At 40.0% G+C, this 252,085-nt stretch overlaps 13 protein-coding genes across 23 annotated transcripts; 8 read left to right on the top strand and 5 right to left on the bottom strand.

Moving 5' to 3' along the window:
- Nucleotides 1–28,981: 28,981 nt before the first annotated feature.
- On the top strand, nucleotides 28,982–32,374 carry LOC110953256 (cannabinoid receptor type 1B-like). Its single transcript, XM_022197172.2, has 2 exons — nucleotides 28,982–29,263; nucleotides 29,879–32,374. The coding sequence occupies exon 2, from the start codon at nucleotides 29,955–29,957 to the stop codon at nucleotides 31,377–31,379; it is 1,425 nt and encodes a 474-aa protein (XP_022052864.2). The 5' UTR covers nucleotides 28,982–29,263; nucleotides 29,879–29,954; the 3' UTR covers nucleotides 31,380–32,374.
- A 1,444-nt stretch (nucleotides 32,375–33,818) lies between these two features.
- On the top strand, nucleotides 33,819–36,428 carry LOC110953266 (akirin-2-like). Its single transcript, XM_022197184.2, has 6 exons — nucleotides 33,819–33,993; nucleotides 34,347–34,520; nucleotides 34,717–34,860; nucleotides 34,981–35,130; nucleotides 35,552–35,623; nucleotides 35,783–36,428. The coding sequence occupies exons 2-6, from the start codon at nucleotides 34,349–34,351 to the stop codon at nucleotides 35,791–35,793; spliced, it is 549 nt and encodes a 182-aa protein (XP_022052876.1). The 5' UTR covers nucleotides 33,819–33,993; nucleotides 34,347–34,348; the 3' UTR covers nucleotides 35,794–36,428.
- A 716-nt stretch (nucleotides 36,429–37,144) lies between these two features.
- orc3 (origin recognition complex, subunit 3) lies at nucleotides 37,145–44,594 on the bottom strand. Of its 2 annotated transcripts, none has more exons than XM_022196465.2 (20): nucleotides 44,428–44,594; nucleotides 44,242–44,296; nucleotides 44,061–44,158; nucleotides 42,341–42,479; nucleotides 42,076–42,180; nucleotides 41,809–41,972; nucleotides 41,562–41,701; nucleotides 41,158–41,317; nucleotides 40,362–40,475; nucleotides 40,127–40,260; nucleotides 39,890–39,953; nucleotides 39,681–39,797; nucleotides 39,486–39,565; nucleotides 38,948–39,081; nucleotides 38,707–38,804; nucleotides 38,492–38,589; nucleotides 38,255–38,396; nucleotides 38,026–38,142; nucleotides 37,682–37,761; nucleotides 37,145–37,372 (listed from the first exon to the last, which is right to left on the bottom strand). In XM_022196465.2, exons 1-20 carry the CDS (start codon nucleotides 44,449–44,451, stop codon nucleotides 37,267–37,269), a joined length of 2,169 nt encoding a protein of 722 aa, XP_022052157.1. In that variant the 5' UTR covers nucleotides 44,452–44,594; the 3' UTR covers nucleotides 37,145–37,266. The 2 variants fall into 2 exon arrangements, with proteins under 2 accessions (XP_022052157.1, XP_022052165.1); XM_022196473.2 differs by having other exon boundaries at nucleotides 38,707–38,801.
- Nucleotides 44,595–46,031: 1,437 nt separating this feature from the next.
- Nucleotides 46,032–57,998, bottom strand: znf292a (zinc finger protein 292a). Its single transcript, XM_022197194.2, has 8 exons — nucleotides 57,803–57,998; nucleotides 55,610–55,764; nucleotides 54,628–54,706; nucleotides 54,186–54,321; nucleotides 53,825–54,027; nucleotides 53,318–53,454; nucleotides 52,755–52,896; nucleotides 46,032–52,602 (listed from the first exon to the last, which is right to left on the bottom strand). The coding sequence occupies exons 1-8, from the start codon at nucleotides 57,950–57,952 to the stop codon at nucleotides 46,465–46,467; spliced, it is 7,140 nt and encodes a 2,379-aa protein (XP_022052886.1). The 5' UTR covers nucleotides 57,953–57,998; the 3' UTR covers nucleotides 46,032–46,464.
- A 1,109-nt stretch (nucleotides 57,999–59,107) lies between these two features.
- On the bottom strand, nucleotides 59,108–180,418 carry cga (glycoprotein hormones, alpha polypeptide). The gene is made up of 5 exons (XM_022196483.2): nucleotides 180,415–180,418; nucleotides 60,443–60,468; nucleotides 60,249–60,360; nucleotides 59,856–60,040; nucleotides 59,108–59,400 (listed from the first exon to the last, which is right to left on the bottom strand). The coding sequence occupies exons 2-5, from the start codon at nucleotides 60,443–60,445 to the stop codon at nucleotides 59,326–59,328; spliced, it is 375 nt and encodes a 124-aa protein (XP_022052175.1). The 5' UTR covers nucleotides 60,446–60,468; nucleotides 180,415–180,418; the 3' UTR covers nucleotides 59,108–59,325.
- Nucleotides 65,977–74,620, top strand: LOC110953311 (heterogeneous nuclear ribonucleoprotein Q-like). 2 transcript variants are annotated; one of them, XM_022197259.2, is made up of 12 exons: nucleotides 65,977–66,120; nucleotides 67,865–68,024; nucleotides 68,987–69,105; nucleotides 69,371–69,478; nucleotides 69,671–69,784; nucleotides 70,089–70,265; nucleotides 70,536–70,671; nucleotides 71,242–71,447; nucleotides 71,588–71,737; nucleotides 71,838–71,959; nucleotides 72,135–72,460; nucleotides 73,106–74,620. In XM_022197259.2, the coding sequence occupies exons 2-12, from the start codon at nucleotides 67,877–67,879 to the stop codon at nucleotides 73,132–73,134; spliced, it is 1,635 nt and encodes a 544-aa protein (XP_022052951.1). In that variant the 5' UTR covers nucleotides 65,977–66,120; nucleotides 67,865–67,876; the 3' UTR covers nucleotides 73,135–74,620. The 2 variants fall into 2 exon arrangements, with proteins under 2 accessions (XP_022052951.1, XP_022052959.1); XM_022197267.2 differs by lacking the exon at nucleotides 67,865–68,024 and having other exon boundaries at nucleotides 65,981–66,120.
- On the top strand, nucleotides 75,532–96,612 carry LOC110953285 (sorting nexin-14). 4 transcript variants are annotated; one of them, XM_022197207.2, is made up of 31 exons: nucleotides 75,532–76,047; nucleotides 76,210–76,380; nucleotides 76,508–76,628; nucleotides 76,813–76,886; nucleotides 79,005–79,083; nucleotides 79,181–79,224; nucleotides 79,316–79,403; nucleotides 79,483–79,567; nucleotides 79,649–79,805; nucleotides 79,963–80,038; nucleotides 80,243–80,287; nucleotides 80,417–80,497; nucleotides 80,630–80,744; nucleotides 81,077–81,232; nucleotides 81,355–81,479; nucleotides 82,524–82,582; nucleotides 83,051–83,077; nucleotides 83,920–84,066; nucleotides 84,733–84,865; nucleotides 86,671–86,857; nucleotides 90,018–90,101; nucleotides 90,405–90,505; nucleotides 91,767–91,878; nucleotides 92,088–92,128; nucleotides 92,315–92,434; nucleotides 93,413–93,536; nucleotides 94,394–94,558; nucleotides 94,684–94,779; nucleotides 94,921–95,012; nucleotides 95,363–95,419; nucleotides 96,367–96,612. In XM_022197207.2, exons 2-31 carry the CDS (start codon nucleotides 76,244–76,246, stop codon nucleotides 96,406–96,408), a joined length of 2,970 nt encoding a protein of 989 aa, XP_022052899.1. In that variant the 5' UTR covers nucleotides 75,532–76,047; nucleotides 76,210–76,243; the 3' UTR covers nucleotides 96,409–96,612. The 4 variants fall into 4 exon arrangements, with proteins under 4 accessions (XP_022052899.1, XP_022052909.1, XP_022052919.1 ...); XM_022197217.2 differs by lacking the exon at nucleotides 83,051–83,077 and having other exon boundaries at nucleotides 75,533–76,047; XM_022197227.2 differs by lacking the exon at nucleotides 83,920–84,066 and having other exon boundaries at nucleotides 75,533–76,047.
- On the bottom strand, nucleotides 97,185–102,909 carry LOC110953302 (snake venom 5'-nucleotidase). Its single transcript, XM_022197249.2, has 9 exons — nucleotides 102,465–102,909; nucleotides 102,109–102,331; nucleotides 101,733–101,921; nucleotides 101,330–101,527; nucleotides 100,393–100,547; nucleotides 99,973–100,081; nucleotides 99,747–99,896; nucleotides 99,449–99,649; nucleotides 97,185–98,117 (listed from the first exon to the last, which is right to left on the bottom strand). Exons 1-9 carry the CDS (start codon nucleotides 102,807–102,809, stop codon nucleotides 97,966–97,968), a joined length of 1,722 nt encoding a protein of 573 aa, XP_022052941.1. The 5' UTR covers nucleotides 102,810–102,909; the 3' UTR covers nucleotides 97,185–97,965.
- Nucleotides 117,564–120,240, top strand: htr1b (5-hydroxytryptamine (serotonin) receptor 1B). The gene has a single exon (XM_022197279.2). The coding sequence runs from the start codon at nucleotides 117,978–117,980 to the stop codon at nucleotides 119,109–119,111; it is 1,134 nt and encodes a 377-aa protein (XP_022052971.1). The 5' UTR covers nucleotides 117,564–117,977; the 3' UTR covers nucleotides 119,112–120,240.
- impg1b (interphotoreceptor matrix proteoglycan 1b) lies at nucleotides 140,894–165,958 on the top strand. Of its 3 annotated transcripts, XM_051953661.1 has the most exons (19): nucleotides 140,894–141,876; nucleotides 147,606–147,821; nucleotides 148,993–149,159; nucleotides 149,281–149,309; nucleotides 149,986–150,020; nucleotides 150,147–150,193; nucleotides 150,306–150,455; nucleotides 151,335–151,393; nucleotides 151,668–151,867; nucleotides 152,316–152,735; nucleotides 155,233–155,861; nucleotides 156,321–156,410; nucleotides 161,464–161,683; nucleotides 162,125–162,335; nucleotides 163,645–163,830; nucleotides 163,946–164,129; nucleotides 164,653–164,736; nucleotides 164,962–164,980; nucleotides 165,301–165,958. In XM_051953661.1, the coding sequence occupies exons 1-19, from the start codon at nucleotides 141,810–141,812 to the stop codon at nucleotides 165,318–165,320; spliced, it is 3,033 nt and encodes a 1,010-aa protein (XP_051809621.1). In that variant the 5' UTR covers nucleotides 140,894–141,809; the 3' UTR covers nucleotides 165,321–165,958. The 3 variants fall into 3 exon arrangements, with proteins under 3 accessions (XP_051809621.1, XP_051809619.1, XP_051809623.1); XM_051953659.1 differs by lacking the exon at nucleotides 164,962–164,980 and having other exon boundaries at nucleotides 140,895–141,876; XM_051953663.1 differs by lacking the exons at nucleotides 156,321–156,410; nucleotides 164,962–164,980 and having other exon boundaries at nucleotides 140,895–141,876.
- myo6b (myosin VIb) lies at nucleotides 166,487–203,832 on the bottom strand. 3 transcript variants are annotated; one of them, XM_022197290.2, is made up of 33 exons: nucleotides 203,650–203,826; nucleotides 199,986–200,132; nucleotides 197,379–197,448; nucleotides 197,214–197,287; nucleotides 196,612–196,741; nucleotides 196,128–196,233; nucleotides 195,124–195,179; nucleotides 194,945–195,042; nucleotides 194,666–194,830; nucleotides 193,819–193,899; nucleotides 191,804–191,984; nucleotides 190,848–190,992; nucleotides 189,319–189,476; nucleotides 188,826–188,917; nucleotides 188,274–188,346; nucleotides 185,577–185,704; nucleotides 184,641–184,736; nucleotides 183,550–183,720; nucleotides 182,189–182,227; nucleotides 181,857–181,950; nucleotides 181,009–181,139; nucleotides 180,727–180,804; nucleotides 180,486–180,615; nucleotides 179,506–179,596; nucleotides 178,224–178,374; nucleotides 176,682–176,890; nucleotides 176,509–176,587; nucleotides 174,643–174,803; nucleotides 174,473–174,523; nucleotides 172,026–172,129; nucleotides 169,975–170,109; nucleotides 168,803–169,021; nucleotides 166,487–168,005 (listed from the first exon to the last, which is right to left on the bottom strand). In XM_022197290.2, exons 2-33 carry the CDS (start codon nucleotides 200,100–200,102, stop codon nucleotides 167,806–167,808), a joined length of 3,813 nt encoding a protein of 1,270 aa, XP_022052982.2. In that variant the 5' UTR covers nucleotides 200,103–200,132; nucleotides 203,650–203,826; the 3' UTR covers nucleotides 166,487–167,805. The 3 variants fall into 3 exon arrangements, 2 of the variants coding, with proteins under 2 accessions (XP_022052982.2, XP_051809611.1); XM_051953651.1 differs by lacking the exon at nucleotides 174,473–174,523 and having other exon boundaries at nucleotides 203,650–203,825; XR_007944335.1 differs by lacking the exons at nucleotides 166,487–168,005; nucleotides 168,803–169,021; nucleotides 169,975–170,109; ... (8 more) ...; nucleotides 180,727–180,804; nucleotides 181,009–181,139 and adding an exon at nucleotides 182,998–183,078 and having other exon boundaries at nucleotides 181,875–181,950; nucleotides 203,650–203,832.
- Nucleotides 203,833–205,745: 1,913 nt separating this feature from the next.
- Nucleotides 205,746–209,837, top strand: colec11 (collectin sub-family member 11). 2 transcript variants are annotated; one of them, XM_022197309.2, is made up of 7 exons: nucleotides 205,746–205,896; nucleotides 206,519–206,684; nucleotides 206,781–206,852; nucleotides 207,409–207,480; nucleotides 207,574–207,627; nucleotides 207,757–207,852; nucleotides 208,011–209,837. In XM_022197309.2, the coding sequence occupies exons 1-7, from the start codon at nucleotides 205,885–205,887 to the stop codon at nucleotides 208,400–208,402; spliced, it is 864 nt and encodes a 287-aa protein (XP_022053001.1). In that variant the 5' UTR covers nucleotides 205,746–205,884; the 3' UTR covers nucleotides 208,403–209,837. The 2 variants fall into 2 exon arrangements, with proteins under 2 accessions (XP_022053001.1, XP_022052994.1); XM_022197302.2 differs by having other exon boundaries at nucleotides 207,993–209,837.
- Nucleotides 209,838–211,630: 1,793 nt separating this feature from the next.
- On the top strand, nucleotides 211,631–224,600 carry LOC110952811 (doublecortin domain-containing protein 2C). The gene is made up of 10 exons (XM_051945589.1): nucleotides 211,631–211,914; nucleotides 213,731–213,779; nucleotides 213,930–213,994; nucleotides 214,135–214,266; nucleotides 214,823–214,978; nucleotides 215,115–215,163; nucleotides 218,729–218,861; nucleotides 220,595–220,695; nucleotides 221,274–221,402; nucleotides 224,294–224,600. The coding sequence occupies exons 1-10, from the start codon at nucleotides 211,631–211,633 to the stop codon at nucleotides 224,378–224,380; spliced, it is 1,185 nt and encodes a 394-aa protein (XP_051801549.1). The 3' UTR covers nucleotides 224,381–224,600.
- The last annotated feature ends 27,485 nt before the right edge of the window (nucleotides 224,601–252,085 follow it).

The following is a 252,085-nucleotide window of genomic DNA, read 5'->3' as shown; positions in this document are numbered from 1 at the left end:
GATTGGACCAACACACTAACTGTTCATGTGGTTCACAAAAAAATATGCTGCAATGGAGTGCAGGATTTCCTCCAAGAAAATAGCAGTCTTTTTCTTGCTCTGAGTTCTCTGTAGCCCAACCAAATTCATGGGATTTTTTTTTTTTTTGGATTGATTAGCAACATCATGGTTTCTCTTTGAATCTGGAATCAGTTGCTAAGTTTTCACTGGTTTCAGCAGAAAACATGAGCTGGTTTCTCAGGATGCTTTGAAGATGTACAAGTAAAGAAGGTGTTGATTGAAGAATTGGATTGATCACAGCTTAGCTGTGATAAGGTGCTGCACATTTTGCCCTTTAAAAAGTGCTGAAAGATTACATGAAAACGATGCATTCAGAATTTTGTGATAAGGTTTGCTTTAAAAACTGATTATGTGAAATCAAGGTTATGTAAGAACACCTTTTCAAAGTCTTGCTTATCCTGCCTTTTGAAAATGAATACTGTAACCACACACTTCAATCTGTGTTTAATTTAGTGTTACACGCTTTTTTGCATCTCTAAATATCACAAGCGAATAACAGATTCTTTCACCTCCTCATTTGAATTCTACAAGCACTAGGAAATCACCTGTTCTTTTTCTCCACCTCCTGGAGGATGTGATGATACCACCCATCCGAGTCATTATTTCAGCTGAAGGAGACTGCTGAGTGATCGATCACTGCGCTGATATTCTTTTGATCTGCTGCTGCTGCCTTCCCAGTTCTGCTTCCTTTTGACGTAAAACAACCCCGGGTGATTCACTATCAAATTGAAAGTCAGAGATTGTTGCTGCAAAACTTTCCTTTACATTTCAGGATTTGAACTGTAGATATATATCGGCCTGATTTCTTCCAGTTTAGAGCATCATACAGAGGTAATATAGTAAGAAAAATACCTCCAAATAAACCCAAATCAGTCCAGAAAGATAATGATGCATCGCCATCTGCTGGCCAGAATCACACTCAGAACATGCACTAATTTAGAATATGTTAAATATTGTAGCATCTTACTACATTGCTTCCATCAATCTGAATTTAAATAACTAATATGTGTGCACACTATAAACAGTCACCATGTTTTATGTTAGGAACCAATATTGCAACACTCCCAAAATATAATCTTTATGAGTCAATCTGTAGTTTTTTTTTTTCCATGAGCGATGTGTAAAAACGGAATCCATGCTGCTGCTCCACCAGAATTCATGTTATAACTCAATCACAAGGCCTCTCTGTGGTGTGAGCTGACTGCATGAGAGTGAAGACACAATAAAGAAAAAAATCATTTTTCTTATCAGCACACTAGAGGGACCCAGAGTGACATTTGGTAAAAGATTCAGTGAAAACACATCAATGTTCTGCTGCTCTTTCTGCTTTACCTTGAACAGTTCGGCGCACTGACAATAGAAAACGCCTCTGGCATGGAAAAAAATGCGAACATTTATCTACAGAGAATTTTATTTATTCATTCGTTCTTTTTTTCTTTGGCCTGGAGCTGTTTAGATGACTGCGCAGCAAGCAAACAATGCTTTCCCATGCTGGGGATGAACTGAGACCTGGCCCTGAAAAAACAAGGTCAGTTAGTGCCGTATGAATAAAGACAAAACTCCACAGCTGTCACACACCCAGCCAGAGAGAGAGAGTGTGTGTGTGTGAGTCTGTGTGAATACATGTGTGTGAGATAGAGGGGGAGAGCAGGTGTACATGTATGTGGTTTCTGTCTGTATTTGAGTTGGAGGTTAATTGGGGGTGGTTGTCAGTCACAGGAGGAGACGTGTTGAACAGCGCTCAGCAAGCTGACATCACGACTGCCTCCTGACATGGTCTGTCTGTCAGCTTACTTTACGCCCCGCCGGTGAAGCTGACACTCTCCATTGTGTGTCAATTAAGTGAGGGAGGGACCCATGTGTCACCCCATTGTCTTATTGAGGATTTGCCCTATGAGCATGTGTTTAATTTCACATGATTGCACATGTTGGTGCCTCCGCAAATAAAGAATTTGAAGACTTCAGTTTTTGGAAACAAGGTAGTTTTGCACTAGTAGACTCATCACCCATTTCAAAGAGTCTAATGATAAAACACACTGTTAGGCTGTCTCAACTGTCACTTGAGACAAATGCAAAACTGATTGTTTCTCCTGAGTGATTCAACAAATACAACCTCTGTTAGCTCCCAGGGCACTCTGAACAAATAATGCATAATGTTAACAAGCCACAATATTTCAAGACATGCGGATATTTTAAGTCGAGCCACCAGTCTTCACACCAAGCGGGAGTGACGCTTGAGTTATGATATATGCATGCAGGCATCGCAGCAGCAAGACCCCCCAAAGGAAGGCCGGTTTGACAGCTACCATGAATGGATGTGCTCCTGATGACAGCATGTCTCTGAAATGGGAGATGAAACAAAACAAGAGGCTATACTTGGGTGAGTATGTGTTTGCATAAGGCCACCGCAGGAGTGTGCTCCACATATTAATGCGTTTGTGCCACTAGAGCAGACTTAATGGATGGAAGCTCATGTCTGCCAGTTAAAAAAATAAGTAAAAAATCAAAATGTAGGTAAAAATGTTCCTGGAAAGTTAAACTTTGACATGCAATGTCAAGAAAGAATGTAGCAGGATAAGACTGTCCAAGGTTCAAGAAGTGACTGTTGCTCAACTTTATGTTTTCAAGAATCCCCAATGATTGAAGATCCTCAAAGTTGTGCATTAATTTAAATTCTGGTATCTCTGTAGCCAAATTTTAATCCAAATTTTATGACCAAATTTATGTAACTGTCAAGCACTCGAGGAAAAATCTGAAAAAATGTGTTTTTCTTGTTCATAACCCTGATAATTATGTGGTGACCACTCAGAGACGGAAAACAAAATGATCAAAGAAGTTTAAAAAACAATGGGAGCTAAATATTGTCGTCAATTTACTACAAATATACATTGTCCAGATGTCGTCTGTACAAACCATGGAGCAGTGTTTTAGAAATTTGAATGTATTTGTTGTCACATGTTATTGATTTCCATTCATTTCTTTGTCCTATAATTGGCAATTTCTTGAAACTGCAGTATATTACATCATCATTTAACTTCCTCTCATGCATTGTATATTTTCGTCATGCCATGTATGATGACAATAAAACCATTCTATTCTATTCTATTTTATTTCACTTATCAGTGGCATTTATATTTTATTACTGAACTTCATTTACATTTAATTTTTTTCTGGCACTAATAGGCTTCCATACTAACCTCAATTCTACCTGTTTTTTTTTCTTGCTTTCTAATTGAATATCCTCACAAGCCCGATTTTAAACATGAGGCTCCAGATGACTAAAGGAAGCTGACAATGTGTCAGTCGTGCTTGCTCTGTCCTGTCAGCTCCGCTATCAAACAAAATGCCCCCTTCGAGGAGGAGTCCCCCGGAAATCTGCCCTGCAGTGTTCGATACTGCACAGCAAGACGCCTGGTAGTTAAAAAGTATCCCCCCAGGGCCTCAGAAGCGTGTGTATGGGTGTGTGTTTGTGTGTAGATGCATGTGCAACTTGACAGTTTCGTTTCTGTCATTAATGTCACATCAGTGCACACAGTGTGCTTCTGCCTTCTCCAAGCTGGAATACATTAACACCTTGGTTTATCAAGTCGTCCGGCATCTTCAGCGAGTGGAGTGGGGGTGGGATTACACTGTACAACATTTGTTCTTGTTTTTTGTGATGCTTGATAGTTTATGATTGAGAGCAGCTTCATCCTGGTCTCAAAGGCTTGTAAAACCCACAAAAACAGCTCAGTATTTTTTTCCGTTGTCAGGATTTATGTCTGTGAATTCAAATAAACCGTACCTTCCTAGGCGCAATAATCCACATTTTCATATAATTATTGTCTGTTTTGATGTTTTGGATCGAAATTACACACTTAATTACTGCTGAATCGTCTGGCACATAGATAGTGCCAAATTTTCTCATCTCAAATTGCAGCAGACAAGTGATTTGTTTGTAACCAATAGAAGAAGAACTTGATCGCCTGTATGGGTGGGGAAAGCAATTATTGCTGTGAAGCTCAAGTGAGGAGCATCACAGAGAATGGAGCAGAAAAGAAACATCACAGTGCTGCAAAAGAAATCACAGCAAGAACTACAAGGTGAAAAATGCCTTAGCAAAACACAAATCTCTACATGGCTGTTTGGGCAAAGCATATGCCTTTACCTCTCTTTTTTTGTTGCTTTTATTCATCTTCAGTTTCACTTTTGTTTAGTCTGTCCTCATGCACATAGCTGCCCTGGCTTCTTCAGAGGAAGCTCTGCCGTAGTGGTGCCCTTTCTTTGTTTGACAGCGCTGAAAAGGCTGCTGTCTGCCCCAATAACATCAGCCTTTGTGGGCAGTTTGTTGAACAGTGGGAGTGCAAGTAGTCCCTCGAAGCTCGGAGGAGACACAGTCAGCAGGGTGCGTGCGAAGTGGAACTGAAGTGCTGAATGGAAAATGTTGTCTTACTGAGATGTTGTGCTGGCTGTTCTTTTTACAATGGCAACAAATACATACAAAACAAAGGTAGCTTTGGGAGGAGAAGTCCACTGTTCAACAATGGCAATTAAGATGAAACTATCTCTTGTCTCTAAAATAACTTCTTGTAGGTTAATTAGAGGAAGCTGCAATTAAATATGGTGCAAAGCAGACCACAACTCAGCTGGATTTTAATATGAGCCATGCGTATTTCATTTGAAAGGTTGATATTCTCCTTGGTACACTGTAAGCTTAATTTGTTGTCTACAAAACTCTCTCGGTGAGATCCTCGGGGGCAGGATTAATTTCAGTTTTCTGCTCCAGAGGAGGGAAGCAACACCTCCTTCTCTTCTCTTCAGAGGATCTTCTGGTTCTTATAACTGCCTCGAGCCGAAACCATTTAAATAAAACATAGACTGTGGTGGCGCTGGGCGACTAGGGGTCCAAATGTCTGCAGGGATGACAGGGAGATCAAGCAGGGATCAGTGTTTCTCTGTAATGGTGAAAAAGGCCTGAGACAACAGAAAAAGAAATGTCAGATTGGTAAACATCTTAAGGAGGCAGGAGGGAAAGTGCTGCGTCAGAACGGAACCTACCCACGGTTTGACAGTCTTTGAGGAGCAAAACACAAGGGGAGATGCTGTTGATCTGATCCAGGCAGATATAGAAAAGAATGCACAGTGAGCAGCTTTTCACAAGAAAGCAAGACTGAAAGTACAAAAATGGGAAAAGTACAGTGTCCTAGAATGTCCTGTGCTGTGCATCAGTCACTCACACATACAGACCACATCATCACAATGACCAAAAACACAAATAGTGGAGATTGAATAGACCACAGTTCTAATTTTTGAACACAAATAATGTTGTCGTAGTCGCCTGCGTCTGGAGTTGTGACAGAGTAACAGGATCAACAGTAAATACCCGCTAACAGTGAACAAATCGTGTGGCACCGCCTCCTTCACGTCTGGCTTGTTGCCGTGGGCGTATCGACACTCACAAGCTACCGAGCAACTTTTGCAAACATTGTGTAAATAAGCATCCTACGACGTTCTGCAACATGTGGCGAGCAGCGCTTTGTTTTATTTTAAACCTGCAACGCTGGAGGAAAATGACACACAAAGCAGGAATCCCAGAAATTAAAATAGTCTTCTCCACAGACGTTCATCCACTGCAGGATAAATCTAAATGTGAAAAAAAGTTTGAATTTCTCCACTTTGACTTCTCCCATTTTTGCTGCCCTGCATTCCATGCGATCCCGCAATGCTTTGCAAAGAGATTCGCTCACTTTAAATTACACGGTAAATTCTCAAGAGTAAAATATGCAATATCTTAACGAAGTATTTTAACTCTTACTCTAATTTATCTACATTCAAGCCAAAGGTCATCCAGCAGAGCAAGGTTATCCCTACCTCTGAAGACCTTGTAGAGCTAATCTATTGCGCAGAAGCTACATCAAATGAAGAGAACATGGATACTTATGCCTCTGGTAATTGTTGTCCAATTTATAATCAGATCCTCCACAACTTGTACACCTCCGTACAAACTACTGTCTACAACATAGATATCGGAAAAGTTCATGAGAGTCCACGTGTTGCCGAGATCAGCGCTAGGCTACTACACTAACTGTTGTGTACATTGACATGGCAGTAGGTAACGTAATTGCTGCCAATCTATCAACATGATGGTAACTTTTTTTGAGATTTTGAATGATTTTTATTTTTTTCACCCAATCTTAGTTGATACCATGGGAGTGATTTGCTTACTAGACTCATTTTGTGACTACCAACATGCTTGTGAAGCATAAATGATTGATTCATGGTTTCTGTGCTGCTAAATCACTTCACCTGAAATCGCCAGGCAGGATGCTGCTTTGTTTGTTACCTTTTAGGGCTTCGGGAAGCTTTGATCAATATTTGTGTTGAAGTACTGTTAATAATGTTTCACATGGATCAAATTTTAAAATGTTAAGTAAAATATTTCCTCTGGACTGTAATCTGGGCAGCAGGATGCGACAGACAAATAATCAAGGAATTGGGCTGTTTGTCCATTCTCTATACACTGCTTTATCCTCACTAGGGTCATGGGATGTGCTGGAGCCTATCCCAGCTGACTCAGGCGAAGGCAGGGGACACCCTGGACAGGTCGCCAGTCTGTGGCAGAGCTACATATACAGACAAACAATCACACCTACGGGCAATTTAGAGTAATCAATTAACCTCAGCATATTTTTGGACTGTGGGAGGAAGCTGGAGTACCCAGAGAAAACCCACGCGTGCACAGGGAGAACATGCAAACTCCATGCAGAAAGATTCCAGGCCCAGACCGGGATTTGAACCAGGGATCTTCTTGCTGCAAGGCAAAAGTACTAACCACTATACCACTGTGCAGTTCCTGGGCTGTTTGTGTGAAACTGAATATCTTGAAGCACAATCAGAATAAAGGACCTGTCAATTATTTATCGATTGACAAAATTTAGATTTCACAAAATCCAAAATTGTTAGCTGTCTTCCTGAGATAATCCTGCTTCCACATGTCTAGATCCACCATAGAAGTTCCTTTTGTCAGGAGTAGTTCCTTAAGTGTGGTTGTGAAAAAGGAAAGTTACTCTATGTCACCTGGCATTATAATGAAACATTCCAGTATTTGCATATTGTGCAAACAAGTCCTTAGCGCTGTCACTTTTCATTAAGGGAAAATTTGGCAATTTTCAACCTTATCTCGAACTATCCCCATAGAGTGGGAAACACACCCGCAGTTGTTGCAGATCTGGTTCCTGAGGTGCTCCTGCAAAATCTGTGGTTCTTACAAAACCAGCGACATCATTTAACATGCATACCCCAGAGAATCAGAAAACAGTGACACAATATCAGCAACACAACAGCTTCCTATACTATATGCAGATAGATAGAGATCCCAATTTCATTTCTGGCAGGCGTTTGGGCTGGGTCCAGTCACCCATTTGATATGTTTTATTTTCAGATTGGTCGGTATTGGAGATGACAAGTTTTTTTCTAGGTTGAAAATGATCGGAACTTGTACAGTGAAGTTCACTTAAGACTTATTCTGAAAACTTTTAAACTGAGAGTTAAGTTTACTGCACTTGTCAAGGAAGCTGTTACACTTGAAACACAAAACATTAAGAATATGAATACTTTTTAACTGAAGTAACACTGAAGATGAATGTTTTTCTTTTAATAAACAGGATTCCAGACATGGGTATAATGTTTGTATTTTCTTACAAAGTTATACTTGTATTAATAGTCGTAAGTAGAGTAAATAAAATGCAATGTCATGTGTAACTCTATTGAAGAATATATTTCACAAATAAGTCAACTGGGTGTCGAGTAATAATAACACTTTGAGTAACACTAGAATAAATAATTTTTAACACTCACAGGAGTCAATTAAAAATCCACACTGAATCTGGAGTAATTTCATAATGAACGCTCAGTCTTAAGCAGGCTTTACACTCTTTGAGGAGTTAATCCTAAATAACACTAAAATGCCCTTAGTGTTAAGTGTAAACAACACTAAGAGTGTTACTTCTCTCATAGTGTAAAACTTGATTAACACTACTCAGTGTAGTGTAGTGTTAATCAAATTTTATACTCAATACAATGGTAGTGTTGAAATTAACTCTTTGAGTGTTACATGTACATTGACCTAGGAGCAAATCTCATGTTGGTTTGTGGGTGCGTTTCAGGACCCCAGTTGCTGGACCCCATTTCTGGACCCTTGATTTTTGCAACCGTGCATCCTAGTGATTTGGACAACAAAGGTGGTAAATGCTGATGAAACAAGTGGAAGCTGATGCAGTTTTAATCAAAAACAAAGGCACTGGCTAAATTATGCTTTCCCAGCAAGGAAAGGTGTTAAAAAATAATTACAGTTCATCATGATGAGAACATGAATATCTGTATCGGGATCAATAAAGTATCTATCTATCTATCTATCTATCTATCTATCTATCTATCTATCTATCTATCTATCTATCTATCTATCTATCTATCTATCTATCTATCTATCTATCTATCTATCTATCTATCTATCTATCTATCTATCCTCCTAAGACCTGACATCAACATATGTGGACATAAGTGTTTTTTAAGAAGAGCATATTGTTCATAAAAAATAATAAAAAGAATAATAATATAACAAAATATGATAATCAGATATTCAATATTTTCCGATTATTGTATTTATTGGTTACTCCTTATCCAAAAAACTAGAAGAAATCTAAAATGTAAGCCCAACCAAAGATCAGGGCTTAGGAAGGTATTGAATCTGTTTTGCTGGGTGAAACATTTCACTACAAATGCAAACCTCATGGTGGCGAAAGAGAAAAAAAGTGTAGGGTTCATCCTCTGAGGACCCTGAATGTCCTCATCAAATTTCATTGACCTCCATCCAACAGTGGTTGAGGTAATTCAATCTGAACCAAAGCATGCACCAGCAGACCAACTGGCATCGCCCAGGAGAAAGCTGTTAACAAGGCCAGAAAGTGCAAAAAAAAAAAAAAAGAGAAACACATAAAGAGAACCACTGAAAACAGGTTATTTTCATTTAAAAGCCATATAATGCAAAGACTAAATGCACTCTGTCCTTGGTGCATTTATGTTGTTCCTGTAACCTCCATAAAATGCATACAGTTCACATTTAAAAACCAAAGCACATCCTCTCAGTGTGTATGCCTGAGCACCCTTTCCTCCCTCTCTCTCTCTCTCTCTCTCTCTCTCTCTCTCTCTCTCTCTCTCTCTCTCTCTCTCTCTCTGTCTTTCCATCTCTTCACTTTCGCGAACCAGCCAACACGTCAGGGAGAGAGCTTGAGTGTTAATTGGAAGCGCTCCACGGGAACTTGTAGGCGTCTTCCTTGTCCTCTGTGTTTATCAACTAATGTGATTGCCACGGCTCTCTCAGACTCATAGCCCACTCCTGAATAATGAACATACTTAATATTCCTTTCAGAGTCTTGTGATCTGTTGTGCATGAATAACACTTAAGCATTCAGAAAATTAAACCCCAGTTGACACAACTGGATTTATTGTACTACAAAGGACACAGTAGCATGTTTGTGGTGACTGATGTGTTGCAGGGTTAAGCAGCTTTGATACCTGCCTTCTTCTGACACTTGTCGGGTGTTAATGGTCTCAGGAATCCCTCGGGAACATCTTTTATATCAAAAGGGCTCTTAAAGAAGCAGTCATGAAATTTTATCAAATACATTTTAGAATTATTGATACCATCCCCATGTTTGTATGGCAAACTAGATTGGTACAAATGTGTGCAGATTGAGCAAACATGATTTATTGTTTTGTTTAATTAATAAGCCTTAGGTTCAAAAGAATAGAGCTAGATAACTCCACCATTTCCCTGTTTCCAGACTGTAGCCTATACTAAGCTAACAAGCTGTTTGTCATTGCTTGAATTTATCCTAAACAAGAGAGTGTTTATTGAATGTTACTTTTCATTTATGGGGGACATAGTAGGTTTTGAAAAGAACAACATTTTGTAAGATGTGTCTGTGCTGAATAGTAAATTACCTACAGCAGTCCTTTAGCTAAGCACAAAGACAAGACAAGGGTGTTTTTTTTGTGTCACAATAAATATTTGCTCTGTATTCTGGATACAAAATACAGAAAAATATAGATGTGCTAATTAACGGCTTTAAGATTAATCAGATAGTTAGACCTGTTTCTTGCCAGTAGCCTATGCTAAGCTAACCAGCTGCTGGTCGTATCTTAAATTTAGAAAACAAGTGAGTTTTATGGCTTAACTCTTTTGTAAATAAACTGTAGTGGGCTTTACAAGAATAACTTTTTGTAAATTATGCTTGTTTCAATTAGTAAATAACTTACAGCCAGCAGCCACTTAGCCTTAGCACAAAACAAGAAAAAGTTATATTTCCTAAGAGTTTAGCTGTAAAGCTGAATAGCTAGACTCTTTTTTTTAGCCTGCTGCCTATGCTAAGCTAACTTACTGCTGTCAATAAGTTGTTTTTTTTCTTTGTTTGTTTGTTTTTACTGCAGAGAGCTGAGAGACAGTTATCAATATTTTTTATTCCAGTTGAGGGACCATAATTGTGGAACTGAACCTCTGGTATTCTGTTTTCCACGACAGCATCACCTTCTGTATTGTGTGATAAGTGTGGCTAAATTCCACCCAAAATGCTACTTTCACATTCAGTACTCACGCTATGATTGCCATCCATTTGACGAGAAATGCAATCTTGCTTTAATAAGTGTTACTGTCATAGTTATCCAGTTCAGTAGATGGTGCTAACATGGGAAAACAAGCACCCTAGAAATGTTTTCTTGAGACTGCAGCCTCCTCTGATGCAGACAGATGCTACTCCCAGTTAAGGCTAATAATATCCAACACAGCAAGGTGAGGGTTGATGCGACTGAACCCGCTGCAAGCGCTCATCAGTGTTGTAACGGATGAATTATTAGATTAACTCATTCTGCAAAGGATTTAGCTTAACTTAAAATAGGTCTATACCCTGCTTCTACCACGTTGCCTACAGGCCTCACATTCTGAGGATAAAAGTAAAGTCTTTTCATGCTGAATTATACACACGAAACAGCTGAAAATAGATAATGCTCACTCATGAAGCTGCTTTTGTCTATTAAATTTTTGGAGTACATACTGTCACATGGAACTAATCCTAATCATGGGAATGTACTTGTGCTTTTATATTAAGCTTAATACAGAATAAACACAGTGATGTGTCTGAATGATATACACACGTGGACAAAATTGTTGGTACCCCTCAGTTAAAGAAGGAAAAACCCACAATTCTCACTGAAATCACTTGAAACTCACAAAAGTAACAATAAATAAAAATTTATTGAAAATTAAATAAAACTATTTGACCAGAGTGACATGATTAACTCAGGTGTGTCATTTAATTGACATCACAGGTGTTTCCAAACTCATAATCAGTCAGTCTGCCTATTTAAAGGGAGACAAGTAGTCACCCTGCTGTTTGGTGAAAAGGTGTGTACCACACTGAACATGGACAACAGAAAGCGAAGGAGAGAATTGTCCCAGGACATCCGAAAAAATTATAGACAAACATCTTAAAGGTAAAGGCTATAAGACCATCTCTAACAGCTTGAAGTTCCTGTGACAACAGTGGCTCATATTATTCAGAAGTTCAAGACCCACGGGACAGTAGCCAACCTCCCTGGACGTGGCCGCAAGAGGAAAATTGATGACAATTGAAGAGACGGATCGTTGGAATTGTATCCAAAGAGCCCAGAGCAACCTCCAAAGAAATTAAAGGTGAACTCCAAGGCCAAGGTACATCAGTGTCAGATCGCACCATTCGTCGTTGTTTGAGCCAAAGTGGACTCATGGGAGACGACCAAGGAGGACACCACTGCTGAAAAAACTCATAAAAAAGCCAGACTGGAATTTGCAAAAATGCATGTTGACAAGCCACAAAGCTTCTGGAGAATGTCCTTTGGACAGATGAGACCAAACTGGAGCTTTTGGTAAGGCACATCAACTCTATGTTCATAGACTCCAAAAACCAAGCATACGAAGAAAAGAACACTGTCCCTACGGTGAAACATGGAGGAGGCTCAGTAATGTTTTGGGGCTGCTTTGCTGCATCTGGCACAGGGTGTCTTGAAAGTGTGCAAGGTACGATGAAATCTGAAGACTATCAAGGCATTCTGGAGAGAAATGTGCTGCCTAGTGTCAGAAAGCTTGGTCTCAGTCGCAGGTCATGGGTCTTCCAACAGGACAACGATCCAAAACACACAGCCAAAAACACCCAAGAATGGCTGAGAGAAAGCGTTGGACTATTCTAAAGTGGCCTTCTATGAGCCCAGATCTGAATCCCATTGAACATATGTGGAAGGAGCTGAAACATGCCATTTGGAGAAGACACCCATCAAACCTGAGACAACTGGAGCTGTTTGCTCATGAGGAGTGGGCCAAAATACCTGTTGACAGCTGCCAGAACGCTCATTGACAAATACAGAAGTCGTTTAATTGCAGTGATTGCCTCAAAAGGTTGTGCAACAAAATATTAAGTTATGGGTACCATCATTTTTGTCCAGCCCTATTTCATTAGTTTGTTTTTTTAAATAATTATGTTAATCAACAATTCAAAAGTGATGGCTGATTTTGATGATTTAATTTTCAATAAATTTTTATTTATTGTTACTTTTGTGAGTTTCAAGTGATTTCAGTGAGAATTGTGGGTTTTTCCTTCTTTAACTGAGGGTACCAACCAATTTTGTCCACGTGTGTAGCTTTACATTTGGCAACATTAATTATCTATTTCTGTATTTATGTCAGATGCATATGAGTCAATAATGTTTATTGGGAACCAGCAGACTGATGATTTCCCTATCACTTCAGGTATCCTATTAGACCACAGCTTGACACACATACATCTACAACCTATGGAGATATTGTACTGTAAGTATAAATATATGGGAAACTAACCCATACTAGAATTACTAAGGACATCATAACACGTGGGCCAAGGGTTTTAAGGCAACAATTAATCACTGTCTAGTCTTGAAATTTAATTTTGAATACAAAAATTATATTTAAATCGACAGATGAAGATATTGGCAATGAACTTGTGGCTATTTACTAGTATTCTATATAAATTATTAATTTCCCCTGAAATTGCTTAGTCACTGCAGATTCTACACCATTTTAAATGGTCAAAAGAGAATACAGAAGAGTTTCACGTTGAAAAATGTCAAAAGGATGTGAGAGGAAGCTGTAAGATACTCCTGTGCTGGCAAGAATGATAGAGAGACCAAGAAGAATATAAGGATCACCACCAAGGTGATGAATCTCACCAGACACTGGACTCCAACCATGAAGGACTTCTCATAGACAGACACACCTGGACCAAGAGGGAAGCTTTTTGTGTGTTTTTTGTTTGCCATTTTTTTGTGGTCATATGAAATAAAAGGGACTTGTTGTTGTTGGAAGATGTTGTTCGGCCTAAGAAAAGAGGAGCAGTCAACTCCAGGAACAGCATCTCCAGGGTGAAGCACTGCAGAGGGAATGTTGTCCTTTAACGTTTTTTTTTAAAACTTTGTGGGCCAGAAAAAGTAATGTCACCATGAGAAAAGACAGAGATAAGGACCGCATTAAGATTCTGGAGGAAAACATCAGAAAACTTTTCCTCTTTTCCTTGGGCAAACATGGTTAAATGAGAACATTTTGGAGCGGCCCAGCCAGAAACATGACCTGAATTCCATCGAGAATTTGTGACGGGAACTGAGCACCTGAGCGATGGAAAGGAAAAATTCAACCTCAAAGACCTGGAAATAGTCACAAAAGTAGAGCGGTCCAAAATGCCAGTGGAGAGAAAGAAAGAAAAATAAGCACAAAAAAGTCTCATTAACCTCTATGCCTTAGCAATTTTCCTAATTTGTTTATGTTGCAAAAAGAAACCAATTGATTATAAAACCTATCAATCCAAAATTGGAATGGAAATGAATAATTATGGGCTTTCTTGTAATTACAGGTGAGGAGAAATTTGCCAATAATACAGTGATTTTATTTGTTCATAATGCTGTTTCCATTATGATAGATTTCCTGGTAAAGAGTTTAATCAAGACAGATAATACAATTATTAAACTGAAAGCCACTGCAGCTAATTCCCACAAAGACTTTGATTAGTATCACATGCTCAGCAAACAGTCAGACACTCATCATCCAGGATGTGAAGACAGGATTACTCACAACAGGATGCTGTTTACAGCCTGATTAAATGTGAGGTTGCAGATATGGAGTCTATTGTGAAAAATGCTCCCCGCTTTTGTGAAATCAATTATTATCCCTCTAAAAAAACACCATAGTAACCGATTGCTTTAAAAAAAAAAAAAGAAAAAGAAAATGCAAACACACAGTGAGAATACTCATCTATTTTTCACAAATGGATATGCGGCTATTTATCTTTCTTATGACAAGATCACAGAATGGGTGCAGTGGTGCCTTTTTATGTGCTTTTAAATTCTATTTGTTTTATCTGATTTGTTCTGTAACAGTTTTTCCTCTATGTTATTGAACACAAACACCACAGGGGAAAAAATGTTGCTATGCACCCCATTTTTCTTTTTTGTTGTGGTGTTTTGTGTGTGTATGTTAGCAACCACCATTATCTGCTATGTTGCCATGTGCCACTGTGTTAAATGTCCATTAAGTGTATGTTGCTAGGTCAAATATGTTGCATATATTTGCTCCATTCATCCACTTATTTAACACATTGCTGCAAAATCTCAGCAACTCCTGTTCAGATACACATATAATTTGTTGTGAATGCTCATGAATGTCAGATAAATTTACAAACATTTTATTGATTCTTTAATCTCTTGTTAAGCCCAATGTGACCTCATATTTCATCTTGACCAAAGCCAGTTGTTAAGAGCCACTGGCTACTGGCCATAATTGCTGCTTGAACTATGTCACCGGCAACCTTTTCACTGAGTGAGTGAGACTGTGTCTTGTCTGGGACTTTTCAAACAAGAGAACACATCCCAGGAGCTTCAGTTAAAAAGCACCTACACTTCTTCTCTTTTAGGCTCTTGAAGGCATTTCACCTCCCATCCAAGAGGCTTCTTCAGTTCTGAGAGCAGAGTTTACATCTTGAATCTCCTGTGCAACAAAAAAAAAACGTATAAGGAAAGTTTGAGAGTGAAGTTCAGTGTCGATAGTCTTGTTGCGCTTCATCATTCAATCCGCCAGCCTTAAAGCCTTAACTTTAAATTGCTGTGAATGCATTTACATAAAAGCGATTAGTGCAGCTTGTCGGATTCACTAATTATCAACAATCCCTTATTATGTGAATAGAAAATGGAATCTGGTCAGCATTCGGTTTCCTTCAAAATGCATTTGCTGTTGCAAATTAGTGGCAAACAAACACAACTTTTAGTAGCTATGGCTGCACAGCTTAATGTCCAGACCTATTCTTAAATCTCTGTGGATATTCAAGGTCCTCAGAAGGTGAATTCTAATGTATTTGTCAGTTTTTTACATGAATGCCATATCAAAATTCTAAACCAGGATTATAGTTTGTACAAAAAAGGCAAAAAGTCTCAAATTTATTGTCTATAGGAATTATCAACATACAACGAGCAGATTGCCATAATATTTACTGAACACCTTCATGCCACCCAGAGGATGAACCCACTCTTTCTTGCACACTGTTCTGGTATTCTGCCATTGCCACCCTCAGTAAAACTCTGCCTTAAATAACAGATGGCCTTTCACAAAGAATGTTTATTCTCCCGAGGAGATTAACTCTTTTAATTTTAACCATCCAATAGTCTAGCCCCGGCACCAAGATAAGCTTTTAATTCTAAGCCCCAACTCAGTTAAGGCCCGCAGAACCACAAAATCACATTTGTACTTCACTTGTGTGCCTTGTTTTTCCATCACTTGTCTACATTTTTTTGCATTTTCCAGCTTGTTTTCAAACTGCTTTGCTTTATTTCTTGGCTGATTTCAGCTTCAAGGTAAAACAACTTTGAAAACAAAAGAGAGACAAAGTGGAAAAAAAGCTAAGCATTCAAACATCGCTTCACATTCAGTCCCAACTCCCCTGTGTTTATCTGTTTTCAACACTAAGCCTGATTGGTTTGGGCTTTTGTGTGTTTTGTGCATGTACAGCAGTGACTATGGCTATTTTTTGGTTCTCTAAGAAAGGTTTCTTTCTTGTTGTGTTTTCTTGATGCGGAGTCCCTGAAGGTTTGTGAAAAAAAAAAAAACTCTCTGGGAATCAATAAAATTTAAACAGGAGCATCATCAGTGGTAACAGACGTAGCACGCATACAGTCATTTCCACCCACGCACCAGAAAGCAAATAAATACCTAAATGATTGCATCCTTCAAAAATAATAAGATTCCTCGCCTAAATGTGACGAGGCAAGGGAACTTTTGAAGCTTTTTTTTTGCAGATGAAAGCATTGTGCCTGTGATATTTAATGAGAATAAAAGGCATATACAGTCAGCTTCCTAGAACCGGAACCAGATGGCTGTTTGGACAGTAATGACACCTCAAAAGATGGGGTGGAAAACAAATCCTTGCTCATACATTTATAGCACCACATTGAGGCTTCACATGAATTCCATTTCGACTGATGATAGTCAAAAACTGTTGGCTTTAATAATGTAATATCAGCCTGTCTGCCTCAAGCTCCCAGAGCTCATACATCAAAGAAATGTGGACGCCTTCGATGATGCCACAGACGTAGCTCTCTTACGCACTAGCACATGAACAAGCACACACACACGCAGTTGGCAATGCAAAACTGAGATTTTTCATGATGATGCCTGAGGCGATGGTGACACCTCACAGTCAGCGTATCCGAAATGACACCGATCACAAATGAAACAGATAATATGCTGATTTCACTGCAAGAACAGGTGCCGCCGGGTGACACGTCATTAATCAATCAAAACTTAACAATGATCTCCTGACTCTGGTGTTCATGACCTTTGACCTTTTCCTTGAACATGTATTTAGGAAAGATTGATGAGCGTTGAACCTGCGTTAACCCAAAACCGGGTTAAACCAATGAGGCGAAGCTGAAATAATAACATTTGCTAACACTGCGTACATGATAAAAGAGTCTCAAGCAAGCTGTGTCTTTTATTAAGCAGATTATAGCCATTGACATTATACTTAAACAAACAGACCTAATCGACCCAGCCTACAAGTCCATCCAAAGAATATCACAGCGCATTCCTTCCACCCCCTGGTTGATATTTATTATAATGAACATGGGGCTGGCATTTGATTTTGAGTCAAGCCCAGATACACCAGCCTGCTTCCTTAAATCTCCAGCCCCAGTGATTGGACTCTTTACTCCCAAAGCAGTCGCCAAAGACTACAGTGCCTGGCTGTTCTTTATCCTTCCTTAAACCTGTGGTAGCAGATTTTTTTTTTCCCCCAGCTGGGGCCAAAGGAGCAAGATGTAAACAGCACAACACGGGCCTATAGTATCATTACCCTTGTATGGTTTAAATGTAAGTTTGCATTGAGCATGAAAATGGGGCAGCTCCTTTAATTTTTTTTTATCCATCTGGTGAATGCTAAATCCAGTATTCATTATGCTTACTATTAGTGTTTGCAGTTTGGTGCAGGTAGTAGTTTGTCACTGAAAAAAACAACTGCCTACTGCTGTGAGAGCAGTGAAAGTGAACTAGAGCAGAAAAAAATTGCAGCAGATAAAAAAGGAAAAGTTTACTCTGAGATGTTTGGATAAATTTTTGTACGAGCGAAAGTTCCATTCAAGTAAACTGCAAAAAGAAAAAATGCACAGAAAAAAAATGTAGAAGAACCACTGCAAATCAATGTAATTAGTTTTTTTTTTTAATTTTTTTTTTTACCAGTGATGATGTTAGTCTGTAGCTTTGTACAGTCCTTAATAACAGGACAAATGGTACACGGCTTCAGTAAGCACAGAACAAGCAGTCTGGTGGCACGAAATATTAACACAACGTGAGCACAACATGTTCATCCACTGCTTTTCAAGCACACTAACATTAAACCGACTGTGGATCACTTCATTTGTGCCGCCTCAGAGTCTCTGCAGAGTTATATACACAAATGTATACACACAGAGACTCACACACACACGGACAAACAAAACACTGTAAGCCAGGTGACCTTGTGCAGTTGTGGTGCAGCAGAGTCTCCATGGTGATGCACCTGAAATGCTAACAAAGGTTCGGTGCAGCTTTTATAGGCTCCTCAGTCAGAAAAAAAGATGGATAATTGTGCTTGTACATAAGCAAAATAATCTGCAGGTCTTCAGTGTTTATACCTGAGAATTTAACAAGAAAAGAAAATGACATGGCAAAGCAACCAAGCGAGTGAGGAAAATTTACAGAGTTTCAAGTAGGCAGAAACCTATTCATTACATTTAAATAGAATATGCATTTTTATAAAGACGTAGCGGAGTGATTACATCTCAGGGGTGACTGGTGAAAGCTGCGTGACTAAAAGTTAGAAACATATCCAGGACTAGTTTCTTTACTTTGCACTGATTCTGTAATGTAGTGCTGTCTCAGTGTGATAATTCGCAGATGATTCGAAGTTTAGTCCACATACGTGTGAGCCTGAAGTCAAATAGGCCACAAGCTGTGAGGTGATAAAAAGTGGGGTGGTTATAGGCGCAAAGTGAAGGAATCATCTGCGTTCGCCAAGTTCAGCATGATGGCTGGTGGCTGGCTGCCAGCAGGGTTGTTTATGCTCTGTAGCCATCAATCTATTTTCCAGCCCAGATGGCTGTGATAGCTTTAGGACTGGGAGATATGAGTTCTACCTGACAAGTATTAGAATCAAAGCTGTCCTTATGTGCTATCATTCTCCATGATGTCCTGCTTTACTGACACTTTACTGATGTACACAGATATCACGCTTCGGTCAGCATCAGCTCATGTCCATTGAAAAATTGCAATTTCAGTGTATTTAGTAAGTGTGTATTTATTTAGAGACAAGATCTATAATTTAACATTCAAGTCAATGTAAATGTAGCAGCCAAAAGGGTAGTTTTCATCAGCTATCCCTTTGTTAGATATCCAAAATTGATAGATTTAATGCAGTATGTAGTTACTAAAACCTGATGCAGCACAGACTAAAGCATGTGCAGTTCAGTTAGATACGGTTAGACACAGAACATAAATTGCACTGACATGATGCAGGATAATCTTGAGGTGAAAGAAGACAATATCACAGTCGGCATAAATCAATAGCAGGATGGAGATGCTCTAATATGTTGTGGCGTTGAATTCCATTGATTTGATGTGGGGGTTTTTTTGTTGAATTTTTTTTAAAAAAGCAATAAAACATGGCCTGACAAAGTAAAGTAGATCTTTTTCCATCCCTTTTTTTTTTTTTTTTTGCTCTTCTAGAATCTCTGTTCACAGTACTTACCCAGAGGTGGTGGAGCAAAGGGGGACTGCACAGTCCCATGTAACTACTAGGAACCTACTCCAGTATTTACTTTATTTTATTTAACCTTGAGCCAGTAAGGTCCCACTGATAAACAAGATCTCTTTTTCCAGGGAGTCCTGGTCAGCAGTTATATGTAAAAACAAATTTTACATGTTTGGACCCATAAACCTCATATACACAGGGCCACACCCCTAACTTTAAGCCTTAATAAAATTAATATCGGTGTGTTTTTTTAATGTTCTACTACCACATAGTTGTTGTGAAGGGGCAAATCAGCTATAGAGACCAAAACCGCTTTGTGTTTTGTAAATATTTCTGCTGTAAAGCTGAACGTCTTAACATGGGAGTCTATGGGGACTGATTCACTTTGGAGTCCGCCTCAGTGGTCGTTTGAGGAACTGCTTTTGGCACTCGCAAGTTGGCTTCAGTTTTCATCACTGGAGGTTGCTGTTTGGTTTGAACACATAAAATAATACAAGAGAAACAGTCAAACGAGAGGAATACAGGCCATATCAGCAAATTATGTAAAAGAGTAGCATCTCTCCGTTGCAATAAACCAAGACACAATTACCTAAGATTAAGATATTTGTTGTTTGGAATTCAGAGTGCAAGTAAAGCCTTCAACTGAATATGAAAATATGGTTATTACTGGTAAAATATAAAAAAAAGAATACACCACTAGATTTCCAGCAAGAATGGTTGTTCTCAAACACTCTCCAGAGCTGCTGCAGAGCTCAGTGTATGATTGCATGTTTGACTCAGGCGAGGACCTTTACTCCTAAACACCATGACAGCAGCTCGATTCTGGAATGTCATGGTGGTTAAAAAAATGCCATTTGACAAACCAGCAGAAACGTTACCAGCAACTCGTGTTCATCTTTCACCCCAACCTTTTACTAAGAAGGTCCAGGCATACAATATGTGATGTTATCTCAGTGACCCTCCTGGGGCTTGCTGTGTAGCCCACTGGACGACCAATGAAATATTTGTACGTTATTGGATCAGAGGTTTGTCTCAATTGATTGCACATCAGAATCTAAATATATCTCCCGGTCAGGCACATGTTTAATCCTGAAAGTGGGGGGGATATTAATAGAAAGTTCAAGCGAGAATAAATGTTAAAAGGAGATAGGAGACACTATTATCAGCATCAGATGGAGTTTTCTTTTTCCCTTTCATTAGACCATTTAGTTTTCTTAAGGCCGATGATTTCTCTCGAATTCCACATCTGACCAACCACCAGTAATGCTCCATGTAATTGATGGCACAACACTCACAAATATCCATCAGAAGACCAGCTGCTCATTACTGCCTACCGCAAATCCATTTAGAATGATAGTATGGTGTTTCAGACTTGAACTCTACCCTTTCTCCTGCAAAAATTCAAACAAATGTAGCAGAGCAGAGCTATATTTTTTCTTTATCTCAAGTCTTTGCAGCATGTAATATCCTCTCACCACAATCAATGGAAGTTTTTCTTCTTTAATGTCAGCTTACTTGTGATGGAGTCTTTTAATCTCGTGATAGGCTAAAAGCTGATGTACAAAGTGCCTCTGAGATGGAAAAACTCTTCTTGGAACCAAGAGAGTACACTGGAATTGCTTGTTGGATTTGCTGCCAAGAATAGGTGAATAAACATGATGGAGAGAGCAGAATGAGAATAGATAACCACTGTGGTGGGTATGAAATGCTTTCAAGGGAGCCCTGCAATGAAGCTCACACTGAGATTCCTTATGCAAACAACAGGGGTGGAAAGTCACTGCATGTATTTACTCAGGTGCTGTGCCTAGCTTTGATTTGTTGCTTCCCTCAAAATCTACATTTGCGTTCATGTTCTGTTTTACATTACAGTATTTTACGGCGTCTGCTGTATACCGAGAATGTAAACCAGACATGTGGCGTTCAACTATTATAATGCAGGAAGGATTTAGAGTCATTTTCATTAATATTTTACATACACATTTGACTATTTAGCACGTTATTTAGCAGGCTGACTGGCTTGAGTGTCACAGCTGGCAACTGTTTTCTAACAAGTCTGAACTTAAAGCTTAATATCAAGTCACTGTTGTGTTCATAAGCCCCTCTTGGCCACAAGATTAGTTACTGCACCCAGATTTAAGCACTTTTTCCATCACCTGACATAAAGTAAGACTTTGAAAAAGCCCACACATATTCAGCAGGAAATCTGTGTTGGAAATGAGGACGGTAAAAGCGCTAAAAATAAAAATTCAATTTCACAACTCCTCTCTTTCCTGACAGAACAGGACCATGTGATTGCAGGTAAAGTGACTGCTGGTGTCATGGCAGTCAAGCCCATTTGGGTTTGTCGTCAGTATGTGAAGCTCTGCAGCTGGGCGAAATGAAAATGACTGGTTCTCTGGCTGCGGATCAGGCAGCAGCACCGCAACTTGATTCCAGATGATACCCTTGCTCTTTCACAGGGCTGGAGCTTCAACAGCATCCTGTGACTGCATCTTCAGTTCAGGAAGGTGACATACACTTAGAAGAGATCTCCAGTGAGGCCGCAAGGCTGCTACTGTAGGTATTTTTTTTACTCGTTTTGTTTAAAACCATGACAGATATCGCTGGCTGTGCAGCAGAGCTGTGATCTGAAGCTCTGTGCTACTGCCTGAGTAATTCATCCGTGCCTGTGGCGTTCATTTGCATGGTGTTTGGACAAGTGAACATTCACTGAACCACCTGCTAAGTCATTGTGATTACCACTGTGTTCTGCTGAGATAAAAAAGGTCTTTACATGACTAAATGGTGCATGAAGGAGATTCTACCCACTGACCATTATGCTGTTTGTCTGTTCAGCACCAAGGCGAATCCACCTGTTCTGCAAGGGAAAATTGTGCATTGCAACTGATCAGCCTGCTTAAATTGCACAAGATAAATTCAATTAGTACAATTATTTAACTGCTGACTTAAAAAAAACTGTTATTGTTGAAGACATGCAACATATGTCTTTTTTATTCATAGAAGGAAACAAGTTCCAATCTTTTATGATGATTTTGGATGGCGTGCGTAGAAATTCTGACGCAAGAAAGAAGAACATGAGCGTAAACTTCCTCACTTGCCCTTGTTTATCCTTCTGATGTCGTTTCCTGTGTGTGGAGCTGTTTGTACAATTAAAAGTGGAACAAACACGTTTGATTTGTGCCTAATGAAGCCAGGTCGGTACACGTAATTGCTCGATGAAGTGACTAATGAGGATGCACGTGACTGAGACAGAGAAAATATGTAAAACGCTTCGTGAGTCAATTTAGTAAACATCATATTTTCTGTTAGGACTTATAAGTGATTTGACGTAAATTCACTTTCATTCTGCGGCGCCACCTTGGCTGCAATATGAAGTATCTCCAGCTGGGGAGCAACAGAATATAGAAGTGGCAGATTAGGAAACAGTTAAGAGCCGTCAGTGTTCAGCCACAGCCTCCCTCCCTTTCTCTATTTATGCATCTCATCCTCCTCACCCACCCTCCCTTCCTCCCTCCCTCCCTGCTTCCATCCTTCCTGGCCTCCCTACACTCTCCCATCTTCCAGCCCCTCGAAACAAACACATCAGAGACAGACAGCCTGCTTTTACTCTTGTCTGGTAACATGCTGCGTGTAACCACTATATTTTCAATCCCCAACTGCCTCTTGCTTTTCGATTTCATAAAATAAGTAGCCTACCCCGAAGAATGATCTTGTGGAATATATGAACGGAATCCGATATAAGAAAAATACACTCCACTATTAATGTGTTTTCCAGTGTACATGGATGTGTTTTGAAGGACTTACCACAGTCTGGACTGAAAGTAATCATTCCATAATGCAGGCAGCCTCTCAAATAACAATTGGCTGTAAATGGAGAAGGATCAATATTGAATGGGATGCATTATGGTGCTTTCATGTGGAATCCTGCAAAAATCAATCACTGTAAATCACTTGCAATATTCATCCTCAAAGCCAGATGGACATGAAACAATAGCAGCAGCCTCCCGATGCAGAGGATTTACAAAAATTGAGCTTTGACAAATTGCTCTTCTACTCTTTTGTCATCACAGACAGCTTTGTCTTTGAAATCTCTCACTCCATCACTGAAATAATGATGATAATTATGATGATTGATGTGGACTGCAACACTGTGGCCTCTGCTTTGGGAGATGATGGAAGCCAAAACTCGCATTAAAACTTTATCTGATGAAAAGGGAAACACCCACGAGCAGCAAAATGGAAGTCACTTTGTCTATATATCTGAACCGATTCCTGAATCACCAGCCATTACTAAGATGTTTCACTTAGACTGTCTGTTACTCTGTAAACTATCTCCATGGAAAGAGCACATTGGATATACTGTTCTTCCACAAGTGATCAATGGCTGCTTGAATCCGCTTCAAACTCAGCATAACAAGTGTTCAGTAATTAGTTGGATGACTCCTCAGCCTCATCTGTTCTGCCAAAACTGGAGGCACTGGCATCATGCGTAGTGTCTTTCATTGTTTTCCCATGATGCTGAATCGCCAAATGTCATGTATTTTCCACAACAAGATACATGTAATTTGGGAGCTGGCTCTGCTGGGAGTGCATAGTGGAAATAATGGCACAGCTGCGCAGGACAGGAAAAGCACTTTAATAGTGTGTGTATGTGACCTCCAACTGCAGTAAATAAATAGATAAATAGTGGATGGTTTTCAGAATGCACAGGATAGCACTGTGACTTTAAAACAGCGCTAAACGTACGGTGTATGTGTCTTTTTTAAAAATCTGCACGAGATTAGGGTAACACTCATTTCGCAAAAGCAGTGGTGAAAGAAACAAGAACACAATGTAGAAATGCTGCGTTGCAAGTAAGATTCTTACATGTAAAATGAGTTAGATTAGAGGCAACATGAACAGAATGTACTTTAAGAGTCAGAGGTAAAAATTCTCATCATACCAAACTAGCAATGCATTCACATGTACATACCATTTTCATATTGTAGTTTGTTGAACTGCTTAGTTTAAGGACAGGTGACAAATTAAAGGAAAACCGAAATAAATGAATGAAGAAACATAAGGTCACTTGATGGTAGCGGTTAGCATCCAGTGAAGCTCTGTGGAACATGTGAAAATGCTGACCCGGCCCGGTTGTTTCGGATTTTCTATTAAGATGACAAGAGGAAGAGATTTAAGTGACCTTCAAAGAGCCCTTGGGCACTGATGGCAGGAGCTTCAGGCACAATGGCTGTTCAACTGAATAGGGTTTCATTAACAATAGGGACTAAAGTCTTCAATACCACACATATAGATTCAGACTCACCTAAATTTGCTGTCTGTCTACCCTGGATACCATCTCAGCTTCAGTTGCTGTGTGTTTGCATTGATGATCCAAACAGTGTCCAACCTAAATGTCATGATACCATTCTTGATTGTATCTTATCCTTCATTTAAAAAAGAGAATAAAGTAATGTAAATAACTACATTCAACTTGGCAAACGTCAGAGATACAAGCAACTTTTTAACAATCGCAGCAGTAAAATTATGTTTGTACACAATGGTCACGCTCCACTTAATATTCTGTATGACAAGCTGGATGCTGATTTTCTCTCTCTGTACAAACAGGTCCTCAAAGTGCTCGACAAAAACCCAAACAGCTGGGAAAATACTCTGATGCTTGGCCAATGCTGAAGATCCTGAAAGATCAGGCTTCTCAACCACTTATGACTTTCATTACGCAGATTGATTTGAAGAAGATGATCAGCTCTGAAAGGCAACCATGTAATCCTCATATCTTCACTCAACATCTTAAGGCTTGGCTTTTCCACAGTCACATGTGAACATTTTTAACTGAAATAGCACATCACTGATGATGATACATACTAATGTTTTAAATTAAAGATCTCACATGTTCAGCAAACTGTTGTCTGAATTATATATCACCATAACGCTTGTGGTTAATTTGGCTTGACAGTGTTTCCTGCTACTTGTACAGCCATACCAAGACATACGGAAACTGTGGTTGTTGCCACTATGGTACCCAAGTTTTGCAGCTTGCTTTTGCATCACGTGGCATGGTTTGTGGTTGCTGCTTTCCTTTGTGGCAACTTGTGTCTGTTTCTATAGTTTACTACTTCAGCAGTTCTTACCATCTTGCCAAATGGCTGCAGTTGAACATTACAGTAGTCACCTGGCTAATCCTGGCACATTTACAGAAAAACATGTTGTTGATTAATGTATGATGTCCACATAAATAAATCAAAGAAATGAAGAAGAGCTGGTGTCTTCATGTAGATCTATGGGAAAGACGTCAGACAACAGGACTGGAAATTGTGGTCGACTGTGTATACTTGATGATGCCTGTGCATTAGTGAGAAAAAAGCAACCTTTCCTCAGGTGGGTGAGAATGTTAGTGCAGGACGTGATCAGACTGTCAGCAAGAACGCGCTGTCAAAATTTAGGGAGGGATATTACAGAAGAGTTGCAGTGCGTAAAAACCCTCATTACAAAGATGAATGCACATTTGCAAGTTCAGTGGTGCAGAAACTCCAGGCACTGCTACACAGATGGATAAAAACTAACATTATCAGATGAGGTCTCTTTCATCATAGTCTCCGTAAATGAGGAAATGCATTTGTGATGTACAGAAAGAGAACAGTGCAGGTCTGAATGCATTGCCTCTGCTACACTGTGGGGGGCATTTTGGTGCCTTCATTTGCATCTACTTGTCCCCTGACAAGAAAGGGTCACTGCAAATCATTACAGCATTTTTCTAAATGATCACCTTTGTCCCATCCTATAACACTGGAGGTCTCTTCCAGGGATAAAAAAGCCCCCATCCATGCTTTACAAGGGGCCACTGAATAGAACATGAAAATGATGTGATGCTATCGAATAAGAAAATCCCAACCCAGCTGAACACCTGCGGGACGTGTTAGACAGCGCTCTCCACCACCATCATCAAAACAACAAATGAGAGAACATCTTCTGGAAGAATGGTGCTTCACCCCTCCAGGAAAGTTCCAGAGAATCAATGTCAATCTGCACTGAAGCTGCTCAAGCTTATCTAATGGTGACAAATTCTGAGATAATCCAAAGCCTCGTCAGATGTGGATTTAAAGGAGAATGATCAGATAAGTGTGAACAGAACACAGAAACACTCCTTTGGTCGATGACAATTAAAATCCATGTTAAAATGCAGCTTTATTCAAATAACACAATGCCATAGGTGACCAGACAATGACAAAAACTGGTCAGCGAGTTGAGGCTGTAATCCAGCACTTGGATCTCCTCAACTCTCCCATTTTCTAAGAAATAGTTTCAGACAGCTCTGGATGGACATGTCCGACAACTTGATCCTGTCTCCCAGGATTTCCGCCAACTTTGCCAAGGCCTTCAGGAAGAGTGGAACAACTTTCAGTCTGCCAACATCGATAACTGGTTTGTGTTTTCTGGTCTATGACCCCACTCTCCGTCTGACCATTACAGTGCATACTTGATCATTTCATAGCATATACTCTGCTAAGTGCTGAAACAACCAACACCCATTCCCCTATGTTAAAAAGTATGGATAGAATTTTACAAAATATTACATGCTGCATTTATATTGATGTTCAGTGTAATAAGGAAACCCTCAAGTATCTCAACAATGCTCTCTGAGGATTATTGTTCTGTTGTGATATATGAATAATATTGATGCACTTTTCAGTCACTATGTAAATTAATGCCTTCTTTCTCAAATTTATATGAAAATCAACAACTGAGAGAAAATCTGTACAATAACAATGTAAAAAATGATTTTCCATTTTTAATTTTATTATAAGAAATTATTCCTTGAAAAACAAGAAACATCTGTAAAAGGATTTTCATTGTTGATTTATATACATTGAAAATAGTGTAATTTTGTGCTGAAATGTTCTAAATAAACACAATCATAAAAATAAAGATTTTTTTATGTGGACATTATCTGTTAGCCTAGCCGCGCTAGACCCAGGTCTGAAGATGCAAGGGTCTAGAACTCTCAACAGGGAGGGAGGCGGGCTAAAAGGTTGTCTTTCAAATCACTCTGCAGCAATTGGGTAGGTATACAACCAATCGGTGCAATGAATAGGCTGACGGAGTTCCTAGAGCGCAGGAATCAGAGGATGCAGTAGTTCGGTGAAGCCTTATTTATACAGTCAATGGGTGAAGCTCAAGTATATTACAGACATGTTAACAGAAAGATTATTCAGAGACGGTGCTAATGGAGCTCAACGACTGTTGTCATTTTTGTTGTCGACCCTGGCAGAGAATTAAATTCGTTGCCGTTGGTTGTCTAGCGCGGCTAGGCTAGTTGTTTCCGGTTGTTTCTGTCAGAATCGTCGTACCTCTGTCGTCACTTAGTTACGCCCGCCTTCTGACTCTACACTTCATGGTGATTCGTCAGCCAATTTTAGGAGCATCCAACCTCGAGGCTTACCGAGGGTAACTAGACCGACCCTGGCAGAGAATTAAATTCATTGCCGTGGGTTGTCAAGCACGGCTTGGCTAATTATCTGTAGTTTTGGCCTTAAATAAGATTATACTGAACATATTTTTTCTTTGATTTTACTAGATATTTTCGCAATTTAACAAACAAAGGAAAATCTGAAAAACACGGATAAAAAACGCATTCATCATTTTTTGTTTGTAATGGTTAATATGTAAATTAGCATAATTTGAATCTGTAATTCAACAAACTGAGGGGTAACCTGAAAAAAGTAAACAGCATAAAAATAATTTACCATTTTTCAGTCCATATTATTCATGCAATTTTCAATTAACATGGAATATCTTTAAAATGACACGTTTTTTTTCCAATTTAAATACAGTGTAAAAGGTCAAACATTACATTTTATTTTATTTATATGGTATTAATATTGTATTTATATTGCTATTGTTATTTTTATTGCTGTCATCATTATGAACAATACGCTCTTTTTGGGGGAAAAAAGCCAGATCTTAGGATGTTAAATATAATATAAATCTAAATATAACAGAAAAATAAGCTAAGATGCAAAAGATATAAAGTACATAATATGCTATGAATTTTAAAAAATACTAAATAGGAAAAAATGCACTATAAAGTGTCATTGCTCACAATAAAAATACACAGCGAATGAGGAAATACAAAAATATTAAAATAGCAGTATGTAAATGAAAAGAGCAACTGTTTTGATATTTATTTACAAGCACGATTTCGAACACCTCCTGAAAATTAACACATCACTTCATCTGGAGCCTCTAGAGACTCCAGTTGTTTAAAAAAAAGTGTTTAAAATCACTGAATTTTTATGTGCTTCTTCTATTATTATTTTTTTTTACACATAACACTGGCAGGCTTGATGAGCAACGAGGAAGCAGAGCTCAACTAAACTAAACGCAGCTGAGGTTCGTGCGTGTGTGTAGCCTGCAGCAGATGCTTTGTTCCTGCAGAAATAGGTGTGTGTGTGTGTGTGTGTGTGTGTGTGTGTGCGCGCGCGCGCGCGCGTATGTGCGCGCGGATGATGCTCACGAATGCGCTCAAACACCTCAGACCACGTGACCAGCAGGCGCACAAAGCGGAGCCTTATAACCGCCCGCTGCCTCCAACACACACCCCACCGGCTGCTGCTGCCGCTACTGTATCTGACACTGACAGTATCTGGGGAGGCAGCACCGCCTTATTTCTCCGGTAAATTATCAAAACAACAACTACTGTAATTTCCACTCTTACTTCCTGAGCTTTTTCCCCCCACCCCTGGAGTTACTGCAACTGTTTTGGGAAGAGTGAAGACGACAAAACCACTCTTGATTTTTATTATTTTTTGAGTCATGGATCGGTGCAGGAGGAAATCAAGGTATGTGTTTTCCCTTTCTTTAAAAATACAATTTAAAAATATTTTTACAAATTCTCATTACTAAATTTTCGCTTCTAGTTTGCCCCTTTGCCACTATTATTAATGTTTTCCCGCTCCACAAAACGTCTTTTTCCAAACTTGACTGTTAATAATTAATGCTATCATCACTGGCATCTCAATGCACATGGGTCATTGGACAGATATGTTCACTCTTTATTATGTGTCTCCCTTGATGCCTAATTAATCCAGTGATTAGTGGCAAAAAAAAAGCTTAATTCTTAATGACCTTGTTTAATTAATAAGTAAGCCCTGGATGTCCTACATACTTAATGCAATGATTTCCCCTGAGGCTGCACAGGTTTGTCATCAACTGTTCAGTTTCCCACTATTGTCTGGGATGCATCTGTTCTAGAGTCAGCTGGTTGATGCACAGATTCCCCCAGTATCTCCCAGCAACAAATGTATTTCTGCTATATTAATCATAAATAAATATTGATACTATTTCATGTAATGGGTGTGATTTTTTTCATTTAATGTAGATGGAACATGGTGTACTTTTTTAGATAATTTTTTTCATTCTTCATAGAAAAAAACCTGTGCTTTTTCTCTTTATAGGTACCCTTTTGCTTGCGTTTAATGCTGTTACACCTCACGCCTCTCCACTGAGCATCACTGCAGCCACAAACCAGCCATGAAGCTGGCTTTGCACAGGATAGCAGGCACCACCATCAGCACCTTAACAACAGGTGTCAAGTACCTCGGCTCCAATGACGCCATCGACGACGACCCCTCCGTCAACTCGAGCCCGAGCAAAGATGGATTCCACTTTGAGAAGCCTCACTCCGCCTCGATCAGCAGCTCCTTCCCTGGAAATAAGGAGATCATTTACAGCGCCCTCGCTCCCATTTTTCCCACCAACATGTCAGACTTCATAGCGGCAAACGTCACCGCTGTGGAGAGTGGAGGGGCGGCGCAGTGTGGGGAGAACTTTGAGGACAACATGGAGTGTTTTATGATCCTCACTCCTGGTCAGCAGCTCGCGGTCGCCATCTTGGCACTCACTTTGGGGACATTTACAGTGCTGGAGAACCTCATGGTGCTGTGTGTAATCCTACACTCCCAGACACTTCGATCACGGCCTTCCTACCACTTTATAGGCAGCCTGGCTGTGGCTGATCTCATTGGAAGCATCATTTTTGTGTACAGCTTCCTGGACTTTCATGTCCTCCACAGAAAGGACACCCCTGAGGTTTTCCTCTTCAAGTTGGCCGGGGTCATCGCCTCCTTCACGGCATCTGTGGGCAGCTTGTTCCTCACTGCGATCGACCGCTACATCTCCATCCACAGGCCTCTGGCGTACAAGCGCATCGTCACAAAAACCAAAGCGGTCATCGCCTTCAGTTTGATGTGGACCATCTCCATCGTCGTCTCACTGCTGCCGCTGCTGGGATGGAACTGCAAGCGTCTCGGGACCGTCTGCTCTGACATTTTCCCTCTGATTGACCAGAAGTACCTGATGTTCTGGATTGGGATGACGAGCATCTTGGTCTTGTTCATCATCTACGCCTACATGTTCATCCTCTGGAAGTCCCACCACCACGCCGTCCGCATGCTGAGCCGCACCTCCCAGAGGAGTGTGATCGTCTACACTGCAGAGGGGACTAAAGTGCAGACGGTGAGGCCCGAGCAGGCCCGGATGGACCTGCGTCTGGCTAAAACCCTGGTCCTGATTCTGGTGGCCCTCATCATCTGCTGGGGCCCTCTCCTAACCATCATGGTTTACGACCTCTTCGGGAAGGTGAACGACTTCATCAAAACTATTTTTGCCTTCTGCAGCATGCTCTGTCTGCTCAACTCCACCGTCAACCCTGTGATCTACGCCATGAGGAGCAAGGACCTGCGCAGGGCCTTCCTTAACATCTGCCATATGTGCCGGGCAGCGACGCAGCCTCTGGACAACAGTGCTGAGAGTGACTGGAACAGCAGGAGTGTGAGAGCCACAGCAGACAGGGCGGGGAAGGATGGAGGCGGGGAGAGATGCGGAAAGACTCGAATAAAAGTAGCCCAGGTTACTGTTTCAGGGGTGACTGAGAGTTCTACTGCAGATCCGGTCTAAAAGACAGGCTGCCCCGCTCTGGTTCAACTGTGAAGTCAATTAGTGTAGAATAGCTCCCATCCTTTTAGTCCACTGCTCTGTGACTGTGAAATGTGCCAAAAAAATTACTTGAGTAAATGAAAAACGAGTTTCTGTTGTCTTTTTTATGCTGAAATCTGTAATATAATGCCATTGTGCTGTGTGTGGTGGAGTGTGAAGGCTCTGAAACTGCTTTATTCTGTTATTGAGGAATGGGTTGCACAAGACTGACTGACTAGGAGAATCTTTGAATCTAAATTAAAAAGATATTGTTGCATTTCTAAGAGCCAGGGCATTTTTGTTTTCTCTACAACAACTGTTACAAAGACAATATTATGCTTTGTCATCTTTGCTGTAGTGTGAATGTGCAGAAATTATAGCATATTTCAGCTTTAAGGACAAAAAAAGTGGCTTTTACTTTAGTCTCTTCATTTTTAAAATATTATATCATATAGCAATATTGTGGCCGTGATGCAAGGTGTAACTGTGTCTACCTTCACGCAAAACGTCAGTTTTAAATGAGAGAACCCTGCTTGTAAAGTAAAATTTGCAACTCATTAGTGATTTCAAAATGACTGTTGATTTTGTAAGACCATGATATTGTGACATTTGGCAGTTGTTCCATTTTATATACTTCTGCCCTTTATATTTATTTATTTATTTTCCAGAGCAAAATGGTGGGTTCTACTTTGAAATGATATGAGTGGCTTTCTGATCAAATCGAAACATTTGTCTGTAGTGATCTGGGAATATTATAGTGCTGCTTTTGACAGGTGTGCATATACAACAGTGACAGCATTACGTGCGAAGCTATACTGCCATTTTTCTGTGAAGCATCCATTGTGCCATTTTGTCCAATAACAGTGTGTAAACGCAAGGCCGTGCTGAAAAAAATATGTGAAATTTGTCTATTTTTATCATATAATTTTGTCAACATACCTGGTATCTTTTTTCAATAAAAGGATGAAATCAGCTTACACTGGATGTGTATTATTTATTTAAAGGTAACAAATTTATGTTAGTGTGTGTGACTGTTTTTGGCTGTTCTTCCCAACAATTAAGCTTGTGCCCCCCTAAAAATGTCTAATGACTCCTCATTACAGGCTGTAGTCTTTGGCAGTGAAAAGCAACCCATAACATTTACTCACACAATGTAGAAAAGTACAATCTACTTATACTTTTCCTCAGCATATCCCCTTTCTCCAGCTTTATACTACTACTACTACAGTTCAGGGGCAAATATTGCAGTTTTTACTCCACTCCATTTATTTGCTAAATTTAGTTCCTGGCTACTCTGCACAAGTTCTACACTAAATGTATATAACTTTATATAAATCATGATGTAATGTTTTAAATCAAGATAAAGCTTTGCTTATCCCTGAGGGGACATTCACAATGCCACACAGATAAACTCTATAAAATAGCAAAGAAATATAACAAACCTATAAAATCTTCGCTCATTGAATTTAAAATACTTGGCAATAATAAAATCAGTTTACAAAATCTAAAAACAAGCAATATGCTCATATATATCATACTTCTTGAGGTACCATATCCTCTGATTTACCCTGATCTGTCATTCTGCATAATAAGAACTTTACTTTTGGTACTTAGGATACCAAACCAAAGGTTTTACAACAAAATATTAATACACTGTGGCATTGTACAAGTAAGAGATCTGAGTACTTCTTTCATATCTGGTAGTTTCTTTGGGGAGTTCTGACCACTTTAACCTGATCACTTCTGGTCTTTAATAGATGACTATGTCCAGTCTTTGTAAGAAAAAAAGAAAAAAATTTGTCAGTAATTAAGTCAGCCAAACACAACTTTCCTTTAAATCTAAACATTTTATTCATCTAGTGTTATGTATTGGCTGGCTGGCTTGGCAATAATGCTCAGTTAGAAACCTCTTCAGACTTTAAGAAGTCACTGGTTCAGAGTGCACGCGGTACTGCCTGTGTGTGTGTGTGTGTGTTTTTTTGTATAATACTGCCTCCTTGTGGAGACAATTAGAAACAGTCTTTATTATGTGGCTTTGACTGATCTCAATGATGAAGTTCATCAAACAACAAAATGATGGTGAAATGTAACCAAACTACATAAAAAATATATAATTTCAGACGATTTAGACTATATTTTTACGACACACCAGCCTTTTTAACGCTCGTCACGATTTCTCAATTCATTATGCTTTATTACCATAAATAATATTGCCACAGCATCACGGATGGTGGCATTCCAAATTTTATTAAAAAATATCTATTAATAGGTATAAAGAAATTATTTTATTAGTTATTCTATTAAATAGGCATAAAGAAATTTCATGAAATAAATATTACAATAGAACAGCAAGTTTAACTTAAAGTGTTTCACTACATTACCCGGCATGCCAAAGTGTGTATTTCAAACGTGACGTCAGGAGCCGGAGAAGCCGACAGCCTCTATCACAAACAGGCAGCTAAGTTGCGTTAGCTAGCCCCTCTATCTAACAGTTGGCCTGCAGCTGGCTGATCGTCACTTCAACTTTTGGGAAGCAACTTTTACAACAACACGAGTTGGTGAACGCAGTTGGACAGATCGAGTTCTCCCCCAAAAGGTAAAACAAAAACAGTTTTTATCCAAATGTACACCACAATATATTCTGCTGCCAGTGGCAGCCAGAGCTAACGTTAGCTTTGTTTTCTTTTTGATTATTGGCTAGCAAGCACAGCTAACGTTAGCTTGCTAGCCAATATTTAAAGCCTGAACTGCGCAGTATGTTTAGCATGTGTGCGTCGTCAAAGGAAATTGTCGTTAGCAGAACAATTCACTCTGCAATTAGCGAGGCATGTTAAAGAATAACGACGGCTAGCAGTTAGTCAAAGTAACTGATGTTATCGCTTCATTACTGTCATTACTTGTTTCGGTATTTTGAACCCCCTCCTCTCCCCTCCCTTTATCAAACTGAAGTCATGGCGTGTGGAGCCACCCTGAAGAGGACCATGGATTTCGATCCGCTAATGAACCCTACCTCCCCCAAAAGACGACGATGCATTCCCGTGTCCCCGTCGTCCTCATCCCCTAGAAAGTACCTTAGCATGGAGCCCTCGCCATTTGGGGAATCGTCGTCCAGACTTAGTGCAGGTAATGTTTACTGAAAGTGGCTAAGTTAGCCTGCTTGTTGATCAGCCAGAGACCTGAGGGGTATTAGCAACATGTTGAGCCTCGCTATGACAAGCCAGAAAACAAATATTAGTAGACGTACTCAATGAGACTGCTGTTTAGACTTTACTGAATAACCTTTTTTTCCCCCTTTTCTTGCTTTCTTTTGACCCTCTAGAACAAATCCTCAACAGCATCAAACAGGAATACAAACGCATTCAGAAGAGGAAGCATCTAGATGGAGGCTACCAACAGTCAGAGTGCTGCTATTCTCCAGAATCCCCATCCCAGTCGTCTACTATGAATGTTTCCAGCATGCCAGGTTAGTGAATGACCACAGTCTCTGTAGGACAGACTGAGACCAACTGTGATGTTAAATCTCAGACAATTACAAAACACCACCTACATCATGATTCAGAAATTTTTTGTTTGATTTACGCAGGAACATCCTCTGGAGGGGTCTCTCCGACTAGAAAAGAACAGCCACTATTCACCCTTAGACAAGTGGGGATGATCTGTGAACGCCTGCTGAAAGAAAGGGAAGATAAAGTCCGGGAGGAGTACGAGGAGACCATGACTTCAAAATTGGCTGGTTGGTACACAAAAATCAAACAACATTCCACACCTTCAGATATTCAAAGTCCATGAGCATAATACAGAGAAAGACGGCAAATGTGAACAGTTTAAAAGATAAAACCTGCAAATGTTTTCCTTTTTTTCTTGGTACATAATTTTAACAGTAGTTGATCATCAGAATAGTTTTTGATCATCTTTCTGCCAATCGATTTATGTGCATATATTTTCTGCATGCATTATTTTCACTGCCAAGAACTGATCGTTTAGGTTATAAAAACCTGCATTAATGTCTTGAATTGCTGGTTTGAAGTAAAAAATAAATAGGCAAATTGTCGACAATTTTCAGACAAATTCCACTAATATAATCCACGTTTTCCTTTAGGCGTAACCAGTAGGCAGGAACAATAACAACGGATTTCTTGTTCCGTGTATTTCAGAACAATATGATACGTTTGTGAAGTTCACACATGATCAGTTAATGCGACGATTCGGAGAGCAACCTGCGAGCTGTGAGTTTCCCTTCTCTTTTTCTGCAATTATTTCCACATTCCATTGTCACTGGCATACTGCGAGTTCAAGAGTTTTGGATCTCAGTTTGAGCTCTGCCTTTGAAGTTTAAACTAACAAGTCTGGCTTCTATATTTTATTTCATCTCTCCTTTTCTCCAGATGTTTCCTGAGTGTGGCACTGAATTTTTTGCAAGACGGCCTTTCTCTTGCTGCAAGCTATCATGTGATATCTCATGAAAGAAAAGAAAGGAAAAAAAAACTCATCATTGTAAGAGATTCAGTTTAGCTAGTTCAAATGAAACTTTTCTTACTGTGCCATATATCTGTCTTTGGGCAAAGGTTTATATGAAGCTGTTGTCAGTTGTTACCACTCTGTTGTAAGCAACTAGGTGCTTCCTGATGTAAATGAATGGACCCTCTCTCTACCAGTGGCCTATGTTCCTCCAGCTGTACGTGTACCTACAGTTATCTCACTTTTGTAATGATTCCCAGCATTCCAGGCTTTGTCACTTGTTTCTGTTTGTTACATGTAAATACGATAAGCGGTGCAGAGTTTTACACAAGGTTTGCTGGTCAATCTGAAAGGAAGTGGAAGAAACACAAGTTGAACAGAGAGAATATGTTCAGAGTTCATCCTCTGTTCGTTGCTTTTTTTAAATTGAGCATAAAGTGAGCTAATTTGCTTTCCCCCCCCCTCCCCCTCCTTCCTACCAGTGTTTTATTTATTTTGAGTTTTGTTCTGCTGGTATCACTTTGAAACAAATGTACTTATTGGGAAAAAAACAATAAAAATCTTTTAAGAGTTGGCAGTTGTTCTGAAGATTTCTATCAACATTTGTCAGGATTATCTTGATAAATATTTGACTTAAGTGAAGCCAAATACATCAATTACTGTAGAAGATCTTTTCAGGAAAGATCCCAGATGACAGTTCTTTGTGAATAACTATCAACAACCCGATGTCAGTGATCCCACACCTGTGATCATAGACTTCTGTCAGTTACATACCATCTGTGCTTAACAGTTTATTGGCTTAGTTGCATAGCATTATGGGGTTTCTACAGATAACTAGAGCTGCTACCAACACACATGCTTTATTTTGAAGCATCAAGCACCTGACATAACTGTACTACTTTAAAGCTTCACTCAAGTCATTGGTTAAATCCATGAAGTGTGATCTCTCTGTATCAAAGTATATACGGTATGTATAATTCATCTTGTTGAATGTAATTCCTTCCTGTTTTAAAATGGCCAAACGTCCGCTTCTTTCAGAACACTAGAACTGCTCTGTGCTTCCCACTTACAAGTTTAAATCTTCAATTTAGAAAAATGACACATAAAAGCCAAACTGTGCAAGTTAATAGGATTGGTTCCTTAGGTATATGTTTGAAACCCCATAAGTCTGAATCCTCCTTTCTGAGGCTGTCGATACACTGCAGTATACATAAAGAAATGCTCAGCCATGATACTGCTTATTTCACTCCTAAGGTACAATATGGATAAAATGTATGGGACCAGGATGATCAGGTACTAACAGTGTTTTTTATTAAGAGAGAATAACAAAGTCATGACAAAGTTGACTGGAGGAAAATGAGTTCATATCCACAGCTATATACAGGTTTTTCTCTCCTTTTAATCGTTGCATTCAGCAACCTCCCCATGTGAGACGGGCTACGTGGTCAGTCTTCTGTTTGGTAGACTTGATGAAGCCCAGAAATTCCAGCTCTGACACAGAGCGGATGAAACGAGCGCTAAAGGACAAGCTAAGGAATAACTTGTTTGAATGCGTGCGAAGTTCTATCCAAAAGTAAAAGCTATTTGCTTTATGGTTTACTGGAAACTAGCAACCCGACTACTTTTGTCACAACTTTTCTACCGTACTTGTTCACTTTCAAAAGTTATGATCACAGCCTAAATACTGAACTACCTTTGAGATGCACCCAAGACAAAAGTGAGGTGATTCAGATCTCTGGTCACTTAAAAAGACAAACCTAAAATGTGTAATGAAGACACAAAGACCTGAGAGAAAAATATCTGTGCATCAAATTATGAAAGGATACTGTTTGACTTCATCCACTTTACCGTAACCGTCGGAATCTGGATCATTACCGTCAGCTGCTGAAACCACAGTAGCGTACGCCTGAAAACAACAAACTCATGTTTTCATTCCTGTCTGTCTACGTTATCTGGGGTCAAGATGTCAGATATTTGTTCTTCAGATCAATAATGTCACACTTGGAGCCTCATGGTCAATAAATACTCTTATTTAACTGGGAAAGTTTGTAAGGGAAAGTTGAAAGTCGCAGTTATTATTGTGCAATAAAATTTGTTTTTCCTTATAGAAATGTACATGTAAATTAAATGAAATGAGCTTATTATCAAATTACTGAGCATATAAACTCACTTCTAGCCAGTCATAGAGGTTGATCAGCCTGCCACACTCCAGGTGGAGCTTGTATGCGATGCAGATATCAGGAGCTGTGTTAGAAACCGTCCCATCTTCAGTCTTCAGGTTCTCATTCTATTAAAAAAAAAAAAACTGCTTAGATACATTTAGAGACTTTCATACTTTTCAATTCATACATTTCTGATAAGGGAGTTATACACGAGACAAGATTCTAAGCAGAATGTACCTGAAGATAATAATAGGGGCTGCTGAGAGCTGCCTGAATGGATGTACGAGGCGTTGCGTTGAGGTGGCGTCTCACAGTGGCAGACGAACTGTAGTAGCAGACTTCATGCAGTGTCTGCGACTCTGGGGGAGACAGATGGCTCCTGGGTGGGAAAACAGCATAAAATGAAGAAATGCAGCGTTCAGTTTCTATTTATGTGTTGCATGCTACATCGAGTCAGAGTGTCGCTCGTCTTACTTCACCAAACTGTCGATAAACTCAAGGGCTTCATTCCTCAGAATCTCAAAGGGACTCAGTTTCTTGGATCTCCGAGTCTCGTTCATCTCCAGCAGTGTCTGCAATCAGGATAGTAACGGAGCACACGTAGCAACAAAACACCAGTTTTACATTGCTGGAGATACATGCAGAGACGATAGGTGAAGATGATATGTGTAGTTGTACTGGTGAGTTACCTTTTGCAGCTGGAATAGGTCTGTTTTCTTTTGGAGATTTTTTATTGGAGAGGTGATACTGTCTTCCACACTTGGGGCCATTTCAGTGACAACTGCTGCTGGGAACAAGACAAAAGACAAAAAGTCGCATAAAATGATGGGTGTACATTTAAGTATCTTACTCCAGTTTTTTTTTTTTTTAAGACTGTCCCAGGGTGGAAAACAAATGAAGGAAATCTATTGTAAACTTTTTACAACTTACTGTCCAGCTGCTTGAATTTTGCGAGCAGCTCCTCCAGCTGGACAGCGGTGCTCTTCATCTTCTTTGATTTGACAGGTTTCAGGATCTCCACACATCTGCATAGCGAAGCAATCAGCTCATCTTTTGCCAGCATTCTGCAGGGAAAACACAAAAGGTTTACAACTGAATGGGACCGCAGCACCTCAAGTGGACGACTTCTGTTTGGGTTTTTGTTGGAGTAATGTCTGGGTTATTCAGGGGCTTCTTGCAGAACAAAATGCGTCAGACAAAAAGAATTTTAGAGCAGTTAGATGACTATTTGACCACCAGGAGGTGCAATAACACTACACATATCCCTGAACTGGTGGCCATCTGGTGGTAAAATATGTAACTGACACATTACATATTAGGAATAATTACTGCATATTACTACAAATGAGGTGTGCCTATGACAACACGTATTGTTAAAAAAGCAGGCTTGGCTCAAAATGCTGGTAATTTTTTTATGATGGTGAATGTCATCCACTTGTTGACTGATAAATTAACTATTCAGGCTTACTTGAGAAGCTTCATGGCCGACTGATAATCCTCATTCTCCCATACATTCTTCTCCAGACATGTTAAATGGAGCTCCCTGATCTGCAACACAAAATAATTCAGAGTTACATCAAAGCAGATGTGATACCAGTACTCAGGCAATTTGCAAAACAGCTAAAATATCAGATTGTTTAGCAAGAAAACAGCCAATGCTTGCCTGTTTTCCAAGAGGATATCGAGGTAACGCTGAGGTCAGAGTGTGGAGACACCTCAGGATGGGATAATAATTCTTGTGGTATTTGCGAAGTCCTTTTATCATTTTCCGACATGTCTCCTAAAAATAGACAAAACACAGGCACACATTTTGTTCAAAAGCCTCAAATGCTATTCTGTTCACGTATCTGTAAGATAAAATGAAGAATGTACCTTTAAATGATCATCATCTGTAATTAGATTGACCTGTTCCTGCGATTCCTGCTTCTCTACATACCTGCGATAAAGACGCATTCAACCAGATTTAAAGGTTTGGTTTTACATTTGAAAAGGTCGAGGTAAACCACGAGATAAACTGATAAACACACAAAGACCTGCCAATGCTTGCTGCAGGCTAACGAGTGGTGTGTTTCTTGTTTTGTGAGATGATTGTAGAAAGCGTGTTTGTACCTCTTGAATGAGGGCAGCTGCCTGATCCTCTCCAAGTCACGGTGACTGAGCTGCATCACGTTAAGCAGAGCCTCTTTCTTCTTACAGCAAAGTACACTAAGAGGCTGAGAGTGGAAGTGCTCCAGCAGAGCCAGCTGCACAACAACAGAGCAGAAATTTTGCCTCACAAGTTTTTTTTTTGTCTGAAGAACATCTTTAGACAGACTGAGGACAAGACGAAAGGCTTGTTTCATACCTGTAGGCCCTTGATGAAGTTTCTCACTGAGAAATCGTGGTAGAGGAAGATGCTAAGCAACACCTGCATCACTTTAGCATTGAGCTTGAAAGGGAACCGAGGTGTCAGGATCAGCTGGAAACAAATGAGACAAAAAAAACAAAAACATTTACAACCTTTAAAACTGAATCAACAGCATAGTAATGAATGTTAAATAAATTGCAGTTACAGTTAAACAAACAACAAAACAGTCTTTTAAAATTATTTGTTCTGAACCCATACCTCCTTGACATTATCCAACAAAGATACCTGTTGCTGGGCTATGATTCTGATGTACACAATTTGTTACAGGTGATAAAATGACTGTCTATTGCCTACTTACAATCTTTCAAACTGCCAAACACCACCTTAAAGGATCATTGATATCCTCAAGTCAAGTTGACAGACCCTAGAAACCCTCTAATAAAACACTGACAATGCAGAACAGGAGCAACTAAAAAAAGTAAAACATGAAGAAGCTGCAAGACAAACTTCATTTGAGATGTGTAGTACAACAGTTTTCTTTGTTACATTCAAAACTTGTGTAATAACACATTAATATAATGCTGGAAGTGTATGAATGTCAGATACAACAGAGTTTAATAAATTATGTAGCTGTGAGAGATAAGCAAAAACAGTTTCATATATGAGTAAGATTAAAACAGATGTGATCTTTTACTCAGAGATAACAAAAAGGCTTTCCGTTTTGGAAGCCACAACGTCATGCAACTCCAGATGAATGTCTTGTATGCTGTGCTGTATGTCGGGGTGAAACTACCTGGTCGATGACTGTGGCCAGGTGCTGCGTGCAGGACAAGGACTGGAAGAGCTCGATGCACAGCAGGGACGACACAGAGTGCGGCAGCATGCGTTGGATGGTGCTCGGTGAAGTGGCGATCCCAAAGATAAACATCAGCGGAAGACGCTCGATGTACCGACTGTAGAGCATAGTTGAGTTCTTAGAGATGTCAACTTACAAAGCCAAATCACTTTGTCAGTAATGTGTCTGTTTAGACAAGGTGATGGATCAGACTTTCCTTAGAGAGACATCTGCTGTAACACTAGTTTAGGACTATTACTAAACTATGATCCCTGCCTTCTGTAAAAGTGTGCAGATTAATAACATAATAAAATAACACTGACACCAGTAAATTACTCCACTCTTGGGACTCTCTTAGTTACCTGCAGATGAGAATGAAGTCCTGAAGAACTCTTGGGTTAAAAGCCTCAAAATCCTTGAAAATAATTACAACAGGAGGCTGCTGCTGCTCGTCTTTGGCTGGAGAACTGCGCTTTTTTCCAGGTGTGCCGCTGCTGGACTTCTAATATACCAGAAGAGAGTTTGCTTTGAAGCCTTTCTAATCAAACATCTTCATGCACTAAATGCAAATGTAAACCTGTGTACTCTAGCTGTGCTTTGTCCTCCTACCTTTGTTTTTGTAATGTACCAATCACAGAGTGCACTCAGAGAGCAGTGCACACTCTGGTGGAGCTGAGCGCTGGTCTGCTCAGTCTCCTCCTCCTCCTCTTCATCATCATCCACAACTGTATCCATCAGTCTCTCCAGGACCCTCTTCATCAAATGCTTCAGCGCTGAAATTATAAACCAAACACGATAGACTTGGAAGCACAAAATAATTCCTGACCCATGTTGTTACTCTAAAATGGACTAGCTATCTTATAACTAACTACCCACCTCCACATTCTTTAGCTTCCACAGAGCCCACATGAGGAGTGACGGACTGATGGAGCAGCTCAGAGAGGCTCTGGAAAGTCATGTCATGATCCGGGACATTCACACCTACAGAGGATATCAAAGGCAGGTCAGACCAGGCATAGCAGAAAACAGATGGAAATACAGAGAGTTTAAATGCTTCCATAACATTACAAATCAGTGAGGAGCTGCAATAGTGCAAGTATGAACTCTTAAGTCAGATATTACGATCTTATCAGCAGCATACCAAGCACAAGTGCTGCTGTGGGAATTTCACTGGCCCTCATTTGTGATGCCCAGTCGCCGTGTTGTCGAGCGGAGGAGCACTTCCTGGTGAAGTCCAGCAGGCTGTCCAAGATTTTTCTGTTGAGTTCATCCTGTAAAACCTGAAAAGAAGCACAAAAATATATTATTTGAACTGCTTGCTAAGTTTTTAACATTTTAATCATTGAACCTTGGTATGCTGACTAAAAAGCAATAATGGAAAGAAACCAAGTACATCTACTCATATAATGTACTTGAGTACAACTCTGAGGTACTTGTACCTGACTTCAGCATTTCTATTTCATGCTACTTTATGTTTCCATTAGGCATCTTTATTTCACTACATTTATGTCAAGTATTTTGAAGGAGAAGACTTTACAGAATAGATACGATAAAACACTATAAATCATGACACAAAGTTAAGAACATTCACCTTAATGCCTTTCAACCATGTCTGTATAGCTTTGGCTGCATGTCTGGGGTAATCGTCTTGCTGAAAAAAAATATATCTTATCCCAAGTCATAATTCTCTTGCAGACTAAGTCAGATTGTCCTCCAGGATTTGGCGATATTTTCCAGCATTCATGTTCCCCTCCGCCTTTACAAGCCTTCCAGGGCCTGATGCTGAGAGGCATCCCCACATCATAATGCTGCCACCACCATGCTCCACGGTGGAGATGCTGTGTTTGCTGTGATGAGCAGCGTTTGTGTATCCAGTCTGATCACCAAAAAGCTCAATATTTGTCTCATCAGACCAAAGAACCTTCTTGCAACTGACATTGGAGTCTCCCACATGCATCTGGGCAAATTCCCAGTGAGATTTCAAATGAGCTTTTTTAAACTGTGGCTTTTTCTTTGCCAGTCTTCCCTACAGCTTTGACAAGTGAAAAACCCGATCAACAGTTGTTACTGTAAGTACAGTCTCTCCCCCTCTGAGCCACTGAAGCTTTTAACTACTTCAGAGTGGTCGTAAGTGACCTACCTCACCAGTCTTCTTCGTGCCCAGTCATTCAGTTTGAGAGGCTTTCCAGCTCTAGGCACATTTAAACAAATGCCACACTCCTTACAATTCTTAATGACTGATTTAACTGAACTCTGTGGGATGCACAGTGAGTTGGAAATCTTTTTGTAGCCATCTCCAGACTTATATTTTTCAATGACCCTTTTTCTGAGTAGCCTGGAGTGTTCTCTTGTACTGATGAACCAGACTGAACCTTCCAGGTACAGGTGTTTTTATGCTGCAATCACTTGATACATGTCAGCTGCACTCAGGTGATCTGTATTTCACTAATTGTGACACTGCTTGCATTAACAAGCTGAACCTCTGCTAAATTACTTCAGTCACTTTAAAAGGGGTGAATATTTATACAATCACTTTATCTTGTGTATTTCTTAATTAATTGCAATTTCTTCTCAAAAAAGCCAATTTTACTGGCTATGATTCCATGTATAAAAAGCACCAAAAGGGTGAAACATCCAAGAGGGGTGAATATTTTTCATAGAAAGTGTATATACTAATAATGCACTGATTTTGTCACTGTTTTTGGTATCCCTAACATTTGTAGCACTGCCTAATCCAAACACGATGACCACTTAAAGGTGTTAATGTATGAAAATACATCAGGTTGTGACATCATCGTTGCAGGCTCTATTGTTTAAGACAAACTTTACATTACACGTTCTGTTGTTATATCTGTTCTTACCTCTGTGTCAGATTTGATTTTGTCCCACAGATTCTGACAGAGTTTAAACCGTGTTTCACTGCTCTCAGCTCCCTCACAGCCATCTATGAAATAACTCTCTGTGGAGGAATCACGTAAACACCGATTAGGACACCTGAACCACCTAACAGAAAACTTTCCCATAAACGTGAACGTATCTCACCCAAACTGAGACTCATCTTCTTCTTCTTTGCACTGGGCTTGAAAACAAAGCAGCCCTGTAACAACAATGTCCGTAAGTTTCATACAGTGTCATGTAGGTTATGAATATTAAATAATGATGTGGCCATGTTGTGACTATCTCATGAGCTTTTAAAAACATAACCGCGACTTAATTGATTCACTTTACCTTCGACACAGATGAAGTAGACATCTTGGCATTAGCAGCTTTAAACAGCAGCTTATAATTTTAATGTTTAGGTCAGTTTCATCCGCTAACAGTTGTATAAATATGCACAAATGTGTTTAAAATGACGGCTGGGTTTAGTCTTACATGGTATCTACTTCCCGCCACTGAGACGTTTACGGAAAGGGCTGCGTTCACGAACAAACAGCTGCGAGGGTGAGTGTGTTAACATTTTTGTCAAGTTTTAATGCATTCACTGAGATTTCTACTGACTTCTATAGCTTCATAAAAACAAGAGTATACAGTCTAGCGTTAGTTTAGCTTAACTACTAGCGGCTTTGTCACTTTACACCGCAAGGAAAGATATTTTTTTTAAAAACATCGCTGCTCTTGAACAAACCCTCAGAGCAGCTCCGGCGTCTCCTCACTGTCCTGCAGGTCCACGTTGGTTTAAAGCTGCCAACAATGGAGATAATCAAGATGTTATCAGTTTAAGCAGTATACATACCCTTATTTGGGTATATATTTAATGTTTACCGTTGTTAATCATCATTGTACAGTGAGAATTATGTGCATAATACATATTGTTGGCTGTCTATTATTTATTCTACAGGTTTTTTTGTGTTGTTAGCAACTTAAAATACAAATGTATTTGTATAGATTACAGATGTTTCTTATTCCTGTGTGCTAACAGACTGTCAAAAAGCTTTTGTATGAAACCTACAGCAGCAATACAGTTGGGTGACAAATTAAATAATAAAAAAAAAAACTCACCCTGAACCCCTGATCCCTAAAATGAGAGGATCTGGTTGCTGTGTTATTCTGGAGTGGGCTTTTTGCTAATATGGTTTCAGTCCTCTTGTCCCTTGTGAAGTGAAGAAAAGGTCACTGCAAATCAATGCAAAGTTAATGGAACATTTTTATCCTGATGGGAGTGGGCTCTTCCAGGATGATAATGCCCCCATCCATAGGGAACCAGGGGTCACAGAATGGTTTGATGAGACTGAAAATGATGCAAATCACGTGTTATGGTATCAAATCTCAATACAACTCAATATCTATGAAAGATTTTGGACTTACGTGTTGGACAGTGCTCTCTACCATCAGCATAATGCTAAATGAAAGATGATTTTTAAGAAGAGCTGTGTTCTTCACTCCAATACAGCTTCAGAAACGTGGAAAATTAATGCCAAAGCACATTGACACCATGTACCAGAAAGACACTTGATGTTTGTCATCCATCTGTATTTTTCATATAAGGTCTTGCAAATGTGTACATTCTCTAGAATGAAACACTGCCCAAGCTTAAAATGAATTTAAGTGATCTTTCTGTAATGATTTGTCATAATATTCAATATTAATGAAAAGATAAAACCTTATATATATATATATATATATATATATATATATATATATATATCCCACATTATGTCTACTTTCCATCAGGATTGTATACTATCATTCAAAATGTAGCAAACTGCATCATGTCACTGAGGGACTGTGCATTAGTTTTGGCAGGCTGCAGAGCAAATCTACTAAATCAAACTATATAAACTACAATAGAATTTACTATACAATTTATAAAACAGAAAATGTGCAGTCAGAACTTTACAAAAGAACCAGTAACATTTTATTGAACACTTTGTGGAAGACATGTAAATATTACAGATAGGTCTACTAGTGTTGAAAAAGGATAAAATAAATACAAACAGAACTTGAAATCCCATAGGGATATATAAAAACATAGTTTTCTTTAAAAGTCTCCATTTAGCAAAAGAAAAAAAAACATCTTCAGTACTAAGCATAAATACAAACATGTTTCTAAAATCTATGCCCTATAGATTACCTGGTTATTATAACTAACATACATACTTAAAATCATCCGAGACATTTTTTCATTAAGTACAAAATAGGCCATTTCTTCGTTAACTGTGACCATGACTGTTAACAGTTGGAAATCTGATGAATTATCAAACAAACCATTCTGCAGCATAACTTCTCAAATCCTGAGTAAGATTGAGTTGAAAACAAAATACCGGGCTATGATCCGCTGTAAAGCCACTTTTTTATTTTGACTATGGGCCTCATGTGTTGTAGCTGCTTCAGCAAAAGATCAGCACCGTCTGAAAATGTTTTGTCCATGACAATCTTAACATTACTCACAGATTTGAGATTTAGGGGATTTCTGAAGTCTACAAGATTCTCATAGCCTCTTAATTCATCAGTTATTTTACTTTTCATTACAGATTTCCTTTTGTATGTTTGCTGTCTTTTAGGCGGCAGTTCAGCACTAGATTTATCATTTAATTTGCGTTTGGAAGATTGGGTTGACTCTGAGGTTTCCAAAAACTTAAGGAAAGAGTCCTCAAGTCCTAAAGGCTTGAAAGACCCTGGCATAACCCCGTCATCACGTTGTTCTTGGGCTGTGGGGGTACCAGGATTTGAGTTCTCTCTTGAACTGTTAACAGTCGCACGGTTCCTCAGTGTCTGCATCCTCTCCGGACAGGCTGGTGTGGGTTGTGCAGGTTTTCTGGGACGGCCTCTTTTAGCTCCCACCTCTGTCCCAGTGGAAGCTTGAGATTCTGCACTATCCTCGTTGGACTGTTTGCTGTCCTCTTGGCCTACTCTTTCCACCGACTCATCTGGTTTCTGGTCACTGGGCTTTTCGGCTTCCTCTGGCTCAGTCTCCTCAGAGGATGAACTTGAAGCGCCCTCTGTTTTGCTTGCTTCTTTGCATCTGGCGCGTGAGTATTTTTTGCAGAAAATGAACTGACTTCTCTGGTCTTCAATGTATCTTTCCGTGAGGCCATGAGTGGTGTAATGCTTAAATATGCTTCTTTCTGCCCGCTCCACTGCATCACAGCCTATGATCATGCATGGGTACTGCAGGGCAGATTTCTTGGTGCACATGGCTGACGCCTCTTCGTGTGATTTTAGTGTCGGCTTTCCAAAACTAGTCCAGTGTTCAATGGACTTCCCATCTTTCTTTTTAGTGTTTTTCTTCTTCATTTTGAATTTGTTTTCTACATTCTCTTTCCCATTGGTAACCCCTGGGAAGAGCCCTATGGACTTAGTCCTTCTTCCGTCGCTTGTTTTGGGATCATAGACATAATCATGCTTTTTGATCAGGTGGCGAAGGAGGTTTGATTTTGTAGTGTACACACGGTCACATCCCTCATACTCACACCGGAAAGTTGGATCAACTGAGCCGCTCTCAGAGATGGCGATTTCCTTGTGGTAATTCTTTATGTGCTCGATGTAATTTTCCACAGAGTTAAAGGGGAGAGCGCACTCTGGCCGGTCACAGTTAAACGTCCCTATGGTCATGCTGGCCATCATGGATGTGGCTTTGTCACGGGTGAACTTATGAAGTAAGAGGTAATGTTGCACTAACCTGGTGATTCCCATGAACACTCTTGAACAGTTTTTCACTTGACATCTGACTTCATTATCTTTTCCTATGCTCTGATTGCTCTCCTTTGCATTATTAACAGCTGGCTTTTCAGTGTCCGTTTCAGTTTTGCTAGCAGGCAGGGATGCCTGATGCATGGCCCTGTAATGAAGAATCAAATTGTGCTGGATGGTGAATGCTGCAGTGCATCCTTCGTGAACACAGCGATATGGTCTATATGGACTGTAGGCATTGTCTGAATCACACATTTTCAGACTTAATCTTTTCTGAAGTTTGTCTTTCCTCTCATCCTTCGTTGGTGTGTTTTTGGAGCTGCTGGGTTTTTCTGGGGAGGATGAAGGAGATGCAATCGAGGACTTTGTCTCTTTTGCTTTACTCAAAGACACATCTGATCTTCCTTGCGGCCCCTTTGCTTTGCCAACAGGGCTGAGTTTCTCTTTCAAACTCGATTTCAGTTTCATGTCTGGACTCCTGTTAGTAACAGTCACTTTTTGTTGCTCTGAATCTTTTTCAGGAACAGGAGGAGCCATTTCCCCAAACGGCCTTTCAGTCAAGTAGTTTTGAGGTGATGGTAGTCGTGTAACAGTTAATACTTCAGGTGTCAAGCCCTGTTGGTCTGCATCTCCTGAAATGATTTGAGTAACAGCTGGATTGTTTTCATTGTCTGGTTGAGGTGCAATTGCAATGTCAAGTGGTTCTTGTTTTATAGGAGGTAATACAGGTGCAGGCTGCACTGTGCGACTGGTATTGGCATCAGAGGTTGGACGTTTAATCGCTGTCTCATCTTTATTTAACCTGAATGCACGTCTATTTCGAGCACTGATCCTTAGCTTCTGCATTTCTACCTTCGACAAACGATGCACTTTTTCGTAGTGAATTCTCAGTCCTGTTGTTCTTGTGAATGTTTTTGGACAAATCTGACAGGGATATGGAGACAGTTTGGATGGGGTTCTTTTTAGTTCTTCTATCATCTCAGGAGAATAATCATGCATCTTACTCAAGTGTTTGAACAGTGCCTCCTTTGTCATGAATGAGTACTCACAATCATCCTGGTCACACTTAAAAGGTTTAGATATCTTTTCAGTGGGCTTGTCATCACTTTTACTCAGTATTTTACTTTTTTCCACAATGGGGATTGGATTACAATGACTGACATTTTGCTCTAAAGACATAGCGTTCCGCATCTTCTCTTGGGCAGCCTCAATCAAATCCAACCTTTGAAAGGCATGTGAAATTTCCATTAGGTGATCCTCCTGATAAGGTACAGTCAGGGCTGGATTAGCCAAATCTACTGCCTTCTCTTGCTGGTTTTCAGGGGAAACTGAGAAGGAGTTTGAATAGTCCATTATATTTGTATTCTGGGGCTCCTGTTTCAACACCATAGGTGAGGTCAAAGTGGTCAAGCTACAAGATTCCTGTGAGAAATCACCATTTGGCATGTTGTATATTGCTCCATTAGTGTCAGGGACATGAGGGTCATTGAGGAAATCAAGAAATGATGTTGGCAGATCTGCTGTCAAGTCAATTTCATCTAAAGGTCTGCACTGTGAACGTTTAGATAGGTGACCACCAAGAGATTTGGTGCTTGTGAACTCTCTGAAACATCTCCTGCAGATGACTTTGCCATCCTTGATGATAGCCGGCCATTTGGTACGCTTGCTCAGTCTGCTGCGTTTTCCTTTCTGTGCATCGGTGTCACTGGCCTTGTCATCTAATGGGTTAGTGTCACAGTCAGCATTAGAACACTCCTCATCGTATGTGAAATCAGTATGAATGGCACTGTGTGGACTGAGCATGCCATCCACAGAGTTGTCCATCTGTTCATAACCAGGAGTTGACATATTCTCTGTTTTAATGACTACATTAGTAGGTTTTAATGGAACTTGAGCTTCTGGGCTCAGACATTTCATGGGAATATCAACTGATGAGCACTGAGTAAGACAAGAGTTCTCACTCTGATCATACGGAGTGTGGTAACTTCCTTCAGGAAGGCTGTCAATTGTTGAGATACTGTTTCCATTATCCAGTTGTCCTGTCAGACTTGAACTGCTTTTTCTCACATCTACATTTTCTCCAGTACCCTCAGAATGCATAAGTCCATACTGATGTCCTCCATTATGCATTTGCCCCCCATTGTCAAGCATTAGAGAACTGGACACATACTGAGACATCAAACTCGAATCTGAAGGAGCATGTGACACAGAGGGACTGTGTATAGCTGCCATTGAATGATCTCTATCAGATGGGAGAGACGATGTGGTTGGATACGGTTCTGCCTGCCAGGGAGGATAGCTGCGGGAGGGGTACTCATTCATGTTAAAGGCATCTGGATAGCAGTTATTCATAGGTGGTGAAGACCATGACTGAGACATGTCTGACTGCATCATTCCACTTGAATTGTTTTGGCTTCCCCAGCATGGGTACAAAGTAGGGTTTACCATTGGAGTGATCGGCACAGGCTCCATTGATGCAGGGTAACATTGGGCAGGTGAAGTTGAACATCCCATCGGGTAATCCATTTGCTGCATCCCAGGTTTGTTGCATAGTATCCCTGGCTGATTTGGGGGCCTGTTCCCCAGGTTTGGAGACTTAACCGGTGCACTCGGTGCCTTTTTTGCTGTAATTTTGGCCACTTTGTTATATTTCTTGGCTAATTTCCAATCTTCAAATATTTCAGGGTGTTGCTTCTTCACATGTCTAGACAGACTTTTGTTTGTACTGTATGCCCTTGTACACTCACTAAATGGGCAGCAATGCAGGTTCTCTTCACTGCCAGCAGCGACAGCGGGTGTGCTGGAAGGATATCCTTGCAGAGAACAAGGAATTTCTGTCTTGATTTGACTTGGAGAAATTATTTGTGGTATCGTTTTCTGAAATTCATTGCCTTGTACATTATTATGCCCTTCTTCCTGCTGACTTGCCACAGGATTTGTTGCACTGGGGACAGGATAAACTGGAGGCATATTGCTTTGCCCAGCCACATTTGGGTGCACATGTGGAGCTTCCGGTGGTGGATTTGCATCAGCTGGTACAGGGGTAGTGTTGGTCAGTGGAGTGTAACATTTCTCAGGTTCTTTTAGTTCAGGATTTGCCACTGAATTCAGCATGCTTTCAATCGAGTGTTTTACTTTCAGAGGAGCAGGCTCTTTAGCAGCCTCTGGCGATGTACACGGTGATGCATTTGCTTTTGATGCTTCCGTCATGGAAAAGTCTGTATTAATTCTTTCAGGGCAAACAACCTCGGAAGATGTGTCCTCTTTGCTTGGGGTGCTCTGGGGTGGTGGGTGTACTTCTGCAGCAGACAGAGGGTTTTGATTTGTAACAGGAAAACTGTGCACTGCATCATTTGTACTGTGATTCTGTTGATGAGACAAGAACTGAGACTGTGAGTAGAATATTTTACCACAGTTGTCTGTTTGACAGGTGTAGGTAAGGTAATGCTGAGCCTCGTGATCGTACAACAGGTAGGCCTCACTATAAACTTTGCCACAGTTTGGGAACATGCACTGGGCCTTGAATTCTGGGTGTGTTTTTCTGTGCATGAGAAGCTCAGAATTAGAATTGAAATTGGCCTTGCAATCAAGTTGTATGCAGATATATGGTTTGCTGCCACAGTGCATCTGCAAATGATCATTAAGATGTCTGACATTAACAAACTGCCTTCTGCAATACTGGCACACCACTTTCTGTTTTTGTATCTCTAAAAACCTCATGGCCTCTTCGTCGTCCTTGTGAGACCGGACATGAGCCATGAGGTTACGGAAAAACTTGAAAGCCTTAGAACAGTTTTTAACAGGACAGAAACAGTCTTGACTTATCTGCGTGTCAGATGTTGTTTGCTCTATTTTAACATGGGATGCCAACTGGTCACCAATTTGAGATTCAATTTTAACAGGGCTCAAGTTTGTCTTGGCAGCAACTTTTGACATTTTTGTTGGACTTTTAGGGGACTGAGGTGATTTGGTTACCTTCCTTGCAGCTTTCATTGCAGCTAGTCTCTCTTTGCAAGATTGCTTTACATGTGATGCTACGTGTGGTTCTAAAACCTCCCTACTTTCAAAACTGTCAGCACAAATTGGACAAAGGTACACTCCGTCTTTGAAATGCTTCTGAGCGTGGCGAACAATTCTGTGACCCAAGAACTCCTTGTCACACAAAACACAATACTGCATGTAGGCTCGCCAATTTCTGAACCGAGCAGACACAAAACCCTGCTCCCGAAGTTTTTTAGCCTCTCTGTTTTTCTCTCTTTCATCTGTGATTTCATTGAGTTCGTTTGTAGTGGTTAACAGAAAATCCTCCAGGTCCCTGTATTCAGGGAGTTTGCCAAGAGCACTTTCCACCTCCTGTTCGTCTGTGTCATTGAGTGTGTCAATAGATGACACAATAGCTGCCTCCTCGCCCATCAGTGCCAAGCAGTTGCGTTTCAGTGTTTTCCAGTCCCAGAACTCTGGATCAAAAGGCCACTGTGTCTTCAAGGCCAGCAGTAACTCGCAGCGTAAAGAATTGGGCACTGGTAGACTCCCGTCCTCCTCAGGCTTTTGGTCAGGTTCGTTGTACAGTGACTCCACAGCATAATACGAGTCAACAGTAGGCTGGAGGAGGAACTCTGTCAGCTGGCATGCACGCTTAACCTCTAGATCAGTTGGCAAGAGGCAGGAAATAGTCTTGCAGATGGTAGACTTGCTGTCTTTATGGTCACTGGAGGTCATTTTCAGAGCTTGGATGCACATTTCTACGCACACTGGCAGCCCCACCTCTCCAACCTCGGAAAGTAAAAAAGAAACATAGCATAAATGGTGAGGATTTTAATTAAAGGCCATGTTAACAGATGAAGCATCCAATGAGTCACTGCTTGAGTGAGTGGTAATGTCAAAGTTGTGGTATTAGCTACAAATGAGTAGACAATTTTTCTTACCTCATTTTGGATTACTTTGATGAGAAACAGAATGTGACAGACACTTCTGCAGAGAAGAGCCATCTCTTTACTGCGGCCAAGAAATGAATCAGCAGACGACTCTAAACGCATGAGTAGTTTACTCCAGAACAGCGTGAGTTCCCTGGAAAAGCGCACAAATCAAACTGTTCAAGATTTTGAAATAAAAGAGGACTGCATAGATTACTAAAAAAAACCCTAACATGTCTGCGTAGTTTATGTTAGACAGTGTCTGAGATAAAGAAGACATAAATCTAACAGAGTAACTTAATTATACTCCTATTTATTCCTTCACATTTGGCCTGTCTGCACTCAGATGGATAAAGACAAGGCACTTCAATCAAAATACACAGTCAGCATTTGCAATCCTGCTCAACGATGAGGGGACATTTGCACTTATGACCCCGTGTGTGCATGTTTAATTGCTCCAGACCGGCTAAAAGTCAGTTGCGTAATAAACATGAAATTGTCCCAAGACAGCTGTATTGGTAAGAGTAATTTTGCAAGTGCTTTTGTATTTGTCTGAAACAAACTGCAACACTCACCAGGCACAATAAACGTCTCCTTGGAGAAGTTGTCGCTTGAGAAAGGCAGTGCACAAGCAGAGAGCTCCTTTCTCATCTCCCTCTGACTCCAAGTTGCAGATCATTTCAAGAGCATCTTTACAGTCTATTGATGCAATCTATCAGAGAGAAAGTAAGAAAACAAATAGCAGGAGATTTAAATGGCTTCATATCTGTCACACTGAGCAGTACTGTGGGACATTTCATTGTGCTATGTCAGGAATGTGCTAAATGACGGATTTCATGTCGGTTCAATTTTGAAAAATAAACCATTTTGAGTCCTATTTGCTTATTTTAATAAGGCTTTCAACATAAAAAACACTGTAATGACAATATAATGTTACAATAAAAGCAGTAACACAAAAATAGATTGCTTGTACATTTGCTTTAATATTAGGCTGTTGATCATTTGTTGGAAGAGCGCGTTGTTTGCTTAGCTGTTAAAAATCAATGAATAATGTGTCAACAACAAACTGTCTTGTTTCTTACCTCTTCCATTAGCTGCTCCTGATTTTTTGTCATGCAGATGCAAAGCAAGTAGGTCTGTTTGAAGTTCCCTTTTCCTTCATATCCCGGATACTCTGAGCACATCTTTGCAAGGACAGCAGCTTTATCAACACTGTCCACTTTGATAAGGTGCTTTATTCGCATGTTAAGAAGCGCGGGACCTTCCATCTCAAGATATTCATGGACTGAAGAACAGACAGAGAAGAAGTGAAAAACTGCACACAAGGCCAAATTCAGACTGACAATTACTATGAGCACTTAACAATAGTTATTTCATGAAATTACAGCTGTATAAATTGGTGTGTCTCCAAACGAATTTAAAAAAAAAAAAGTGAGGACTAACCTTGCTCAGTTTGAGGAATTTGATTGGACAGGATACTGCTTAATGTGGTGTTGGACCAGACGCCGTCCTGCTGTGCCAGAACTGAGAGCAGGCAGAGCTGTGTGCTCCCACTTTCTTGCAAAAGGCTGTGTGCCAACTGCAATAAAAGACAAATAAATATGTAATAACTAAATTACTTAAACTTCAGTAATTCATGTGCAAAAATGTGAAACAATCAAGAATATGAAACCCCCGTTATAATGATGCCGCTGTACACTACTTGTGAACATGACATGCAGAAAGAACCCCCAGACCCAGACAACATTTCAACCTCTTTGTTTTACTACTTCAATGCTGAGCTAAACTAAATGCATTCTAATTACTAAACAACATTACATTGCTTATCACCGCAAAGATAAGCCTCAGAAATTTTTTTTTTACGCATAGCCCTGAGGATACTGACCTTCATGGAGGACTGAAACTCCTCCCATAAGGCACCAGGGACATGCTGGGGCAGTAAGAGCAGCAGCTCCGCACAGCTCCTGTGAATTCCACACAGTCATTTGTTAAAGCCAGATTTAGGTCAAGGATGTGCACACACTCCACAAAATAGGGATAACCATACAAGAATAACCATCCACGGACTGTGTTGCTGTAAAATCAGTGTCATGTTGGATGTTTAAACAGAGAGTGAACAGGAAAAATGGGGATGTAAATTAGCAGTGAAACATCTGTTAGGAGTGACTTTAGCTGTTATCAAATAATCCCTGTTGTTTTTCATATGGTGATAATGAAGAACAACAATAATGATGATCAGAATGATCAAAATCTGTATAGACAATTGATAATTAATGTGTTACATCCTTGACTTTTTTTAATCATGTCTCCAATTTCACTCATTTTGTGTATATGCAGCGCCTTCATGTGCAAAGTGTACTCCGTAGCTCATCCCAAATATGTCGCTCCCCAAGAGGTCCCCTGCATTTCTATTCTGCATCACAGCCTCGAGGCCTTCGTAACAGCACATTGTGCAAATAGCTGAGTGGCTCCTGTAGACTGTTTACAGAGTATTTACAAACTTTTCATGTCTAAATTTCCTTTGGGATTTGGGTATGGGTATGTTTTGTTTATTCTCATTGTCAAATGCTGTGCTTTTTTTTTTAAATATTCAAAAAGATAGGCGTCACTGTTAACAATGAGTAATAAGAAATCTGTTTAAATACAACAATACCAGTAGAACTCCAGATTTAAAACCCAGTGTAACCTCTTCATTACTGCTTTAACCTAAACACTAATGGGGATACTTTTACCAAAATATATTGCTATTATGGTTATGTTGTGAATTTGCAATTGACATTACAGTTCAGAAAATGAAAGTAAGAGAAATAATACAGGATTTCAGAACTTTAATTTCCACTGACATCCTCAGCACAGTTTCTACTCACAGTGCTAACTTTTCAAGTAGGAGTGGCACGTTTTCACATTCGGAGGAGAGACAGGAGGTGGCTTTAGCAAAGCTGAGGATTGCCAAAGTGTAAACCTCCAGCAAGGGCAGTGGATTCTCATCAGTTTTCCAGCGACCTGCATGTTCTACCAGAACCTGAGAAAAAACATGCAAATGCTGCAATTAGAACAAGGCACAGACTACTGGATGCTTTAAAGCAGAAAGGGTTAAGTTAGAGCAAATATTCACTCTGCATATTTTAGAATAAAGTGTGCATATAAGGACTGCTGAGCAAATAAAAAAAGGTTGGTGAAAAACATGTGCATGAATATTAAATATTTTTACATTAACAAATAACCATTCAAGTCGCCAGCCAACAAAATGCAGAACATTATCCTCGTTTTAAGCTTCCCATATTGAGAGGTTCAATTTTCTTCCTTTATTTTATGTTAATGTCTTCAGGTTCTTGTGTGACTGCATTCATGAAACAACCAATCTGATGCTGCCCCCTGACTGTGCTGGGCAGCTGTTGTTTTTTTCATTCCATAGACTAAAATAATTAATCTGAAATACTATCTGGGAAATTAATCAATAATGGATAATTCATAATAGCCATACTCAGCTTCTTCGTTAACTCCTGTCAAACATTTATTTATAATTTCTATAGCTTAGTGTGTCAATCCAGTTTTATAGGTGTAATTACATGTAGACAGATTCTGCTTAGCATTACCCTTAAACAAATTAAGGGTAAAATTCTTTTTTTTTTTATTTTTTTTTAAATGCAAGTTCATAATCACTGCAGTGTGTGATGGTAATTTTTTTGTGTAAGTTAAAATTTGTGGTTGTGTCTTGTACTAACAAGCCAAAATCAAGTTTTAGAATAATATGAAAAATACCTTACTATTATCAACAATCAGGGACAAATATAATAATAATGTGGAGCAATAATTGCCATGTTATTACACACTTGTGGCACAATTTACTACAGCTGTACATGCCTGAAACAACAAAGCACCAAAGTTATGTGAGAGAGAGGAAAAAAAGAATTTTTAGCCTCCATCTTTTTTTCTATCATTCAACTGAGCCAACGCCAAGTCTTCATCAATAACACATTACAGCATTTCTTCAACGCACGCTATTCATCCACTTCATCGTGAATAACTACATTATCCTCGCAGTTGCACTCCTCTGAAAGAAATCTATAACACAACTAAAATACATTCAAGCACAGCACACAGCCCGAGACTCGTCCCCTTTTTCTCAAATAACTCTAAAGTTGAATGAATTCCTCACCGCCGATTAGTGTGGGAAACAAACTAAAGCACAATCTCACGCTGATTTAGCGCGATGACAATAATCTGTGCTGCATCGCAGGTAAATGGAGACTTCGTATTATATTTACGTGATCAGCGCCAATTAATGAGCAGGATGTGTAATGGAGTCAGTGACCACTGCCACACTTTCCCCTTAAAAATCACTATCTCGGCCAGCTGCAGGCGGATTGTTTGCGTTAACACTCACACCACGTTTACATTTTATGCTGTTACTGGCTATAATACTATAATTAACATCTGCGGCGATGTGGATAGCTGGATTAATTAGTGCAAAAAGGCCCGGGCTAGCACCTTGGAAAAATCATTGCTCTTTCCGTACAATAAAACAGCTTCACAAAAGTAACCCCATTTTACACCAAGCTAAAACCTAAACAAGCATGGAGATGCAGCGTTATACCGTTTAAATTATATTTTCTATAGCTTTTACAGTTGTATATTTCAGTGCATATCAATGCAATCGCCTAGGAAAATCTCGCTAACGTAGCTATCCATTTTTTTGCACAGCATGACCACTGCACAGGACAGGGGGACCCTGCATACCAGCTAGCAACATTCATCTGCTATTAGCTATCTGGCCTGGAAAATACGAGTAATACATGCACAGTGGGCGTACACTGGCGTGACTTCTCGCCGCATGGATGGTCACATTTTGCAAATAAGTGCATGCCACAGACAAACATCACAGCGAGAATGGCTGAAAAGCACCGCGGAGTTTTTTCCCCATCTTGAAATGCCAGGCAGCTAGCGAGGCAGCTAGCTCTTTAGCTACATTGTTGTAGCAAACGTAGACGCGCATCCTCGGCCAGGAAGCCAGAGGGGCTGCAGGCTACCCGGGATGAGCAGCGGGATAACGGGCTAACCTGGCAAAACTCCTGGCAGAAATGCAGGGTGGCTTCCAATGGAGGCTGCGAGCTCTCTTTCAAAGCTGTGGTCAGACCCTGGAACCGCTCTCGGAGCTCCTCGATAGCTTTCCGTGTGTCATATTCCTTCTCTGTCTCCCCCTCCGCCATCTTCACAACAATCACGACCGCGTACGCACAGATGTTACGCTGCCAGACTCGCACACGCACGCGCACGCAGGGGGGAGGGGAGAGCACACTGTGTGCTCCACATAGATACTACTGATGTCAACAAAGCATCCGCGACCCCACAGGTACAACATTTACACTGTGCACACAGGCTGCCAGGCTCACATTTGCTCACCTCAGCAGGACTGATCCGGGTTTCCCTGAGCACTGCATGGTGCAAATGTGTAGTGATACCGCAGGTGAGCTGTGACCTCCAACCATCCTCAGAGACAAGGTGAACAGAAATCTCTCTCAAAAGTTTTAATCAACCACTAATGCCCCCATCTCTAAGCTAGCCACATCTTTCTTGCCTCTTCAGGGTACTAACAGGGCACCTCTGGGTTCGCAACAGGCCTGATCCAGTGTGACTGCAGCAGGACAGATGTTCACCAACAAGGGTAAGTCTACTTGGGCTCTGCAATCATATCAGCCAAAAGAAGAACTGATCGTTATACTATTTAAGTGACAGTGAGTGTTATTTATCACTCATGAAAAGCATGAAACACTGCAAAAGTGATGCTGAAATATCACCTGTAGTAGATGAGTAACTACAGTGTACTTACAGGGATATGCACTATGCTGACTTTCTGAAGTTTTGTATTACACTATACAATGGCTAAATTTTCTTGTCACAAATAAACATGTGAAGTTACCCTACATTTCTTCAAGTCAAAATCTAGATTGATTTAAGATTTCTAAATATTAATCAGGAACCGGTGTTTGCTTAATAAAATTATTTTGATTATAGCCTCATTGATTCAACTGACAAGGTTAAAATCTCCATAATTTCCCCTTTGTTGAGCAATGTAATGAGATCTCTCTTACACTGCTTTAAATTTCAGTTATATTTCAGTTTTTTTATTCGGTACTTGAAGTGTTTTTGTCTCTTTTTGTAATCGGTGAATCAAACCGGTCAGCAAGTACATTTTTATTTTCTTACCATTACATTCATTTAAGAGACTCTCAAAGCAACTCACAAAAAATCAAACTTTTCCCAACACACATTTCCTTCAACATACACACACACACACACACACACACACACACACACTATGTCACATGTAATTCAGTGAAAGACACTTTCATGAAAATGCAACCTCTTGGTGTATATTTTAATTGCTTTTCAAATCCACTATCACTTAAATACATTTATCATGCAAATATGTAGACTAATTACTCTTCACGGACAGAGACACAACAAAAATATTGTCTGGCAATTGTAAGCACATACTTTTTAACACAGAGAAGAGCTTGTGCATATGAAAAAGAAACACATTGTGTTGCCAAGCTGTAGGATGGTCTCCAGTCCCCATCTGTCATATCTTATGAAAATAGCAGGTGCTGCAGTGGCACTGTGTATGGTTTCTCACCTTTATGCCAGCTACCTCTGTCTGTAAGAGAAACAGAGAAGTAGGAAGAAAAAAATAGATGAATATTAACAAAGTCAGAGCAATCTAGAGCACATGTGCATTTTTTAGCACTCAAACATCAACCTAAAATACCTGAATTACAGTGGTGGAAGAAGTGCAAGTATTCTTTATTTCTGCACTATGTAAAAATCTGAGTCTAATTTAAAGTCCAATTAAATTAAAGCACAATTATCATCATAGAGTTGGGTAATTTAAGCAAATTAAGAACTTTAGAATTGTACTAATGGTATCTATTGACTAAAATTATCATCCACTCATATATGTTCTGAACCTATATTGAACAGGAAGAGTAGGATACCAAGATGTTTCCTCCAAGTTTTGTTACACTGCTATTGAAACTCATACAAATGATAGTAAAGAGGTAGAAAATTGAAAGAAAAATCTCTGCCTGACAACTGTTTTGCGTGTTCCCTTACCGCATAGCTGTGCTTTGCAACGCAGCACGTTGCCTCTGAGGTGATGTTCTTTGGAATCGTCATCGTCTTCATGGACTTGAGAGGTGTTGGGTACGCTCTGGAGAAGCAGCAGCCCATGCACTGGTAAACTGGACGATCCCTGGAGAAAAAAGGGTTCTGTCTCAATGTGCATTCCTCACAGCCCACTAGAGAAGACACATGAATTTGAGATTAAAATCACAGTGTACAAGATCTTTAGAGAATACATGAAGTTGAAGCTAATTTACTGAGATGTAGAACTTCGGTATTGGTGTTTCTTTCATTCATTTACATTTGATTGCTTACCTAATTATAAGCCATTATTAGCAAGTGCAAATACTTAACATATTAATTTAGTACATAAACAATTCTTACTGTTTGATAAGTCAGCGTTGGGGTAAGAATCAGCTATGTAAAGAAGAAAAGACAACAGAAGAAGAGACAGTCCAGCTGTTTTCATGGAGCCCATTGTAGTTGCAGCAGTTACCTAAAATGCAGAGACAAAAGAAACCAGTCAATCAAACACATCAAAAGATGAGCAAGTCATACAGAGACTATTAAAGTATTACCATGTTGAGAGGACGCTTCCCCTTCACTGTGCCTCTGTACAGGACTCCTTTATATTGAGGATGTCTGTTCTAATCCATCTCGTTTTATACCGGAGTTCCTGGTAACTTCCTGGATTAAGTACCAACCTTATCAATGATCTCAGTGACTCACTGGTCATGTTGCTCCCTGTCATCTAATCCCTCTAAAGCCCAAAATGATAAGAACAAACCATCAAAACATACTTCTACCTACTTTCCATCCTGACTATGGATGTTCCATTTAATCCCTGGATCGTTGTTACTTGGTTACTGATGGTTGTTATTATTTGTCATGTCACAGCAAAGGGAAAGACATTAGTTAGGGATTTTCTTGGGCAATTTTAGTTTATTGCTGGTAGATCGCTTATACGGGCAGCCTGAAGGTGAAATGGAAAACGGTGAGGCTGGATTATCATTTTTTAAAGCAGCATTATTATTATATAAGTTCCAACCTTTTATTAACAGCTATTGGATCCATTTGTCTATTTAGATTTTGATCAGTTTTCCTTCTATGTATTTTTAAACATGCTCGTATGTTTGCCCTGGCTGTAGTTTATTCAATGAACGGACACGAGAGTGCCATCAATTTTTTTCATATAACTTAACAAGAAAGCAAATTTTGATATTCAAGAAAATACAAACTACTCCTTTAATGCTGTTGTAATTCGTTTCTGCAAAATGCACTTGTTTTTCTAAATTCCTTGTTATTTTGAACTTTATAACAGGCACAACAGAAATAAACGTCTTCTTGGTTTCAGCCTATATTCTTGCAAAATACATCGATTTACTGGAGTGACTTCTTTAAAACAAGCAGACGGACTGAGTGGAAGGAGCAATGAATTAATGAGGAGATATCTGATATTTGTCAAGGAGTATCCATCTGTCCACCTCCAGCATCTAAAATGTCAAGGATGAATATGAATTTATTTTGGAGTTGGTTTATGTGTTTACAGATGCACTCATGTCCCTGTGTCCTTGGTTGTGCTGGTGATAAATCCTCGGCCTAAGACTCAGACTGTCAGTAGGCTAAATGTGGAGGACAAGATGTTGAATCGCAGAAACATGAAGAGGCTGGTTTTTAACTTACGCTGTAACACTTGTTGTAGCTTATTTGCAGCGCTGTAATATAAATCTTAGAGTTGTCATTCCTGCTGAAGATGAATAGCAATGGCTTGTTGATTTGTTTGCTATTGCTTTGTCGACGTGATCACATTATCAAACTAGGTCTTGCCGTGTTTACTGAACATTTTAAGCATGAAAAATGTAATCTCAAACATCAACTTATCACATCTTTCCAGATCTGACAGTTTCATGCTCATTTGTCTGGGTTTCTCACATAACATCAAACTTGGCTATTTGTAGCAGCGTCTAAAATAACTGCTTGAAATTGAGTAGACTGATAAAGTAAGTCAGTGTATCTGAGCAGGATGAGTAAGATGCTATAAGATGTTTAGGATAACTGACACATGAAAGGAGGGTTAGCGTACAATAAAGCAACTTCATTCAGAGCTTATCAAAAAAGATCAGCCTGCTGAGAGCTAAGAAAGGCTTAAGGACAGGTGCAGATTTTCTCTCTCTCATTGCTTCGCTTCACAGCCTTCTGATTTATAAAACAAAGCGCGGAGCTAAGTTTCTTATGTTCTGCAGGTTCACTAGGCCAAATTATCAAACGAATGATAAGCGGAAGTGCAGCAGCTCTCACCTCATTGTTCAAGGATGACGATAAGGATCAAAGGGATGTGGAGTAAAAGGTGTAGCCTACAGTGTTGTTGAAACACAAGTTGGATATATTTTCATAGTCACTGCTGCTCTGGGGGACATTGTGAGGTTGGCAGGTCATGTCTGTACTCAGTCAGGCTCCACGCAGTCCAGGAGCTCTGGATAACATCAGCAACAAGTCACTGGAACCGGGAATGAGTTATTTAGCTGACATCTGTTGTTTTCTAGGTTTTGAAGCTCATTACAATGTTTAGTGAAGCAGCCGAGAGAATGATCCATTAAAATTCCCATCCAGAGTTTTGGAGTTGTCTAAAAATATTTGATAGATTAAAAAAAAATCTATCTGCTTAGATACAGTAGTGAACGTTCCAGCATAAATTTCCTCGCTGTTAAAAACTATAGAAATGTCTGAATGCCTCATCCACTAAACCTTCGCAAATCTAAAAATGTTCCACTTTCTTCATTTTATTGTAACAGTTATCCACAGTCATATGTTTTGAAGGGATCCAAGTCATCCAACCACAACAAAACGCTTACAGTTGATCATTGTCAAAGCTGCTCTCCACAGCTTTCCCTTACATTATCCATCAACTGCACATCCCAGAGTGACCAGGGATCATAGCTAGAAAATGTCTGGCTACAGCCACAGTCTCTGCTTGTGCTGTGGTAAAAACTACTGCATTTTCTCTCTTTGTGTGTGTTAAGGATAGGTCTGTCATCTATTTCAAGAACACTGAAAAAGGTTTTGCTTGCTGTAATCATTCCTTCTGTTCATACTAGCAATTAAAAGATCCAATCCTGATGACTTAAACTGTAAATACGGGGGGGGAACCTCGACAATCTCTTTGCCTTACAAACCAAGGAGGACGCAAAAGTTTATTTAATGTTAATGTTAATATGAGGTTTCAGCCGTAAATCAGACCCTTTCAGTACAAAACACCCTGTATGTGTTGTTGTCCCTTCACTGAAGCTATACATGACAATGCTTTCAAGTGAAGCATGTATGTGTTTGCAGGAAAACACACTATTCTTTTAGAAAGGCCTCAATGAAAGAGGGGCAAAGGAGGACACAGAAGAACAAAGGTTTTGCGAAGTTCCTCAGAAAGCAGACCACAGAGAACCCAAAGACACACTCTCTACACACCGGCATAAGAGATATTTATTGATATTTGCCTTTATTTCATTCAATAACATAAACTTGAGCCATCAGAGCTTCTTACTGTATATCATGAACAGTAAACCAGTCAGTCAGAAAAAGAAGAAGCCACGATGTGTTCACAAACCTGCATGTCTTAAAGTAAGGTAATGAACTCTTTTTTTTTTTTAAAGAGCAAAACTCTACCACACTATCACTTTAATGTGAAATACCATATTTAGTCTGGGATAAAGAGTCTGAGGTGATATTTGTTTAAATAAGATTTTTGGCACAAGTTTCTTGAAATGAAAAGAGTGCTGTTTGTCATCACATTCATGCCCATCTTAGGTGCTCAATTTTCATTTTACAACTAAAGTTAACTATAAATTTCTCTTTTACAGTTTGAGCTGTAACTGCAGAGATATAATTCTGACTTTAAAATCTGGAGCTCCACTTGACTTTTATGGCAAAATGAGGTTTCTTTTATAGCTGTAGCACAAATTCTACAGACAGAGTTTTGGCTAATACCTGACAATTTACAGAAGAGCTCTTTCACAGTCTTGGCACCTGCTGCCTATTAGTTTTAGAGCTGAATGGAAAAGTATTTACTTTCTGAGCTGATTGTTTAGAACATCTGTCTGAGACTAACTTTATGGTTTGTTTGGGGCATGACCAATATAATATTTTAGTCCCATAAATTTAAATAAAACAGCATTAGAAACTTCACCTATGGACTTATCGGGAATCTGTCTGTTGCAGTCTGTGGATGACTAGACAAGGAAGTATTTTGTTTTATTGTACTTCTCTCATATATGTGTATTATTTCTTTTGGATATTTTATTTCTTAGTGCTTATTAATATTAGTATGCTTTGAAATAATAATTTTCTTTGCGTAATTGTCTTTCGTTCAGTAAGTTGCATTGGTTTGTTTTTAGTTTTTATTCTTTATTTCATTCAGTTGCAAAAAAAAAGAAAAATGAATTTAAATACAAACTTCTCCGAACTAGAATGAAAGGGAGCAGAAAAAAGACAAGTCAAGACACTGTGTTGTGAAAACACAACACACTTTAAATAATTCAAATATACATTTTTGCTAATTTTTGCTCTATTTTTCAACAGCTGTGTAAGATATCGCTCAGAATCTACCAAATAGGCTGTATACTCTGTACTGAGGGAGTTGTTGGAGTCAGTTACCTACTAAAACTTTATTATTTTCGCCTTAAGCCTAAGATTTTTTTTTGTTTGTTTTTCAGGCGATAACAATGCAAAAACAAACATTCCAATATGGTAACATATGCATAGAATGCCTGAAAAAGGGAGTAGGAGGAAGAAAACTTATTTAATCCTACCCCTTCCTTCTAGTAGTGATGACGATAGCAGATAACCATCTTTCATGCGCTGCACTGAAGTGTCACCGGGAAGTTTGCATTGCAGTGGCTGGCAATAAATCATGCATTAACTTAGGAATTGAATGCAGAAATTGCATGTGAACTGGGTTTTTCCTGCAGCACTACAAATAATGCATGCACAGTGAAGCATTTTATTTCTTATAAATGCAAGACGACAAAAGAAAATGTTTTCTTTCCTCTTCTAACGCAGATATTTTGTACCAATGCAATGCAGTTCAGTTAAATGTACAATGCAGTTTTGGATAAATAAGATAACTCTTTGTCAGAATGAGATCAGCTTTATCGGCCAAGTACACAAACTTTTGTTTTGTTTGTACTTACACAAAAAGCACACATGCATTTAAACCAAGACAATCTCTATATAGATATGTGTAAAGCATGTATAAAATGAACTAAAAGCTTAGTGTAAATCGAGCAGATTGTGATGCTAAGAATAAATGCAGACGTTACCAATAAATGCAGTTATTACACTTTATATGGTGGTGGGGGTGGTGGTGGTGGTGGTGGTGGGGGGTGGAAGTGCAGTGGATCAGGAAGCAATGTTGCTGGAACTAAATAATAACAGGTACAATATATCAAACTAGAAAAGCAAACTTTTGCCCCTAAGCTGGTATTCAATGCATCAAACAAACAAAATATTTCTTTTCAATACAAGTATCTTTGACAGGCGTCTTATACAAAGACTCTGACCTACTCTTTTGTTTGTGAGGAAGATGAGCACGAAATCCTAGGATAGAGTGACACAGTGTGGTGGAAAGTGGGACCTACCTCTCAACTTGTAGTCCAACACTGCTATATACTGTACTATATGCTGCTCCCATAATGTCCCACATTTGTAGTTTTTGGTTGGAATACACGTGGCATTTGATCTGAGAAGAGGCTGCATTAGTAAGAGCCTTATTGTTATTACTAAAATTACTATTATTAATGTTATTTATGGTGGAAATAGTCGATGAAATTATTAATAAAAATATTTTTTCTGAGAATTCGTTATTTTTCAACATTTTTTGCTTTAGTGTTCTGTTTTTCAGTGTCAGTCTTTTGTTGCTACCTCTGTTAATTTATTTGTTCTATGAAACAACGTTTGCACCGTCAAATAATCGTTGTTGCTGTGAAATGACGGTTCTGATCGTTGAAAGCCTAATTATGATGGATGCTGCGGATGACCTGCTGCTCTACTGTAAAATGCATACAAGGCAAGCCCGTGCAGGGCTGTCCAAGAAACCCCATCGACGAGACAAAACTCGAGGCGTGAACGTGGCAGCCATTTTACATCATCAAGAGTGAATGACTGAAGCCGGACCAGTGCCGGGAGTTTTACACTTTTTCTGTCTTTTAAATATCACATTTATCTTCCTAAATAATCAGCACCATACACGTTGGTGTGCCAGCGGCAGGTAGGGCGAATGCTTCCGATTGGTCACGTGATTGTTGCTTCATTGATTGCTAAAAAGTCTGAATCGTGCGGTGCTGTTTCAAACAATGTGGAAACTGGTGGTGGTTGGGAACGAGTTCTCCAGACCGGCTTTTTGAAAATGGACTCTTCCTATGTGGCGGCACGTTGACAAACCACGCATCTAGCAGGCTAAAGCTCTAGCTTCCAAGACCGTGTTCAATGTAATTGCATTTAAAAGCCGTGCTTTGTTAACTGGAAAAGTCCGTACCGACAAATGACGTTGTAACAATGGCCTCACTGAAATTCCGTTCGAATTAGCATGCTAGCTGGAGCTAGCTCATTTTGACAGATCATGGAACTGACATGCTCATTGTCATTGTATGCTAACAGCCCCTAGCTTGGAAAAGGCAGTTATATTAGCAAGAATTAATGATTGTGCCTTGCTGCTGTACTAACAGACCTGGTTCTTGCCTACTAAAATAATAAATGTATCTGCACTGACAGAAAATGCATACTAGTGCCTCATGTTATTGTCCCGATGAAGGTCCCTAGTTAGCTTGACTGCTGTAACATTAGCTGTGCCACCTAGCCCGCTAGCTAGCTAGCCTCAACGTGTGCGAGTCAGTCCCTCCCCGCTAAATCTAACATTATCTTAAAATTTGGAGAGTGAACTAATTTATTCACAGATATTTGCTAACGCTGCACATTAAAATTCCAGGAAAGGTTTGCCCAAAGGCTTCAAAATTACTTATTTACGTAGCATATGTGTTTTTAACTACAGAGAAAGCACGTGCTTGCCGAGAAAATGTGATTGATTAGCAGACACAGTGAGATATCGACTTCACGATATCGTTAGGCTAATATTAGTAAACAGTAAAACAAAAGATAGCCGTCCACGTTTTGCCGAGTCCAGCGATGCCGGATAGGTTACTGTGAATAGATCAGTCTGATTGCTGCCCTGCACAAGTTGAGGATTCGGAAGTAGTATTTGGCTTGATCATTAAAATGATGATTGGAGTGTTTATCAAATTGTCACACTATGTGCTGCAGAAGTGACAATAAGCAAAATGCTAAAGGGTGCATACTTGCTCACTGGTCAGTCACCGGAAACCGGGGCTCACTCTCTGATGGAACACGTGTATCAGCTATCTAGCCTGTGCTGAAGTCAGCAGTGAGAAGGTAAGCTAACATGTAATTTAGAGACCATAGCAGACAAGGCTTCTACACCAGCAGCGATCAAGAGGACTGAGATTCAGGCGTTAGCAAGTAAACTTGGCTCCATTTGCACAAAATCCTTAGCCCAGAACAAACCAGAATGGAAAATACTGCCACATGGACACAAACATGGTAGTTTTTACAAAATGCCATTGAACTGATTTCTGTGGGGAATTTTGTATGTGCATTGTTTGTCTTGCGCACAATGTCACATCTGTTGATTGCCTGTATCCAGGTTTTGGGGCTTCTGCTTCATTCAAGCTGAGAGCTACAAGAGTTAAGATAGTGAAAAGTCTTCAGACTGTGAAGGGCCACTTGCTATGAGAATGTGTTGTGCACATGTCAGCATCCCCTGTTTGATCATTTGGGTTTGACAGCATCAAATTCACACCAGCTCTCTACCTTGTTAAACCATTTATTGTGCTTTTATAATTATTTTGCCTGACAAGTCTGAGACTTTACACTCTCTTGAACACATCCCAAGTCTTGCCCTTGACCCAGGATTAATTTGGCTCATTGCATTTACACAGATTTCTGGAGACATGGCCACAGAACATATTAATGGAAATGGTCCAGAAGAACCAATGGACACCTCTGCTGCAGTTACCCATTCTGAGCACTTCCAGACTTTATTAGAAGCTGGTTTACCACAGAAAGTTGCTGAAAAACTAGATGAAATTTACATAGCAGGTAAGGCACTATGAATATACTTGCATATTTAATATGCAATTTTTTATGTTTATCAATTTCTTGCATGTATTGTCATTTTATCACCTTTTTGAGTGGGGGAATTGGGATCCTGAAGCAACTTTTTGTGGTTTCCTACCAAAATGGGTACTGCAGTGCTACAAAATATTAAATTACACATTACCCGTTTAAAAATGTGTTAATTGATTGAAATGACTGCTGCATTTGCATTCCCAACATAGTTGCATGATCACTGGTGTCAGGGCGAATGAATTGTCTCTCTCTGGGAGTAATGAGCCTATCTAGTTTTGCCATTAATTTCTAAGAAGTGTCTGCATCCTATGAAATTATTGTAGACCGTTAATAGATATGTCTATAATGTCAGCTACAGTTTATGTATTTGTTGCTTTAGTTAGATTTGCCAAGTTTGTATGGGGTGAGCTGTAGTGAGGAAGTTTTGGGGTCATTTTAGGACTTGCTTGGTTTATTACTTTGAGAAAAGTACTGGTCTGGCCTTTTCAGCCAGATGGGACTGAGGCGAAAACAATGGCAGCAGCTGTCTGGTGTGTGGCTGCCTGAGACAGGTGACGGCCCCTCCATAGAGGAGAATGCAGACTGGCTCATTAGAAACTCCCATCCACAGTATAGAGGGGCACTGGCATATCAAGTTGCACTGTCACATCTGTTGTGATTAGTTCTGCAAAAACGTGCTGGCTAGAAAGTAAAGTGCAGCCTGACTACTGTATACAGCTCCATTAGATTAAGCTGGTCCTGCTCCTCTCTCTTAATTGTTGTAGTCATTATTTATTCATTACTCATTCAACAGATTTCTTTGTACAAAATATTCCGCATGTAAATGCTTGTCTGTAATGCCCTCCCTTGTATTGTAGTTTGACAGTATAATAATGAAGGCTTTCTTTCTTGTTTGTAGCTCATCATTTCTCTGTGTGTTGTTCAACCTGCAGGTTTGGTGTCACACAGTGACTTAGATGACCGAGCGATTGAGGCTCTGAAAGAATTCAACGAGGAAGGTGCTCTCCAAGTCCTTTTGCAGTTCAAGGACAGCGACCTCTCACATGTTCAGGTATGCATATTGGCACCGCCAGTTTACTGTTAAGAGAATTTGCAATGGCTTCATACAAAGTGAATGTCCTTTGTATCGTGTGATGAATAACACTATTATGTAGTTGTAGTGTGATTGCACAATTGCTCTCAGCTGTCACTGATCATATCTAGCGGACTCGCACGTGCTTTTATCTCTACCTGTTTATTCTTTGTGTAACTAATGGGAAGTTATCCCAGTGATGTTGATATGTTTTATTTATTGATTTGTTTTATTTGTCTTTCAGAACAAAAGTGCCTTTCTTTGTGGCGTGATGAAGACGTACCGACAGAGAGAGAAACAAGGGACCAAAGTGTCAGACACCAATAAAGGACCAGATGAAGCCAAAATCAAAGTGAGAACTGAGAGTACATCAAATGATTTTTTTGAAAATGTGTTTATGCTTGGGACATTGTGTGACAATATGGAGTGTATTTGGTTTCAGAAATGCATATAGTCTGCGTAAACAAGATGTTTGAATGCATCGTATTCATGATTACTGATTCAACAATAACACTTTCATTTTTCATATTTTTCTGACTGTCAGGCTTTGTTGGAGAGGACTGGTTACACTCTTGATGTGACAACAGGACAGAGGAAGTATGGTGGGCCTCCGCCAGAGTCTGCCCACTCTGGGGCACAGCCCACCATCGGTACAGAGGTACCAGAACATATACATTTACATTACTTTTATTACTGAGCATAACTATGCAAGAACAATGCACCTTGGTCTAATTTGTTGATTTTACCGAATACCGGGCTAAGTTAATTCAGGTATGAAATGGTGTTCAAATGATGAAACTTTATTATCTTCTAGAGTAACCATGGTTACACTGATGGTTTACCGCTAAGAACGGAATGGATACCATTTATCAAAATGCCATCTAATCCTTGTCTTTTCCTTGATTTTCAAATTGAAGAGTTGCTCTAATGTACCATATTTCCTTTTCCTACGAATCTGGCAGATATTTGTAGGCAAAATCCCCAGAGACCTTTTTGAGGATGAGCTGGTTCCACTGTTTGAGAAAGCTGGCCCCATCTGGGACTTGCGCCTGATGATGGATCCTCTCAGTGGCCTGAACAGAGGCTATGCCTTTGTCACTTTCTGCACTAAAGAAGCTGCACAGCAGGCTGTCAAATTGGTAGGTTTATTGCACTACAATTATAAATACAAAGACAGAGGGTTTGTTTATTTGTTTGTCAAATATGGCCTTTTCTGCCACTAGAGCTATAACAATAAAAGGAATCTTATGTGGTAGACAGCGTTTTAGTGATTTCTTTTTTTTAAACTGGAAGGTATGTGAAATGTATTAATGTATGTAATAGTAACCACAGGTATCCGTTACAGGCTCCATTATGTGGACTCTCCTGCTTCTTTTTTGTTTCTTATGCTATCGTTCATCCTTCCGCAGTGCAACAACAATGAAATTCGACCGGGTAAACACATTGGCGTGTGCATCTCTGTGGCCAATAATAGACTGTTTGTTGGCTCCATCCCCAAGAGTAAAACAAAAGAACAAATTGTTGAGGAATTTGCAAAAGTCACAGGTACGTCAGCCCCATCCTTTAATTATTGAATATTTGTTTGTCGGCTTTATTGCTGCATTCTAGAAGTGTTTTATGCGTACAACTTTAATGAATTTCATTCTCCAGATAAGTTTTTTTTAAATCATGGTCTATCTGTGTCCAAATGATGATCTCATTACTGTACTGGAGTGATTCACGTTACTGTGATGGTTTACCGCTAAGATCTGACTGGACACTAAATATAGCAAATTACTTCATTAATATTTTAGTCTTTTTTGCCACTCAATGTTTAGTATCTTGGAGTAAAGGAAGCATGTAACTTTTAAGTTTTTAATGGCTGTACAGCAACTTACAACTACAATAAAACCATTGAAGCCTTTAATTGTTGAAAATCTATCTTTAAAATTTTCATTGCATCTGTAGCTGTTTAACAGTAAGATTGGTGTCACTAGTTTGGCAGTGGGATGTTGCTGTAATTGTTCTTTTTCTTTCTTTCTTTTTTTTTTTTTTTTTTTTTTTTTTTACAGAAAAGGGCATCTAACCACCTGCTGCTTTTTCTCCACCTCTCTCCCCTTTTTCATGTCTCTACAGAGGGTCTAAATGATGTCATATTGTACCACCAGCCAGATGACAAGAAGAAGAACCGAGGCTTTTGCTTCCTGGAATATGAAGACCATAAGACGGCAGCTCAGGCCCGTCGCCGATTAATGAGTGGCAAAGTGAAGGTGTGGGGAAATGTGGTCACTGTGGAGTGGGCTGATCCCATTGAAGACCCCGATCCAGAAGTCATGGCCAAGGTAAGGCACATGGCCAAAAGTCCTTAGAAATGTAACGTTAAAAATATGTGCAGCCAAAATGGCTTTTGCGTATGACTGTATTCTGTAGTTAAAATTATTTTCTTTTGTGCAAAACCTTGAATTACCTTTTCTCTTTCCAGGTCAAGGTGCTGTTTGTGAGGAACTTAGCAAGCACTGTTACAGAGGAGATACTTGAAAAGGCCTTTAGTCAGTTTGGCAAGCTGGAGCGAGTGAAAAAATTGAAAGACTATGCCTTCATCCACTTTGAGGAACGAGATGGTGCTGTGAAGGTACAGAGAAAAACCGTCCTTGAATAGACATTAAAAAAATAACATTTTGGTGAAGTTAAACTTGAAATCTGGTGTCATTGTGGTGTCGATAATTTTATAGGCTTTGGCTGATCTCAATGGCAAAGACCTTGAAGGAGAACACATTGAAATCGTCTTTGCCAAGCCCCCTGATCAGAAGAGAAAAGAGCGCAAAGCCCAGAGGCAAGCCGCCAAAACGCAAATGTAAGCAAGAATAATGCAAGTAGATGATTCAAAGCACTTCCATCTGTTTAATATAACGCAGCATATGGTTTAAGTGCATTTGTAAATGCAGCAGCCTCCATAATGTCACCATACTCCCCTAACATAATTGAAACTTATGACCATGTTGATGTGTGGTCTGTGTGTCCTCCCTCAGGTATGATGAATACTATTACTACGGGCCTCCCCATATGCCACCACCCACAAGAGGCAGAGGACGAGGTGGGCGAGGGGGTTATTCTTACGCTCCTGATTATTACGGCTATGAAGACTATTATGATTACTATGGATATGATTACCACAACTACCGGGGCGGCTATGACGACCCGTACTACGGCTATGAGGACTTCCAGGGGTCTGGCAGAGGACGAGGAGCAAGGGGAGGAGTCCGTGGTGGTGCCAGTCAGACCAGAGGCCGTGGAGCCATCACGCCAAGGGGCCGAGTGGGCTTTTCCCAGCGAGGAGGCCTTGGAACAATCAGAGGTAAATGACATTTTAACAGGCTAATGCTGGTATTTTCAAATGGCTAAAGTCAAATTCGTCGCACTGTGGTGACTAATTAAACTTTACTTTGCTGTTCCAGGTTACAGTTTGTTACAAAGAACTTGGAACATGACTCACTTTACTTTGACTTGGTGCTGTTTAGTTTTAAATATCACAGGAAATTTCACTACTGAGCTCAGTCTGGGTGTCAGCATATTTTCTGAGAGTAGGTCAGTTACGAAAGCGCAAATTTCATAGCAATGACATGGTTGGAAGGCCTCTTGTAGATTAGCAAATGAAAGCAGCTGTAGTTGTGGAAATTGACAGTTGAGGATGAACTGCAGTCCAAGTATTGGTTGTCTTTTAATGATAGTTTAATTGTAAGGCAGCACTTAAAAAAAAAAAAAAAAAAAAAAGTTACACCTGTTATCGGCCTCATAACTAATCTCTGACAGGTGTCATCTTTCAAAGAGCCAGTCAGCTTGTTTGCCAGCAGACAGAGGTCAAGCTCAGCATGCTGTGTTTAAGGCGGAGAGCTCAGACACACACTAATGACAAAACACTAGCTCCAGTTTAAATCTCAGATTGATGGAGAATATGTGTGCCACGAGTTTCTTGTACTAATTTCACCTTTTCACACTCCAGCAGGGAAACGGGGCCGAGGGCGGTCCTGACCTGTCACAGTGGATACTGACTTGATGTGTGGGGTTACACCGTAAGCTGCAATGGATGTTGAAACAACGAGCACGACAAAAAGGTCCAATGATATTCCAGCCTTACAGAAGAAGCATCTCCTCTCCCCCATGTTTTTTTTCCCTACTCATTTTATTTTCTGAAACTGCCACCTTAAAAAAGTAAGCAGAGGATTCTGAATAGTTGCCACAGTCTCTTGCCCAGAGTCCCTGTATCTAGCCCTGATATACAGGGCAGTATGAATTGCCCTTACAATCTCCCAATTCCCTGTCCCTGAACATGCCATTTTTTAAATAATTATTGAAGAAATTGCACTTTTTAAGTTCTTAGGTTTGAAGTGGCTCAAAGGAGCTTGATGCTATTGTATATTTTTGTGCTTATCGCAATTTTTATTGTCGGAATATCCATGTTAATCTTAATTGTTTGATCTGGATGTTTGAAAGAGAACATTTGCAGGGTTTTAGGGTGTACCCACCTGGCATGGATAAGTCAGGCATTCCAGGAAAGTGGTTCTTTTCAGAACTTGTCTTTAAAGGGTTGGTTGACTACCTCAGTACAGAGGACTAAACTACCCGGCCTGTACTGTAAATAGGGAAACTTATATTGATGAAAGCAGGGCTTGTTTTCATACAAAATATGCACAAGAGCTGCAGCGCAAAAACGATGTACTTAATGTAATATAGTCATTTTAGCTGCAGCTCTGCGGACTGCAAACAGTCAAACTGGGCATGCAAAACAATCTCATGAGATGAGTCTGAACAAGCCCTGCTTTTATCCTATTTTGAACTGAATTAGCCGCCTTGCTTCTTCAGAGTATGTAGTTACTGGTTGTATAGTTTTCGGAAAATGTTACTTTTGTAAAGGCTTCAACATCACAGGCATCCAACTGCCTTTGATTAAAAAAATGAAAAACAAAAATAAAGCCCTGCAGTGTCCCTTTTGTGCCACTGTATTCTTCCAGTGGGTTTGTTTTTATACAACACATTTTCAAACAACATCAGAATAATGTAAAAGAACCCAATCCAACCCTTCATCTTGTTGAGATCATGTTAATCTTGAATGATCCCTTCCCAGCTCCCAAGACAGCAACTATGTAGAAGATCTTAGGCATTAATGTTGATGGATCACTGAATTGCCATATTGCCCAGACAGCGAGCATGTGTGCCTAACCTTAGCTGCTATGGTTTGGTGAGGGATCATAATCCCATAGTGGTAGAAGGGATACTGCAGTGAATGATTTCTATTTCCAGGTATAGCATAAAGGAAACTGCTCTTCAATCCCAGTTTTCTATACAGTTAACTCCCTCAATAAAATCATAACAACCACCTTTTGAAAAAAAGATGTTAACAGTTTTAAACTATTGTTGGTGGCCAACAACGTTTTTTGCATTCCTGCAAATAAATTGTTTTATACTGTAAAATGGAGGTGAGTGTAACTTATTTTTGTAATAAAGTTTTTGATTTCTATCTGTGTCTTAGTCTTTGGATAAAATTTTCACAAGGTGCAAATGCTCTATTGATTAGTGCTTGATTGGCAACACTTCTCTCTACCCATTTATGTTTTGTTCTCAATTATTCAGATTTATGTGATAATGAAGAAATTACTTATTGAGATTGAATTTTACTCTTTGAGTAACCATGTACTTAATGTATTAGAACATTTAAGAAGGTGAGTGAAATTTACTTTTTTTAAAACTATAGATTGTGCCATGCAGAACAACATGGAAAGTAATCTTGCTGAAATTTTAAACAAAGAACTTGAAGTTGCAAACCTGTTTTTCAATGACAGTTACACAATGTTAAGACTCAAGAGCAGGCATTGGTAACAATGTATCATGATTATATCATTTTTGTCCTGAGTGTCCCCAGAAGCCATATGTGTGTCACAATTCTCAATATCAGTGATCTGAAACCGCTAACTGCAAAACTACCAGCTGGATATTTTCCTATCGCGAGATTTGATTGACTGATTGACAACGATTTCGTTGAGAGAACAATGGTTCAAAACTGTCGATAATATCAAAGTAAATTGCGTCTGTTATATATTTTAACTGATTCGTCGTCTAGTTTTGATAAAGTACCGATACGGCCATGAATACTTGGTTGTTAATTATCTGGCGCCCCAATGGAATGTTTCTCTTGGAAAAAACCGAAACGCCTAAATCGAAAGCCCGCAGTAACCATAGCAACAACACTGATGTAGCGGGACTAGCTAATTAAATGGCGGTTAACTCCAAATTTGCGGACGTTTGTTTGTCAAAAAGTGAAAAGGCGGAAGGTTTTGAGTCCTCTTGCTTAGTTCCCTGAGTTGAAAGTGTCGTTACAAGTTATTTACCGTACGCTAGTAATAACTGTAACGCAACTCGAGTGCGTTACATGCAAAAATACTACAAATCGACATGGCCGCTTCCAAGAACGTCACTCCGCTTTCAGCCTCGTCCCTTCAATACGTACACCTCGTCTGTGTATTACAGCTCCTTTTAGTTGTTGCTTTTTGAGGCAATATGCAGCTGATACTCTTGTTATCGTGTAGCTAATCCAACGGGAGCCAGTTGCTGCTTCTGTTAGGAGCGCAGCGGAGGTGACATCACGGATGTTCGGCGCCGACAGCCAGGCAGCACCGCTGTCCCTCCACGGTCAGAAATGACAGCCGGAGCACCGCAGCCATTAGCCCAGCAGTAACCCAAAAGAGTTTGAGGACCGTCTGCGCACAAATGATGCTGTGTAATTATCGCTAATCCTACTTGGGCTTACAGCTGTGCAGCACCCCGACGGTCCTACGCTGCCTGATCTTACGAACGCGCAGCCTGCGTATTTTGATTCTGCACATTCATGATGGTGTCGCTGCTGGACTACAGTGAGAAATGGCCCATGCTGTCCGCCGTACACCTACAGTAAGTGTTGGAGTCGATAAATAGAATCACTGCAACCTGCTCGGTGTGTAAAACGAGCGCACAAAACCACCACGAATTCGATTTGATGGAGCTCCGTGTCGCTGCTACACGCCCATGTTTATTTGTAGACAGTCACATCATAATGTGTTGTTGATTTTACAGGAAAATGCAGTAGACTAGATATTTGCAGACGAGGATGGGGTGCATCACAGCTTATCTGCTGAAAGTAAGACGCAGGATGAAGCTGGAGCGGGTCAGAGAGCTGGGCCGACAGTATCCAGTCTTCTGCTTTCTGCTGCTCGTCCTGCTGCTGTCCACTGTGCTTTTAAATAGGTAAGTGCACACCAGCTCACTTAACACCACTCCACAGGCAACCTCCCTGACACCCACATCTCCTCACTTTATATGCTCTAATGCTTTTACCTCGTTAATTGCAGTATATGCCTTTCTGTTCCCACAGATACATTCACATCATAATGGTGTTTTGGTCCTTCCTGGCTGGAGTGGTCACTTTCTACTGCTCATTGGGGCCTGAGTCTCTGCTGCCTAACATCTTAGTCTCCATTAAACCAAAGAATAAGGTAGGTCATTAGACAGCTGAACAGATTAGGGCTGGAGGATAGGTTAGTGCCACAAATGTGATGGATAGTAAACTATAGTTGGATGTTTGCAGTTGTTGCCAGTGGACAGATGTATCTGGAGACTGGGCACAATATTTAGGCTGAATAATACCAGTTGTTAATCTAACTTAACTTGCTCTTGCAGTCATACCAGCAGGAGTTGTTTCCACTGGGCCACAGCTGTGCGGTTTGTGGAAAAATCAAATGTAAAAGGCACAGGTGAGTGACCCAGTTATGCTGTGGTGTAGTGGTGAGGAAGAAGCTATGTTGTGTTGTATATTGACCTTGTGTCAACATTAGCTATACTGACCAGATATGCTCTTAATGCCTGCAAAAAGTGGATATTATAGTGTGGCTATGTCTATTCCCATGCGTCTGCATATGCTGGGTTTTCTTGTCCTGGTAAAAGACAGGGCACAAATCAAATGGTAGGTTAAACTAGGAAAATAATTCTTGTTATATTTATATATGTTGCTTTAACTTTATAATATATGATTCGCCAACATACATTGATTATGCTCAGTACTGTTGTTTATAAGGTAGTCATGCTTAGTCAGCCCATTCTGTAGAACAGAATATTTACACACGTGGACAAAATTGTTGGTACCCCTCAGTTAAAGAAGGAAAAACCCACAATTCTCACTGAAATCACTTGAAACTCACAAAAGTAACAATAAATAAAAATTTATTGAAAATTAAATAATCAAAATCAGCCATCACTTTTGAATTGTTGATTAACATAATTATTTAAAAAAACAAACTAATGAAATAGGGCTGGACAAAAATGATGGTACCCATAACTTAATATTTTGTTGCACAACCTTTTGAGGCAATCACTGCAATTAAACAATTTCTGTATTTGTCAATGAGTGTTCTGCAGCTGTCAACAGGTATTTTGGCCCACTCCTCATGAGCAAACAGCTCCAGTTGTCTCAGGTTTGATGGGTGTCTTCTCCAAATGGCATGTTTCAGCTCCTTCCACATATGTTCAATGGGATTCAGATCTGGGCTCATAGAAGGCCACTTTAGAATAGTCCAACGCTTTTCTCTCAGCCATTCTTGGGTGTTTGTGGCTGTGTGTTTTGGATCGTTGTCCTGTTGGAAGACCCATGACCTGCGACTGAGACCAAGCTTTCTGACACTAGGCAGCACATTTCTCTCCAGAATGCCTTGATAGTCTTCAGATTTCATCGTACCTTGCACACTTTCAAGACACCCTGTGCCAGATGCAGCAAAACAGCCCCAAAACATTACTGAGCCTCCTCCATGTTTCACCGTAGGGACAGTGTTCTTTTCTTCGTATGCTTGGTTTTTGAGTCTATGAACATAGAGTTGATGTGCCTTACCAAAAAGCTCCAGTTTGGTCTCATCTGTCCAAAGGACATTCTCCCAGAAGCTTTGTGGCTTGTCAACATGCATTTTTGCAAATTCCAGTCTTGCTTTTTTATGAGTTTTTTTCAGCAGTGGTGTCCTCCTTGGTCGTCTCCCATGAAGTCCACTTTGGCTCAAACAACGACGAATGGTGCGATCTGACACTGATGTACCTTGGCCTTGGAGTTCACCTTTAATTTCTTTGGAGGTTGCTCTGGGCTCTTTGGATACAATTCCAACGATCCGTCTCTTCAATTTGTCATCAATTTTCCTCTTGCGGCCACGTCCAGGGAGGTTGGCTACTGTCCCGTGGGTCTTGAACTTCTGAATAATATGAGCCACTGTTGTCACAGGAACTTCAAGCTGTTTAGAGATGGTCTTATAGCCTTTACCTTTAAGATGTTTGTCTATCATTTTTTTCGGATGTCCTGGGACAATTCTCTCCTTCGCTTTCTGTTGTCCATGTTCAGTGTGGTACACACCTTTTCACCAAACAGCAGGGTGACTACTTGTCTCCCTTTAAATAGGCAGACTGACTGATTATGAGTTTGGAAACACCTGTGATGTCAATTAAATGACACACCTGAGTTAATCATGTCACTCTGGTCAAATAGTTTTCAATCTTTTATAGAGGTACCATCATTTTTGTCCAGGCCTGCTTCATTAGTTTGTTTTTTTAAATAATTATGTTAATCAACAATTCAAAAGTAATGGCTGTTTTTGATTATTTAATTTTCAATAAATTTTTGTTTATTGTTACTTTTGTGAGTTTCAAGTGATTTCAGTGAGAATTGTGGGTTTTTCCTTCTTTAACTGAGGGGTACCAACAATTTTGTCCACGTGTGTATAAGGTTATGGCAGATGTTACACTGCCCCCCAATGGTCAGGCAGGATTGCAACACTATTCTTTGTGGGTGAAACTGGGATTTATTTTCTTTCTTTCTTTCTTTCTTTCTGAATTGATAGACCAACTTTGTTACTAGAAAACTATCAGCCATGGCTTGACCTGAAAGTTCCTTCTAAGGTGGATGCTTCTCTTTCAGAGGTAACAGGCATACATTAAACATTTATTTTGTCACATTAATTATCATATTAAATTAAATGATCAAATTATCTCAATCCTGTTATTTTTTTTATTTTAGATTCTAGAGCTTGTTCTGGAAAATTTTGTATATCCTTGGTATAGGTAAGTCAATTTTTTGTCTGTTGTAATTCAGATTGTGGTATAATATGTTATCTCAAATAATCCAAGTGACTGCACAGCGTTTGTCTTTCAGAGACATCACGGATGATGAGGCATTTGTCGACGAGCTGAGGGTGACCTTGCGTTTCTTTGCAGCTGTGTTAGTGCGCCGAACTCAGAAGGTGACAGTTAGACTATATTAAGTTAAAATTTTTGAGTGCTAGTTGATTGAATATTAGTTAAAAAATGTTTCTTTCTCAGGTGGATGTGGCATCCCTTATTACACAAAAACTTCTCAAAGTTTCCATGAAGCACATTGAAATTATTAGCAAAGCAAGACAGAAAGGTATGGCTGATATGATCACACAAATACTATCTGAATTGTGCTCACCATCAAAAAGCTAAGTCTGTTTGTGTTTATTTGTAGTAAAGAACACAGAGTTTCTTCAGCAAGTTGCCCTGGAGGAATATGGTCCTGATCTCCATGTAGCTCTACGGAGTCGCAGAGATGAGCTTCTTTACCTGAGGAAGCTGACTGAGATGCTTTTCCCCTACATCCTGCCACCCAAGGCTACAGATTGCAGGTAACCCACTGCCATCATATATTTGTCACAGTGAGTTGCAACACAAAGGCACAGTGTGAGTGTCTGACATTACTGAGACAATTCATAGCAGATAAGGGTCATTCTTTACTCTTTCACTCTCTCATTTCCTGCTACATTATCTCTTCACTCCTCCCAGATCTCTTACTCTCCTGATAAGAGAAGTCTTGGCTGGTTCTGTCTTCCTTCCTTCAATGGACTACTTGGCTGATCCTGTGAGTGTAGACATATTAAAGGCAGAAACTTTAAAGCTATTTTCACTTGAAACCCTCTGCTGATATGGTTTACCAGTCTAAGGCTAAGTTTGATCTGTAGCCTGTAAATTAGTGTTAATTAACCACAAGCATGCAAACTAATGACTAAGATATGTCTTATTTTAGGTGAGTTTTCTTAATTGCTGTTTTTTTTTCCAATTTCAGGACACAGTAAATCATTTAATTTTGATATTCATTGACAACTCCCCAGTAAGTACTTGTCAAATTCTGCGTTTATGTGCAGTTCAATGTGTATTCCATGTATTTCAAAATCTTGCTGCAAAGTGTATGTAATATATGAAGAAACGGGTTAACATGCATCTACCTTTGTCCCCAAAGCCTGAAGAAGCCACAGAGCCCACTTCAACTTTGGTTCCTTTCCTACAAAAGTACTCTGATATCCGCAACAAAAAACCTTCAGTAAGTGTTTCCTTTGATGCAGTAAAATGTAGTAATAAGTAAAGGAACATATCAAAGAGTGGTTTAGAGAGCACTGTGTCTGTTAGCTATTAATAGTATGTTTTTTTTTTCTGCTGTGCTTTCTCACATCAGGTGCTGAAGCTGGAGTTGAAGGAAATCAGAGAACAGCAAGACCTTCTCTTTCGTTTCATGAACTTCCTAAAGCAAGAAGGAGCTGTCCATGTGCTCCAGTTCTGCCTGGCAGTTGGTGAGTGTTTCCACTTCCTCTCAGAAGTCTGGATAAATCTGGTTGTTTTTACTCATAAAAGCCACCAGATTACTGTTTTTGTGCCCCAGAGACAATGTGGTAAATACTGTCTCAGTTAATTACTCAATTCTGTCAATTGCAGAAAAGTGACTTCAAAAGAAGCATTTTCTACTTTAGCCCCCCCCTTTTTTTAACTTCCCAGCAAGTCAGTCTGAAAGTACTTGCGAAACTTACGAAAGACTGTTTATAATGACAATCAGATGCCACAGTTATGCTTTCTTAAAAGTCCTTGCAGAGCGAGACTGTGATGTCTGACTCTCCTAACTTCGCAGAGGAATTCAACGACAGGATTCTGTGTCCAGAGCTTTCTGACTCAGAGAAAATGATGCTTCATGAGGAAGTGAAAAAGATCTATGAGACATACTGCTTGGACGAGAGTGTTGACAAGATCCGCTTCGACCCCTTTATAGTGGAAGAAATACGCAATAGTATGTAACACAGATCTTTACTGAATCACTACATTTGACATTTCTTTAAAAACACACATAAATACATACAAAGTACACCTTAATTGTTTGCTACTGACATGTCTTTTTCTTTAACTTCCCAGTTGCTGAGGGCCCATATGCAGAAGTGGTGAAACTGCAGACCATGAGGTGCTTGTTTGAAGCCTACGAACATGTTCTTTCCCTGCTGGAGAATGTTTTCACCCCCATGTTCTGTCACAGTGATGAGGTTAGCATCTTCCTCAAGAAATACATCGCTCTACACATTGTCAAAAAGTTTAAAAACACACAGCTCATCCCAACTTAGTGAAAAGTAAAAACCTTAATTTCCTGTATAGCGCACTGAAAGCAACAAAAGTTTTGCAGTTTGCAGTGCTGCACAGGCTGAAAATACCAAAATTATTAAATGTGAATTTAAAAAAAAATATTTAAAAAGTTGATATATAACAGTTAAAGCACATTAAAGAATGAAATCAGGTGTCAAACCCTACTTCAATCAAAATAGTTCTTATAAGAAAACAAAGGCTTGTCCAGATATTAGGGTTAGCCTCAGCCTGGATTGCCTTTGTTTTTGTGTCTTGATCTTGGGACATCCAAGAGCATCTGGTTGGTTGGGCTGAGTGCTCTTAACAGAGTATGATGATTTAAGAGTTCTACTAGTTAATCATATCTTTAATATCTGTGTTGTGTCTGGCTGCCGTGTTCAGATTTCTGAAAAATCAGTTCAAAATATGGTCATTTTAGCACAGACTACATTTCTGCTACTCCTATTTTGATTGTCTTGAATGTAAGAAACAAACTGTGTCTGCCTGATGGTGAAAATAGACTTGATTTGGAGTTTGCTGACTTGGAATTTGCTATCCTGTTCCGATCTCTCAGCCACCAAAAACTATCAGTCCTGTCATCAATACCGGATGCACAACTGGCCAGTGAACCGACGCTGGCATTATGCCAAGCTGCCAAGCCGAATTTCACCCCTCAGAGGCAGTTTCATTGAATACAGTTGGGTGGAGCAGAGCTCGGCTATTGTCCACAGCAGGCCACTGCCCTGAATTAATACAGAGTCTGGAAAATAATGTGATTTTTTAAATTATATTTTGTTGCTGGTCCTGCTCCTGATTCCGAATAAGCAGGACAGCAATGACTACTTTACGGACATAAAAGAGTCTTTAGATACAGAATGTTTCTCAAACGTAGCTTATGTACTGTACCAGAATTTGCATATGCAGTGTTTGCAGTGTACCTTCATAACGTTTTTCTATGTTTTCCGCAGTACTTTCGTCAGCTTCTGAGAGGGGCTGAGTCCCCTGCCAGGAACTCCAAAATGAGCAGGTAGGTTTTCACTTTGCTAGTTTTTGTGTTTGTGTGCAACAGGATGCAAGCTTAGTATAATAATATTCAAGTAACCTTTGGTAATCTAAAACCAGAAAGCAATTAAAGCACTCACTGACTAACTGTTAGCTCATTTTTTAACATCCAACCGAAGTTCCTTTATTTTTTTTAGATTACTCTGATAAGTTACAAAATTTTCTTTAATGGTCTCACCTCCCTGCATCCTCTTAGCCACTGCATTGTGGAGGCAGAATATTGTATATGCCAGCCGCATTATAAACATGAATTCACTTTAATTCTAATAAACTGTAATTTGCTGCAAAAGATTAGAGTTGGAGTGTAATGAAAGTCCAATTAAAAGTAAATTAACTCGAGCCCAGGGATCGACTGTTATGTTTTCTATCTCGAGGTGTGGTGTGTATGTGGCCATGGGGCCCTGCCACTAACTCCTTGTGCATATTGTTCCAGAAATAGCCTCAGTTTGGATGACATTCGGTGAGTATAAGGCATCAGTGTGCTGATCAAAACAGTGGCTGGCTGAGCAGTGCTGCACGCAAGATACAAAAGACATTTCATTCTTGCCTAAAGAGGGCGATGTACTGCCTTTTTAACAAATCCACTGTGCCCTGTGCCAACTGCAATCAGGCCTGCAGTTCAGTGTGCATTAGTTGATAATAGGATAATGATACATCGTTTTATTGCTAATCTAATTTCATTCCTACATACGTCTTTCATTCGGTGCTTATGCTGTAAATACAAATGAGAGAAGGTTGAGAAAAGTGACCTTAATTAGCTAATCATGCTAATTGTAGCATGAGTCATCATCAATTAGATACTAATCAAGCTAATCAAGGGTCGTGCTGGTTTAGACTTTAGTTTTCATGATTTCCTTAGCAAATCAAGGTTTGCTTGTTTCCAAAATTGCAGAATTAAACCCCAGGAAACCTCAGGAGAGGATGTCGAATGGTTTTATTTTCAATTTTTCTGTCTTAAGCAATCTTGTTATGAAGGCAGTTTTCAAAGCAGCATCAATTATGCCACTCAAAGATGATAAATGAGACTGCAGATTATTGCTTTCAGTAGCGCATTGCCACTTACATATTCATGAACGCTGACCAACAACGAGCCTAAACTCTCTCCATATCTGCGACTGAGAATCCCCCTCCACTCTGCCCGTTTGTCTGCCCGTTACTCCATCTATGTATTGCCACCACCGTGCTGTGTCTGTGACTGTATGTCCACTCTGATTCTGTAACCACCATACTGCCTGCCCGGGTATGATCCACGATCCTCTCCCTCCTCTTGCCCATGGGGATGTGACCCTGTTCTGCTTATAGTTCCTGGGACTGGAGCCCCGAGTCCCCGTCCTCACTGTTCACCGCCTCTGGCAGCTCTTCACCTGCATCTTTTAACTCCCTCCATGCCCAGTCCACGTTCACAAACTTCCCATATGGCTCGCTATCCCACCGCCACTCATCACCCAAGTAAGTCAGGGTCCATCAGTGTGTCACAGGCCACTCAGTGTGATGTCTTACTGTCCATTTTTCTCCATGTGACCCCAGTCCCAACCTCCACGCCTGCATGAGGGGGCCGATGCATGGGATCCTATTTTTATTTTTTGTGTTCTCCAGCTTTGTTGTAGGATAATACCTGTGTTTGCCAATGCAGTGACTCGTCTATATTAAGCTTCTTGTGTATTTGGTATTTCACTATATGTTGGTTTTTATTTCACGTATCTAACAGGCACTCACACAGAGCACCTGTGATTTTGTGTACCTTTCCTGGTTGACTGGTAACTGGTCATACAACATTTTTGTGATCATTAAAATTTTCTGATCCCCTTCAAACGAATCATCAGTTCATGAAATCACTGCTCACTGCTTTGTGCTGTGTTTGCTTTTGGTCCTGCAGTGCTTTACCAGCAAGCCAGGCATTTCATTGTAAGATGACTGTGAAGTGACATTTTGGCTTGGGTTTGGCTACCTTAGCTTTTCCCTCCCATTTACAGTCATGATACCGATACAGTGTGCTGCTTCTTCTCCTCTATGGTTCCTCCCCTGTCACTTCTCTCAAGCTGCATGCGCTTTGCTGAAGCCGTGCTCATCCCCTCCATCTCTCATTGTTGAATATCGTCCCTGTTCGAACTGCAGGAACACGTCAAAGAGGGGCGAATCCTTCGGGATCAGCCGCATTGGCAGTAAGATCAAAGGAGTGTTCAAGAGCACAACCATGGAGGGAGCGATGCTGCCATCTTATGGGCTGGTAGAAGGAGAGGATGATATGGTGAGGCAGATCTAAAAATAATCTAAACAGTCTTTTTTAGCAGTAGTGTAGGAAATATTCAGATCTGACCTTTACTTAAAGTAAAAGTTCCAACTCCACACTCTTACAAGTAAAATTCCTGCATTTATCCTTAAGTTAAAATATCTAAATATAATCCGAGAAATGTACTAAAAAAATTGAAAATATAACTATGCAATGCAAGAACGAATGTTCCATTTGACTTCTACACTACTATATATTATATTATTGGATTATTAACTCTCATACTTCAATGTAAAATTAAGATTGTATGGTTAAGCTCATTTTGAACTATTTTGTATAAGACTGCAACTAACAATTATTTTCATTATGGATCAAGTGCTGATATTTTCTCCATTAATTGAGCAATTGTTTGGTTGGTAGAAATTCAGAAAAAAGTGACATATTTACAATGCCGATTTCGTCTAACCAAAAGTCCTAACACAACCCCAACTTATAAAAATAGATTTAAATGAACAGAGGAAAAAAAAACAGCAAATCTTCACATTTGTGAAGCTGGAACCATGAAATATTTTTACATGAAAAATGACCGAAACAATTTGCAAAATATTTACCAATTAACATATCTATAAATTACCTGATGACTTCACTAATCCCCTAACAAGGGAGTTTATTTCCCACAGAAATGTAGTAGAGTTGAAATAGAAAGTGTGACGAACAGAAGAGACTCAGGTAATGATCGTGTGTGTTCTTCAAACTTACAAATGTGAACGTTTCCCTGGCTAATTCTGCATGCGATAGGTTACAAAATGTGAAAGAAACTGAAATGATATTCGTGTTAGTAGAACCCAGTGCAAAACAAAAATTTCTAAACTAAAGCCCTCCTTTACACTACTAAGGTAATTGCCACACGGGGGCATTGGTGAGTAAAGAAAGGAAAGATCTATCAAAGTACATCAAAACCTGCCATCTCAGTGAAGACTCCGGAGTTTTTAGTTTAGATGATTTTTAGGTTTTAGTCTTGGATCACTGCTGTTTGGCTACTAAGACATCGGCATGATTCCAGAAAGTGAATGTGTAGCCAGCTTAAGTGTTCTCAGTACTTCCTCACATTTTCCTACTTTTCCTTTTTTCTAGTCACCTTTTATACAGAAATATAACCAAAGTGTATTCACTTGTCCAGAGTTCCATCAAAGCTTCATCAATCAAGACTAGAGAAAATGACTTCATATTCACTTTTAATAAAAGTAATAATAATTGAATAGATGTAATGTTATTGCAGCTGTACTTTTACTGTATAGAAGGTTCCTAAGTAGTATGAAATGATGGCATGTCTTCAATAGCTGGTACAGCAAAACACAATCTGTTACTCTACCTTTGAGTCTACAAATATTTCTTTAATTGCCCGTGCTGTATTTAGTGTAAAGGGAAATCCTGTGTTTACTTTTGCCTTCCCTTAATTGTAGCGGAATCTCAACAGCTATGTTTTTTAAAGTCTCTTTTGTATTCAAATTCACTGCAAAGAAAGTTCATTTTAAACTTGAGTGTGCAGTGTTTGTGCAAGTAAACAGTTAAATTGTAATTCAGAGCAAAGTAAAGAGAACATGAAGTGAAAGAACAAAAGAACTTAGAAGAATTAAAGAAAAACTAACAACAGCTGTCCATCCTGCAGTGATCTTCAGACTGTACACATCTTGCCTGCTCTTTTGTTTTTACTGTTTATAGCTTCAGTGTTTTGTGCCTTAACATAAGCAGATGTGACCATAGCCTGCTGATTCTGAAAAGTGCCACCTGACCTTCACTTCTTTCACTTCCTTCTATTCAAGGTGGAGGAAGCTATGATGGTGCTGGAGGATGACTCCCCGATGGAGGCAGCCTCCACTCCCAGCACCCCTCGAAACCTCTCAGCCTGGAACATCACGATCCCGTACATTGATTTCTACGATGACGATGTAAAGAGGGAGAGGATTCCTGTGTTCTGTATCGATGTGGAGCGCAACGACCGGAAGGCAGGTGAGGCAGTGCGGACCTTTTCCTTCTGTCTCACTTAGTGTCATCTGAAAGAGGTCATTCTGCCTTGATGCGTGATGTTTTGGAGTAAAATGTGCTGTCATTTTCTGTGGAATGGAATTTTGCATTAGGGGAAAAATTTTGACCAATAATTTCTGACACCAGTTAATATGCACAGAATATATTCAAACTGTATATATTTTTCTGTGACATTAAATATTCTGTTAGGTCTGTTATGTATGACTAGCTGTTAATATGCATTAACTGCACTCCTGAGACATGCTGCCTTGACTCTACCGGATGGCCAAGTGAGTGGTGCTTCTCCATTAGAAGGAGGCTGCTGATGTGTATGTTACTTACCTGGAATTACCAGCCATGGTGTAGCACCCACTGTACACAAGTTGCCTTAGTACCTGCAAGAGGAGTGATTGTCTAAATCTGTTATGTAGGATTTAGCTGTTAGTATCCCTTAATTACAATCCTTAGACATTCTGCCTCAACTCTAAATAATGGCCAAGTTAGTGGTGCCATCTTCTGGGTTATCAAATGGTGACAGGCCTGTTCAGTAGTGAATCCCACTGTCCCAGTCGTTTTTTCCAGATGCCATTCACTTACTTTGGAGACCAAATAGAATCCTTTCACTTCCTCCAGAGCCACATGCTGCCCTCTTTAGAGACTCTGGAGAGTCTTCTACTGCTTGTCATTGGACCTTTCCCTGCACTCCCATCTCCCAGAATAGCCTTTATGTTGATGTGGCTACAAACCCTATGCAGCCAACTTCGACCTGTCAGGCCCGTTTTCCCGCCACATTGCTGTGTGTCAGCTGCAAGCTCATTGTGTCTCAGTATGACTGTCTAGCACTGTTACAAGAATAGGAAACAGTCTGAGTTTTAAAAAAAACTCTTTTTTTTTAATCAAAAATGTAATCTTAACAAACTCAGCTACTTTATTGTGATTGTATTATTTCTAAAATGAGCATTTACTCTTATAAACAATCAACAACAAATTCTTCAGGAAGCCTGTACTGAAAATACCAGCTCCAAAGTAGAAATTCAATGCAATGAAAGTGAATATACCTGTTGTCACTGACATGTTGGAAAACCTGTGATCACTGCAACACAACTGAGTACATCTGGAATTTCCAATAAGCCTAATTGCATGGTTATAATCTGACCTATGAACACCAAAACTTTCTCAAGTGTGCAACTATGAGTTGTAGGCATCTGTATCGTAGCTCCATCTGAAAAAAAAATGCCAGAGGAATTGAAAAATGTTTTTCTGAGACTTCAGAATGATGTAAAATGATACAGGAAGATCAGTGACCAGCTGAACAGTTGGTCCACAGTTGCAGCCATTATCAGGAGGTATAGAGTGAGCTGCGGAGCCATGAATCAGAGCAGCAGTGACATCCTACTAAAATGACACTACAGAGAGTGTGCTATTTGCACAGTCTGCCTGTGAAAAACAGGTGCTTCAGAATTGGCACAGGAGATATCGGTGGAAATCAGACTTTCTGTGACAGCTCAGACAGTGTGAAGGACAGAGCATAATGTCAACCTCTACGGACACTGTTCAAGAAAAATGTCCATGCCTGCTACTTGGAATATAACTTCAAGATGAAACATTGCTAAAGAATATTAAAAAGAAGCCTGATATATCTTGGGAGCACATTCCTAGGTCAGATGAGGTCGAGGTAGATTTGCCTGGCTCTGAAGGCGTGCGGCACATTTGGTGTGAACCTGCCCAGGACTACCTTAGTAAATGCTTAATCCCAGACTCCAGAAGCTTGGCAGAGGAGGACTATTCCAACGTGATAACAATCCAAGGCAAGCTGTCAAAATCATACAAGAGCATCACAAAAAGATGAAAACTACGATCTGGCCAACTATGCTGCATGACTTAAAGGGGAACTTCGTTTTTTTCAACCTGGGGTCTGTTTTCATATGTCTTTTCATACATGTGAGTGATGGAGAAATGAATTTTCGACATAGCTCCCGTATTTAGCCAGGCAGGCAGCTTCGCAGTTCAGCTAGCGAAAAGTATGGGGCAACTTGCCCCCCCGCATCAAAGTCCGCCCCAATGTGCTTTTTTCCCACACTGACCAGCTCGGATAGTCTCAACGAGTGTCCCACAACAAACTAGAGATGAGAAGTGAACGAAAACCTCCACATTACTTGGCGATCGCTATTTGTTGTGGTCTGTATCCAAATCTCAGGACGCTAGAAAGCAAATCTCATTCCGAAATGGCGCGATAGCGTGACCACAACAATACAGACCACAACAAATAGCGATCGCCAAATAATGTGGAGGTTTTCGTTCACTTCTCATCTCTAGTATGTTGTGGGACACTCGTTGAGACTATCTGAGCCGGTCAGTGTGGGGAAAAAAGCACGTTAAGGCGGACTTTGACGCGGGGGGGCAAGTTGCCCCATACTTTTCGCTAGCTGAGCTGCTAGCTGAACTGCGAAGCTGCCTGCCTGGCTAAATACTGGAGCTATGTCGAAAATTCATTTCTCCATCACTCACATGTATGAAAAGGCATATGAAAACAGACCCCAGGTTGAAAAAAACCGAAGTTACCCTTTAAATCAATAGGAACACCTTTGCGGTTGTTATCCAGAAAAATGAAGCAACACAACCCCTCTAGGAAGATGCAGCTGAAAAAAAAGGCTTCTAAAGAATGTCAAAGCAGTTCTCCAGAAATTTGTTATCCTGGGGTGATTCTGGGTGCATAATGTTAGCCCCTGTAGTTGACATTATGTTTGGTTGGGAGAGACTTCTCTAGAAATTTGATATCCTGGAATGATTTTCATCAAAAAATAAGGATGTAATTGAAAGATATAAGATTTAAATCTCAGTAATAAAAGAGATACAGACTTTTGTTGCATTGTGTTCCTACAATGGGGCCTGCTTTCTCAGTATAATTAATCTAAACAAGTTACAAGCATTTGCTACTCAGTGTAGAACTCATGCATCACAGACAAGTGATACAATTTTAGACATCCAAAAAGTTAGTTTTGCTTTGTCATTTTTATCTAGATCATCAAAAAACTGCTAAAGCAGTTGTCATATGAGCTTCATATTTGCACTTTTCACTTGGAGCTATTAACTAAATGCATTTGATTCATTCATTTATTAAGTCTCAGTATTTGTTTTCCTGCAGTGGGGCATGAGACTGAGAACTGGTCTGTGTACAGAAGATATCTGGAGTTCTATGTTCTTGAATCAAAGCTCACTGAGTTTCATGGTAGGTTGTCTCAATTTTTCCTGCTGCCATTTGCCTAAGAGGGTCTGTATACAGTTCCTTTGTTCATTCATAGCCATAAGGAAGACATTTTCCATGAAAATGGTCTCATGGATCCCTGACAATTCACGCACCATTACTTCTAAGTCAACCTAGATTTTGGGAAGGCTAATAGCCCTGTTGCATCATTTTGAAACTTGGAAACCACGCAACTGTAATTTTCTTGTCACACTGAAAGAAAACTTGTTCTTTTCATGTTTTTTTTTTTCCAGCATTCCTCACTGTAATATCTTAAATCTCTTGTAGGGTCATTTCCAGATGCACAGTTGCCCTCAAAGAGAATAATTGGTCCCAAGAATTATGAGTTTCTCACATCCAAGCGGGAGGAGTTCCAAGAGTACCTTCAGGTGGATATCTGATGAAACTCTTTGATTCTGAATTGTATTAGACAGAATGTAGATTGATGGATCTGAAGAGGAGACAGAATTTAACAAGAAGAAGAGTGGTGAAGATTATGAAAGCACACAGCTGTGACTGCAGTCTCTGTGCAACAAAAGAGAGGTCATAGAATTGTTAAGTAAATGCATGATACATTAGAATATGTTCGATGTCTCTCTAAACACTGCTCAAATCGCATGTTGCTTTTTTGTATATGTAAGTAAAATAATTTTGATGTTCCATTAAGTAAAAAACAAACATCTAAGTATTTTGATGACAGTCACAGTTTGCCTCTTCTTGGTGTGTAGAATGCCAGTAAAGTTACAAACCTGTTTCAATTCTTTTTCTTAATTTATCTTCTTCCTGCTTACAACCACCAAAACAATGTCTGACTGAACAGACATCAAGATTAAATTGGAACATTGTCAATTCTTGTCCAAGTGTCTCAGAAACACTTCATCTTTAGAAAAATATTCTTTAAAAAGTGATCATTCTGCTACTGTGAAGGACTTTGTGTCAGGACTGTAGACAGGTTAAATCCCTGTTCTGTGTGGAGAAGAGATGATCTCTCTGTCACTGCCGCAGTTGGCCGTCATGAGAGCAACTGTAGCTTTTCAAAGCACAGAGGAAAAGACACAATGACAAAGTTCAGACTCTGAAGTTGCCATCATGGTCCACTAATGTTCTTTTTAGCAACGCATTCAAGGACTCTCTAAAAAGATTTGAGACTTGGCTGTCAAACATTTATGCAGAAAAATGACCAAATTCACACCCTTTTCATAACTGCAGATTGTTTTCATCTGACACAACATCGCTCACAAATTCAAAGAGTTTTCAGAAGCTGACTCACAAGTCCCACATGTGTTGGAACTGGAGCATCCTTGAACGTAGCGCAGAGGAAAGATTTTTAAATGGTCCCTGCTCGCAGGACCATCAAAACAAAATCATAAATGACAGCCCAAAAAGCAGTGAAAATATTCACTGTGATAGATTACCTATCTCAAAATAAGTCTCTGCGAGTTGTCTTTTTTATGACATGCTGAAATTAATGGATAGAAAATGCTGCTCTGAAGGCTTGGAAGTTAATTTAACAACCTGCGATATCCTGTGAAAATCAGTCAGCATTAGCTGGTAGGTATTGGTAGGTTTTGCTTCTAATGTCAAATATATTTTAAAACTACACAAAAACACAACTTACAGCATATATATGTTTCTCTGTTTTCTTTGCAGAGACTACTACAGCACCCGGAGCTGAGCAACAGCCAACTCCTGGCCGACTTTTTGTCTCCTCATAGTATGGAGTCTCAGTTCCTGGACAAGATGTTACCTGACGTGAACCTTGGTAAAGTATTCTCTCTGAGATAGATGGCGAGATAGTGACAAAAATAAGTGAGATAAATTATGTTGAAACAGCAGAACATGTCCAACACTCCGTGACAATGTTTGATCAGGCTGACCTTGGGTTGCAGTGAAAAGATATTTTGTGTCTGGGACAGGGGAAAAATGTGACAGAACCGTATATCACTGAGATAAAGTATTTTTGTTTCACAGGGAAAATCATTAAGTCAGTTCCCAGCAAACTGATAAAGGAGGTAAGAACTGCATTCATTGTGTTTGTGTGTGTGTGGTCTGGGATGCTGCGGAATGGTTTTGTCTTGCTTCCTTCACAACACAGCTGTTTCTAAATGTCTCCTTTGTATTTTTGGGATACATCTGTAAGAGAAATAACACTGTCGCTGAAGCTAAACAAATTATGTGTCCTGTGCTTTTTCTGTCAGAAAGGGCAGCATCTAGAGCCTTTCATCCAGTCCTTCTTCAACTCCTGCGAATCTCCTAAACCCAAACCCAGCCGCCCTGAGCTCACTATCCTGAGCCCCACCTCAGAAAATGATAAAAAGGTTGGCAGTCCTAATTATATAACTTTCAGACTGTCTCTTTCTGTCTTGCTCACTGCTAGTAATGTCATCCAGTGAGTAAAGCTCAAATGTAATTCAACAGTTGGCAGATGTTTTAGAGTTTTCAAAGCAAAGTTATGGTTGTTGTAGGAACAGCGTAGACTGTAAGGAGGGGACACTGGGGTCGTGTCAGTGAGGGTTCAGCGCAGATGAACATGCATGCAGCAAACTCCTCTGTGCACTTTGAATGTCAGGTGCACAGACGAAGCCTGCTCAAATATCGTATGGATTTTTAGACGGTTCACCGGCCCACTGATGCAGATGCCTGCCAAGAGTTGTCTCTTCATGCTTGATGACCAGGACACCAGTGATTGATTGTACCCAGCTGACCAAGTTGTCCTCAAATAACGAATTTAACCAACTAAAAAGAAGTTTAAAAAAAGGCTTCAAAGGCAGCTTTACAGGCATTGGTGATTTTAGTGTTAGCAACATGCTAATTTACTCATACCTGTGTCTCTGCATACACTTTGTGCAACAAACTGCATTAACAAACTTATGTCATTTGTAGTTCACAAATCTCACAAAAATTGTAATCAGGCCTGACATGAGAAAAATAATTCTTTGAGCATTTAATTTGAGAACTTCCCAGTGGCTGAATTGATGGGATTATAAAAGCTTTTGCGAGCATCAAAAAATTTCACCCAATTCTGGTTGATTACACAAGAATGAACACTTCACTGGCACACTAGAACAAATGTGTAATTTCCTTCAAAATGCTGTAGCAAATGCAGTTACTCTCATTTTAAAAAGTTCAAAAATAATCCTGAAAAATGAAAAAAAACTTATGGAATTTGCATATTTACTTCAGCAGAGTTTTGTCATTCGCTCATATGTGAAAATGCTCTTGAAACTAAATAGTAGAGTCAGTGGGTGTTTTGAAGAGCTCTGTCTAAAACACTGATGTACTTCCCTCTCCTCCAGCTCTTCAATGAACTCTTCAAAAACAATGCCAACCGGTCAGAGATGACGGAGAAGAGGCACAATCAGAACTACTTCATGGAAATGATCACTGTTGAAGGGGTGTACGACTACTTGATGTATGTGGGTAAGTGGAGTTTGTTTTTTGAAAGTCTATCACACCCCATTTATCACTTTTATTTTATTTTTAATGCCTTCTGTAGATTGTTGTACACATAAAGTAGTGATTTTTAAAGTGAGAGGATGCTCTTCTGGCTTGCATAAGGTCAGACTCTGATACAAAGTCAATGAATTGATTTTATCAGCTTAAAAATGTATTCGAAAGCATTTTAGAGAAGACTTTTGTTAAGAATACCAGAGATCACAAGCATGTTTAGAGAGTGCTTCTGGTAGAAAATATTAGCCAGCACAGAAAATGTACAAGATTTCTTGAATTACTGTTTTATCCAATAAATTTGCACTTGAAATACATCAAGTATCTTTAACATAGATATAATTGCTCATCATTCATGGCCAGATGAGAAATTCTCACTGACAAACAACAATAATCCAAGAGGAAACAGACACCATTTCACTAAAAACAAGGATTCAAAACTGCCGTTGGTCTTATATGCCTACTTTAATGTGACAGCTGCCAGATGGAGATGAAAATAACACAATTTTGCATAAGAACAAAGTGCTTTTCTGTTGCTTATATAGTATTTAGACCTGTTAAATCTGGTAATAATAGCTATATTTACACCAACATTGACATATCTAAGTGTTTTGGAGTCATGTAGAGAATGAAAAGTTAATTAAACACAGAATCCATTTACACTAATCAGAAAATAAGAAAATTACATTGCTGCACAACTGTACTAAAGGGAGATCAGAGTTCCCTCATGAATTAATCACTACCAGACAATCACCTGGACTGAAGTAGAGTCTTTCATTTCGTCAGACATTCTCTGTCATTCTTTTTCTCCTTTTCCATTTGATTGTCAGGCCGAGTCATCTTCCACATCCCTGACTGGTTACATCACCTGCTAATGGGTGCCAGGATCCTGTTCAAGAACACACTGGAGGCCTACACAGATTATCACCTGCAGTACAAACTGAATCAGGTGGTCCAGGAGCACCGGCTAGTCTCACTCATCACCCTGCTGAGAGGTACACTGCAGTTCAGCAGTTAGAGAGCACTGCTGATTTTCCCCGTGTAACTTAATCTTGAACTATTCCTTTAAACATTCCATCAAATAAAGTGAAGTTATGTGTTATTTTTTTGCCCCTTATAGACACAGTTTTCTGTGAGAGCAGCCCTCCACGCTCGGCCCAAGACAAGCAGAGGAGAGCAAAGAAAACATTTGAGGAGATGATGAGCTACATTCCAGGTATCCATGCAGTTCGTCATGTTTTGTAATATGTAGACCTTCCACTGTAATTCCTGCATTTTCACTTCTAAGACAAATGTGTGGACGTGAGGGTAATTGGTGTGTGTTTCATGCGTTGGCCGGGAATTCATTCATCTTTAGACTTTCTGGGGAAATGTATCGGAGAAGAGGCCAAGTATGAAGGAGTGCGTCTTCTCTTCGATGGACTGCAGCAGCCAGTTCTCAACAAACAAGTAAAAGGACACACACACACCAACACATTACTTGTTTTCAAAGCACGTTTGCGCCTCATTGATATTGGAACATATCCAGACAAGACAGAAAAAATGACCTGAGGGAAGCTTTGAAAGTTAACATGAGAAGGAAAATCACATTCTCCTGCTATTTGCATCGATGCAAATAGATATCAGATATCTGAATGTACACACCTATACCTAGGAATCAGGGCACAGTGTGAACTGGAATGTTACAAAACACAATTTTGTGGTTTCATTTTATTTTTTGAATGCTTATTTTCATATTTAATTTATTGCTCACTGACCTTAATGCTTTTCTTCTTCTCCTGGCTTTTTGGCTTCCTCAGCTGACATATGTGCTGCTGGACATCGCCATTCAGGAACTTTTTCCTGAACTGAACAAGGTACACAAATGCAAGTATGGTACTCTAAAGAAGCATAGAGACAGAGTATCCTTATCCTTTACAGGCACTCCAGGGGAAATAAAGTAAAAATCAATAGATACATTAAGACATAAAAATATGTTTCACTTAATTTGATCCAATATGGACTCATTATTAAGCCTGGTGCCACGTAATGAATGAAACTGTGTTACATAAAACTGTACATAAATACATAGCTTCTTAAGATTCACTGTATAACAATAATAAATGTGTCCAAACCTTGTACGTATTGATAGCCTACACAGGATTTTATCTTGTCTTAATTTAACATTTCAGTGGTTTAAAAATTGACAAAAAAAAAAACTCCTGTTGGTTATGTTTGATTAAACAACCAGAGTGAAAATGAAATATCGATTTTGAGCAAAAACTGATAAGGTTTGGGTTTTTTTTTCGCCCTACAAGCAGATTCCTAACCTGTTAAGTATAAGTCACGAAGAAATGACAAATTTGCCTTATGGGCAGGTGAAAGAGTTTGTGGGAGTTTTTGGTCCCACACATTAAATACCTTTTTTAATATTTTCTTTTCAGTTTCACATTGAATTTGCAGTAATTCAGTTGCGTTCTGACCTGAGGAACGAAAGAGTAGGGTGGTTAAGACTATGCTGACGGTGAATTCAGTGGAGAAATTTAAAAGTGTAAATGGCTACTATGTGGATTTATTCTATGATAATAAAATGTTTTACTATTAGATACACATAAGCATTTTAAATACAATTTTCTACAGGTCGGTATACTGAAGTGAGAGCATCATACCGATAAACATTCATTGTTTTAGTGTGAATACCGTCAGATCAGATACTTCAATACTCAAATAATTATGGCTGTTACCTACGGTCTGTGAATTGAACACCTATTTGACAACAAAGGGGGCCTATTTTAGTGCTAACTCTGTGTTTTTGTTTCCACAGCAGGTACAGAAGGAGACCTCTGTGATGGCTCCATGGATGTGAAATCTGCATGACCTTATAAACATGAGCTAACATGCTTGTCAGGTATGAACTGATCCTAAACTAATCCAGAGACTTTCACTGGCTTCACTACCTGAGACTAACTCGTACAGAAACTCGTCCACATACCCACAAGAAGAGGAAACCCAAGACTTCTCCTGATGTGTCATTAATTTGTAAATAAAGGATGAATCAGTGTTGCGCTCACACTGTGTTCCTTTTGTAATTATTGCCAACTATAAAAGCTAATAGTTCAAGAGTATACATCTGTTTAACAGCTGCTGTTGGTAGCGGCAGTAAAATTTAAATGGCTGATTTCTATTTAACACTGTGATGCTGTTGAGCCCACCGGTATAAAACAACTGTTGCTTTAGCCCCAGATGCGAGTACATCAGCTGCATATTAAGCAATCGGCTCATATTTGTTCACTTAAGTAAAAATCTTGCACACTTGAAAATCTGCTTATGCACACTGAAATACAGTTTTGAAACTCCCTACACACTAAATGTTCAAATAATACCCCCACACTAACTTGTCAGTCAAGTACTTAATCTCAAGTTTGGAAGTTTCATCTGTTTTATGTCTTTGCAAATTAAATAGAAAGAGATGAGCTGCATTAAATCTGACAGTGTCACTGCAGACTTGATACAAACAAACAAAAAGTACATTAATGTGCATTTACTTCCAATTTTCACTTTATTAAAACAACCTTACAAAAAGACTTGATAAAGGTCATTTTTAAATACCAAAAGGCAGATACATTCATACAAACATTTATCTACTCTGTGTGCATGATTATGCCCACTATGCATACTTGGCAGATGCTTGGAAACCCCCCCACAATAAACAGAAATCAATCTTCAATCAACAATATTTTACCGTTGTGATACATTTGTGTCTGCAACCTGATGAACATAAAATCCTTTACAAAGATAACGGGTTGAGGAGCAGCTGCAGCGCTAATCTGAGTGTGTGGAGTCGATTGAACTGGACAGAATGAAAGTTTGAGATAAAAGAACAACTAAAGACAAAATCAGGTGCTTTGGTTCATTTCCATCTACTGATGTTCAGTGAATGGAGTCACATTTATAGCTGCTGGAAAGCCTTCCCTTGTTCCACTAAGAAGTTGACCAGTCCATTGTCTAATATCCAAGGCGGAGCATGACAATGCATTTATTACACGGTACTTAAGAAAAATCACATTCATATTGTTTAAAATGCCAGTTAAATGACTTAGATGCCCTCATTTGTTAATTTTCAGTACATCTTTGCTTTTTATGTTTAAGTTGTTCATCTTGCACATTTTGTTTAAGATTTAAGCAAACAAGATTGCCCCTAATGCAGTTTTTGTGGGACTGTTGTGTTGTTAGTGGATTAAATTCAGTCCCTGTTTGAGTATTAAATCTACAATGAGGCTGAACCTGCAGTTGTCTTCTTGTTATCTTCGAAGGTAGCGAGATGGGGAGGCAGTTAACCAAGTCCTGAAGGAGTTCCCAAACCGATCAGTTTATTGCAGTCTGGGAAACGGCTTTGTACGTTTCCCAGAACGTACAAAGCCGGTCAGAGAGTCAGATACAGACTCAGCAGCAGCAAGCCGAAGCTGTGGGCTGTGAGGGAGGCGGAGTTCCTGAACGTGATGCGACCCTCCACTGCAGGGTAAACTCGCTTCATATCCGAGATGTATTTGGAAAGGACTGTAATGTCCATATCACCTGCAAGAGACGGATAAGATCGTATTTGGTATAAATTTGATATTTTGTGATATTTCGCCAAAGAACTGTATTTTCATGCTCATGTTCAAACCACATTTCCTCAGTGCTATAAGCTACATTTAAAAGATTCAAAGATAGTTACAGAACTTTGTTACAAATATGCATGTGCTTTAGATAAGTCTCTCCCAGCAGAGCAAGCTATAAGGGTAGAATTTAGCTGAGAACAGTGATGCAGTGCTTTTAAAACATTGTCACTCAGATACACTGCACCCAGCTTTGTCTTGCTTTACAAAAAAGTTAGTCATCTCATCCTTGCATTTACAGTAACTGAGTGAAATACAGTGATATGCATTTTTGTGTATAGTTGAACAAGGGAATGCTAGTTTTAATTTACACTCAAAACATCATGGGGATCTCCAGATTCATTAGCTCTCATTATCTTGGGGTCATGAAGTCAATACAAATCATATCACAGAAGTCTATTAAGTAGATTTTTTTCGTCTTGAACAAATTGTAAAACCAACATATCTATCTAAAGAACCAACTTGGGTGCAACCGGTTTGAAATTTGGCAGCTTTTCCCCAGCAGACATCCTGCTTTTCTTTCTCCTCCTGTGCTCCTGCTGACCTGTTTAGGAAGCTGACTTTTCCTCTGTTTTTATGAAGATATTTCACAAGTGGTGCCAAGTTCAATACAAAATGCATAAATCTGAGTCATAGAACAACCTTACTGTTATTGAACTGTAAGATGAGAGCTTAAATAGGGTCTCACATTTCACTGCTGGACCAGAATCTGCTTTTCCGTATGTCAAGAGGTTTCACAGGCGAGTTAAAGTGTCCAGAATTAATTTGAGATTTCCTCCCCTAAAATATTTCCCACTCTTCCCACTTAGGTCCATTCATCATCTATAGCATGTACCGATGTCCGGACTTGACTCTCTTCCAAATACTCTTGTAAAGAGTCCAGTTGGAGGGTTTTTAACAGAGTGCCACGGAATGACTAACGGACCGTAATCAATGAAAAGCGCCAGCCAGCCCCTTTCAATCATATGTTATTAATAAAACATTAAAGCCAAGGGAGTGCTGAGGTTACATTCCACCAGGAAGGAAAAGCAGGCGAGGAAAGACATTAAAGTAAACTTTTCAGCAGTCTGCCAAGTTGTAGGAATTGTTTTGATGAGAAACACTGGTTGATAAGGGCTCCCTTTTTGCTTGGCTAGCAGATGTAATCACAGTGAAGCCTACAAACAACTACAACTTAGATATTTGTCACATTGACCTGAATAATTCCAAGGAATGTGGGAAATCTCCCACACACAGTCTGTTGCTCACCTGTGTTATGCTTCAGTACTTCCTCCTTGATCATGGTGAAGCCGTCACCTCCACCCACCATGTATGAGGGCATCGCCACAGCGTACGTCTTCTGAGGGTCCAGCGGTTCATATTTGGGCACACGGCACTCAGTGCAGAGCATCGACACCGACACCACACGCTGGTTCACCGGCTTGGAGAGATCATACTCCACGTGAACACCTGGAAATGCCACAGAGAAAATCTTTCTTTAAAACAAAACCTAATCAGAGAAAGTTAATATTATTCTGTTTCACTCCGGGATCTAACAGGAGCCAACCTGACACTTGAAGAAATTCTCCAGACATGCTTCCATATCTGTGAATGGAGTGTTCAAAAGCCTTTTTCACTGTTGATCCTTTAATTTGAACCAAGTCAAAAGTTCCTCCAAATGGTAGGACAGTGAGGATCTCCTCCATTGTTATGGAACCTTGAAATAAAGGTAAATCAGCACAATAGGTGAAAAAAACTGACAACTGCATTCAGTGCAATGAAGACTTGAATACCATTTTTGTAGCGTTCGTCTATCGCTGTCCGTATGGCTCCACTATTCAGCATGCATATGCCCACATGATTCCACTGCAGCTCACTTGAATCCTTTATATTGTGGTGAATCTGTTCATGCAAAAAGGAAATATTAAATGGCAGTAAAATTCCACTATTTCTCTCGCCACCTAAAATGAACTGTTAAGTGGTATTTACATCAACTTTCTTTAAACCCCTGCAGCCCCTTCATTTCCACTAAATCCCACTAATTTGAAACACTGAACATGCACAGGCATGACCCGAGGATACAACTAGTGAGAAAATTGGCTTCTCTCAGCGATGAGTGAACTGACGAAAGAGTCGGGGGGCAACAGTGTTTACTGAATACGCTGCAAACAAATGAGTGAACGAGTTAAGTGAATGTTGCCTGTAATTAGTACCATAGCATCGCAGATTAGGTTCCCAAGGTTACACTCCCGGAATCGACACTCTTCAAACGTCCCGTTGAGGTAGACTAAGGTTTGGCCAACATATTGTGAAGAGAACTGAGCCAAATCTTTCTTCCACTTCTCAACATCAGCAAGGACACCCGGGTCTGAGAGAGAATGTGATAAAAGAATAAATGAAATCAGATAACCTTGAGAACTAACAGTAGATAAGGCAAATTGTTGGTGAACTTTTAATCATAACTAAACATAGCATTGATTAAACTGTTACAAGAAGTTAGTATCAAGATGGGGTTTTTTTGTAAAGTTACAAAAGTGAATTGGATTGTTAAACAATTCACTGAAGACTTTATCTCACAACTATGATTTTCTACCTCACAGTTATAGAAACAGATTTAGGTGGTCATCAATCATCATTGTGCTCGAAAAGTCAGGCGATGGGGCTGCCTCATTCAATGTAATGAATAAAGAAAGTCTTCATTTCTACATGCAAACTTTGCAAGAATTATTAAGTAAAATACTGCCATGGACGGAGAGCAACACAATAACCTGAGCAATGTGTTATATTTGTTCACATTTTGGACAATTGCTTAAACTGAATAACCTGTTTTTTGTGTGATATTGGATGTACTGACAACTAGTAGTAAATTAATTACATATGTTAGATATTGAGGAAATCTTAAAATGCCTGATAATTCTCTGGCAAGTTCTGAGTTCCTGCCAAAGCAGTCTATTGTATATTATCTCCTAATTAGGATCAGGATCTCAAAATAAATGTTTCAAAGTTATACAAGTCAATGAAGGTAGAAAAAAACATGTAAAAATGAATTTATTTAGCAGAGTGACCAGTTTTCTCAACTAGTGATACAGCTTTTAAAAGTCAAATATGACATGAGTGACCAGTAAAATACAGTGTGTTATAGTAGTGTACCTTGAGGGATGCTGTTGTCCATCAGGATGGGGTTTCCTTCAGCTTTTAAAACATTCCCAGCATCATCAAAGGTGACTTTTAAATATCCCAGATATTTTCCAAAGGCAAAGGCCTGGACCACTGGTACCCTTCTCCCATCGTTAGATCTCACCATAAAAGGATACGGACCTGCTGGCACTTCGGTGGATGGAGGTTTTCCTGTGGGGAAAGTAAATTTTGTGGTTTGTAGTGCACACTGCACTGCTCCCCACATCCTGTGACAATGAACTAACAAACCTGTTTGGCGTCTAAAATGATTTACCGCATGTATGAAGCACAGTTTAAGCATCTGAAGGCTGCTGAATTTATGAACTCAGTTGCTACAGCTGGACCCCGAGTAGGGAATAAAACAGGATAAAAATACCAGTATAGAGGAATGTGTTGGTGTGTCCGCCAATAACAACATCAACTCCTCTCACTCGCTTGGCAATATCTTTATCCACGTCAAAACCAGAGTGTCCCAGAGCGATGATCTTATTAAAACCCAGAGTCTCCAGCTTATCAACCTGAACCTGCAATGCCTCCACCTCATCCTCAAACTTCAGGTGTTGGCCTGAAACACACAGAGGAGACGTAATGCTGCAGTGGTCAGTGCTCTTAATAAAACTTGACACAATCAATAACAGAAGCATTATACTGTGTAAATACAACAGTGGAAAGGAGAAAAGTAAATGTGAACAACGTGCTCAAAGTAGGGAAATTAAAAGCTTCATCACACAAAAAGTAGATTCTGTGTTTACCTGGCCTGGATAAGAAGGGTGTCTCTGCCGTGGTGTATCCGACTACAGCCACCTTCTCTGAGCCCACTTTGATGACTGTATAGGGTTGGTAGTAGCCACTCAGGTTGGTGGCCAGAGTGTGGTCAGCTTTAATGTTGGCACTGACCACAGAGCAGTTTACAGTCTGGAGGAAAGGCTGGATCAGACCCTCCACTCCGTTGTCAAATTCATGGTTTCCTAAAGCCTGATGGAATCGATTCATGATCATTTAATCAAGTCAAAAACTCCAATCTGTCTAGCTTTTGCACACTTTCTCATTTTCAGCAAACATATTCAGCTCATCTGTGTGGATGCACATGAAAAAATCAAGTTCTTACCATAACATCATAGCCAAGTTTGTTCATAAAATGTGCAGCTTCAGCGCCTTTATAGTAATTAAACCACACAGTCCCTTGAAACTGGTCTCCAGCATCGACAAACACAACATTCGTCTCCTTTTTGCGGATCTCCGACACTTTGGTGAATCTCCTGGCGACTCCAGCGAAGCACGGAGCCCCGGCTGGACACTTTCCAGAGTCCTCGCTGGTCTCCTCGATGCGGGCATGGTTGTCGTTGGTGTGAAGCAGAGTCACCTCGAAGGTCGAAGCTCTTCCGGAACTGTTTAAAAGCACAACGAGGCAGACTAAGGTCAGGAGAGCGCACCGAGACGACCAGAACCTCATCGTGTCGTTGTGCGTAAAAGCGCATCAGTAACCAAGTATGCATGGCTCATGACGAAGGCGTGAGCTTCTCCTCTTATGTGGGATGTGGAGGATACTGGGGCCACACACAGTTTAGAAACTGCGACGTAAAAACGTAGCAAAGTTAATTTTTTGATTAGATTTTTTAATAGGTTGTAACTAATTACAAGTTAATTTTCCGATTTCTTAAAGCATCATAGGTGAGACTTAAGCAATTAATAAGAACAATGTTCGGTTGCCAAGTTCCCTTTGGGTTAGCTGTTTCTTGACTGGGACCATATATTTATTAATAAATCAAATAGTTGTTTACTGTAACCAGCATTAATCTTACTCACTCTGGAAATCCACAGACTGGCATCATTCACGAAGCACTGGTGTGTAAAACACATGTAAGTGATTTATTTATAATGAATAAAGTCATTGTTTATAGCTTGAACCCTTTGTACTGAATGGTAAGTAAAAATGTTGGAGAATGAGACACTAGTTAAGTCAGTTTTGATTTCAAGTCAGAGTTTTTGGTGAATATTTTGTACCTTTCTCAGAGATGTTGAGGAGCTGGCTTTGAGTTCGTCAGCCAGAAATAAGATTTCATGTCATATTTTTACATATCTTAAACTAAATGCTTTGAGGAGGAATGTCAAATCTGCTCCTCTTTTCTAGTTTTACTTAATTTATGAGCTTTCTATAGAATTGAATTTAAACCCTCTAAGTTATATGAGTGAACAGCTGAGAGTGCACTAAACTCATTTAATTATAGCACATATGCAGAATTCCCAGGGCACTGTTCTAAAAAGTTAAAACTTCCCAGAGACTCTTATTTATTTATAGTTTGCAAATGCTGTCATGGTGGAAACTTCCTGTGTGCCTCTGTTACAATAAGTTATAGTTGTCTCTTTTCATATTAATCAAAACAATTGTAACCAGGACGGAGGCTGATACTGAATTCAGTCCTAACACTTGTAGACTCATGACTCATCTCACTGTACTTAAAAACAGCCTTCACAGACGGTCTTTGTACCAACTCTGCTCCAAAATGGCTTCTGCAGCTGTGAATGGAAGTTCTTCATGTTAAATAAAGAAGAAATTCTTAAAAATTAAACTTAAAGTGAGCTTTTTTTTTTTAAACGATTCTTGATAGATATCTTAAATGTCACTAAAATAATGCTGGTAAAAATATCTTATAATCTAAACTCACATGTTTGTTTTCAGGCTTGATCATTCCAGATTCTAACTCAGTAAAAGTTGTAGATATTTTTGTGATTGTCTTGTTTTTGCCTTTCTGGAAGACGTTTCCTCTTTCATGAATGAGTGATTTCCACTCTCTGCAAGCTCTGCTCAGTATTTTGAACTTTGAATGTTTGCCCTTCACCCAGCAGCACCTCTTAGTGGACAGACATGGAGCAAAATACTAAAAGTTGATCAAAGGTTACCCAAAGACAAGCACTGTGACTCTGAGAAAATACTTTCTCTTTCTCTTTCTATAAGGTGTAATATAGCCTCTTTGTTGAATAATATTTGATATGTTTTATTCCACCAAGAATTTACTGTACCGATGATCCTGCAGGTACACAAACAAAGTAACCGATAGCATACTTTCATTGGTATCAATGGGAATAATATTTTTCTGTCACCGTTTATTCATAATTTGGTTGCAGTTTCTCACAAAGTGTTATTTTTTACTCACATAGAGATGCTGTGGGGAAAGATATGCTGCTGAACATATTTTGTATTTATTAAAAACGTGTGAGAAATATAGAGACAGAGTTCAATGATCAGGCAGTGAAATCAGCAGAGAAGAACACGATGAGGGATGAAAACTAAAAAATAACTTGGTAATGCTTACATCTAAGTATGATCGAAAGAGGTGTGCATTACTGCAGAAAGGCCTCTGCTCTAGTACATTGCCAAATCTCACTGACAGGATCATTAAACTGTTCACACATGAGCTCATATCCTCAGCATGAGAGGCTGCAGTGTCGAAATTCAGATGTTTGCATGTGATGAGACTTCACAAATATTATAGTTACTATCAAGCCGCTAAGCTTAGCTATGTTTGAATCATGCTACACGCAGTTTTCTATGCGTCTTGAAATGATAATTTATCATAAAGTAATGTGTCTGTGGGCTGCACAGTGCATCAGTGGTTGTCACTGTTGCCTTGCAGCTGGAAATCACGGTTCACATCCCAACCTGGGATCATTCTGTGTAGAGTGTTGTAGCATGTTCTCCCTGTGCCTGTGTGGGTTTTCTCCGGCTTCCTCCCACGGTCCAAAAACATGCTAAGGCTAACTGGTGATTCAAAATTGTCTGTAGGTGTGAATGTGAGTGTTTGTTTGTCTCCATGTGTAGCCCTGTGATAGACTGGTGAGCTGTCCAGGGTGTCTCCTGCCTTCATCCTAAGTCAGCTGGGATAGACTCTAGGGCCCCCGCAACCCGAATGAGGATTAAGCGATGTATAGATCATGGATGGATGGATAGATATTGGATGGATAATGTGTTTGTACATAAACATGTGTACGATAGTGCTCGTGCAAAAACAGGATCTGCTCATCAAAATGTTCCCCCATAGAGTCAGTAGTGGTCAAAAATTCTGCAAGATATCTTTAATTCCTCCTCCAGTTGTTGATTTAACCCTGGAAAAATCATTTCTGGGCTGCACAGTTTAGTAGTGGTTAGCACTTTCACCTTGCACCAACAAGATCCCTGGTTCGTGTCCCAGCTTTCCCGGGATCTTTCTGCATGGAGTTTGCATGTTCTCCCTGTGCATGCGTGGATTTTCTCCGGGCACTCCGGCTTCCTCCCACAGTCCAAACATATGCTGAGGTTAATTGATGACTCTAAATTGCCTGTAGGTGTGAATGTGAGTGTGATTGTCTGTCTGTATATGTAGCCCTGTGACAGACTGGCGACCTGTCCAGGGTGTCCCCTGCCTTCGCCCGAGTCAGCTGGGATAGGCTCCAGCACCCCACCGTGACCCTAGTGAGGATAAAGCGGTGTATAGAGGATGGATGGATGGATGTTTGTTTTTAACTGGAAAGCACTTTGGTCACCATGAGTGCTGTAAAGTGCTCTATAAATAAATTTTGATTGATTGATTGATTGATTGATTGATTGATTGATTGATTGATTGATTGATTGATTGATTGATTGATTGACTGGTTACATATTTGGATGTTTTTCCCACGAAAATAAATCCTTTCTGCTTGAAGATGGCTTGCATCCAACACCACATTGCTGCTTCCTATTAGAATGTGCAGATCTACGAAGTCTCTTTTTCTGTGCTCCCGTCCCCATTCGCTGTAGCTCGAGCACACCAGCTCCCCTGAAATTCTGCTAAAACTTCCCCACACAACAAAATAGCAAGTTGTATTCATACATACATGTTGGAGCCATTAATCAAGTTAGAAAATATTCCCCTGCAGGCTGACAGGATTGTTTTCTTTCTTTAGTTTCAACATTGAAATGCCCAGTTCTGGTGTTTGTTATTCCTTTCACTCACAATATGTTTTCTAGCAAACAAAAGTACCATATGGAAATGCTAACAAGGTAAAAACTTGCTTTTCACTGCAGGGCGTCATTAACAGCTGAAGTACATGTCAGCTTTTTCCAGATCAGACAGATTCATGTACATTCTGCCATGAGTCTCCACAGTGAGCTGGAGGGTTTATGCCAGCACCAAGTGAGTAAACTGACGGGCGACAGCTCGCAGGGTTTGGTGTGTCGCTGTCCACAAAACTGTCAGAGTTCGCATCTGGTGCAGTTTGACACGTGAGTTGACCCAAACAGACAGACAGAATTGTACTTGTGAAGTGTCAACAATCTTCATACAAATGTACTGGGTTCTTTTGGTAAAAAATTGGCCTTTGGGGGGTGAATGCACACAACTGTAAGCCTGATTGGTCCACGCACAGCAAAGGCAATAAGGGTGTGCGGTTTTAATTGACATATATCTCTGCATTTTCGTGTTATTTTTGTCTATTTAATTAACCAAAATGTACATTATGATTGAGATAATAAACCCTAAATTAACAAAACTCTTTAAATTATTATTAGGGTCCGAGCACCGACGGTGCCAACGGACCCTATTGAAACCCTAGGGTTTCTTTTTCTTCTTCTTCACCCTTTTCCAATCTTTTCAAACTCCACTTTGGCTGCCTAAACATACCCTAAAACGCGTCAAACTTTGCATGCACATCAGGACTGGTGAAAAATTTGATATTTTATCGGAGTTGCGCACGTGTGGCAAAATGGCTCCATAGCGCCCCCTGTAAAATTGAAAAAGTGGTCATTAGGCCAACTGCCACGATGTTTCATCTACAGCCACAATATTTGGGGGGCATATGCAGCACATTTGGACACACGAAAAAGTTAATCATGGCCACACCCTAAACCCAACAGGAAGTCGGCCATCTTGAATTAGCTGTAAATTCTTTCTGATTAATAATTCATCGGGGGTAAGTCTGAGAGACCTCAAATGTGGCCAGTAAATGTAACAGTCCTTCCTGATGAAAAGTTATCAAAGTATCAAAGGGCGTGGCCATGGTGACTCCCAAAAATATTGATCCTTCGCCATCAAACAGGAAGTGTTGTCTAACTAGCCTGAACATGCTCCAATCTTCCTGAAATTTTACATGTATGATCAGAGTCCCACCCTGATGATATCCATGTAGTTATATACATTCACAGTCACAGTGCCACCTTGTGGTATCAGGAAATACACATTTTTTTTTTACACTTTGATGTCAGCAGATTGATCAGATTCACCTTAAATTTGGTGACATAAGCCTAAACACGTTGATGATGATTCCCAGAGAAAATGGTTACTCGTCATCAAAGGACGTGTCTGTGGCGGCGTGGTGAATTTTGATGTTTCGCCATGAAAATTGCATTATTTATATCGCAGCTGCACGTGGTCCAACCTGGACCAAACTTCATATGATGGACATCAGCCTGGGTCTGAACACATCCACACTCAGGAATTTAGAAATATTCATAGCGCCACCTATTGGCAACAGGGAGTTCTTGTCATTACATTTGTACGTAACATTGCCTGATACTTTGTCATATCATTCTAGAAATTTGACAGCTCAGTGTTCATAGATGATGGCACAGTGTGAAGATATTGGCGATTCATTAAACGCTGTTGCCGTGGCAACACATCGTTGCCGTGACAAACAAGGTACTTTTTGACAGGTTAAAAATGCTCAAAAGCTTGCCAAAACAGGCATGATGAATGTATGGCCCTGCTGGGACACAGACCTGGTCTGAGATCAGGCAACTTTCAGGCTCTACTGTAAAGTCTGGAGAGGGAACATTTTATTCCGTTTTATCTCAACATGACAAATAAAGGCTCTTTTCTTTGAAGTGCAATCTGCAGATGGCAAGAATATGTTAATTTCTTTGAAAATGTGTTAAAACATGCAAAGTCACGTGTTTTGTTACAGCCAGAGCTTAGGCTGTGAGCTGTGGCAGGGCTCTCTCCTCCCTCGGCCTTGCTCTCTCTCTCTCTTTGCAGGTATGTGCTGTGCTGATGAGGACTCCAGGTGTGTCAAATCAGCAGATCATGTGCAAGTGGAGGCCAGCTAATCAGGTCCTGGCATCCTGTAAGAACCGTCGTCAGTCGTCGTTTGATGCCGGACGTTGCTTTTGGTTACCTGACCTGGTCGCTCCACACTGACACCTGCTGGCTCTTAAAATCATTACAGGTAAAATTTGAATTGAATTAAATCATTTTTAAAATTTACATTTAATATTTGATTATAATATTATATAATAATAGTAAAAGAGCAAGCAAAAATGGTTGTCATCATTTTTCCCAGAACAGAATAGTGCAACCAGAATGAGTGCAAGCAAAAAGAATAAAGTGACTGGTAAGTGGAGGTTATTTAAGGTTATTTAATGGTTCATAAGTCTGATAGCTGAGGGGAAGAAACTGATTTTGTGGCAGGAGGTTCTGGACCGTATGGACCATAGCCTCCTGCCTGAGGGAAGTGGCTCGAAAAGTTTGTTTCCAGGGTGAGAAGGGTCGGCTGCGATCCGGCCTGCATGCCCCTCAGTCTTGGAGATGTATAGGTTCCAAGACTTGACATCCCCATGACATTCACATGTAGCCACAGCCACAGTCATAGCGCCACCTGTTGGATGGAAGGAAATGCTCTAAAACTAGCCTGTACATGCTCCGATCTGCCTGAAACTTTACATCTGTGAACACACTTCAATCCTGATCACATCTATGGGTCAATATACACTCTCGGTCGCAGCACCACCTGGTGGATGGACAGGAAAAGCTCTATAACTAGTCTGAACATGCTCCAATCTGCCTAAAATTTTACATGTGTGATCAGAGTCCAGCCCTCATCACATCCATAGGATGACATACACTCTCACCACCTGGTGGACATGCGTGGACAGCAAGGATGCGAGAACCCATCCAACGCTGCTTGCAGCTTTAATTTTTGTCTTTTTTTGGTTTTGAAAATTCCTGAATGGAGGGGAAAAAACCCTGACACAGTGATAATGGATTTCTCTAAACTTTTCTTTTTTTCATTTATGGCACCTTTGGAGTTCTAAAAGCACTTTACTGAACACACCCCAGCTATGACTGAACTGTTTATGACACCCGGGCCTCCAGCAAACGCAGCACTGATAAAATGGACTAACTTTGCTGGAAAAGAGTCTTCATGGGAGTTGGGCAAAGAAGAACTTAGCCATAAATAAACCATTCATGCACTCTTATGCATCGAGCTCCTGCTTCATTTCACAACCCCAACTTTTGAACTTATTTCTCCAAAGCCTTGATTTTTCAGATATCGCTGACAGGCTGTTGAAATTTCACTGATGCTTGTTCTGAGTGTGAACCCTGCTCCTGTCCTGTGCGGTAACCTCTCCTTTTCACACTCCATGAGGCATCACCCACACCAGCACTGATGTGTGCTATTTGCACTTGTCTACCCATCGAGGATAAAGCCGGTCGCCTCCTCTTGCTATCACCCTACGTCTTTTTCAGCGCCCAGACCTCGCACGTTGAGGATGTGAGCAAACGTGTGCATAAAATCAGACAGCTTATACCTCCAGGAGGCAGTAAATCTAATAAATCTCATCTCACATACTTACATTATCAGGTCCTGTTCCTCTCCTCGGATCTCTGAGCTGCATGTCAATTACAGTGTTTGCAATCTATACCGCCGGGTAATCCTCCCTTCTTTGTTAAAATGGAGCCATCTGTGATACTGTAGTTGCATGTGAGAGGATGATATGTTTGCATTATGCAACAAACCCCCCCAGTGACTGGCACAATGGTATCACTGCAGCATCTTTACCACTGGCTTAATAAATCAATCCTACTTTTGCTTTTTCCTGCTAAAAGTGTGCACTGGATCCAACTTTTTAAAGTGCTGATAAAACTGCCAGCAGCGAGCATCCCGTCTGGACATTCTTTCCCTAAATGGACTTGACCACTTCCACTCAAGCCCAGATGAGTCTGGCCACAGTAACACCGGTGTGGTTATTAGTCAGCAGTTATCCTCCCCACTTAGCTCATTTCCTGTCACGTTTCCCCCCAGGGAATAAAATACCGCCTTACACAGTGCATTTAGTGTACACTTTCTCCCCTCTCCTTTCTGCTGAAATGCTCTACAAGTGAGCAAACCTTCAGTTAAGCAACCCACAGACAGTGCACAGTGAAGGGGGCTCCTAAAAAAATGGGGCACGGCCCTCCAAAAAAACAAACAAAAAAAAAGTGGCACAATCCCCTACATGGCAGCTCCCTCAACATGATCATCATACTTGGAAAGTTCAAGCCCAAAAAGCCTCCAGTTGTAAATAGAAGCCCAAATCTCTCCCAATACATTTTTAGCTGGAGGCCTTCGAGAGCTGATTGGCGGAGAAGAAACCACAACATCCCATCAGAGGCGGCTGGGGCTCACTGCAGCAGGACGGGTTCTGTTCGCTCAACATGTGGCCTATATTTGATCCTCACTTTGTGCTCTAATGCAGCCTTCAGATCGTACGCAGCGGAGGAAGAAATGATCAGATTTTGCTTCAATATAAGTTCAAATAGCACACTTAGTAAATAAGAGAGCATTAGTGGTAACAACGTCAAAATAAAAGATTTTCATAAGCCTCTCTCAAACTAATATTTTTTTGAAATATTAAATTATTAAATTCCAGCATGTAAGCCACATTGTATTGCAAATTACTTTGTATTTGGTGTACATATCAACCCAAACACAAAGCTGCAGAAACAAAGAATTATATTTGAGATAGTTTAGAAACAGTGTCACCATTATATATTTTGTCTACATGCTTCTTGGTCACAATTTTAATATAAAAGCGTGTCTTAGGAACCAACAATTGATTGTTTGCTTGCATTACGTGTTTATGTAAATAAATACATAAATTGCCAAATAGAGGAACATGTAGAATATAATAATTAAATATTAATGCAATTCAATTTATTTAAAAAAATCTTAATTTGTTGCTGTTAACTGTTGCGGCTGTGTAAATGTACTGGAGTAAAGCATTTAAAAATCCCCTTTGAAATGTAGTGTAGGTGAAGTAAGAAGCAGCATAAAACGAAAAACACACAAAAAAAGAATACACAGAATCTGTTAAAACACTACTTTATTATTTTGTATTTACCCCAGTACAGCACCTGAGTAAATACACTTGGTTACCTCTTACCGCTAACTATACCTGATTGTACCCCAGAACACAACGTTTCTTACACTTACTTGTACACTGCATTCGTCATATAATGTATTTACTGTACATGCTCTGCAAATGAAAAGCTTGTGATGCTGTATTTAACTTTTTCAACTAAATATTCATTGTTATACAGGATTAAACTCTGAGAAGTCACAGCTCTGCCCTATAGTGAACTGAGAAATATCAAACTTTCTGTTTATTTCTAAATGGCCTGCTAACTGGAATTGAATATGACAGCCATGAGATAGATTTTGTCCAAACAAACACAATGTTTCCTCCCTGTTTGAGTCCGCACTTGGGTTTGCTTTGAGGCCCCACATTCCAAACATGGCTGACCCAGCTGCTCAGCCTGGTCATTTCTCCCGTGTCTCATCTCAGAAACATTTGGAAAAGAAAGGAGCCATTCCCTTCAGTGCTGGTTTTTGGGTAGGTGGGGAGGGAGGATTGAATCTCACCACAACAAGGGATCTGCCCTGATTCGGGTTTGCCCTGATTTGGTCTCGGCTGCTACAGCTGTCAGTTATCAAGGATAGAAAGAGATGACCACAATAAGTAAAAGCTTGCCCCATAAAAAGGCATCAAAAGAATTTTAGTCAGGGAAAATACAGAAGTGTAATTAAGAGTCTGGAGCATATGCAGAAATACGGACAATTTGTGTTTAATTGCTTCTTATTAGAACGTTACACTTTAGAGAGATGGGACCGTGACTTTAAAGCTGCTCTGATTATTTTTATATGAACAGAGGGTCAAGTGTGTTTTGTGAAATATGTCACTCATGCATGCAACCACAGACAATTTTTACGCAAGTACAGTCTTTCAACTCATCCTTCTGCAGCTCTCATATGTTGGTTTACTCATTTTTTAAATAGTAGGCAGCTGTTTTCAGCCAAAAAAAACACTCTTTAATCTAATATGGAAGACCTGGTGAGTGTAGAGGTAGTACTCTAGTAGCAGCTGAAAAACCAGATTTCAAAAAGACAGAGCTAAGAGAGAGTGAATATTGTATTTACATTCACCAGGTGGTTCAGTGTGCTACATAAAGCACCGTACTATTCTCAGATAGCGGGCATTTCACACCAGCTATCCTCCTTTGGAAGCTTCTTGGCAAGAAGTTGAATAATTTATTGAGAAATGTACTCAGGATGCGTCATAGTTTTCTTTGTATTCATGATTTTTGAATGTGTTTAGATGGTGAATTTAAAGAGAAACAAGGAAAACTTTTTGTCATCTCTCAAATATTATTGCTAAGGTGGTGTGAGACCTTCCGACTTGCGTATATCTATCACATGGTATGTTTTAATGTACATATATACTGAGCATGCATGTAAGAAAAGTACATCCGCGTGCTCCTGTACTTGCATGTTCTATACCGTATCAACCTTAAGGCTCACTGGATACCTTATTATGTGACTAAAAATAGTTTTTTTCAGGGTCAGTGTGAGATTGGAGGTTGCTGGCTACCGTGCTGTGCTGCAGTGTGTTTAGAGATGAGAGCAGATAACAGACACAGAGTCACAGAAATTGCCCCATACGGCTGCTGCTGCCGATCTGGGTCAGACAGAAGCTTTTCACACCAAAAAGTAGGAAACAAAACAAAACCGCACTTTAGGACTTAAATAACTGTGAGGGATTTTTTTTCCTTCTTTAGGCAGTGATGTTGTAAATTTGAAAAAATAGGACATGGGGAAGTTATAGATAGATAGATAGATAGATAGATAGAAATAAGTGTGCTTTCTGCTAATTTGCTGAAACTTTCCCTGCATGTTTCAAACTCTGAGTTCACAGTCAGTCTTCTGTTGCAGCAGCAAAATTAATGGTTTGTTGATCCAACCTCACCTCGGCCTGCAGTCATGTGTGAAAGCTGAACAGAGCTCGTGTTTTTGTGCAAATGGCAGTAATGTCTCCCGCGCTGTGTCCAGTGTTTGTGCATTAGGGCTGTCAGACGGTCGTCGTCAGTCAAGGGGTACAATCATGAAGTCGCAGGAGGCTGTATTTCGTTGAGGCCTGCCTGAGGTTACACTCCACAGAACTCAGACACACACAAATGAATGCTGTTTGTCACTGCCCATAGGGGAATTCAGGTGTGAAACAACAGAAGCGGCTGGATCTTGACGTATGTTGCTCACAACTTGTGACCAGCAGTAGCAAAGTATATGTTGATCTAGTTTTTGCCACAAATTCAATAAGGGCCTCCTGCAACAGATGAAGGCAGCTCCTCGAGCGTGAATTCATTAGCACCATAAGTAATTATCCGAGATCCAGGAACAAGCAAATTGCTGGTGTAGTTTTCGAAAGTGTCAGAGGTGTTTGTGTATTCCTTATGGATTATGTCTCAATATAAAAACAACTATTACTGCATTCTGTAATGTTCAGTCTCCCCAGGAAATACCACTGACCTGACTTTTTTTTTTTTTGAGCTCATTTAGATGTATAATGCTTATTTAACCTTGTAAATGTTTTTGTTTTTTTTTGCATGAAAGCAGGTATAAATAGAAGATTGTGTGCTGTGAAAATTGAAATGTGCTTGAATGAAGGGCTGTTTGTGTTTTTCTGGAGGAACTTAAACTACATTCATGTCTTTGGGAGACTTTGCCCATCCATTTACCTGCCATAAAACTCCAGTGAGTTCAGGTGATTGCATCGTTAATTCGCACCTCAGTGAGGTACCTTCATGCTACATCAAACCCTAAATGGCACTCAGCTGTTTGACACAAATGCTCTTGCTAGTTTTTTATGGGCCTTTTTGTTTTTTCATGTCAAATTAAAGATTAACCCTGCGAACAGTTTCTGAGTATCTTTTGCTACTGTTTTGTCCTTTTATGGCAACATAAAGTCATGCGCCGCCATTGAAACAGCACAATCAAGGCTAAAAGTCGAAAGAAAAATGTCTTTTGTGCAGTATGACAGTTATGATGTCACAACTTGTTCAAAAGAAAAAGTGAAAGTTACTTTTGATTTGATTGTTTATTGTCCAAAAATTTAAAAAAAAAATGTTTTCAACATGTCAGCATTTTTGCTTGTGTCCACAAATCTTACCAATACTAGAAAAAAGACTGTGAATTCTATATGTTGTAGACATTTTACCACTTAAATTTTTCATTGGTTTCCGTACTTAAGTCGTAATATTGCTTTGTATGAGCACAGCCTTCAGTTCATCCGAATTGTCCCTGAATTTTTGTCGCATTTTGTCATGTCATTTCTCTGTGCCACCATGCAACTCAGTGTTTATTTGTTTGTTTGTTTGTTTGTTTTGTTTTTACAAAATAAAACTGGAGCAAACAATTCATATTTTTCAACAAGACAGTGAGTGATGAAATGTTATGATTTGGGTTTTTGGCTCTGATACAAGGTGCAGCTTTGATGATTCTGTAAAGATAAAATGTTTTCAAAATCTGTTAAGTTAATTTAGTTTCAACCTTCCTTCAGCATGCCTTGAACAAAGGTAGAACATTATAAATTTAGGGAAACAGCATCACGTGGTTTCTTATTCAAACTCAGTAGATTCAAATATGAGACACAGTGTTTACCCTGAGAGAGAGAAATGACTGAAATCAAGTGCTCTGTGGAACACAACATTATTTATTGTGCTTTATTAGCATTTGTTTTCACTGCTTGATTTTGTCACTAGATTTTCACAAGTTGGACATAATGTTTGTGTTGTTCTATCAGCTTGAGCTAAACTCACCCACTTGATAACACAAAGTGTGGCGTATGATTAGTCATGAAGTACGCCCTTTTTAAAATTATATTTCTTAGATAACTTTGCCTGCAAACCTTCTGTGTCTGGAATGTAAGGATTTCAGAATGATCTACTATTACATCATAAACACTATATATAGTTACATGTTTACAGAATGTTGTCTTGATTGATTTAACAATAGCTGCTGTCAAAGCAAAGACACCAGATTTTAAAACAACCACACAGGAAACCTACTTTCCTGTTTTACTGCCATGTTCAGACAGTTAGAGTAATTCCATCCACCTTGTAAGCAAAATCACCAAAATGCATCCTCCTTGATAAGGAAATGCTTATGCAGATCTCAAAGTGTTCTGCGGGCGGAACACTGAAGCGCAACGGGTTCCTGCTTTCCTCCCATCTGAGTGTAGCAGAGTCAGAGCAGGGTCAGAGAGTTTATTTTCAGTTAAAAATGTTGGTCTGCTCTGTCTGACTCATTGATCTTTTTTTCTGACTGAGGTTTTCTATAGGTTAGAATCGATGGCCTCGACTGTGGCTTTGACATGGAAACTTAACTGGGCTTTGTATTGACAAGTGACTGGTGCTGTCCGTGGTGCTGAAACAGCCTTTTCTTCTCAGTTTTGCCCTTCTGTCAGTTTTGTCTTCGATTTATAGTATTCTACAAACAATCTATATTATCAACTGCTACAGTTATAGAGACTGAGGTAAAGTTGATATTGTCTAGACAACAATGTGCTTCCGGTGAAAGACAATATCAGCAATAGCAAATCAGGTACAGATTAAATTTGCTGCTGGACTGTTGTGTTCCATGGCCTTAGTTTTGGGTAGATGAACCTAATAAACCTGGCAACTGAGTGCAAATCTGAGACATATAAATCTCAAATAAATCTTTAGGCACATGTGATAGGTGTTTGTTGAAAATCCTAGACACAATGTCAACTGTTTGAACAATTGCAAGTTGTGTCGCCCATTTCTGCGTAACTTGTGTAAAACTAGACTATATTTGCACTGAAATATTGGCTCCAAACTTGCCAGAACACAACCCAGCTGATCCCCCACAGATGCAGACAGTCAAATGTAAAGCAGAATCCCGGGCGGCACAATGCAAGTCCAATTCAATTAAAAGTTTCTGATGAGGAAATGAATAAAAGTCGTGTAGAAGAGGTAGATGTGATTGCTACAGCTGCTTGAGATGAGAAAAGAATACATATAAGAGCAGATTCATTACTCGGAATCATTTCAGTTCCTCACTTTGGAAAATGGACATTGTCTCCTAGTGTGTGTGTGTGTGTGTGTGTGTGTGTGTGTGTGTGTGTGTGTGTGTGTGTGTGTGTGTGTGTGAGCTCATGAGGCCGATTGCATAATTTCTATATTTCTTGACCAGACTAAAATTCATTTCACTAAACTCATCGAGCTGTTCAGTGGATTATTGGCCCGTTGCAGCAACGAGTGAATCTGAACTGTGATATGATGCACTGAACGAGAGCTCCACAGACTCATGTGGAGCATCCAGTGACCCAGTGGCAATATCAATGACAGCTGCATTCACACATCAGAAGTGCCAGAAGTGGCAGCATTCAGCGTGAACTCTTCCTCACAAATCTTCCATCCATGATGCTGACAAAAACAGCATCACAGATAAATGCGAATTTAGGAACTGAAATGGAGCTTTAAGAAAACTTCTAAAGAAGGGTCTATCATTGCTAATAGATTTATTGTTGGCTACTGAATCCTTTCTCACATTTTATAGATCATTTGGAAACCAACATTTATAAATATGTTTGCTCAAAACACCCTGAAACAACCTAATTACCTTTCTTTGGATTTTTGGAAGCCTGAAAGAAGTCTGTGTCAATTCAAATGACAACACTGGTCAGTATTTGTTGTGGGTTCATTATGTTCTGTTGTTTTGACTTCATTGTATGAAAAACAGAAGCATAAAACTGAAGGTACAGTATATAGCACTTACAGGAGATTTGCTCTTTATTATACCTATTGATGCTCTATTAGTGACTTCTGTCAGTTATTTTTCACAAACTGACAACCAAAAGCTGTTTATAAAGGCAGTTCATTATGAATCTGTAAAGAACTGGTATTGCTATTAAGGTTATTTAACTCTTTACAAAATGAGGTAGTGATAGCAGAATATTCTGTTATATTTAAAAAAAAAAGTCAATTAAGAGTCTTTATGGAGCCAAACTTGTGACAAGTGAGAAACACTGGGCACTATGACCCAGCAGATAGCCTACTCTTCACTAGAGAGAGGAAAAAACAAGGCTGTGATCAGTGGTGCTTGTTTGATGTCAGAGTCAGTATAAAACCAAGACGTTGGGTTGGCTCGCCATTCATCCACAAGGGGCCTGAGGAGGCACAGCTCTGGAGAACTTCTGCCCTACATGCGGATTATCTGTGGCATCTTCCCAGATGTTGAGACGTCAGGAGGCACTGCTCACTGCTTTTCTTCTGTCTATTTGATGTGCGAGGTTACAGTTAGGAAGTTTCTTTTATGGCTAAAAAACGCAAAAAAGTTTGAATTTCCGCGATGACTGGATATTTGCTCCGTTTTTTGGCATCAAAAGAGAATAAAATGAAAAATAAAGGAGTTCGTGTTTGTGTTTCAGACTGATTGTGCCATTTCTCTGCGCGTATGGCACGGATAAAGTAACGTTCACCGAGAGAAAAGCGCGCGTTAAATGCCACATATACCCGAGAGTGAAATAAAATATGACAAAAAGTGACTAAAAGTGATGGAGCTCTCCGGTCAAGCCGAGCCAACTCAACCGATGAACACTTCAAACGCCACTTTTATGGCCGATCCATCAGCTGAGGACGAGAGCGCGGAGAGTCTCGCCTATCAGATCAGTCTGACTGTGATTCTCTCGGCTATCACGCTCGCCACCACTTTGTCCAACGCCTTCGTCATCGCAACCATCTCCCAGTCGAAGAAGCTGCAAACTCCTGCGAACTTTCTCATCGCCTCTCTGGCCGTCACCGACCTGCTGGTGTCCATTCTGGTGATGCCCATCTGCGTCCTGTACACGGTCATCCACACCTGGACGCTCGGGCAGATCGTTTGCGACATCTGGCTCTCCTCGGACATAACGTGTTGCACCGCGTCCATCCTCCACCTGTGCGTAATCGCCTTGGATCGGTACTGGGCCATCACGGACGCAGTGGAGTACTCCAAAAAGCGCACGCCGGGACGCGCGGCGGGAATGGTGGCCACAGCCTGGGTCATCGCCATCTCCATCTCCCTGCCGCCTCTCTTCTGGAGGCAGGTGAAGGCGGAGGAGCTGACCAGCTGCAGCGTCAACACGGACCACATTTTCTACACCATCTACTCCACTTTCGGGGCTTTCTACATCCCCACTTTGCTGCTCATTGTCCTCTACGGACGGATATACGTCGAGGCGCGCAAACGGATCCTGAAGCAGTCCCCCAAGAAGGTCGGAAAGAGGCTCACCTCTGCGCACCTGGTCACCAACTCTCCTGGATCAGTTGCGTCCACGACCTCCATTCAGTGCGGGAGACACGACACTCCGTCCAGCGACACCGGCTCGTCAACCAGCGAGAACCAGGTGAAAGTGACGGTGTCGGACGCGCTTTTGGAGAAAAAGCGCATCTCAGCAGCCAGAGAGAGAAAAGCGACGAAGACTTTGGGGATAATCCTCGGCGCGTATATCGTTTGCTGGCTGCCGTTTTTCATTTACACATTGTTGGTGGCCACATGTGACACATGTTTCAACCCCGAGTTGTTTGACTTCTTCACCTGGCTGGGATACCTGAACTCCCTCATCAACCCCATCATATACACCATGTCCAACGAGGACTTCAAGAAAGCTTTTCAGAAACTTGTGCGCTTCAGATGCTGCAGGTCGTGAACTGTTCCTTCAGTCTCCAATAAGATTAATGCGTTTATTTTTAATATGAAGTTCTGATAATGTATGACAATGTAGAGTAAAAATAATACCACCACCAATGCATACATTTCTGAGAGTCATAGCAAAAAATGTACACCAGAAAGAAAAAAAATCTGTTTAAAATTGAAGTTTTTTTTTTTGAACTAACAAAGGAAATCTGGAATGACATTGATCCAAATAACATCCACTGATTTGAAGATATTTCCAAAAAGTTCATTTCTAATTCAGCAATGACATTATGAGATGAAAAGAGCAACAATCCTGACAACATATTCTAAAAACAGATTCGATCTTTGTATTAAAACTATATTGTGTTGATGGATGATTGAGAAATTCAACTTTACACCTCAATGAATCACTCAGACGTGCATCATCTCAATTTAATTGGCAGATTTGAGAGTACTGAGTGATGGGTTGTTCCAGATGGAGTTTGGGTGGTGTAGATTGGATTATTCCCATGCCATGACTGACCCACTAATGCGATTAAGCAGCAAATATAAATATCTGACATGACTTTATAAAGCATAAATACATCCAAATGACCTCGGATTCTTTTTACAATATTTCTGCAAATAATGTAGTTTTATTTTTTGCTCTTGGATCAAATATATTAGTCTATGTATTCTGGGAAACTCACATAGGAATATATTTTGATTATGGACTGCTTGCTGCTACCCTGTACGGTTTATCTTTGTTTAAAGCAGCTGGGGGGTAAAAAAGAGTCACCATGCAGGCTCTAGGAATAGATTCATACAATATCAGTGCCACACAAAGAACCTGCAGATGATATTTACCCAGCAGAGCCAAACGCTCATGATAAGTCCAATTTTGCTAAACAAACATCACCTTGTTTTGCTGTGCCTGTGCAGGTCTGTTTGCTGCTACATTAAATCTGTATCTACAGTATGTCATGTTCCGGTGTCACACAGTTTACCATCGTATGGCTGCAGAGACTGATTTGAATCGTGGTCGGCAGAGCAGCAAAGATAATGCAGATGATTTGTCAGCATTAAACAGAAGTATGTTGCAGGAATTTATATGTTTGCATTCAGAGATGCTGTGCAATAAAGGCTTTGAAGTATTTGTCTGACACGATTGTTTTACGAGTGATAACGAGCTGCTTCTTTAATGATTGTTGGAATGTAGAAAGAAGCACAGATAAAGCTGCAGTTTTATCACTGTTATAAAACATCGGAGTAAATGGTTCAAGCACTTTATGAAATGAGCATGAAGTAGATCAACTGAGAAGTATGGGTGCCACTTCCACTATCTTGCTCCTGGTTGTTTTTCTCTCATCAGTGGTTGTGAAGCTCGTTATCATTTGAACCCTTCACCACCTGCCTGCCCTCTGCTGCCTTCTTACATGCAGCAGAGGACACGTATGCGTGGTCGACGGCTGTCAACAGTTCATTAAGTCATGAGAGCGAATGTGGGCGATGCTCTTCAGACACGCAGAAAGAAACCACTCATACTGCCGTCACATATGGAAGCCCATACATGCATCCCTTGGCTTTCCACGTATGAATATTCATGCAGTTCACCATGCATGACAGATGATTACACTCGAGAAGGCAGATGATCACAGTGTTTACAGGAATTTACCATAAAAATTAACAGTTAAAGACTGTATCATGTGATATATAATGAATACATTTAATGCGTTTTCACATTATAGTTATGTCTTTTGTCATTTATCTTTCTTAATGAGTATAAAATGCAAACAAAGGCGCCTCTGCTGGATCACAAGCAACAGCAAGCCCTTTTCTAGAGTGAAATTCAGGGTTAAACTATACACAGACCACTCCGAATGCAGTCTCAATCAAGTATAGCAACAAGAGCTAATAGCATCACAATTTATCGGTGATTATCAGCCAAAAAAACACTTTAATTGAAAGTTTTTCTGCAATTTTTTTTTTTTTACCTCAATCACACCACATATTAAACTCTTGCTCAAAAGACAAAAGTGAATCAGCAGAGACAAGACTGGTACCTAACTGGTTTGCAGCTTCGGTTCACCTCATTCGCAAAGTGTATATTTTTTAGTATGCATATCCAGGTGCAGGACAAAAAGCTGCATATAAATGGATAGTAGAGGTTGTCTGCAAACTGGCATTTCAGTGTTTCCGCCATCAATGCTGTCCTCAGGCATAACAAACTAAGATGCATACAACACGTAATGCACTAAAGAAAGGACTGTAGTCCACACAGGACACATATGACGCACTGTAGTTTTATTATTTTTTGTATTTAAATGAATACAAAGCTTAGATTATGCATGAGAAAGCACAAGATAAACAGACTGCATGCATCTTTTTCATTCACTGATAAAAATAAATTGCAAAAACAGTCAAAATGTATATCTTTTATAGCCTGCTGGGGCCGTTTTTTCTGTTTATGTTCACTTGTTAGCAGATACTGGGGGTTCCCTTAACTGGAGGTGAAGTTATCTTTTTATTCTTACTGATATAAAATAGGTTTTCTACGGCGCATGCTCACTACTGTCAGGTTTTAGAGGAACAGTTTCAGCAAAAGCATCAAAACTGATGCAACAGAACCTCTTCCTTTCAAAAAAGTGACTACATTACCCACAATGCAACTCAACAGCAGACAGCTGGTTTGGATATTGGGGTTTATTGTACTGTCATGGAAGAAGCCTGAAGCAGAGATGAGGATCAGGTTACAGGAGTCTGGTAAGCTGGCTTTGTTCTTACTCAACATCACCAGATTTGCTTCTTGTAGTCTTTTATCTTTTATCCTTTGTTGCAATTTGTCAGAGTTTACAGAGCTTCTTGCAACATCTCTCCAGACTTTGATAAGCAATCTTGATGGAATAGTTTTATCCAGGGAAAGGAAAGTTCATATTGAACCAGAAAAATTGATTTTGCAGCTTGACTGTTGATATCTAACCAGCAGCACTCAGGATCTTCTCTATCCAAATATTGCATGACTCATCCAGGTAGTGCTGCTTCTAATGATGCAGAGCTACAAACTTCAGCCTGTTGTCGACGAGGGCTGATTGCACCGTGCAAACAGATAAATTAATTATACAGCCGCATTCTCCTATTAGGTGAATGAACTGCATTACTGATCTGTCACAGGTCCACTGTGGAGCGAAGGACACCGCTGATGTAACGGCTAGTGAGGCTGAACACATGGATAATGAAGCTATAAAATATTCTGTCGCTGACTGTGGTTTCAGTTAGCAGCTTTATTGTTTCACCCTTTGTGATTGAAGGAGGTTTGCAGCTTTCATCATCTGAAAAATGGAGGCCCAACGGCCCACCTGCTATTAATAAATTACCTGACCAAGGTGATCGCAATTGACCTTGACAGGGAGGCAAACGAGTCAGCAAGTCATCTGTTAGGCGTCACGGGAAGGTAAGGAGATTGAGAGTGAATAACAATTAGAGGTGGGTCTGGATGTTTTCACTCACCGTGATTCCATTTATACCCAGGACACTCGCTGATGGGACAAATGGGACTTTTGTTCATTTACATCCATTCTTAGAAGTTTATTGGTTCACCTGCTTACACGTAGTTTCATCTATTACATGTGTTTTTCTGATGTGGACCACTTAATTGCTGTCTTTTGGAAAATCCCTGCATAGACAAGTTAATCGCACAATCGAAATACAATTTTAATTGAAACTTTCTTGTAGATCTGCACTGGAGAAGGGTGATAAAGGTGAAGCTATTTACTATCTCATTTATTTCCACATCTCAGCTCATGTGTGGATGAAACTGTTACTGACACAATGACTGGTATTACGTGTGTGTGTGTGTGTGTGTGTGTGTGTGTTTAATCACAGCCTTTAGTCATGCATGTTCTTTCCTTGCTTCGCAGCAGATCCATGGCCACAAGCAGTTTCTCCGCCTCACAACAAAGTGCGTTACTATAAAGGTTCACAGCGCTTGCATTAGCTTCTCCTCCAGCTCACCTACATGACTAATAATAGGCTTCTCTGTGTATCTGAATCCGAGGATGAGATTTTCCTGCAGTTGGAATTAAGAGATGTGCTGTATTTGATTTCTTTTACCGAGAAAATCGGAGTACCAGAGTAAAATAATGAGTAAAATATACCGGTGATGCAACTGACTGCGGTTGTTTACACTAGTTCGACCGTTACCACCGGTGCCTGGTGAATTTATCACACTTAACATCAGCTCTGGCCTGACAAGCAATATATCACTAAATTAAGCATTTAGTGGTAGAGGAGGGCACATACGGCTGAGGATTTGGCTCTTATATGATCCATCCCCTGCGACAGACTGGCGACCTGTCCAGGGTGTCCCCTGCCTTCACCCGAGTCAGCTGGGATAGGCTCCAGCACCCCCCGCGACCCTAATGAGGATAGAGCGGTGTATAGAGGATGGATGGATGGATGATCCATCCATCTTCACGGTACATGCATCACTGGGAATGGCCACTCAGTTACCACCGAGAAGCAACATGTTCCATGTTGAGTTGCATATTTATTATGCAAAACCTAAAAAAAAGAACTGATTTTTTTTTGTGTGTGTCAAGAAAATTGGATCCCTTATATTTATCAAACCCCATTCAAATCTGGCAAACTGATTTACCGACAGAATTTCTGAAGAATCTGAGAGTTTGGAGATATCCGGTGGAGAAATATTGTTGAATTTAACGTGCAGAATCATCCATTTTCACACAAATGCTAGCTTTGCAAACACATGCATTTCCTGGTGAAAAATGAATGATTTTTTTTACTGCCAAAATCAAAACTAGACTACTGAAGTGGAGTGTAGATATTTTAAGTGAACAATAAATTACATTTTGTACAGTATTATTCACTTTCTTTTTGAGCAGTAGACTGGAATCTACACATGGATCTGGTATTGAGAGGGCATTAGCTTAGCTTAGCTTAGCCATGGAAGCAAATGAAAACATGGAGCCTGGCTCAGCCTGAAGTAAAAACAGTGACAGAAGATTGTGATCTGATTGGCCACCCCGTGTGTGTCGCCCCCCCAAAAAACTTTCGTTATAAAGTTACATTACTGATACGATTTCCGATGCTCTTGAACGAAACTTCGTTGTCCGACTGCACCTGAATGCACTAATGACGTTAGTTCGATTTTTTGATTGTATTCTGTTTGGATTTGAAGAAGCTTCGAAGACGTTTCCTGATGCCGGAGGAGAAGACTTAGCAGCTTTGTACCTTTGCGGTAAGAAGACTATGGCCGTACCGTAACTGTCCGTACTTGCGTTCTCATGTACTCGTGAAGCATCATCATCGAGACTGCATCGGACCAGACCAGTGTTGCACAGATATGAATCACTAGATAGGACACGCCCCTTTGAGCTGCGTGCTACCATAGACATATAATCTTTATATGTCTATGTCTGCTACAGTGAGGCTAAGCTAGTGGGGGCAAAGTTTCAGAGCATAACAAGTATGCCAACTCACTGTGCTGCATACAGTTGCATACTACGTTGTACGATTGAGACAAGGAAACTTGGAATGACTTTTCATAGGTAAGAATAGTTTTGGCTCTTTTTCTTTATTAAATCTTGTTGAGAGCTTCCAGTCTGTGACAGCTAACTAGTTAGCGACTAGCAAAACACTAACGCGAGCTAACAGCTTGACATCCAAATACCAGATGATTAATAGTAGCTGTAGTATAGTTGTACAAGCAGTAGTAGTAATACTAAAAGTACAAGCTGCAGTAGTAGTATAAATAGCGAGTCGTAGAAGTAGTATCAGTGCCAGTGACAGTGTAGCTCTGTCATTAAATAGGAAATTATTTCTCAGAATTCACAGAGAAAAGTCTGAAATGTTTGCTAGGTTAGCGTCCCACATGTTCTGTGGCTCAGCTAAAGCTAACTCTCTGCAACTTCTGGATCTCTAGAGTTTCTTGTTGTTAAGATATCTTGCTCTAGGTGCTGAAGCTCAGAAAATCTGAGATGTTTGTTCCAAATAAGCTCATTTTCAAGTCTGATCTGAACTGTCCTCTTTTGTTTGAACTTTCCCTAAACTTAGGAGTTAACGACAGATGTTGGGTTTAAAACCTGTAAAACACAGAGACAGAACAAGGAAGAAGAGACAGTACTCGAGCTCTTGTATTTTACTTGCCGCAAGGGGAGAGAGACAGGCTGTACACACCGTAGCATCAGCCACCCAATTCCAAAGAGCCTGTCTCTCCCCTGCGTCTTTTTATTTGTTTCAGACAGGAATGTAACATAGAGGGTGGTACCATGGGTGGTACCATGACTCAGCATGAGATGACAATGGAAAAACCTTCTTCACAAGCAGTAAGATATTAACAGAAAGACCTTCAGAGGCAGACATGTGGTATTCGCGCCTGCTTGCCTTGTTATCTAGAAGGCCTCTAGTTCTGGTTGCCTCTCTGTACGTGCTGTGTCTACATGTCTCTGCCATAGAGTACACGTAGAATCATGGTTTAAAATATATACAGAGTCATGGTTCAAAAGGCACATATGTTTCACAGTCACTCAATGATAAATTAATGATAATCTAAAAGCAAGTATTCTATTCTAAGTATCCTAAGTATATGTCTTCTAGCATAAGTATTCTAAACATAATTCTTCTAACAACAGAGCAGCACATCCAGACTCAGTCTCATTTATGTAGAGATTAAACTTCAGTGCCATTCATTGATGTTAAATGCAGTTTTTCAGATGTTTGTTGCACACGCTCCCGACCAAACCAGTCCAGGTGGAAGACGATGTGAAGAGAAGCTCCAGAGGATGAACATCACACATTTACATTGGAAATAAATGTCCTTTAATTAGACATTGTCATGCAAAAGTTGGATTTCCCTTTAATGATGTTCAAATCTTTGAGTGTTTTGTTGATGTCGGTTTCTAAATGTTTTTTGACACTCGTCCCCAAAGATTAAAACCTTTTATGGCTCACAAGCTGCAACAATTCACACATTATCAACTATCTTTCTGACTAAACTAAGATAAAAAGTGAAAAACTGTCTGATTCCTGCATCACAAATATAAATCTTTTTGGTTTTTATGACAGTAAACTGAATATATTTGGGTTTGACATTTAATAAACCAAAACAAGAAATGAATTACTGCAGAAAACAATCAACAGATTAATGGACAAAGAAACTGTGTTTTCCAACATATATGGCTGAATTACTCTAACATTACAAGATACATACAATTTAAATTCAATTTTATTGATATAACGCTAATTACAGGTCAAATTGCCTGAAGAAGCTTTTTTTTAAAAATATTTTTTGTCATATTTAAAATGTGACAAAGTAAGAAATTTAAACCTCCTGACTAATCCAATTTATTATTTGGTTTTTAAGAGACTAATTGACAATTAAAATAACCTTCTCCACTAAAACTAATAAACATGAGGTCAAATAGAAGGAACAGTTTTAAATACTGCAGTCCCATGACGACAAGAATTAAGTTTGTCAACAAAAACTAAATCTGCTGGTGGATTCCATTAAAGTCCTAATAAATGATCATAAAGTGTGATACTAAAGGTTTGTGGTGCTAAAAATCTCAAAGTAAAGATATCAAGTTGAACATCTGGATGGGGGCTGATAAAAGTTGACCTCCCTTCATTTCTCTGGAGCCAACTCCATGGATTTTAGGGATGCTGGTTAAAGACTTGCTCTTCTAGTCGTCTTCCTTCTAGTTGCTGTTAAAAGTCACTCCATCCTCGCCGACTTCAACACCTCTTCATGACAAGTTCTTGGTCATGTTCCTCGAGCCATCCTTGAGCAGTTTCTGTGGTTTTAAGGTTTTGCTCCGGGGCTCATTTTGTCTTGCTGCTGTCCTGTCCCCTAGGCAAAAACACAACCAATATCTGTGAAATATTTTAAACAGATTGAATACAGTAAAATTGTTTAATTTTGCTCTCATAGATTCTGAAAGAACTAAATGTTTCTATTTAAAATACAGATGTGTGGACAATATGTACAGTTTTGGTCTGCTTTTTCTTTGATTTTTTACGGTTGTCATTGACATGATACAACATTTTTGAGATTATAGTGGATAGCAACTAAACAGGGAAAAAATGAAAAAAAATTAATTAAAACATTGTTTCCCATTTTTCAATTCAATATAATAATTGTCTTTTATAAAGTGAAAAAATGTCTTTGAACTATTTTGTTTTTGCAAGTTTAAATACAGTAAAAATAATGTACTTTTATGATAAATAGGTATGTAAAAGCAGGAATTTGCAAAAAAAAAAAGAATTAATTGTAAAAATACGGATTTGTTCCTGTAAAATTGTCTTGACAGTTTTGGCCTCTAATTTTTTTTTACAGTGCATGTTTAAGGATGCCAGAATTACCCTTTAAGTGGTATTTAGATAGATAAACAAACAAACAAAAATCAAAAATAAGGTAATGTAAATTTACTGAGCTTGGTGATATTTGCTCCCTTTGGTGAACTGTGCTGCTCCTTTCGACATATTCCCTTTGCTTACTGAAACTTTCATGCAAAGCCAAAAGCATGAGGCTAAAGTAAACTCTTACAGAGAAGTGGTGGGAGTTAAATGCCCTGTTCTTGGCTGACATTTGGGCTGAATTTGAGATGCTCAGAGGTCAAAACACAGTAAACTTTATTCAGACCTCATTAGGAGGCAAAGAGCAGAGACCAACAGGGAAGATGGCAGTTCATCATAAGAAGTTATTTCTTGTTTACTAACTCCTTCTTCATCACTGTGTTACAATTATATGTGCATGTGAAGTCTTCTATGTCATATACAGTCACACACAGATATTTTGTCTTATAACTATTTGGCTGCAGTAATGGGCCTGAATAAAAACATCACACACAGATGGATTTCTGTTTTATAAATGGCTTTGAAGAATATAAATGAGAACTCCCCGTCACCTCCTGCATAATCTACATATTGTCTATTAACCTTTTGATATTAAGCATGAGAAGGTGCACCGAGATGGAAACCTGACTAGCATGTTTGTAATTTCCCATTTTCATAAGCAATAACAGCACAAAATGTCACTGAAGCTATTAGCATGAAATTTGCTTGACACAACCCAAATTCACCTTTTTTTCCCCCTCGTCTCCAAACCCTCAAGCTTCCTGTCACTCTAATAAGCAACTTCCTTCTGTAACAAATCAAGCTTCTTGCTCCTGTCAGACAATTTAATGCCAGTTTGCTATTTAAATACCGAATTAAAAATAATTTACCTTGAATAAGTTCATATTAACCTCAAACATCCACCACCAACCTTTGAGATTCTCTCTTGGCTTCACTGAAAGGGCAGAGTGGGACAGCAGCTCTGCTCTGAAGCCGCTACATGAATCACTGGATCTGAAGGGGAGGTTGGATGTATATTTTTTCTCCTCAGTACACCGGAGGGAAGGATAGCAAGTTGACCTTTTCCAAGAAATCTTTTACGACCATCCTTGGGCATAAAATCTAACCATGTTCATCACCTATTAGCTTGGGAATCAAGACATTTTCAACATGTCGTGCTAAAAGAATCCACTCTCTAAGCATTTTTATTCTCAAGTTTTTTTTGATCAGCCAGTAAAGCTGCAGGATGGTGCGACTAAAACATGAGGGCTTTCTAATTAGTTGCAGCTTGTCCAGCTGTAGTTGCATCACAAGGCCATTCAGAGAATCCACATCACCTCAAATCCATCAAAACTGAGCTTTTCTTACACATCATGGTGCTTTAATATCTACACAATTATTACTCCGCCAAGGAACACGGTGGAGTTATGGGACGATTGATCTGTTTGTCTGTCTGTGCACAACATTACCCGAAAACGTACAAACGGATTTGGATGAAATGTTCAGGGAAGGTCAGAAATAACACAAGGACCAATTAATAAGATTTTGGCAGTGATGCAGCTTGTTGTCTGGATCCATGGGTTTGTTAAAGATTTCTGTATCATTGCAAGACAGCAGCACAGTGTCACTGTGACTATGACTACAAGTGAACACTACGTTAGCTGCCTGCTGGCGATCACATGATTGCAGTCCTATGACAAATCCACCGCTGCGGACTTATCGGGACTTATCCGTCGGAAATCATACAACGACTGAGCAGCCTTGGCGGAGTACTGCGCTCTCAGAGTGCTTTTCTTGTTTTATTTTTGTTTAGCTAGCTTTTGTAACTCTGTTAGCCTTCATTTTGGTTTTATTTGTTCATCCACCAGCCCTGTGTTCGTTGTATTATCACCTTTTCTTTGTTAATTTAAGCAATAACTAAAGATCTTAGTGACTTTGACAGCAAGACTATCTCCCACAGTTGGCCTTGTGGGGTGTTTCCAGTGTGCTGTGGTTAGTACCTACCAAAAAGGTGGACCCAAGTGGTTTGATCCCACAGAAGAGCTACTGTCGCACCAGTAACTGAAAACCTGAATGCTGGCTATGATAGTCAGACGTCAGAACCCATAATGCATCTCTACCTGCTGCATATGGAGCTGCAGACCAATGAGAGTGCTCATGCTGATCCCCTGTCCAGCACTAAAAGTGTCTACATTTGCCATCTGAGTGTCAGAACTGGACCATAGAACAATGGAAGAAGGTGTCCTGACCTAATGAATCATGTTTTTTTGTTTTTCTTTGAACATCTGGTAGATGTCTGAGTGTGTGTGCGTCATTTGGGGGAAAGGCGCTATGGTGGAGGCAGTGCAGGGATCTGGACAATGTTCTGCTTTTGAAACCTTGACTCCTGGCATCCATCCATCCATCCATCCATCCATCTATTCTCTATACACCGCTTTATCCTCACTAGGGTCGCGGGGAGTGCTGGAGCCTATCCCAGCTGACTCGGGCGAAGGCAGGGGACACCCTGGACAGGTCGCCAGTCTTTCTCAGGGCTACATATACAGACAGACAATCACACTCACATTCAAACCTACGGGCAATTTAGAGTTATCAATGAACCTCAGCATATTTTTGGACTGTGGGAGGAAGCCGGAGTACCGGGAGAAAACCCATGCATGCACAGGGAGAACATGCAAACTCCATGCAGAAAGATCCCGGGAAAGCCGGGATTTGAACCGGGGATCTTCTTGCTGCAAGACGAAAGTGTTAACCACTACGCCTGGCATACATGTGGATGTTAATTTATCACATACCACCAACCTTTATACTGATGCAGATCATATACAACCCTTCATGGCAACAGTATTCCCCGATGGCATGCTCCATTTCATCTGGATAATACTCTCTGCCACACTGGAAACACCTCTCAGGAGTATACTGAGGGACATGACAGAGTTCAAAGCGTTAACTTGACCTCCAAATTCCCCAGATCTCAATCCGACCAATCATCTGTGGAATGTGCTGGAAGCCCACCTTATGGAAAGTCCCACCTCACAACTTACAGGACATAAAGGATCTGTGGCTAACATCTTGGTGCCTAATACCGCAAAACACCTTCAGAAGTCTTATGGGTCAGTGCTGTTTTTGTAGCACAAAGGGAACCTACACAAAGTCATAGATAGGTAGTTTTAATGTTGTGGCTGATAGTCGACCGTCAATATGACATTTAGGAATCTAACACAGCTTGACTGGTTAATGATTAATGATCCAAAAAGTTGGATTTTATCCACATAATTTACATTAATGATCATATTTTTGCTAGCATTTGTGTTATGTCCTCTAATGCATTATAATTTGGCCAATTTGCATTTGATTCACCACTGTGAGTTAACAGAATGGCACTTCTGTATTCTAAACACACAATGTAAGAACAACACAAACAGCATTCAACACGTGAAATAAAAATAATTATGTGTAGTCGCTGGAAGTACAATTCTTTAAATTCCTGACTAATGCATTTCATTCCTTTATGTTTAACTGGGGGCTGCTCAGTGGCGTAGTGGTTAGCGCTTTCGCCTTGCAGCAAGAAGATCCCTGGTTCGAATCCCGGGGTGGACCTGGGATCTTTCTGCATGGAGTTTGCATGTTCTCCCTGAGCATGCGTGGGTTTTCTCCGGGTACTCCGGCTTCCTCCCACAGTCCAAAAATATGCTGAGGTTAATTGAGTACTCTAAATTGCCCATAGGTGTGAATGTGAGTGTGAGTGTTCGTCTGTGTATGTAGCCCTGCGACAGACTGGCGACCTGTCCTGGGTGTCCCCTGCCTTCGCCCGAGTCAGCTGGGATAGGCTCCAGCTCCCCCCGCGACCCTAATGAGGATAAAGCGGTGTATAGAGGATGGATGGATGTTTAACTGGCATCCTCCAGCTATGCCCCTAATGGACTCATGGGGAATCACTAAATGAAGCATGAATTAGGTCTGTCAGTGAGATGATATGGAAAATATTGCATCTACTGAAGCTGGTGCATGGATTCATGGCAGCATTAAATGTGGAATTCATATTGTGGCAACGCGACAGAACCAAAAACCCCCATGAAACACACAAGTGACCAACGCCTCTCATTTATAGTCAGAATAGCAGAAAGAACCCATGCTCTCCTTGTACAATGTGGATGCAGTGATTTGTGATTTCTTATCCAGGTGAGCTTCCTCTCTTTCCAGAAGTCTACAAGTTCATCTTTCCCATCTTAAAGTGCAGATTGGAGGTGCAGGTCTGTCCTGTTAATGAGGCCGGGCACTGTGAAAAAAAAAAATATTTAGCCCATTTTAAGGGCTGGTGTCCAAAGGGGGTCTGAAGTGGCCTAAAATCAAATGACAGTCATGTTGCATAGCCTGTATCAGGCTGAGGTTAACACATTATTCTTTCTGTGATACAAATCGAATGGTTCTGATTATTATCCATAGTTCTTGACCAGCAAGTTGAGGTTTTTACACTCAGATCAGAAGGTCAGTTTTGTTTAAAGCTAATTTTAAAAAGGCCCATTTACCCCCACAATGTAATAGTCTCTAGTGTAAAATTAGCATCCTGCAACAAATTGTAAATATGTAGTTAGAGGTTAACATTTAGGTCACTCTCTTTCTAAAAAATGTTTTCCTATTTATCTGGAAATTTCCATAAACGAAGAATGCCATGTTGGCCATTTCACCGCTCAGAATCCAAATGCAGCGAGAAAGCAGAGCATCCTCAGACAAAGCGAGATCTCACCACTCTTAGTAAATCTCTGCTGATGTGATTAAAACCGTCTGATCCACTTCATCTCAGAGGAAACACAAAAATGCACGCAAACAAGCCGACACACACCCGAACAAGAGCGCAGATCACCATCATGGCGTTTGGTCTCTAAATTTGTTTCATGTTTCTAACGATGTTTCATGCTTAACTGTGCTGTAATCAAGCCTGTCAAAAAAACGAGACACTGCAGCGATGTATGCATTGTCCCGCGGCGGCTGCAGACTTGCCAGGTTTATATTCTGCGGTGGATTTAGTCATGCTTTCTGTGTCATTTCTCTCATGCTGCCATGGGCTGTAAGCAGGTGTGGATTAATATGCCGGGACAGAAATGCATCCCTGATGGGCTGTCAGTTGACCTGACCTCTTTCTTCTGCTTCTCACCATTTTCCCCTCATTGTTCCCCTGCCATACAGTGCTGTTTCTTCACGCTCCTTCCAGATTTTTCCCCCCCTATCTCCCTTCCAGTCTGCCTCACTTCCAATCATGTCTTCCCTCCTCTTTCCTTCCTTTCTCCTCCTTCCATTTCTGTATGTCATCTGCCTCCCCATCACTGTCCTTCCTGCTGCTCCTATCGGATAAAAAGGAACCTGCCCACTGGGAACATGATAAACTGGGTCCATTTGACTGGATACCAGGAGTCACAGTTCTATCTTCCATCTGCCAGCATGGGAATGGAGCCTTTTAACTCCTCTTCAGCTCGGACAGCTGGAGGAAAGCCTCCTGGGCATCCACACTGGTGGCTCTTAGACGGAACAAAGACAAGAGGGATTAATCTCTGGACTTCCACTTGTCAACTTTAGACAGAACCTCTCACAAAGCCACAAGCCTTTTTATGGTCTCATTACACGCGGCATATTTAATGGATCATCTGCCCATCTTAGAGCAGCCTCACTCAGAAATTTCATCACGTCGTGCCCAGATGATTCAATCATCGGTTCTTAAGAAAAGCATTCCCTGATGTAGGAACAGATATCATTGTTTTCTTCAGGACTGCAGCTTGAAATCATTGTCGTCCTAAACGGTTCAGGAACACCGAATATTCAACTACAACATTTCAGGAGTTTAAAAGCACAGCACCAGTAAGAGTAATTGTATTCAGGTGAAGTTTATAGAGTAACAGACTGAGGCAAGGCGAACAAGACAAAGAGTTTAGTGGTATATAAGGAGGAGGAATTAGTGAAACCACATCAGTGAGGAGGCTGGGAAGGATCCGGTGATCAATGACGGGAAATTGGGCAGGTAGGAGAAGTGAAGTCTGCAATGACACAGCAGTTAATTACTGGAAAACAAACAAAAAATGCCACTGACTTTGTGACTTGAACAGGTTCTACAACACTAATGTGATGAGTTTCTCAAGTCTGATGGGATTTTAAGGCCAATAAGTGGGTTTAAAGGACTTTTTTTTTTTTAAATCAGTGTTAAGTGAGACAAATCCATCCTGAGTTGAAATCTATACAATCAAAACAGCATTATTGCAGAGCTGGTGTTATTAATTATTTAGCTTATATTTCTCCCCACAGATCCTGATGCTTTATGCAGCACTGACTTAGTTGACTTGTAAATGAAGACAGATACACTAACTGAACACTACTGCAAGTTGTCATGTTGAAGAAGTGCACGTTTACTCCAAACATAATATCTTATTCTACAATCTGTTTTTTCCTGAACATTTCAAAGCAATTAGCACGTAAAAACGCAACTTTTTACAAGCGTCCTTTCATTTTTGTAGCTTTGGGTCTAATGGTCTGGATACATTTGAACTCGCCAAAGTAATTATTGAGATCTGCCGCATCGTTAAAGAAGTCTAAATGAGCAACAAGTCAAGCAGGTTGTAAACAAGCCACCAGTTTAGACAGATTAACAACAACTTTACGTGAAAGTAAAACCAAAAGTGAGAACACTCATAATTTCCTTATTTTACTGCTTGGTTCAATGTGCTGTAAAATCCACACCAAGCAGAAAAAAAAAGTGGCCAGTTTGTAAATTTGATTACAATTATACATGAAGCGCATTATTTGCCTTTGTTTTTGTCTTCTTATGAAGAATATATCAAGAACGGTGTTCCATTTCGCCTGCAAACCTCCAGAGATCTGGGTAATTAATGGCAGACAGCAATGAACCTTCTTATTCCTTTAATTACATTTCCAACTGTAGTTTCTAAACAACTTGAGTCTATATCAGAAATAACAACAACTTAAATGCAGTTTTTATATCGTTGGCTGATAGCATTCTAATGTATGTCTCAGAAAATGGTGAATATTTGTTCGATTTTTCTATCTTTTTAGCACAGTCTGTCAAAAGTGCACATGTTTAGCTGTTTTCTTCTATTCCATTGTATTCTAATTCTTGTCACATTCTGTTTAGGTCTTAACATAAGCGCATACTGAGCTTGTACTGTGCCTGACACCATCTACGATCATTTTCAGCTACTTTGCGTTTTAATACTCTAAACATTTAAAGAGAGAGAGATTAGGACTTTGACGGGATAAGCTGTGTTCCTCCAGCTTTTAGCCTGTTAACTAGAGATTAAATATTCTCATGCTATCATCATTTTCCAAATCGGAGCATGCTGAGTTTTACATATCCCAGAGAGAATCTGCCTTCCATCAGTTTCTGTAAGGAAATCAACTATTAGACAAAAAAAAATTACACACTTGGTAAGCTTTTACATTCACATTTCCTCACTGCCATGCTATCATTGTGTAGTACCGCAAGTGCCATAATCACAGCAAAGTGATTTTGCCTGTCTACAGTGTATTAGCGGGTGAACCAAAACTAAAATGTTCACTGTGATGAGTAATCAATAACTCCAGCATGTTTGAAGTCTCTAACAGTTAGTTTTTAACACCTTGCTAATGGAAAGCAGTTGCAAACAGACACGTCTATGCGCCTGTAGGAAAAGCACTTCTGAAAAATAAAATGCTGCAATGTGTCTGAGTAAAAGGCATCAAAATGGAAGCATTTTTGGGCATCTTCTGGTTATATGGCACCATTTACTGTAATTGCAGCACCACTGATTTGAGATGGTATGTGGATTATTGCTGCATGTTCCCTGTCTCTCTAGTATGAAATCTCGAGGAAAAGGCAGTACTACAGAGGAAAGATTGCATTTTCTATTTGCATACATACTTGCAATGTTTGTGCCCCAGAAGAAGGGACTCTAATTGAAATTCGCTGTATGAAATTTGCTCTAGGGTCCTGACGATTGCAGCATGTTTTCATAAACTTCCCATAATCCATCCAGTTTGAATTTCTTTTTTTAAACAGCAGAAGTACTTTTTGTTTCCGCATTATTCAAAAAAATATTTTTCCTTTATCAGGTGCTTAGAAAATAGAGTGGGTCATGAGTTTTGGGCCAAAGTAGCTTGGAAAATAAGAGGTTTATTTCTGGATGAATTATTTGTGAATCTGCAGAGCCTGAACATAGTTTTCCTTCCACCTCACTTCAAATAGTTGAGGTTTTGCCTCCTGGCACGACTGTTTAACTTGCTGCCCTCTGTTGGTGCTTCGGCAAACTGGGACACGGTGATGCATGATGCCATGAATGGGAAGGACATGATTATGAGATGTCTGCAGAGCTCAGACTGCACACTTTGCAGCTAAAATCTTTCAGCATGAGCAGGGGCATAGCAAGATCTTACTGAGGTCAGGAGTCTAAGTCCCTCCAAAATAAAGTTCATGCATTTAGATATGTGTTGAGTCTTCATGAATGTTTTGAAAACCTTGACTTTAAAATGCTAGAAATGACATTGTGGTGTACAATTACAGAATGTTTTATAGGATTAAATTCATTTACCTACTTTCTGAGTAGCCAATATTTGAAATTTGCATGTTGAAACACGTCGGAGGTAAAATTCTTAAACTCTGTTAGCCGGAAATTGGAGTCAACCCTTTAAAGTTGTTTTACTTTTTCATATCATTTGTTTATCATCATGTTAGGTTTGCTCTCAACTGGTGTGTGCTCTTTAAATTCTTACATTTTGTAAGTAAAAACTGAATCCAAAAGTTAGCTTAACTTAGCCAACACACAGAGGCATGGTGCTAGCTTCACATTACCTTTTCTCTAAATTCATTCGTCTTTGGGATATTATTACTCTCGATTGCAGAAAATACTTTCAGTTTACCTCTTTTGTTTTCCCAGAAACCGCTAAGTCATCTGTGCCTGAAGCTAGTAGCGGCCAGCAGTGAACAAGCTAACAGTGCTAATAGCTTTCATTCAGGCACTTGCAAGCAACCTGCTATTTTTTAAAATTTTATATCCCTTATTAATCCCACGAGGGGAAATTGTGATTTTCGAATATCCCCTCCATCGGGGGGGGGGGGGGGGGGGGGGGGGGGGGGGGGGGGTGTCAGAGTGCAGGGTCAGCCACAGTACAGTGCCCCTGGAGTGATTAGGGCTTAGGTGTCTTGCTCAGGGACACCTCGACATGAGCACAAAGAGTCGGGGATCGAACCGCAACCCTCCGGTTGCAAGACGGCCACTCTACCCACTGAGCTATTTAAACTTCACTTTCTTCCCCTCTGAAAGTTAAAGAAATAAGAAACTTTTCCAGCTTGCTGACATTTTGCAATTTTGTCTATTTTCTTAATGAAAAAGCATCCCTTTATATTTTTCAAAAGTTGGGTAATATTTAACCAGTGATATTTACACCAAGCCTTATTTTTTTTATCTTAGCATTTTTTTTTAGTCAGATTTATTTATTGACTATGATTAACATGAATCCTAGTCAATAATGCATAATGTGGTTGCAGGATTGTAGCAACCACAAGTAGCCTAATGAGTTTCATGAAACAACCACTATGATGTTGCTAAACACCTGAAATTCCCATCGAATAGATAGACTTCCCTGTAAAAGCTATGGCTAAAAAATAAAGTGAAGATTTTAATGCAGAAATGGAGTGTCAGAAAATAGGTTCCTAAGTTAAGTGTGTGCAAAGTATTCATTCGTTCTGCCTTACTTTGAACTCATTGCCTTCAGAGGAGGGTAAGAAAGCAGAAATTGTCAAACATTAAGCACATTAGTTTACTTCCACTTTTAGAAGTCTTCAACGGCATAAAAACACTATAATAAGACATGCTATTGCCAATGTGATGGTTTTACTGTCCACATATCTGTTAATATTTACGTACATGTGTGTTAATAGACTCAAGAATTTCCACAAGTTCTGTCATTAACTATTTTTTATCCCATTCTCGCACGTCTTTACCATAGATTATGTAAGAACGTCTTCGCCTGTGCCAGGTCACAGAGTTGACGTTGGCACTGGTACTTGGGCTTCACACTGCTGATGGCACTTTCACTGCTGCAGGTCAAATAGAGTGGATCACAGTGATAATCAGCCCAGAGTGGATTTTCCCAAAGAGGAGCGTTACGACAAACATGACTCTAATATTAGACTTTCAGCCCTGAAGCACTCATCTTCTCCTCTCTGCCAAGGAAGGTTAAAAACTTCTACCTCAGTGGAAATAAAATCACAGAGATTTCATTGAAATCTTTCAAGGCTCTTGTGCAGAAGGTAGTAACTACATGAGCAGTAAAAGTTGTGAATGAGAGAATATTCAGCCTGTAGGATATGATACCTTCATCAGCATAAGATCTTTTAAAAAATGCATAAATACTGAACTCTGCCTTTGGACAGTATACTGCATACATCTAGTACGAGAATTTATAGTCGTCTGTAATAATAAAACCATCAAAGAGCATTTGTTGTGCTTAATTTCTGCTTCATTCCAATTTGGTAGAGCTGTAATTAAGAATTTTTGGAATTTGGTCAACAAGGTTCCCATAAAACAGTGCATCTGTTTGTTTATGAAAATTAACCAAATGAAAAATGGCTTTGCATTTTTTAAAAATTACTTCACACAAGGATTTCTCTCATTTTTTAATCATTGTGTTTGTGTTGTAGCTTCAGAATTCGATTTCTGTAGTGAGACTGCACCATTAGCACTCAGACTAGAGTCAGCCACAGATTCAATCCCACAACCACATTATGCATTATATAACAATTTACAACACGGCTGCAATTTAGCAGCTACACTATGCAATATGCATTAATAAGATGCTATAAACACTTTGTCATACGCTTACACAATAATGTTGTCTATGCTTTCATTCATTTAACGATTCATTCATTCATTCATGTGTAGGCTATATTCAAGGATTTGTAACAGTCAGTCAGTCAGTCAGTGGGATTGGCAGCAAAACGTCACGTGCACAAGCAGCCAGTCACATGCACACCTGGGCCACATGCTGTAATAACTACAAAGGATGGATGCAACAGCAGAGGTGTCTTTAGCTGTGCCAGAGTCTGCCAGAGACACCCCAGCTCTGCCCCTAATGAAATAACCCCTCCTGACAGGTGGCAAGTAGCACTTTCCCTCTGTTGCATAATTTAAACTGACCCCTCTAATTGAACAATGATTCAAGTCATCAGCCGGTGAGAGAAGGTCAAGCTTGTCTGAATAAAGTCCTGGTCGAGACTGACAAAGATTTGTTTATCTTGGGAAAAATATCAAAGTGACTCATGAATACAAAGCAAAGCCACAAATAAATAAATAAATAAATAAATAAATAAGTTATTAATCTACAAGCCTCGGCTACAAGATTAGGCTGCTTTTACATATAATGCTTGAATGCAACAGTGATGCTGCATTAGTGTCAGTTTATTTTAGATTTCAACTTCATATGATATGTTAAATGTATTCTTAATCCTCACAGTGACCTAAAATCTTTGACTTAAGCTTGACCAAGACCTGATCTGAGACCCTGAACATAATCCAGAAGGATTTGGCTAAAGGTCATAGACATATGACCCCGACTGTCCCACATAGGCAGGTTTCATTATGCAACATATGCAGAGTGTGCAGTGGACCCAGCAGTGTTTAGTTTGATGTACAGTTTCACTCTAGTTTACCTTGTGCAGATGAAGTTTTGGATTAAAACTACTATTTATTGAGTTTTTTCAGTATATTGACTATACAGCATATGATGAGGGTTTGGTTTTACACAGCGGTGCAGAACATTTCTATCACAGTCTCTTAACTGCACAAAACATGTAAAACCTTGATCCAAACCTCTGTCCAACCAGTGGTGGGAGGGTCATCCATCCATCCATAAGGTGTATACCTTTCAGTAATCTAGAGTGCGGTCGTGGAGGTAGCAAGCCACAAAGAGCAGACAGGCTTTCCTGGGGGGAATCTTGAGCCATTTCCATACCAGATAGAGTATTTAATCCCTCCATCCAGTTCTGGGTCTACCTCAAGGCCTTCTACCAGTGAAAACCTTCAAAGGAAGGCCTTCAGGAGCTATCCTAATCAGATAACCAAGCCACCTCAGCTGGTTCCTTTTGATGGGAAGAAGCATAGATTCTATTCCAAGTTTCCAGTGGAAATGCAAATACAGAAATTTTCTACAAAAATTTCAAGGAAAAAACAGACGTTTCTGGGAAAATGTCTTTAAAAATTCCAGGACACTTTCTGTTGTTTTTGAAAACTTTCCTGGAAACTTTCTCTTTTACTTGGAAACTTTCCTGAAATTTCCCCTGAAAACTTTCCTGCAAAATTTTAGTTTTGCTTAGAAACTTTCCCATAAATTTTCTTGGAATTTCTAAAAAAAAAAAATCCTGCAAAATTCCCATAAATTTTCCAGAAAGTTCCTCAAAAATTGCCATAAGATTCCCTAAAAAAAGTCAGAAAATTCCTCTTAGATTATCATGAAATTTCCATAAATATGTCATAAGATTAACATGAAATTGCCATAAGATTCACATAAAACTCTCATGAAATGACTATAACATTACCATTAAATTAACATAAAATCGCCATAAAATTCCTCTGAAAATTGAGTAAAATTCCCATTAAATTCCAGGAATATTGCCCCCAAAATTCCACAAAAAAACTAAAGGAAAATTTCAGGGGAATTCCTTTAACATTTCCAGAAAACATGTTAGAATTTCCAGGAAATGTTCCTGGAAATAGTTCGCCTCAAGTTTTTAGACTTTTTTGGTTCACTCTCTGTTGGCATAATTTTCAGCTAAAACATACAGCTGTTATCAGGAAAAAACAAAACAAAACAAAAACAACAACAACAAAAGAAAAAAAAACAACAAAAGCTGAGTTAGTGGAGATGAAAAACTGAACATCTGACATTTTTTGTTTGGTTTCCAGAGATGCTGATGTTGTTCCATGCCTGTTGGATTTGTAAACTGGCAGTTCTCTGCTAACACATTAGCCATACAAACATCTTTAAAGTTCATGTTTGCATGATGTTTAAGTTGCTGTGGAATTGTGGCCCCAAATGACCACAAAGCCCTGATTAATGCAGCTTTAAAACGTGCCACTCGAGAGTTCGGCAACAATCATTAGCTCAGATTACTGGGTCAGAAACCTGCCTGGACAGATTATGTATATCTGGAACAATCTTATTTACTGCAGAAAATTGCTAACAACCAAGAAGGGCAGCTAATCCTCTTCAAGACGAGAGGGTGGAGACTAACTACATGGAGCCGTGCCACCCTGACCGACCATAAGAGAAAAGGAGGCCACACATTTCTCTGCTCACTACTTTCAGTGCAGCCATCATTTCTTAACTACTCCTTTTTTTAAATTTAAAAGAAGCAAGTTTCATTCGATAGGACAAATGGGAAGAGGATAATTTACAGTGCAACTGGAGTAACTGAGCAACTAAAAACACCTCAGGACTTGCTGTCAGGCTCATTTGTTTACTATAGTTCAAGGTTAAAGGGATAGATAACAGAGAAGGACAATCAAGGTGGCTCTCTAGTGTCAAAAAACAGAAGAAAGAAAGGGCAAGGTTAAATGTAGATGCTTCTCTTCAGAGGAGGCATATTGTTAGGCTGGCCGCGTGGTTTACAGTGCAGAGCAAAACTGCAATCTTGACCTCATTTGACACCCAAATCACTGGCCTGAGAGGCAGGGATTTACTGGGCACCCTGGAGGAAGGCTGAAAGAGTTAGGCAGCCTGGCTGTAGAGGCAAACAAGAATGCACAAAGAGGCTGGATGTCAGTGATCAAACTGCTGCGACTCGGGGGGAGTAGTTATCTGGTCTTGACTGGTTGGCAGATTCCCAAGTTTGTTTAGCTGACAGATGAGGGTCCAGAAGGTGGCTAACAGGATGAGGCCAGGCGGCCACGTGGCTCTGCAGGGATTACAAGCACCAAGAAGAAGGTAAAGAGATTAAACCGAAAGCGGAGCTTGCTTTTTTAACCTCGTCACTGTTGTCACACTGACAGCAAAGAAGGAAACTCCTGAGCCAAAATTCATTCCCAGATTCGGCTTCCTCTACCTCTCCTCCCTCCCTCGCTCCCTCTGCTCATCCATCCATGCAGCCACCTCTACTGGTCTACTGGGATCCAACACCGTCCAGGAACTAACTACTTTGGAAACTGAGCCGGAGCACAAACATAGGAGTGGAGTGGACTCCCTTGTTTGGTGCGTGCCGACAGCTCGCCAGCACCAATGAGGAGAGTCGTGCACACTCTGCTAATGGACTTGACATAAAGAGATTCTGGATTTTACTGTTGTTCGCAACAGTCTCTTTGCAAATGAAAACTTCGGGCTTGATAAACACATAAATTAGCCCAACATGCTTTTGAAGTCAGGATTATTCCTCGCTTTGTGTCTGTTTACCCTCCAAGCAAGTCAAATCAAAGGTAAGAAGCCTGTAGAAATGCTGGATTTGTGACTGGAAAAAGAGAAGACTTCTGAGTTGATGCAGCAAATTTCAATATTTGTCTTTTTAAGTGATGGACAGCTTTTTTTTATAAGCACTGTTAGAACGTCTTGTTAGATGAAGCTCACTTTAGGGCAACAGTTTTTGCAAGTTCAGGTGTGTTTGTCTTCTTAAAATAGTGAGCCAATAACACACGTCTGTTTACCCTGCAAGCAAGTTAAATCAAAGGTAAGAATCTGAGACCTTTTATATCAAATAAGTTCTAGTGCATGACAGGAAACTTTAAGAGGCGATCCACTTCAGCAGCAACAGGCTTTTCCAATTAGAAGTGACTGTGTCTGCTATCTAAAGAACTCTGTCTGCACGCTGCAAAGTGCCAGCTCATCCTCACAAAGATCTTTCATTTTTAGAAGTCGAGCAAATGTCAGGAAGATAGCGAAACCTCTTTTAAGGTCACGAGTTTTCCCTGCGAATTAGATGGGCAATGATAGAGGTTCGCTGAGGAAGATGGCATCATTTCACCAGTGATAACATTTCCGTCCGTGCTGGGCTGTCTTGTTCAGTGTGATGTGGTCGGGCGAGCTCATTATCCTGAAGGAAACAAAAGCCATTCTGTTCCCCGTGCCGTAGGACGCTAATCTCTTCTGGCTTGTAATTCTGCTGTGAGGTCTTTTTGCGGCTGCACTGGGCATTAAGGCCCGATCCGACACTTCCCCCCCCCTAACTCCGACTCCCGCGCTGAGCCTCGTGTCTGTGCATGTGCACGTCAGGCTTCAAGCATCCCGATTTCCTAAAAAGAAACATTGAAATGTTTTGATGTGATTCTTTAGAAAAACACAGATGATTTGGCAGAACTTCAGACCACCCTCCGACAAACTGAAATGTTTGGAAATTATTTCCTGAATGGGTCTGCCTGACCGTCACTAAACCGGAGGATATTTGCCCGTAGAGCTTTCAGGCTACAGTGTCAACGCCCACACACTGTTTGCATGTTCTTGGGGTCGGGCCAAATTTGGATTTGAGGAAAACAATATTGTTCATTGTAGAGATCATTATTTATGTGTTGCACTTTTTTTTTTCCAAGCAAAGGCATCAATTAATAGCTGAGTTTGGAGCCTTTTGATTCTAATTCCTCAGTAAATGACTAGTAGCACATTCCTACTTAGTTATACTATGAAATCATAAAGGAGATGACACAATATCAAACGCACAATGTGCAACAAAATGTAACATTACAAGCTTCACGAAGGTCAGTTGTCTGTGTACTCGTATCGGAAGCTTCTCCATCATCACACATATTCCACATGAATTCAACACTGTGACAATATAAATTTACACACAAGTCATGTAACAGCAACATGACAACACAGTGTGCAAGAACCATGATATGGTTTCTGTTGCAGCATTCAGTCAGCTGGCACTATAGCAGAACACAGTTGCATGTAATGTCACAATTCAAACCAGATGAATGCTACACGATCCATTCTACAATAATTGTAACTATTTTTCAGTGTAAATGTTGTCAGTATTAGGGCTGCACCCACCTAAATAATAAAGTACCAGATTTTTTTAGTTATCAGATGGTCATCTATGAAACATCACAATATTATTTCCTTGAGAAAAGGTGGCCTTTTGCTTGATTTATTTGTCTAGAAGTGTAAAACCTAAATGATACAAAATAAGGAGAAAAGGCTTCATCTTGCTAATGTGTCATTCAACAGTTTGTCATCACTCTATCATCAATGTAATCAGAGCATCAGGATCATCAGATTTCATTTTGATTTCACTTGTATACAAAGTTTTGTCAAAAGTGCAGGTTTAATAATGCCTTAAGGCTGCTCTGAGGGCTGTTCTGTGTTTTTCCTGTGAAACCCCAAACACACAACTGTTCTACAGCCAGGTTGTTATAGCCTAGCCGCGCTAGACCCATGCTCTGAAGACGCAAGGGTCTAGGCACGCTCGACAGGGAGGGAGGCGGGCTAAAAGGTTGTCTATCAAATCACTCTGCAGCAATTGGGTAGGTATACAACCAATCAACGCAACGAATAGGCTCCTAGAGCGCCGGAAATCAGAGGATGCGGTAGTTCGGTGAAGCCTTATTTATACAGTCAATGGGTGAAGCTCAAGTATATTACAGACATGTTAACAGAAAGATTATTCAGAGACGGTGCTAATGGAGCTCAACGACTGTTGTCGTTTTTGTTGTCGACCCTGGCAGAGAATTAAATTCGTTGCCGTGGGTTGTCTAGCGCGGCTAGGCTAGTTGTTTCCGGTTGTTTCTGTCAGAATCGTCGCGAATCTGTCGTCACTTAGTTACGCCCGCCTTCTGACTCTACACTTCATGGTGATTGGTTCGGCCAGTTTTAGGAGCATCCAGCCTCGAGCCTTATGGAGGGTAACTAGACCCACCCTGGCAGAGAATTAAATTCGTTGCCGTGGGTTGTCTAGCGCGGCTAGGCTAAGGTTGTTAGGGACCGAGTTGTCAAATGACAAAGTAAATAACGGCCACTTAAGGAAGTCAAAATTAAAGAATTCTACACCACAATAAGTCAAACCAAAGAAGAGTTCACTGAAATAATGGACCGAACTAAATGAGATAAGTGGAAAACATATGATCAGATGTATTACAAGCACAAATGAGAAAACAACAACTAAGACAAACTAGCACTATTTCCCCCTCATGTTGCCAAAGCTCATGGTCAGTTCCTTTTCCTGAGACTTGATATTTGGGCTCAGACTCAGCCACCTCCTCTGGCCAAACCAGGATGGAGGACCGAAGCAGCAGACGTGGTAACTTAAAGTCGAAAAAAAAATTAATGAATTTATCCGGCTTAAACAACTGATAATCGCTGAACAATCCAAACCGATTGTGTGTTTCATTGAGATTACAGTCTAGTATCAAAATGTGCCAACAAACACATTCTAAACCAAACAAACCCTGATTGAGGTTTTATGTGTGACTGCACAGAAAAATAACCACAAAAAAGATAATAAGAATAAGAATAATACTATGGCTACTACTACTTCTAATAATAATAATAATAATGACGATAATAATAACACACTTAAGAACAATAAGTTAATTAAATAAATAATTAGCTAGATTAGGATGCATATCAAGCAAATGAACCAGGCAGTTTAAAATTTGACAAATTAAACTGAAGATTATATTTTAAGATTAGATTTAAATAAAGCAAGAGAGGCCATATGAAATAAAAAGGTAAATCGTACATAAATACAGAATAGAAAACTAACTGAAGCTAAAAGTAAGCGTCACATAAAAGCAAGCCCATGAAAGCGGGGTTTAAGAAGTGATTTAAAAGAAGAAGATGTCATAGGGTTTTACTTTTGTGACTCGTCACACAGGTGCCGGGCTCAAAGAGGAAAATCTTCAGCATTTAAAAACCTCCACACACTGCTGGGCTCCCACAGTATTTTATTAATAACTGCCACGCAACGTTTAGATCAATAAAATCTTCCCCAGGCACTTTCTCCTGCCACAGCTGCTTATGTTCAGCATTGCTTTTGCTTGTACGGGCATTTATTCTATTGCGTTCACCCACTGCAGACGCCAATACACACACATTCATAACATGCTCCCACTTTACACACACACACAGAGTCTGGACTGCTTCTGTATTATGCAGCTGCTTGTGGTCCAGTTTTGATCTGCTCTGCTCTGGTGCAGAATATCATTTTGCACATGAACAATTTACTTCCAAACATGGCCCTCTTGTTTAGAAGAAGAAAATACAGCTGAGAGCTCTGTGTCGAATGCAGCTGTAACGGTGATTATGCTGTTTACATTCACTTGCTCTTTTAATTTTTCATTCTGCTTGATAACCCGGAGGAGGCACAGTTTCTTATTTGGGTTCGATGACCGGAGTATCATAAATAAATCCTATTGTCTTAACAAGTCCTTTCCACCTGGCATCACAATGAGAGCCTGTCTTCCTTACATAGCTTTATTCAGTGGGGTAACTGTGCTGTGAGTGGGTTAACGGTGCAGAATTACATTTCATGTAATGCCTCACGAGTGTGACTGAGCTTTACAACTTATTTTCTTTACTAATGTGACCGGAAAATTAGGGCAGCTCTCCTCATTCAGTGTCCAAGTGACATCATTTATGGAAACAGGCATGTCAGTGTTGTTGCTTGAATGTTTTCATGTGGCAGGATTGATGTTGCTAACTGCAGCGGCTCGTTTTAATCTCTGAGGTTTGCTGCACATCCTTATTCAGCGGTAATCCGCACGCGTGCATTTCCGCTCATTCACACCTGGATGGCGGCTTCAGTGATACAATGTGCACGGGTCAAATCATGAAAGGGCATCACACGTCTGCATCTCAGAAGCACTGAAGCATCCATTCAGTCACAAACCAGCACCTTTAGGCTCCAGATGTTTTCATACTACACCGAACTCTAAAGCTCAAATTGCACTTTAGAGAGGATTTCTTTGTGTTCTACGGTCTTTAAATAGATTTCTGCAAAAGCTGTTTATAAGCAAGCAGCTGGTGAGTTACAGTAAGAGAGCAGCCATGAGGCCCCTTGTTGGATTAAGTATCTGTCAAGTTAAATTGCTGCTCCTGATTCTTAACACAACAAGACAAGTAAAAGGTATTATTTAAAGGAGTACTCTGGTAATTCAGTTTTCCATACAGCTGCAGGAGCAGCAAGAGCCAGCGAAGCACTACAGTGATGATTCTCACTCAGGACATGAGCTTGTGAACTTCTAATAATGCAGTTGGATGAGTTGTTCCAATTAGATGCTCCTATGCTGCATTTGATAGCAACTGGGAACTCAAAGTTTCTGATATTCTACTAGAAAAAAAAAACAAAGAACAGCGCAAGAAGTCAGATTTCCTCCATGGTAACTCGATGTTTTTCAACCTTGTCGTCCACATTTTCTCATAAATACAGTTAGTGTTGTGTCTAAAACATGATGTAGCTTTTGTCTTTTGTTGCTCCTAGTCTTCAACTAAGTTAACATGTTGGTTGATAACTTTATTTTTTTCCACTTTGTACATTGAACACATAGCAGTAAAAATTTTTTTGAGGATTCACTTCCCACCTCTGAGGTACATTCAAGGCAGCATTCTTCTAGATACTCAAAATCTAATTGCATTTTGATACAGAGTGTTGTTTTCTCCGACTTTTAAACTACTTTCCAGAGACACACACACCATTATAAAGCCGTTTTGACAGGATAAAAAGTGATCCTTGAGACGAAAAAAAATGATCTTTAGGTTTAAAACAGGTGGAGCAGTCCATTAACACGGTCCTCTCTTGCTGATACTTTCCACAACATTTCTGCAACATGTTTTAAATTGACGGATAATTCAAAATCAAATACATTTATCTATATTGGAAAAGCTTTTTCCCAGCATCCTCTGCTTTCTTCTGCCACAAGAGATTAAACTGTGAACAAGCTCCATCTTAATACAAACCATTTGGCTTAATTTATGCACAGTATGTCACTAACTACAAGGCATTTAGCACATGGAGCGCAGTTGTGTCTCTATATTGTCACCCATCAGTTGTTAATTACACCAATCATCCACACAGAGAGATCTCACACTGACATGACAGTCCACTAAATTATAGCCACTTATCATGAAGAGTTTAATTATTCCTGCTTACTGTAATTTAACAGTGTTGTCTGCTGTAAAAAATAAAAATAAACCTAACCTTTCAACTCTCCTCTTGCAGACCTTCATGATCATGGTTTTTCTGGACTCAGGGATATAAAGTACCGGCACTTCCTGGAAGCCTCTCGACCAATCAGACATGGAACCAACGTCAGAGCAGAGCAGGACGGACGTCGGGCCAAGAGGTCGGCGGTCTTCACTACGGGCGTCAAAGTGTGTCCTCAGGAGACGATGAAAGCCGTCATCGGCAGCCACCGGGCCTATTACAAACTCAGAGGTACGAGGAAGTGGCTGCTGTTAGACTTCCATGCAAACTTTTACTGTAAATTCACTTCTTAAAGTTTCATTTTTTGCATAATCACGATGAAGCATCTCATGGTGCAATAAATAAGCCTTTCCTAAAACACTGACTCTGTGTCAAACGAGAATTAAGCACTTAATCAAACAGAGCTGTCTTAGCTGCTGAATAAATCGCTCTGCTTTGATGATTTTTGCCGTCAGAACATTTTGCAATGATGAGAAACAGATATTTTAATACCCTCAAATATGCACAGTTCTTTAAATCTCATCAATGAATGTGCACACACGCACACAGCGTGATGTTTATTTGATATAATTGCCGACAGCCTTGCGCTGTTGACGGAATGCCACTTCATGATACACTAGCTGTTTATTCACTCATGGGGACACACACAGAGACACTTTATATAATGAACTTATTTGCAAACATCCAATGTCCAAGAGAGACGGACTGCAGGTAATTTAAGGGGCTAAGATTGCCACCTTGGCTGTTACAATTGGTTTGTGATGCAAATTGTTCCACAACAGCTGCCATGGCATCTGATTTTAAAATGAGGCAGATTAAATTGGTGTATTGGAGGTAATCGCGTCGCTCCAGGAATGAGTTTGTCAGAGAATAAATTTCCCACAGGCATCAAGATATTGGACAATGTGACGCTTGTTTCACCCACAGAGGCAGATAAAATGTGCTGAGGCTTCGGGGGGTATTTGTGCTCAAGTTTTAATATTCACAAAAATGTCATGGACACGCAATGACTTCTAAACAGACAGTTTGACATTTCTGAAACAACAAGCGATACTACCTTTTTGTGCTGTTTCCATTACTCCATTGTGACTAAACACATCTGTGAGGTATAATGTGTCGTGTTCATATATAAAGCTGCAGCGAAAGGGAGTAATAAACCATTTGTAATCTCTAAATCATGACTAAACCTCCACGAGCAGAAATGCCAAATATTTTCTTTCTCCTCAGTTATTTGATTTCATCTCGCTGTAATTTCCATGCTGTCTGTCACTGTTGCCAAAAAGTCAATTTTTCGTCATCTTTTGTTTGTTTTACCTAAGATTAGGCCTCACAAACATACTTATTTGTGTTCCTGGTGGATTTTCTTCTGATATTTTCCACAAAAAAAGTTATTTGTCTTCAGTTTGTCAGGAAGCGATTTGGGAAGCGTTTCGAATCTTCTTGGACAGAGTCCCAGATTCAGAGGAGTACAGAAGCTGGGTGTACACCTGCCAACATGAAAACCTCTGCATGGACGACCTGGCCAAGAACTTCAGCAGCTCTCAGGAGCACCTGGACATGGTGGCCAGAGTGAGTGCATAGTGTTCTACACATCCACTTGACACAACAACATGCTCATGCTGCATGGTTGTTTTCCCGTCAATATTTCATGTAAAGATGTAACAGCTGATATCTCTTTTTTAATTTCCAGAGAGTGGCTGAGGAGGGTGAAAGTGAAGGGTAGGTACAAACATTCTTCGAAAAAGTGGGTGTAGCTGTGCAAAGTGGAAAATAATCACCAGGAGTTGTGTTTTTATTTGTGATTACTAACAAAACAACAGAGCATGTTCCCTAAAAATGTTCCAAAATACAATTATATTTCTAATACTTCTGTCACACACTTACCTCATATTTATCTGTACTTGTATTCATGTTGTTTTGAGTTTATGTTACAGAAATGAACAGGAAGCGACACTGAAATTATGTCTATAATTTATGTAAAAGGGGGTGGGATTAAATAAGTTTGCTTCTTCCCACTCCCTTTCAGGCACTCTATATGGGCTATGTAAGGACATGTATTACCTGTCCAGTTACTGTTGTGTACATGATACCTGCATTGAAATCATGTTGTCTGAAAGTCATTGCCTGAAATAAACTATTAACTAACTAATATATTAATAAAAATCTTCAAACAAAGCCAATTTTTTCCCCAGCATATCCAAAAAAAATCACTATGGATCTTAGGAAAATTAAATATGGATGCTACACATGAAGATTGCTGAATTAAAACTCTACACTATCACCCGTTTGTTGCCATGTCCCTAAAAGCTTCCACTGAAAATGAATTGGTTTGTTTCTAAAGACCGAGTACCACAGGAGCCATTAGTCCTAACAACAAGTATTCTTTTATTTGCAGAATGCTAGCTGTAACTCCCTCGCCAGACAGAGAATGTGAGTTAAACCCATCATAATCATTTCTCCTCAATGAAAGCAATTAACTGACTTTATGAGCTCAAAAGGTGTCAGTGGATTTTCATATTAACATCATAATTCAACCGGTGGTTTGGTTTGTCTCAGGCACCTGGACTCCTCCTGTGTTTCTGCTTCCAACTGAGCCTGAGATGGTGAGTAGACCAAAAGTTTTCACTCCAGAATTATAGTTCACCTTATTATTTTCATTTGACACTCAAAAGACACAAAGTCAATAGTACTGTCATCTGACTTTACGTTTGCCAGACTAAAGAGGATCCCAACATGGTGAAAGAGAACTACGAGGAGTACATTATTGAGTTCAGCATCACCGTTGTGGATCCGGCGTACAGCGAACTGTTCAGCGACCCCGCAGCTCCACAGCACAACAACATTGCACAGGAGCTCACACAGAAAGTGAGTTTACACACCTGCAGCCCCTTGATACAGTAGCAGAACGGTGGTTTTACAGCTTTTCAGTGCTGACAATGTAACCTTGAAATTCCATTATCACCTTTTGCCTCTTCTCAGCAGCAGCAACAACAACAACAACAACAAAACACTCCTCTGTGCCTCTCTAAATTGCTCCTCTTGTTTTCTCCTTCAAAATAAAAGCACAGTTTTGCATAACAAAGCAGGATATTTTTGCCTGCATTCATTATATTGTATTGTCGGGTGTAAAACTCACCCTGATTGATTTAACAGCTTTAAGGGCACAACCAAGGGACTTAAGATAAGACTTCCAAATGACTGTGAGCCTGGAATAGTAAAATCTAATCATATAGATTATCTCTGACTCAGAAGGCATTGACGGAGACTCTTGCCACACTCAAGAAGAATGACTTAAGAAGAACTTAAGAATGACTTTCACTGATGAAAAGTCACATATATACAGTTTCTTTTGAAAGAAATGTATGTTTGATCTGGAATAGACAGCTTGAAATGCTACAGAAAGGAAGAAATATACTTACCAAGCCACCTAGTTTGCTCCCGAATCGCTTTCCCTACTTTTTCCTGCCTGTCTCTTAATTACGATCATGTGTTTAAGTACATTATCTGCAACACCAAGTCTTTGCAGCAGCACTTGCACCATAAAAGCACCAGAAAATACACCAGCACTAGCAGAAATCCTGTATGAAGGTTAGGAACACTGCACATCTTAGCTAAATCAGTGGTTTTACAGGCCTAAGATATTATGTTGTAGAGTTTTCGTGGCCTATAAATGTGCATTAATCCAGACAAAATGAATAGAAAATTCTCACATTACTATCACACCTGTTTTTTTCCTGTCTGTAGATGCTTCATGCGTTTCAAAAAGTTCCAGGATTCAAAGAGATGCGTGTTCTGGGATTTCGGTGAGTTGAATGAAGCTGTGCTACAGGTTTGGCACAAAGGTTTTTGCTCTGTAGTTGTATTGGAGAGTCAGAACATATATTTCTCATGTTTCTCCCCTTACATGACTTTTAGTGAAACATTTCATTCCTCATGTCTCAAGGGAAAGTATAGCATCTCTCAAAATATCTTCTTTTTGGGGTCGTGACACAGAAATTTCTTGCCTGAGCAAACATCCATTACCGGTGAGGTCTGTCTGTTGTGAGGGTTTCTGACATGTTTTGTTGTGCTGATCAGATCAGAGGATGTGTCTGTGCGCTACGCTGTGGTCTTTAATGGAGAAACAGAGCTCGGTGATGACCCTGAGGGCTTTGAGGAGGCTGACACAAAGACAGACGAGGATGTAAATGCTCCCAAACTGAAGCACATCATCGTAAAGGCCTTAAAACAGGAACCATCACTGCCGCTGGACTTACAGACGCTCAGCTTTGAGACTGGTAGGCGTGGTATTTTACTTACATTTTAACTGAAAACTATAATAGATCAGTACTCAAAATGGAGGCTGCACAGTGACTTGGTGGTTAGCACTGTCGCCTCGCAGCTAGAAGATCCCCGGTTTGCGTCCCAGCCTGGGATTTTTTCTGCATGGAGTTTGCATGTTTGCTCTCCCTGTGTATGCGTGGGTTTTCTCATCCAGGTTCTCTGGCTTCCTCCCACTGTCCAGAAACATGCTACGGTTAATTGGCTATTCTAAATTGTCCATAAGTGTGAACGTGAGTGTGCTTGTTTGTCTCTATATGCAGCCCTGTGATAGACTGGTAATCACCTGGAGTTAGCTGGGATAGACTACAGCACCCCTGCGACCCTAATGAGGATTAAGCAGTGTATAGATATTGAATGGATGGTCAAAATGGTAAAGGTGATGTTTTAACTCTTCCTTTTCAGTAACCACAGTTTATCCAGTTGCGGAACTTGGGATGAATCCTATCAAGACTGTAGTATCCAAGGAAATCACCACAAAAGCTTCAATGGAGGGAACCCAAAAGTTCCTCCCCACTGTGGCAGTGATAGAAAACTCGCTTGAAGTCTCTGTCAAACCAGAAACACACACCTTAGTGCCTTCCATCGCCAACATCCTCCCAGATGCAACTTTTGCCGCTTCCGTGGAGACTCCTTTAATGGTAGAAGTAGAGGTGCAGCCCACCGAAGCTGTTGCTGAGGAGGTTGGTGAAGTTGTAGCAGAAGAAACAAAACTGGAAACTGTCACAGAGCAGGAAGATGAAGCAGAGCCTGAGGTGGAGGAGATACCGCCAACTGAAGAGGACGATGGAAGTGAGGCTGAATCTGAGGAGCAGGTGACAGAAGGTAAGACTTCCTCAGGTGAAATGTTGTTTGTGAAGCGGGAGAATTCAGAGCTTTATTGACGGACCAAACATTAGAGTGTGGTGTGGACTCTGTTTCAAGTTACTGAAAGATAACAGCATTAACGTCAGGATGGAGCAACTTACTGCACACGTTTCCATCATTATCTGATTGCCTGAGAACCAGAAAGTACGGCAAATGACGGGCAGGAAAATAAATAAAGAGCTTATATTATGCTCTTTTTTTATATATATATATAGTTGCTTTTTGTGCATGTAAAAAGGCTGCATACTTACAAAACCCAAAGTCCACACCAAACTCTCCCACAGAAAACACCTGCCTGAAACACTTTATTCAAAGTCCATCTTTTCTTCTGTCACTTATTGACATCATCATGTAACACATTTGCATCACGTCTGTCTCGTGGCTAGGTTGACTCACCTCAAAACAATATGAAGGGTCTTTGCAGTTAGCCAGTGCTTCTTTGCTACACCTGCTACTGCTAGAGCTACATCCCTACTACTTATGTTGCCTCACTTCCAGGTCAGTTGACCAGTCAGAGCAGACCAGCTTTTTCAAAATGGAGTTCTTAAAGAGACAGCAGCTGAAACAGAAAGTATTGGACAGAAGGTGAGAAAAGGTGCTGCAGCAGTGGTCAGTATGAGATGAATAATGCCGTTTTTACCATTAGAGCATGTAAATATACTTTACTAAACTCCAAAAATAAAATTATGAACCGCTAAATGTGCATAGCATGGTCTCTTTAACAATGGAAGCACTCTCACACTAAGCTTTGTTTTTTTTTCAAATGACCATTTAAAGCGGAATTTCGTTACTTTAATACACGACAGTCAGGTCTTGGGTAGTTCTTTTGCAAATACGTCACAGAAAATGTAATGCAAAATCAGTAGGAAACTCTATATACAATTAATCCACATGCACTAGGTGTTCATTTCATGTGGCCTTTTAAATATTATCCTCAACTTTGAGTGTGACTTAAACTATATAACACACTAATAGTTGTCTGATTCATTTTACAGTATTTCAAGTTTCATATAAAACTTCATAGACTTTCTAACGATGCAATAAAAAGAATCACTGTAGAACACAGCATTGGACTGTCCAAATGAATAAAATGTGGCCTTTTTATCTCTTTTTTTTGAGAACAGTCTCATAGGAAATGGAAATGGCTGTACGATTAGACTTGGCGGTCTTGGTTTGCACATGGAGATGCTCCCTGCTGAGGCAATGCATCATATTAAACCCCATTAACAAGCGAGCAACCTGCCGGTGGTCAAGTCATTACAAACTCATGCTGTGCAGACAAACTTTATTAAACCAGCAGAACTTCACTTTAAATTCTAGCGGAGTTTCCAAAGATACAAAGTATGTCAGCCGTATCTCCAGGCTTCGGGAGAAATGCGTATAAAATGATGCACAACACATCTATGGCGCTTTTATTTGATGGAATGGTGCAGTCATAAAGTCATACAGTCTCGAGTTTGAATATTTTACTCGGTGTACACATCGCACAGCTTCACTGAAGTGTTGGAACAAGTTGATGCTTAAAATATATGATGCTGTCAGACAGGATGAAGTATGATCATTTAAACAACCCTGAAGTTACTGAAAGGAATAGTTTGTAAGTTTTGGTCACTTTTTCTAGAGTCAGACGGAAATCGATAACGCTCACATGCCTATATAATACAGAAAACTGTAAGTCGCTTGATGACCACTTGGCTCTATAGCAACTATAGGTTAGCACACACAATGTTCAAAAATCTTGCTACTAGCATTTTTGAAACTGATTTATCAACATGTTTTTTTTTCATTTTGTTTAGTTTGTACACTTACAAAAATGTTAAAACAACAATTCGTGACTTGCATTGTTTTCTAAATAGCACTTTGTTCATTACAATGTGCCTCTGTGCAGCATCTTTGCTAGTTGCCTAGCAACTTCACGGAGCCAAACAGACTGCACTACCCTTGCTGATAAAAAAATAATTTAGTCATAGTTATATATCCATTGGAGGTGCCAAACCACTAAGTTTTCCTTAATAATTTAATTACATTCTGTTACTAATACTTGCCAAGACTTGCAACAGAGTATCTCTGTGTCGGTACTTTTATTCGAGTGTAAGATCTTATTGCTTCTTTGACTTCCATCAGACAGTGGTTTCAGTATTTCCAACTCTTGTAAAGAAAGAAAATAACTGCCAAACTGCTCTGTGAAGGTTACACTTGTGCAAACCTGTGTGTTAAACGGTTAACATGGAGAGAATAGTAAAAATGGTGAAAGGTGGTGGCCTTGGCTGGCAGCAAAACCAACAAAAAACTGAAAAATTGTGATTCAGTCTGCCTTAAGCTTGCAGTGAAATCATCAAAGCAAAGAGCTTTACTAAGTTTTGGATTGCTATTATTAGCTGAAACAGTGTACCGTGATAGAAGAGTGCCCTGCCTGTCATGCTTTTAACTCTGCATATTTGACTGTTTGTTTTAGAAGATCCTGAACATCCAGAGCTCCAGAATGATCACCTTTCTGTGGCAACTTCTGGCTCCGAACCTGAAGAAGGGCTGATTGATGCACCTACTGTGATTAATCTCGACGCGCCACAGTCTACAGATCTGACACTTTCCGAAATATCTGTCACAGAGCCTCCAGTTTCCACACCGTCCTTCCTTGAGGACACAGTTCAAGCGGCTGAACCAGAAACAGATGTAGAGTCTTTGCCATCCCCTGTGGAGAGCGGCGAGGCCCCTGAGGATAGAGGTGATTCCAGTGGAGGACACAGTGGAGAGACCCCGGCCTCAGTGGACCTTCCTGCTGAGAATTCAAACATCCAAGAGGAAACAGGACCGAGCCAGAATGAGACGGAGGTGGAAATAACCAAGCACCTAGAAGAGGAGAGCGGCAGTGGATTCGCCTCAGAGTCTGATGAACGTCCATACGAATCCACAGCTGCACCCACCATGAGACAAGCCAGCACTCCAGTGATGGCAGCAGTAGAGGGGAGCAAAGAGTTGGTGGTTTTCTTTAGCTTGAGGGTCACTAACATGCTGTTTTCTGATGACCTTTTCAACAAGAGCTCCCCTGAATATAAGTCACTGGAGAATACGTTTCTCGAGCTGGTAGGTACACAAGCTTTTGTGCTGGACATCATGCTTCTCCATGTTTTGTTTTCATATTTGCTTTGGTAGCAACAAGCAGAAATGTGTGATCAGACTACATTTGTGCAATATTTAATGTTAAAGTTTAGATGAAAGTCTAATTAGAGTAGAAACAGTTTTGTGTAGTCCCAAGCTGGTGCTTAAAGTAGATTTTTTGTTGTCCTGCACAAGTAAGGATGCACTGTGCAGTAAGCCTTATCTTTGCAGCTTCTTTTTTATCCTAAAAATTACAGAAAATTATATTTAATGTATTTTTTCACCATAAATTGTATTTTTTAAAAGTGTTATAATTTACAATAAGGCTTTAAACAATCGCCAAATTGCTGGTCAGATTTGCAGTAAGTTAATGCTTTAATTTCAGAGGAGCCATTGTTTTACAGTTGAATAAAAAAGTTGGATAAATGATTCTGTTTCACTTAGACACAGCACTCTGGGTCCAGAAACTCGCCAAACCCTGGAGCTTCCAGTAAATCTGGGCCTAGGAGACAGACGACTTTAGCCTCCATACCGGTATTTCGTTTCCATATTGGAACTACATCTCCATAGCCTCAGAGAGTGCGCAACCTTTCTGTTTCTTTACTAACCTTTTCCAAATGCAGTATCTAAACATTCTGGAAGCACCTAACATTTCTGCAGTAATCAGCTTTGCTTTCATTCTTACACTCTGCTGTAGCTGCTCATGTCTATTGGCTGAATCTGTAAATGTCTGTCCTTATGTATTTGCCTTAATGCCTTGGTCTGTGCTACATTTTTATGATTTTTAAATTTTCTGTGACTCCTATTGGCCCCAGGTTGTGCCGCTCGTGTGTGATCATATAGTACATTGGGGCTACAGAGGTAACCATCAGTTTCTTTACAAAATAGCAAACCTGTGATGTTTGGGAAACCCAGAAGGTCATATAAAAAGACTTTAAAAGACTCTTCTGAAGGTGTTTGCAGAGTCCCCACAGAGTCTTTTAACCACAATTTTGATAACAGGCTGCCGGCTGCTGATAGGAAGCAAAGTCCTATCACGGGAAACAGGTTTAAAACATGTTTTATTTTGTAACACGCTGAATATATTTTTTCATTCAAGTGGTTAAAAGAGTCTTAAAGGAGTTTCTATTCATGAGAGGCACAAACTAGGGCTAATTTAAGCACAGCGTTTCATAAAATTTGTATCTGCAGGGGATTTGTCTGAAGTTGTGGGCAATAATACAGTATATTATTAGGAGTGGGAATGTAAAAGTTTTATGAAACAACAGGTAAACATGGATCAGAAATAGTTTGCTATTTTGGGAAAAAGCACATTAGATTTATTGTTTAACAATCAGGCGGTTAGCTTAGCAGAGCGTCACAACCGAAAACAGTGAGGAACAGCTAGCATAAATCCAAAAGGCATCAGAGTCTGCATACAAACACCTCTAAAGCTAATTAATTAATGTTCAATTAATACAACAACCAAGGTCACTGCACCCAAGCAAGAAATACTTCCTCACGACCCTTGTAAAATAAATCCGACCAGCTGTTTCCCCCGGTTTACAGTGTTTGTGCTAAGCTAAGCTAAGCTAACCATTGCTGACTTCTGGTTGTAACATCAGGTCTATAAATTGAACAGAATTGAATATAAATTTCCACAAGAAGGTAAATAAATGTTTCCTAAAATGTTGAATTATTTCTTTAAAGAATAACATTGCAAGTAAAGCTTTTGCAGCCATTTCTTTGTGCAGTCAAGCTCTTGTGATGTATTGTTGAAATTGCGTTGTATCAGAATTTAGCGAGCACTGATAAATATATGTAGAACTATACTTTCATATTCATGTGTACAGTGCTCTTCAGGTTTTCTTATTTAATGCAGTAAGAGTGAAAATGCAGTTAGTGTTGTTTAAACATCCAGAATTTATTTTTGTACATGTCAGCCTGTGCATTTGTGCATGTTTAACGCCTTAAAGATAAACCTGCACGGCGAATGAGTGAATTAATGTGTGACAGAATAATGTGATAATAGGCTTAGCAAATCGAATAGGAATGTCATGCAGCTTCATGCTTTATTTTGTGTTGCTAAAACTGTGTTGCTTTGTGCATGGTAGAGAGCAAACTAGCCCAGGGTAGTCTGAATCATGAGACCTGGGTCTGCCTTAGTCATTGGTTTGTGACTCGAGGTAAGAAGCTTTAAGTAATTCTAGTCAGTTCCAGCACCACACACATTGTGCTATTAATGGTTCCAATCTGCTTAGTGCGATGTCAGTGAAGTTTGTGTGGACATCTGCATGCATGTTGCAGCAGTGTTGCTCAATGGCTTGTCTAGAATAGTAGGTATACTGTATATATGTAGCTATGCAACAAGACAGTGGAATAAAATCGATCACAACTGGTCGAAGTCACTTTGTTTTGGAGCATTTCTGTGTTAAAAAAAATGCACACATTTAAAATTAATGTAAACAATCTCATTTTTTGCTCTTTTTCTGTAAGTAAGGCATGTAGGTGAGGACCATGTCTCTTTAAACCTGCACCCGTTAGTGTACAGAAAAGTAAAAAGCACCACTTGCCATCTTGGTTTAGTTTCAAGGCTTACCTCCAGGGTTGATCAGTGGGGACGTATTTTTAGGCTCGCTCAGAGGTGCCCTGCTTGTGCTTCTGTGTTATGTAAAGGCCTCAGCCTCAAACCGAGAAGGTGCATCGATACAAATTGGATTGCATGTTTGCTGCGATGCCAAGGAGAAGGAGGGGATGTGAGCAACTGGGGCAGGTGTGTGCAGTTCTCTGAGAGGGAAAGACAAGCCTTCAGGGTTAAGATAGATGGGAAATAGTGTATTACATTCAGATGTTCAGTTATGCGTGATAAGAAAATGGAATTTTGCAGGTTTGATGATTTTTGTGTGGTTGATTGAAACAGAATGGATCATTTTTCCGGTTATCCCTGTCAGCTCTAGATCCTGGTTATAGGAATACACGGACACAAGTTACATGCAACAATCTATCTGACAGAACTGATAAAAATATGACTCCATCTCCAATCTTTAATGGTTGCCCAAACCACGATTTCTGCAGTTTTCCTCCTTAACTGATGCATTTAGCTTCCCGGCAAAACTAATTTGGTCAGACGTTTGCACTGGTAAGTACTTACCGTTACCGTATACCATCTATTGTCAGTAATCCTTTAGAAATGGTCAACATATCTTCCTTTAAATGGGCCATTCAAATGCATTTCAAACGTACCCAAGCTGGTTTATAAATCACTAAAAATGTCAAATAACATACATTACACTGCCCATTTAAATGACCATAATGTAATGTTCTGCTGGCTACTGGAGCCCATTTGTGATGCTGTATAGTCACTGTCTCTCATATATACATACATATATATATATGAACCATTAGCCCACAGTAGCTTCCAATTCCCTGTTCTCTCTTGCCACATTACTCCTGTACCTACTGGTTTGTGAAGCAACCAATAAAATTGGACATGGAGGTTGGACTGACTTTATTTCCGACAGAAAAAATATTTCCATGGCAGCTTAATATTCCTTGTGATTTTTCATCTTTCAGCAAAGGGATGTTTCAGTGGGTTTTCCAACACAAGAACCAGTAGATACATGCGTAACCTCAGAGAAGCAGTGTGATTGTGTCAAAGTATGAAATTAAGGTTGTGTTTGTGTCACGTCATGTGCATATTTAGGAGTCTGCAGTAACTCTTAGCTCACAGTAGAGACTCTACTGAAGTTTGCTGTGAAAGAACTTCACTTTGACCTTAGGTGAAAGGCAATCAAGCCAGACTGGTAATCTACTGAGGACGTGTATAACTTGGTGACATTCTGCATTGAGACAAATGGCTGACCTAACACCAAGCTGTGCATCCAGTTGTACTACAAGCTGCTGCCCATTTGTCCTGGATGTTGGACCCTCTTATAGTTAACCTCTTCTCCCAGAAACTATTAGCTACAGGGAAGTAGCCCGCTGTAAACTGTCTGCAAGTGATAAGTGAAGTAACCCGATCAGAGCAGAGCTCCTTAAGGCCCCTTATCTCCCGCTCGACAGCCAGGCCTGTTAAAGCATCGTAATCTCTCCCTCTCACACTGCGGCGGTTTGATGTTTTGGCTCGTCTGTAGTGAACATCGAGTGGCTGGAAGGAGAGCGGTTCAGATCAATGAACATTGATGCAGGTCCATTACCTGAGCTGGTCAAGTTCTTCTCCTCCTAAATAACACCACCGTCATCAGGCCAAAGTCATAATAGATTGGCTTCTCGGTTATCTCGGCTGCAAGCCTGAGTCTGTGGGGATATTTTAAATGCAACAATGTGAAGTTAAGTTAAATTAAAACAAGGCTGCAGAGATATGTTGTTCAAAGCAGGTGTTGTTGATGCTGTGTATGTTTCTCCCTTGTGAGAAGCAGTAAAGTGCAGTATAAATGAAAAAAAATAAACATTTTTCTTTAGCTTTTTTTTGGCTGTTTTCAAGAATGAGCTAGGTAAATACGTTAATTTATAATTTAACACAAGTTTGTGATTAGCCACATTAAATTATGTCAGTCTCATTAGTGTTGGAGACGACAGTTTCTGCTATTCTGCTGAATAAGGCTAGTTATTTCCGGTGTTGCTTTTTCCTTTCATTACAATTAGATTTGGACACTGCCTTATTAATGTGGTTGTAAAAAAAATCAATTGTTAATATGTTAAAGCCTAAAAATGTATTTTAAAAAGTGGGTAAATTGGCTTAAATTGAGAGTACAGTTTGTTTTTTACAAAGTACCACATTTACGTTGGTATGGCAGTTGTTCTTAACCCAGTGTCACAAAGTCAAATGGGCTGCTCTTGAATCAGCTTGATTTGTGTATTTTTCCTTCGTAGAGCAGTTGTGACTTGATGATGGAAAGATAACCAGCAATATAGCATGTAAATGTTACTACAGGGTACTTTAGATAAAAGCTTTCCTCAAATAGCATATATCATAGATTTCTTGTGGACTTGAGGCAGTTGTTGTCATGCAAATCACTGTTCAATCCCCTGATCTTTTAATCAAGAGTTCTCTTGCTGTTTTTTTTATTTTTTGACTACAGTAAGCGTGTTCTGTGTTCTCATACTCATGCTTATAAAGTTAACCCTAATTTTGTTCTGGATCTAATTACACAGGCAGCACAGTAATGGCAGGATTTCATGCTTGCATCAAAATTTAATTATGAACTATTCATAGCGTTCACAGCGTAAAATGTGACCTGAATAATTAAAAATCAGCTGTGAAATGACAACCTCAGTTCTGCCATTGTGGGAGCAAAACCACAGGATGAAGTGAGGTCTCTGCACTGCTCTGCTGGTCTGTTTCTCAGGAGGATTCTTTACTGACACTGACCACCACAAGTCAATTAACCGAAATAGCCAAGTAAAAATCTGTGTCCTCCGTAGATCAAAAATGAAATCAATCTTGATTTCCAGCCGCTTTTCAGGAACACTGCATTCTATGGTCCTGCTTTTTCAAACTGACCACTAACTCCATTAATATTCAAATAAGTAGTTGACTAAACTGATGAAACAGAAGGTGTTTAAGTTCCTCACATATTAATCTGCTCTCCCTTTCATTCCCCTGCAGCTTTTGCCATATTTGCAATCCAACTTGACTGGATTTAAGCAGCTGGAGATTCTTAACTTCAGGAATGGGAGCGTAGTGGTGAACAGCAAGATGAAACTGGACAAGCCGGTTCCTTATAATGTCACAGAAGCGGTACACTGTGTGCTGGAGGACTTCTGCAACGCCGCATCCAAGCGGCTTGACATTGAAATTGACAGCCGCTCTTTGGAAGTAGAACCAGGTGAGATGTCCTCGCTTATTCAACCCCTTCACACTGATGCCATTTTCTTTTCCTTAAAATTGTAAGTCTTCAAGCAAAAGCACATTCCCCTGTTGTTGGGAGTGAAATCTAGGACTTCTGGAAGATGTGTTTACAGGTTGCACGGCGTGCGGGGTAGAAATCCATAGTCTGTACTTGCAGTGATTGTGCTTGCTCATGCAACAAGGTCGGAGTGCCTGTCCACAACACGCCTCCTCACTCTGCTGTCTGTCTGCTGTATAAATCTGGACGAGTTCACAACTGACCTCATTACAAACACACCTTGTTGAAAGCCTCCACTCACATCAATCAAAATGCCCTTTAACTTCTCCCCTCAATCTGAAAGGCTGCATTAACGTGAATAAGCTTCCACCTCTCTGCTTCACACTTCTTTAACCTCTCTTCTCTCTCTGTTTGCTGCAGCTGACCAAGCAGATCCCTGCAAGTTCCTAGCGTGCAACGAGTTTTCACGCTGCGTGGTGAACAGCTGGACCGATGAGGCCGAGTGTCTTTGCGATCCGGGCTACGTCATCGTGGACGGTTTGCCTTGTCAGAGCACCTGCACTTTGCAGCCGGACTACTGCCTGAACGGAGGCCTGTGTGAAATAATCCCAGGTCACGGAGCCACTTGCAGGTACACACAATGCTGACCAAATAAAGATGAGTCAGACATTTTACCAGCATACATTACATTTTCACTCTGCCTGGCAAATCATTTTCCTATTCCAATTTGAAGAGATCAAAGCTTTTAAATCCATTTTTTCCTTGAAAATCTGTCTCTCTTGAATAGCAATGCAGGTAGAAGCATGAAAGGAGACTTAAAAAAAAACATTCCTTAATGATGCACCCAAGGGCATGTGAGATTTGAGAGTGTATTTAGCATACCGCTCTGATTGAAGGACACTTACAGATGAGTTTTTTTTGGATTTATTGGGAGTAAACCCTCAAACTTCCCCGAAGAGCTAGAAGATAGACAAAACAACGTGTAAGCTAAATGCTAGACTCTTACAACCATTAACAACTCTGATTAACCTTAGCTTTAGCGATAAAACACAACAAATGTACACATTCAGTTCCATGCAACAATCCAAATTGCTCTTCTTTACACACAAACATACCTTGCCTCTTTCAAAGGGGCTACTAAGGGTGAAATGCATATTTATGCGCCGATTTCTCTCTGTCCTTTCCTTCTCCGTCTTTACATTGTCCGTAAACTAATTCGGGCTCAATTACGACAGGAATCAGTCTTTTCAAAATAAAAGCATCGACCGCAAAATGCATTAACACATTGTAAATAAAAAGGTAAAACTCCAAAATAAAATACAGCACTGTGCTTGGTTATTAGTGTATAAAACACGGCATTCTTGAACCATGTCATCCATATAAAAAAAAATAATGATCTCAATCAATGCTATAGAGATGAGCATGTTTATATATTTGCTTTTCACAGCCATTATTAATGTTAACCAGCCCAGTGTGTCTTTTTTCAAATGAGCTAATAAGAATTCAACAGCTAAATCAGCAACTAGGGCAAATATATTGACTCAGCATACAGTCCCAAAAATACCACATGTGAATGTAGCTGTGGAAATTGGCTTTGCACAGTGTCGGCTGCTTTATATGCAGAAAATTACATATTCATGCATGTATGATGAAGACTGTTGCGGCACGACTCGCTGTAATGTGAGGATCACTTGGTTGTTTAATTAGAAAAGTGGGTTTATTTGAAATGGGGAGATTGGAGCTGTGAAAACAAATCTGTGATGACTTGATTATTGTTTTATGCATATTTGTGCCGACGCTGTGAGGTGTTTATTAGGACACATTTTATTTCAGAGGGTTTTTGAGAGCAAAACAGTCACATGGAGTCACTGGGAGCTACTTTTATAAAAAAAATGTTGTCATTGCCTTCAACCTGTGTATTTGTTTCTCTCCTCCCTCAGATGCCCTGTCGGTAAATACTGGCATTACCACGGAGAACGCTGCAACGAGCTGGTGTCAATGCCGCTTGACCCTCCACTAATTATAATCTGCCTCGTGGGAAGCCTCTGCCTCGTTTGCGCCGTCATTGGTGTTTTAATATTCATCAACAAGAAATGTATAAAAACCAGAAAGGCCATAACTTTGGTGTAAGTATGAGCCCCCTTCTTGTTCATGTTTTAAACCTTTTATTGTCATTCACAGGGTGTTTCCTACTGGTTCAAAGGCGATCACATTCACCTCCTCATCTCCTTTACATTGTAGGCACACCCTTGCTCCCTATGCCTTTGAGAATACTCTGAGGGAGAACCCAGTATTTGAGAATGATGATGGTGTCTTAACTCAAGTGTCCACATTACCATATCCTTCAAGTTCTGCTTCCTCCCAATCCCAGCAGTCTGAGCAGGAACATTTCGCCTCTATTGAAAATATACACCTGAGCATCGAGGTACATCGTGCTGTGTGGCACTAAACCGACTACTAACCTCAACCTGCAGGCTAATACGCTCTAACAAACTAATAAATACCAAAGCAAAGATTGTGCTGCTTTCATCTGTCACAAGTTTCATCATTGGTTTGTACTTGGAACTTGACATTAAAATTGTCTCTTTAAAAAGTGTCTTAATACTATAACACAATCAAAACATTGTTTGAAGCTGGTCCTTGTGGTTGAACGTCCATTGCTCAAGGTCTTCATCTGCAAAATGAAACACAACTTTTAAGGCGCACATGATTCACAACTTTGAACAGATCCAACCAGCGTGTATGCTTTAAACACTGAACTGTGCAGTAGTAGCTGTTGGTAGAAACACCTGGAGTAGATTATTTAATTTCTTCTTTTTCCTCTGTCAGATCCTTGTATCTTAAACTGCTTGCTTTCATTTGCAGTGTGCATACTCACCTGGTTGAATTGCCTGTGGTTTAATATGACATCAATGAAGCACATTGTAAACATTGTCTGCTCTCCACAGATCCCCAGACAACTCTACACAACAAGATCAGAAAAGTTAGTCTCAGAAATGGTGGACTTTCATCACTGTATACCACACAATGAGGTAAGACCCTGAGAAACAAGCTACTCTGTCTTTAATCTTTAAAGCTATTGGAAATTGGGTGGCACAAAAAGCTCATAGTTACAAAATCTGCAACATAAAACTAAGTATTCTGAGACGTATAATACTTTTAAAGTAATATTAAGTGATTTTAAATGTTAGATATTCAATATGGTAAATAGGCAGTGTTGCAAATATTCAATAACTTTACCATCAAATGTTTTACAGCTCTATGACGCGTGCAAAGGTAAAACGTGTGCATGACACTGCTGATGATTTTTCACTCACAAACCAAATCACTGGTGACTTTTGTGCTTTTAAAGTTTTGCTTTACTTTAACAGAATCAAAGTAAACTTTAGAGAAGTCTCATTATAACCTCGTACGAATAGTTTGCAGATAAAATAGCACTTATCAAGTCTTCCTCAGTGTGCTCACAGATATTGTCAAATGTGCGATGATGATTTATACAAGCAACCAGCAGATGTACTTACAAGGGTGTTCTGTCATTTATTGTGGATCTCCACCTGAAATAAGCCATTTTTCATTCTTCCTCTTGTCTCCTCTAGACGTGGCGACGGCCAAATGAATACAGAACGTGTTGTCTTTTAAGGGCATCAGATAACGAGTGCTTTGAAGTTACGGTTGTCTGATGGCACCTTGTTCATCTGAGGAGCAGCTGATGCAGCGTCACGGTGAAAAACGTGAGGCAGCAAAGACTGACGGTGCTGTTACACTGTGTATGAGGTTCAGATGGAGGTACAGTAGACCAGTGATGAGTTTATTTGTTCATAGTGATGAAAGTGTCTTGTTAGACAGACAGCTATGGATATTAAGGTGGACTTAGGCTTCGTTCAAGTGGAACCTAATATTTATTTTATATATTAAACAGTAGGAATATTTCCTGTCTACCCTTGGCAAAGGTTGTTTTTTCCTCACAATGAGGTGTTTATTATTTACAAACTGATACACGTTGTGGTATCCTATGTTTAGTTTGTTTATTTTAATGGAATTCTTCAATTTTGTTTTGTCCCAAAAAGAGAATGAATGTATAAGCTGTTGACTCTGGTCGTATCACATTGTTTATGGAAAGATTGTGCTGGATTTCCATAGTTCTGTCCTGTTCACAACTTTCACCACTAATCATTTGTCTATTGAGATTTGGACTTTTTTATTTGACACATTTTACATCTAAAACTAAATAAAAGGTTGTTTTTGCATGAAGAAAATAAATGCTTTGTTTGTTTGTGGCTGCTCAGAATGTTCAAGATCCGTGTCCAGTTTAAGAAATTAAATTAAAAGCCTGTCATTAACCATCGTAGTAGGGTTAAATACATTAGTTGGTGTCGATTACATGCTGTTACTAGAAATTCTCTGTAAGGGTTAAAAAACCTACAACATGAGAATAATATGGTCCTAATGGGTCCTAAGTATTTTTATTATCTTGTTGTTCACTGATGCAAATTTAGCAACAAAAGCAGGAAACCCTGAAATATATAAAAATACATCCACTGAGGAGAAGTCCTTAAGTTGTAATCCTGTTGATCACTTAATTGGCCTCACAAGCATCCGCTCTGTGACGACATCTGCAGAACATTATCCTTTGTTGTTTAATTAGTCTGCTCGCTAATCTTATTAGCCGCTATTAGCATTAGGATGTCAGATCCATTACAGAGCACTGACCACTGACAGCTTTGTTTGTGAATTCTCACTTGTCAATTATGTACAGGAACTTCTAAAGCCATAACAATGAAGAACAATCCAGGAATACGTTTATTTTCTACGGTATTCCAGTACGAAGGCCGACTTACAGCAGAAGAGGAAACATCTGACAGTGACTCAGCAGTTACAACACAGTCAGCTACAATACTTCTCAGTACGCAGGTGTGAGCATAAACAGAGGTTTAACTGCCAAATGAGATGATGGGAATGATCCTGCTCTAACCGACAGAAGAGTCAAGTAACCAGCTTAATAAAATATTGCATGAACAAACACACGTAACACACACACACACACACACACACACACACACACAAATTACATTATTGACTGTAAAACAACCCCAAACCCACAAAACTGCAAACATGAAAACATTTCCCTCCTGCATAACAAATTAGCAACAATACAAAAAAAAGTTTCCCTTTTGAAGAATCGCAAGAGTCAAGAGCGGTATACGCAGCAAGAAAATGACGAATGAGTACAAAGACTTGTTTTCAAAATGATTCTGAAAGAAAAAAATACATTCTACTGTTTTTTTCAGCAGCTGTTAGAAGATCTAAGACATTTATTGTAACTGCTGTTATGTCAAATCTGTAGTAGAGGATGAAAAATAGTATTAAAATCTTTCATAATTGACTTTAGATGCTATAATTTATACAAGTTATTCTCTTCGTATGACCTTCTATTCATGATTGTCAACCTTTAAGTGCTTAATGCAAATCTGAGAGAAAATCAGCAGCTGTTCTTTCATGTCGTGGAAAATCCAATTATTCCTACTAACACCAGATACATTCAGAGACTAAATGATAATTATAGTCTTAATATTCAGAAAGACCATAAAACATGACTTTATGGCTTCACAAGAGTCACACACCATTAACAGCATCTCTACACAGATTCTCAGGTTTCCCTGTCTAATAGATCATCCTTTTTGAAGACCGTTAAGGTTTCAGGTTTATAGCAGGAAAGGCTATGCACCAATTAAGACTTAGTGGTATAAAGATATTGCATTTTTTAAGGCTTCACGGTGGGATATTTCATTTGAGCAGAGATTACGAAAAAGACTAAATGCGAATGTCAAAACTACACCAATAAGGTGTTACACTGCAAAATGTAAAGATACTTTAAAAAAATGAAAATAAACAACATACAGGTAATTATAAAGATGTTTCATTGAATGAAACATTGAGAGCCTCATTCTGATTATTTCTCATCCCACACACCACAGGTACACCGTGCTGCTCTGCAATGTGCGTGTGTGTGTGTGTGTGTGTGTGTGTGTGTGTGCGCATCAGTGTCGTGTTTCGTTGTGCAGACCAAATTTGCGGCTGTAATCTAATCTTGCGGCTGTGGTTCACTTGAGGAGACTCTGAAGCATGGCGGTAGCGTGAGTTGGGCGGGCCTGCTTGTTCTCGATGGCTTTCTTCAGATACTGAATTCCATCACAGCGCTCCCAGATCTCTTCAAACTGCCTGGGCAGGATCTCCGCCCCTCTCTTCCTGGTCAGACCCGTCTCCTCCAGACTCAGCTCACACATCTCCATATCATCTTTACCTGATGGCATTAACAAGGAGAGAAGGGAGGTTTACTGACAATACGTACACTTAATATACTCACCAAACAACATTATACAAAGCTTATAAAGTGGCACTAAAACAGTTATGTGACGAGGTATTCTGAATGTAAGGTTTTTCTGCTTCCTTTGTTTTTATTTTAAGAAATTATTTATCCCTTTGTGTGTTGGATTATCTGAAAGTCAAAACAAGCAGCGACAAGATTTCCCATGCTGGATAATTTTTTTTTTAGCTTTTTTCCTAGACTTCCATCAATGCCTCAACATTTGGAAGTCTCACACGGTGTATAAAGGGATATGAAAGAAATATATTCCATTACAAAAATTGCTGCTTTGTGTCACATATTTTTTTCTAATAAAGCCTCCAAAATGGAACAATCTAAAAAAAAAAGAATGATTTTTATTATTGTTTTCTTTATTTGGTAGGGACAGTGCACATTAATGAACGCCCATTTGTTCAGAAATGGGTGTAAATATGCCGGGTTATAGCACAATGCTAATTTGAATCCGCAGTCCCCAAGGTAAAAAAAAAAACATAACAGTGACACATAAAACAATAAGTCACAATAAAAACACATTACAAAAAGTGCACAAAGAAAACATTTCGACTGAATTGCTCACAACTGCCCATGATGTGAGGTTGATAGGAATAAGTTTCGGTGGTCAGAAACCAATAATGTTGGGAACCACAGTAATGAATTTCTACATTTGTTGCCTTGAGATTAAGCAATCCAAATATGAATTTCTTAAAGCAAGACTTTGGTATAATATGACTCACCGGCAACCAACACGATCGGCCGTTTGTCTGGGTGAAGCTCCATCTGTCTGGCTATCCAGGGCCCATCAAAGTGGGCGTACCACCAGCCTTTCTTTTTATTCTGGGGGTCCTTGTACTGGTCAGCGGGCCGGATAAAAGGGATGCGGAAATAACGCTGCTGCCGGTTCATGGCCACTTCCTGATGCTGGGCTGTCATCGGAGGAGCTGGGTTCTGTTCAGCTGCAGAGTGCAATCATTAAAAACAGATTCGTATTCAGAATATATTGTTCTCTTTGCAGACCATTAAGCTCTCAGGTTTATAGCTAGAAAGACAATGCATCAATTAAATCGATCATGTTCAGACTAGCATCTGTTATTTGGATTAAAATAACCTTGTAATAGGTATAACACAGTAAGGAAGGAAGAGAAAGATTTGCAAACATACAAGATCAAAAACATCCAGGAAATGCAAAGGTGAATACTGGATGGAAAGGAACTTAAAGCAACTTTTAGGATCTTATGAAATGGCCTCGATAAGAGCACTGCTGCATCTGTAGAATCCAAGAACAGGATCCAAAAAGCTTTCAAGAGCTATCTTATCAAAACAGAAATGCAAAGAAATACGGTGAAAGTAGAAGTAACATCTAATGTTCCCACTGCCCATCAAACCCAATGCTTCTTTTAAAAATGAAAAAGAGGAGAAACTCAGTGCACCGGTGAGCTGCTTTAAGCAGCTAAATTTTATTTGTGTGTGTATTTGTGACACAGAGCACATGCTTGGTTGAGCTGAGAATGAAATGAGCAGAGCGAAGCTGTCATACTAGCAGCCACTGAACCTAACAAGGACTGGCTGGCAGTTACTTGCTAATTAGAACAAATATTTTTGACAGTCAGACAGCACGCAGCTGAATTTTTGGGCCTTGGTATTTCCGTAGCTAATTGAATGTTGGGAAACAGAAGCAGCTTATTTGAGTGCAGGTCATCTATCACTGCCAATGAAAGCGAGGGGTTAAAGTGGAGGAAATAAACATTTGTTACCTGTAACCTAATGTGCCACATGGGACTGCTAACTAGGAGTATGTGATGCAGACTGTATGAGAGTATGCAAATACATGCTTTATCCTTTTATGTAGCATTGCAATGAAGAAATGTAGAACAGCAGGATGATGCAGACAATAATGTTTCCTACTAACCATAGTCTAAGACAGATTTAGGAGCCCTCTGATCACTCCCGTCATCATTACGTTTCTTGTTCTTGGACTTCCATGCATGATAAACCTTCAGACGACGGTGGAACTCCTCTCTGCAGGCTGCCAGCAGCTCAATGTCTGCAAAATGACAGTAAATGCTCAAGGAATCACTGCAAGCACAAATGGGTGACACCAACGAATAATGAAATACAAAAGGATGAAATAGCATTTCTACGCATTGTGGACTGGTTGAAGATATTATATATAACTTTAAGTCAAAATCCAAATGTAGATAAATGAAATGAGATATTATGAGTTCAAAATATTCCAAAGAAACGAGTATTTTACATGTCTTGAAGAGGAAATTGCTGAAGGGATATTTCAACAATTTATTTATTATTAATTATTCATGATTTTCTTATTCTTTTTAAAAACACAAGTTCAACTTCAGGCAAAATGGGATTTGCTGAGGTCAACTGCACACCGACTCAATAATTAGTGATGCTAATCCACAAGTGCTAAAAAGATGGAAGAGCTCTGAGTAGACTGTCTTCTCAAAAATAAGTTTCAAACAGGAAAAGTGTTTTTCACTGTTTGGAGAAATGTGTTGTCTTGCCGAGAGTTAGATGACAAGTTTGCTACCACGCTCACATCTTTCCATTCAGTATGAAGCTGGATTCTCTGCTTGTTGCATAGCAGCCAGACAGTTGCTGCACCAACGAGAACTGGTTGTGCACATAAGACCAGTTAAAAGCACAGATAGATGTTTTCATACAGCTAAATCAAAAAGCCTACAAGATACTATGAGGTCATTGATGAGCCTTAGATGTGTTGCTAGGCAGATTTGGTTCCCTTTGTACACACATTAGCTAGTTTTTTCTCCCTACTGAGTGTGTATGCTAAGCTAAGCTAACTTGCTGCTGGTTGAAGCTACATATTCAACAAACCGCTTTTTAGAAGAAAGCACAGAAATATTGTTGAAATATTGATGAAATATTGTATGCAAGATATTTGGATAGATTTGCTATAATGACGTTTGTCTCATATTTACTGATATTTTAGAGTAGTCTAAGTAGTAAAAGGGTAGCATTAGTATTTTTTTTAATATACATATCACTAATAAAGCCAAACTAGCTAAAAACATTCATAAAATAAAGCATGATATATTGAATAACACTAGTTTGACGTTTCAAACTCCTATTAAAGCGCAAACTATCAGTCAATATAATGGGGAGCATGTGAGCTTATAATGTGTTGTCTTTGTGTTATTGAAATTTAAAGAAAAAGTAGTGTTTTTATTGGACATAAGGCTATAATCACTTAGACTTGAAGCACAGTTTTTTGGTAGCACCACCAACACTATCAAAGCAAATGGGTTCCACAAATTAGCCAGATGTCCTTGGAATCCCACAGGGGACATCAGAGTGTCTAACACTGATCAGAGTACTGTACACAGCGGCGATAATTGAGGCATCGGCAAAGGAGCCAGCAGAAAGGGATCTGCTTTTCATGCCGACTGAGGAGAGGGTTGGCTGGGAATGACTAGGAAGAGCAAAAGTCAGCCATCCTCCATAATGGTGATAATTTCCTCTCTCCATCACTAAAACACAAGCCGATGAGCCATAGCAGCTGTGGGAACGCACTCGCAACATCCTCGCATCATCATTTTTCAGGGGAAGACATCTTGTGTTCGCACTCTGTACAGCTGCAGTCTCTGCAGCTTTTTAACAGCCACTTTGGCAACTCCAAAAAGTGACTTAGAGAGAAATGACACAAAGAGCAGATGAAAAGCTTGTACAGAAAGCGATGTCGCTCCGTGGTTTTGGGTATCAAAAAGGCCAAAACATGAGCTGATGCTGAATTATTTAATGTGGGGGCTGAAAACTGTAAATAAATTTGGGATGAAGGAGGGAAAAGAGGTGCATCATGAATTTCACTGACGGCTCTAACACCTAAAATCTGCATGTAATGGTTGCTTCAGGGAACACAAACACTGTTTTGTTGATGGACACAGCATGCTACTGGCACGGGGTGTGTTCAAGTGCGTTTCTCACCACAGGAAGTGTTGATGACATCTCGCAGCTCAGCATACTTCCACTTGCTAAGGTCATACTTTTTCACACCGGCAGCAGCTTTAGTCGCCTGCACCTGAGGACCCCTATGGCAACAAACAGATGAACGAGGGTGAGAGAGAATAAATTAAAGAAAAGAATGTGAAGGTGTAGACAGGCAAGTGTGAAAAGATGAGAGAATAAGACACTAAAGGCTTTAGGTTTCTTACTTTCAACACTGAATATGATTAAAGTTTCACAATTCAAAGAGGTGTTAGTTTCTAAAAGTTCAGCAGAAGCAGAATATAATAATCCAGTACTATGAGCTTTACATAGAAAAAATCCACCGTGAATAACTGGAAATAAATGAACCACTGAAGAGGATGTACACTGGATGTAATCATTTCCAAGCATGGTGTGTTACTGTATTTAATTGACAGACAAAAGAAATGATTATCAGAGGAAAACTAGATTTATTGTGTATAGTAGCTTTAGTGACAAATGCCCTCATTGTCTCAGTTGAATAAATTCTTATTAGAAGCCAGTCAGCAGGAATGCTGAAGCAGAGTTTGTCAAAAGTTTCAACTCTATCGCTCTTATAATTTTTTATTAGTTTACTTCTACTGGCACTACAGTGTGTTTTGTAAAGCTTATGTTAACAGAAAAGACAGAATGCTGAAGAACAAAGTGTAAACATGCAGTACTTTATAAATACATCAAATTAATGCCAATTGGTGGAGTTTCAGCTGCTTAACAGAGCTCTGAGCTCAAGTCTCCGGCTTCCCTGCTGAGCTGAGACTGCTAATTCAATAATACCAAGGATTTGCCCCCTCTATTTACAGTTGGCATATCTGCTAATGTCTCTCAGTAGAAGACTGCTGATCTACAAAAAAATTAAACAGATTCAGGATCATTGTCATTCTGCCTGGGACATATGCCAATGTGATGATAAACCAAGGAAGAAGCTGTATTTTTCTTGGAGGAAGGGGAAAATGCAGGGGAAGTGAAGTGATAGCCAGGGCTGTGCTTTTGGCAGTAGGTAAATGAGAAATGAAAAGCAGGAAAAGGGAGATGACGGGAGGCTGGGGTCCTTTCGCTGCTACACCAGCTATGCTAGCCTGTATCTACCTCTACTGCTTGAAAGCTTTCATGTACTTAATCTCTGTGCTCTGCATAAGCAACACATGTTGTATTCTTCCCTGCAACAGATCTGCCGCTGGTTGTCAGAGCTCAGCTGACTCATAGGAGCAGTTAAAGACACCTGCAGCGTGGACCCTTGAGCCAACACTGAGAAGATAGCAGACTACTGGATCAAATGTAATTTGCTCACTGAAGCTGCAGATAAGGCCTGTATCAACTGTGGGAGAGCACTTCCTGGCTTTAAACACAGAGTAGTTGAGGAGATACGGTACTACAAATTATATTTAAACACATCTGAGTTAAAATAACTCTGAATCACCACATAGTGCACTACATTCTCTTGCCGCTGTTTTACTGTTTCACAAAATAAAAGGAAAAAAGTACTGACCATTGCATGTGCACTACTTTCTACCAAAAATACCACAATACAGTGTTACAATGACTCAAAAGTGTCTCAAACTTCAATTTGTAGTTCACTACACAGAAAACTAAAATCAAGTTATTGTAATGTATTGTATTGTAAACTACTTACTATTTATTATATAAGAGACAATAAATGAGTGATCAAGGGAGTGATTTTTCCCCGTCTCTTCATTCACACAAAATGTATGTCAACATTAGTGCTGAGCCTACGCTCAACAATAACGAATGAATATGGTGCAATTATGTACTTTACATGTCAGCAAAAAATTAATTGCGATCTGTTATCATTCAATAAATTAAAAGTCACTGATATCACCAGAGCCTAAACAATGAGGCACAGAAATGCAATGATAAAGTATACATATATATATAGAGCTAGAGATCAATAACATCTATCAAGTTTAATTAAATATGTATATGTAAATATCCAATATTTGAGGAGACATAGAGAAGTTGGTGATTCTGTTCTGTGTACCACGACAGTACAGACTGCAGACTGGCTTTCAGCACTGCAGACTCATGTGGAGCCAAACAAGATCACAGAAACTGAAATCATGTATCGTAAGTTCTCAACCATTTCTGATTTATGGTTTGGAGTACCATCATATTTCTGAATCACCAGTGATTACACATAATTAACCTCAGAATCACATCTCAGAATTTGTGTCACATAAAACAACACATATTGATCATCAAAAATTCGAATGCAGACTTTTTGTGAACGAGGATTAGACAATTTGACATGCAATTACAGTATAATCTTGAATATATTTAATGTAAGTGAGAGATTAAGGAGAAGATAGGGACTAAGGGAGTGAGTGAGTGACTATTGTTGGTTGGGTGCACTTGGACAGTGACGGGTATAGAAAGCTGTACTGATATCTTACATGGCTTTGGCTGAGTGTGAAGAAATAGGAAGACCTGTAAAAAACTCTTCACTGGGGAAAACACAGCAACAGGAAAAAGGCAGTTACCCATGTGTGTTTAGGTCAGCATCGCTGATATACTGTGCAACATGTGTATCATGCAAAAATATGCACTGCTTGTTATACTATACCTGCGCAGGGCTGCGTCCATCTGCGCCTCCTCAGTGATAAGCTCAGCCTCACTCTGAGCGATTCTCATGGCCAACTCCCTGTCTCTCCTCTCCTGCTCCAGTATGGCAGCATGCTGGACCTGCTCTTCACGCTCCAGAGCCAACTGGATTTCCAGCTCCGCCTGTAAACACACACACACATACACACCACTTAATGTTATTGCATAAAGTCTACATAAACCTAGTTCTCGTCAAAGTACTGATGCTGCCTCGTGTGCCAGACGGAGCTCTGCTGTGTGGCCAAGCCTGATTAGACCTATTCATCCAGTTTTTGAGCAGCTAATAAAGCTCTGCTGATCATTTGTCTAGACACAACAGGGCATACAATACACAAACAATTGTCTGTTTTAAGATTATTTTTGTTTGTTTTATGTCCCATATTGAAACTCACGGTTGTTATGCTGTAGTTTCATTGGATAGTATTAACAAAAAATAACAGTTTAATAAATCTACCTATCCATTTATATACTTAAATATGCTTATTCATCTCCTATCTTGTAATAGAAAGCCAGTAATGAAATCCACAATGGATACGTTTCACTGTGGACCTTTAAATATGAATAAATCTCCAGGTGAGAGGACTCTACATTATTCATTCTGTAGGATGGTCTAATCAGCAGCTGTGTGGACATGACCAGAGTGAAGCATGCAAACCAAAAGACCTTCAGCATATACTCTTTGGCACAATCCTTGTGATCCTTCACTCACATTTCTTACAAGAATCACAGTTGGAGTAACAAGAGCTTCAGAAGTTGTACAGGTCATTTGCATTGACAAATATTCATTCTATTACAGTTTATTGTAGGGACAACACCTGAGAAGTTTTCTTTAGAATGGTGTTTGCTGCAATAAATGCTGCATTATATTTCAGGAGACAGGAAAGCTGTGCTAGACTAACCTTTGACACAGCAGAGAACATGGAGCAAACGCCATCAAAGTCAAAGCAGACACCCAGAGAAACTTTGCTGGTACAGTTTGAGCCTTAGAGCTGCAGATAAACAAACTTTGCAAAGAGTCTCCTGAGACATGTGGCTTATGACAGCCTGGTGTCAACTGTCTCCCTACTAGACAGAAAAACAGCATGCAAATGCCCAACTGGTCTGTGGTGAATAAAAAAGGGAGTTTTCGATATAAAGGGGATGTGGTGTGAAAGGAACAGATGGATGAATGAATGAATGAATGAATGGTAAAGAAAGGTGAGACATTAAATGCAGAAATGAGGGAGAACAGTTGAGTGTAATGAAGAAATAAAGTGCTTCCTGAACCTGAAAAGACTCAGACAAAACCACAAGATAAAAAAGTCAATTTTTGGCATTGTTTCTTAGAATCAAATCATTAAAATCTGTTTTCTGCTGGCAGTGGTGTGGTAGATCGGTGGTATTTGCTCCGGGGCACCATAGTGTGCCTGACCCTGCATGTAACCCCAGTTTGTTAGGAAGAGATTGGTAAAAAGGTTGCATTGTGTTATACATCTTATCTCATTTTATCTACACCCAATATAATGTTCAGTTTATTGTATGTGTAGAAGCTGGAAACAGGGGAGAAACCATTTTAAGTTTATTACAATAGCAGGATTTGAAGGAGACTCCTATTCACTGCAGTGGAATAGGAGTCAATTTCCTCACTGAGGGTTATACAACCTTAGAGGAGATTGCAAGGAGTTCATCAGACCAATTCCATCTGCCCAAAGTAGATATTTGAAAAAGTGACGTGTCTTTTCAAATTCCGATTCTGGTGGGGAATTTGTCGATTATTTTCCCCATATTTCTGTCATAACTTTCAACAAAAAAGTGCCCAATAAAATATCACACTTTGGGAGGTGCAAACCTGCAAAACCTTGTCTTCCTCCTTTCTCTTTTTTCTGTCCTCCTCCTCCTGCTTTCTTTTCAGCTCCATCTCTGCTTTCCTGTAATGTTAAAAAAAATTAAACAACACTGACTGACAGCTCAACAGTCTTAAATCATTGGTTATTCTAATCTAATTAGTAACACATCACTTACAGACGTCTGTCCTCTTCCTCCTGTTTGCGCTGCTGCTCTTCCTTCTCCCTCCTCTTCTTCTCTTTGTCCATCTCCTCCTTGATGTGCTTCAGTCGCTCACTCTCTTCCTCCTCCTGCTTCTTCTTTTGCATGGAGGACAGCAGCTTCTCTGAGCGTTTCACCAGTCCCTGATACTCTGTGTCAATCTCCTTCCAAGTCATCACCGTGGCCTAGTGGGAAAGAGAATAAGAATGGCATGTCATGGTCAGGATGCAGGAGGAAGAAATACATTTCTTTATCCAACTGTCGAACTATCACATTTTTTTTCCTCAGTGGGCTGCTTTGAACATTATAACTACAAAACATTTAATAATGAAACTGATGAGATGCCCGCAGGTCTTTCTCGTTGGGATAAAGATGTGTCCTGTGCTGACTTTCAAGGAAAAAGAAATGATCAGGAAGTGGCAGACAGTCCAGTTACCCTCACTTGGCACATATTTCTGTTCCCATATCACAACTTTGTGGCAACAAGTAAGACACTGACTGACACTGTGTCTGTCATTTGCCTAGTGCAGCCACGATGCTCAATTCTCCACATACTTGTCAGACAATCAGCCAGGGGAGAAGAGGTCACCGTATTGTGAAGATTCATTAGAGTGAGTCTCTAACAGTGACATGGGGGGGGAAGATGACAAGGTCTTGTCCCCAACGTATATAAAGGTCTGAATGACAGTCATTGGCATCTCATGCATTATTCACACTGAGATGCCATGCCAGGAGCAATTTCTAAGTACTCAGAACTGCATAAGTGTCGACAGTGGGGATGCTAATAGGCTAACAGATGAGCATTGGGGAGGTGGAGCAACCGATTGGGGTACAGGAACCAAGAGTCACTGGCTCTTTAGTGTCAATCATGAAACCTTGAGGAACCCATAAGCACTTAAATCCTACTTGTTGACTGGGTACAGGTAACTAAAAAGTACAAAAAGAAAATGAACACTACTTGAGAATTCAGTACGAGGATGTCTGAATATCATGTGAGCGTATTTGCGACGATTTGCTGCACCTTGAGGGTCTAATAAAATGGGTGCTTATTGCAAAGGGACAGCTGGGATTTCACTAACCAAGTTTGATAATTTAGCAAAACAGCCTCACTAAATTAAATTATTGGCAAAGAGAGGATTCTTCTTCACCTAGCTCTTCTTTTTATCCCGAGGTGATTGAAAATATTGATTGTGAGACAAAGAATAAGAAAAGGGCACAGCACACTTAGGAAAGGCCATAGTGTGCAACACAAAAAGGAGGCTTCATCTACAAGGAGAAGACTGGATGTGCCAGAGCTACAAGCGCGATTGCAAAGAAGTCAGTCAGGATTCAAGCAACGTGCACCAAAAGATCTTGCCTACAGAAATACATATGAAACCGAACAATAAAAGGTACTATATACACCACAATGTTCAAAGTATATCATATTAAAAGCATGCGAACAACTGTAGACAATCACCAGAGTGTAAAAACCTTATACTGGATTGCTATAAGTGAACCTTTCTATCAGTGCCTCACCTTTATCTTTGCTAACAGAGTATCTATGGAGGTAGCCAGCTCCTGAACTTGTTTGGCCATCTCCTGTTTGCCCTCCTTCAGCCCGCTCACAACCTTGTTGAACCGTTCCATGTGTTTCTTCAAGTTCCGAACCTTCACCATACCATCAATTCTATGAGAGGAGAGAAAAATGCAAACTTACACATGAATATGCCATTATGAAATCAGAGAAGTTCAATTCAAAAGGCAACTAATTAAAACAAACTTATTACAGAAGTGACTTGGTGTAACTGAGGCATGTATTAAATATTATAAAATAAAAAAATATTTGTTCCCAGTTAAAATCCTGTGTCCTTGTTGTCCAAAAAATACTTTCATATTGAAATCCACTGATAATATTTATATTTTTAATAACTTGTCTTGAACTCAAGGGTGTAAACAAAAGGTAGTCTGATAAAATATCACTTTTTTTAAGCAGTTTACCCTGTCTATCATGCAGAATTGCCCTTGACCATTAGCGTATGAGTTGCAGATAATTATCATGCATCAGAAGTGTGTGTTTAGATCTGAGTTGCCAAAGGTGTGGCTTCATTCTAATTCATTATTTTTCCCCTACATTTTCCATTTCTAGGCTACAATGGCAGGTGAAATAGTTGCAGACAAAATCCAGCAATCATATAGCGTTTTATCATACCAAGCCATGCCCAATTTCCAGCAATTTAAATCCCCATCATAACTGCAAATCAATCATATATTTAGTTTCAGTCACAATTACATCACATTACACTGCTACTTTACTGTAACTTAAAAAAAAGTTTGATGGTAGCAGACATTTTATTCATTTCAGAGACACCTTAGCTACTTGTTTATATTTTTGGTTTTCACCTAAATATTTGAAACAGCAACTTCCATAGTGAACTACATGTATGAATGATGGCATAAAACATTTCTTGTGCACAAACTGCCACTCACAAAATCTAATTCTAAAAAGCTATCTGAAAACTGATCATCTGTGTGACTGCTTCTACCCAAACAGCAGGACACATAGTATTTCTCTAAGTGGTAAAGTGAGACTTTATGTCTTCACAGTCCACAGATGACATTCCAGATTGATTTGAAATCATAAATGCATGATGTGGGAAAGCCATCAAAACCCACCAAGCGTAAATGTGTTTAAATATAAAGCGCACAGAGAGTGCAGGTTCAATGAAAAAAGAGAGCAAAGACAAAGAATGATACATGTGTGTGAGAGGGAATGTGCCGTTGTGTGTCAGCTGGAGATAAAAAGCAGGAGGATGCTCACCGTGGCTTATGCTTCTTCTTACACAACCACATGCGGACAGTCTTTTGAATGTTAATGCAGGCCAAAGCTCTGTAGCTCATCTTGTTCTTGACTGTTGTTGGGGAGACAAAAGAAGCAACAAAGATGTACAAAAATATTTCCAGTAGAGATTAAAATGATATATAAAATGGAAACCTAAAAAGCCTATTCCTCAAAATAAATACCAACACAGTGAAAATACCTGACCTGGAAAGTTAAAGCTTAAATTATGATACGACTGCTCACAAATAACTCAAACTGCTATAGTCAGTGTTGTGGATCAGGCATGTACAAAACTAGTAACAGTGCACGATACACACTCTCTCTTTTACACTCACACACGCAAATGAAACAGCGATAATAAGGTGTTGAAATAATACGAAGGAAATAATAAATGACTACAACCAGAGGCATACATTTCCTCAGGGCGCTTTATGCAGGGAATGTGTGGTCAAGCAAAGGCAGTGCTCGGTCATAACTGTAATGTAATTTCATTTTATGCTTTCACACAAATAAGCAGAAGGCAGCCTGCACTTTGTTAAATGGTAGAAATCAATAGCTTGCCTGCTTTTAGAATACTATTCAATCTTGCCAGGGGCTGCTTCACTTAATATTCTCAAATAATGAATGCAAGTGTGAAATATCAGAAAGAAAGCACTGACTCAGGCCAGGTGGCAGCACAATGCCAGACACAAAATAGCACTAGGGGAGTAGTAATATACTGAAAAACAGAAGTGCTGAAGCAAAATGTTTAACTATGGCTTTATAAGGTGAAGGCAGTGTCAGATAGTTATTAGATATTTTTCAAATTTCTACAAGAAGTGTTCAATTATCACAACTTAAAAAAACAGCAAAATTAGATAAGCAATGTCCACTAGAGGAATCACAAACCAGATCGGAATTTGAAATAATAATGTTACAGATATTCCTGCTGGTGCATTACGTTAGTAGACTGAACCTACGCTTGATGACAGACAGGCAGCACCACTGGATCTTCTTCCACAGGCTGCAAATCAACCACTTGTTGACTTTCTGCAGCAGCTCCGCGAGGTGGTCTGGATCCGACTTCATGATCTGGTCAAACTCAGCGAACTGATGCACACATGCAGGCACAAATCAGTCTATTAGTCTTGTAATTTAGGGGATAATGGTATTCTCTAGAGCTAGTGTTACACATAATGACCTACAGCATCAATATTTTACCTTTCCAGGGCGGAAGAACACTCTTGTTAATCCAAACTTGAAGTCATTCTCATTTAGTCCCAGAGCTTTGAACAAAGCCTAGAAAGAAATGCATCCACATTCAGTGACACAGCAATATTGTACACATGGTAGGAATTTAGGCCACAAAAGTATTTATGCTTGTTAATCTTTTTCTAAATAGGTCAGTGTGTTTTTGTTTTTATTGGATTGAATACAACTAAAAAGGCTGCATGTTAAACAGATTAATGAATTATTTAAAATATTCAATTTGTGTAAGCCCACCTTGCAGAAGAGTCGTGGATTCAGTCGTGTAAGTTTAGCTGGCATATACTTTTTATACATGTTGTAGAGCTCATGGAAAGGGGCCCTGGAGGGAAAACCGCCCTGCATCAAATCCAACACCGACACCATACCTAAACACACAAAAAACGGTTTTGGAAGATGATTGTTGCTAGAAATTCAAATAATAGTCTATTGTGTGCATGTATCAGGAAAAAACTCAAACTCTACATGCTAAAACAATACTACTTTATGACAATCGCAATCAGAAATTTTACTGGAGAACCACACTGACTTCTGCATCCACATCAGTATAGCAATAGCAGTATGCACTGACTTCAAATTCCCAGCTTTAAGAATTTTTTATAGGTAATATGAAAAAACTTCCAGCCTTCTTATTAAATATTATTGTCAGTGCCCAAAATGGGCTTGGAGCAAACATTGCTGACTGAAAAACTGAACACGATGAGGTACGGTGTTAAACTACAATGAAATACGATTTAAAAAGTAAAATGGCTTTCTAGGCTTTTTCAGTTAAGTTTAACATAATTTAACCTTTGTGAGAAGCAGTAAGAGTAAATGTACATATTCTGCATATATATGTATTTCTTTCTTGGGAATGTCACAGTCACACATGAAAAGATACAAAAGGACGTTACAGTGTTGTTGTCAGTATCTTGCATTCCATCAAGGCCGTCAGTGTGAATGGGTTCAACCTGCTTATGCTGCTCAGTAGAGCCACATTAGCTCGACCAATCCTTTTTACATTACTCATTCTATGCATTATACAATGTGAATATAACTTTTACAATAATCTACACTACATATTGCACAGAGAGTTTTGTTCCTACCTGAACACTGCAGCTGTGAGAGAATCAGAGCTCCTTCAAACTGGTGGCTGACCATCCTCAGGTTGGGTTTCACGCAACGGATAAAACTTGATCCCTGCACACACAAGACTAATCAGGAAAAATGCTCTGACTCAGCATAGTAATACTCAGTCTGCACATACCATCTTTATAATTGGCATTTGAATAAAGCATGTATGTTGTTTATGTAGCAGTACTGCTAACGCATTCAGTGCATACCCTATTGGGTGATTTGTGCTCCACTGATACCGAGCAAGGAGCGAAAATGTTTTCTCAAAAATACACAAAGAAACTCCGACGTGAATTTCACTCACAGTGCTGCGAAGCTTCTCCAGAAGTAGGTTCAGTTGGGTCTGTGTGCACAATCAAACAAAAAGCACTGTTTAGTTATTTGTTTTAAATATGTATGTTGATCGTAGCGAAGAGAAGACGTGTGAAATGAGGCTCGAGTGCCACACATCCTGGTTAACATGTGAGCATAAAGCACAATCGTACATGACATTCATGCAAGGACAGAGTTACAATCAAGCACAAACAGCAATTATGCATAAACAGCAATCCATACAAGAAAATACTGTGCCTAAAGGAATGACTTAATGAATAAACAATGAAACAAATAATGATTTACTATCTCATTTAAAGCCCCTTCAGACTGCTAAAACATCTTACAATATTCACATAATGACTGCTCATTATGAAATATTTTTCTTTAGCATGCTTCCAACTGTGGAAAATGAAGACAAACAGTTATTAATATTTATTTATTTATTTATTACACATTCTAACTATTGGTGTCGTTCTGAAATACACACAGACTATCTTTGTGCTTGACTCAATGTGTCTGGTGAATCAGTGCTGATGGCCTAGAAGCATCATTAGCGATAAAGAAACCCAAGTCTGTTGAAAAAGATGGTGCACAAACACTGTTCACTTGATGGAAAAGATAGAACTCAACACAGTGAAAAAGCAGAGCAGCATATCTTAGTTGATGAGTACGACATGCAGCTGAAAGGTGTGTACTTCTGGCTCATTCAACACACTTGCAAAGAAAAGCCTGAGTGTCTCGTTCTTTCTTTCTCCTACTTCTTCAATGCCAATGTTTTCCACCTCATCTCTATTATACCTCAAGCTGACTTTATCCAGCTTTCTGCCCCAAGGAAGAATTTCTCGGAGGAAAACTGAAAGGAAAACTAAGAAGGGACCCCTGAATAAGAAGGGGAAATAAGAATGGGAAGAAGAAAAGGAGGAAAGTTATAGGAACAGTTCTGGAGGTTACACTTTGTTTACTTGTTACCATAAGCTTGGAAAAAAGCAAAGAACTTCTCATCACTTCTAATAAAGCAACCAATCAGTGCATGTAAATTTTGTAAATCAATATAGTGTGACTTTGGCAAAGTTGTTTGAAAAAAATATCAAATTAAGGTATTTTTATATGCCTTGGTCTACATGAGCAAAACAAAGGTGCATAAATTAAATAAAGCTACTGAAATTATAATTTGCTTGTCTTGCACAATAGCAGGCATTAGACTCAACAATAGCACCATGTATTGTCGCATTTAAGCGTTAAATTTACATTTATTGTCGTAATGCAGAAAAGAATTTTTATTCAGGTGTAGCTATGTCCAGGGACTTCTTCTAACAATCAAAAATGACAAGCTTCAACAGCTGTTCTCACCTTGAACTTGTTGCCGACGCTGATGAAGCTGAGCTTGCCAGCCTTCTGTTTGGTGTCCTTGGAAGTGTTGGAGTTCTCAAACAGCTCTCGAACAAATTTGTCTTTTGATTCACACACTAAGCTCTCCAAGGACATGTGGAGGGCATCGTTATTCTTCTCCACGAACCGAGTCTGTGAACACACACATGTATGCATGAACAATGACATTGTTGGACTGGATCTCACTGGTTCTTTTGGCATTGTATGCAAATAAGTGCTCACTCAGGCACCAACAGTACTACATTTCCAAATACCGAGATGATACTGCAATGCTAAGTTTACGTAAAATCCATATCGATACAAACACCTGTCATTCAGCAGAGATGGAATTTGTCAATCACCTAATTTTAAATGTAAAACATGTCATTTGTAGACTGTAACTTCAGCGGTGTGCTCCAGTCCTCTCTTCATACTCTGGAAATTTGCTGTCCTTGATCAGAGAAGTCTCTGTTTCAGCTGCATATTGATGGAAGATGCATTCAGAACCCCATTTCAATCCTTTCTATAACTATGTGTCAAAGTCAAAGTTAATGCAATTCATTCAGACTGAGGAGGAAATTGGTCTGAAAGGCAACACAAATCTTCAATCTTTTTTTTTTTTACAGGGATGAAAAGAATCTTTTGATGAACCCCATATGCTGTAGTCTGAACTATCCATCAGGCAGATGATACAGTTTTGACTGTGAGGATTCACTGTTAGTTTTTGTCACATATTGTATGAAAGCAACCTGAAAACATCAAGACTTTAGACTGCTTGCTGAGTGAAGCAAACTTTCGAGTGTGAAATTTTTCAGCATTTTCTAACATTTTATAGTTCAAACAAAGAATAAATAAATAACCAAACAATAGTCAGAAATCATCGATTCAACAATTAAAATAATTCCTAACTCCACACTTAAAATGTCATGCAGTTTGTTCCATTGGCTGTTCACTTATAACTACATAAGACACAGAATAATGAGAGCTATTTGCTGAAAACTATCCTCAGGCTGGATTCGATGACTATCCCCATGCCATAGCAGCGCCATGTAATAATCCGTGTCCAGAATTACCGTTTCATAACAGACTGCTCCGGCAAAGTGTCTGATGATAAAGCCCTCGTCATCCCGCAGGTTCCTGTGAACGGCCAACTTCGACTTCCTGGGAACCTAAGTGGGAGACATGAAAAGCAGCACAGTGCTAAAACACATGTATTGATTTCATGATACTTCTATGAATGAGTGTCTCTGCAGCAGAATTTTGTAAAGAGCGAAAGTTGGAAGAATGAAACATTAAGCTGAATGACACTCAGTGAGACCCCCCAAAAAGCCAGAGTTTCTGCAATGAATACAGCTATAATCCTACAAATGGTGTTTAGGTAATAAGTAGATATTTGACACATTTACTTGCATTACTTGAGATCATTTAAAATGGCACATTCACCTTGTCATCAAATGCCCTAATCATTAATTACTCTTGAGAAAAAAGCAAAAAAAACCAAAAAACCTTGTGAAAATCTAAAGCATAAATGTGAGCTCAGTATATCAAGCGATTTAGATTAAGGGAATGTTTTCATCCTATTAAAGGTATAGAATGGTTTTTATCTGAGGAATAATTGTTTCTACAGATGAGTGTGCTTGCAGCCGGCCATCTCTAATCTTACGCCCTGAATTGGTGTCAAGGCTACATTTCTGAAATGATTTCATGCTTGCAGAGATACAGGCGGCCACAAACAATAGCAGTAAAGCCAGAGACTGGGGGAGGGACTGGGACTGTGTGTCATTCATAAAACTGCTGCGACAAACACAAGGAGCAAACGTGATCACAATGAAAAAAGCAACGTGCTGCTACATCTCTCCAGTCTAACAAAAGAAGTTAGTGCACAAAGAAAGAGAACAATGGCAGAATACTCAAGAGAAAGCAAAGACAGAAGCAGAGCATGAACAAGAAACAGTGAGAGGAGAGCGAGGGAAGCGGAGGCAAAGTGAGCACAGCTAAAGAGGTCTGACCGTCAGTCTGAAGTGGTCTTTATGCTTGCTGTGAACAGCCAGGGCAAAGTGTTGGTCGCTGGGCTGAGGAAGACGGTTCTCTTCATCCAAAATGTCAAGGATTCCCACCAGCTTTGCTTCAACTAGATCTGGAGACAACAAATATTTAGTGATTAGACACAGTGTAAAGATTCACGTACAGCTCTAAAATAGACAGTGCCGCACGAGTACGAAAAGTAATATCCTAATACAAAATGCGGCTGCCTGTCCTTTGCTTGACAGAAAAAGAAAACCTGATTGTATAACACCAGTGCTGGTCTCCCTCCACTGGCATCCTGTCTGTTTAAGGATTGATTTTAAATGTTATGTAGCAGGCCACATTTTTTAGTAGAAGTCCTAAATTATCAACCCAGGTTGGAGTACTGAAGTTGACCAACCACAAGTTCTTGGATGTTCCGAGATCTAAGCACAAGATCAGCAGAGGCTGATTTTAATCTCTGGACCAGTTTACCTTTTCATGTGAGAACTGCTAAGATTTTAGAAATTTTTAAGTCACTGCTGAAGAACCACATCTGCTCTTAAGCATTTGATTCAAGTAGAGCTTGAGACACTGATTTTGTCCCTTAGTGTGTTGTATGTGTTATTACTCCGCCAAGGAACATGGCGGAGTTAAGTGACGATCGGCACTGGTTTGTCCGTCTGTTTGCAACATTACTCAAAAACAGATAAACCGATTTGGATGTAATTCCAGGGAAGGTCAGAAATGACACAAGGACAATTGATTAAATTTTGGTATTGATTCGGTTTATAGTCTGGATCCACGGATTTGCTAAAGGTTTCTGTATCATTGCGAGATAGCGGCACAGTGTCACTGTGACTATGACAACAAGTGAACACTACATCAGCTACCTGCTGAAGATCACATGATCGCTATCCTACTACAAACTGACCGTTGCGGACTTATCAGGACTTATCCGTCAGAAATGATAAAAGGAGCAATATTAAATTGAGGGGTGCTTCCATGTCTCATTAATTCCCACCGTTAATACATATTTAGGTCTCGTGATTCGGAATCCGTACATAATGTACACATGCATAACACATGCCTGTGCTCAGCGTAAGGTCATTTTGTTTGAGGGTACATTGATACTAAATGGCCATATTCTTTGCTGCCGTGATTTCTGATCATCAATAACTAATAAACTTATGCTATATTTCTGACAATTCCATATGAGGGCATGAACAGCCTTAGCAGAATACTGTGGTCTCTGATTGCTTTTCTTGTTTTCTATTATTTTATTGTCATAGTCATTAGTTTCTGATTAAGTTCAGAGTCTGCTACGGTTACGTGCTTTTCTGATCGGGTTTAGATGAGCTCCGATACAGTTTATACATCATTATGTAATTGTGGTTTATTTATCTTATTGTGTTCTGTTGTAATTGTGCAGCACTTCTGAATGAACTCTCTTTTTAATTTTTTTTGGAAATACATTTGTGACTTTATTATCTTGATGCCAAATGTTAGCTGAAAAGAGCTGAAAGTAATGTTGCCCAAACTGACAATATCTATTCATCTACAAGTTTCAAATGCTTGTGGACTTTTTAGAAACAACAAAACACACAAATTCTTACTTAGGGTAAAGCAGGGATCACAATGGCCATTATAATGCAAAAGTTACAAAGTCATTAAACTTTCTGTTTGTGAATATGAGATTTATTGGAAATTTCAACTGTTTACTGTTTACGGATGTGAATATTCAAAGCACAAAACATGTTCATCAGGATGCTCATTTTGCCATATATCTGAATTATTCATACGACATGCTGTGTTTGGAAAATAATCTAATAGCCAAGGACCTTAGAAAAAAAATTTGCATGAACAAGCACCTGTGCATAAATCCTGAAGATTGATGAGTGAATTAATGGCCAACCCAAACGGTCATTTGCAAGTCATAAATGTTATTCACGGCTGTCAGTTAACCTCGCACTTGAATAATCACAGCCTTTGAAATACAAATCAAACTGCTTCACCTTGATACACTGACTACTTCATCCCATTAATTCGAGGATTCATTCGAGGACAGAGACAACAAACACAGGGGAGTATCATTTCTCCGGCTTCTCGTAGCACAAAAGAGGCCATAAAACCCACATATACTCATTACGCTTGCTCCCTTCAGACACACGGATATGCCAGCTTCGAGAATAATGAGAAGTCGGTATTTTTGTCCATCTGACAGGTGTATTTTCGCTGCTCTGACGTGGAGCACAGAGGAATGGCCCAAATGAATGTCATGTGGGTGAGCTGATGTTGCTCTTGAACCAACTTCAGTACATCTGTGGTGTGTGGGCTCTACAGACGGCCACATCTCTGTCAGTACATTTTGTATGTTGCTGCAAAAGCCCTCAAAGGCAACACTTCATCATAATGATATCCCAGAGTGTCAGTCCATGAACCTGTTTTCACTTAAGAGGATCATCCAAGGTACAGACAGACACACACCGATATCAATACACATCCATTCACCAACATATGCCTTTGATTTTGGAAAATTGTCAGTCTCCTGAATGATGGTTTTACTACTGAGATGAGATATTTCCATGAGTGATATTTTCAGTCAAATAATTTAACTTTTAAGGGCAGCAGTGACATTTTAGAAACTGCAGAGTATGAGGATCAGCAGGAAGCTGGAAGAGAAATGGGGCACAGAGACTTACTAATGCAGTCCTGGTTGTCAACATAATGCACCTCATTCACTCCAAGCCCTTCCTTTTGATACAGCTCTTGCTCCTGTAAAGAAATGTACAAATATGAAAAATCAACACTGGCAGCATCATTTTGGAAATGTTCCAATATAAAAGTTTGTTTAGATTTTTCTGAGTGGCCTCAGAACATCATCCTCTTCTTCTTCAAAAAAAAAATTCAAAGTGACAGCATGTGATTGAGATAATGAGAAAGAGGCTAAACCAAGAATTGTGGTGCTTTAATTGGAGACCTTGGAAGAAAATAACGTGAAGGGATCACAAGAGAGAAACAAGGCTCCCGATGTCCCCTGAGAAATTAGCATTCTAATGAGAGAGCGCGCAGGAGAGATGGAGGGAAAATATAAGAGATAAAACAAAGACAGAAAGACTGAGATGATAGGAATGCCAACCATTTCCTCATGAATGAATCAGTGAGTTTGGCTTGTCAGTGACATGATGTGGCAGCTTTCCCAGGATAAAGAAGTAAACCACACCAGTTCACCTTAATCCACACTGCTTACCCACCTCCTTGAGAATTCGCTCGTTGAAGAACTGCTGCAGTTTCTCGTTGCAGTAATTGATACAGAACTGCTCAAAGCTGTTGTGCTCAAAATACTCTAAGACGAGGAAAAACACAGAAGAAGCAGGGGAAAAAAAACATACATTTCAATTAAATCCCAAAATGAAAAATGTCTGCAAAGCCTAGGTTAATTATGGCAGCAGGGAGAAATATTTCCCAAGCAAGCGCTCTGGTAATGAAGTGTGTATATGCATTAGGGTGCTTAAATTAAGAACCAAGCTGTACACACAAGTGCCTCTTTAGTAGTCTGAATTCTAAACATACCAATGAAGCAAATAACACCTATACATGAGCAAATTGCAGTCATGCTGGAATGGTGTAGAAACACAAACTGGCAGATTGAGTGTTATGTTGAAAGTTGTTGAGCCAAATCCACACATTGTGCAAAGTTTATTTGAAACTGTCCAACTGTATCAAACATTAGCTGCATGTTATTACCAAACCCAGCAATATCCAGCACTCCGATGAAGTTGGAGGAAGTCTCAAAGGGGAAACATTGGTTTACTCGTTTGACCACATGATCGAAGAGGCGGCTGTACACTGCCTTGGCCAGGGCATCTCGGGCATTGTTCGCTTGTTCCACCTTTAGAGGCACCCTGGAGGGACACATAAATGGGGCAGTGAGCGACAGTCTGAAACTGGGACATGCGAGTCTCTTATTAAACATCCTTTTTAATTTTTTTAATAAACCAATTACCATGTGGTAGCAAAAGTTTAGTTGTGTCGTGACACTTTTTGCTGCATAATGTTGTTCCCCTTCTGATCTTCTATAGTCAAGCTAGGTGATTGTTTTAAAAGAGGCAAAGAGAAGGTGAAAAAACTACAAATGCGAACCTTGAACTCTGCTAGGCTCTCTAATGATGCTTCAACACCATTTATCTTTAAAATATTAAAAGAGGCTGACTAACTAGACAAAGTGCAGCTCCACAGTGACCAAGAGTTCAACTCTGTGGTCCCAGCTGGGAAAAAAGTTGAATTTAAAATGAAAACCTCTTTCGTTTGCTATGATATGTCTTTACCCACTATTTTCTTTTGATATTCAATCCAGCCCCTCAAAGTCTCTCATCCATTTCAAACAGTCCACCTATGCTAAGGTAAAGGGAGGCTGCTCAGCCAGAGATTACCCTTTGAATACTTCAGTATTAGTTAAATCCAAATAAAACACACTACAGCTTTGTAATTTATCTGAGTTACATAAATTTTTATCAGTTGCGTAATTCATATTGACACTAATAAAGTCATTCCTGATACCATTGTGTCCACCACCCTGTCTGTTTTCCTCAACCTCCCAGGGGTAAGGTGGATTTGTCTGGGGTTTAATGACAAAGCCCGTCTCCCTTCACTCCACCTGCTCCCCAGACACCAGGCCTTTACTGTAGTGCAGCCATGCTCCCCTGCCTCCTCAGATACAGGCTGCATTATTTATGTGGAGAAAACACTTCCAGGCCAGGCCAGCATCTGGCCCTCTTGAAATATTAATCTACCAAACCTGGCCCCATCACTCAAACACCACATTACTACCAAAGCACACAGTGGCAGTGCCAATACTATATTCTCCTTTGAACATGTTTTTTTTAAACTTTCAAGACATCTCCAGCCATGTAGAATTATAGTTTACCAAGGAAAAATACTACTAAAAATACTGTCACTTTTACACTTAAATGTAGAAGTAGCTGGTTGTAATAATAGGCTTTGTACAGTATCAGGTAGAAGCACAGTAACACCTGCCTAACCACTGCCCATGTCCTCTATCAATTCCAGTTGGCAGGATAATTTAGCTATTTTCAGATTTACTGTGAACTTACTGCACTGAGTCAGTTCAGTGAGTTCAGCTGACAAATTGTTTGGCAGTAAACAATGACTGTTGCTTCCTAAAAAAAATAAGAAGATTGATCTTTCTGTATCTCCCGGTAACATTTTAAAAAGAAGTTGCACAGATGTTTGAAGCTCAGTGCTGTTGCTCTTACTTGATAACTGTTCCTTTAGCGCCCCCTGCTGTAGTGAGCATGACCCTCGTTGTGAGGCTGACGCGCAGATCGTCCTGGTCCAGGCCCAGCAAACCAGCACAGTACCCCAGAGTCTGGTCGGACTGATTCTTTAGGACACAACCGCCTGAAAAAGATAAAAACGCACGCAAAACTCTTAAAAATCACATTATATAACAAGCTGTGGTTCTGTATGGGGAAAAGATTTTTCTTTCTGTCAACCCACTTCCTGCTACCTGAATTAAATTTAGTTCATCAAGATTTATTAGTGGTTTTGTTATTGTGCCTCACACTGGAACACATGCAGTGAGGTTCCTGGAACTAACCAAGCAAATCGTACTATGAGGAAGTGGTGAATACATAACGCAAGATTTAGCGGTAGTGTGTTTTTATTCTACTGTAGTAAGGGAGACGAAACGAATGAAAACTTTTCCCAAATAAACTCTAATAGTTTACTTACTTCCTCCACTGAGACTTTGATTATAGACACACTAAGAGAAAGAATGTGCAAGAAAATTAAAGGGAAGAAGAGCTCATGGTTGCCACGGTAACAGAGGATCTTTCTTGTCACCACTACAGACTAGTCTGAGCTGATACCCAAGGACATACCTTTGTTCCTAAAAATGTTATATCCAATAATGTAACATGAATTCTAAGGACTAATATTCAATTGGAAAAGCAACTCAATATAAACTTGCTATGTTCATTGCAACTGACTTCCAATTCTGTTCATGAAATACTGTACCAAATAAGAAGTTCTATAAAGTTTCTAATTTGGGATGGCAGAATAGCAGAGAAAAATACATGACCTTGATGGTTTGTATGCACAGTGCCCAAAAACTTTAAAGAAAATGCATCTCTGCAACACAAGCAGTGCAATCTTAGCTGTACAACTCAAAAATACCACTGCAAAGACAAGAATCTCGCATCTGTCTAACCTGAGGAGCTCCCCGTTTCTTCAAAGTCAATGTTGCCCAGATGCAGAACACCAGCAACAACTCTGAACAGGTCGAGCTTCTCGGTGTCATTCAGACCGATCTTTTTCATGGCCACGCACATCCTGTTGAAGTCACCCTGGTCGTCAAGAAGAGGGTCTTTTAGCGCACCCGTCTTTATATGCTGCAACAAACAACCAAAAATGTTAGGGATAGTAAAGAAAACGGCAGTATTTAAAAATTCAATTCAAACCATGATTTACTCAAAATTATATTATAGCAGTTCCATTCAATTTCCCTTTAAATTATGAGTAAATCTGATTTAGAACTGAACTGGATTGCGCAGACCACACTAAACTAAACAGCCACCAGTAAGAGAGTATCTTGAAGAGACCAAAATATTTTACAATAATGTGTTTAAAAAAAGCCTCAACCAAAAGCACACAGAAACTACACCATCGTATGAACTACGTCAGCTCGGCTCCAAATGTCTGGACAGCTACTGTTTTCATGCCACTAGCATGACAGAGCCAATGTAATAATTTGAAACACAGAAAGAACAGCAATACAGTGTGAACTATCATTGCAGCATAGCATTTAATGATTCATTAGGAGGCTAAATGAGAGATTCGTTTTACAATAATAACCACCATAAGTTATGTTATTATGACACAATTTAAACTCCAAATTATATGGTCAAATGTCGGACCTTTCACAGGTGTTGTCTTGATGGGAATTAAATGCTTTATTCATTTGTGCTTGATCAATACGTTGACTATTTCTAGCAACTGACTTGCATTCTGGAAAATATGCAATGCTACACTGTATGACTGAAAATGAAATTGAATGCCCAAACACTCGTATGTTTCTCTTTAAGCACAGTCTAGCCCCACACAAATCCAAACCTGGCATGCACATGCAGACAAGGAAGAGGAAGGATGCACCCGAGTTTCCTGGTTTCACTACAAATTCCAGCATGCAAAGCCTTATTGCCAGTGTTCAGTTTAGGAAAAAATACAGCATGAAAAGTTGGGAGAAAAAAACCCTGAACAGAAAAGAAACATCACCTTGTTGTCCTATATATAACACAGACATGTGATGGGACAGACAGATGTATGATTAGTTAGTTAGTAAACAACATATTAGTGGCAATTTACTTACAACTACAGAGGACAGACAGACAGACAGACAGACAGGATCAACACTTGTGAACAAGAACAAATTTTAATTGGAGGATTATAGGATTGAACATTTTAAAGAAAAGTGAAATCAAATATTGTTTTTAAGAGAATTGTACACAGAGTAGTTGAAAAAGCTAGATTGGTGGGGTGACACTGACAAAACAGCTAATTCAATATCTTCCAAAAACAAAAGATTTTGCATGATTTCAATCTTTCAGCTCAAAAGTTTACTATCCAAATTGTTGCTACTATTTCACTAAGTTGTCTACTATTTGCTATTTCATCTGATTTCCCTCAAACTTTGAATGTCATACCAGGAGATATTGTTCCATCTTACAAACAAGACGTGAAATGAACATGCATAATTAGTCCCTGAGAGAGCAACACGTCACACTTATTCCTCTAATTGTTTCATAATATTAATTATACGTCTCCTGCTGGCTTTTCAACTCAAGGCATTGTTGTTTCATTTCATCCATAATTCATCAAATACACAGACCTGAACTGATTTCTTGACATAAAATATTGTTATTGACCCATTTCTGCATATCATTTCACCTTGGCAAGTGATTTTCTTGGCTCTGGTGTGAGATTTGTTTTCAGTCTAGTGCTCCCTCATCATTGTTGGTGAGACAATATTGTTTATCTATCTAAATGATTTACTACACAGGAAAGAATTCAGAAGTGTAACACTGCAAAACATTGTCTGATTTAGCTTCTTAGTCATAAGGTAGGCAAATTAATACAACTATCACAATGAAATTCAGATTGAAATCATAAGTAAAAGAATCCTGTATTGGCTTAGAAGGATTAAGCCAAAACAGAAGGGGACATTACCTCAGGACTCTTGCGGTTCTGCATTATTTGTTTATCAGACTCCTTACTGGCGAAGTATCTGGTACATCCTCTGTTCAGGTACTGCAAGAGAGAAAAATCAACTTAGAAACATTTTAACACATTTAGTATTTTGATAAATTGAATTCACTCTTGGTGGCAAATCTACTGGGGATGAGTCTATTGATTTTCATAATCGAAAAGATTTACTCTGTTGTCTTCCAGTATTGTTACACAGCTGACTAGTAGTGAACTGCACGTAGTAATTGCCTCTGTTGATGTGGGTGTCACCTCAGGGACTTGATATGATGATAAACATCTAAAAGGAACAGCTTGAGCTGCTTGTTGTTCTGCTAAGTGTTGTTTTGCAGAGCATGTAGAGGAAAAAAAGGCTGAGGTTAATACCTTTATGCTCTCTGACTTTTCCCATTGCTGAGCTGATAATTGCATCCGAAAGCGGCTGAATTCAATTGCGAAACACTTTTTTACTGAGGGGATTTTCATTTCACTCGGGAAGAGTTTGAGATTTGTGCAAAGAACAGACACTACTAAAAATAAGCTCATGTGACATCTAGTGGGCTTTCACAGAACCGCCAACTCATGGCACCTCCACAACACTACAAAAAGCAAAGTCAGTTTATAGAAAGAGAGAAGTTATAGAGAAGTTTTTAAAATGCTCTTTTCTGCTCTCTTACAAAAAAGACTCTAACGCTTTAGTTGAATTTCTGATGAGAATGGAGAAATTGAAATTACTTTTATTGTATCTTGTCTCACAATACAGTAAAAAAAAGTGTGTTTTTTTCTGACAAATGTTACTGCGAGTTCCTGGAGTCTGCCTAAGTTTACTGACCCTGAAACTGTCTGGCGAGTCCAGGTGTAGTTTCTTCTTTAGGTCCTCGGATGCTCCTGCACACAGCCTGTAGAAGATGTGGTAGTTCCTCTCGTCGTTACTTTGCATGCAAATCCTCGACTTCTCTAACAAGTAATGGGAGACGAATCCACCCACAACAGCATTCTGGTAGGCATTAAAAAAAAGAAAAAAGAAAAAAAAAACAATTCTTAGATACACAATGGTTTTAAAATTTCACGAAATACAAACAGCAGAACAAACTCAGCCATCATTTCTTACCTTGGCATTGAAATGGATTTCTACAAACTTTCCAAAGCGACTGCTGTTATTATTCCGGACTGTTTTTGCATTTCCAAACGCCTCAAGAAGGGGATTTGCTAAATGGAAAAATGACACTCAACATCATAGAGTCTCTAAACATGTATGATTGATAACCTTTTAATTTCTTCATGGATTACCTTCTACAATTCTCTCATCAATATCTTGACCACTTCCATACGTTGTGGTCAGATATCTGCAGGATGATGATGAAATGAGAGTTGAAAGGACAAAATGGCACTTAGCACAACCCACAGCTGACATAGCTTAACATTTACCACAGTAGTTTTCCCTTGCAAAGCAGCCATGCCTGCTAGGTATACAGCAGCAGCACAATAACAAAGGACTCCACTTTGACTGTCTCACTCATTTTTGTATTGTTTGGAGTAGCTCTCTTTAAAAAAAGTGTTTTCACAAGAAGAAGTTGGGGGGAAAAATAATTAATTATGGGATGATATTTGTGACTTGAAAGCCTTATCAGCAGCTAACAGCAGAAGTGACATCATGTATATAGGTGGACTGCCAGGGAAAGGGGTGATCATCTTTGCTTGTTTCATGGCAGATTGCATCAAGGTTGATGTTGTTTTGTTTGTCCTTGGTCGCTCTCAATTTTGACTTAATTACAAAAGCCATTAGACTTGTGAACAGCCACAGCACATATAATGGTCAGTTTGTCTCGTGTAGAGACTGATAAGTAGGATTGGAAATGTTTCTTTTTCTTTTATAACATATGATCCTTTGCTGTCGGTACAGAGGTGCAGTAATTAACTCTGTCACTTTACAACTACAGGGTTCTATATTCAAATGTTTGGTAGACCCTGCTTTGTGGAATTTGCATTTTCTCCCTATACTTGTGTGTGGGCTTTCTCCTGGGGCTCCAGCTTCCTCCCACAGTCCACATACACAAATTATAGGTGAACAGGTTATTCTAGGTGTGGCCCGAGACTTGTTCAAGGTGTACTCTGCTTTTCACCCTATGTCTATGCTTTCTACAGGATGAATACTACTTGCCTCAAATTGCCCCTTGATGGACAAATAAACTCTTTCCAGCTGAACTGAATTAAATTCAATTGAATCATTATGAAAAGGACTTAGGGTTAAAAGAAGGCGGGGATAGGATGCAGCATGATTCATGTGGACTCACCTTAGAATAAACTTGGTGTTTTCAGTCTTTCCTGCACCAGATTCACCAGAAACTATGATGGACTGGCTCATCTTTAAGACCTTCATATCTCTGTAGGCTTTGTCCGCTGAAATAAAAAAAAAAAAAGACAGAAAAAAAAGTGAGATTACTTAACAGAGTGGCTTATTTAGCACATATTCATCAATTAAATATATGCACAGCGTAGTTATCAAACTTTTAAGAATAACACTTGATTGCAAATTTTGCAGTTGGCTTTCGTAGAATGACGGTGAAAATAAGTATACACTTCAAACAAAGTGCACATTGCTTAAATTGAAATCACTTTCGCAAATAGGATCATAAAACACCAAGAGATACAGATGCTGCATTACCCCAATAAACTAATAAATTCTTGGAAAGGTTAACAAGGGTGTTACACAATTACAGTGACTCAACAATTTTTTAAAACAATGTGCAATTCTGTTGTGCAGTTGTGACTTCTCACCTATAGCAAAGACGTGAGGTGGCAGAGTACCCAGAGACTTCCCCTGGTACGACTTAATGGCGTCTGGGCCGTACAGTTTTGGTATGTCATAGTAAGGATTAACAGCTATCAAGATATTGGCCACATAAGTCTGCAGGAGAAATAAATACAAGGGTGATTAGTGTCACTGAATTTGTATAATGTGATAAATATCAAAATGCATAAACATTATTGAACAATGAGAGACAACAGAGGCAAAAAATAATAAATAAAAAAAAAAGACACCAATGAGGGCTGGTGAGGCACACCTTAACTTGTTTCCATATCTTGTCTCTCCTATTTACCAGCTGTAACTCATTTCCTAAGTGATTGACTGAGATCAGGATTCAGTTTGCCAGTCTGACCCTTTTCTAGCTTCCCTTCCCTCTTCACCACCTGGTACTTTTCCCCAAGGGAAACAAGGACACGGATCCTTTCTTTCTGCCCTCCAAGCTGCTACTGTATCTCCTTATAATGCACCTGGACAGTTATGTCTTTGAGCCATTGCAAGAGTATTAATATAAAGGCTATATACTACACTTGTGGTAAGGCGTATAAATTAAAAAAAGAAAATAAAAACATACATAGATGTGGTCTTTGTTGTACCGAACTCGGACATTGTTCAGAAGAGTTGCTTCATTCAAGTACATAAGGGAGCCTGAAAACAAAGGGGAAACAGACAAACACAATTAAAATTAAACTCTACCAAGAATCAAAGTATTTTCTATAAAAGTTATTCAAAGACTCACAGTTGTCATCTACGTGTTTGTTGACGTCATCCTCTGCTGGGAAGACTTGACTCATCGGAGCACGAAAAGTCTGTAACATGAACAGTTTTACTAATTGCAGCATTTACATGATGTCATTTCCAGGACAGAGAAGTGGCGCTGTCTCTACTAATCCTTGTCAACATTATGTACAAAATGATTCACTGTTGTTGTTTGGAAATCCTATGACATAAACAAATGTTTATTAGAATCCTAAAAGAGAGAGACACATTCAACATCATAAATCGCTAAGTGAGCACGCATAAACATCAAACATTTATCACAGCTAAAGATCACAGTAATGATGTTTGGTGCGACATGTTCCCAGGCCACATTAGTTACTGATATTCTCACTCTATTGTTTAAGAGTCTGAGTTAATGGAAATAAACTCAATGGAACAAGTCAACTGTGAGAGAAACAAGGGAAGACATGGCAGGATAATGAATAATTTGGTGGGAGAGCAACAGGATCTGAACACCTGACTGAGTAAGTGAGTGTTGTGTATTTGGTAGACAGGAGATGATGGCAGAGCTCTGTGCTGATCTTGCTGGAACCAATCACATTGCAATATTATTAAAGCGATCAAACTCCATCCTAAACGGGCTCAGACAATTTACAGATGGAGCCGCCCACAACAGGGCAATCAGACCTAAAGCATATATCAGTATAATAAACTGTCTCTTTCTCCATTTACATTCAATGTTCATTACACACTCTCTATATCAATACCACTGCTTGTCTGTGTGAGTGTGAGCCATCCTGTGCTATGAAGCGTGCTTTATTACCTCAAACAGCCTGTAAGCATAAACAGAATGTGCTTTGTGTGCCTGCTGCGGTGTCTTGGCACAAACCGGACATGGCCATCCATAATAACAACCATCTGAGAAATGTTTAACCAATAAAACTGACAGAGAGAAAGAGGCAGCCATTAGTGTACGGAGCTGAGGCACTAACGAGCTAAACACCGGAGTAAAAAAAGACACTCAATGGGCCTTTCATTCACCGCGAGAATGGGACGAAGTTTATGCCTCACGATAAGGTATAATCTGATAGTGACCACTGAAGGTTCACGGCTAATAAATTCTGACTCACCAAAATTTTTTCCAGCTAATAATATGTTGATGTTTTTTTTTAATCACTAAAATTGTTCATCTTCCTGGTGTGGAACCGGAAATAAGTTAAGGCAATCCCATTCCATTCCATTCCATTCATTAATCACAAATTTACCTCAAACAGCAACACAATCTGTGCAGCCTACACATCTACAAATCTGGATAAATAACAACGTTCAAAACAACGAATTTAGACTCAAAACTACTTAAAAACCAACTTACTTTTAAATATGATTGTTTTTCCTCAAATCAAGGCTTGCTAAAGTACAAAGTATGTACCGTTTCATACAGTATTCATACAACTGGGAGTTACTACTTTGTCAAAATTAGAGCTTTAATTTTTGACCATCGCTAACTGTAGCACAAAATGAGCTGTCATGTCTGCTTGTACACTCGAGCACAACACTGAAATGCATGGGATGTTTGGATACTTCCAAATTCAACTGAGTGTAGTAGGACATAAAACATTTTACATAATATGAAATGGGACACAAGCCACATCCAGGTCATGGTGTTATCCATGCTGATCCACTTGCACACCTCAACAGGCCTTTTCAATGGAGGACATTTTGATGTCAAACTAAGAAAAGCACATGTGTAAATAATAAAATAATAATGGATGAACTCCATCGCGCGAACTCAGGGTCCTAGCCCATGGCTTTGACATGCAACGTAGAACTAATTCATCATTACAGCTAAGGATAACACCAATGATTTCACTACTATGTAGTCCAAACATCCTCGGTGAAAAAGTCCTGCAGTCCTGAGCTTGCAGGCTCACTTGCTGGCTCACCGGAATGGAACAGAGCCATTATAATTAATGTTATTCTACACACTTGTGCTATACCTGCTATAACAAGAATGATGTGAGACTAGGTGATACACTAACTGTGGTAAGAGCACTTCAAACAAAACAAGTGCAGAAGCAGCCTCTACAGTGCATGTCCGTTATAAACATCAGAGGCCTGCTTGCTGGGGACACGTGACGGCTCAGGTGTAACAGGTGGCCTTTACCTCCTAACGAGCAGCTCTCCCTCTAGGCAACGCTATCAGCACACCTGCTGCTGCTCTTTATTTATTCATGCCTCTGTACATGTGGTCTCTCATGTTTCTTACATTTTACACATTGTTGTGCTAACACCTTTCTGCCTGAAATTATGGAGACTGAAACAAAATTACAGAATTATTATAACTTTGCTTTTTCTTACACACTGCATTGTAATTTTCATGAAACCCTTGCAATGAATGAACATTTCCATGTGCATACATAGTGATGACCCTCCTGGGTTTAAGGTGAAAAACAGTCTGTTTATGTGACCAACTCAATGACTGTGCAATTCTTACATAGATGTACAGAGCCACACAAAAAGAAACAACCTTACTCCCCCTCAGCTGCTTTCCCAGTTGGACCTACTTTGCTTGTAACTGGAAAGTGTGTGTTCATACATGTCTGTGTGTTTGTGTGTGATGACCCACCTTGCCCTTCTGGTTCAGTGGGTCTATGGTGAGCGCGTCGGCTCCTATGTCAACGATCATGCCCAGCTGGAACCCGTCGGTGGGGTGGGGAGCCCACACTGGCTTCCCATCATCCATGGCTTACCTCCAGTCAGCACAGCCACACAACTGTGAGAAGAGATGACAAGAAAGGCAACATAAATGAACCTTAGTACACACTAGTATGCGCATCAAAATGGAAATGCAAAGCAGAAAACACAGTTTTGCATTTTTACCAAGGCACTTCAAATGAATCGAGTCTGCTTCTTCTAAGCTGTTTCCATTGCTTGTTCTGTAAGTATTGTATGTATGGGCACACAATATGCATTTCACATTTTCTTCTCAGCTGCAGAGCTAACACACAGAGGTTGATGTCAGCATTGCTAATTTAAAAAAAATAAGGTGATGGTAATTTCTCAGCATCACTATACTATTTTTAATATTTACGATCCTTGTTTGCATGGTGGGAACTTTCTGTGTCTCTTCAAACTATCGCAATGTAGACAACCTCTTTGCCAAATGATTAATACATGTATGACCCATTTGCAAATGCCATCAGCAATGAATCCCTGGATAGATTCCCAGGTAGTTCTCTTTCTACACATTTCTGTTTTTGACTGCTACTCATTTCTAATAGGAAAAATGGGGGGGGGGCCTTTAAAAAAAAAAAAAGTCAGATTCTTTACTGAATCCCCCAATACAACCTTTCATGAAATCTATCCATAAAAAAGTGATCTGCAATGACATTCCTGTCATTTGCATTATGTGACTGGGACCTGACCAGCTGCTCCTGTCTGCTTCAGTTTCCATTAAGCTGTTATTCCTGATACTGATCTTGTAAGAGAGGATTTCGCATTGCAGTAGGACTGTAGTTGTCTCCCGACCCTATGTGACCTGACAGAACTGTGAAACCAAACAATCCAAGTATGTTTGTCCCATGTAGTGTCCAAAGTTAAAACAGCAATTCTATTTTCAGCTATAGCATGTTCACAATAATCACTGGGACCTGTGGATTTTTATTTTTGCATAATGAGTGCTGTGTTAATAAATCCCAACTGGCCAATATTTAAAGCCTAGAGTTGAGTGTTAATATTCTACGTTAACAACCATTGGAACATTTTGCGAGCTTAAAAATTGTTATTTTTTTGCCAAAATACAAAGGTTAATGCAATAAATGGTGTGATAAAATAGCTTAGGTATTTCTAGCATTGGTTTAGACCTCAGGAGATGCACACTACAATCAAGTGGCTCATTTGTCTGAATCTTCTGACAGTCTTAAAGCATCTTCAGCCAAATGTGAAGCCTGGGTTTTCACATGCTTGCTGTTTACCCCAGTTAATCCAACGACCAGTGAGTTCCTAAAAGTAAAAGTGCTGACGTTATTCTTGAGTATCCGATAAACTTCAAGGATGGAGGTCAAATGTGAGAGAGGACAGAAGGTGGAAAATGCTGATACAGCCTTTAACAAAGACCCAAAGTTCACTGGGTAAATTGTCTCAGCATCAAGTTGGATCCCACTTAAGTATCTTCCCTTCTTTTCTATCTTTTTTTGACCTACATTAAGCAAACTGGCACTAATCTGGAAATATTTAACACTTTTCATTAGACAACCATAATAATTTTGAGACTGTTGTTATTTCTACAAGTTAGGTGACAAGTACAGAAACAAAGGATGGCATTTTAAATTTAATCATATAATTTTATGACTCTTGCCACAGAATGTGAGCGTAAGTTCGGAGAAATGGCATGCTGTTATCTAAATTTATTGTTACGGGACCCACCCATAAATGGAGCAATACTGTTCAGTTTACAATAGGTGCCTTTGTCCAAAGTAGGCCAACAGACAAGCAAGAGGAAGACTTCACTTATCAAAGGACTGACCCATCATCCAGGACTAATTTAGAACAAGAAGAACTCAAACAATTCATTTAGAGGCAAATGCCATGGCTGCTTCTGAATCCAATCTGCTGGATTCTTAGCAGCAACATTGGATTAAATGAGATACAAGACACTTTTTCAACCTTGGCTTAGAATGCAGGGTCACTGGGTATCTTCAAACTGACAAGATAAAAGGTACAATCATTCAAGGTCTGTTCACAGCACTGATAACAGTCGGCTGCAACAATGCAAGTAAAAAGCAGTGCTTGATTCCACATGAAAATTTGCATCGTCTATCATTTGATTTTCAAACATTAATACCGTAGTGTTGTTACTGGTGAAATAACAGAACACAAGCTTGAAATGAAACCACATTCAAACATGAGCAGGAGAAAAAAGCACCAGTAGTTAGGAGGATAAAATTACTTAAAAAATCTTTAGGCGTGAGATCAAGACAGGGGAAAAACAAAACTATCCAACAGTTCCCTACTTCACTCCAAGTTTAATTATAGTTTGTCCACACAGGAAATATGCTCAGTTGAAGACTACATGACCACTAAAAAGTTTAATGGCTACACAAATCTTGCCGTAATGGGAATATCATGTACTGTACAATGAAGACAAAATGTATGTTTGCTATAAAGCCTTTTCCACATGATAGACATCTGTTGTCCTCACATATAGCAACACTCAGTGTAGCAAGAGCTCTGGGATTCTCACGCTACTTTCAAAGTAACCGTCCAAACTGTCTGACATATCAGTTAAGAAGATGAACCTCAACCTTCAAGGTCTACATCACAAAACAAAGGCAGAACTGGCTCCTCTCAGAAAACTGAGTCCATTCCCCCCCAATGAGTAACTTTGACTCTGCAGCCTTTAATCCTCTTAGTGTTTGACCCTAATCCAGACAGAGAGGTGAGACGCTTTGAGTGGAGCCTAACAAATAAAAGTCAGTGATCAGTTACAAGACAGTGCAAATCAGAAGGGTCACATGTCCAGTGAAACACGGAGAGACATACAGTACAGAGAGGAGGAAACACAAACACACATACACACACATGAATGGACACTGGCTCGGAGTTGAAGCAGGACATGCAAAAACACGCCTCTTGTTTCCTGCCTCTTGTTTCCTGTTCTCTATCAGGCAAAGGGGGACGTGGAAAAGGCACTGGACAGGGATGGACACACAGTTTACACTTTCAGAGGGCTATCTTATATATTTTTTAAAAACTGTCTGAAATGTTAGAATCTGAACTTGAAAGTATGCAAACTTCACTTTTACATGTTAAAGACTGTACAATTAGGCCAGGGAAGAGAAAGTCTAATTAAAAATGGATTAACAATAAACGTATTTTTATTAATCCTGTAAGGATACTTTCAGCTATGTGTAAGCAAAAGCAGAGACTACAAAAGACTACTTATTTCTATGATATTTCTCTAGTGAAAAAAGTGTATGCTACTGTGTCCAGACAGCATTATAGTGAAGCTAGTTGAATTAGTATCATCACAGGAGCTGCAAGCCTACATGAGAGTAACAGAAGGCCTACTAAGCCCCTTATAAATAACCCACAATGACTCCTGGAGACTAGTAGACAGCAAACACTATACTAGAGGCTAAATTATAGATAGTTAATATAAATATAACACCAAAGCAGCACTCGCTCAATTCATGCTAACGCCACGATAATTTAAAGTACCTCAAGCAGTCTGTTTCTGACTTTTTGTTCAGGAAAAAGTGCAAAAGTTAAGCAGAATTCGGCAAACTTACGACTCGTATCCTTCAGTTAGTCAGTTTTGCGTTCAGGGCGACAGCAGTGACTTTTACGTCCCTCATACGGCTGTGTGTCTGCAGCAGTGCTCCAGTTATGTCGGCGTTTCCTCCGGTTGCAGGACAGGACGGCGACTGAAGTAGCAGCAGCAGCAGGTCTGTGGAGGATGACAGGCGGTGCTGCGTTCACTGTCTACGCCATGCACTCGCCCCGGTGAGCTCCGGTGACGTCACCACCGACTGTAAACTGCTGAAGGTGCGTTCATGTGCTGCTCGTAAGATCCTGTTCCAGGTAGTTTTCTGAGTAAGAAGCGCTGGACTCCGCCGGAAAAAACTACTTTTTTTTTTTTCAGAAAACAGCTTAATTAAGTTATCAAAATAATTCATAAGCTAGAAAATGAGATGAGATACATATGTATAAAAAAATCACATATATTTTAATAGATTGTATATATTTGCAGTGTGCTAATAAGGGATATTTCATTTAACTAATTTCTCTATCTATTGTTTGTTTTGTGTTTCATCCTCATGAAACTGTTCAAACACCCGACTAGTTCACTGGCTGCAATGAAAAGACTGCCAATGTTGCCTTGAGAGTCATGAATATTTTAAAGGCAGGTAATCCAAGACTTTTGGGGGGATTTTTGAAGGAGACACTCAATCCACATTTGAAACACTGGCTGCCACTGGGTTTGTAAATCTAATTAGGACATCTGATATCCCCTGTATTGGACCGTATCTGATTACAGACAGCAGATGACAGCATATAAACACCAACATGGCATTTTTTTGTTCACACGTTAAAACTTCAAGTTTGTAATTGCACGACACCCTGAATAATCAACCCGGTGAAACCGAAACAAAAACTTACGTCACAGTTTCACGAATCCCCGTGAGACCGGGTTGGAATAATGCACAATGGTTGACAAGCACCACTTGACCATCAGGTCATATTTTACATTTTGAATGCAATAACATATCCGTATCATATAAGAACAAAGAAAGGACAATTTATCATTTTGATCACGTGCTATGCGAGTTAATGCACTGACTGATGTGTGGCAGTGAGAAATTTAAGACCCAGAGAGTTCATGTGGAGGTTGCCCTCTGTGCTGAGATGGACAATGGCTCCCTCATGTGGCATCATATGGGAGAAGCATAACTGCATGACTGAAACTAAATCCCAAACCAATTACTATACAGTATAACACACTTGCATAGGGAAAAGGGAAGCCTAAAAAGCACAGAAGGGATGGGTGGGAGAGATGATCATCACACAGAACCAATGCACTTTGGGGACATGTCAGTGGCAGAAAAGCAGCACGTATACACAATGATTAAGCTAAACCTGCAGTCATGCCTCAGAAAACAGTGTAAATGCAACCTCTGGGCCATATTATAGAAGAAAAATGGCCCACACTCACTGAAATAATCTTCACTGGTACTGAATCTCACTGTGATTTAACTTCCTCAATAAAGCTTCATTGAGGTTTTCGTAGAAGTTTGACCAACAACTTCCCATCAGTGTAAAAAGCTTTGCTTTTATTTATATATTTATGTCAATTGGATCATCAATCTTGTGCATTGTTTATTTGTGTGCATCCATGTAAGGTGTATTAATTTTTAATTTCAAAATAAATCACATGACATGGGAGAAATGGCAGACTGTTTTAAAGATATAGTGCGTTTAAAAAGGACACTGGGGGTATATTCGGTTATAATCATATTACATAAATCACAAATTACTTTAAGTTGATGCTATTTAGCATTTTTAGTGAAATGAATTGGCCACTGTCACACAACCCATTACAAAATCTTATTTTGGAACTTAAGTTCCCAAAACAAATTGAACCACAGGTAAGTACAGTTACCTGTTATGACAGATGCTACCTCACTATGATTGTAGTCATATATGAATGCTGGAATCAGTGTATAAAAATATTTTAAAAAGCTTTGTAGATTCATTTGCTCTTCTAATTATCTGATAGTGCTATAAAGTTGAGACAGTGTATTTATCAGGCCCCTCTGCTGTCAATCACTCGGCTACTTTCCCAGCCAATTATCTGCAGGGCCCTGACTGCTTTGGACTTTATCTGTGAAGTGTTTATAAATGTACTATCATGCACATTCTGTGGTGCCTGCGGAGGAACATGAAATGTTTCTTTAAGACCACCAGTCTTCAAAGCTCCTGCAAATCTTTCCAAGTTGGCAATACTTTTTACTTCTGCCTGGAAAATGCTTCTACAGGTAGGCAATCCGGATTTTTAAATGCTTTATACCTTTGAACTCATGATACAAGCTTTATTTTAGAGATTATATTTATTCAAGAAACAGATATTGCCAAGTTTACGACCACAAAGTTGAAGAAGTCTTTGGTTTATGTAACTATATGTGATGTGGTTTTCATGTCTTTATGTTAAGCATTGCTTCACTGAAGAGATATTTTTGAGTTGGTTTAAAAGGTTTTCTCTTTAAACTTGTTTAACTATGGCTTCAAACGTGGTGGAGTTTCATGCAACACTAACTAGTTCTTACAATGAAAGATTCATATGCCATGCAAGGTTTTTTTTATTGGTCTTTGTGAACTAAAGTAAAACCGTCAATAAAATTGGAAGCTGAAATATGAAAGTAGGGTTTTGTCCCAGGAATTTAGTAGTGCCTGCTTTTGTAAAACGAGATGTCAGAGATAATAGGTTTATGCAAGTATAAGATAAACATGCGGCATGACGTTTTTCTCCCGAAAGAAATGCGGATGATTCCACTACGTAAGTTCTGAAATACTGTGTTTTTGGAGAAGTCTTTAGTCAAACTTTAGTTTTTTTGTAAAAAAAAATAACTGTACATATATTCATTTGCTGTGTTACTCCAGTTTAGCCTCCCAACCTGCCCATGTAGAAGAATGAGAGGAGAGAAACTGCTACTACCCATGATACTATTGTCTGCGATGATGAGTTTATTACCAATAAAGACATCGTACGGACAACACTTGACAGATGAGTCCTGCACCGTTCAGATCCTTGTTCCTGGACTCAAAGGCATGTTGTTTTGTACACACACACAACAAACACATTTAAACTGAACTAATTTTACAAATACAGATTCTGTCTGGTCAATGTTTTTTGTTCAAAAAGGAGAACCAGGAGACAAAGGACAAAAAGGAGCACCAGGGAGACCAGGAAGAGTTGGTCCTCCAGGAGAGACTGGTACAGTTTTTGCATAACTGTGATTGCAGAATCCTATTTTTGTTTTGTGATCACGAGAGCATTTCTTTAAAATGCGATTCTTTATTAATTACATACTTCATGTTTGGGGGATGAAAGCATTTGCTCTAGGCCTAGATGTATATTTATCCTTGCTTTCTCATCACCAGCACTTGGCTGACATAGAAAGAACTGGGGTAAAGATCACATTTCTCGAGCTGATAATGTGCTGTTACATCACGAGCAGGCCATCCACAGATGGCTAAGTGTTTACATTTGTGTGAGGTTGGAGGAGAAATGATTTGTGGAATCCAGTGCTGTGGACAAGTGTTTACTGAAGATATTAATGAGGAGTGGAGAGTGTTTTCTAACATATGACACTACACACATTCATCATTATAATTAATGTACTTTAGTGGAATTAAATACTTAGATTGAGAGTTTTTTTCTTTAAACTTATTCTGTGACTTTTAAAGCCACTTATTTTGGTTTAGAATGAGAGAGGTATGGCTTTTTAGACAGATTGCTGGTTAACAAAATATCCCTGGCATCTTTTCAGGCTTACCTGGGATTAAAGGACAGAAAGGCATCATGGGACGTTATGGGAAAGTTGGCCCAAATGGAATGAAAGGTGCTGCAATCAGCAGGCATATTTGTTTAGGAATGCAGTATTTACATGTCAAACGCACTTTACAGTTGATTAATAATTGCATTTCTGTATCAGGGTTCAAAGGAGACGTAGGTGAGGCTGGTCCAAGGGGCCCAGACGGAGAGCCAGGTGAGATGTTAAACCATTTTAGTCAGTTTGTCAAGCAGATTATTGCAGGATTAGACAGACACAACTGATGGAATTTGTAAATTAATTAGGCCAACTGTGTGGTAATCCCCTACATTTTTGCCTTATCAGGTGTTCCATGTGAGTGCACACCAATGAGAAAGATGATTGGAGAAATGGACATTCTTGTGGCCCAGCTGTCCTCAGAATTGAAATTCATCAAAAATGGTATGTTATTAGCATTCTAGTGGTGTTGTTAGTAAATTCTTAAATCCTTTAATGCTATTTTCACTCCTTATCCTTGTAGAACTGCAAATGGTGGGCATGTCAATGTGAAATTTATAGAAATACAAGTGCTCATTTTTCAGCACTGCCCTCCCCTGCAGCTGTTGCTGGCATAAAAGAGACAGACAGTAAGGTCTATCTGTTGGTGAAGGAGGAGAAGCGCTACTCCGACGCCGAAGTCTACTGCCAGACGAGGGGAGGGCACCTGGCCATGCCCAAGGATGAGGGAGCCAACACAGCCATTGCAGGGTACATAACCGACGCAGGCCTGAGCAGAGTCTACATCGGCATCCATGACCTCGACCATGAGGGCATTTTCACCTACGTGGATCACTCACCTATGACCACCTTCAGCAAGTGGAGAAAAGGGGAGCCCAACAACGCCTATGATGACGAGGACTGTGTTGAGATGGTGGCCTCTGGGGAGTGGATTGATGTCGCCTGCAACCCCACCATGTATTTTGTGTGTGAATTTGACAAAGACAGTGTCTGAGTTTAGTCTGTGTTACCCAGACTACTAAAAGAATGTACGAATACAATGGAGCAAAAGCTAATGTATTCATATTGTCTGAGCTGCAACTTCCATCTGTAAATACAATGACAAAATGACATGCAAGTTGTGCAAACTAGTATATTTTCTACTACTTTCTTTCCCCTTCTGAGCTTATAAGCTATTTATTTTCTCAACTCACAAAACAGTCTGACTCTTGTTAGAACTTTACTTATTTTAAGTACATACTTAATCTCATATTCTGTGACTCATTAGTGTTTCCAACAGCATGCTCAGCAAGTGTATTGAGTTTTTATGTTATGCAAACTATCCACTGAGCAAGATTTGTAACAGTGCTCTGACAAACAAGGCAAATAAGCAAATACAGAGGGCTGTAGATTATACAGAAAAATATACAATTAAAAGACAGATTTTGGTTCCAGTTGGGTGCTTTTAATCAGAGAAATTGAATACAGCATGCATTCTACATTCATATTCATATAATAAGTTATGTGGCGGTTGTTGCACAATAAACATTCTCATATAATTTTAAAAACAGAGACAATGTCTGTACATTATTTTCTGGCCCTGAGCTGGTTGCACTTATTTACGGCAGCAGTTGAACCAAATCCAGCAGACAGCCAGAGGATGAAAATGCTACTGCACTGTAACCATATCTTAGACTGGGACAAAAGGATAGTGGCTGCCCCTGAGGCATTTTCAAAGGTGACATTTTGACTTGTCATATTAGGGAAATTAAAGGTGTCAGTAATAATATCAACAGCTCTGCAGCAGTTAAAACTAGCAGCTTTTGAAGCTGCTATGGAGTACTGGATATATTCTATGGATGTAAAGGAGTATCTGTTTAAGAATGTCAGACATGTAATGTATGAAAACATGGCTGCATTCAAAATACACCACTAGCAAAAAAAAAAAAAAAAAAAAAAAAAGAGATCCGTCTGAGGTCCTTTGGGACCAATAACTAAAAAAAAATCTTATGGGTGAAGAAAGTATGTGTGTTGTGAATTATCTGGGGAGTACTGCAAGTACATCTGCGTCACCTTATATGTTTGCAACATACACTCTCTAGTAAAGTCTAGCTTTAGACACTGTGGGCTCACAAGTATTGTCTAAACAACTACAGGAGAGTGAATGCAGACTGTAATAATAGTGAGTTGGTGGGGGAGGGGGATAAATCTTTAAGGGCGTCAAAGGAAACTCACTCACTACTTCTCCCAGATTCTCCACTTGACAATAGTAGTTACACTGGAGGAACACCACTATATTTTAAAGTTGCATGGTACAACTAGGATGTATTTTAAGGGTTGCTTACTTGGACTATATTTGGAGATTCTTCCATATTCAAATTGCTTTGAGTAAAATGTTGAAATTCCTATTTTTTCTTTGCAGTGAATAAAATCTGTTGCTATAGACTATATACACTGACAAAGTGTTGATTTCATGCTGTGTTGAATTAACACTGACTGTTTTTTGCTGTGGTTTTTTTTGTTGCTGTGACACGACTCTTTTTTAAAAATAATGTATTGCCTAAACACAAGAGGGTTTGAATATTAACAGATCACGCTCTGTAACAATGTGACAGCATAATGTTTGCCGAATGACAAAAACAAGACATTACACACCTTAGCTGAGTTTGACATTTTCATCTTGGAAAATCCTCTATGGTTTAGTTGTATGATTAATAGAAGATGTCTTGCAGTCTTGGCAGCTATTGTTTTTAGGACGGGCATCCCAGCTGAGATGATATCCTATTGCGTCCCTCTAAGACGAGGAATTTGAATATGCATGATGCATTTCTCCTAATAAAGCACAGCACCAGTCCCTTAAGAAATGAATAATTAATGCTGAGATGAATTATGCATTTAATTGACCAGGAGTTGTCTGGCGTAAACCAATTAGGTGCCATCGTTGGTGCAATCTCTGGTTACCTTAGTGGTAAGCAGTTTGGACAGCTCTGTCTTAACAGTGAAGAGGCAGACAATCCGTGGTGGAAAAAACCTGCAAATGGGAGATATGGCTGCAGTGCATGAAATAGACACCATGTATCTGATGTTATATTCACTTCTAAACCCTCTGTGGAAACATAAATCTCATTTGTACTCTAATATTGAGTTTTAATTTGTGTTGGACTAAATTTTTCTAAAGGTAACAATATGGAGGATACCGTTTTTGATGACTGTGCAAAGAAAAACGGAGTGGATAATGGATGAGAGGTGTGGAGTGTATATAATGTATACAGAAAAATAAGACATAGAGATCTTACGCTTTTTGGTCTCTCCATGGTATTTCAAATTTTTAGTAATGTAGGGTAATATAATTTGATAGATTTTAGCAGAGGGCATGGACAAAAAGGTTGGGGAAAGGTGCTGCTGAAGCGTAAAGTAGCCCTGCTTGTTCAGTTGGCTTTGTTGTGCAACATCTGTGTGTATTAGTGCCACTCATCAACACCTGCATATAATAATATACACACAAATAAAACAAACAGCAAGGAAAGATTACATTTTGATAAGTTAGACATACATATTATTATACTGGTGGAACAAATTCAACACGATCATTTTGTTCATGGAGGATTTTTAGCACAACAATACCAGAAAAAAAAGAAAATACATTGTGCACGATATTACAAAACTTTTCTGCTGCATGGTCTTATTGCTCCCAAATCATAAAGTGCAGCTGTAGCATTCAAAAAACAAAGTTACAAAAAATGTATTCTGGCACATGCTGCAAATACACAGACTCTGTGCAACTTCACCATTCATGAGGTCTATCTGTGTCTGCTGGATCATTTAATTACAGTTTTCAATCTATAGTAAAGAAATATTACATTTCTACACAGGAAATAAATTCTAACTTGTTTGGAATTTGATATGCAGCTAATTAGATGAGCTACAGGGCCACATCTGTGCTATTTAAACTGCTGCTGTAATATTAGCTAACTGGTTGCCTTGGAAACCGTCCAGTTTTGGAATCTAGTACTAAATTAACGTTAGCCACACAAAAGAAGCAAACAACAACAACAGCAGCAGACATGGTGGTTAAGTTTCTTGATGGTACACCTCTCATGTGGAAAAATTGGTTTCCATATCAGATGCTATCTCCAGTTACGTCTCCGGAGACCCAACACAGCATCCTGTGACACATTTTACTTTTGACACCGCTGTTTGTTTTTACATCAACGGCTTTAGCTATTTTGCTAACCTTAAAACAATGCCTCACACAGCAGAGAGAGGGGATCTGCCACCGACCAAAACAATAATTGTCTACAGGAACGGAGACGCGTTCTTCCCCGGGAGGAAGATAGTCGTGAATCCGCGGCAGATGTCGACCTTTGACAGTTTTTTGACCTTTCTGACCAGAGCCATTGAGGCTCCGTTCGGGGCCGTCAGGAGGCTGTACACTCCCCGGCAGGGCCACAGGGTACAGCATATGGATGACCTGAAGCACGGAAGTGTGTATGTAGCAGCTGGAAACGAGCACTTTAAAAAACTGGAGTAGGTATCTTGTTGTAAGATGTGTTTTTTTATGGTTGTTTGTGCCGGGTGTGGGTTAGCAATTTATCCAGGACGTCAGCTCACGTCCGCGGAGGAGCTCCACCGTGGGCCGAGGCTTGCATTGCAGCATGTGGACCTCCTTGGGTGCTCAGATGTTGGAGTTTACTGCAATATTTGCTTCTGTGCTTAGAGAAAATGTAGCTAAATTGGTGCTCCATAGGTCTTAAAATGTGTCTAGCGAGTCACTTACATTTACACAAATACTCAGTGTGATATAGCTCACATTTACATGTTAAATAATGTCTAAACTTGGGGTTACGGTCATGAGGAACTCCACCCTGACTGGTCAAGTCAGTGGGCTCCTTCCGGTCAAAGTCAGCTGTATTATCAATTCTTCAATATGGACATACCAAGGATCAAAATTACCTTACTCTCTCTTCGTGCAGCAGTAGACGATGTGAACATGAAACATGACCATGGGATAAAGTGGTATAGAGAATGCAGGTGGTCAGGCACTGGAGTTCTCTGTAATGTTTTCTGTTATGTTTCCTCCCTTTGTTGGGTGAAGTTTTCACTAAGTTGATGCCTCATAGTCTTATAATATATTTGATAGGTCAGTTTAATTAACACAAGTGTTTAAGGGTTGAGTAACCTACATTCACCAGTTAAAGTCTAAATTTGGGTTTACTGTCATAATTAGTAGCTCCACCCTGGGCCAGTGGGCTCCTGTAGATGCTCAGACACTGGAGTTTTCTGTAATATTTGCTGCCTTTGGTGGGTGAAAATGTGGCTAGCTTGATGCTCCATGTATCTTAAAACATGTTGAATATCAAAACAAGTGCTTAACGGTTGAATAGCTTGCAATTCTACAATTCTACAATTTAATTTAGCAGACGCTTTTGTCCAAAGTGACGTACAACACAAGCAAGAATTCAGACATAAGGAAAAAACTGTAGTAAGTGCAAAAAGTGCATCAAGTGTGATTGGTCAAAGCTGTTGCCATCAAGTTGCAGAAGAATTGCCACCCCCCACCCCCACCCCCCCTTTTTTAAACTTTGTCAGCGCTAAATAAGTGCTGGGTTTTGGACCACTTGACTTATTCTACCCCTAAGGTGGAGTCAGATTAAGTGCCTAGGTGTTCTCTGAACAATTGAGTCTTCAATTTTCTCTTAAAAGCTTACATTGATAGGTGAAGTAAAGTTTAAATTTGGGTTTACAATGTAATCTAGCAGCTCTACCCTGGCCTAGTGGGCTCCTTTAGGTACTCAGATTCTGAAGTGTACACAAATATTTCCTCCATTTCTTGGTGAACATTTAGCTAAGTTGATGCTCCACAGTCCTTAAAACAGGCCCAGTAAGTCGCTTTCACTAACTTAAGGATTGAATGTGTGACATTTAAAGGTTAAATAAAGTTTACACTCATGAGGAGCTCCACCTTGGGTCAGTGGGCTCCTTTAGGTGCTCAGAAACTGGAGTTTTCTGTAATGTTTGCTCCCTTTATTGGGTGAATATGTGGCTAATTTAGCCCTTAAAACGTGTCCAATATGTCAGTTTTAGTACCACGAGTGCTTAAGGATTGAATCGCCTGGTTTTACTGGTTAACTAAAGTCCAAATTGGGGTTTTGTTGATTCACGTGTTGTCTTAACTACTAGTCTTATTAGAATAATGCTAAGCCATAATATTGCTTTCCTTTGTAGTTAGTTTTATCAAATCAAGACCGTGTCAGCTATATTTACAGACATCAGTAGTTGTCCAGGTTTCCATGCAGCACCTGAAGCCTAATTGTGTCACACATGATTTTTTAATGCCTTCCAGCTATTGTGCGATAACAATTAAGAAGCCGCAGAGAAAGAAGAATGAACACGTAAGGCTATCTTTCGCATTCATTGATGCTCAAAATGATCAAATAATTTTCTTTTCATGTGCAGTATCATCATGTTCACTAAAATGAAACTGAAAATAAACAAGTCCAGTTATGCCTCAGAAGAGCTTAATTTCTTTATGAAATTTTCAGATTCAACCTAAATTCGTAGTTCCTGCTCGCTGGGAGAGAATAGCTGATGAGTCTTACACAATACAGTGAGTACAGATTTTTACGAGGAATGCACTTTTTCTTTTTCTTTTTTTTTACCGTACAAAAAATTATATTCTCTTTTTGGAATGAAACAAGCAATGTATTAACTTTTAAATGATCTCTGTCTCTTGTGCCTGTTTGATAGCGTGTTTACCAACGGGGACATCCTGGCTGCTCCAGTTCGAATAAGAATCCCAAAGTATACTCGTACAAGCTGGGAAAGTGTTTTAGCCATGGTGACAGAGAAAGTGTGTCTTCGCACTGGTGCTGTTTTCAGGTAATGTCCTACATCACTGCATTATGACTATGATTTTTAAATGAGTTCTTTACTACAACAGCCAAATATGCAATGTGGTTTTATGTATCAAGGAAAAGGGATCTGAGTCTAGGGAACACATACTTATGAGCTTTTGTGTTATTTTTTTCAATCAAATATGCAAAAAATCTTGCCAAAAACAATGTCCTTAATCACGTTCTGCAAAGAAATGTAGTTAATCAGAGACAGTTTACAACTATGAATCATGATTCTCTGAAGAGTGTCAGCTTCTGTTGCATAGACTGGGAAATGTGACTTTCCAGTTCATTTAAATGAAGAGTGGAAGAATTTTTCTAATTAATTAGTGGCTGGAACCATGTTGGGTTATGATGTGTGCAGTGTAATCCATCCAGAACTGCTTGTTAAGAAAACACTGCTTTAATGGATTTCTAAAAATGCTAATATTAATTTCATCCATCAATATTTGACACATATCCGCTATATTTATTTCAGCGATTGTTGAAACAGTCACTGAACTTTGCTCCAGTTTTTGGTATTTCTTTATTTGAGTTCCCAGGCTTTGCACATTAGATGGACGGCCTGTCTGCGGTCCCTCTGAGCTGGAGAACAATCAGCACTACGTTGCAGTTGGTACAGAAAAGTTCAAAGCTCTCCCGTATGCCCAGTGCGTCCCCTGGAGGGAATTAGTAAAGAAAAACAACGTGATTGAAGGGTATGAGCCCTGTAATGTTTTGTCAATAAATTATATGTTTTATACGTGCAGAATAAATACTGGAACCTCATTTTGTTGTGAAAAAGGAATGAGAAAATGTGTTTGTCAATATTGGTTTTGCTTTTCTTCCTTGCAGCCAAGACGCCCAGTGTGCTGTGAGAAACAAAAGACATGCAAAGGATATGGTGAGTGCTTTTGTTTCAGAGTTGGATGCAGTGTGCCGTCTAGTTGTACAGTTATCCGCTTCCTTGAAATGTGCTAAATTGTTGCATTTGTGCTCTTATATTCCCTCCAGTTTATTGCTGTAACACCTCGGTAGAATCACAGTTGAAAAGCGTATCTTTGCACACACAGCATTTCAATTAACATTTCCCACGTGTGAGACTTGTTGTGGGGGCGCAATTCGTTATGAAACAGCACTATCATCAATCACTGTCTGCGGGAGGCATTGAGTTACCGTTGCTTTCCACTTTGATGGGTAATCCCCACAGAGACAGGCTGGCCCACTTGATCAAGTGCAGTGAGCCTCATAGACAGATCATATGCACCAAGGGGACTTCACTCACTGAAAACAAAAAAATATAATAAAATAAAATCTCTTATTCAGACCAGAACCGGGACAATTTGTATTGTGATTAAGTAGACGGTGAAATGCTTTGAATCCATATGAGGATTGCACTGCTGTGGGCCCGAGATGAACACCAAATCACACGGTGAAGATGGGAACATGCCCACTCAGCAGGTTGAGGTGGCGGTGGGGCCCCCTGTGAGAGATGTGTCTGATATCTGATTTTTCTAACCATGAAAGATGACAATGCTGTGGCAGATGCCAATTTTTTTAGATGGAGAAAAATGCTCCTTGCCTTATCTCGAGCTGTATGTGTGGTTGACTACCTTTACAGTCCGAAATAAGATGGATATTTATTAGTCATTTATTAGAATGAATTTAAACCCTGGCGCTGAGATGAGATGAAAACAACGTTCTTATCAAACTTGGTTAAACTGAAGCGTTGGGTAATAAGACGCTAAGACCAAAGTCTATGCCATTTCATTTAGCACCATGAGGTGGAGACAGAGACAGAGCTATGGCTGCATTTTGTATCTACCAGCTCATTGTAGTATTAGCGATTCACTAGGCATGATGCTCCCGACTTTTACTTTCCATGCCTCTGTGTCCGATCCCTCATGAATTTGTAAACATGATCTGACCAGTTAATAAGAACCTCTCAGAGGGGAAAAACATGCATGCGACAAAAATGACCCGCTCTCTCTAGATCTGTGAGCTGTTTAGCTTGCTGATTACACATACATTTATAGGGTCATGTCCATCATTAATTTCAGTTTGACCTCACAAAACAACAGCAGTCTGGTTTGAAATGCCTGTAAAAAGATCCTTTAAACATGCCCACTGAGGCTGTGTAAAATGTAACCTTGCGCTTGCAACCTCGCTGTGTGGGAACGGTGTCTGTCCTGTCCTGTCTGCACCAGCAGTGGAGCGTTTCTGCACTGCTGAATGGGACATCTGGTCTGGAGCAACCACCGACTACAGTGACGGCTCTGCAGAGTGTAATATTGAAACTCTCCCGCGCACCATGTTCCCATTGGATGCAGGCATAAATGCTGAGTTTGGTGTTTACAGACATGATGAGGTAGAAACTTTTGAGGTAGACATGGCATAAAGAGAAGATTAATAGGAGGGAGAGGAATGCAAAGAGGAAAAGAGAATAATCGTGCGCATCAAGCAGCGTGCTTTGATATTATAGTAATTAGACTGAGCAGTTAAGCTGTGCTGTACATGTGCTTCACACGAAACGTTCTGGTAAAACAGCCCAGAAAGGCTGACTAAACCTTTAATAGCTGCACTCCTTGACATCAGCGATGATTTGCCACTGCTTCCTATTCCTCTGCTCTTCATGTGTGATCTCACTGGTTAGGGGAAGCGACAATGCCCAGAGGAAAAGTTTACCCCCCTTGCTGCTGCCAGCATGTCTACTCACTGAGGGACCCGGCCCTGGGAGTGGCTCCTACTGATACCAGAGTCAGTATGGCTGGAGGCGGGTCAGCCCAATGGTTTGCGACCCACATTTTCCCCTGGCTATCATATCACAGTGTCCTCTTGTTGACTCCTGTTCTCCGCCACTTGAGAGGGCCACAGATTACTTGCTGCTTGGCCCCACTGAGCCCCCTTCACACTAACTGTAGCACTCTCTTTCTCTATGCGAGTCTCTCTGTCTCTGGGACCTCCTGATACACACAGTTGTCTGCTCCCACAGGACACTGTACTGTAGATATGTAATGCAGAACAAGAGGCTAGATGACCTCAGCTTTTCCTCTGCCGTGTTTCCAGTTGTGCTGCTACTTGCAGTGTACTCTCCTGGTTCTACGGCACCCCTCGTCTTCTGCTTTCCCCTCCCCTGCGCCCTCCTCACCGCTCTCCCTGAGTGAGGCAGTCTTGATTCAACTTTGTTGATTTAAATATTATCTATTTACATCTCACCACCAGGGTGTCGACACGGAAAACAAGCTGTTCAATTTTTGATTGCCCAGATGTGGTTTGATTTTGAACTTTATCGTGACGTTGTTCCACATCACTCACAGATGAAATGAGCTTGTGAAACTGAATTAGCAGCTTGCCACTGCGACAGCGCCACCGCTTTTTCTGTCTTTGATCTCATGTGGTTGTGGACACTACAGCGCTAGAATGTGAACTCTGTTTCAACTCTCCTTCGCTGAATATGCCAGGCAAACTTCACTCTTTTGTTGTTTTAGTTTTCTCCCTCGGCCCACTAACGGCTGTAGAAACTCAAAAGAATATCAACAGACTTTGCCTCTGCATTAAAGAAAGCAAACAAGTGAAGAAACAACGCTGCTATTCCCTAGACTCCATGTTAGTGAGCTTGCAAACACCATTGCCAGAAGTGTATTCTGGTGGAAGCCTGAGATCACTACACTATCCCCCGAGCCAGCCCAGGGATCCTGCAGTAAAGAGCACTGTTGCTGAAAAGAAACATTAAGTCTGCTCTCTCCCACTCTATGTCTGGTTCTCTCATTCTCTGTAAGGGAGACATACCTCACCTTGCTACCTACAGAGGGGATGAGGAGCCTGTGAGGAGAAAATTGCCTTTTGTGGAAGCATTAATTCAGATGTGTACCTTGCTGTCTGAACATCACTCTGAACTCTCCCCACTGCTCTCTCTCTTTTTCTTCTTTTCCTCTCTCTCTCCTTCGCTCTCCCACCATGCAACGAAGTCCCAAACCACTTTTTTTCTCTCCCCTCTCCATCAATAACCTTCTGCTGTCTAGTGCTGAAGAATAAGTTATTCCCTACAACTCCCTCCCTTTCCCTTTAAGCTTGTTTGGATTTTCATTGTTTGATCTGGCTTGATAAATAAGACAAATGCAGTTAGAAATTCATGGCTGCCCCATTTCATCAATAAATGATTAGTTTGCCACGCTCCCCGGTGATTGATAGGTTGTGCATGGGTTGTATTGGAACCAGATGAATTCAATACAGTAGGAGTAACAGGGGAGCTACAAAACATATCAGCTCATGAAAAATTGAGGTCAATGGAAAATGTAAAAAAAAAAAAGAGGACAGAGAGGGGAAACAAGTTTCCCTATCATGTTGTCTTTCTTCTTCTCTCACTTTACAAAACAAGCAAAAAGTCAATGATGAATCGCAGAAATATCTGAGGAAATATGCCTTAATCTGTGCCCCTGTTTTCTCCTCTCTTTTGTCTCTCCATGCAGTTTACTCGTACAGGCTTTAGAGAAGACCTTGAACACACAGCCAGGGGCCAGATGAAGAAACACACAGCCAAGCCAGAGAGAACCAAACAACGGAGGCAGGTGTCCAGAATTCCAGTTCTCTTCTCGACAGGGGGTAAGCAGAGCCTTTCTATAGAAATGTCTCTCTCATTGCCTCTTTCTCCAGCCCCCCTGTCCTCATAGTGTTTTTTCCCCCTATTTTCTTCACTATGATGATAGGGGGAAAAAAAGCCTGTTGTCTTTTACAGACTAATTCATATCAATATACATGAGTTTGTGTACAGCCTGGATGTGCGTGCGCAAGTGTAGGGCTTCATGTGGGGATGGGCGTCATTATGCATTCCTCTGTTTGTGTAGTTAAAGAGATGTGAGTCTGATGTGTGTTGGGAATACTGAAAATCAGTGGCAGGTGAAGGAGCTTTCCTCAGAATTCTCAACCTGTTCTTTAAAGTCTAAGCCGAACACAGCTCCTTGCTGTTTGAAAGTAGCACAACTCTTTTCTGTGAATATTAACCAGAACAAGGCCTCAAACACTTTCCATGGGGCTTAAATCATAGTAAATCCAATCAGGCCATTTTGTTCAATGTGAATTCAAAACGTCTTGTTAACCATGTAAGAGAAAACACAATGCTGTCGTTTTCTCTTGATGTGAGAATCAAAAATGGTTTTAAGTTGTTAATCATAAGTAACACTGAAAAAAGATGGTAAAGTAAAAAAAAAATACTACTTCCACTGCTTAAAACTGATACTCGGTACACCATTAATAGACGTTGCAATTTCTTTCTCTCTAGTTATGCATTGCTGTTATTTCAGTGATGTTTGTTTTACCATTTGTGCACAGTAATATACTTGTAAGTCTGATCCGGCTTGCCAAACGTGCCTTCCTTCAATACTTGCAAGGGACTTTTTGACTCTCACCCGCTTAGCTTATGATGATATTTGTAGTTAGACAAGAGTGCAGTTCTCTGGCCACATTGTGGACACTTGATCATATTTATAATAAGGTTATCTTGTTGTAAAACCACAATACCAAAGTCCCACAAGGTAAATTTTGTATCTTCTTTATAACCAAATCACCTCTTAGATCTCTTCATGCAGGCGCTGGGTGTACACAAACATCATCTGGTAAACAATCAGAGCTTTATAGTTTTCTTTCATCATTCTGCCTTTTTGTAAAAGAAGTGAGTCTAGAATTAGACCCAAAAGTAATGCTTGGCTGAAAAACAATAAGAGATGATGTCAACATGCTTTGCAGCGTATAATTGCCTCTTTGAGCTGAACATATGAACCAAATGTATTTTTCTCTACATTGTTCCTTAGTCTTATCACTGATTCATCTGCTATGCTTGGATATTTATTATTTTAATTAAATTACTTTAGGCATTTGAAGTCGATTCAAGCTCAATAGTGTGTTTCATTATTCACATGCCTCCTTGTATCAGATCTAGCAGCCGCAGACAAAAAGGAATTTGTCTACAAGGGAAAAATAGTGTGATGTTGCGCTATGAGCTATTCCCCACATGCATCAAGAGCAGCCTGTCACTGTCGAGATGTAACCCGGGACTGAAAGTTCACGCTGGCTGGCCATATTTGTGGCAGGACAGCTGTGGCTTTCTGTGGCCCTTTCGTCTGTGGGACCACTCTAAATAAATAAATGGCTTGACAGCAACATTGATCTCTTGTGAAGTTGAACAGGAGAGGAAAAGGGAGAGGACAGGAGGGCAGTGAGGGATGGAAGGGTACAGAGAGAACAAGAGGAAGAGAGAGAGAGAGAGAGAGAATGTGTGCAGAAGAATGAGGCGGCCACTGCCAGCAGATGAGGTAATTGTGATTAATCACTTTTCTCAGAGGGCAGCGTGTTCAATGCACAAAACAAAAGAAGTGAGATGGCAGGAGCAGCGGAGGTGCAGGAAGACCGCCAGTTGAAGGTGGACCTGCCAATTGATCAGGTAAAAGACAATCCCATACTGCACTCCAGCCTGATGAGGTCTTTAACAAACGGTCTTTGTACGACTCGCCCTGTTTATCAGACAGGAAGAAAGAATTGATTCTAGTCTAAAAACACAATATCGCCACAGACAAACATACAGAGACCCCATTAATATAGAAACACGTTGGCCACATGCTAATTCCATTTAACTTAACGGCATGTTATTACCTGCATTAATCAGTTCTCATCATTTTTACAGCTTGTTGTCATTGGAAACTGACTGAAATATAAAAGTTGATTATCGCAACAGGCTGTTCACATTTTGTGTAAAGTGAAAGGATTAGATGAAAAATTCATCTGCAGCTTGAGCAACTTCTCAGTAATTTCCTTCCCATTAAGATTTACCTTTCTGCATGTTTTTCAGCTTCAAACTGAACCGTACATCCAGTACAGTATGATATCATTTTCTATTCTGAATAAGGCTTGTGTATGCTCCGTAGAACAAGCCACATAAATATATAAATATTGCAAAATCAATACAGCAGTACAGTACAATATAAGCCAAGGGGGATCTTGTTTTTTTTCCCCTCCCTGCAGGTTGAGGCCGAGATAGTTGAAGAGGAGAATGAAGATAGGAGTTGTTCTACGAGTCCCTGCAAGGCCTCCCTCCATGAGTCAGATAACTTGCGTCTGCGTAGGTCGTTGTCTGCAGATTCCAGGAAGGATGTAAGTACCCTTATTATAAATTTCATGTAGTTTCACATTCAGTTCATTTTGACTTTATTATTAGGTCCAATTTTCTCATTTGCTTTTGCATTAGGTCACATAAAGATGCTTCAACCAGCAATTATAGTAATCATCATTTACTTAATTGTAAGCGGGTCACATAGACCTCTTTCCAGCAACTATACTTCCATCTAATGTGTGTATAACCTGTTTTTCTGTCTCCATGGTTCTTTCTGTGTAATGGGTACTTTGTATTTACCAGCCCATCTTTTCTTCAGGGCAGTGGGAGTCAATAAAAGGTACAAGAGGCAGTACTGGTACTGCAGACAAGGGAATAAAGACACCTGAGCCCCGGGTAGAATTTTATGTAGCATGAACGTTGAGAATTTAGCTGTAGCCACAGATACTATATATGCCACAGCATCAAGCATTAAAAAAATCATAAAACTGTTATGGTTTAAGCAGAGGCTCATAATAATATGTGGTTGTTTGTGATGTCTGTCCTTTCCTCTGGTTATTGTGCACATTCACAGTGATAAAGTAGGCCTGAGCTGTGTATACAGATGTTTTGCATGGATCCGTGGTTCCTAGAAATTACACTCATTTAAATACACTTATTTTGCTCTAATAATCCTCGAGGGACAGCAGTGTGAAGCTGTGTAACTGTGATGAATGCACACAATAGTTGGGTGATATTACTATTCCAAGCAATTTCATTCGGCTTTGAAATGAGAAGATATTGAGTCTTATTTAAGCAATCAATAACCTTGAACATTTCGTTTTAATGAAAACTATAATTTCAAGCAGTGGCAATTACACCATAGGGGAATGTTTTGGTGTGGTGATGATTTTGCTGCCGTGTGCACTTTTGCAATAAAGATATTCTTATTGGGATAATTATTGACTTCTGGGGGCCAGTTATGACCCTGGCTAAAGACCTCATCAATAGCTTAATTCATTACTTATCACTTTTAGTCATACATGAATGTTGCTGATTCAGATTTGCTATGGATTGGAGGAAATGACCATTAGATAATGGAAAATAATAATAATAATCCCTGTTCGGACTCAGCTACTTTTTTCAATCCTCACCTTGCAAAACTGTTTTTGGTTTGACATAAGGAAGGATTTTTGTTCAAAGTCAACTTGATAACCTCGTTCCAGAGCACATGTTAAGCAGGAGTAATTATTGTTTGCAGTAAAATTATCTAAAACTGTCAGCACTTTTAATCAGAACACCTTCTGCCTCATCAGAATCTTAATTTGTTTTATGTTCATTCATGTTTCGTCAAGGATTACCGTATTGAAAAGTTGTTGTCAAACCAGAAATAATATATCTGCAGGTGAGACCTTCCTGACTTAAAGTCTAATCATCTTTCATGCATACTCTCCTCTTTTTCCCTTTGAGGCCAAACAGACTGTCGCTGTCTCGTTGTCAGCAACCTCATCATTTAGAGGGCTGTGAATAATAATGAGGGATAACTGCACTGCTATGACTCATACTTTCAGCTGAGTTCAGACAGATTTCCTCCCACTCCAGTGCTCATATATGCTTGTGAAATGCCCCGTGTACTCCACATATGTGCGTGTATATAGTAGATATTGATGACCAAATTCAATTACATGATTGCATTTTCAGCTGAAGCTGTAAATGATTTATTGCATTGAATTTAGATGGTGAATACATTTACAGACAGTACACCGGTGAGGCGGTGATATGCATGCAGTATTGACCTGTGTGGTCTAGGCCAAATAAAGAATAACGAGATTCAGCATCTCTGCCAAGTGGAGATGTCCGCTGAGAGTGAAAGCAGGCTATCTCAGAAGAGTGGAGAGCGAAGGATGATGGTTTAGAGCCTGATACACATTTATCAAAGCTTTTCTTATAATCACTTGACTGACTTTTGTTGGGCTCTTTGAAGGTTGGGTTTTCCTTTAGAGTGCACTCTGTTAAGGAGATGATTGATTTTGCGACGGCCCACTCCGTCTATGTTGTGGATGTCGTACACTTTGAGGAAATGTGGACAAGGGTAGATTTGTACCCATTGGTGTGGTATTGTGTTTACAGCTATCATTTGTTTTGATTTAACAATATTGGCTGGTTTATCAACCAGTCAGCTAAGCATTTCTTCTTTATTAATATTGTTAGAAATGCCTATCCAACTAGGGATGTTTGATCAATTGTCTTCCTCTTCTTAAGAATTGTGTGATAAAAAATCGAATCATTATTGACCACCGCATTGATCCATTTCTTTTCTTTTCCAATGCAAGTCCATTTCATTTGTTTTTCATCTATTTTTCCATGCTCCTATTCCCCGAAGCTTAGGTTAGCCATTTCAAAGGCCTTAGTCTTCCCATGCAAGGTCAGCTATAATCAACTCTAGACAATGTCACCGCCTTGCTTTTCCAAAGAGCTAGGCAGAGGAAGACGGCTCCTCTGGGCTTTTAAGGACCTGCTGCATTATACCATTCAATTACTGTTCATTAGACAGTGTACAGCCATTAATCAGACTGAGATGTTCTGCTAGTCCTCAGCGGGGACAATGAACTGGGGAAATTTATTCTGGCTTCCTGTCTAGGCAACTGTTTAGTGGTAAGAAGAGAGATGACACTTTGGAGTGCACTGAAGCTTTCAGTACCGTCATCCTAAACTGAACTGGTACTCCACTCCCTGAATCTGTTTTCAAGCAAAGTTTCTCACTTCATGTAGCCCCGTCTTTGAATTTTTAAGAAACATAGGCTTTGGCAGAGATTTACTGCATATGTGGGAGAGTATTACGAATCTGATATATCACTGAAAGGGGAAAAAGCTGACAGATTTACTGATTAGAGTTGCATATGCAGTGAATATGACTAGATGATGATATGAGAAACTGATTTATGTTTTCCAGAAGGCTAAAGAGAAGGAGGTTTCTTCCAAGCTCGGCGTACGGTCATGGATGTCCCGCTTTTTCAAGGGTAGGTTCATCAAAGCATAAAGCCCGGTAGTAGCTCACTGGCAGCTCCAGCGGCGGCCCCAGCGTTCCCCTCCACAGAACCTAATGCACCCATAAAGAGACCACTAATACACTCTGCATTACCAGTCCCTCCCTCACATTGCATGTCACCGGATCTGCAACCACCTCTCAACATCTGGGAGAGCTTTACGCCATGCTTTATGGAGACCATCTGCTTGAGTGGGTTTTTTTGCCTCCCCAATCGCAGATGACTTATTCTAGTATTAAAGGCACCTGCACATCAAGGTGTGCCACGCTGAGTGCCTGGGATTGTTCACCACTCTTTATATTTCCAATGTTGTTTGCAATTTGGAGCCACTCAGACAGAATGAGGCAGACACGTACTTTGTTACCATGACTTCGTATTTTTAAGTAGAATTGCATGGTCTGGCTTTTATGTGATCGATCTAGAGAAGAACACATCTGAAAAAACACAAAGTAACGCTTGATTATAGGGAGAAAAGATAACATAGTGTTGATGATGTAAACTTGACATTCTCCTTTGTTGGGGAATGTGCCTTTCAGATGGTCCTGGCAATTTCATTCTAATTGCCGACAAAACACAGGCTTTGGATGTGAGGCCCATTCAGTGGTTTCCCAGCATCCTCTATTGTCCCTTGTGAAAATTCCAAAGGTGGCTAAATGGAACGGGATGTGAATCTCTGCAGGTGGTTATCACCGTCTGCCCTTCAATCTGAGGTTCGCTCTGTCAGTGTGACACCAGGAAAATCACTGCATCCTGTGCTAACAGCAGGCTCCCTACCTCACTCACGTGTCATCCATACGATCGAGAAAGTACACAAATATATGCACATGTGCTCGCACATATGCACAGAGTTATCTGACTGCACTTTATATTAAACGTTTTTGTACATCTGCACATGGTCTTTGAGTACATGCCTGTATTCTCTTTCAATTATCTTCATATTGATAACACAAGAGGTCGAGATACAGCCTTGTACACTCCAGACATGGCTATGATGTCCCTGCAGAATATCAATGGGCACTGCGGGGGGCGTTTGAAATGAATCACAGCACATTATTGCTTGCCGACTCGATACCCACATACTCATTTTTCTGTCCCTATCACATTATATTGTTGTTGCTGTTTATGAATGGTTCTGCATCATTCATACCTCATATTCTCCAGCTGTCACAGTGGATCTGCAGATGACACAGATGCAAAGCGTAACTGGAGACTCGGAGCCGGAGTGGAGGGAGGTGGGATGTGAAAGGAAATGCAAGTTATCTCTAACAGAATCAAACCTGCCTGCCACCTGCTTTGCATCAAAATGTCAATATCGGGGACAGTTTTTATCCTTGAAAGGAATTTTTTTTTTTCAGCTGAGTAAAAATAGGTGGCCTTTTTCTAAAAGCAAATCTACCATCAAAGTGTTTGCCTTGCCTTTTTCATATACTTTACCAGGAGTATTCCATCTTGACTTCTGTGTATAAAAGCAAGAGATACCAGTGGGCTCAGTTTGGCTGAGATTCTCCTTCAAAAGTTATTGGCACCGTGTACAATGGCCCTATAATTTATGAGAACTGTTAGGGTCTCTGACAGAAGTTGTAAAGCATCTTGACTGATTGGGTAGATATGAGATGTGTGCAGTCATGGCATATTGTTGCCTGTATGTGTGCACGACATGCAGAGAGTTGCATGGCTTGCTCTGTCACAGATAAATTACTCTACACAGTCAAATTAAGTTGTTGTAAATCACCTTGTGGACCCGAGACTAGTCCTGAGTGACGACCTTTACGCCTATTTGACTTTAACTCTTATTTATGTTAATCACATCTGTATTATACCGACAGTAAAACTGTGTCATATTCTTAAAGGTCATTGTTTTGAAGAACGACGTCTGACAGGTACTACAAACACTGGTTTTGTTTATTAGAAAGCGTAAGAAGTCCTGAGATGCTGGTATGACACTTGAATGAGTATAAATAATATTCATGTTTTTTTGTTTACAAGAAAATAATAAACATGAGTGTTGCTGTTTTGAGCTACATGAATTTCATTCAAAAGGTATGTACAATACAAATTATATCATTTCACTGATTCAACTTGTTATCCCAAATACATAAAACATAATCCCTTCTTGTGGAGCTCCATATAGAGCGCAGCAGTGTTCATCAGTCATAAGGGGATACAGCATGTCCCATGTTATTGTAACACATTGTGACAACTTGTGAGCATTACATAATGCTTCTGAAATCCCCCCACAAAGGGCTCCATGATAGTTATTGTAATCACATGTCTTATGGATGTTAATCCACTATATTGTATTTTATGGTACAGAACATACAGCATTTTTCCCTCTGCTTTATTCACCCAATCTTGCAGAGTTTTTGTTCAGGCAAAGATCACATGGTACCCGTCACTAAAGGAGAATAAGAGCCTTTGTTAACTACAGTAAAGTTGCGGGCAAATGTATGCTTTTCTTCTCATTCATCATATACATGTCATGAGAGGCCTTCAAAAGGCTCCAGTTCCCAATAGAAATAAGTCTCTCTCTCTTTCTTTTTTTCCCTCACATTTACATGGTGAAAAATAATAAGTTCCAAAGGCCGTGTGTTGAAAATCAGCCATTGTGATGTGAAAGAGGCGTTTGCGTGTGATCTCGTCTGCACTTGAGACGACAGGCTCTGTGAAGTGCACCACTGCCCGGTTACACATTAGCTTTGATTGCCAGTTTGTTCTGTGCGTAGCGCATAGCTTTGAACTGCGTCTCAAGATGAAAGCCAACCTTGTCCACAGTGTGTCCACAGTAGACCGCTGCTGTTGCTTATTTGCTTCAGGCACCATCAAGGGCTTTGGGACTATATATATTTTTTTATAGTTCTTTACCATGCAGGGATGAGCATTATGTATAATTTATCATACAGCGCATACTGACACAGCACCCTGTCTCGACTCCATTTTAATTTAATGCCTTTTCTCTCTTTCTGTCTTGACTGTGGTCAGTGTATGATCCCACAAAGGTATGTCTTTGTTGTGTCCACTGGATAGACTTTGATTTTAGAACTTCCCATGGCGAGTGACTATTCCCTCTCACCCTCTCTCTCTTTCTAACCCTTCCCCTTTCTCTCTTTCTCATACTCTTAGAATTCAGTGTCAGACTGCTAAGGACCAGACGTCCTCGCTCTCTTCTGTCTCCAGAAGCCAGCTGCTCATGTATAAGATGAAACAGTGTTATAAACCAAATAAAAATGTCTTGCCTCTTGACAGCCCCACCGTGAATATATGGCCTCTTATTTCAGTGAATATATTGCATAATTATGTATGGTTATGAATATTACATGGAGCCTCACACTGAGCGCATGGTAAGATGCCTAATTGCAGAGTTTAATTATTAAGAAGCAAAGGTCCTGAGCGGGTTTGGTGAGAAGCACTTTTGATCAATTATTTTTTGCAGTTTTCTGATGAATTATTTTGGGGGGCTTGTGTCTAATCAGCAGGCATAGTGGACGGCATAACTGCTCTTGAGAGAGACTTATCTTTCCGTGGAGAGGAATTACTATGCTGATTAAATCCACTGAAATCAACTAATAACTTAATGATATTGGAGTGGATCAAAAAAAAAAGGAGAGAGAGAAGAATCGTTGCCTCTCGGAGTAGTGGCTGTGAAAAACACAAGGGCACAGTGATGAGTAGAATGAGAGCTGTTGCCGTTGACCTCGGGGCACCGCTTTAATATTTCTGCGTTACATGAGGGAGGGAAAGAGCATGGTGGTATGTACCAAGGCAAAGCTCATTTTAAACAGCATCGTCGCGCTTTACTTTATACTTCATATGAAGCACTTCAAGGAAAAAGTCCGGAGAGGCTGACTAAATAAGGAATATTAAACTAGATCTCCCTCAAATACTGCCAAAGCCACTTGGCACAGCTGCTTGTATAACTACTATACTTTCTGCTACTGCCACATCTTACTCTGCAGCATGTAACTGAGACGCCCACACAAAAATATTCCTCCTTCATTTCAATTCAAATGCACTTAGTATGCAAAAAAAAAAAAGAAAAAGTTTTAAGGGTTGACCTCGGCTCTCGAATTTCAAAATGAATAAAACAGGGCTCCCTGCGTGCTGCTTCGAAAAGAGAACTGTTGCACATGATGTATTCTTTCATAAAAGATAATGGCTGTAATGCAGACAATAAGAATCATTGACCCACTTAATCGCAGTTCTGTGTCATGCTGTTACAGTGCAAAATTTAAGCTTCGCCACAACTCTCGGATCAAACAGAGGGTAATAGCTGGGCTCCCTTCCATTTGCTTCTTACAGAATGCATGTGGGTCTAGCACTTATGACATGCAGTCAAGCTGCTTTTCACGAGCCAGCACAAATATGTGAATAATTGATTGATATTGATGTGAAGATCGCCTCGGTGTATCCAGTAGCTGTTTGTTTGGGAGTCTCCCGTGGAGGGCAGGAGCCCGGCCATCTGTCAATAACATGTCAGTCATCCTACACGGCGGGCGCTCTGACCAGCCCAGACGCCTCAGTAAGCAGCTGAGCAATTGTTCTCAGTGTGGCGTTACTCGAAATCAACTGTTCGGCTTTGAAAATAGGCTCGAAGCCAGTTCTGAAGTGCCTCAGGTCTGTTTCGGCCCATGGTCCATGAAGTTGTACAGAAATACAAGGCATACACCAATCCTGTTCTCTTGCTGGGATATAATTGCGGTGATTATAAATAAGGAATCAGTGTGGAGTGCAGTTTACCCCATAGCACTCAGCTGATGCATGTACGGTATATGCATAATGCATCTTCCCTTTTAACCTTCACCAAGGTAAATAACTCCAAAAAACACTTTTGGAGGAAGCGTTTGGAAAAAAAAAACTGACGATGTAGAATGTGGTATACATCCCAACGGTACAACAATTTGGTATCACAAGCTATTGGGCAGTTGAGTAGCTTTAGGGTCATAGGAATTTTATAGCACTTTCCAGTCACAGACCAAATAAGACAAACGTGTCCGTGAGCCTGTGTCTCCCTAAGTGAAATGAAAATCGTCGAAGGTCATTTTATACAGATCCTTCACGCGCTTTGAGACCTGTATTGAGCCTCCTCGCAGGCAAGATGGACAGGTGGTGTTATAAAAAGACCTTTTCACAACTGACATCATCCAGAACCACCAGGAGGCCACTTTTCCCTCCCTCTCTGTTCCAGCCTGGTAGCTACCCACTGTCTGAAGCTAATGGCTGGAAGCACAGCTAAAAGCTCTCAGTGTGATAAGGTAATATGGAGTCAGAGAGGGAGAGAGAGGGAGTAAAAGAGTGCTATATCAGTGGGACCATATATTCTGATTATACAGGGATGAGGAAATGGTCTAAAAATAAAAACAAATGGAGAATGTGCGATGATATCACTGAAGCCGGATTGCTGACGGCAGTGTTTTGAGTCATATCCAGATGGTTATGGAGCAGGGACGACGGTGGGAGCTGAGACTTACTGCTGTCCTCTCGACTGATGTCATGGTCAGTAAAATAAAAGAAAATGACATTCTTCTCTTCCAATTACATCAATGAATTACAAATGTTAAATGAAAAAAAATATCGCATACCTGTGATTTTATTCCTATAAGTTCCACAGAGTTCACCTGAAATAAATCAGCTACGTTTTTATCTGCTCATTTTGTTACGTTTCAGCCCCTCTTTCACTTCCTGCTATTATTCTGTCAGTGCTTAGACTTTTGTAAGCCTGTAAATGATGCAGATGGTACTAGCAGTCTAGATTCCTACCAGATCAAACCTCTCTTTTGTTTTTTACTCTCACCATGTCTTTGCTCACATCCAGCCATTATGTACATACATATGTGTACGGATTTGTTTACCTACTGCTTCCTCACCCTCCCTTTCTCTCTTTCTCTCTCTCTCTCCTTTATCTGTTCCCAGACTGGCTGTCCTCAGTAAGATGGATGTGTGCATTCCCAGGGCAGATGGCCGTGTTGTTACTCTGTGTACCCGACTCACACTTTAACACCCGGCCCTCTTGTCTGGCCTGACGGGCCATTGCCTGGGGAAAGAGCTCTACTGCTGCACTGTGCAGCAAACGTGTGTTGTGCAGCTAACTGCATGGACGCTTACGTCTTTTTTTTTTTCCTTTTTTTTGTCATGGAGTAGACTGAATCAGACTGTGTGACAAATACACAGATGGGCTCATTCTTTAAGGATCACAGCTGATGTTAAAGGAGAGCTTCAGTGTACATGTACATTAATTTGCATTGCGAACGATAAATTTATATATACTTTTAAAAAAAGCTCGCAAGAAGTTGTATTTCTGGACTGTATTTGGTTTAGTAAGTGGATTTGATCAGTGACATCTGGTAGAAACTTACTTCGTTTCCTTTTTACAATGAAAGTCCCCAAGAAATGACTTTGATGAATGAACTTTAACTGATGCCATGGCGGCATAATTGTGTGCAGATGATCATGTGGTCCGTTTGTCAAGACCTGGAATCTCTGAAGTGAAGATTTTTTGCACCAAATAATGCCCAGTACCATTTCAAAGATGTACACTTTTAGATATGCAGTTTTGTGATGTACATAAACACATCATATTAGAGAAAGTTATATGGATATGTTCATATAGAGTAAGGTGCTTGCCCCATTTCCTACAAGGATTTATGAGTTGTTTGTTTAAAAGCATGATCCATCCATCCATCCATCCATCCATCCATCCATCCATCCATCCATCCATCCATCCAGTTGTTTATCTGCCCTGTCACTGTTAAAATGAATAAACATGCCTTGACATCTTGAGTCTCCAAGTTAAGAATTTTCACTTGTTTACATCTATGCCTGAGCTCCTTTGAATAAACTTTTGGGGTGACAAAGGGGATGCTGACAAAAATGTCCAAACAAGTTTGTACATTCAGGTACAAAACAATTATTATTTTCATTTTTTAGTGACAACAAGACATTTCAAGTCGGGCAAACCTAAATGCAGACAACATGACATGACCAGTTGAGTTGTAAAAACATGACAATGTAAGCATCTTGTTGACCAAATCTGAAATGTTTAGCTGTGCAAACATAATATGAGTTAAATCAACTAAGCCTCTTACTGAATTCACTTATCTTTTTACTTCAGGCAGGTTCATTTTTCACAAATTGTTTATCTTAGTAGATGTGCTAAGTTTATCTAAACATTCAAACTGTGTAATTTGCTCACACAATGTATGAATTTATTGTCAATAAAATGGATTCATTTACACTAAAAGAGCATTTAGCATGTTTTTATCCCAATTGAGAACCATCAGTGGTATGAATCTACTTTATTAAAACAAGTAAATGTTACATCAAATGCCACATATTTAACATGTTTTTCTAACATTTCTCTGCAAAACATTCTGCCTTACATACTTAGCATGTCCCCACAGTGATTCCCAAGCTGTCCTTCTTTGTGTTGTATGTATGCACAGTTTCACATGCAGGTTCTGTGAAGTATGTTAGCAGCAGCTTGTCTTTGTTGTTGTTTAACTTATCTCTTTTGATGTGTCTTACAATTAATTATCAGCGGATCTGGATTGCTTCTTTGACACTCACCAGTTGCTTGTTTACATAATGTACAGCATCTGAGTGCTCTGATTGCTTTTTAACGAAGAACTGTGCTGCTGCCTGTGTTCACTCTTCTACTTTTTTTTTATACCTCCTACCAAATAACTACCTTTGATTGGGCACCATTTTGCATGACGGCAACCTGTGCCTTTCTGTGATTGATTCATTCCATTTCATTGCCATGATAAACTTTTATAACAGCCATCATTTATTGGCGGCATGTGGAAGACCTCTTTAGGATATCTGTGCTTGATTTCTGCACGGTGATCTGCGGATGATAAATCACCGGGTGCACATAAATTATATCAGTGAAATCACATGCGGTATGGTCCTTTTGTGTGCACATATGTAAATCCAGCCAGGGATGTTCAGCGGTGCGAAATTGTACTCTTTGTCTACCCTCTAACCGTACAATTTCTTTCATTTCAATCTCAGCACGCAATCGGAATATTGTCCCTTAGCTGCTCCTATCATACGTAATGAATGTGCTGCCCCAAAGGTGAGAGCCATAATTGATTAAAAACCATAATGTTTTTCCATGCCTCAGTGTTGTCAGTGATAAGAATATCTGTGATGTGAGGGAGTGTGCGTATGTATATAGGTGTCTTGTTTGTGTGCATCAGTATGTCTGCCGGTCTGTGCGAGCAGGACAGCACATCAAAGTCGTGAGCGCCGTGGCTCTATTTCATCCTGGCTAATGAAGAAGCTGTGAGTGTGCTTCTGGGTCACAGTGGGAACATGCACAGCGAGGTCACTTCAAAGGCGGGATAATGACGGATTAAGTCTAAATCACGGCCATGCTTTAGTCGCCGCCTCACATCTAGCCTGTCGCTTCGCATTTTATTAACAAATCATCGCAATATGATCTGGTAAAAATGTGTCTGCCTTAATTTCCCCTGTCCGTCTTACTCTCTCGCAAATCCTCCACATCCAGATTAGTGGCTCGTGGTGGGCAGAGTGGTGGGCCTTTTTATAAGCCCTTGATGGTTATGAAATATTCTTTCATCACTGTCCATATGCGTCCCCATGTATTCATGTTTTTAATGAACTGCTCTCTCTGCAGGTCCTTATTGCCTTGTGTTCTGTCCATGACAGTGATACAGCTTTTCATTTGTAGCAGCCCTCCAGCTTGCAAGAAATGTATTTTATCCCTGGATAGTTTGCTTCTGCATTCGAAAAATAACTAACATCCCCACAGACCTGAGCCCCAGCTTGACGAACACAGGAAAAGCAGGAATATCTCACGAACCAAAGAGTCTTGATGCCCCAGCCCTTGTGTGATCTACAAATGGTTTGGAAGAGGGCGATACTCCAAGATTATTGAGCTCTTAGCACTCTTATGTGTTGGAGGATGGCACCTGAATATACTGTTTCACTGCTATCCCTCTTGTTCGGTGTATAGCCCTTACAATCTTTGACCCCGAGCTTGGCATGCTTGTGGAGTTACAGGTATGTAGGAAGCACTCAGGGAAGTCTAAGTGCTGCTGGAGTGATTTATCTTCCTCTAGGTCCTCCAAGGGCTCTTCAACACTCAGATACTCTCATCAACTGTGAACCCCAGCAGTTATAATTAAGGTGGATCCACTACGGGTTTAGACACCAAAATGCTTGTTTGTGATGGAGAGGTGCAATGTCAGGGAATATTTGATAAATGCTGCAGGATGTATATAGACTAGTGGCAAAAAAAAAGTTATGCAGTAAAAGTTTTAATAATCAATTTGTCGTGTTGAAGTCTTTTAAAGTTTAGAAAATGCCTAAAATCAACATGGCCGCCTATAACCAAACACCACATGGCATTTTTACAGAAAGATTCTTCTAAAAATATTATATAAACAATTTAGTAAAATTCAAATTGAAAGTTGTTCATGAAGATGGTGGTAAACCTGTTGACATGCAGTAAATCCACACTTGAATCACACAGTACTTTATATTAAATAACTCAGAAAGCCGTGGAGTCTCTTCAGTCTTTTCTTCAGGATAAAATGACATCATGTGGAGCAGGTCATGTGATCTGGAATAAAGACATTTCCTTGAGAGGTGGTTTTGCAATGGGTAACTTAGCTGAAAGTGATTTCTCGGACACAGATACAGTTTGTTAGTTTCCATTTAAAATTTGATATCTTGCCAAAAAAAGGAAAAGCTGTCATGATTATCTCAACTTAATAAAAAGAACATGATCCAAACATTTTTTTTTGTGTATAAGCTCATTTTGTTATTGTTTAGCTAATTAGAAGGTGGTTGGTATACAATTCAAATGGTTCTTTACTTGACATTTTAGTAATATCCAGTCATTTTTATTAAAAATCGCTTGTTTCCTCAATTAAAGAAAGATGGAATTTGTAAAGACATTAGTTTTTTTAAACTTTTAATAAAAATGTATGCAAGATGTACCCCATGGACTCCAAAAGCCCCTCAACTACATATTGACCGAACTACTACTAATATAACCATCTGTCTTTGTTTTTTGTTCCTTTTTTGTACTTTATTCAAAATTCTTATGGGTGAAAAGGCAGCACATACAAACATAAACAAGAAAGGGATAAAATAAATAAATACATCAAATAAATTAAAAAAACTGATGAATTAATACGTTTACAAACAAACAAGTAAACTACCAAAAAAGCAAACATTTTCTTTGAGGAAGTGACCTTTAACCTGTCGCTGCAGGTATAATGCGTAATTGTGTGCCATCGTGCGCAATGCCTACTGGGAAACAGGCAGCGCGTGATTCATGCGGACAGATAGCCCGGCGAGCTATCTGTCAGCCAATAATGAGTAAAATATGCAAAGGCAGAGCTAAAGAAAAAGCCACTGCATTGTGAAAACAACGTGACCTTACTGTGACAGCCTGGAGATACAAACTTAATTGACGCCTGCGCAAAGTTTGACGCTGGATTAAAACTATGTGGACTGAAGTCAAATCAAGATGCGTGTTGGGATTTACCAGCCATCTTCGTCGTTATATTCACTAACAAGAGAAGTTAATCTACACACCAAACCGGTAACGCAGATGATTATGTTGATATGCTACAGGGAAACGTACTTGGAGTTGGACGCATGCCTTGCAAGGTGTGCGTAATGATGCTGATGAGCTGCCGTGCCATGTTCCGTGCTGCTCTGTAGTTGCTTTTTGTTTGTGGCAAATTATTTCCAAAAGAAACCTCCAAGTCAGAAGGAAAAAAACACAGCTTAGGGTGAGGTTTGGGACTCAATTTTTCTGCATTCCCAGCCACCAGAGCCTGGTACAGCTGAGGTCTCACACACAGAGGATGCGGTAATTGGAGCCATCATATACATGCTGAAATGAATACTTAGTAGATAATGTGTTGGAGCTGAGACTGGGTTGTCCAGTTTCTGTCCAGAGAGGGAATCGGCACAGCCACAGAGCCTCATTTGCTGGATTCTCAGTGGCAGCTCCCATTTCACCTGGGCTCTCCGATGCTTAATTGGCCTCATTATGTGATTAACTTAGCAAATTTACCCCTTTACCCTCAAGGCACATCTTTGAACACTGGCAGACCACAAGCCTTCCCAAAGTCACTCCATCACTGAAACCACAATGTCAGCATTTAGGCCGGCCATCACATTCCACAGGGAAGTTTTTCATTCTCCAGCAGAGAGGCCTATTTGCCTGTATTAACCTCCACACCTTTGACTCGACGCCACTGCTTTAAAATGCAGTAATTCATTCTAGGATGATTAGCAATATATCATTGCTTCCTTAGAAATGCTCACTATGCAGATTATGTTGCTTATCATGCTTTATATGCTTATCAGGATTTTTGCAAGCTCTGTGAATTGTATTTTGCATTCCTGTGCGGTATCATCTCGGTTGATATTTGCATTCAGCCCTTAACCCCACACTTTGAAGATGTGTGAAGTTTTATATATGAGATTTAAATCCATTTTATTGTCTTAGGCTACGAAAAGAGCACAATGTAACGCAGCAGTCAGTGCATTTGATGAATTTACGTGTTGCCTTTACCTCTCAAATCAAACCCAACCACGGGCTGAGTGGAAAGAAACAGTGGATTGTCCAATCCAGCAAACCAAATCTAATATTTGGAAAGCTCTAGTTGTTTGTTTGCGGGTTCATAGATATTGGTTTCATTTTGTTGATGTCCATGGAGAATAGCATGGAAAATGAAAGGAAGATGGAAAAACAAAGTCTATGATGTTAATCTATCCTGTCATCACGGAAATCTCACAGGTCCTCCGTGGGCTCGCTGACAGTCGGATGAAATGGCCGGTAAAGTGCCAATTTTACCGGACCACTTGTTATTTGCCAGGAAAGTCATAGGTTCGCTTCCTTGTTTAATATCCAGTGGTGGGGAAGGCGATGACGACGGGGGGAGCGTTTGTGTGTGTGTGTGTGCCTGCGTGCGTGCGTGATTCGGGGGCCTTGAAGAGGAGAGGAGGGGCAGGAGGGGAGAAGAGAAGTTTACAAATGGGATCCATCATTTTTCATGCACAAGGGTGACATCCCTCCGTCAGCCAATTTCGCTCCGATAGCCCAGTCCCTTGGTTCATTGATATCTGCATTAGGGACCTTTGTTAAAGGTCTCATCTAAATGCATTGAAAAACGCCTTGCTCCCTCTGTGTACGTCCCAGTGCTAGGAGTGTGTGCGTGCGCGCGTGTCGCCTGTGCAAAGATTTGCCGACTTGGCTTTGTCTACATTAAGGTTAGTCTTTGTGGCGCAGCGATGCGGTGTCACTGAACCTGGAAAGGCAAAACAACTTGTGAGAAAACCATCAACAAAGCCCCATAAAACCGGCTGCTCAGAGAGCTCTCGGAACAAGAAGCCACGAGTGTTTTCTCACTGAGTAACTCATGTATTCATGTTAGCAATGAATTTAATAAATACGCTCAAAAGAATGAAACATGACCTGTGATCTCGTTTCAAGAACGGGGCATAAAGCTTTTTTGAAGGGGCTAATTTCAAATTGATATAAATATGACAGTGCCTTCTGTATGAAGTTGGTTGAAGTAGGCCCATTAACCAAAACACTTCAGCGCCACTTCATTTTATTCCACTAAAAACACCACCCTTCACGTCCGGCACTCGTACAGTCCGACGGTTCAAAGCAACCTGACTGTACATCCCTTGCTACTATTAAGAAGATTTAATTTGCTATTCCTGTCCATCTATTTTACAGAGCCATAGTGTGATACAGCAGAGGTGCCGAGGGGCTAATGTCGCTGTCAATCCGCCATCCCCTCAGCTACAATCTCATGGCTTAATTTCCACACAGATCCAAGTACCCTTGAGCTTTAAGAGGTCTCATTCACACTCTTGAATCAAAATTGCCCCAAACTCTCTTGTCCAGCAATTTCACAACACTTTGGCTATAAGCAACATTGCACTTTGCACAATTTTTTTTCCACAGGTTGCTGAACTGTCAAGCAAAAAAAGGCACAGCCAATCTGGTATTTCATTAATGCATTTAATATAAATGTATGTCGAGCATTTCATTTGCAGCCTTTAGGTAGTTAGGCTATATCTCATGGCACTCTCATAAGATATATTAAGAATAGTAATTAATAAACTTCATAATCTGAAATTGACTAATAATTTGGTGCTGGAGGACATCCCTGCAGTATGGTCCCATAAGAATTCCATTAAAAGTCCTACCGAGTATAATCTATAGTTGTGCAGTTCTATATGATTCAGCCATGTTGCCCTTGCAACATTATTCAAATCCACTTTGAAATGACTTTGAAATGAATAATTTGTTAAATTTATAGACCTTGTGGTACATCACAGTAGCCGCTCCTATGACTGATATTGTGTCCCAGAATGTTTACAAAGAGAATTGCGTTGGGAGCATCTGTCACTGCCTGTCACTAGTTTGAAGAGAAAATATAAGTGTTTGACACATGCTATTACTGTTTTGTTCTTGTCCCATTTTCAGATATGGACATATGGAGAGAGGGAGGGGACGACGGGTCTATTTGAGCGTTCTTTAGTCGGAGCTGTTTAGCTTTCTTAGGATGAATTAAAGCGCGATTAACAGCTTGGAGGCCTTGACCCTCCCCTGAATAATACTCTGTGAATCAAAAGAAGTGCTCCCCATTCCTAATGCTCCCGGTGATGTACTCTCTTTGAGAAAAACTTATTGCCGCCATTCTCTCTTATCATGTGAGGCGGAAATGTCAGTGCCAGCTCAGGCAGGCTCAGCCAAAACCTCCCAAACATGGTGAGATTGGATGTGAAATCAGTGCAGGGGTCACTGGCAAAAGAAATTGGGTTTTATGCAGAGCGTGCCTCAATACACAACTCTCCCAAACCAAAGGTAAAAGCAAAGCCCTTACCAGCTATTTTCGACCCATCATTATTTCTCATAAATCCCAAACTAGCCAGGACCAGTGCCTTTGACAGCATGACTGATGAGTTTGCCGTCGTGAATGTCAAAAGAAATGGTCTCCTGCACCTTATCTCCCCTGTTTCTCATTGTGAGTGAGACTTGGGGTTTTTATGGAGAAAAGCCACGGCCGTTGTGATGAGCATTACCCAGTGATAATGAAGGGCACGCTGCTGTACTGTCAGCCTCTCCAGACAGACAGGCAGGGTGAGGCAGGCTGGCAGGGACCTGCTGACTGCCGGGAGACGTCCATTCATGCGTTTATGTGCCCTTATGTCTTTATCTGGAGACCAGGATAAATGAGCATATTTATATATTTACACTATGCCAATGCCGTGATTGCCTTATCTACTACTGCCTTCATTCATGGAGCGAAATGTCAAGAGGTAATCAAGTCAAATGTGCCTTTTTGCTACAATGCTATTCATGGATCTCAGATTGTATATTGCAGATATTTGGCTAGTGAATCTGTGAAATGCTTCTTTTTGACATATTTGATTCAGCTTGAAGATGTCGGCATGCTTTTTGAGTATTCATACATCCACCTTAAAACCACATAGTTCCATACATAATGGAAACCATAGAAATCATGCATACTTAATGTTTTGGTTTCCACCCAGAAAGTCTTGCTGCTCAATGAACAATTACAGCGTGTTTGACTGCATTCAAAATTTACCCAAACCTCACAAGTCATATATGGATTTGTTATTCCCCCCAGCACGGCTTGCTATATGTTTTTAGAAAGGAGGGAAGGAATAAAAAAAGTCCTGTGATTTGATGAGCTTGTTTCCAAGTCCCAGAAGCGAGCCACATATCCCAGCGAGGCTAACGTTAAGGGGTTTTTAGTGATCCCGCCCGTAACTTGGCATGCAAACCTGCCAGCACAGACGAAGGATAATGAGGTCGGACCCGGGACTGAGCGGTGACTGTAGGCAGGAGGCTGCATATTTATGATGGCTTTAAGAAGCATTTATTGCCTCGTTTCCATCAGAACATTGTCTGCAGAGACCTGACAGCTTTCCCTAGAGATTAATCTCAGATACCCCCCTGTTAGGTGGTGACAGTCTGGCCAGATCGCTCTCCCCTGTTGGCCTGCTCTCCCCTTTTCTGTCTTTTCTTTTTCACTCTTTTCTCACTTTCTTTTTTTTTTCTTTTTACTCCTTTTCTACCTCCTTTCTCTCCCTGACTCGATGTCACTGCGTGTCCTCCGGTTACACTGATACAAATCAGGGTTAAAACATTTGTTTACTGTGAAGAAGGGGAGAGAGGGAGAAACAGCGCTGCGCTAAATGTCAAGGATGATGAGGTGGGTCAGGCTGGCAGTGCTGCTGCGATTAAGGCTGTCTTCGCACGGCATCATCACAAACTCTGACAACCGCGCATCGACTGCACAATTTATGCTCGGCAGGGCTAAGTCTTCCAGTTCCGCTGTTTCACCAAGAAATTAAATTCACATGTTATCTTTGAGAACATCCTTCCTCCTTTTCCCTCCAATACCAGTGTCAGGAGTAAAGGAATGTGTGGTGTCAGACGGAGCAGTTCAAACCAAAGAATAATGGATTCTGGCATAAGGAATCATTTCTGTCTTTCAGGGGAAAACCGCATCCACAAAAGTACTCTTATCTGCTCGCTGTTGACGTCTGCTGTATTTTTTTCAATAGTTAACCAGATATATAGGTGGGAACGGGATTTCAGAATACGTAAGAAAAATTTGATGTTATTTTTAATGGCTTTCAACCGCAGAAAACCAAGCAGGTTGTCGACTATTTGGACTGCGATATGACACGCTGGAGTGTGCTCACGCCTCCACACCACGCCTGTATGTTTGCTGAGCGCCTTGTATATGAGCTATATGATTCTTTCATGAGCTGTGTGGTGGCTGCCCTTTCATAGGCGTGCTCTCATTGAGCACTTAATCAATACCTGTCATCTTGAACTCATCTTCTAAAGTGGGCCCCTGTTCTTTGTCTGCCCCGTAATCCATCTCCATACAGCTATTTGAATTTGTATTACAGACCAGGAGGACCTTCTTCACTATCAGAAGACTTAACAGATTGTTTAAGGACCCTGAGTACTATTTTCATAAGCACAAGGCCTGGTTTATAAAAATCTATACCAGGGCCTGAAGACCCGGGGCACAGTGGCACGCAGGTTAAGCCAGGAACGTGTGGAGAATTTTAGCTCCGCAGGAAGGCAATTTCAGTGTCTTGGTTTTTTCTGATTGTTTTGTTAAAGCTGGTTTTATTGCTGTTGCTCAGCTCTTCTGTCTGTCTATTTGCTTTGGGTTTAAGGAGTCGCCAAAGGTAATTTATAGTATTTCCCCCTCTAGGAGAGTATTTGATGAGGCACTTCTAAAGCTGCCCGACTACAGGCTCAAGAAAAGGGAGACTCGCTTTAGATTCTGCATGAGTACGGCTTCTAAATCACTGGGAGCTTCTTGTGATTGTACTTTTGTGAGTCTATCGGTAGTAAAGACTGATAGTACTCTGGGTGCAACGGTAGAGTGATTGTAGTTTGAGAGTTTATCTGAAATAAACATTGATAGTATTGGAAGCACAAAGACACTATGCATTTAAGTGTTTTTCACCTCCCTCTCTCCTCTTCTTCTCAACTTCTGTGTTCCAGTCCTGCAGCTCAGGCTTCTCAGAAACAAATGTGCAGTGATCCATGCTCTTAACACAGTTAAGAAAATAGTTTTCGAAAATTGGACCTTGAAGAATTCAGAGTGGGTGAGTAATTGGAGGTCAATAGAAAGCAATGCTCCACGACAGAGCCGAAACCCGCAGAGAGAGCATGGGAGAGAGACGGAGAGAGAGAGAGTAGCCAGCAGAGTGTCAATCAGCCAGCGTTTTGCCCGCATTGCCCCTTAATTTAATCACTGTTTAATTACTGCTGTCCCCTGAGGGGCGCTCTGCTACGTAGGTTCAGTTACTGAGCTTTTTCCCTTCCTCTGCCTCCGTCTCTGGGTGCGTATTTAGCCCACGGACAGTCTCTCTAAAGCAGGCCACTCTCTCAGAAGCCTCAGCAGTATTTCAACCTTACCTCGGGGCCCCTTGCACAAATCTGCTGATGATAATGTCAAGGGCAAACACATATGCATATGTGTGATGAGAGGTGCCTGCAGGAAGAGAGACGCCACAAACACACAAGTTTATCCAGCAGGGCAAGAGCAAGAAAAGCTGTCTCAGAGTACCCGACCATTCCTTAAGGACCACCCTTTCCCTCTGCATTCAGAGCTGGGTGTAACGTTAAACCCAAAGAGCTGTGTGCACTCACTGTTAAAAAAACAAAAACAAACCCTCACTGCTGGAAGGGATGGTCAAGTTTACATAAATGCTCCCATAATGTCTACCGCCATATCTGTGGCCAAACAAAGTGCACATGTTGTGATTTCTCTGGATTTACCAGCAGCCCGCCGCCACAGATCGTACACATGGACTGCGTCGGGGGAATAACTCAGAGTTTAGCTCTTAAGCTACAGCAATCAATATAAATTTAGCATGGTAATGATCAGGTGCAGGCGGTGTAGGTCTCCTGTGCCTCCCTCTCTTTCTCGTCTTGGTACATGCCACGGAGCTCCAGCTCCCAGAGGCCTGTGGGTAACACAGCTAAGGCTCTGCGCCGCACGTCAGACCTCGACTGAGGATTACAGCTTGGGAAACAAACAAACAAGGATGTCTCGGAGTCTTAGCGACAGGCATAGGCAATAGCTCCTGCTAGTAATGAAGCCACTGACGGCACACACTTATGCACCGGCACACACACACATCTCAACAGCCCTCGACTCTCCACCGTTTCCTTCTCAGAGAAACTAAGGCATTTTAGCTTGTGTTAAGGATGTAATGGGACAAATAGAGATGATGTGATGAGGAGCCGTGTATGTGTGCGACTGACTGATAGATGAGATGCTGTCTCTCAGGAGTGTCCGTGATGATGGCTATTGCCAGGGGAGGAGAGTTGAGGCAGTTGTGACTCCTGGGTATTCAGATCGGAGTGTTGACAGGTTTATTATTGAAGTTTGTGGGTTTTTTTTTCCTCCCCCCCTCTCATTCTTTCTTGCACTGAACTGGAGGTGTCAGGGTGTGATCGTCACTGTGTTCTCCTCCTCCTTGACATACAACAAGTCTGCTGTTTCTACACCAGCTGGTCTCTTGCCATCTCGACACATCAGAAGGAGAATCATTGCGACGGCTATAACATGGATTAATTAAACGCCACTTAACACCGAGTTGTTTTTCGACTCAAACTTGTAAATAATTTTACTCCGTGAGATGCGGCGTTGATGCCAAGCCCAAATTGAAATTGGCTGGAGCAGACTGTGCCAAATGTAATCCCATTGAGCTGGCTCACTGTTGTTTGTGTCAAGCGGGATGCCGAGCCAGAGTGCCGTGGCCTGTAGTGCAATTGAAGACCTGCTGCTTCTGACATTAATAAAGATGGAACATGTACAGGAAATTAAACTCTCACATTGCCATTGTAATGAGATCTTATCTATCTTGATACTGTTTACCTCGCAATCAGATAAAATGATCAAATTGAAGCTCAATCAAGGCCTCATGCTATGCCACCGCTGTAACCTGCTGGCATTACTCTTGTAAATGGATGGCAAAGTGAATGGGATTTAAATAAAGACTCTATATGTTAATGGGAAGGGTTTAGCTCCCCTGGTGATCCACTTTCTACAGAGGCACAGGACAAGAGATGGGGGCAGGGAGTAAAAGGAGCATGGAACCGGCACTGAAGATGAATGTCAGTGAAGAGTTGTTGTCTTATACACATTTCTAAACCCTTTCCTTATGCTTTAAAAATGCAAGAAGGAAGAAAACGAACACGTTGACCTCAGTCAGGGTGTCAGGTATCTGTGTCTTATTTGGCCACAAGAGGGAAGCAGCTAGTTACAGAGACAGGGAAGAAGGCCACGGGTTCATAATTGCCACAGAGAGATGTGAGATATATTAACTAAAGGGTATTATCATCTGCCTTACTTTTATAGATCTCTGGGTATTTTCTTTTCTTTACATGAGCCTGTGATCTTTGGTACAGAAGAAAGGAAAGCTCTGAGGACAAGGAGATGCTAAATTTAATGGCATTGGCTTTTATAGGTAATAAGGGGGCACTGATCAAAGGTTCACAATACTAAAAAGCAGCTAGGTTGCACTCAGGAGGGGGACCAAGTGCTCTCCAGCCAGGCTGAGTAAATTGCCAGATCAGCTCATCAGAATTCAACTGGAAGATGTAAGTTAGTGGAGACTAATTGAAGACAGGTTTAAGGGGCATCCATCTGGATATTGCAACACTCTGCTCCTGCTCTCCTTAGTAATTTCTAGTGAATATTAATAATGTTTTTTATATAATGGTATGTGAGGAAGGGAGGGGGGTAGGGTTCTCTAAATGAAGCCCCTAAAAGGCCTCAAACATAGAGGGAGAAATTACTCAAAGGATATCTTCAAGCAGACTATCCATTTACATGGCCTCTTCGCTCCTCTCTGGCACGGGGAGGGCGACGGCGGAGGAGCCACGCACTTGTGAAAAGCAGTGCATGTGGGATGCTATCAGCACCTGCTCAACACGGCTATATGAGCCAATTAAACGTGTACGGGTGTATGTTGTCCTCCTCTGCATGATTAGAATCACAATCCCCGGCTGTGTGGTCCTGCTTGACCTGACTCAAGTTACGATTGAATATTCTCCGGAAAAAGGTTCAGCTAATGAACAGCCTAATGTACAAGCCTGATCAAGTAGCGTAGGCCAGGATGGATGCAACTGCAGATTAATGAAGTCGCAGAGATAAGAGTGCACTGAATTTGCATAAGACACTCAACAACAGTAAATGGGATTATATATGCAATATAGGTAGCGTAAATGTCTTAGAATAAATTACGACTGTATACAGTGGTATGTGTAAAAAAAAAAAAAGTGTGCTCTGAATGAATGAAGCAAAGCAATTTGACTTCTCTGACGATCGTATCTGATTGAACGACATCGGGATGGTTATTTTCACATGGCTTTTACAGAACATTCGAATGCCTCCCCCCGAACACCATCCTCGTTTTTAGTTGGTTATTTTATTCTGCGACCTTCTGACATTCTTTTCCCTGCGCTTCACGCCAGATCCCAATCTGACAGTGAAAACACCAGGGCAAGGAACATTGTCAATATGACGCTCACAACTGCTGTTATTTCCCTCGGGAATTGCAATCACACATTTGATGCAACCCTCTCGGGACGTATTTAGTAAGAGGACCGATCAGAACTGCTCGTAACTCAAACCTCACCGACACGCAGCTGCAGTTAACAGACTTTACTAGAAAGAGCGAATAAGATAAAGAGGGGAGTTAGTTGATGAATGTAGACATTGTGGTTGCCACAATTAGCAGTTTAATTTATGTGCAAAAACACCATCATGTCTGCTTTGGTTGCCACCGAGAGATGCGTAGTCCCATTCCATCAAAATTTAAATAGTGACATAGGTTGTTTTTTTGTTTGTTTGTTTTTTTTTTAACGAAAAAAAAAGAATCCTAAAAGCTGTCATCATCGTGATGATTGCATTTTAGGTATGATTACTGTCCCAGATGTCAGTCATGATGGAGGCAACAAGGAGTGTTTATATTAGTCCCTAAAGACTGACAACTATAAAACATTTCCTATTTTACAACCTAACTTCCGCTTACTCCACCAGGAGACATTTTCACTCTGCTGCTTTGATATGCCTGGCTGCTTGGTAACTGTTGCAGGGAGGGAGAGAGAGAGAGAGAGAGAGAGAGAAAAAGAGGAAAAAGCGCCTCCTGTCCCACCGTCGGGTGTCTGATTTCTATTCCCACGGCAAACACACGCCACAGCTAGATGCAGATTGCCTGTGGAGATTCACCGTTTGTGCAGAATAATAGCGTATCTGGAAATCCTGGCCCTGAGACAGTCTGCGGGTCCTCAGATGAGATGTGTGTTTGAGAAGAAATGATACAACAGTGAGAGTGATTGGTGTAATGATAGATCCCTAACCAGACATTTTTCATAAATGGAAACTTGGATGCTGGCCTGAAAAGAGTCAGAAATGGGTATGGCGACGTGTGAAACAATTTACAGAATATGTTTTTGGACTAAATTGCTGCATCATGGATGCTTGGAATGCTTAGAGGTAATAGAGTTCACGTCTGGGTAGAATCATTCAGTGCATTAAAGTTTGAAAAGGCTCTCATTGATGGACAAGAAGAAGTTTGAGCAACTTTTTATGTCTGGCTTGTCTTAAATGTTCTTTTTTTTTGATTGATGAGTTTACATTCTGACATAATGCGCTGCTGAGGCAGGAATAAATGAAATACTTTTTACATATATTAAGACTTGCTGTATATCAAGGCTCTCTTTCAATGCTATTTTCTTCTGGTATGCAAAATGGAAGGTCTAACCTGAGGGTATGACAATATGATTAGAATGGGAAGTCATTCCCCCTCCACCCTCACGGCCACAGTGATAAAAATATAAGAAAGTGATTAGGGGGGTAGAAAAAGCTTTAGTTCATTTATATTTCATACCATATGAAAAAGTAATCTGACCTATGGACACTGTAGCTCAGACTGGATTTGGAAGTAAGGAAGCCTAGATCTGTATAAGACTGCTTAATTTTCAACAGAATTACTGCATTATTTACGTCATTAGAAACCAGCCTCACTGTGTATCCCATATTCAGGGGACGTATGCACTAATACAAGGTTGAAGATGAAGATAAAATGACAGCAAAGGCACTTTCCAAAAAGATATTTTAAATCCTGTCATTCTAACGTAATGTGATTGCATTAGGCTGTGCATATCTCTGGGAATCGGGCATGCTGCTAGTGTGGGATCATATGAAGTATAGCCAGAGAGTTTGACATCAGAGACACACTGGTTGAACTCCACTTATTAGTGATGGGATGAGTCGTTTCCATTTCCACTGCAATAACCTTGTAATTAATAAATCTGTGTTATGCAAACACCTTCTTCATTCAATTATAGGCGAGTGAACATATACACTAAATAATTAAGTCATTAAAGACTTCCACTTTTAAATTTTAATCCTGCCTTGCTTTTTTAAAAAATATTTCTTTCCTTTTTGTCCACTTGAGAGCAGCAGAAACAAGCTCCAATAAAACACTAACATATTACCATCTTTTAGGTTGATATGGCAAATTTGTTAGCAAACTATTTACACATCTAGCAGATGTGGAGCAGTATTAGCATTCATTTGGAGTCGTTGCTGGCCACCTGGTGAGCGTACCTAGGTGGAGAGCGTGCAGCATGTTTGTAAAGCAGCAGCAGCAGCAACACTCTTCCATCTGTGTCTGCACTGGAGGCGTTCAGGCACAGTATGGAGTTGTTGGTCAGGTTAATAATAACCCTCTGAAGCTCAAAACCTGCCGCTGGGTTTGAAACTCGCGCTCTCTTCAGTGAAACCACGAAAATGACGACTTATCACAGCAAGAAACTGTAAAAAGAAACACTAGAAATTCTGGGATTTTCAGCTTTTCATCAGCATTTGAACTAATCATGTATGACTTAGACTGTGATATTTCAATAAAATCACATTATTCTATTATTCTGCATAAGTCAGTTTAAAATGTGCCAAAACTAAACCATTTGCTCAAACCAAATTCTTAGACAAAAAAAAATCAGCCCTTTGGTTGCATTTCAGTCACGTGACAAAAACATTTCAGTTGAACAGGGCTAAACTGCAACCTGTGTTTGCACAGAACAGAGAGGAGACAAGTATGCACACAGATTGAAAACGGAAGTAGTAAAATATCTATCATATGTAGAGTCACTGTTTTGCGCCCAGTATTTGTAACCCTGAGGGCAAAATGCACATGTTAATTCAATTTTTTACTAATTTTTTTAAAAAAAATGTTCTGTTTCTCTTGGTCAGACTCCATTGGCTGCCACAGAAGTCTCTGTCATGGTGCCCCATGGCTGTCTAAGCTCTTAGAATGCTCTCGGTCACACAAACACGTCCTCATCAATCAGAATTTAAACCTGACACAACTGCAGTAACAATCACACAACTAGTCATTTAGAAATTTGGGTTTGAACATAAACTTTCACATGGAAACATCTTTAAAAAGAAAAAAAGAAAAAAAGCTAACTGCTTGTAGCCCGAGCATCACCTCCTTGGGCTACTACAGTACTTTTCTTCCCAATAAATGGTAAGAGCTTCCAACTAGTGGTCCACTCAAGTCCTACAGCTAATCTACGGTAGATTTTCTAACATGCACCTCCTTCACCTTTTTAATAGGTTTTAACAATAAAACATCTGCCTGCAAAGCTATGGAACAAAATGTCTAATTTATGGATCAGAAAGCCATACAGTGAGTTGTAAGATGCAAAATCATCTTGTAGAGAACTGCAGAGCCTCGAGATAATTCTGTGGGTTTGTCATATGTAGCAGCTCCATTCGCATAGACATGTTTGATGTAAAGAAATTATTGAACTACAGTTGCTTTCTTATTTTTCTTACCAAAGCATATGCAGCCTTCTGCGAATGTGTGACTTCTTACGGTAAACCACGTGAGCTGTAGCACACGGTGTGGTGCTATTTTTCAGCCGTGTTCAGCATTCAGTTTTAGTGTCACCACCCCTCTAACACACATTCTGCTTTGCTCCACCAAACCAAGGTGAAGTTGGATACTGACATGCATTAACTTTGACCCTGCCCAAACATTTACATACACAAAACACAAACCATCTCTGTTGATGTCCCCATAAACATGACACGTGTGATGTGCCTGTCATACATGAGCCGTGTCGGTGTGACCGTGTGACACCGTGACAGAGCCCGTGTGCTTATGTGCAATTTTTTATTTTTTTGTGCACGTGTGAGGTGGGAATGCGGGGTGGTGGTGGTGGGGGTTTGCCTTTTCGGGGTTTTTGATGAGTGCGATTGCGTGGGCGCATTTATGCTGCCTCACTTTGACAACGTTGGTCTCCCTCCATCCTGCGGGTCAGCTGGGGTTTAATTGTCACCCTTAAATATTCATGGGCACATTGAGTAGATAAATGAAGGTATAAGCACACTGTAAAATTTTCAATAGGTCAGGTGTCACTGACTTCACCGGATACAATTTAGTGTATGATCTGACATTCGCTGTAATGCCAATTAATATGTTAAGAGCCTGAAAAGAAACTCTAATGGCATTTTCCATTTATGCATTATGAAGTAATCCACACTGAGATGGATACCGTTAAGACTAAAGGTGCACTGCAGGAAAATGGTGCGCTTTATGAGGGTGTTTTATATAGATATGAATCTATATAATTCTAACATAGACTCTCACCTTTGATGCTTGCAGTCATTACTTTTTACCTGAGCATGTGTTCCCTCTGGATAACCTGAGCACAGTGGTCAAATTATTTTATAGTACATCATTATGCTCAACCAAAATGGGCAAAAGTGATCAAGAAATTAGTATCACCATCTCTTTGTAAGTTTAGCCTTAGTTATAATCGAAGTGTTTAAGTGGAGATGTTCAAGTCACTGTAAACCCACCATTAAAATCAGTTGCACTACACCAGTTATTACTGTAATACAGCCATTTTCTTTCTTTATTCTTTTTTTTTAACATATGCACTTATTTTAACTGTAATTCACTGTAGAGAGTGCATTTCTGGATATATTGAATAGTAGCATTAATATGGGATATGCTCATGACACAGTATCAGTTCTGACATTTGACTGAATTGTTGTTTAATGGTGACATTTTGCCAAAATCACAACCTCAAATTGATAAAACAGGGTGTTAAATATGCTCCCTTCATTCTAAACAGCACAAGCACTGCTAACTTGGAAACAAAATTAATTTTCCATGTATTTATTTTGGAATAAAATTGCCTTTTATCTACATTTACAAAGTGTTCATTACTTTAATATATCATTTGCGCTCCTAAAACTGTCAATTACGTCAGTTGTGGGATAGATTTAGATGTGAAAGTGACTTACTATTTACATAATTAATGGTTTTGTTTCCTAGCAACTGATTTATATCTTGCTAAAAAGTATTTACTGGCTAAGACATAAGTAATGTCTTATCTTGTAAGCAGTGCAACACAATTTAGAAAATCGCCAGTTTGAAATTGGCCTGCAGCTGATAAGAACTTGGTACCGCTACAGAAGTGATCTTTCCAGAAACGAGTTACCTTAGCAACACAATCAAAAGCCAAGTTAACCTAACTCAGCCACCCAGCTGTCCCCCTCTTGCCAAGGTTAGCATCCCCTCATACTCTGTGCTTCCATCCTTCTCCTTAATGACTTATTTGATGATAATTAACCCTGAATCCTACAGAGACAGGCCGGTGAGAGATTGATGGCCTCGTCGGCCTGCAACACCTGTTCTGCTACAAGGCGCACAGTTACCAAACCATGGCCAAATATGACTGCCCTGGAGCCCTGCATGTTAATGTCAAAGACAAACACAGGTCCTCCCCAGTGGCCGGGGTGTTCTGTATAGGGCAACATTGTGACCACAACCTCTGATTACACTCATTATTCCACTCAGGGCTGCCTGCTCTAAGGGGGCATCTTGCGGTCCCTTTTGTCCCAATTAGCTACAGTGTCCCTTAAAATGTCCATTCATCTGCAGATACACATCTTCTTGCATACAAATGCTCTGACTTACTGGAAAGCATCTTTCACCACGCCAGTCCTTTTATCGTAGTATCCTTTTAAGGAAGGAAACAAGTGCACATTTGGGAATTTTGCAGCACATAGGAAGTGTATAATTGACAGTTGGAGTGAAATACAGTGGAAATTTGTTCCATTTAGCATTAGCTGCTGTTGCGCAGACTACCATATTCATAATATTAATTTCATTAATTTTTCCGCCCTTTCCTCATCTTGTTTTCAAACCTGCATGTGCAACCGCAGCACAGAGAAATATACCGACATGTGTTGCACATTTGATTTTGTTGTCAGTGTTTATCAAACTGTTTTTTGCTGTGGTTGATTGCTGCTGTGAAAGCAGATCATCTACCGGTGCTGAGTGGCATTTCCAAGCTTCTCACATGTGCTTACTATTACCATGACCAGATGTTAATTCTTCCTTTTCTCTTTTTTTTTCTTTTTTACACTTTACTTGGGATATCCCCCCCCCCCCCCGGAGGTGGAAAAGCCCTGGTCGTCTTCTCAACATGTTGGGGTGAGGTATGGACCTCTGTCATGTTTGCTGCAGAGGGGCTTTCGGGGGGGGGGTAATCGAATGCAGAAAAGTGTTTAATTTTTCATAAACAGAGGAACCACCGAATGCACACAACTAACAATGTACCCCAAAGCAGATGTAGAGCGTTTTTAATTTATGGAGAACTGAGCGAAATGGGCAGATGGAGCAAGAGGAGGTGGAGGCATGCTGAGGGACTCCACTTTTCTCTCTTCTCACCTCACAAACAAGAGAAGCCTGTGAGCGTGTGCCACAACACACACAAACACACTCCCACACAGCGCTCAAAGACACGAGCACATGCACAAACGCAGACATGTGCCACCCCCACCGTTTATGCGCACACTTCCCACCGCCGCCATCACTTCCACGACAGACACGTAAACATGCACACACACCACACAGACGCTTCATACCCCCTTTTTTCAACGCAATCTCTGCTGCAACCCACAACTAAACTCGCATGGATACTTTCTCCTCCCACACATGCTCGCATACAACCCAAAATTATTCCACCACCATCAGGCCCTCGCAGACACACACAGGCAAATCCTCAGGGTTTCACTGGACCCAAATGAGAACACCCAGTAATGAACTGCCTCCTGTGCTCTACAGTCTGCAGCAAGTAGACAGACTTCATTCTGGCGGGCCATATGCAGGTATGAATATGCATGGGAATCTGTCATACAGGCAACAAGCACTACATATATATGATGCCAAAGGTCACCAGTGTGAGGAGTGAAATTAGCTCTCTGTTGGGCATTTGGAGACATGCAAGACTATGTTGGGAAAGCGTGGGTAGACTGTGAATCATGCTAATGTTTTAGTGTAGTCCTTGGCTCACTTTTAGAGGACAACATTGATTGAGAAGTTTGGCCACTTAGTATTATCTGTTTTCATTAGCGGTAGAGGAAAAATGGTAAAGTCAGTGGGGGCAATGTTACAAACACATCAAGGACTCGGTAGAGATAAAATGTTCGACTAATGTGTCGGTATGTTTGTCTCAACTAAAGTTTTAAAAGCAAAGAAGATACTCAGTACAACTCGAGTTTGTGTGTGTAGCCATTTATGCACAACAAGTGCTGTGCGCCAGAATAAACAGAAAAAAGTATGGCGGCAGTGTCAAAATAGTGATATTAAGGATTTGGGCTGCAAGATTATGACCAAAAATAATTTTGATCAATATTGAGATCATGCTTTTTTTAAAATCACAATGACTGATTTCTTTGCACGTTGACATTTAAGTATACATGGCACTGCTTTCTCTTTACATGTTGTGCTGCTTTCCAGCCATTATTTTGCATGAAAATAGCATGACTCAAAACAAAATTCCTCTTCAACTCAAAATATGAGTAAAAGTGTGTCCAACAAGCCTCCCTTGCTGGACATCTAGCAATTGATAGACACAACAATTTACAAGTGTTCCCTAAACGCCTCACATACAGGCTATAGTAGCTGGAAAATGTGCTGATAAGTTTATTTTTCTTACTGCAAAACAAGCCACTTTGAAGAACAGTGGAGTTTTCATGAAGTGGCCGCAGTAAGAAATGCAGGTCACTTCATGTCACAGAAGACTTTCATCATAT

This window comes from Acanthochromis polyacanthus, chromosome 1 (genome assembly GCF_021347895.1).
Source record: "Acanthochromis polyacanthus isolate Apoly-LR-REF ecotype Palm Island chromosome 1, KAUST_Apoly_ChrSc, whole genome shotgun sequence".
NCBI classification, from domain to species: domain Eukaryota; kingdom Metazoa; phylum Chordata; class Actinopteri; family Pomacentridae; genus Acanthochromis; species Acanthochromis polyacanthus.
The sequence above is the reverse complement of the archived record's forward strand: the minus strand, read 5'-3'. Positions and strand labels throughout refer to the sequence as shown.

Bases quoted from the DNA above. Each gene is read 5' to 3' on its own strand.
- LOC110953256 (XM_022197172.2), top strand. From the start codon at position 29,955: ATGAAGCTGGCTTTGCACAGGATAGCAGGCACCACCATCAGCACCTTA.
- LOC110953266 (XM_022197184.2), top strand. From the start codon at position 34,349: ATGGCGTGTGGAGCCACCCTGAAGAGGACCATGGATTTCGATCCGCTA. The intron at 34,861-34,980 runs GTTAGTGAATGA...TGATTTACGCAG, and splicing joins GAATGTTTCCAGCATGCCAG to GAACATCCTCTGGAGGGGTC. The intron at 35,131-35,551 runs GTTGGTACACAA...CGTGTATTTCAG, and splicing joins CATGACTTCAAAATTGGCTG to AACAATATGATACGTTTGTG.
- orc3 (XM_022196465.2), bottom strand. From the start codon at position 44,451: ATGTCTACTTCATCTGTGTCGAAG. The intron at 39,566-39,680 runs GCAAGCATTGGC...TTTGTGTTGCAG, and splicing joins GATATCCTCTTGGAAAACAG to ATCAGGGAGCTCCATTTAAC. The intron at 38,143-38,254 runs GTACATTCTGCT...TTTTTTTAATAG, and splicing joins GCCCCTATTATTATCTTCAG to AATGAGAACCTGAAGACTGA.
- znf292a (XM_022197194.2), bottom strand. From the start codon at position 57,952: ATGGCGGAGGGGGAGACAGAGAAGGAATATGACACACGGAAAGCTATC. The intron at 54,028-54,185 runs GTTAGTCCTCAC...TCTGTTCTTCAG, and splicing joins AATTCCTCAAACTGAGCAAG to TCCATGAATATCTTGAGATG. The intron at 52,603-52,754 runs GTAAGAAAAATT...TTACTTTCCGAG, and splicing joins TCAAAGTAATCCAAAATGAG to GTTGGAGAGGTGGGGCTGCC.
- cga (XM_022196483.2), bottom strand. The intron at 60,041-60,248 runs GTAAGAATTGTT...TGTCTTCTCTAG, and splicing joins CAACGCTGACTTATCAAACA to TGGGCTGTGAGGAATGCACA. The intron at 59,401-59,855 runs GTAAGGGAACAC...TTTCTCTTACAG, and splicing joins TTGCAAAGCACAGCTATGCG to ACAGAGGTAGCTGGCATAAA.
- LOC110953311 (XM_022197259.2), top strand. From the start codon at position 67,877: ATGGCCACAGAACATATTAATGGAAATGGTCCAGAAGAACCAATGGAC. The intron at 68,025-68,986 runs GTAAGGCACTAT...TTCAACCTGCAG, and splicing joins AGATGAAATTTACATAGCAG to GTTTGGTGTCACACAGTGAC. The intron at 72,461-73,105 runs GTAAATGACATT...TTCACACTCCAG, and splicing joins AGGCCTTGGAACAATCAGAG to CAGGGAAACGGGGCCGAGGG.
- LOC110953285 (XM_022197207.2), top strand. From the start codon at position 76,244: ATGGGGTGCATCACAGCTTATCTGCTGAAAGTAAGACGCAGGATGAAG. The intron at 91,879-92,087 runs GTAAAGTATTCT...TTTGTTTCACAG, and splicing joins GTTACCTGACGTGAACCTTG to GGAAAATCATTAAGTCAGTT. The intron at 92,129-92,314 runs GTAAGAACTGCA...TTTTTCTGTCAG, and splicing joins CCAGCAAACTGATAAAGGAG to AAAGGGCAGCATCTAGAGCC.
- LOC110953302 (XM_022197249.2), bottom strand. From the start codon at position 102,809: ATGAGGTTCTGGTCGTCTCGGTGCGCTCTCCTGACCTTAGTCTGCCTC. The intron at 101,922-102,108 runs GTAAACACAGAA...TGTGTGTTTCAG, and splicing joins ACCCTTCTTATCCAGGCCAG to GCCAACACCTGAAGTTTGAG. The intron at 99,897-99,972 runs GTATTCAAGTCT...CTTTATTTCAAG, and splicing joins AGACGAACGCTACAAAAATG to GTTCCATAACAATGGAGGAG.
- htr1b (XM_022197279.2), top strand. From the start codon at position 117,978: ATGGAGCTCTCCGGTCAAGCCGAGCCAACTCAACCGATGAACACTTCA.
- impg1b (XM_051953659.1), top strand. From the start codon at position 141,810: ATGCTTTTGAAGTCAGGATTATTCCTCGCTTTGTGTCTGTTTACCCTC. The intron at 155,862-156,320 runs GTAGGTACACAA...TGTTTCACTTAG, and splicing joins AGAATACGTTTCTCGAGCTG to ACACAGCACTCTGGGTCCAG. The intron at 162,336-163,644 runs GTACACACAATG...CTCCTCCCTCAG, and splicing joins GGTCACGGAGCCACTTGCAG to ATGCCCTGTCGGTAAATACT.
- myo6b (XM_022197290.2), bottom strand. From the start codon at position 200,102: ATGGATGATGGGAAGCCAGTGTGGGCTCCCCACCCCACCGACGGGTTC. The intron at 189,477-190,847 runs GTAAGAGCAACA...GTGTCCCTCCAG, and splicing joins GCTAAAGGAACAGTTATCAA to GGTGCCTCTAAAGGTGGAAC. The intron at 170,110-172,025 runs GTGAGAAACGCA...GTCATTTTGCAG, and splicing joins TGTCATCAACACTTCCTGTG to ACATTGAGCTGCTGGCAGCC.
- colec11 (XM_022197302.2), top strand. The intron at 206,685-206,780 runs GCATGTTGTTTT...TTGTTCAAAAAG, and splicing joins CCTTGTTCCTGGACTCAAAG to GAGAACCAGGAGACAAAGGA. The intron at 207,481-207,573 runs GTGCTGCAATCA...TTTCTGTATCAG, and splicing joins TGGCCCAAATGGAATGAAAG to GGTTCAAAGGAGACGTAGGT.
- LOC110952811 (XM_051945589.1), top strand. From the start codon at position 211,631: ATGCCTCACACAGCAGAGAGAGGGGATCTGCCACCGACCAAAACAATA. The intron at 213,780-213,929 runs GTAAGGCTATCT...TGAAATTTTCAG, and splicing joins AGAGAAAGAAGAATGAACAC to ATTCAACCTAAATTCGTAGT. The intron at 214,267-214,822 runs GTAATGTCCTAC...TTGAGTTCCCAG, and splicing joins CGCACTGGTGCTGTTTTCAG to GCTTTGCACATTAGATGGAC.